The following is a 243,793-nucleotide window of genomic DNA, read 5'->3' as shown; positions in this document are numbered from 1 at the left end:
CATCAGGCTTGTGAGCGCAATTGATGTAGTTGCAAGTTCGTTGTGGCGTGAATCGCTTCGTTTACATTCTACATTCATTGGACAAACATCAAGTTTATTGTTCTATCACGGCTTCAATTTATAGTTCTACCCTCATTATTATGCATACGCCACGTGTGCCCAGCCGAACTGCCGATAACTAAATCAAGGTCGAACCAAGTAATTATTTATAAAGCAATGAAACTACGTCAAAAGGCGCGTGAATTGAATATTTAAGTGCCTCTGTAATTTTTATGATTAATAAAAATTTCTAGTTTAATACAAAAATAATAATAGAAGCGGAATAAGAAAGCCTGCCCTATAGATCTGTAAATATTAAAAACATCTGAATATTCTTTGATTAAGAGTCTAATCAAGGCATTTTCTGTGTTTTCTTTGAATAAGCCTTACATATTCCACTACACATCTGTATATAATAAAACTTTTAATACTGCAAGTTAACGTGTCTTAAGAACTTCTCACATGGAACCTAATTGGCAGACACTAATTTTCGAGCTGGAGGCATGCAAGGCATTTGCCATGTTGGCACAAGTCAAATTGCTGGCAAATTTCAAATTCCCGAGGAGCGGCGTTTGATGCAACATTTTCCAGGCATTGCCTGCAGCAGCAGCAGCAGCAGCAGCAGTAGAAACAGCAACAAAGCTGTGCGTCCTTCGACAACGAGCGCTGCCTTTTGCCTACCTTTCTGGCCAACTACAACAAAGTGAAGCGGCAAGTATGACAGTGCGTGTGTGTGGGTGGATGCGGATGTTGAGGGCCACATTAAAGTTGGCCCAGCTTTAATTTGTTTGCATTTGATTTGCGCTTTTTGCGGCACGCTGTTTACCTTTTAATCTGCTGGTGGCATTATAAATGCATATGCCACGATTATTGCTCATACGTCATGTGTTGCGAGCATATTTGTTATTTATGAAAAGCGTCCTCTCCGTTGCTTAATCCGGCAGCTTAGCTGTGGTATGCTCTGTTACGCACACGACATGGGCACTATTTAGCTCAGAAAACCTAGTTTAAATATGATATCAACTGCCAAAGGATTCAAAGTTATCCCTAGCACAAATTGCTACAATCAACAATTAACGGTTGACCTGGGTGCTGTCTGTATAATTAAATAATGATTACACTGCGCGACAAGTTCGCTATGCAATCAGCATAGCAAGCATATTTGCAATCAAGCATAATTACAGAAAAATTAAAAACACAGATTTATTTTGCTTAGAAAACATATTGTGATATAATATAATAAATGATATAAGAAAATGTACCAAAAAAATTACAAATTATAATTTATTATAATTATGACTCACTTACTCAACAGCTCAAAGAGAAAGTTTCTATTTACCGCCATTCGTTTATTATTTAAAGATAATCGAATCGAGATCAAAGCTGAGTTAGGTATGCAAACACTTTACAAGGCACTCCGAAAAATATTCTACATAAATTATATAAAATTATTTAATATAAATTTGTATATACATTTTTAATATGTCCTCTTTCATCAATTTACAACAATTCAAAATCTCATTTCTTGTGTTGGCCAGTGTTGCGCCCTGGCTGCCATGCAAGGGCTACCGCTTGGCGCCATGGAAACTACAGCATTGAGCACCTCACCAGCCCGGCTGCTGTGCGAAGCTTTCGCTCAAAACCAACGAAGAGCTTTCACTCAAAGCCCAAAATCTTCTAGTGGCTGCCGCTCAGAATTTCCGTTCAGTTTTCAAAACGTCGCCTCGACGCCAAGTCGCCAACGCGCGTCGCGTTATCTGCGAATATAGAAGAATTTAAAATAGCTCATTTGAAACAAAAAGAAAAAAGCAACATACAAAGCGTATAGAGTTCATAAAGTGTTGTTTGGGTGCGTAATATAATTTTGTAATTTGTTGTTGCTGTTCTTGTCGCTCTTCTTGCTAAACCCGCAATCAGAATCCGGATTTCAAAACAACAAATGTATTTTGTTTACTCTGTTATTGTTGCTCTTTGAGGAGCGCATGAAAAATTAGAACTTGATAAAAATATACAAATTGTATTCCATATTGGCAAATTTGTATATACTCTATGCCACATAGCAATTTTAGATACTCGCAGGCATATGTGCGTGTACGTGTGTGTGTGTGAATGTGTTTATCTGTGTGTGTATTCGAAATGAAATACAATTTAGTTCAAGCACATTTATAAAGCCATAAGATTTGCGCATATATTGTAGAAATACATAAATATTAAACCATTGCAATATTATGTATATATAATAAAACATACATATATATAACTATATATAATAACAGTATGCTAGCAGTATAATTGCTAAATAGAAAACCGCAAACTGTTGACTGTAAAGCCACATAATTCATCTGAATAGTTGGTGTACCACACACCCTGTTTTTTTTTTATGAAACTTATAATTACGATAGGGGACTCAAACTATATTTCAACTATATCAACTTATAGGCTTTCAGCCCCTATTCAAGACTTAAATAGAAATTTTATTCTACGTGATTTCTTCATAAAGATTAAACCATTATAAAAGAACATTTTTAATTTTTAGTTTGTTTGTAATATATATTTTTACTAATTTTTTAATATGTATTTTTTAATTATATTTTTTTATATATATATATATATTTTGCTATTTAAACATTTTTGATATTTTATTTGACAATTTCATAAATATTATCAATATATTTTTATAAAATGTATATGATCTATTTTTTAACGGATTTTGTTTAGCTTTTTATTTACATATTTATTTCAATTTTAAATTTATGTTTCCGCAAATAATATATAAAGTCGTTCCTGAAGCACTTTTCTTAATTATTTTTATGATCAAATTATTTTGAACACTTTTTATGTTAACCTACTAATTTTAATTTTTCCAGCACACATAAATTGCACAAACACAATTGGAAAAACAAAGCAGAAGAGCGCACAATAACAAACAATGAGGTGAAGCAACAAATAACTATTATTTTTTGACTTATTTGATTTTCTTTATTATTCACACACAGCTATGATAATTGTGCACATGGCCAAGCCTGTCGCGCCCATACAAAATAGAATAAATATGACAAATATAAAAACAATTTATATATATTTGTATATACTATATATATATAGTATATGTGTAAACTATAGCAACAACAATCTGACGACGACGTCATTCTATAAAAACGCGGAGCCAATTAGAGATAGATAGAGACAGAGAGAGAAAAGAGAGAGAGAGAGAGAGTGAAAGAATGAGAAGAAGCAGCAAAACAAATACGCGAAAAGTCGTTAAGCGGGTTCAAGTTCTTGGCAATGGAACAGCTTTTGAAGGCAGACGGCATTAAAGTTATGTCAGACTTGACTCTCGCTCTCCCTCTCTCTCTCTCTCTTTCGCTCTCGTTTGTTTGTTTTTATTGGCTGGCATGCAACAGGTGGCGAGCTACAGAAATACGTTGCCACATGCCCCACAGGCCCATGGCTAATTTCGCAGTACTTGTGCACAAATGCGGTAGAAGCCGAAATTTGACGAGCTTCGTGAGCAAAGCTCTGCCGACGCCTAGTTACCATATAAAATATTTAGCTTAGACTTGTTATTCTTACTAAGGCTCAACTCATTGTTAAATCGTTAAGGAAAAAGCTTTTTTTAATTTATCAGCAAGTTGAAATAATTGCAAAAGTTTCAGACGAAATGAATATTTTAGACAAGGCGCCTCACTCGACTCCACTAACTTAGCCCATTCAAAGGAACGCCTCTGGGCGTGGCAGCACAAATGGATAACAAAAACAAAAGAGGAAGACAAGCACAAGATGTAAATTTACCCAAGAGCTTAGAATCAGAGATGAGCTTAAAAGGCAGGAGTTTCCATTTCTGCTACGATTCCAGCTCATTGAGCATTTAGGAATCGTTACGGTCGAGCGGCATGCACCTACGAAATTGTGGCAAACGAAATTCTCTAAGGGCCCTTGACATGCAGACCGACAAAATTGAAATGTTGTGTTATCATTTATTAAGGCATCTCAATGCCAATAAAATGGAACATTTATTGTTTTGCTAAAGCAAGTGCTAAGTATGCGAAAAACTTGACAACGGCTTGTAGACTGAGTGACATCAGCTATCAAAGCATTGGTTAACTTTTGTATCTATTTCAATATTTATAATTAAATATATATTTTACTGTTTTGCTAAAAGGAAGTCACAGATTTTGCGTTTGTCAGGTAAAACTGTTAAAGGTAAAGAGACATGGAAAATGTTCTCAGCAGCAGTTCAACTCTTGCCAAAAATACTTTCTCCTAATGTAGGTTTTTTATTGATTCCGCTACAGACAGCATCTGTAAATCTATATGCCAACTGGCAACTGCCAACTGTCATTTGCCATTGCCGTAAGAAAGTGCTCCCATAAAAACTGTGTCAATTCGCTAGGCCCACGCTGCGTATGAGTAATGCATCGCAATATAATGAGAAAACAACAGCTAGACAAACACAATTTGTATACAGAAAATACAATTTTTAGCCGGCATCGCCACTTGCAAGTTTTACAGTCTCCATAAAACCGTGGCACGATGACATCATTTGCTTTGCTGTGCTTTGCTGTGCTGTGCTGTGCTATGCCGGCTATGCTAATGAATCAGCTGGTATCAAGCTAATATAACCGACAACATTCTAAGTGATATTGTTTTTTCCTTTGCTCTCACTGTTCTAGCGATACGAACGCAGCTGAGCCGACTGTGCCATTGGCCGATTTTGTTGTGCCGCCGAACTCGGAACTGGAAGAGCCAATTGTGCCGCTCGCCCAGCCGCCCAAGATGAGTGAAACGCCCGCTTTGCCCGCTGCCACGCCTACGGCAACAACAGCGGCAACAGCAACATCAACAGCAACAGCTCCGAATGCTGGCAATGACAACACAGCTGTAGCCAAGCCAAGCACCAGTAGTGAGGACAGCATCTTCTCCATAATATATTCGGTGGGCAAGAAGGTGGCCATTGTGGGCTCCATATATCTGGTTGGGTACATGGGCTGGTCCGTCGCCTGGCTTATAGCTCCCGTCATTTTGTCTGTGGCCCGGGATCAGCTGGCCAAGACATCGGAGAAGAAGCGTGACATAGCCAAGGCATCGGCTCTGGCCTCGGAAAAGGATGTGATTCTAGCCCGCATCGACGAGCTGCCCGCCTGGGTCTACTTTCCGGATGTGGAGCGCGCCGAGTGGTTGAATAAGGTAAGCTGTGGAACTGAAACCTATGTTAAGTGATTCCTAACTGCAGACTACCCCTCCTCCCATAGATTCTGAAGCAGGTTTGGCCCAATGCCAATCACTTTGCTCGCACCTTGGTCAAGGAGACAATTGAGCCAAATGTCGCTTTGGCTCTGTCGCAGTACAAGATGAATGGCTTCCGCTTCGATCGAATTATATTGGGCACGATTCCACCACGCATCGGCGGCGTCAAGATCTACGATAAGAACGTGGACCGCAACGAGATTATAATGGACCTGGATTTGTTCTATGCCAGCGATTGCGACATCAATTTCTATCTGGGCGGCATGAAGGGCGGCATCAAGGACTTCCAGATTCACGGCTGGGTGCGTGTTGTGATGAAGCCCCTGATACGCTCCATGCCGCTGGTAGGCGGTCTGCAGATCTTCTTCCTCAACAATCCGAATATTGACTTCAATCTGGTGGGAGTGATCGACTTTATGGATATGCCAGGACTCTCCGATCTGCTGCGTCGCATCATTGTGGAGCAAATTGGCAATGTGATGGTGCTGCCCAACAAGCTGCCAATATCCCTCAGTGACGAGGTCTCCGCTGTCTCCCTCAAAATGCCCGAGCCAGAGGTGGGTGGCCATACGTATTATCTATGTCTGCGATTGATTGCCTTCATGATTGATGGCGCATAATACTGAGAGTCGAAAGAACCAGGCATTGTGTGTGCAAAGTACTCTATGATGAAACTGAGTGATTGATTGACTGACTCTGACTGATTGAATGAACGCAGAGAATGCCGTGAAAGCTGATTGATAGAATGAATGATTGATGATATAAGAACAGACGAAGCGTGGCGACATGCATTACGATTGACGGACTGACTGATTGAAGATTAACCAACAGAACAAACATGGCGATATTTATACAATATTGTCGGACTGATTGACTGACAAATTGTGTGATGTGAATACAGGTTATCTATGTGCATTAAACTGTCTGATTGATTGATTGACTGATAGAGTGGCTGGCGATTAGCACACAGAGCACATTTCAGAGCTCTCAATTGAATAGCCCTCAATTCTCAAGCCATTTTATTTCAGGGTCTACTGCGCATACACGTCGTCGAGGCAAAGAATCTGATGAAGAAGGACATCAGCGTGCTGGGCAAGGGCAAATCGGATCCGTATGCCATTGTCAATGTGGGCGCACAGGAGTTTAGGACACAGATCATTGACAATAATGTGAATCCCAAATGGGATTATTGGTGTGAGGTACGTAAGCTGGCTGCTATGCAACTGCAGATACGCCGTTGCTTTTTGTAGTCCGTTATTGCCGTTGCCGTTGCCGATCGATTGCTGCATGCTGCAAAACTCACACGCAGAAACACTGTGAAACACATGAATTCTTTATGCCGTAGACTTTGTTTTTTTCTTTTTTTCTTTCCTTTTCCATTTTTCATTTTCAATTTCCATGCATATTTCTTGACATTATGTACTCGTATTTTGTTTGTGCGTCTCGGGCCTGCCACCAGGCGACAGTTTTTATTGAAATGGGGCAATTTGTTGATATCCAACTGAAGGACTCTGATGATTCGAAACAAGACGAGAAACTCGGCAGGTAAGCTATAAATTTAACTGGTAGAACAAAAACAAAAATCTCCTCTCTGGGCTTGGTTTACGACGCTGAGTTGACACTCACGTAACGCTACCCCATCCAAATTCCCATCCACTCAAATTCACCGTAAATCGTATGTGAGTAATACCCGTAATATCTATGTTGGTTACCGTGTTATACTAATGCATGCCTTGTTTTAACTCCGCATAGGATTAAATGTTTCGCTCAGCCACTGCGCTCTCTCTCTCTCTCCTCTCTCTCTCTCTCTCTGTCTCTCTCTTATCTTACACACACTTGTTTTTCTAGGCGGGTATTTTTACCAGCATCAATCACTTGGTTGGTTTTTCTTTGTGGGACTATGATCAAAGTATGCCCGGCGTGCAGGCTGATGATGTATTGGGCAGGTTGTATTGCGGCATGAAACTGCATTGTTGTGTTAACTCTCTTTATACCGTTCTTAGTTTCCCGTTATATAACATCTTGTTTTTGCCAGTTCTGCCTCTTAACAAACTCTGTTTTATCTAGCATTTACTAACGATTCTGACACTTGACTGGAGTTGACTGAGAACTGTCATAAAAATATATAAAGAAATGTTGCTTGTAAGGCGTTTTATCTTCAGGTTAAATATTTATTAAAATTTTGCATCAACTTGTGGAATTGGTAGAGCCTGTAGATGTTGTAAATCAATTTACACCTTTATAAAATAAAATCCTTTGATCGTCAGCTTTTAACAGTATCATTTTCTAGAGAACTGACTACCTGAAGACGTGACAAGTCCAAGTTAAAACGCGACTTAACTAGATACTGTAGCCCAAGCTCGAAGCTCTTTTATAAATGAATAGATTCTGTAGCCTTTTCCCCGGCTCTTTTATGAACATTAGAAACTGCTTTTCTTTTTATTTCGTAGAAAAAAATGAAAACATGCTCCCATTCATTAATATAGCGCCAAGACTTAGCTGCAGTTATCAAATTTGCAAATGCTTTCATGACACGTTCTCTTACCTAACCGACTGATATAACCTGAGCTGCTGAACACTCTAATAACTACTAAAAACTACTACAAATACTAACTATGCATGCGCAGTTATACACCCACTCACACACTCACACCCACAATCAGCTGGAGCACCCTGTACTGTACACTGCATGCTCTGTAGCGTAGTTGCTGTAGATTGATTGAGTCGAATTGTTACCACTGTACATACGTAGCATAAATTGTATTGAGCTGAGCAAGCCGCTTGAAACTAACAGTATTAATACAATATCTTCCATATTACCATATTGCGGATAAGGCTGTGGTTGAGGTCTCACAACGTGCCATACTCGTGCTTAGACTCTTTGATTGGGACCGCACAAGTGATGACGAGTCGCTCGGCAGGTTAGGCAATCGTTTTCATCACAACATCAATGAGTATCTGCAAGAAAATCGAAAAAAAAATAAAAATAAACGTATTCAATATAATACTTTGTCTACCAAATCCGAACAGCTCACACAATTCTCACAGTACACAAAACCCCTGAACAGTTACTCCAAAGCTCCACTCTCGACCTGAAACCCGCTTCAAACACTTAACAAGAATTTTACGTTATCGAATTTGATAATACACGAAAAAAACTTTTTGCTAAATACAATTTTTATATCCCTCACCTGCAGAGCCTCAATCGATATATCCAGCGTGATCAAGAAGGGAGTTCTCGATACTGTAAGTATAGAAAATGTTCGGAAATCCATTTCATTTCGAAGTTCATTAAAATACAAATTCAGCAAATTTGATCATTTTTATCATTTTACAATTATTTAACAAACTGACCTTTAATAGGCGAAAAATGAGATCTTAATATTCAGAGAATGTGAAAAGTTTTTAATAAAATGTTTTCCCCGCCGTCACAGTGGCTTGCTCTAGAGGATGCCAAGCATGGCGATCTGCATGTGCGGCTTCAGTGGTATAAATTGACCGCCGATCCGAATGCTCTGCAGCAAATCCTACTGGAAACTCAACTGTTGCGCGTGACGACCATGAGTTCGGCTGTGCTCAGCGTGTTTATTGACTCCGCCAGGCATCTGAAGGTAAACAATATATCTGTGAGTTAACTATCAAAGAAAAATCTTTAAATCCTTTGTCCTCTGCAGCAAGCACGTGCCAACTCCAAGCCCGATCCCTACTTGGTCTGCAGCGTGAACAAGCAAAAGAAACAGACTGCAATGATCCTGCGCGATGATTCGCCCGTCTGGGAACAGGGCTTCACCTTCCTGGTGACCAATCCGAATAACGAGAGCCTCAACCTCAAGATCTATGACCAGAAGACAGGCAACGATATTGGCCAATACACCTACTCGCTCAGCACTCTGCTAAAGCAGTTCAACATGGAGGTCATACAGCAGCCGTTCCAGCTGCAAAAGTCTGGACCCGAATCGAGGCTATATATGTCACTGTCTCTGCGCATTTTAAAGGCTGGCGAAATCGACAATGAGTCCGAAGCCTTGGAGCAGATCGCAGCCCTGCAACGCAGCACATCCGTTAAGACGCCCGATACACCAGCATTAGCTAGTCAAATATCCAAAGTAAGTTATAAATGACAACTATAGACATTCATCATGGAACTGTGACCTCATGGCTGGGAAACGAATATATATATACAGAATATTGTACGTTTTTACCTGTCTAATTCACTGTTGTTCATGCAGGACGACCAGGTCAAGATTAAGCGCCTCTCCGCAGAAACCCCGATCACTGAGGAGGAACCCGTCAAGAGCACAACAATAATCCCAGCATCCGCATCGCTGGAGAAACCAATTAGCGAGCTGGCCAGCTCGACGCTGACCCATCGCATGCCCGACACCATTTCTACGGCTGGGGATCATGGCTTGGGTCGCATACAGCTGACCATCACGTACTCGGCACAGCGGCAAAAGCTCGACGTGACCATACACAAGATCATGAATATACCGTTGCGTGATCCGAGCAGCATACCGGATCCGTATGTGAAGCTGTATTTGCTGCCCGGTCGCAGCAAGGAGTCCAAGCGCAAGACCAGCATCATCAAGGACAATTGCAATCCCGTCTACGATGCATCCTTTGAATACCTCATTTCGATTGCCGAGCTGCGGCACACAGAGCTCGAAGTGACCGTCTGCACACAGAAGGGTTTCCTATCCAGTGGCAGTCCCATCATTGGCATGGTGAGTGCACAGACAGAAAACCCACCCCTTACCCAGCTACCTAAGTAGGGTAAACTTAGCATGCATGCAATGCATCGCTTGTAATTCCCAACTACATATTTGGTTAGCGCTACATTTATATAGCAGAATTTTCGGGAGACATTTGTTCTTGCTTCGGCAGAACATATACTAAAATTGGAACGATACAGAGAAGATTAGCATGGCCCCTGCGCAAGGATGACACGCAAAATCGTGAAGCGTTCCACATTTTTTTGCTGCATCTGCATCAAAGTAACAAAAGTCAAACTATTACATAAGTTTTAGGAATCCAAAATCTACCATATATAACCTATTATATACAATCTCAATCCCAATTTCTTATTTCTTTTTTCTATCATCCTATTCCGTTGCAGCTTAAAATACCGTTGGATGACAGCGAAATAACAACACCCGCTGGCCTAAAGTCCTGGTTCGATTTGCAGCCAGAGCTGAAACATGAATAAATTAGCTGGAGTTGGAAAGGTATCCTCTCGACAGCACAATCAACTGAACATTTGACACTATTTTTTTGTATTTGTTGTGTATAAAAGAAAGAAGAATGTATTTATAACTCTCATAAGCAAAACTGTTTGGTCTTTCAACAGTAGAACCAAAACTCTCTTAGTCGTGCCTCTAAATCTCTATTTTCTATTGTAGTTTAAATAAGCGAACAATTTGTGTTTACAACTGTAATAAATGTGTATTTAAAAAGCTAATAAAAACCCATATTAAAACAAAAATAAGTATATTTATTAAAAAACATTTACGAAATTAAAATTCACTGTCTAGACTTGTTTTTCGAACTCACATTAATGCAATTGCTTCACTTAGCATGTACACAAACCAATTTCGAAATAGACAACAGATGGCGCTTTTAGACTTTGTAGCACTCAGCCATGCGTTTGTAATTCTCAACTGTCTTTTTCGCAAGGTATACATATAAATACCAATATTTTTGAACTACATTCGTTCTTGCTTCGGCAGAACATATACTAAAATTGGAACGATACAGAGAAGATTAGCATGGCCCCTGCGCAAGGATGACACGCAAAATCGTGAAGCGTTCCACATTTTTTTGCTGCACCTCCCTCCATAAATAGTATCTACACATTAGAGTTTGTTTTTTTGTGTTGCTGTCGCCATTTATTTTCATATTGAAATTTGGTATGTACTTTGAATATATAGACATATTTGTTATGTTGGTTGGACATGCTTAATGATTTTTAATTTTTTTTTTATATTCGTATTTTATATATTGTTTATAGTTTTCGCTGTTCCATCTTTTATTTTATTTTATACATAATAATTATGTTTTCCTTTGTTTTGCCTCAAGGCTCATACAATTTGAAATTTTCAACACAGTTTCATTAAAATTATTTGTTTTTGTATATATATTTACATATATATATTTATATATATATATATATATGTTCATAATCGTTTATCAATTTATTGGACACCACATATAAATATAAATTTGTTGTATTACATGGATAGCCTTGCAGGCAGTCTGTTGAACTGTATAGCTCGATAAGATAGTTTCTTGACTTGGAATCGTTACAGAGCTGCAAAATGTTCAGCGCTTCGTTTTCTAGCGAAGTTCTAAAATTCATTTCCTTCAGTTTGTCATACCTAATTAAATTGAAAATACATATTGTATGCTTTAAATGGACACATCTGAATATGGATCAGGATCTCTTTTTGTATATGTATATATATATATATATATATATATATAGATTTTAGTTACCACATTAATTTCTTGGTTAACTTACAATATATCTTCGAAGCTGAACGTAAGCCTAGGACATATATGCATATATGTTTGTTATGTATATCATTTTGCTCCTTAAGTATTTACTGAATATGAAACTTGTATTCAACTTTGAGGTAGTTAATCCTTTGTTTAGGTATTTCACGATTTACAATTTTGTTTGTTATTGATATCGACATATAAAAAAATTGGTAAATATGAAGCACATTTATTTAAAGCACACATTTACATTACACAAATATAATATTTATGCTTTTGCATGAATATGAATAAATATACATATATATATATATAAATATTCTCATTTTTTGCTGTTACAATATAATTACGAATTATATGTTTTTTATGTATGTATATAATATTTAGTATGTTCTTTACACATATTAAACACTGAGGAACTGTCGTGCTTACTTCAATGCCGTCTCGCACTTCATTTGCATATTATATATTTTGCAATTGGACAAAGACAATCCTAAACCTAAGCAACTCTGTATACACTACAATAAGTATGTACACACATATACATATATATATGCATATATAGCAGGTATTACATTCCAAAACACTTTTAGTTGCTTGTACTCTATATCTCTGAGTGTGAGTGTGTGTGTGTGTGTGTGTGTGTGTGTGTATGGATGTGGGTGGTTATAATAGATGTAAAGGTAATTTTGAATTCGTATTCATATCACTTATGGATTTGAAGCTCCTAAAACATGAATTTGAAAACCCTAAACAAAACTGATGGCCAATTGATAATTGTTTCGTAGTTTACAAGTATATATATAAACATATATATATAGTATGTAGTATGTCGTACATGGTATATATAAGTTCCAATTGATTTTCTTGTTTCCCATTATTTGTTAAGCCTAAACTAACTACTACAATTTGTTTGTCACGTGCTCAACTCTGTGGGTGATACGAGTGCCTAAGTTCTAAGTTTTTAACTTGAATCACTTTTATTATTATTTTTCTTTCTTGTTTTGTATTTGTATTCTCTTACGCCTCGAAAACGATGTCTGAAATAAAAAAGTAGTCAAATTGCAGACTAAACGCCTTTCGAATGTTTTGAAACTTATTTTTCTTCTAGCCTAATTGTTTTCTTCTTAGAGTTGTTTTTGATATCAACTGAACACAACTTGTTGCGCAACAAATAGCAGTTATATAAGGCTAGGCAGGCCCCAGCCCAAGGAAATAAAATTCCTAACTCAAAAAGATAAGCAAATACAAATATCACAAAATTAGCATCGAAGCAGAGCAAAACGTTCATTAAAAAATAAAACAAAGAAACAATCGAAAGAAATTGCAAACAAACGAAAAATTAATAAAACTCAAATTGTGTTTTAGTTTTTTTGTTTTGGTTTTTTTGGTGTTTTGTATTTAAAACTTAATTCGTATGCACTGCAAAGAGCGAGCCGCAACTAAATTTAAGAAATGAATGTAATTTAAGTTCTTGCAAATTGTTTGTTGTTTTTTCTTGTTTGTTTTGCCTAAAGTTAATAAATTATGCTTTATATTGAAGGTATATCATATGCGAAACGTAAATAAAATGTTTTAATTTATAAAAAAACTTAAAAGTATATTCGTGAAACCTGCAAAGCAAAAGGTTTCACCAGAACGAAATCGAAGCATACAAAGAAAATTAAAATTATATCACCACGCATACATATAAATATTTATACATATATATACACATACATATATAGATATATACATGTATATACATATATATAATAGAGCTATATAACTATACAGTATTGTTAACTAAAAGTATGTATACAAGACATGCAGTAAATTAAACAGCAATGATGCTCGTTGCATTCAATTAAACAATAATATTTCATTGTGCTTGTTCTTATTTCATTCTTTAACTTAGGCGCAAACAAAAACTTAAAAACTGACAACCTAGGACCGATAAAAATATGTATATGTGGGGGCGGGTGGGGCCAACAAACATAATGAACATAATTGTTATAGATTATATGTATATATATATCTGTTTGTATAAAAGTAAAAGCTCTTCATTTTAGCAAACGGATATATAGAAAAAAACTTAAGGCTAAACATTGAACCAATTTATACATCGTTTATATATAGCATCAAAACTTAAACAAATAAATCGCAGTTGCATAAATTTATATATATATAACACATATATATATATCTATATAGTTGTATGTTTAGATAGTTAAATATGTAGGTTATTTTGTTGTGTAGCCTAATTTAGTTTCGCAATTCAAATGTTTTAACAAAATCCAAAAACTTAAGTCGTAAGCAGGTAAAACTGGTAGCTAATTCCTAGACTCGTTTTCTTTGCATTTACCTCTTCAATTCTTGTGTTCGTTTCTTTTCTTCTTATTCTCCTTAAAAACTAAACGAATTTTCGTCGTGTGTTTTGTTTTATGGTTGCCTCTTTCTTTACATTTTGTTTCATATATTTTAATTTTAGTTTTACCCAGGGAATTCTATTTTCTTTCGTTTCAATTTTTTAGCGCTGGCCAAACAAGCTTAACTGTTGCATGCAACGCCAGGCTTCTTAATCACAGTTAAAACTATTTCTCACATTCTCACTTTTTCACTTTCTCGCTTTCTCGCTTCTCTCTACTCCTGTTCGCATTCACATTTTATCACGCAGTCAAGCAGAACATTTTTGAAAATTGTTTGTTTGATTAGTTTGGTATTGTTGTGTGGTTACGTCTGGGTTACATTGCCGGGCTATAGGATACGAATCTAATTGGCGAGAGCTATGGCTACATGCTAGTCAATGCTTAAGGCTAAACTTGATGGGCGGTTCGTTTAAGCTTTGGATATTTGGCCTATGATTTGCGCAGATCCTCGAGCCCGCCATTGGGCATGCCGCCTCGCATATTCTCCAAGACTTTATTCACAAAATCGGTCGAGCCGCCCGCAATACGTATGCCCGCTACAAGAAAAACAATACAATTAATATCTGATTTATATATAAATATGTATATAACCATATTTTGGTTTCCACTTACATGATGCCGTTGCATAAATGCGTTGTATTTGCTGATCCACCTCCTCGGTGGACTCGCCCTGACTCTTTGTGCGATGCTTCAGTGCCAGCGCCTGCTTCAGTTCTGCGATGCCATTGATCAGGCGCTCTGTAACCGGATTTAAGCATTAATATAGTTCAATTACATTCATATTGTATTGCTTCCACTCACTGTGCTCGATTTCCAGGCCATATAGTTTGATTTTGTTGGCCTCGTGCTGGGCTTTCTTCTTCAGCCGGCAGGCACGGGATGCCAACTTGTTCTTCTCCTTGCGCGACTTCGGACGCACATTGAAGGGCAGCTCTGATACGGGCGTCATATCGTTGATGGTACGACTCAGCTTGTCCAGCTCCTTGCCGATGTTGTGCAGCTTGCGCGCATTCGGCGTCAGATCGTTGCCATCGCCCTTGCGTGCCTTGCCGCTGTGCTGTTAAGATAGATACGAATTTGATTAGAATTAGCTGAGAGAATTGGCCAAGATAAGGTTCTATATTTGATTGAAGACCTACCTTATACACCTTTATGCCGCGCACCGAGCAAGTGGGACTGAACACGGGATCCGTGACCTCGTTGAGGAAATGTGGATCCTCTAGCTTGGACTGGAAGACCAGCCGTTTGCCCTTCGGTCCCTTGGCCTGCACATTGTACTGCCAAAAGAAACGTTCCTTGCCCTTGCTGCTGCCCAACTGATTCGGTGTCGATGTGCGTGTTTCATCCTCATCCCCAGAGCCTGAGACAGCAAATGACAAATTGAATTTAAATGCGCTTCAATGATATATTGATCTACTCACCATTATCGCTGCTAAAGTCGTCGTAGTTGTCGCTATTGTCACTGGAGGCATCGTCCTCGTCATCCTGCGAGAAATCGATGCCATCGGGCGATAAAACGCTGCCGGTGCTCAGTGAGGAGAAGCTCTCGGCCTCGGCCAGCGAGCCGGTAGAGAGTAAATGCTGTCGCGGCTCACGCCGCATCCAAATGTGCTCCAAGCCCAAATGCGTCGGCGCCGACGATGATAGGCGCGATAGCTGGGAGCTCTCCACGGAGGAGCCGCCGCCGCCACCGCCACCGCCACCGCCACCGCCACCGCCGTTGCCTCCAGTTGGATAGCCAAAGGATTTGCGAATGTTGCCAGCCGTGGCGGCAGTTGCCGTGATGACCACCTGACCGGGGCTCTGATTGGAGCTGGAGCTAGCATTTCCAGCAGCAGTTGTTGTGCTGTTGCCGCTGGCAGCGCTGCCAAAGCCACTGCTGCTGCCTCCCGGGCTGAGTGCAGCCGTCTGGCTGAGCAGCGAATGGCGGTCGGGCGACGAGGACATGGCCATGCCCTTCTTCGCAAGCTCCTGCATGTTGCGCGACTTAACCAGCTGGTATTGTGAGCGGCTGGCATGCGGCGGCGGAGGTGGCGTCAACGGCGATTGCGATGCTTGGCTGCCCGGCGAGAAGCTCGAGCCCAATTGAGATGGTGGCTTCTGTGGTGTGCTATGGAAGAGCTCAAAGTTATCCGCTTGTTGTTGCGTCTGCGAGAGCAAAGCTTCCAGCTGCGTTTGCTGTTGCTGCTGATGCTGCTGCTGCTGTTGTTGCTGCAGCAGCTCCAGCGGTAAACCATCTTGCGTTTGCGATTGCGGCGATAGCAAAAAGTTCTGTGCCGGCAGCAAATCCTCAATGGTGCTCATCACATCCAGGAAGTCGCCGCCATTCAATTCAGCCAGCTCAGCGGCCTGCATCTCGGCCTTGTCGTTGGGAAAGATATAGTCATCGTCCAGATTAAACGGCTCGTGTTTGGTATGAACGATTGCGCTGCTAATGTCGCTCCACATGGCATTCGAGTTGGGTGTCATCTCGTAGAGCAGCGCATTGCCATGGACCACATCCTGCAGCAGCGACTGCTCCGATGTCAAGTTCAAGCTGAGACACGAGCTCAGATCGGGCGTAAAATAGTTGCTGCTGCCGACGCCGGCGCCGGCAGCGCTGCTGTTGCCACCAGCATTGTGGCCGCCTGAATCGTTGGCACTGCTGCTGTACAAAGTGGTGCTCAATGGCGAGGTGGCGCCCAGGCTAACGTCCTGCAGTAGAGTTGGTGACAGCGAAGCTGCATCCAATGCATCCAAACCAAAATCGGAGAGTTCACCTAGCTGCAGCGGCTGCTGTTGCTGCTGCTGCTGTTGTTGCTGCTGCTGCTGTTGCTGCTGCTGCTGCTGCTGCTGTTGCAATTGTTGCTGCTGCTGCGCCATGCTGGGCAAACTGTGCAAATGATGTTGCTGCTGGCGTGGAGTAGGCGTCAACGTCGGCGTTCCGCTTAGCTGCTGATACGGATGATGATGGTGGCTATGATGATGGCTCTGATTGGGATTGTTGCTGCGCGGTATGCTGATTGCTGTTGTGCTCAGCATTACATTCGATGTGTAGCTGTTGCCGCTGCTGCTCGAAATGGCACTCGAGTTGTTGTTGCTGTTGCTGCTGCTATTGTTGTTGCTGCTGTTGTAGCTGCCGGTCTGTATGCTCAGCGTGGGCGCGGCCAGCGCATATAATTCGTATTTCAACGGATTGCTGCTACTGTTCGAGCCGCTGTCAAAGAATTCCGATGACATGGGATATACCTGATTCTCAGTCATGGCGTCGCTAGTGTAGAGATCAATGCAGTGGGCGAAGCTGGGAAGAACAAGGCGTGGCTGCTCCCACAGAATATACTTTCAAATTATGCCAACAACAATTGTTGTCGTTGTGCGCCTGGCGCCCAGGCGCTGCGCTGCGACTGCGACTGCGCAGTTGCTTTAGAGTTGCTGCAAAAGATATAGAAAAGTTGAGCTGTTAGTTAAAGCCAATTGAATCTCCGATTAAATAAGCATAAATAGTTGTTTATGGCACACAGAATGGCTTAAAGCCAAGACTCAAGGCCTGCCAGTTGCTATGGAAAACATTTAATGTTACAATATCTCGGCTTCATCTGAACTATCTTCTAAGAACTGATATTCGTAACTCTAGAGCGCACTATTTGTTCAACATTTCAACAATATGTAACAATAAATAACATTTTAAGCAGTTATCGATCTTTTTCGATTAACCAAAATATCAATTATTAATTTTAAGAAACTTTCCCATCAAGAAATTCAATGTATTGAAGCATATATTTAAAAAAGAAATACCTATATCAAACTTGGACAAATGAGATTCTATTTCGATTGATAAATATCGATTAAAATATACATGTCTATAAATAAATATAAATATAGCGCACAAACGACGGTTTATTATCCATCCAAATAGATCTAAAACATTTTGTGGACTGATCAATACTGTTAAACTCGCGATAGATCTTGAAAGATAATTTTGATATTATAAGATGAATAATAATCTACTTATAGAATAGCAGATCATAACAACTCTATTATATAGCTTCGATTCGATTCATTTTATTAAACTTAATTGAACTTTATGCTAATTCCTTTTGCAAAGCCAGATGCCAGTGCAGCTTTTATCTAAGCCTGAGCCGGAACTAGACTGTAGAATAATATATACATATATATATTTATATTTATGTATATGTGTGTATACATGAATATATATGCAACTCTTTGTAATATCGTGTTATATGATTGATGGGCACGTTAACGATGCCAGACACCTGGCAAATATATATAGAGAGAGGATAAAGAGAGAAAGAGAGACAGTAAACGGAGGATCTTAAACAAGGAATGAGAACGGAAACAATTTATTTTATTTCCAAATATCGACATTTAAAGATCTATGCTTAGGTAAAAAATAGATATCAAAATACCAATTGTCGATCTTGAAAATGTTTTGCTAGCTTAAATAGTTTTAACTCATTCTAGACTTTTACGATTCTAGTTGCTCTTGTCTTCTTATCTTTCTTTGCTTTACGTATAGGTCCACTCTTCCTCCCCATTGTTTTTCCAAAAATCATTCGCACTTTTGTTTGGCACAACATCAAAACTAAAGAGTTGCAGTCGGCGTGACTGAAAGATACCCTTAGATGATCACTATCGTAAATCATTATCATAATTTTTATGATTATTTTAAATGATCGTTATATGCCAATAATCTGGATCAGCATCGCCTCTATCGCTATTGTCACAATTATAATCATTATTATGAATCTCATTATTATTATGCTATTATTATTGTTATTATTATTATTATTATTATTATTATACTATTATTGTTATTATTACTATTACTATTATTATTTTTACTCTATTATTATTTAAAATAAGATTGTAACTTTCGGAGTTTGTATATAGACCAACTCAGTTAGCTTTTTCCCTGAAAGCCTATATACCCCATATGCAATAGGTGCTGGGTATCCAAATCGATACATAATTTTAAGAAAAACAACAAGACGAACGAGCGTAATACGAAATCAAGTCGAAAGAAACTTAGTAACAAAAATAGGGAACAAAATAAAAATTAAAAAAAAAGAACTATGCCAAAATGGTTTTTGTAGCTTTTTCGATGGATTTGTTGTTGTTGTTAATTTCGTGGTTCGACGGTTTTTGCCTTTCGCCGGGCAGGTGACTCCACAGTTTGTTATTGTTCCTTCTACTTGTTGTTTTTGTTGTAGATTATAAATATTAATTAGTTTGTTTACAAAGAAAACGAAACTTCTGGTTGATTTAAATGGCCATAAATTATGAATGGGAAATTGCATCTAGTATTGGGATTATAAATTTCATCGCTGCGCATTTCTCACAACAACGAAAAGGGTTTCCAAGAACCCTTGACTACCGTATATGCATATATAGGTTATAAATGATAATTATGATAGCTAATATGGGTAACCTTGAGTTTAAATCAAATATCAAAAAGGTTCAGTAATATTAATCATTTTACAGGTAAAAATATACATATATACATACATACTTATATATGTGTGCATTAAGATTACTATTGCTGTAAACAATCATATGAAAGCACACATATATAATCAGCTGATATAGCAAATTACTAATCGTTGAGCGATAGTGTTATCTTTTCGCTAAGTTTACATTGCAAAATTATATCTCAAATTTTTGACTTATTACATGATATCAATACTTCCACAATTTAATCAAAAAATCTATCGATTATGTAATCGATAACTTATTCAATTAAAATAAATTTCAGCTCTATAGTTATTTTCATTCATATGAACAAGCTGACTGCAGCTTAATTTACATTTATATTTATATACATATATCATCTTTATCATATATAGTCGAAATGATATCTACCTCTCTTTTCAATTGAGTGATATCACTGATGCCTTTTGGATCAATAACTCATTTAAAGTTAGCACAACAATTGAATAATTTATTTAGTATTTTGACTAATTAACAGCCAACTATTTGACATATCAGGCATATATATATATACATATATACATTTGTAAGTATGTAAAGAATTCTATAGTCTAAAATACTATGTATAAGAGACCTTGGAATTAATATCACCCGATCGTCGATGCTTATCTGCAGCATATAGTCTGTCGGTTTTGGGCGATAAGTCGACAGTTAAACAGCTGATAGCTGGAATCAATTACAACAGCCCAAACACTAGAGTGGACCGAACATTGCCACCCTATTCGTCAAGGTCATGAGAGAACAAACCAAGCAGCGCACACTCACACACACATACACATAAGCAGACAACGTGTAGCGTCTAAGGCGACACTTAAATGGCAAATAAAACAATTCTACTTTAGCTAAGTGATGCTTGTTTCTCTGGTTTCTTTACATATTATTCCTATTGCTCGAACCCGCCTCTTCAACAATCTTCCTCCCTCCCTCCATCCCCCCTCTTTCGTGTTGTTGCCTTTTAAATTGTTTAATATTCGTCAAAGGTTGCCGAACGCGTCGAAGGCCAAACAATTTTTTTTAATTTCGAATCAAAAGCGCCCTCTATGAGCAAATGTGGTTAGTCAAGAACATACATATGTACATGATGAATACATATATACATTCATACATATGTACTTAAGTATAAATAGGAAACATACGGCAGACGCTTATATACAAAAGCTACGAATGGGAATAGAGAAAACGCAAATAGAATTTATTACAAATTTGCTGCCGAACAACATAACAAAAAATATAAATAAACAAAAAAATAAAACAAATAATACTTATAAATTTAAGTGGAATTGTACAGAAGACAAGCCGAACAACTAGCAAACCTTTGGTGATGGCCCAAGGAGAAAGAACGGAAGAGAGCACAAAAAAAGCTTTAAAACGAAGAGCATGTCTATATAATTATCACGAAGAATATTATAACAAAAGTAACAACGCGCTCATAGAAAAAAGTAATAAACTCAAAATGTTTGCAAAGCTCGACGCGAGGAGGCAGATGAAAACGACAAAAAAAATCTAATGCAGAACATATGATTAAAAAAGGCAGACACGAGCTAGATAGAAGTAGCTTTGATGCCTAAATATAATAAATAAATAGATATGTATGTGTATACAATTGTATGTATGTAAACAAAGCAAAACGGAACGGAACAAAAGACGCGTGGGATGCACGTGAAACGTGCACTGGTTCGCTCTTGGCTGGGAGCAAGGGTTTAAAGTACAAAACTGGCTACAAGGCGTGACCAAAGCAAATAAAGCACAGCAACAATAGCAGCTGCTTATGACGTCATATAAAACAACCAAAACAGAATTATACATTTTAAAATTAAAATTTATAAAAATTTCAGTTTAAATTATAAACACAGCAGACAGACAATTTCATCACTGCGTGAAATAATGTGCAACAATTATAAAAAAGCAGCACGGAGAAAATAGTTAGGGCACCCACGGTATCAACAAATTAACGAGAGCAAAAGAAAGGGCAGAGAGTGGCAGGCGAAACAAAGAGCAAACGAGCCAACACGCTGTGAGAGCACAGTTATTAACCAAACCCAAGGTCAAAACTGTTTATTTTTTATATTTTGTTTTGAATTTATAATTTATCGCTGTGTTGCCTTTGTTTTACACGCTTACATACACACAATCACACATACAGACAACAAAGAGTTGTAAACAAACTAGGCGCTTGTAAAAAGCTTTAGAGAGCGTGGGCCATTTGTGCGAGCCTTCGCTCTCCTTCTCTTTCTTTCTGGCTTGTGTACTCAAAGTTTGTACTGGGAGCAACATATGTTTTCCGACTGTTTGCTTTTGTCGCCATTTTCGTATAAATGTATAAAGTGTGCGTGGCGACTGTGTGTGTATTGTACATGTATGTAGTAAATAATCTAAAGCTTTTTGTCGCTTTGCCTGGCGGTGGACGGGTTTTTTGTGTAAATAAAATATAATTTACAACAACAAAATGCCAGCGCTTAGGAAGCTTTTTACATTTCGCCAGAAAATATAATAGATGCTTGTACACACTCACACATTTATATACATACAAACAAAGTGGTATGTATGCATTTAATGTGAGTGCTGATAATGCATAAAATGAAGATATAAATAAAATATAAGTAGTATAGGTATTCAAGCATCGAATCGCTTTATAGACAAACCAACTGATGTTGTTTTGCGGGGCACAAAAACAAAACAAGAATTAAATCAGAACTCTGGCACGTTGCATAAACGCCGCGACACACATGCTTAACATTATCAGTTACGTTTGTGTTAAAGCGCGCGCATGCTGTCTGACAAAGAAAAAACAATTCACTCGAATGAAAACACTGGCGAATCTATTGGTGCACTCTCGCTCTCTTTTATTGAGGCGCAAACTTGCATTTGTGTCGATTTCGATCGTTGAACGCGCTCGTAACTTCCGTTTTGCATTATCAATGGGTCACTGACTAGTTCTAGTCGCCCCCCTTGACACTCACATTTCCCTCTACCCCTCTGCCTTCAACCATTTAACTGGCAATGTTGATTTGTCAACACAGAACCACAATAATAACAACAGCAGCGTCGCTGTCGTCATCGCTGTCACATGTTCCAAGTGCATGCAACTTTTTTATTTTTATTTATTTATATTTTGTTTGCTTTATCCTCATGCGCACTCGCTCGTGCTTGCTCTCTTTCTATTTTCTTTGTTTAGCATTTTCTGCAAGTCACTCCTGCTAAGTTTTCTTGTTCCTCTCGGCGTTTTGCATTTGTTTTAATTTTAGGCACACGCAATATGGACGACACACACTTCCACACACACGCACGCACACAGCTAAATGAATTGATGTTGAGGTAGCCACAGTTACCGTCAAGTGCAAGCTTCTTCGTCCACCTCACCCACCTTCTCTCTTTCGCTCTCCCTCTCTCATACACTCTCTTTCTCTCACTCTAACAATCTTTGCCTATTTTTAGTCCGAGTTTTTAGGGCGCCAATTTCAGAGCAATAAATAGAAAGTATACATACGGGGGCGTTGTTGTTTTATATAGTTTTCATAATAATATGTCGAGTTATGTATAAAAAACGAGAGGACAGAAAACGCTGCAATTGGCTGTCAATTGATGATATAACAGGCGTCTGTCGCGTGTTACATTTTTATATACACTTTCTAACCTATTACACAAACAACTGACGCAAATTGTAATTTGAGCGGAAGGGGCCGAAGGACGCCAAAATTTGCGTGGAACCAATGGATTTAGCTATCGAAGCATTTGCATTTACTTAGAGGTGGGAATAATTTTCCAAAGTTATAAACACAGTAACGTTTATCGAAATACCAATATGGATTGTACAATCGTTTATCGATTCATTTTGATTTGAACCAAATATTTACAAGTCACAAAAATACTTAAATACTTAAAGCAATTATTGAGAGTAATCTTTATCGTTTATAACTTATCAAACGGACTGCTTAGTTTATATTTTTAAGCCTCTAAACTAAATATTAGTGCAATAGTTAACGGCTCTTAACAGGTTAAAGTAAAGCAAATTAGATTTGAGCATTTCATCGATTGGTTACACATATCTGTGTATCGTCATATTTATAGACATTTAACACATCAATATCCCTCTCTGTCTCGCATTTTGATCTACCTTGCACTTTGCCTGCTGGCATGCCTACCCATGCCAGCTCCATCTCGATGCCTCCACCAATCAATAACAATGCCAGTTCATATATAGAATATAAAAGAAGCAACATATATTATATACATCACAAAAAAAAAATATATATCTATATATCTATTGCTTTATATACATATATATCGATATATAAATTGCTTGCCTGCTGTTTCGCTAATAGATAAATAATTAAAATCAATTTATATTGATTTAGCAACATATTTGTGCACAATGCACAGAAATTAGCACAAATCAGCTGAAATGTTAGGCAAATATTCTCCTATACATCAGTATATATCATATATACGTAGACCCTAAAAGCAAGTTCCGATAACATCAAATAAAAAGACTTTAGAAACCCAAATCGTGACTGGACAGACGACTTTCCATTTAGCTAAACTGCAAATGCATTGAACTACACATATAATATATAGTCTGTGTATATATATATGCATGTAACATGCAATTTCATCGGATACATTGCAGGAACACGTGAGTTTCGTATCAGGAAACGGTTTGCCGGAGAGGCGTCTGGCTTTCGCTCTTATCATCAGCGTGCAGCCGCGTGCCAGTGTCGATCCCAACTACTGCCTCTCAGCTGATAAGCATTTTGAGACTATAGACATTGCCAATTTGTAGGCAGTATACAAGCATTACGAAGAGCTCTTGAATTTTTCAGGAAGCGAAAAGATACTTCACAAGAGCTGCTAGAAACATTATTGAGTATAGTCTAGTCTAGTATGGTATAGTCTACTATAGTATAGTATAGTATAATATACTATATAACCCCGCTATAATAACTCTTATCGATTTCTTGCAGAATAGAAATTAGCTTCAAATAAGCAAATTAAGTTAAGAAGAAATCTTACAAATTAATAAGATATAAATAAATATACGTAATCTGGATACATCATTTGGGTATTACTAATTCTATAGAAAAACTGAATCAAATCTCATCTTCACAGTCGGAATTCCTGTTTATCTTCTCGGAGAAAGGGACTTTTTTAAAGTAATATTAGAAATAGTTGGTCGATAGCATTGACGATAACACCGATTATACCCCATGGATATCTCTTATCGACAGCAAAGGCTAACAGCTGGAAAATGTCAAACGAGATAAGTGACTAATGCTATCAGACATGTTGGGAAAAACGTTTGCGAAAATTATTAAAAACAAACGGAAGTGTCCACTCCACATTTATTTTGGATAACTATTTTTATCAGAAGAACCGTGAAACGAGAACGAAAACAAAAGAAAATGAAAAAAGAAAACGAGTGCAAGAACAAATTCTAGGAATTCTTTCAAAAGGGTTTGTTGCCTTTTAGATGTGGATGAAGTGATGTGTGGATAAAAACAAATAGCAAATAGCAAAAAAAAAGTAACAAATAAAATGAATAACAAATTATGATTCACTAGAACAACAACAGATCTCGAAATTAAAATACTTATATAGATATGGATATATAGTACACTCTGTATATGGTAGATATTTATACTTTTTACGAAATTTCAAAGAAAAGCAAACAAGTTTGCTTAATGGCCGCATCCGCAGAGGCCACAGCCAGAGGGAACATCACCAAGCAGCCAGCAACAAAGAAAGTTGAAGGCCGACAAATCGTTGACCGTATATAGAATATATATAGGAATTATCTACATATATATGACAGTTCGGCTCTTATGTATATACAAATAGGAATGTGTTCAACAAATTCCACGATGAGCACTTTTAAACTATGCACTTAATATGCTCTCAATCGAAACGGAGCGATAAATAGCAATCGAGTAACTGAGAAATGATGCAATAAGTGCGACAAATACAATCAGCATTTTAATCGCCTCGAAACTGGATGCCTATACAAGGGAATAGTCGGGGCAAGTGGGGCAAATGGAACTGGCAAATACAACAAATACAGCTGGGCGACGTACGGAGTTCCTATCGTGACACGAGTGGGCACGAGTTGCATATTCGTATACATATATATATATATATATATATATAAATATAATCTATGTATATAAATATATGCATATAAATTAATAAATATGTTGAAAACTAATTTTATAATAAACAATTCGTAAACATTTAAAACAATTTAATCTTAATACAAGGCTCTTAGAACTGTAGCACATTCTATTCCAAATCTCGTTGAATACTCCTCAATTTCGATCTCATATAGTTTAATCTCATCTCCTATCATTTCATTTGTTTTAAGGCCAACTTTGGTTGATAAGCTCAACGAGCTTTGTGGGGAAGTTTCATACTGAACTTCTCATTTAATAAAGTTGTTTCGAGGATTAATTGTTTCATATCACAGGTAAGGCAGTCAACAGTCAACAGTCAACAGTTTTTAAGCAGCTGATCAACCTGCCAACGCGTTTGTACTTGCGCTAATGTTTATTTGTCTTCTTTTTGGCCGCTTTATCAGTAGAGCCTTATCGTGCGCTCAACTGTTGAGTCACTGATTGATAAAGAGCAGCTGAACAATTACTATACGGTATGCAATGACAGATATTTCAGATATTGCCGTATTCAGCTGTCGCTGTTAAGTCAATTAAGTCAAGCAGCGGCTCAGACAGCTGGATACCCCGTCGTATACGTAATAAACCAGCGCCTAACAAATGAGCCGAGCATGGAGTATATCTAAATGGCTTAAGGTTTGAGGTTTTAGGTTTGAAAGACATACACATACAGACACACACATACAAACTGAGGCTGAAAACCTGCTGAGGGATGGGTTGGGAGGGCGGCAGGGTGAAGAGACAGCGGACTATTGGTATTTGCCCAACATATGGCCGGTTTGTAGGCATTCCAACTCGATATTTGTGTTTCTCAGCAACAGTTTTTTGTGCAGCCTTGAATTTTCGCGCACTGACACTGAACTCTCTGAACGCGTTCAAATTCGAAATTCAAATTGAAATCAATTTCAAATTTAATTTGTTTTTTTTTTTTTTTCTTCTTCTGGTCGCCTACTTTGTAATACCCCTTAAAAGTATATACAAAGTAAGGGTAGTCTGTAAGAAATGTTCAGTATATATATGTTCATAATTAGGATGACGAGCAAAGTGGATACGAACCCAGAAGTCTATCTATTTTAGTTACTATAGTTGCACTATTATATATTTTTAGACATCTGCAATTTCATATTTATAATTCAGAAGAGTTCTTACTCAAGATATATACTAAATTCATTAACACTTACAGGGTATCGTGCAGTCGTACATTCTCGCCACATATATTTAATTTTTGTATTGTTCGACTTTTGATTATATGCACAAATGGGCAAGCAATATAGTATATAGTATTCGAATAATCAAGAGATTTAAGCATATTTTCGATGATTTTACTAAGACTTGTGTATGCGCGCTCCAATAACATTCGAATGGCTGGAAATGTATTATTTCATACAGGAAACGCTCAAGTTTTGAGCTCAACTTTATGGCCTAAGCATAAACAAATGCGAGCTTATTTATGGTTTTATGTGCCTCGCTTTGTTGCAAGGTCTCGCGTTACACGATTTCGATTTCAAATCTCAACTAGAAGAATATTCAGTGTGTGCGAGTGTGTGCGTGTGAGTGTCGTGGGATGAGTTGACATTTTAATTGGTTCAGGCATATAAATAACAAATTTTGACAGTTTCAAGAATTTGAGAACGGAAAAGGGAAAAAATTTTCCAATTACAATATATAAGCTGGAGATATAAAAATCTGGAAGATTTAATTTTTTACGAAATTTTTTAATAATATAATTAATAATGCATATATTGTATATAAAGTCTTAAAGAAATCGTTATTTTGATTTTAGATATCTTTGAATACTTTAGAAATTAGAAAATGATTTTCGTTCTAGATTTGTGCTTTAAGTCTGATTTTATTTATTTCCTGTCAACTTTTTATAAATACTTAATGGACTTTTAAGAACTTCTTTATAGCTGCTCTCTTTGAACTTTCTATTTGGTCTGGCATTCCCATTATGCTCTAAGTCCGTAATAAAAATTAGGCTAAGTCTTTAATTTCTTGGCCAAGTCTGGAAAGTCGTACAAAGCCTATATAATTAACATTTTTTGTGGTCTTTGAATATTTTCTGTAGCATTTATTTCTTCTCTTGTAGATTTAAACACATTTATTTCTTTTTTGGATTATTGGGTCGACGTCTGGCAAACATATCTTAAAATAGACTTCCCACGTAAATGTATATTTCTTTCTTATAATTACTCACTGGAATACCAACCTTGTAATTTAGCAGCGTACAGTTATAAAATGATATACTATGTACATATATACATATATATTTATATATATATATATACATATATATATATATATATATATATATGTAGGTATAAACAATTTTCAGTTGGAGCGCGTTATATGAAACGTATACGATTGTTGTTAACTTCCGTGTTGGATTGATTTTATATTTTTTTAAGACCACGAATCATAAATAAAAATTGATTAAGCAAATTGCTCGCAATGTTTATACAAACATTTTTTTAGCGCATTTGTTTCTTTCATTAATTAATTCATATGCGTGCCCATGCATAGGCGCTTGTTTTTTATATGTAAATTGTGTGTTTCATTGTTGGTGTTGAACACGCTTTTTGTTGTTTAATATATTTTTCTTCTTTTTTATAAATTGGGTCACACATGTGGCGATTAAAACAGAAATATTTTGTATATGTATGTGTATGTGTGTATAATATTTATAAGAGTAGAGCTATGCACACTTTGTATAAATTTTGATAAGTAAAATTATAATATATATTGTATATGTATATACATATATACACTCGCGGCGAAATCTTATCAGCTTGTCGCCAGAAACAAAAACATAAGCTCAATGAATTGTTATATTTAGAAGCAAGTAAGCTATGCTGTGGTTATTATTATTATTCTTTTTATTATCTTTATTAATATTATTATTATTGTAAGACTTGAAGTTTGAGAACAGAAACAGTGAAGCTATTGTCGCTTTATCTTGAACTGTTAGACAACACTGACACTCAATGGCACACGTTGAGACGTTCGATATATATATTTAGCGTAAATTTGTTTAATAATTATGGCAAAAATTTACAACAACTTAAAAGCTCTTGTGGGTGCTTTTGTTTTCGTTGCTGTTGTTGCTGTCAATTTTGCGGCGATTTCGACCGAGCAGCTGAGTGCGTTGCTAACAACTGATCAAAGCTGACAATGAACAGTCGAGAGTAAAGCAAAGCAAAGCAAAGCTCTCTCACAAATGCGCGCGCGCTCCTCTATGCCTGTGCGTGTATGAGTCTTTCGGTTGAGGGGAAAGGGAGCCAGTTGTTAGACAAACGTCGCCGTCGACGCCGACGCTGACGCTAGCGTTAGAATTTTTGTTGTTGAATTCCAGCACTCTTTAAATTTGGCAGTTATATATATACATATATATATTTTTATTTTAAATGTTTGTTGCTGTATTTGTTTATGCAAATGCGCTTAGTGTTGTTGTTCTTCGTGATTGAATGTTGAAACTAGTTCGCGCATTGTCTAAGCGAGTTTGTTTAAATGAATGTCTGGCACCTGATTTAATTTAGTTAAGCTCGTATGGCTAGAACGCGTTTTGTTGCCGTTTTTGAAAGATTTGGTTTAATTGCACGCTAAGTGAATTATGAACACAATTACATCTTGATGAAAAATGCTACATTTTTTTACTTTGATTTTTCACACGCGCCGCATCACGCTCGTTGTTCATTCTATCAGCGTTTCTGACATGTACGAAACGACAATAAATATCATTTTTGTCTCTTTTATTTTGATTATCGCACTCTGCACCGTATTTATATATATATATATATATATGTGTGTGTGTATGTGTATTTTGTGTCGCTACACACACAAATGCACACATTAACTGTGTTGTATTGCGTTCCGTGTCTGCGCTCGTCAAACGTTCTTGACCGATTGATAAAAAGTTTTAAAAGCTCGACGACAAATACACGACAAGCACAGCAAGTAAAAGCTCGCGAGTCGACGATTTTGTTTTGATTGTTCAGCTGTGCGAGCGCAGCAATCGGTAAGGGAGATAGAGAAAAAGAGAGCACGTTTATAAGCGCGCATGTCGCTCACCCACACAATTATAAGCAGCAGAGGAACGTCTCTTCGTCTGTTGCTTCTTTCACTTCCACTTTTCCATTTCAGTTCTTGAATGCCGGTGCTGGGGGCGTGTGACAGTGTAGAGGAGTAAAACAGCGATAGCGACAGCGCAGCTACTTGAGTACAGTCTGTTGCGTTTGTTGTTGTTTTTGGATTTTATATTTGTTGTGTGCCTTTATGCATTTGTTGTTGTCCGTTTTGCTTTAGCTGTTTATGTTTTTTCCCCATTTGATTAATAAATAAATTCATTTACAAAGCTTCCGCTCGCGCTTATTTCCATTCTCTCTTTCTCACTTTTCCTCTCTATGCGCTGCCTCTGCCACTGCCCACCCGTTTTGTTTTTTGACGTCACTTTTGTTGTTTACTTCGGGTTAGGCGGCTTGTTTTTATTTTCTGCGCATTCGCATTGTTATTGCTTCTGTTGTTCTTTTCTTTTCTTTTCGTTTTTTTTGTACAATGCAAATTTTTGTTATGAAATTGTCTGGCGCTTTGATTTGTGTTTTGATTTTAGCAAAAATAAACTAGTTGAGCATTGCGATAACACTATAATATTAAAGACAGTTTTATTTAAAGAAAAAAAGAAAACAAAACAAGAAAACGAGATGCAAACAAAAATTGCGCGCGCTTTAAGAACCGTTGCATGTGCCAGCTATTTGCTGCTGACGTTGCGTTTTTTTTCCTGCCTGTATTCGCTTCTTTATTGGTTTGTTTATAGCAACCAGTAAAAAGCATTAAAATAATAATAAATACAGGAATGCGCGCATTAATAAGGTTTTTCAGTCTTTATTTCACGCAAACATATGCATTTAAATAATTATATTCATATATACACACATACATACATACATATATACATAAGTGTGTGTATTTGTATCAAATATCAGCATTTATTTTTTTTCTGCTCCCTTTTGACACAATTCGTTCATATTAAGTTTTTATAGCATAAAGCTGATGCAATATGTCGTAAACAATGTATAACATAAATTTCGAAATAATTTTTGAACTTATACAATCGGTAATATGTTTAAATATAAACTTATACTTTATAAGACAAATATAGCATAATCTTATACTTTACACGACTTTCTTATTCTGATAAATGTAACCAACTACTATATATATTTTATAAAAAAATTAACATTTCAATTTCCTATTTCATAACCGAATTTCATCAACAATACAAAAGTCCCACGTTCGTTTTTATCAATCATATTCCGATACTGCTTGCTTCGCCGGTGAAACAAAACCTTATTTACAGCCTAAGTCAGCCAACTGAAGCGTTTCAGCTTCAATTGCAATTCACACGAAACACAAATCCAATAATAAAAACATTCTCAAATAATCCTATTCCTCGACGCATGTAACCATTGGGGATTATTAAGAGCTCTTCGCAATTCAATGACAATCCAATTGACGCATGGAAAATTTTTACCCAGAAGCTGCTCCTGCTTCTGTTGCTGCAGAAAATAAATAAAATCACGACCATGTCCTTGAATGGCAAATTGCGACACAGGAAAACAAAAACAGTTCGCGAGTGGAGTAAATAAATGCTCGGGAAACGGACGACAGGACAACAACAACAATCATTGAAGCGCACTTCAGGAACAGTCGTTCCAGTTTATATTTAAGTAGAAATACCAAGGATGCCAGACCACACTCAAACACACGCACACGCATACTAGCACGCACACACCCATTTCAAGGATCTACTATGTGGTAAACGATTGTCAAGGACGTGGGCGCCGGTATCCTTCTGTGAGTATTTACCAAACAGCACCTAAAGCAGACGCCTACGCCGCGACTAACGTTGCGTGGGCGTGGTTGTGTGGGCGTTAGGGCTGACGAGCACCGGTTTATTATTCTCTGCTTCCATTTTCTTCTTCTTCTTGCTGTTTTTATTTCATTTTTTTAGCGACCCACTCTTCCATCCACTCGTCACTTTCACTTTTGCTTCGTGCAGCGTCGTCGTCGCCGTCGTCGGGTTCATGGCAGTCCGAAGCGTCGGGACCTTGAGAAGTTAGTGGGCGTTGCCAGAGTTGCCACCCCGTCGACGCCGACACTAAAAGTCCGCCTTGCAGCCCAGCTACTTGTGTATTCTTTATGCTACCGCGGGCGCGTTCTTTTTAATTAAATGCAAAGCATTTGACAAGCCACAGCATAAATATGTTTTAATTAACAAAAAGCTATCACATTTAGAGGTCTGGCAACTCCAGTTGGACATGCAACGACTGAGCAGCGTACGTGTGTGGGTGGCTGATTAGTTTGAAGAAGTTGTTCAAACCCATCAAACAAATCTTGATAACTCAGTTAATATACGGAGTCTTTAAGTGCAATGATCAAGGATGTGGAAGTTGTATTTTTGAAATGTTTTCATGAAAATGTAATATTTGAGGATGCACAAAGAAATAGAAAAAATACAAAGAAAGAATGCACAAAAAAGTGTATAAAATCTCTTCTTTGTTCATTCAAGTAGTAGAGCACTTTGTACAATCTAAAAAGAAACTTATCCAATTATATATTTTGTCTAATAGGAATAGGATTTCCATCGCCTTGTGGTAAATAAAGGATATTAGAATTGTCGGCGTGGGCTGCTTTAAATTGTCCAACTTGTTTTTGTTATGAATGTGCAGAAGCACAACAAAAAATCCGACCGACCTCTCGCAAAGCTATCAAGGACATGGGGCGAAAGCGTGTGGGCGTTACGCTTAACACTGGCGGATTTGGAACAGAGCGTGGGTTTCATTATGCGAGCGCATGTCAGAAAAAGTGAGAAACCGCCACATAGATAGAGAGAGACGGAAAGAGAGAGAGAGAGGGGAAAGAGGGAGAGAGCACGTACGGCTGTCCAGAGCTTGTTTAAGGATTGCAAATGAAATTCTGCGTCGTAATTTTCAACATGGCAGCAAAATAACAAAAAAAAAACAAGAATTTCCACAACAACCCCCAATGTGGGGGCTCAACAGCAGCCGGCAAATGTGTATATACTTATATAGTATTATAGACATATTCGTATGTATCGATAGGGTCTATACTATAGAACGCCTGGTTGGTTGGTTGTTGTGACGCGTATCGATTTGTTTATGTTTATTAAATGAAAATTTGCAACAACAAAGCGGAAAACAAGAAGCGAACAGTAGGGCGTAGGGGTTGGCACTGCTTGTGGGTGGACTGCTTAAGAGGGTGCGAAGCAACAGTGAAAGTGTTCACACCCAAGACGTAAAAGAGGAAATCAAATCGGTTAAGTTCCTGTGAAAATTTTGTTAAAGCTGGATAATATTGACAAGCATCTTACAGGAAAGTTTAAAATATAAAAACGCTCGACTCGGATTTTTGAGCACGCTGCATTATTAAAATTAAAATACAATTTCGCTAAGACTGGATAACATTACAAAGAAGCTTATAGACAAGTTCAAAAAATGAAAACACTCGACTGGAAATTTTGAGAAGCGCAAAGAAAGGCTCGCAGCATTGTTATGAATAAGGAAGTGCTAGTTCAGATTTAAAAGCTGTTAGACCAGTGTGAGATCAAAGTCCGCGCCTGATAAAAAATGTTGATATTTACATTAGACAAACTAAAATAAAAGCGAATAAACGATACTGAAATAATTTCAAATAGAATATTTGATTGGCTTTCAACTGGTAAAGGTTTTCTTTGACAAACTGACATGCATTTAGCATGTGATTGAAGCCATTCAGCGGTTTCCATAAATAAACAATATTTTCGACTATATTATTAATATTTTTTTAATTTTGCCTATTTTGCTTTTTGTGCTGATTCGTGCGCTTAACGTTCATTGGCCCCTTTCGAGCAGCGCACAAATTATATATCGCCGATAAAAAAATAACAGAAAACAACACAATAACAATTTGAGCGACTAAGCATTTTACTATATAGTATAGCCGTATAGGCCAAAACGTAGAGCCACTGACATTTCCACAGTGCTTAAGTCAAGTTCAGGGCCAATTGAAGCTAGACAGTTTTTTGCTCTCTTTGTTTTTATTTTTGTTTTGGGTTCAGTTGCTTTATCGAGTTGCTATACGACCATTAGCTGGGACAGTTATATATTAGATGTACTATCGCTACAGTACGTCACAACATACAATTTTAGCTGCTACATAAAGTCCAATTTGAATCATTCAAGGAAATTTCATTATAAACGAAAATGTGGGTGTTTCTTTTTGGCAATGGATTCGAATTTAGCTGTGGCATAGTTATAATTATCGAGAACAGCTAATATGTGGGGAAATTTTATTAGTATCATGCTGTTGAGAAGCGCAAAGAGAGGTGCTTGAGTCTCTAACGTTATTTCATCTATTTCTACTTCTCTATATACAATTCAATTTATTATCTAATTTCTTTCTGTATTTGATTTATAGTACATTGATATTCTAAAAAGTTATTTGTGGTTTTATTCAATTCAAATTGTTTTGCAGATAAGCATACGCTCAGATAAGACGCTCAAAATAAAAAAAACACCTATCAACAATTCAAGTAGTATTAAGAAATCACAACAAAAATCTTAGAATTATTTTTTTATTATAATCTTTAGGCTTTCTTATATGATAAGCACTCACCTTCTTCAGTAGCCAGCTACGACAAAAATCATTTTCAAGTAATTTCTTAAGAAGAGCACGTAACTGCATATAAGAAGAAGAAAAGTGAACAACAAAGAGGTATATAATATATGAAATTTACAAGTGAAATATGTAAAATATAGAATTAAATATTAGAGACTCTGGAAACAGCAAATAAGAAACATATTCATTTTCGTATACCCGCACTGAAAGCGTTTTGAAAGGGGTATATAAGACTTGATGAAGTGAAAGAATTAAAGATGCTAAATACTCTGCATGGGATTGAAAATTAACAATTAATATAAATTAACAATTAATAAAAACACTTTATAATTAAAATTGAATAGTAATTTAATATTCAATTTTGAATTGTCTCCAAAAGTATTAACATTTTTTGTAAGCATATGGAAAATAAATTTACTTGACAGAATTGAAGAATATCTAGGTATCAATTAAAATGGATTTCTAATATATATTTATATATATATATATATATATATATATATATATATATATATATATATAAATATATAAATATATATATATATATATATATATATATATATATATATATATATGATAAATAAAAACGATGCCAAGTTGATTATATATCAATTATTAAATTCTTAATAGATGGTGCGGGTATATGAGAGTCGTCTCCTGGTTCTTAGCGAGCGTAATGGCAATATAATCTACGTATATATGCATTCAATTGCGATATGTGTACTGAAAAACTTGTGTGGGTCTCGGTTCATTGATTGCAGACGACTTGCCGACTTGCCGACTTTAGTAGCAGCGGCCGTCGTCTATATGTTTTCTATATGTTTGACAATGCGGAAGTTTTTGCAATACAACAAATCCAAGGCGAGGCACAAAGAGCAACTGCATGTTCACATAAAAGATATAAAATGCATCTGTCACTGTGTGTCTGCACTTGCAACAAAGCACAGAGGAGCGCGGTCTATATCTATGCACATATATAGACTATATAGACAAGTTCATGAGCTGGCAAGTAATTAATGTGCAGCACTTTAGCTCTTAAGTTCTAGAGATCAAGGAATTACACGCTTTAACTTACCCGAAGAGAAATATAACAAAACAAACGAAGCGAAAGGATGAGTCAAGCGAGTGAGTTAAGATCTGCAGATTTATAAGACGCACGAAATAACTATCTAAAGGATTTAACAAGCAACAATTAAAGGATTAAAGAGCGAAACCCGGAATACGGAATACGAATTACGAAATATACGCGACGCGAACCGGGAGTAGACACAACCGACCTGTCCGAACTGCACTCGATAACTGTGTCAGTGTGTACCGATGGAATGCCCAAAAACCCAAATAGAGAGAGAGGGAGAGACACACAGAATTAGAGAGAGAGAGAGAGAGAGAGAGAGGGACACTGGATGCGACTCTCCTGTTGGATTTGTTGGCGGTGGCGTGGCAGATTGGAACACACATCCACCACCACAGCCAAAGCAATAGCAGCAGCACCACCACCGCCAGCTAGCGGAGAGCAGAAGAAAACTTGTATATATGTATATATAAGTGTGTGTGTGTGTATACAGGCATATCCTGGAAAAAGACGCGATGATAATAGAAGAAAACTTGACAGATTCTGGCTAAGAAAGCGAAGTTTTAATGCTCTTAAAAACAGTTGAACAAGACTATCTATATAATATATATATTTATATATTATTATTTATATATATTATTTATATAAGTAATACAAGTCTGCTATCAACAGATTAAGATCCTCTATTTGTAATCTAAGAAGATTTTCATATGAGCAACAGTAAATTTTCAAAGAATAATAACATATTTTTATGATATATAACTATATGTATATACTATCTGTCTTAAGTCTATATTCTCCATATCAAAGTAACATAATGGAAATACCTTTCGTTTAGTCAGGGTATGTCAACAAAGGGAAAATCTCGAAGCACAGAAACTAACCCCAAAAAGGCTGTTGAATGCTTGCCTTCTAGTATTCTTCAATGGCAACGCCAAATCTTTTGGGCCTTTTTATACACGTTCACAAAGTAAGGAGGGTATATTGACTAGCAATTTTGGATATATATCTCAAAGATCATCAAATAAAAAGATAAATCTTTCACAGTTTTAGAGACTGAATCTGCTAACTTTGCAATTGGTGAGTCGAATGAAAATGGAGCCAAAAGAAAAAAATACTTTACTTAAATTTTTAGCTGCCTTCGACTTGAGAACGGGTATTCTGAAGTCAATAGCACCCGAATACAGCGTTTTTGATTGTTTCTTCTGTTTTGAGTCGATTTAACCAAAGTGTTTCGCCAGCAAACGTCGCGGGGTGGAAAGCACCGGCGGATGAAGTTCCCGGCGTAAAGTTCACTGAGTGTGAGCGAGTGAGTAATCGCGTGTGCTTGACAACAGGACTCCTTTTTTATAACTGCAGCATTTATTACTCACGTTTACTCGAGAAGACCACACCAAAAGTACAGTAAAACTTGCCATTTCTGTTAGTGCTTTGCTTCGCGGTCGAGCGAAGATGACAGCGACTTGAGGGTTATTTCGAAGCGGGAGTAAGACGTGGCCCTGGATGGGTAACAGATAAGACCATCAGCTAGTAATCTGCTTGCTGGATTATAGCTATGTCTTTATGAACTATTTGCTATGCTTTTCAGACATTCCAAAGCTGCTTTAACGGATCAGTTTTTATATGTGAACATTTCTAATCCATCTGAAAACTATTCTTAACTAAACGTTTCCTTCGGACATAGCTAGTTTTTCGTATTCATGGTGGAATATTGCTCATATATTGATTATTGATTGGCTTCTATTAGTGTATTACTATATTTTATTCATAGTATTACAGAAGCTCTACTATATACATATTTATCTAAGAGCCTAACTTTAATATTAAATTAAAGACATTAGATTACAGATTACAATTCTAATAATGTCTTACATAATCAATATTGAGTCATAAGTGGCTAGGAAGACTTCTCAATTCACATATCACATGACTGGACATTAAATTGGATTCCTGGAAATGAATGAAGCATCTTCGTGCTAGCTTTCTAACCCTCGCTGACTACTTAACTGTGCGTGTCCGTGTGTGAGCTGGAGGACAATAGGTCTGTAGCGCTTAAGTCTTAGTGAGCAGGAGTTGTGCGAACAATAGTTAACAAGACAACCCGTTGCCCCAGATAGATACGAGCAAGGCATCTTTTGGGAACTGGGATTATTGTTATGATTGTACCTCGAATGCTTTATGCCAATTCGAGTTCGAATTCCAGTTTGGGCGAACAATAGCGCTTCACATATAAAAACATTAACTTTTGTCCCACTGTCAGCGACACGGAGCGGCAGAAGGAAACCCAAATCGAGCTAAGGAGGATCTCCCAAGTTTCCGACACAATGGCAAAGACAATCAAAAGTTGAGTCAACCCTATTTCGGCTTAAGTTTTATGTTACTTTTATGTTTTTCCAATTTTTCACGTTCAAGCGATTTTCGAAAATATGTGCACAGGATTTAGGTGCGCTTTTCCCTAAAAACTCGCGTCCGTAAGACTCCCTCCCTGAGCAATTCATTTCAATAGAAATGTAAATAGCAAATTTTCATAATAATTGAAATGGATTTGCCGGAAGGAAAACCCCTAAGGGTGGCTCACAGACCAACCCAGACGAGAATTGGATGCGGCAAGTCTACAGTCGAGAGTTCCTTAAGTCATTTGCCTCCATGCTCAAGCGTTGCAAACGACGTCGATGATTTATAAACTGTTTTCAATTGAATTGAAAGAGGGTTTTCAATCGATTTTACGGTGCATACATAATGTCGATTAAAAGAAATAAACACAGCCAACAATTCGTAACCCTCTCATTGTCAAAGAGCCAAGGAAAATCGAAGAGTTTCGAAATTTCATTTACACATTTGACTCGAGCCAAAGCTTTATAAGTGTAAGGGATAATATTAGTTAATAGAAATAATTCCCAAGCGTCTATAATCTGAGTGGTTCATTGAACTTATGGTCAACTAGTTAAAACTTAGATAATGAGCTGAACTATCTAAAAATTTATATACTTTCAAATAGGTAGAAAACGTATCATCGAGGCCAGTTCTTTTGTCCCTAGTCATTCTTCTTGTCCAACATCAACAAGGCATAAGCAGATTCATAAATAAAACTAGTTTAAAGCTAAAAATTGATTCCATGAAACTTATCTACAAATCAGGGACTCGAGCAATTAATAAATATTATTTTATAAAGTTAATAATGAATGAAATAATAAAACTGTAAGAAGTTAACTAGTTCCAGTTGAGCTTCATTATGTTTATCTAAGTTATGCGATTTACAATTCTAGCAATGAAACTAGTTCCAGCTGAACTTTAATTTATAGTTAATAAGCTAATTTAAATTTAAAAATCATAAGCTTCCGCCACAACATAACTCAAGTTTCTTAAAATTCAGCGGAATTTAAAACTAGTTCCAGCTGAACTTTAACCAATTTGAACTTTAACACTGCTTAACTTTCCTGGCCGTCTTATCTGGGAACCACTTGAACTCAGCTCAGCGAACATCTATCAAAATCTCTAACAAGACTGCAATTACATTGAAGATAAATGAAGCAAAAAGAAAGTTTTTTCATATATATATATATATACGTTTTTGATCAATTACTACCCAAAAATTAACATTAATTTGCAGTGTCAGTGGCTGGCGGCATTTTGAACCTTACACTTCCTGCCCCCAGGCAACCGGTTCCAGCTGGATCCTTTTGTTTGCAGGATCTTTTGTTTTCGTCCAGTTACATGCCTTGAGTTTTGCACGTGTGCACAAATTAGCAGAACTGGTTCCAAAAAGAAAAATAGAGGAATACCTTGTGTTTTTCTTCAATTAGAAAAGGAACCACATGAAAGTAGTTTGGCACCAGGGGCGCTTTTACCTAATGCCATTGTTCCCAGCCAGATGGGCAGCCAATGGAAATTAGGAAAATTCTATTGTTTTCCAAATGTTAGCTAAGCCTAGCAGGGAGTATTCCATAACTAAGTTAAGCTGTACAGATGGAGCCTTATTTATAGATAAAAATATGCTTTATTTATAAGCTAAAATTTAAAATTATTATAACAAATACAGACTTTATGGCAAAGTAAACCAAAGCTTATTGAAATAACTGGAAGATTTCTCTTACGTAACTTCACATCCAATTGAATTCCCTCACGATCAACCCCTCGTATGCGTCATTTGGAAGCACGTGGTAAGTGAAACGAAAATTCCATTCAAAAAACTTCATGGCACAAAAGACGTTTGAATAACTTGCTGTACTTGTAGGTATGTAAAGGAATTAAAAAACGCTTTAAAAAATAACCCAGACCGTATTGAATGAAAGCCCGACAGCATATTTACACTCATTGCCAAAAGCAAATCAACCCCTCAAGGCAAACAGTCATGTAAGGGCTGCATGTGGCACAGCGGGAGATGCGTGTAAATTTCTAAGCCATTACAATGTCACTGGGTCCTTGGAAGCACCCTAAAAACGTGCAGGCAAGAAGACATTGAAGTCGAAGGACAAGGGTTGTGGTTCAGGTTGAGCTTCCCTCTGAGGGGAGGCAAGGGTGCACAAGTAAGCTAACCATAACATGAATGAGTAAATCACAATTACACCACACACACAAACTCTTACACACTTGGATGCTGGGGGATGATTGGGCCTGCGTTGTGGAGGTAGCAACAGCACAGAGCTTTTTAGATCAGAGCTTTCGCAATATGGCGATCATAAGACACAACAAATAGCTGAACAGTTAAAAGCTCTATCTAAGGATAGAAAATATTATTGAAAACAGCAAATAGATGCGACACGTTTTATTTATCCCCATTATTTGAATAGAGAATATCTTCGGGGATTTCATCACTAGATAAGATGCCTGCTTATAAGATACAACAGTAAGAAACAACAAAAACTTGGCAAATACACGGACAAATCTCTTCTGAAAGATAAGAATATTTAAAGATTTTTTATACATGCATAATGTATTTATCATTTCTTAAATATGTAAATATTATGATTTATAATACATGCTTAAGAACCTCTAGTTGTGTCTTAACTAAGCCTACAGGCAAACAGCTATAATAATTAAGGTTTAATTAATTTTAATTAATCTCAATATGTAATCGAAAATTTAAGTAAAGTGGAGTCAAGTAAGAAAAACTTCTTCATACGGTTTTTGTCTTGTTTAGCTGGAGCCCTGAAGCTTTTTCTCTTTGTTAAGCAGACATCACAGAGCAATGACTAAAGTGTGGCGGATATGTCGCTCAGAGAGTTAATGCTCGTAAATTCACTCTCTTTACTGCACAAGGCGAAGATCAAGAATATGCAAATAGGTTTAACAAAATGTGCATCTCTCTCACACAATAAGTTGTGGGAGGGTGGGCCCAGTGCCATGAATGAATGCCATGTGCGGAAGTGTGTCAATCAGAGGGCAAGGCAGAGTAAAAGAGAGAGAGAGAGCGAGAGAAAGAGAGAGATAGCACACATACATGCATGTATAAGTGTGGCATGCAGCATGCAAGCTACACACCGTTTGGCACACATTTTGCAGCTGGCAAAGTTTTCGCGCCAATTTGGGCGACCATAAAAATGTGTAGCAAGCAAGTACGCAACAACAAATCGCAATAAACAGCAGCTAGAGCAACAACAAATAACAGGTTTACAACGGCTGACTGACCCACTGGTTGCCATGGTGAAGGTTGCAATTGAAGCAGCAGAAGCCAACACACACACACACACACAACAACAACATCACTAACAACAACAAATAACACAATGCAACCAGTCGCTCGTGTAAAAAAAATGCAAGCAACAACACGTTTTCCGAGCTGTGTTTTTCTTTTGTGCTTTGCTTTAGTTTTTCGTTTTATGGCAAGCGTTTTATGCTAATTAGTGGGGGCGGGGCACACAACCAGACGTCCACAGTCTTGTTTTGACACCAAATTACGTTACGCTTTGTTCTTTGTACCAAACACAAAGCATTTTAGATATCTAATATATGTATACAATAATATACGTACAGACACTTTATTTATTATGCTAATAAACAGAGTGCTTACCCAGCTGACGTTTGGACAATTCTTGCACTTTTGCATGAAATACACACAAATCTATAGCCAATTATAGTTTTCGTTTTGCTTTTCCAAGAATTTTTAGGGCAATCACAGTGAAGCACGCAGGTGTAGCTGAAGACTATTTAACTATTCTACCATTCGCTTTTGCTTTGATATTCTACACACAGGGTTGCATGTTGGCGCGCGCGCACAGAGCAAATAGTGCTGTAAATTGACGCTGGAAAAAAGCGCCACGTTTGAAACATATTGTTATCGACTCGTTTTTTGATTATTAATTGATTTTCGGGTTTTCGAATGTGCGTAGCTCAGCAAAAATATACTGTAAATTTGTTGTCATGGAAAGTTAGGTGCAGAAATAGTTTACAATGCTATACTGTAAAATACATTAATATCAAAGTTATCGATAACAAATAATTTTTTGGACAAAAATATTTATTTGTATACTAAATGCAAGTGTTTTCTACATATCCTCGACGCTGTATTTGTAGGCCTCATCCTGCGCCGCTCGTCGCTCGTTCTGTTTATCGAACCAGCGTTGTTCATACCCATTGGAACGATCCACACCATCCCACCGATAACCAGGCCGTATGCCATATCGATTCTCTGGATAGCTGCCTTCGTAGACGGGTAGGACAGGTTTATCCGAATGCTGTTCTCGTTTCTTGCGCTTCTGTCGCATGTACTCTAGCATGGGATCATCCGCATGTTCCTGTTCGCGCAGGTGTCTCTCCAAATCCTCATCGTTGGCATAGCGAGCCACAGGCTTTGCCGCCTCGTGCGCCATTTCCTCATGCCTCGCTTTCTGCTCCTCTAGCTGCTTGAGCCCCCTGCCCCAGCGATCGTAGAGCTGCTTTTTCTTCTGCTCATGCTCCTCTTTGCGCTGGCGCTCCGCTGGATCCTCCGCAGCCGCATCACGTGCGCGTCGTCCACGTCGACCCGTACTGCGCATTTGCACCTCTGCATCCCGTCCGGACACCTCGCTGGACATTTGCTCAAACATACGTCGCTCCTCGCGCCTTCGCTCATCCGTTTCGGTCTTCAAGGATTGAGCATCTTGCAGACCCGCCTTTTTTCCATCCAGCGTTCTCATCTGTGTTTGAGTTTTCGGCTTGTGAGTTGGCGGAGGCGATGGCGTTCGACTGGGCTCCTCCTTAGCCCATCGGCTTTTGCGTTCCTCTTTTTTAATTCTGACTGGCGACGCTTGTCGACGATCTCTGCTGCCTGATCGACGTCGTCTGGGCGGACTTTGATCAGAATTTCTTCTCTTTCTCGGCGGCGATTGATCAGAATCTCGTCTCTTTTTCAGTTGATTCAAATCTTGACGTCTTCTGGGCGGGCTTTGATCTGCTTCCATTCTCCTTCTAGACGGCGATTCATTACGCCCTCGTCTGGGCGGACTTTGATCTGCGTCTTTTCTCCTTCGAGCTGGAGATTGGTCTGCATTGAAACGTCTCCTTGGTGGGCTTTTATCATCATCTCTTTTTCTCCTAGGTGGACTTTGATCATCATCTTTTCGCCTCCTGGGTGGACTTTGATCATCATCTTTTCGCCTTCTGGGTGGACTTTGATCATCATCTTTTCGCCTCCTGGGTGGACTTTGATCATCATTTCTTTCACTCTTGGGTGGTCTTTGATCAGCATCTCTTCTCCTCCTGGGTGGGCTTTGATCATCATCTCTCCTCCGAGGCGGCGATTGATCCAAGTTTCGCTCTCTCTTGGGTGGATTTTGATCAACACTTCGTCTTTTCCTCCTATTTGGCGATTCACCCGACTCAGGTCGACGTCTACCTGGACTCTGATCCGAGTCAAGACGCTTTCTGAGCGGGCTGCGTCTCGTTGGGCTTTGGTCGAGTCGGCGTCTGTCGATTGCCGGCGGACTCAACTCTCGGCTGGTGCTACGCTTCTCTATCTTGATTTTCACAGCAAACTCCGGCTCCTGTTTGGTTTTCATTGTTGACGCCTTACGACCCCACAAATTCGCTTCCTCAATCTCATCTGCGGGCTCGCGTTTGATTCCGTTTTCCTCGGCCTCTGTCTTGGGCTCATCCTTAACTGCGATGTTGCGCCACTTGCTGCGCATAGCATCAGGATTCTCCTCAATGTATTCGCCCACAATTTGTGGCGCATCTTCGCCACCTAGCAACAAATCCTCGTCTATTTCCTCGTTATTTGCATCGTAGGCATCATCGTCAATAATTTTGACTTTAGCGTGTGCCGACTTTTTGTGCTTTTTTTCCTTTTTCTTCTTTTTCTTTTCTTTGTCACCGGACAAATATTTTTTCAAATATTCCTTTTGATTGATTAATTTTGCATTTTGTTGGGACATTTTCCAGTTTATTATTTTTCAACACGCTCAAACGTTCGAGCAGCTGGCTGAACAGCCTATCGATAGTTATGCAGCTTAAATCTAGCCTATCGGTAATTATCGCTTATATAAAGCAGAACGCATTCCAATAAAAATAAAACAAATTGGTTAGAATGCAAGACTCATTTATTACAATTTTTAATTTATAAATTTCATGTATGTGTTTGAAGATCGAAACGATAGTTTATATATCGAATATTGTAAGCAAGTACTTTATATGTATTTTATTATTTATTTTATAAAGTTGGCAACGCCAAGTATTCAACACATGTTAATTTGTTGCATGTGTTGGTATTTCCTAATAACAAATATGGTATTTTTTAACCACCTCGAGTTCGGTCTCACAACTAACGAATCCTATTACTTTTTCGTGCGCCGCTATTAATTTAATAATTTAAATAATACACTAAACAAACACAAAGAAAATAAGTGTTCTTGATTTTGTTAAATTTTTATTAATTTGAGAAATCAGTCAATGGCAAATAAGCAGCTATAGTTGCATCGGAGCAAAAATATAAACGCCGCCGCTGAGGCGGTGGCGTCGGTAACTGTTTTTCTTTAACTGAGTGTAAGTAAATCACAGCCAATTAAAATAAAGTGACAGAGAAATCGTTAGGTAGTGGACACATACCCATAAACGCGCACAAATCTGTATGTAGCTAAGTTCTCGATATTTTCATCGAACCCCTTTTTTTTGCGTTGCGTACAGACAAGCAAAGCACATGACGCGATAAACGAGAGACTACGAATTTTGACAGTAAAGCGGAGGCAAACAAAAACAGAGAGAGTCATCAAAACCAAAAAGAAAACAAATAAATATGTATATATGTATAATATGAATCTACTGCAATTTTAAGAGCCTATTAAACTTGGAATGTTGCTTTTTTTTACGTGATATGCAGTTATTTTTCAATGAATTCAGCTTGAAATCCACATTTAAAGTGAAATTTATAGCGGAACGTGCAGGTCACTTACTCTCCCAGTCAGTGCGGCGGTCCCTGCATGCACACACACACACACATGCTATACATGGACAAGCTCTCTCGTCTGAGAGAGAGTAAGGGAGCGCACGAGAGCGTAAGATTATTTTGAACGTGCAGCATTTCAGTTGGGATCTACTTGGACTATTCTCAGTTTGAAAGCAACACGCACCGGGCGCAGTTCGTGCCGTTGATTTAATGCTGACTCGCGCAATTATAAGAAAATAAATAAAGCTCGTGTGCCGCCCGAAAGAAATCAAAATTCAGTTGCCTCCTGAGTTTTACAGTTGTGTGTGTCAGTTGATTGTTTTTGTATTTTTATTTCAATTTAATTGCGCGTTCATGCGTGTATTCGTATGTGTGTGAGTGGGTGATTGTCTGCTCCCCCGTTTATTTAAATTTCAATTGCCTTTTGTATGTTGCTACGGTTTGGGGCTTGCATTGCTGTTAATTGCTTGCATTTGGTTGCAAGTAACCCCAAAAATAGTACAATTTTTATTTACCGATTGACCAATTGAAAGATTTTGTGCACGCACTCGTTGCTGCCATAAAGAGAGCAATTTGCTATATTTAGAACGCCCGCAAGGGCGCCTGCCGTCAGTTTTGCACCAGCTAACCCGTCCTAGAAATGAACGGTACTGGATGTTTTCTCTTACAAAATAAGCCTTTAAAAAAGAGATCGCGCTAAGACCCAAATCTCGCGGCCGTTGGCCTACTAACCAAAACTTGTCCCAGCTGACACACACAAGCAAACAGCTACAAGCGAGAAAGAATTTTTTTTGTATTGTACAATTTATATATGAATGTGTCTGTTTATCTTTGCCCCCTCGAACTGCTTTAGGTTTTTTCTGTCGTGGTCAAAACGAAAGCGCGTTACGCCAGCAGATCAGCAGCAGCACCAGCGGCCTCAAAGAAAGGCAGCGCGACAGCAGCGATCGTGAGTGTGATTTGGCGAGCAAGCTAGAAAGAGAAAGCGCATGCTATTCAATGTAAATGTGAAGCGTGCGTGTGAAAAAGAGTGCGAAAGAAAATAAAAGTTGAAAAAAAAAAAAAAAAATAAATAAAATTATAAAGCAGCGTAGATAGCGCAAAAGTGAAAGAACCAAAAAAACAACTTAACAACAAATCAAACAAAATGAGTGCCAACAATCGACGACGTAGCAACAGCAGCAGCAACAGCAGCAATCGCCAATTGGCCACAGCTGACCGAATGAATGCAGCTATGGGTGTACGCGATGTCGGCGTTGGCGGAGATAGCGGATTTAACAAATTTGACGCCAGCAGCGTTGACGACGCCAGCATAGGGGAGCTGCTTGAGATGCCGCGCGTGTGTCGCTGTTGTTGTAAAGGCGACATGGAATTGCTGAGCCTGTTTGAGGCCAGCGATGAGGCAGACAAACAGCAGACAACAAAAAATCAACGCCGACGCAAAGCACCAACAACTCCAACAACTGCAGAAGCAACACAACAGCAACAATATCAACAGCGCAAAAGTGATAATCCCGTGGAATATGCGCTCAGCTGTGCGCATAGCAGCATGGACACTGTGCGAGAAGAGATGATCGTTTGGATGCTCAATGTAAGTACAGTAGCAAATAAAGCCTAATTTTCTCTATTTGTATGTAAGGCATTGCTTAAGACGGGGCCCATCAGAATAATAACAGTTATAATACATAAATACATAAAAAATATTCCTTGAGGTTGGCCAGTGCTGTCATTTGAGCTTTATTTGCACCAAATCTACCCCAAATCTACCTCAAATTAAAAAGAGCTATTAGTGGCAGGAATAGTGATCGTTATACAGGTGTTTGGCTTTAGATTGGCTTAAGCATGGAACAAGTATTTTATGCTTGGCGTAATTTGTTGCTGTTTATTATTGAACGGTACGTTCTTTAGCTTATTTACTATATAAATGGAAAAGCGGCGTTTAAGTCAGCCTCTGTTGTGAATGCAGCTTTCTTAATGCTCTCTGAGTATTGTATTGGAAGTAAATATGTATGTAGGATGCACTAAAAGCTAAATCTAATTATTATTTTTCAAAGCTTGTCAATGTTTTAAAAGTTTTGCGCTAAGAGACTTTTTGCCTGTCATGTATTGTTTATGAATGTGTGTGCGAGCTTGAGCTTGAGCTTGAGCCTGTGTCTGTGGGTGTGTGTACATTTTGTGCCTGCGCTGCATTTTGATAATTCGGGCAAAACTTTGCTGTTATTGTTGTTGTTGGTGCTGTCGCCCGCTCTCTGTCCCTCACTCACTCTCTTTGCTCTGTTTAATTTTTAATGTGATTTATATGCCGCACATTGTGACTGACTCGGCACGAACCAAAGAACATATATGTATATGTATATGTGCACATGTGCGTATGTGTGACTGGAAGAGGGATTTGACTGACTGCCTTTGGCGTGCCTCTTTCTTGGATTTCTGCCAGCCAGCCAGTCAGCATTCATTTAATTTGTTGTGGCTGTTGTTCGTATATGGTATTAGCATTTGCCATTTGTTGTTTGTCCGCTCTTAAATTCAATTAACATCTCTTTCATTTCATTAGTTTTGTGGCACTCTTGTACTTAAAGTAGATAATGATGTTGACTTTGTGGCTGTTAATTGAATGATATGTGTGATATCTCAATGGTATCGTATTTCATAATTTACAATTGCAATTAAGGTTGAAGCAACTTAAAATAATTACCGTTAAAAAGCCACACTAACAGCTTAAACTAGGAACAAGTTTTTTACTATTTGGACTGTTCCACAAATGTGGATTTAAGATATCATTATACAGCTTTTCGCTGTTGGCCATTATTTCCATTATCCATTAAATATAATATAAAATATAATGACAAATATAATATTAAATATAATGACATAAATATAATGTTATAATTCTACTGCCTTTTGTTTACAAATTTATGTGAGACGTAAGAGGTTTTTATACCCAGTAAGAATTTATATAAAAGGGCAAATAGGTTCTTGTAACGCCATGTTGGTAGATCAATCAGAGTCAATCTTGTTATATATAAAATAACAGACATATTTCACATATTTTCTACAAAAAAAACAATTCTTAAAATATATATTTTGATACACTTCAACGGTAGAAAAGAGATAAAGAATATATATATGCATATGTAAATATATTTGGAATACACGGTATTTCTATGGCGCGCACTCTGAGCTTGTTTCTTGTTTTATTTCTTATATGGTTCCCCTGATTAGCCTTTTTGTTATTTTTAATATTAAAGCTCCATCGCGTGCCGAGCCGTTCACCTTCTACCACCCTAACGCACCCCTCTTTCTCTCTCCCTATCGTCCTCTCTCTCTCTCTCTCTCTCTCTGTGCAATGTGTGCCATAAACACGCATAGCTCAAGCTGAGCTTTTCTTGTGCCACTGTGCACAACTGCCCTCAAAAGAACTTAGAAGGCGAATGGAGTCAACTCAGCGTTACTTTCCGGTCAATTAAAACTATAGTGGAGCCTGCCTAGTGTGGATTCGTATAGTTTCGATCAATTTTTCGATTTAATGAATAACAAAATTGTTTGGGATTCATGCACGTTCAAAAATGATTGTTAAGGCTTGTAAACTTTTCGAAAATGTGTTACTGTCCGGCTCTGTCCGCGTCTGTGCTACGGAGACTATACTGTACTGCGAATGCGTATGCGACTGCGACTTGGCCTTAGTTCCCACTAGCTGCATTTCATTTCTTTTTCAGCAATACGGCACCCCCTCTATATTTAAATATACTTACATACACATATACATATATGTTTGTACTGTTTTGGCTGAGATCGGGTTTGGGTTGCGGCAACAATTATTCATACTCATTACCAATAACGCGGTGGGCTCGACGTCAGGCATGGCTATAACCGGTTTCCTTTGAGAGAATGCGAGAGAGAGAGAGAGAGAAGGGGAGGGGTTAGTGGAGACCCCCCGGCCTCGCTTTTTGAAACCCGCATTGCTAAAATGATTTGGACCCACAGTATATGTGAAAATGTGTGTGTGCGTGTGTGTGGCCGCAGCTCAAGGTGTTGCATGAAAAAGTGTTTGACCTTAAGTCGCGCGTTTCGTTTGCTATACAATTTGGCTTGTAATTATTTTCATTATTTATGATTAGTCGCATTATGCACATAAAGCTCTACATATATATATATATATATATATATATATATATATTTTTTTTTTTATATATACAACATATATAATTGAAATAAGTTCATTTGAGAGACGTGGCCGTACACGGTACAAATTCATTTGCATTTTCAGTACACCGAATAACTTTACACTAATGGTTATTTCCAAGGTAGACGTCATTGAAGTTTCGTAAAGTGAAAGGGGCTGATCTTTAATGCAACACTGCTTGGCTGCAGTGTAGTGTGTGTGTTGCATGTGTAACAGGAAAAAATTTGGTAAAAACCAAACATTTAATATGTTTGCCTGAGGAAAGTCAATGTTCGATTTATTATATAATGAATAGTAGCAATTTTTTTAGGTAGTAAATTGTTATATTTATTATTAGACGCGAACAATATTTTATGAAATTTTGTTTAATAATTTGTTAAGCTTTTATAGTAAGACACTTATATTTTGAAATTAAAAATAAAATTATTAAACTTTTAGATATTGTCATATTTTTTAAAAGACAGCTAATATACATGTAAGAATCGAAATATAGTTTCTTCAAAGTTAACTGATGGGAATAGAGCCTTTTGAGCATCTTTTTATGGCAACAAAATTGTAAAATCGAGTTTGAATTTGTGATAAAAAAAATAAGAACAAAAATCATTAGGCGTGTAACGATTTAATTTAATGACGATCATTCTGATCGCATAACCAATGGATAATAAGCCTGAGTGTGCGTTTGAGTGCGACTGAAAAGTTAACTGTAAGAAATCCAGAAGGAAGCACATATTTTACTTAAGCTTTCTCTTAGAGCGATAATTGAGTGTGCTTTTGATGTGCCCTTAGTGAGTGAGTCTCTCCTTCAATTTCTCTCTGATTCTTTGCTCAATTGCAAATTGGCTTGAGTGAGATCAGCCGGAAAGCGCTCTTCTTGTGAACTCAAGTGCATATCAGGTGCGCTCTCACTCTCATTGTGGTCCACATTGAGCGCTTTGTATACAAAACGAATTGCTGCATTTATTGCAACGTTTATACGTGCGAAGCATACGCAATATTTATTTATCGTTGATTAGTGAGCAACATTTTAATTGTTATAGCAATTAAACTAGGCAAGCCGCAATGAAACTTAATTGTTTCGGACATTGCCGTTAACAGGTTTTATGGCAATTGCGAAATCTGCCCAAGCAGCTAAGAGCTATCATATATTTCAGCCAGCTTATTGGATCACAATAAACAACAAATGATGACAATCCAATCTAACAAGCGAAATGCCTTATCAATGCTGTTAGCTGCATCATACTATATGTCTGTATATATTCAACTATTTGTAAACATAATTGAAATCAATCAATAGCTGTTCAATGCCCTCTCTTTGTATTTCTCAATGCCTCGTTTGCCTTCTTTGCTGATAATAAAAAATTGCGAAATCCAAAAAATTAAAAAAGAAAACAAAAAAAAACACAATTTTTATTCTGGCGGCAAGTGCCGCAATTTGTCGGTCTTGCATATGCCTTGATTTTACCATATTAGGCTGGGAGCTTGTAACTAAATGTTATCTTCAGACACACGCGCACACAGAGAGACAAATATACACACACGCACACATACTTCCTATCAACTAATCCAATTTAGTTATAAAAAATGAAATATTTTGGTAAACAATTCGCCTTGTTTATTATTTACCTAGAGATGGGCTCGTGATCAAAAAACGAACAACACGTGACCTTAAAACCATTGTGAATAAATACGTGATAGATCTATGTACATAATATAGTGGATTTATGGCTAAACTAATTAATAACTCATGAGCTTTTGTGTTAAAACCAATAAAAATAAATTGTACGCGACCAGGGGGTATACAAAAGTATTTGTTATCGCTAGATGGTCTATATGAGATAAATGGAAAACTATATCAAATAGTTGCTAGTGGAATAAATATAATAAAATACTTAAACTAAAGTTTCTCCAAGTTTACGTGAGTATCTTATCTTTTCTTTTTATTTATCATTCGACAGTATGTATTATAAACGTTAAATTCTTTATATATATATAATTATAAATTATATATATTTAATTATATATATTTTTCATTTATTTGATAAGGAACTTGGTTAAGCGCTCTGTAATCTCTGAATTGTGACAATTTTTGTTTGTAATCATCACTCAGCTTCCAAATATATAAATAATTTTCATATATAATTAATTTTTTTATTATTATTATTATGAATTTATGAATCGAATTCATTTCGTAGCTTTGATTTTAACATTTCTTTTGGTCTCTGCCATGATTACGATAGGTGAAATGTCTTGGGGGCCTTGCGTACACAAACAATTGTACGATAGATAGTCTGTTGATAGAGATAAGCATGGAATATAAATATATATAAATTATATATATGAAATTATCGGCTTATCAATTGTGCTCTGCTTCATGTGGTAATTGTATTTGACATTGCGTTGGTCACGTTGTAAATAAATATTTAATGAAAGCACCAAAGTATTCAGTAAATAAAACTGTCAAAACAAATAAATTGAGTACGAATATGTATATGTTTATTAATATATAATATATGCGTAAGATAGGATTATTGTTCCTGTTCAGGAAGGGCTCAAATGCAGATGATCTTCAGTAGCTAAACTAATTTCCTAAGATGTAAAATATATTAAACCAGTTGACTGAAGGCTGGGTTCACGAAACTCGTGCGATATTTATTCAGAATCGTGTTTCGACTTTCTTTTCGGTCAGCTGCAGTGATTCGGATTGCGAAGAAAACCCCATTCGTAGCACTCTTTATTCAGCGAGTACCGTTTTCTAATTTGATTTCCAAATTCTTTCTTGGAAATCTTGCTTATCAGGCGCTAGCAATTCTCTTAGCAATGCTAATCAGTAGCCAGCAGTCAGCACCCAGCAGCGAGAGAAACTTCGCACCCCAGCTCGCTTAAGCTCCGCCCCTACTCGTACCCCCTCGTTGTGGCTTTTGGTCTTTTACCTTTAGCCGAAAAGTTTTGCGTGGCCAATTAAAGCGGGCGGCAACAATAAAGCAAACAATGTGACGCACGCTCGCCCGCTCACAACCAGGAACTGTAAAATATGTCCAGGAAACAGCAAACAAAAGAAAGCAAATAAAATAATATGAAGCCCCTGACAGGAGCACTAAGTGGAATATAGAGGTAGAGGCTGGGGCAGAAAGGACTTTGGCTCTTTGAATGCAATTTGTGAGGCTTTTCAATAAGGTGGCACAAACAGAACCAGAAACGTAAAGCGAATCGGCAGAGCATTAATACCGATACGATTCAGTAGTGCACGCACATAAGAATTATACAAGCTACACTCAGAGAAAATTTTAAGACTTACATAACTTACATACATAAATAATTCCTAGATTCTTAATTGTATTTTATAGTTTACTCTCAAAACCAAAGTTATTTCTACTTTAAGTATTCCCTATTCAAATTCGAATACTAATTTTATTTAAATCCTAGAAAATGTTGTGGTTTAATCATGATTCTTATACTTTTCTGTTTATTGAAATCATCAGAGACATCAGAGACTCTCATGAATTCCAGCAAAATCTTTATAAATTATAGTACCCTCCGTTTTCTCTGAGTGTACATATATTATTTACATGGAGACGGTTTTGCAAGACGAGTGTACGTGACGCCTGGGACGATTTTGTTGGACCAGTCACAGGGTAGGAATTGAAATTGATTCGACTCCATTCTCAAGCCTGTCTAGAACACTCTGCCACCCACTCACCCACCCCCGCACACTCATTCACACCCACACATGAACTCACGTGTTGTTCTTATTTAATGGTCGATTACTTTATTATAAAGTTTGTTCCAATTTCAATTCGATTTGTGCGCGTTTGTTTACTTTCGATAACAAAATAGACGCAACCAACCAAAAGACAATAATACAATAATACATTGCCGCCCCCGCTATCTTTTTACAATTTCCCAGTATTTTTCTTTGTTGTTTGTTTGCTGGTTTGTTTGTGGAGCACACGTTTTCAGGCTTTTCACACAATATTATTTTGCAATTTTCTTTTATTTACCTGCGAATGCCATTGAGCATATTTGCAGCCCATTTTCCACGCTGTTATTAGCAGCGGGGCAGCCGACCAATAGCCGGTAAAAGAAGTTTGTTTGTTTGTTGTCGTTGTTAATTGAATCGAGGGTTGCTCGATAAGTACAATAGCAAATGTTGTCGGTGGGTAGGGGGTGTTTACATAACTGACAACCAGGTGGCATTCAAGAGGCGATAATCTTTTATTATTAAACTCAATTCATATGGTAACGAGGCTGCTGAGAAAAGTCGGCTTTTGTTTACGTATTTTAAAGGCTTAGCTACTTATTTATTGAAACCGGAACAGGGGGTAAGTCCCCATCCAGTGGCAATATTAGAATATTTCCTATAAATTATTTTATATCATTTTACTCTACAAAATGTATAATAATTTGTTATCCAATGTCTTGTTAAACATATCGATAATAAAGCAATTGCTTAAGTTATCGATCAACTACAAATTAATGAGTAATTTAACTGTAAAGCCATTAAAGGAAATGTAATAAAAGAAAAGCTATAAAGCGATTGATCGATAATAACGATAACATCTTTATTGGCACAACTTATAATACGGGTAATTATGAAAGATTGTTAATGATGTTCATCATAAACCGATAGTTATAAGAATAAGGATAATCGATAACATTAAAAAAGCGTATATCGAACACATTTAAAAGTTCTGAAATATTAATATTGGTCGTATGCAGAAATACTTTTACACTAGTTTAAATAAAGGGTAACTATTAGTCGATCATTTGTACCTTAAAACCGGATTTTGTAATTGTTTTTTGGGATTTTTTTATGTTGCACAGCCATGAAATAATCAATTGTAGTTTTTGTTTTATTTTCTTGAATGAAGTAGTTTGTTTCTCACGTGTCAGTTTGTTGTTGCTGCAGTTGTTGCCTGTCCATTCACAAGCTGACATTTTGTGGCCCGTTTCTTAGTTAAGCTGCTAATTCGAATAGACCAATGCAAGTCGTTTTTCGTTTACACTGTCTTCCGAAAGGGCATTACGACATTGTTGCTATTGTGGACATTGGTTGCTGTTGTCGTTGTTTTAGTGAACAAGCAATTGAAAGTGTAAATTAATGAATTTAATGTGCGCTTTATAATGCCGCTGTGAGTGAAAGTTGTTTGCTGAAAATCAAAGAGAAATACATGACTCAGTACAATTTGTTATAGTTTCATAAATTTATTTTTTAACATATTTCAACGAAATACGATTCGACTAAATATTATATACACTTATCTGTTACAAAGCCACATGAAAGTTGGAATTTAATTGACTCCATCAACTAGGTCAAACTCTGTTTATAAGGGAAATATGCATTGCATGCACTTAACACATTATTTTGTATATTTATTTAAAGAAATGTTGGCCTTCTCCGAACGTTCCTTGCGAATTACTTATCGCGTATATATATTTTATATAAATATATAATTTATGTGTCCGTATAACTAAGCTGCGGGATCTATGCGTCGCGTAAAAAACAGCAATTGGGAAACCAATTCACATCACTGCACAGTAGCGAGGTGTTAAGCGGGTGTGTGAGTATGTGTGTATGTATTTGTGTGTGTGTACAGGTATATGTCACCGTGTTCTCAAGTTAGCAAGAATGGAGTATATTCGCTTTATATACAAATTCAACATCATCATGATAGAAGATTATTATGGACGAAATTCAAAATTTAGTTTTTGAATGAAATATTTGTAGAATAATTAAAGTCCACTACGTTCTTGCCTTCTGATTTTTAATAATAAAAATAATAAAATATATGGTTATAGTTTAAGATTGTATGGAAATAAGGTTTATAATGTTTTCTTCTTTTAATATTTAATACAGATATCTCTGAAAATTGATTCAAATATCATTTCACCGATAATCTTGTAGTTAAAAGCTAAAGTATAATTTTCATTTAACCAAATGTGAGCTGGAAAAATCTTGAGCATTTGCATACATTTATATTTTTAATATAAAAAATTGTACAACTTTATAGAGTATTAAACCGTCAAACTTTACTCACAAGCCAAGTACTTGATGTTGTTCTCGATTTTTCCTTCCTTTCTATGTATATGTATGCAAATATGTGCATATATAATATATTGATATCTCGATTCTGCTCTTTGCGTCAAGGCTAATCCCAAAATTGTAATTTTGCAAGGGCATCCCGACGTCGGCGTGCCCAAAGAATTGCCTCATTGAGCTTATGTTTATTTTCTTCTTCTTCTTATTTCTGCTGTAGCCGGTTTACAGGTCTTACGTTTACTTTATGTACTTTATGTTACTGTTGTTGTTGTGGTAACACTGTAGTTATTTTTTTATTGTGTTAGCTGCTGCTGCTGTTGTTGCTGGTGTCTATCGCTTGTCTGGCCACTTTTTGCATTTGTTGCGCTCTATTTGACTTTTACTTTTCATTTTGCCAGCAGCAACAATTGCCTTGTTTTGCCATTCCGTTGCGTTTCGTTCCGTTTATAATGTGCCTCGTATCTATTGATTTCCGCCTCTATAAATCCCCGACAAATCCCTATTATATCGTCGCTGTTGTTATTTGGTTTATTTTATAACATTTTGTTGTGTATCGCGTTGCTAAGACTCTAAAAGAAAGTACAATTTATTTGACGTTCAATTGTTTCAATATATACGAATATACGAATCGCCGCAGGAGATCTTTCAATTTCTTTCGCTGGTTTAGCTCTAAGCTATTTATGTTTATGTGTGCGATGAGCTCATTGATCTAGAAAAAATAATATAAAAAAAGTTTGATACGCGATGCAGACATGATTAAAGTAGACCAAATTGGGCAACGGCTGAGAACTCAACTAGAACGGTTCTTTCTTCTCTAATTTGTTTTGATTGATTGCGTTTTACTTATGTGGGAAATTATAAAATACAGTACCTAAAGATCGCTGCGGGGTAACTGATTTGAACAACGAATAACGCTTTATAATATCCATTGAAATTGAGAACTATTTAACTAGCTGGTGAGAAATTCTTAGCCTAGAAATTGCATTCGTTTTCATTGGTATTTAAACTTATTTTAATATTTGACATTCAGTTGAAAGAACATAAAAGCTGATTTTCTGAATAGTCTTTTTACGCAAAACACTCCTTAAGTTTCTTTTATGTAAGCTCAATTTTGAGCGTAGGCTATAAAGATGTTACCACATGTCTTGCTAAATGTGTAGAGGCAAGTTACCTTCCGGATAGTTAACAAAAACCTTTTGACTCGAAAGTATATATAGTCGTATACCTCTTTTTACAATTGAAAGCCTTAATTTAATTGTCATTTCATTGTTTAGAGTTGCTCGTTAAGTCTTAACGTTTAGATCAAGTGAAGACAATGGAAGCTGCTGCTGCAGCTGACCAGCTGTGGGCATCTCTATGGCTACACTCACTATCAAATGTAGTGAATCTTAATTAAATTGTGATGCCTGCAACCAGATGACGGAACATACAAATGAATTGTGTCAAGCCTCAGCTGTGCCTGCTTGCGGTTGCTATGGTTATGGTTATGGCTTAACTTAATGTTAATGCTAACGTTATAGTTATTGTTATTAGTGCCATGATGTCAGTGAGCACAGCTGGACCAGGTTCAAGCCGACATAACTGGCGGCAGTTAAATACAATAATACACAAATCGTTTAAGTGCTACCCGTACCATGGACACCCGCTAAGCAGCACTAATATCTTGGCTACATTTATGACTGATGACGAAACAATGGCTAAAATTCAAGGAGCGTAGCGCCCAAGATAACGACACGTACACTCACACTCGGACACAAAATGATGCAATCAGAAACCCCTCCTCATGTTGCCGCCTACCAAAATTCAAATTGAATATGGCTGCCTCTATTAAGCGTATTGTATGTTAATCTGATTTGAAGCATCTCACGCCCCGTGAATCTAGTCACAAAGGGGGAGGAAATTGTGGTCTCCTCTCTATACGATTCCGCATCATCAATCCATTGCGCGCAGCTGTGACAATTGTTCCAAAATGTATTTTGATAGCAGCTTTATAAATGGTGTTCTCGTCGTATTTATTTTTGTTTTTCCTCCTCGAGTTCATAAAATATTTGAAGCACTTGAATATTTTATTTTTCTAATAAATGTGGCCGCAATTGCGGCTTGTTTGTTGCCAAGTTGAGTGCTTGTCTAGAGCAGATTATATATACATATGTGAATATATATTTCAGAAAGCAACTGATCATTAAGTACATGAAAGTATACGATAGCCCTGCCAGTGATAGCCAATATAGGGTCTCTGTAAGTGCCATTTAGTGTTGCTCGAAAGGAAATGGGAACATTTGTGTCTTTAGCATTGACCTTCGATAATGGTTATTCATTTTATTGCCACTTCAAATGGGGTTTGTTGTTATTTGAAGTGTTATCACTTTTCGCTAGAGTTAACTCGCACAGGAAGGGTTATTAAAGTGGTGTGTGCTCTGATACTTTTATGGAAAACTATTAATCAAATGTCTGACGTCATCTATACATAATTGACTTTGCAATTATAAAAAGTAAGCGATCTATTTTATAAATTGATTTGTTTCGTTTATCATTCACTTATGCTGACGATCCCAGGTTGAGTTAGCATGTCCTTAATCTATATTAATAACATTTTATAAAAACTCCTGTGTATCAATAGATTAGGGTATTCTGAACTATTTTTATTAGCGATATAAACAATCAAAATGTTATTCTCTTTTGTTATTTGCATAAAACAGTTTTATATAAGAAATCTAAACATGAATGCGTTCCTGGGCGTCATATTGTCTTATTCCGCTGTTGACTAATTTTTTAAAAGCTTATCTAAAGGCGCGATAAGAAGTGCCGGCTGTCAAGTTGCTTTTAAGCGATGTGTTTGGCACACAGTTTGCGTTTAAGTGAGCATGGCGTGACCCGTTTGTGATATCGGATCGATTAAAGTGCCATATGGTGACAATGAGGGGCAGGCCGCAACAATTTCTCGAGTTATCATCAGTTAGTTGTTGCCCATTAAAGTCAGTTTGTGGCAATTATGCTATTACGCTGTCTTGGCAAATAATAATGAGTGCATGCTGAAAGATCTTTGCTGCTCCAATTCTGGCCCTGCTTAGCCAACCCCGACACGAATGTGGCAGACGTCTTTCGCCTTGGTGCATTGACCGAAAGATCCATCATGAATGCACACACACAAACATTAACACCGGTTTTATGCTTCCTGGTGGTTTTATAAGATGCATGCAACGCTTCCATAATTCCCCATTGCAACCTCTCGCCACACAATTTGCAGCTTCTTCGCCTTTGAACGATGCGGCAAACGTGTTGAAACTCTTTTTTGGCTTTAAGTCGTTTTTTGCCCGGCTTGTATTTATGGCTTTCACGCCGAGCGAAATTCACAACATTGCAGACAAGATCACCAAAGCGAAAGATAAACAACAGAAACAATTTGTGAAACCTCAAAAAAAAAAATAAAAAGCTTTAGCTTGAGGTGCTGCAGATGCTCTAATAATATAGACTAACACTAATACTAATGTAATAGATTATAAAAAATAATATAACAAATACTTGTCAGAAAATAGGCAAAGCTTCAGGTAAATAATTATTTTCTCAATGGTAAATTAATCATATACTAAAAGACACAGCTCACTTAAAAGCGATAATACTCATTTTTGAAGGGTATTAAAGAAATCCTCTTCAGCACAAATATTTACTCTCAATTTGTGTTGGGCCACTTACCATATATGCACAATAATTTGAGAAGATTTCGCAGAACCCATGAAAACAAAAGTCCAAAGCAAAGCGCGTCCAAATTTCTTTTGGCTTTAAGCAATTAAAAAACAGCAACAAAAACAAAATAAATAAATCACAACAACTAATCTGTGGGATATTGAACTGTGTAAACTGGCTAAACAGCATGAAAGCCGTGGCTCCCAAAGTAAGTGGGTCTTTAGTCGATGCTCTTGCCGTCTCTTTTCAACGCTGTTGTCAGTACCGGCAAAAAAAACTTGTGAATTAACGTATGTGCGGTAAGAAGAAGAACTTGGACTCGTTCCAAAGCAACAACAACAACAACAATGCTAACAATTCGTTGTTGCTGAGTTTTATGGACTTTACCCATTTCCATCATGCAAATGACGTCGCCTGCTTCATCTTCAGCGTTGGCCCCATTGGCCTCCAACTGCGTCATCGTTTCGAGTGCTGCACTAAGGTCAATGGCGATGAGTGTCTTTTTTTTTATAGTTCCCTACTTTATGGTTTTGTTTTTTTTTGGGTCTGTTGCATTATTTGTGGAACTCTTGGCAAGAATTCTGCTTTTGCTGGCTTTCTTGGGTCGAGTCTTTTTGATTATTTCTTGTTTACCAGCTGCTGTTTGCCTTTCAGCGGAATTTCGATCACCTGGCGTTTACACACTTTCACTCTAATAGCTGCTCCACCAATCTATACCCTGTAAGAACCAAGTATAACGTGTTTATGTTGTGCGAATGTTTATATACCTATTGGCATGAGTTCTAATATAGAAATCATCAACTATATCATTGATCTTGGGAAAGTTATACTCAAGTTTGGCATATGCTGTAAATATATAAAATAATATTCTAATTTATTGATTGAAATCAAGCTATATGGTTTGAAAAGTCAATTTTATTGAATTTCATTCATCTTAATTATGATATGGGCCTCGTCAATCCCTTTAGTGAACATCTTATAGTTTCATCAAAGGCATTCTTGAGCATGATTCTGTTTAAAAAGGTAAAATTGTTTGGCACTTATTTGTTTTGAGAAGTTTGCCAAGAATTCTTGAATGTTGTACGGTATGCGCGCATCTGAGCGCTAAATATAGCATCGGGACATGGTGAATTTATATGCTCTACGTCATGTGGGATCACAAAATAATATATATAAATACACAAAAAAAAACGCAAAATGTTCTATGCGATCGCAGCGTTGCGTGGGCTTTATTTATTGCCCAATTCTTCTTTATTTATTTATTTTGTTTTGTTTTTTTTTTTTTCTGTTCTTCATGGTTCTGCAATCTACAAATAGTTTTTATTAGTTTTTTCAACCCAATTAGATCAGAGTTTACAGTAACAAAAACCATTAATTTTTTGGCAATTTGATAATGTGGGCTAAGCGGTCAAGCTACTTAGTATAAGCATTTAGTATACATATCAATCGGTATTAAAATGGTTTGTAAAACAACAGATGAAAGTGCTTTTCACATGACTTGATGAGATTTTGATAAGAGTTCGAAAGATTTAATTCTTTATAGCCGTCATATATATAAATCTTTTGAGTACACTTTTGCCTCTACTAAATTATAATCTAATATTTATTAAGTTTCAAATGCATTTTGCCATCCAATTAAAAATGCGAAAAATTTATTTATATGCTCATATTTTTGTATAATTTATTTAAATTTCTTAAATTATGCACAAATCCTTTAGTTTGTTTGTGTCTCTGGCAAATTCTTTGAACTTGCCAGGAAAAGCAAATGCGCCTCAATGTCAGTTGCTGCGGACCTTGTGGCAACATTTTGTGTTGCATGTAGGCGGCACGTCAGCAAGAAAATTATACAGAACATTATTTAGCTGGCGTGTCAACGAATTATTTAAGTCGTTGCTTGCAAAAGCAACTAGACGAAAATAAGTTGAATTAATAATTTGGGATCTCAGCCAATTGCGAATTAAAATTACCAAATTGCCAACGAGCCAACGGCAACAAGAATAGCGAAAACAAACAAAGCCAACAACAATAATGCACAATATTTATTTGGACAAATGAGCGGCAGCCAGGCGCAAATAAAATAAACAATGAAAGAGCGTCGCGTTCGTGGATTATAATCAAACGGTGATTTATATCAATAAAGCTGGCAACAAAATGCAATCAATGTTGTAAGATGGCTAACAAATTGACAAAAAAAACATTGAGTGTTGCCAAATTACAGATAAATGCACTTCGAGCGAGGTCAGCAGCACAGCACTAGAACGGATTGCGAATTATAAGCTGCGAGGCATAGCATGAGATAGAGCAATAAAGCAGAAGAGGACATTTATAAGCTGTTATTAAAAAAAAATCATAGGAACTTTTCCCATTATAGATAAATTATATTTAATAGATGATTCAGCCTTTCATAAATTGATTGAGAATATTTTTAAAAAATGATTTGTTGAAAGGCCTTGTAAAAAACAAATTTCCTTCGACCAGCTAAATTTCTTATAATTTATTTCAAAATTAGCATTTATTTTTGATTAAGGCAGATAAACTCGTTGCGAATTAAAAGCTGCAAACAATTTTTTACGCTTCTAACATAAACAACAATTTTTGAAAACAATTTATGCGCCATACAAGCGAATAGAACTGCTAATTATAAACAAACATAAATTAATTAGTATTTTAACTTATTTACAATGAATGAACAAAGAAAAAAGGAAATGTTCTGCGCCAGGGCTAGTTGTGACTGCCTCCAAGAGGTAGTGTGTGGCCACGCCCTTGCGGAGCTGCAGCTGCATGCTCCAGTACCACTCGTAAATTGTAATACACTTTCTAATGACCACAAAAACATTCAATGAAAGTGTGTTTGTGCGCTGCAGTTGTGTGATTCGTGAAAGCATAAACAACTCATAAGTTATGATGTGTAACAAGAATCGCAAATGAGAAGCTACTGCTGCTTCTGATGCTTCCCTTTTAGCTGTGCTGCCTGTCTAGCTGCTATGGGTTAATCAAGTAAACAAACAAAGGCACCCAAACACGAGCAGCTGGCTCGTCAAAACAATAAGAGACAGAGCAAGAGCAACAAGCGACAACAGCAACATTAGCAAGCGAAACACCCGCAAAAACAAGCGAAACAAGCGAAACACACCCCCAGCGAAAAGTCAGTAACACTTAACGCCTTTTGATTGTTTAATTTCTCAAATTGTTTTATGGATTTATCCCAGCTGTCGGTTCGGGTCGGGCAAGGCAGCAAGCGCTGTTCCAAGCGCCACACGCCAATGAAAAATTAATGCCAATGCCAACGCCAACGCCAAGGGTTGTCCTGCACACACACACGCAGATAGCAAGGATGAGTTGCTGGCTGCGAGTTGCTCCAGTCCAGCCAAAGAGCCCCGGGACAACATCAAAGCCATGTGGCTTCATTTTTCACCGCTTTTGACATTTTGCAGCCACCGTTGAGTCTGAAACAATCAGCCAACCAAAGCGCTAGCAGACAGCTGACAGACGCCAACTGAGCCGGCGGGCGAAGGGAGTGTTAACTTTCAGTAGCCACTGTTGCCAGCTAATCCCCTCACTGGCACACGCATCGACCATGCCCAACACACAGCATCCAGCAGCTGCCCTGCGCATATTCCAATCAAATTAAGTAAAAAGGTTTTGGTTCGGTTCATTTGGCTATGAGAGAGGTCCACTCCTCCTACATTCAATATTTTCACGCATGCACTACACAGCGGTAATTAACGTTAGCCTTTACACATCCCAGAGAGATTCATCATGTCTTAGAGAAAAATCTTGCGTGGCTTCTCGAATGTTATTGTTAATGATTGATCAGATAAGATATAGCCGCTGACTCATTATTAGCTCACAGATAATATGTTGTCGTCTATCGAAATTCTCATTGAATCTTTCTAGCTAAGCGCAATTTGCTATGCAAATTGTATACACTAGCTACTAATTACTTTGGAGGAGAGTTCTGTAGTAATTGTCTAACCTGTAAGTTTGCGTTTACTATTATAATTTACGTCACGTTATGTTATTGTTGTCTACAATAGGAACTAAGGTAATATAATTAGCTATAAATAATAGATTTGTTATTAAAATTGTTTTCTTGGTTCAGTTTACACTGTTGAGCTACGATATGAAATAATCCTTCTTTTTTGGCTTAGGCTAATTTCTTGCTTCATTTGTTTATACAATAATATCTTTTGATTTGTTTAATGTTGTTGAAGATTTTCTGCGTTTGTTTCGTGTTTTCCATCTAGGGTTGTTTTATTTTTAATGATGCTGGCTGGAACCACAATTTTTCAAGTGGATCTGAAATCCACTTGACCCTTTTCAACTTTAAAAATATCTTTTTAGCTCTGGTGTTTTCTTTTCAAACTTTTTTGTTTGTGTTTTCAGTTTATTTTGGTAAAATTTCTGCTTAATTTTCAAGGTGTTCACAAGGTTTGGTTTTATTTTAGATTCTTATTGTTGAAATGATGTTTGAATGATGTGTTAAAAATTGAACGGGTTCCACTTAACAAAAATTAGCTATTCGCTTTTTCTATTATTAAATTCTCACTTGAGTCATTAGAAATTGAAAGTTTAAGGATGAAATTGGATCTAGTTCTTGTCATGATTCACTTAATGAGTTGTTCCCCATGCACTTGACTCATTTCCATGCGATATGCTTCACTGTGCTAATTGTAGCGCATCCAAACACAAAGTATGTGGCTGTCCGTGGCCTGTTTTCTGTCATGTTAACGGCGGCTGCCACCATCATCCGTATTTTCAATCCTAACTCTGTCCCCTCTGCATGCTCACCATTGCTCATTGCCGTTCCGCCATGGCATTTATTGCTCCGCCTATTAGCACGCACTCCCGGGCACAGACTCCACCGAGCTGAGCTGCAGCGACAGAGCGAGACAGCAGCATCCTTTTTGTTTATCTTTTTGGCTTTTTGGACAGCAGCTGCGCGCCTCCAGCCTCCAACTTCCAGCTTCCATTTGTTACACCCCTGTCGTTCCGCAACCAGCCTGTCCTTCCGCTGCAATTATGTCGCAAATTGTCAAAGCCAACAAGTTCCACAAGTGGATTGTTGTTGTTGTTGTGATGTTTGTTTGGTTGTTTGGTTTTTGTGTTTGTTTCATTAACTGCGAAAAGGCGTTGCGAATCCCAATCCGAATCCGTATCCGAACTGAATGCCGAAGCGTAAACGAACAGCCTCCGCTCACGCTCTCTCTGTGTCTCTTTCAGTGCGTGGCGCTCTCACGGTTGGCTTTGGTTGGCTGGCAAAGAGCTAACCACTCAACGCTGCCCTTGCGGAATTGGTTTCGAGCGCGGGGGCAGCCGAATGAGTGCTTTGCCTTTTGGTGTGGGAGACAAACTGTCTAATTTGCTTCCCCCCGTGACATACACGCAAGTCCCTCCCTCGCTTCTATTAGCTATGATTTATTAAGTGAGGCTGCCTCTCGCTCACTCGCTCTGTCTGCGCTCTATTTGTGTTTTTTTTTTAGTTGGGCGTGTGCAATTTGATTAGAATTTGATGTTTGGCGCTGTCTGGTGTGGCTTTTTTATGGCTACATTAGAGTTTCAAGTTGTGCTTTAAATGAATTGACTGAAATTAACACTCTGCATTCAGGAAAAAAGACAGAAAAGGGAAACCAACCCCCAGTTAATTGGTTAAACATTGCCATTGTCAACCCTGGCGCCAAGAGGCGACATCTCTCTAGTAGCACTTTACTCAAGTCCCTCATCTTGAGCCGTGTTGACTTATGTTTCCACTTTAATTCACCGACTGGGGTTGTGTGGTGTTGGTGCTACGAGAGAATTATCATCAAAAATGTAAATTTATGTTTGGGTACAAGCGATTTATTATCTGTGTTCAACGACAATTGCTCTCTCTCTATCCCTCTTGCTCGCTCTTTCTCCGTCTCTCTCTCGCTGAGTCTACCTAGACATAAATGTTTATTTATGGGCATTTGCCGGTTTTCAGTTATTAATTTTTGGCCAACTCGCCGACGGCTAACATCGTACTGTGTATTTATTTTTTTCTGCTGCAAATTGTTTTTCATTGCATACAATTTTCCTCACGCTTTCCTTTTCGGTGTGCGGCTCTTACGAAGAAAATTAATTATTTACGTGTAGCTTGTAAAATAAAAAAAAACCTGGCCATCTTTATAGAGTGAAATAGGTGAGAGAAAAGGCAAAAGCCAAGTAAAAGTTCAAGCACGTGTTCGCTTTAAACTGTTTCTTTAGTTATTACAGCTTTGTAATAATCTTGCTGACGTCTATCAATGGAAACGTGTTATGCAAAGTATTTACATAGCGCTTACAAAATTTGCGTAATTTGTGAAATATTATTTATAATCATTTAACTATATTTAATGCGGGCTTTGAACCCGTGCTTTCGTGCTTTGGGGTGAGAGATTAGTCATGATGTTGTGAGGAATTATTGTTAATTTAAATGCAAATTTAATGGTAAAGAATTAGACAGCATTAATCATTAAAAAAATAGTTAATTTTGTCTTCAAATATTTCGCATGTTTTCAAAGACGATGTATTGAACTGTAAATTTAATTGATTATAATCATTAAATAATCATTTATACTAAACTCTTGCTATTTCATCTTAATCAACCAAATTTAGTGGTCTTTAATTTCCGTTGACAAAAGTTGATACCATTTCCTACAACTTTTACCAAATTTTACATAATTTAGTTTCTATAATTTCCGATTCATATTTGATACGTTTTCGCTTTAGCATAATTTCTTTATCTTCGCAGCAATCTCTTAATGTGGAATATATTATGCAAATTTAATTAACAGACCCATAATTTTTCGTATAACTCGATGAGGACTTTCAATTCGTGTGCGATTCGATTCGTAACTTTTTATAGTTTTTGCATTTCTTTTCACTGATCTTTAGATTAGGATTAAATATTAGAAACATTGATATTGATGTATATATTGACAAATCCGGCACAAGTGGCTGTCATCATTATTGGTTTTTAATTTACGTAGTTACATCAACTCAAATATTGGGTATATTTACCAATATGTTTCCATTTATATTGATGTGTACTAATGTCGTCTGACAGCTTCTCATGTTTCCAGCTGGGGCAGTGTTAAAAGATTTGTACTTTTTTTATTCAATGATTACTCACGATGTTGACAAGTGAATGATCTGTCTAGCATTCTCGACGAAGTCGCTAATTGAGATGACGTTCAAAGGTTGATCAATCATCTGAGAGGTTCATCTACAATATAAGCATATACATATACAAATATAAATTACCAGAGAACTATGTATTTTACTTACTAATCAACTTATAATATGAAGTCAAAATCTGTGATATTTGCCGAGAATAAAGAAGGTATAAATAATCTAGATTAAATTTGATTTAGAATTATCTACATACGTCTATAGTCATAGTTTTTATTAAAATGTTTATCAAGCATTACAACTTAACACAGATTGTCAAATTGTTTACATTATTTATTATACAGACACAGATCTTGTCATCCTGTTTAAGAATACATTGCATATACCTAATGAGAGATGATATCCTCTACCTGCACGTTGGAAGCAAACAGCTATCTCTAGCTGTTGTTCTCTCTCTCTAGCGCATATAGGATAGTTATCTTAGATTGGTATTCGATGCAATTCTCTCAATTGAAATAATTGTCCTCTTATTTTCGAAGTACGCTCAGTTGTTATGCTCGTTGGCTACGTTTCTGCGGGCTTAGTCCATTCAAATGCTTTTTGAAGAGCATTTGCCGCACACTCTTCGATTGCATCTATTTTTACTTAGCTTGGACCAGGCACTCGTCTTTGATCGGCCGTTACTTAATTCGCTTCTTTTTCATTTATTTATTTATTTCTTGCCTGCGTTGTCTGTTGTATCTCGGCTGTGTAATTTACACTTGACAACGTCTCGGGCACTTCCTCGCCGTCTATGCCGTCTCGTATATCTATTTGAATCTATCTTCTTGGGCGCTATCTTGCATCTCTGTTTGGCACCCACTCGGGGACTCATTGGCTATGCAGAGTCGGCGGTTTTCATGCATTCGAAATGCTGAGTTTCCGTCTCTTTTATTGTCCAACTCTGCATAAATTACGATCACAATTGTACAGTTCTTGTTGTTGTTGTTGTGTACAGTCTTATGCCAATTTGGGAACTTGTAGCCAATTACCATATGGTTTATACGTTGGGTAACGTCAATACAATTCATATGCCCTTATCTGTATCCCAATCACGTTGCTCGCCTTTTCGAATCGTTTTCGTTACGCGTTTTTCTTCGGCCTTTCTCACTGCTGCCGCATCTTTATTTTGCATTTTATGCATTTACAAGTTGAACTCTAATCGAAATGCTCTGCATTTCTTGGCCCTGGATTGGATCGGTTTTGATGCTCTTCCCTTTGCCTTGATTCAGTGTTTGCCCCTGTCATGCGTCTATTGACGCTATAACAAGTGACTATCAATCAATGCCAAGATCTTGAACCAAACAGCCGTTAGCAGTGTCAAAGATAAGGTCTGTCCTCGAATTTTCGAATCTTCAATCTCAATTGAGGCGTTTTTTTGTCAATCACACGTGTCGCCAAAATTTGTTACAATTACCATAAGCGGTGAATTGAATTGGAAAAATGAGTTAGTTCAGGAAGATTTTTAATTTTCTAACGATAAATAAGGTAAAATCATATAGTACGGAAGTCAAGTAAGATCTGAATAATAAAATAAAAAGATCTCTGGAGAGATGACAATGAAGAGAGAGAGAAGACACGAAGAGGAAGTGAAGACAAATTCACTCACGACTCTCAGATGTAGCAAATGTTTTAGAGCGTAACATGATGACTCGAGTAACATTTGCTAAGCCTAATTTCATATTCACAGTTCTCTAATTAATCTCAATTTGAGTAAAAATGAGATCAACGTTTGTTTTGCCAAGTCTCTTGCATAATTATATTGATACTATCTTAACACAATTCGCAGTCATAATTAATTTGAGTCTATACAAAATCTTCGCTGTTTTGCTATTGCTGCTGCTGGTGTTGGTCTACATTAATGAAACCGTTCATTTGGATAACAAAGACAAATTATTTGCTCCAAATAACAACAGGCGGCATGAGCGACAAGCGGCTGCAAATGTTGCCACTTGGCTGGCCACGTTGGACGGACCTTTCCTCACACTTCATAATGCCATTTTGTCTGCTTAACTGGCCATAAAAATTTTTTATGCTGAACAATAGTTAATCAGTTAATATCGCTTGCTTTCCGAAAGAAATATGATTTTCAATGCCTTGTAAGCATTTTTCAATGCCAATTTCATGCATAACTCAAGGTAGTCAACGCGTCAACGAAAATTGAAAGATCAGCACTAACATGAAAGAGTTTTTAAAATACATTAACTATGCCTAACAGCTGTAAAGGACTGTGATACGATAACATTAGCTTGGGTTATGTGACTCGACTGTTAATTTGGCACTATTAAGTGATTTTTAACAGTCAAAGCGTTAACAGCATTACACTTTAGTATGTTAAACTGATGTTAAGCAGCTGTTATACAAACGAAATCCTTAATATTATTGTATTATTATGCCCTATCAATGGCACTGCCTAATGCTTGTATTTATTAAATTGTTCCACCTCTCATTTGCAGATCTCATATAACGACGGCCTGCCCCAGGAGATATGTCGCCAATGTAAGGCGCAGTTTATAATGGTGGCCAAGTTCCGACGGCGCTGTTTGCGTGTGCAGCTGCGTCTGGAGGAGTACGCCAAGAAGATAGCCGAGCATAAACAAACTTTAGTAGCCAAGTTGAATAGCAGAACACAGTCAAATGATCTGCCTGCAGAGGATTACCTGCATTTGCCGGAGTCGCAAACTGAACGGAAGCGGCGGCTGGTGCTTGGTATGGAGACAGCACAGCCGGAACAGCAACCGGCGCCCAAACTAGCCAAGACTGAAGTCGATGTAGAGCTGCCGACAGCGTCTAGACTGCAACAGATACGAACGCGCAAAATGCGAATTGCCTCTTTGCCTGACACCAGAATTGAAGCTGAACCTGCGTCGGCAATAGCGACACGAAGTGTGTCCCAGCAGGGCGAAGCCAGGTTAAGGGAGGGAACTCCACACAGATCACCCTGCAAACGATCACGCATGCCCTGGAAAACGAAAGCGGCACGCAAACAGCTTTCCGAAACATTGTCGAGCTGCTCGATGAGACCCAACTGTCGAACAGACATTACGACATCGCCTGTGCTGCCAAGAGTCCAATTAATGTTTCCATCAGCGCCGAGTTCCGAAAATGAGACAGAAACACGCGATGGCCACACATCTCCGGAGCAGCTTAGCGATTTATCTGTTAATCCGTGTCGCGGCTTTGACAGCGATGGCCACAGCTGCTCGTCTTCAACTTCCTCCTGCATATCCGCTTCCTCATCAACAGCTGTGAGCGCCGGCCAAAAGGCGACAACGCCGAATGCCAAGCTGAAGTTTCCACCAAAACGTAGATCGCCCAAAAATCTCATGGTGCTACGCCGTGGTCGTCGAACGCGAGTGACAGTCAAGACAGTGCCGCTCAAGCGTTCGAGGCGCATTACAGGAAAGAAACAGAAACAGACAAGACCTGAAAATCAATTGCCCGAAAAACATTTGATAGAACAGTCGAGCAACAATTTAATAGAGAAGCCGTCCGTGGATACAACCGCAAGTGAGACATTAGAGAAGTTGGCAAGTAGCTCTTCGGATGAGGCGCCGCACAGCAGCCCGGATGGTTACACTGAAGTCAACTCGGAGCATCAACTTCCAATTCCAACAGATGAGCTGCAGGCTGACTTAAGTAAAACAGAAGCCAACGCGGTAAAGACCACTGTAGAAGTAATAGGATTTAGGGAACAGCAGGAAGCCGCCGCGACTGTGCAGGTGCAGTCACCAGCACCCTCAGAGCCAATCCAATCCTCTCCAGACAATGAAGTCAAAGAAACGCAGGCCATAATTCCAAAAGAAGAAGTAGAGAGCATATCAAAGGAAGTCAACGTGGAAAGCGAAGCTGAAGTTGTAGTAGCGATAGCAGCATCGAATGGAATTGCAGAGTCAGCTGATTCGACAGTACAATTCGAGGAGCTTACGTCGTCCACCACGGAGCAGGGCAAACAATCTCTGACGACCGACGGGACAGCAACAGAGTCAGAAGCAACGAATGACGAGCAAGAGCTGGAGGAAGAGCCACAGTCTGACGAGGAGACCAAGGAGTCGGAGCTTATAGTAAGCATACCCTTGGACATGCTAGACGATGACCTGCAGCGTAAGTTATGCAGCAGCACTGATGCACTGGCTGATGTAGGGCAGCCGGACAACGAGCCCAAAGAGCCTGCGGAGGCAGACGATGTGAACAACAACGAGAATAGCGAGCATTTTTGCCAGAGTGCTACAGCAGATAGCTTCAATGCTGCTGTAGCACTCGCAACCAAACAAATTGAAGCAGAACCCAATGGGGGCGTGACGATAGTGACAACGCTAGATGACGATATGGAGTCACTGGAGCGATTAGCCAATATGCAGCAGAATCAGAATCAGCCAGTTGACGAAGTGCAGGTGCCACGTGCTGGCCATGCCAGTTCCATGGACTTTTTGGCCGAATTCGAAAAGCACTGCGAGAAGACGCTCAAGCTGCAGGCGCGTCAACCAGTGCCGCCACTTGAAGTGGAGCTCGAGCTGGTCGACGCCAAACAGCAGTTGGAGGTGGAAATGAATGATGTGGAGAGTACGCTGCATGGCATACTCAATGAGATGCAGGATCAGCATCTCTACACGCCTGTCTGTACGCCCATCGATGAGCTGCTGACGCCTGCGGATTACGTGGTACTCAATGAAACGGAGACGACAGTACCCACGCCTGCCCCGCCGCAGCTGTACGAGCCGCCAGCTGAGACAACGCAGGCACAGCAGCCACAGGTGAAAGAGGGAAATCTATTCGATAGCAGCAATTTCAGCAATGAGCTGATTGGCTTCCAAAACGATATGCCCTGCTTTGAGAACATTGAGGCAACGCCCGAGTCGGTGGCAGCGCAGCAGAGCCTGCAACTGGAGCTGACGCAGTTGCTCAATGAGCTGCAACCAGCACAACAGCCATTGCAACCGGTGCAGCAGCAACAGTTGCAGATACAGCCGGAGGCAGTTAGCTATGAGACACTGTATCCTGCAGCACTGCCCGCTCCCTCGGCGAATAGCAACAAGTTGCAACTGATCCAAATGCAGCCACAGGAGACGGTATGGCAGGCACAGGCAACCGCCGCCCAACAGGCGACAGCCACACAGCTGCAGTGGTCGACGGTGGGCGGCTTGGAGGCCATCAAGACAACACCTGTTGCCGGCGTGGATACTCTGGACGGTAGTGGCACAACCACCTACTATATCAATGCCAGTGATCTCTACCAGACGCAACTGCAGCCGCAAACGACGCAGCTGACGAGCGATGGCTATGCGCTGCTGGACAGCAATAAGAACTATGTGCTTGAGTCGCAGGATCAACAGCGATTGCCGCAGTCACAGCAGCAGCAGCAGCAGCAGCAACAACCCATCATGATACTCATACAGCAGCCTGAGCTGCAACAGCCTGTGGCATCCGCCAGCAATCCGCAGCAGCCGCCGCTGCATATAACTTATGGCGGCAGTCTGAGCAATGAGCTGCACGCCGCCTATCCACAACAACAATTGCAGCAGCATCAACAGCAGCAGCAGCAGCAACAGCTGCCACAGCCACAGACACAACCACAACTACAACGTCCGCAACAACAAGTACAAAATACAGTATTAGGCTTACCTGCTGTCGTGCCGCCGCCCACACGTGGCCGTCCACCCTTATTAAAGTGCCGTTTCTGTCAGAATGGACCACGCTTCTCCAGCAGCCTGGAATACAGTCGTCACATCATTGAGCTGCATCCGGCCGTGGCGCCATTCAACTGTCCACACTGCCCGCTGGCTTTTCCCGGGCGTAGCAAGCGCAATCAGCACATCCTAAGCCATCATATGGTGCAGCAGTTCCACTGTGGTCAATGCTCTCAGATGTTACCCTCGCAGCGAGCTCTAGATTTGCACCTGCAACGCTTCCATATGTCGCTGCCCACTGAGCCACCAGCTGCTGCTGGAGTGCGACTCGAGGAGGTTCAATTGCAAATATCTAATAATACCGAACAGCCTAAACAGCACCACCAGCAGCAGCATCCGCAGACACTTAGGCAACCACTGAAACAGCAGCACCAGCAGCATATGTCGGGTGAGTACTTAAATTAACTAAATGATAGCACAGGTTGTGTTTTGTTAAATATACAAATCGCATGTGGGTTATTGTTTTTATTGTTTTTTATTGAAATAACTTATAATACGAACTATTCTTTATCTAGAGAATTATTTCTGGCTATTGAAAATAATCATAGATGAAGCAGTATCTTTTTTTCTTTCAACACTTATTTACTTAGATTTCGTTTATTCAAACTGAGTGCAAAATGAACAGGTGCCATTAATCAATTAATTTCTTATAGTGTTTTGTTCATATGAACTAGTTTTTTAGTGTATCTTAGCAGAGTTTAACTTGGGAATTAGTTGGGTTTCGTACTTATTTTACTTTGAACTAGATTTGAGTCATAAAAAATGAATGTACTAGCTGGTTTCCTTAGTTCCTTTACGAACGGAACTAGTTCTTTTGCTTAATCTGTAGTATTCATCAGAATCTATTTAAAATGAGAATTTTCTTTTACGAGCTACTGCAATTGTATATAAATAGTTCCGTTAGTTCTCTTAGAAAGTTCCTTCCATCTTTTTTAAGTACTCATATTCAACTAGTTCTTTGTATACTGAATATCACTTGTATTGTAGTTTCCTTTGGTTCCTTAACTTGTTAATTTATTCAACTATTACAGTAATTCATTAGTTTAAACAAAGTAATAAGTTATTGACCAACTCCGTTGGCTATTACTAATGCTTACGCTTTCTTTATCCCTGTCTCTCTCTCTCTCTCTCTCTCTCTTACACCTTTCATCTGTCAACTATTTTTACCTGCGCATGCGTAGCATTGGAATTACAAACAAGCACCCAACAGCCACGCAAGACGCGCATACTGTGCTGCCCAGACTGCGAGGACTGTAAGTATCAGGAGTTAGCACGTGTGAGTCCGATTTTAACGGGTTTTTATATTTTTTATTTGCCAGGCTCTTCGGCCAGTGGACACAATCATGGCAGAGGACAGTCGTCATATGAGGAGCTGTCCAACTTGCAGCCACCGCCAAATGTTTTAACGCCGCCTTCGACTATCGCATCGCTGCCATCACCGCAGCCGGCGCCGCACATAACGCTGCCTTCGCCGGAGCAATCGGAGCCGGACTCGACGACAGCCACACTGAGGCAGTTCCGCAAGCGCTGCATACCCAGCAACTGTACGACAGCAGGTACAGCTTCCATTTCCACATCAGCAGCAGCAGCAACAACAACAGCAACAGCAATACTATCAGCGGCTCCATCGCCGTCTCCGTCTTCCTCGCCATCCTCGTCGACAATGGAAACGGGCGCCACACTGCAGCTGGGCAAATTACGCAGCAACCATCAGTGCGTCGTCTGCGAGAAGCGTTTCACGAATATCATTGCGCTGCGCAAGCACCAGCAGCTAGCCCATGACTCACAGACAACGATGCCCTGGGTGTGCGGGATTTGCAAACGGGGCTATCGGAAACGCACCGACATGGACAATCACATGAAGTCGCATGAGCCGAAGGGTCGGCCGTACGAGTGCAATGAGTGTTGGGTACGTTTTCCGGAGTTTAAGCAGCTGGCCATGCACAAGTTCACCGTCCATGAGCTGATCAAGCCGCATACCTGCGATGAGTGTGGTAAACAATTTGGTACGGAGAGCGCCTTGAAGACGCACATTAAGTTTCACGGTGGTAAGTTTTTGGGTGCTCGCACGCATGCGGATGCGGTGGCTAACCGGGTGCCGGTTGGATGCTAGCCAAGCTTTACTATAAATACAATACATATAAATATATACATATATATATCAATATATATATATATATACATATATATCTTATATACGCATAAATACTTACACATACCATATTCACATTTAGTTACATAAATACATTGTAAAAGATAAATTAATCGTAGCATTTATGGAACCAATACGAATAGCTCGTAACATTGTTTACTAATCTTAACCCAAAATAAACTTATTTTATTTATTGTTGTGCTAACAGTTTACACTACTGTGATAGTTCGCTCGAAAGGTAAAGGACAATGATCTGTTGTGAATGCTTAGCAAGGCGACTCTAGTTTTATTCGTATATCTTATGGAAAAGTACACAATTTCACTTCTTCTTTGCGCCTAGTTCGTAAACGCTTTGCTGGCTTGCAATGCTTAAAAATATTTAAGTAAACCAATTTCAATTGTGGCCTTTTGCGTTTTCAATGAAGAAAATATCTAATATTCCTATTAAACTATCCTAAAATTCAATCAAATGAGCTAATAATTGCTGGACTTTCCTTAAATTTTCTTGAGCAATTCACACAGAGCACAGCATGTGAGAAATTTAACCCAAGAACTAATCCAATTGCATCCAAATAAACTTTAAATCATATAGTCCACGTAACCGGAACTTTATTAATGTAAGTCCCTCGCTCATGTAAGATATAAACATTGTATATCAACGCGATTGAAATCGTTATAATTTACTCTGTCATTCAAGATCAATTAATGATCACGTTGAGTTGGGCATTAGCATAAATGAGGCACTCTTATATGGTTATCAATTAGTACTAAGTATTATTTATTGTATGTAAATGTATTTAGTTTGTACTTTGATTGCTTGTGGGTATACATAGAAACAAAACTAATGAGAGGGGAATACACAATACATTTAATATTTCAATAGATACATTTCTGTTTGTATTTTTTAAGCAAAAGTGGCTAGATTTGTAGCTGCCTGAAATGAATAATATACGTGTTCTCTGTCTCGTAATGCAACATGAAACAAAGAAGTCGGAATCCCATCATATTCGTCGCACTCGCTGTTGAAAATAATTGAAGATATCGTGTCGTTAAAACTATTTGTGTTATAATCCTCTTTGCCCCCTACGCTAGAGCTAGTGTATGAAACGGAAAATTCCAATTGGATTCTGTGCACTCTGTTACACAAACTGTTAACTCACTCGTAGACAACATGTTTTCAATTGTGTTCTAACGACACCACAGGCGAACTGTTAACTCAATTCATGTTAAATATTCAACAGCGGTATAGCTACAGAAAAAAACCCAATTGATTTCTTACAGAGCGCGGCTTCGATTGCGAAGAATGCGGCGATGTCTTCGTTTATATGAAAGATTTGCGCAAACACCGTCGCAGCCACAACAACGAATTATTTTACAAATGTGTCAACTGTCCGCGCACGTTTCTACATTTTACGAGTTATCGTGGTAAAGTTCGTAGGCCATCGAATAAGACATAAAATAAGTAGTACTCAAATGTAGTTTTTTATTATAATAAGCTCGATTGCCTGATATGCATAACACTTGCACCAGCTTTAGACTTTAAGGAGATTCTTTTAATAGTTGTTACAAATGAACATAATTAATTAATTGCATTTGCTTTCATGTGCAGCTCATATTAATACCCACCTGCCGCTGGGCGTTTTTCTCAACGACAAGATGCCTAGCAGCGTAAATAGCAAACTGGAAAATCCGGCGATGCCAGCAACTGTCGAAGAGTCATCACTGCCCTTAACGCCGCTTAGCAACTGCAATGGCAACAGTAGCAGCATCGATGATTGCCCAGGCTCCGTCGAACTGGTGGAAAGCAGCGTGACGCCTTCGTTGGACATGATTGTGGATACGCCATAACAATTGGCGCAACTTTATTATTTGATTTATCAGGAACCTGGAACGGCGCCTTCCTACTACTATTGCTATGCCTAGCAATGGGTTTCACTCATCCACAAACACACACATGCACACATACACACACAGAGAGAGAAAAACCCAACACAACATGAAAAACTGTTGCAGACTGCATTCAATGCACACTAGTTCTAAGCCACACACGCGCTTACTTAGTTACACATAAGTTCTAGTAGAGTGAAGCTTAGATCTAAAATAAAAGAGTGGAGGATTGAATTCATCGAACGATTGTAATATATATATATACATATAGGTACTACGCAGTACAGCAAAAAGAAAAAAGAAAAAGATTTGTGAATAGGAAAGTATGTATATACCTTTATTTTATTATGTAACCTCATTTCAGGTGCAAACAATATAAAAATAATTTTGTCTTCTGCAGTCTAAAATATTACATTTAAGATCGATTATTAGGGCCTATCCAAATATTTGCTCAGAGATTTAAACCACAAACACTCAGCCATTAAAACAAATATTTTCATAACGCATTTTGTAACGAATGAAACGAATGACATTGATTGAAATCTACTTAACTTAGTTTTTAAGAGGTATCCATTATTATTGAGTTTTCCTGTTTATGGGTAAATATTTGGCTGTCTGAGCTTAATTTTAACAAAAAAAAAATCATTTTAAATTTAGTTAAGTCTGAGCTCAACTTAATTTATAACTTTTATTTATAGAGAAAAATATCATTAGGAACAAGAACTAATGCAAAATTATAATTGTTTCGAAATTTGATTTTATTTATAATATAAATTATGTAATAAACAAATTATGTTTTAGAGTGCGATAACAAAAACAATTAATGAGTTTTCACATTCACATATTTTCCTTCTTTTTTCATTACACCAAACAATTTGAATTTTAATCGTAGTACCAGTCAAGAAATAGCAATGAGAAGGACATTACCAGCAGAAAGAACAAGGACCAGACGCGCAAGCCAGCATTGCGCTGCGTTGCCTGTCGAATCTGCTCGTTGGCATCCTTGACGTTCTCCGTGGTGCCAACTACGGCGCTCACAATGCGCTCGATATTGTGCTGTTGCATGGCAACCTGTTGGTAAAGAAATAAACAAAGTTTACCAGAGTTGAGAAGCAAGAATTACTTTCTGCTCACCTTCTCAGTGAAGATGTCCTGTAGCTGTGCTATGTCCACAACATTCTTTTCGATTTGTTCGACCTCCTCTGAGACGCCTTGCAGCAGATTGTAAATGTGCACATTTTCCGCCTCGAACAGCTGCATATCCTCCGCGCTTAAGGCATCCTCTTCATCATTCTCCTGCTGCTGCGCTGTCTTCTGTATGTCCTCATCTAGTGCAACTTTGGCCGAGGAATCAGCGCTGTTTGGCCCAGTTGGTCGACTGTGTTTGCGCGTGCGTGGTTTGTGCTGTTTTTCTGCCTTCGAGCTGCTGTCCAATTGCGATTCCTCCTGCTCATCATCCCACTCAGCCCAGCTGTCGTTGCTCCAATCGTTGTCCTCTTCTGCTGCTGCCTCAGCAGGCAACAGCTCTTCGTTGCTGTCGTCAACGCTACCATTGCTCTGTTGCCGCTTGGTTAGTTTGCCACTTGTATTGCCCGCTGGACGCACTGGTATCTTTTTCTTGTCTGCCGCCAGCTTGAGCAGCCTGTATGTTTCCAGCTCGTGTTGTACGCGATACTTTTTCTGATCTAGGTAGATTTGCTCGATACTGTGCAAATAGCTGACCAGCATATCGAGCACCGCCTCAATATGTTGGCGCTCTTGTGACTTTCGCTTGGCACTCTTCCAGTCGCTGCGCATCTTAGCCAGATGCTGTGTGTAGTACGTTACGAATTTCTCTGATTCGCGATCAATTAAATCACGCTCAGCATCCGTCATGTGAGTGGCGCTCTTCAGGTGCTGCCCGATTCGCATATATGCTGTGCGATTCTCGATGAGTACATTCCGGAGCGTCGTTATCTTGCTACACACATCCTTAGCCTGTTTGGCAAAGTCGTTAGTACCAGTGCTCCCAGTGGTCTTTGCGGATGCGGTGCCGAAACGTTGTTGTTTGTTGTCCTGAGCTTTGGCTTTGGCCACTGCCAGTTCAGTCTTGCGTTGCAATCGCACTGTCATAACGCTGGCCTTAAAGTGCTGCGTTATGTCCATGGTACTGTGCTTTAATATTTAAAGAATTAAATTAACAGAAGCAACAATTCAATTTGTAAATTCCACATCATCATCTAACGATTGCCAACACTTGCTGAGTAACTGAGAACTTGTTTCCATTGCCAACACTGTTTCACTTTAACAGTTGTAGGCTCTGTTATTACCATTTTGAGTTAACATTTTAATCAGCTGTGCCATTCGCGCCAAATTTTTGTTGCACCTTTTAAACTAGCAAATAATTTTCTATAACGAAATGCAGGCGTTTTTAAAAACTGGCAAATCCAGCATCAGTACTACAGATAAACAAGCAACCAATGCGCCTATTGAACGCCGCAAGCCTCCTGCGCCCTGGGTGGAAAAATAGTATGTGCATATTATACTTCTAAGCTCGAATCACATTGAGAAAGTTACCAATAATAATTTGCAATAATATTGTCCAATAGCCGCCCAAGAAGCGTTGATGATGTAGTGGAGCAATCAGAGGTGGTGGCCGTACTGCGCAAATGTGTAGAGGGTGCCGATTTGCCCAACATGCTGCTCTACGGCCCGCCTGGCACTGGCAAAACGAGCACGATTCTTGCAGCGGCTCGTCAAATATTTGGCGATATGTACCGAGAGCGCATACTGGAGCTGAATGCCTCCGATGAGCGCGGCATCAATGTGGTACGCACCAAGATCAAGAACTTTGCACAGCTTACAGCGAGCAGCGTGCGTCCCGATGGTCGTCCGTGTCCGCCCTTCAAGATCATTGTGCTTGACGAAGCAGATTCTATGACGCATGCGGCACAAGCGGCATTGCGTCGCACTATGGAAAAGGAGAGTCGCAGTACTCGTTTCTGTCTCATCTGCAACTATGTATCGCGCATCATTGTGCCTATTACGTCGCGTTGCTCCAAGTTTCGGTTCAAAGCTCTGGGTGAAACACAGATCATTACGCGACTGCAGCACATTTGCTTGCAGGAGAATGTGAGCATTGATCCAGATGCTTACAAATCCATTGTGAAAATATCTGGCGGCGATATGAGACGTGCTATAACCACTCTGCAGTCTTGCTATCGCCTCAAAGGCTCCGAGCACACCATCAACACAGACGATCTTCTCGAGATGTCAGGCATTATACCAGAGCATTTTCTGGAAGACTACCTGGAGGTCTGTCGATCGGGAAAATATGAGCGTTTGGAGCATTTTGTACGTGAGATTGGTTACTCGGCTTATAGCATTGGCCAAATGATGGACCAGTTCGTGGAATTTATTGTGCGCTGCGGCTCGCTAACTGACAAACAGAAAGCCATCATATGCGATAAGCTGGGCGTAAGTTGGAACTGTAGCCGATTTGAAGCAAGTCAACTAAACATTTTTTCTTTTAGGAATGCTGCTATCGTCTACAGGATGGCGGCTCTGAATATTTGCAAATCATGGATCTTGGCTGTACCATCATTCTGGCTCTTAAATAAAGTCCCTAATACACTTACACAATCATTCTCATTTAAGCATTAAGCATTAAACACTAAGATAACTCCTAGAGTAAACTGTTTAAGACTAAAAATTGTTCAGTTACATTGAACAAATTGAGCAACTACAGTTTATTAAACACTGATACACATTTAAAAAGAATATTCATTTATAAGCTGAAATGATATTGATTGGTATCCTTCTGAGATGTTAGCTTTATCGTTAAAATCCGTTATGTGGATGGTATATTCGAAATATAGTAAGAAGCTTTCAGCAACCGCACAAAAGTATGCAGTGCTATTTTTCGTTGCCCATAGCGCCACCTATTTGTCATTTTTATATTGTATTTGGACACTATCCAGATCTATTTTCTTACCGTTTGAAAATGAAAAGATACTAATTTAGAATATGCCGAAACTGTTAATTCCACATATCCGTGAAAGTTACAAATATGCCTTAAGTATAATTGTTTTACATGGTGTATATGTTCTCAATTCGCTGTAAATTCAAATTCTTCTTCGTCGCGTTCCCGCTTTACAGCCACATTACTGCCTCCAATGCTGCCCACGGCCGCCGCATCACTGTCCACCTCCATTTTCATGTCACTGGCATTCGGCTCATTCTTCACTTCTATGGGAGTAACCATTTTCGTTGTGGTTGTGAATTTGATGACTGGCTTTGGAATGGTGACAACTTGTTGCTTGGACACTATTGAGTGGGCACGTTTGGGTCCATTGGCGCTAGATACGGGCTTCACCACCGTCTTCACGGTGCGTCCCTCCAACGCCGATTTGGTCATTTTTTTGGGCTGATTTGTGGCGCGCAGCTTATAGTTGACGCCTGTCAAACAGTAGCGATCGGGCGGTAAACGCAGACCGCAATGGGGCTTGATCGGAGGTAGTGGCATTGCATTGCGCAGTTCCGCCATTTTGGCCAGCACATGACGTGATGGAGGTCCAGTAAAACTCTTGTCCAGAGTCATCTCAGTAGCAAGACGCACATCTTCCAAATCGATGGTTTTTTTGCGTGCATGGTTCGCATATACTTTGGCGTCATCCAGTATGCAAGTCACATACCCTGTACGAGTAAAAAACGTATTTTTTATTAATAGAAAAATAAGGTGGGATACAGATTCGGCACTTACGAAATGTGAACTCAAGCAGTTGGTTGACTACGCGTGGCTCGTATTCCTGGATGTTGAGCTCTTTGAGGATGGACATAATAACTTGTGCATCTTTGGGCACATGTTTGATTTGTGCGCTGACTTTGGCTTTCTCAGCCTTTTCGCTGCTCATTGTTTATAAATTTGTAAGTTTTCAGCGCTGTTTGCAAAGTGCCAGTGTGACCGCAAATTATCGACAAGAAAATACTAAAAACTTAAATACTATGAAGATAAATATACTCAGACATTTTGCACTTTTGTTGTGAGTTGGCAGACCCTTTTCAACATTTCCGATGCCACCGCGGAATTTAAACGCTTTTTCATTTTTTACTAACTCATTTTAAAAGTGAACAACGTTGATAATTATGACTAGTGTTTATTGAAAATATATAATACACAGCATATTGTGGCGTTAACTTGTACGCATTTAAATTCAAACAATTCTTTACTTCTAATTTTTGTTTTGATTTTTACATAAAAAATGCACTTTGGTCGCATACAAAAATGGTTTTCCCACAACTAAAACTTATAACTAAAGCATAACGATACATTTTTCTACACACACTGTGAAAGATGCGAGTCGAATGCCCGCAAATCAGACAATTATATAGTTACATAATACAATTACGTATATTAACAATATTAAACATTAAGCATAGGACTTAATTAAAGAATTTTGCACGTTGGTGGGGTCTTTCCCGGCTTCTTCTCCACCGCACGCACTGCCTCCTCAAAGACCTGCTCTAAATTGAGTTTCTTCTTGGCCGAGCACTCGACCAAACTATGAGCATGAATCTCCTTACGCAGTCGTCGGCCCTCTTGCGTGGTCACAAATTTCTCCGAATTCGGTATACGCAAATCGAGCTTGGTGCCCACCAGAACAACGGGCACATTAGTGCCAAAGTGACGAATCTCCGGCCACCATTTACTTTTGATGTTCTCGAAAGAGGTGCGACTGCTGATGGAATAGCACAATAGGAAGCAGTTCGTCTGTGCAGAAATGAAAAGGAAATAGATTAGATAAGCCATACTACAAATGTATCTAAATATGATTATATCTTTATATATTTACACATATATATATATGTGTACACATGTATATTACTTACATTGGGATAACTCAATGGACGCAGTCTTTCGTAATCCTCCTGACCGGCCGTATCCCAGAGCGTCAGATTGTATTCATTATCATCGACCGTTATGTTGCAGGCATGATTATCGAATACAGTCGGTATATACTCCTCGGGAAACTCGTTCTGTGTGTAGGTTATCAGGAGGCAGGTCTTGCCCACCATGCCATCGCCGACGATGGTTATTTTAAGAGGGCGCAGACTTTTAGACATTGTGCAAACGAACTGGAAATATATAAAGAAAGCGAAATCGAGGCGTCAATATGTATGTGATTCTGTGTGTGCGTGTGTGTACATGTGACATTCAGTGCGCTGCATTGCACCATTTGGTGGCATATGTTAAAGTGACATGCGTTGTTTATCTTGCCACACCCACATCCCACTGCAACCGGAAATCTGCTGTGTGTATGGCAGACTGTGTGTGTGAATGTTTGTGTGTGTGTGTGTGTGTGTGTGTGTGGGTGTGCATGGGCGCGTTTTCTTCATATTCGCAAGACTCGATATCTTAGCATAAGTCTAAACCGTTACTTTTATAGCTACCGTTATCAACAGGGCATTGTTAACACTTGAACTTCAAAACGTTTAATCTAATCAGCAAGCGAAAGCCACTTGATTAAAATTGTCTAACGACACATGGACAGCTGCAAATATTATTAACAATTCCATTTAAAGTTTTCATAAAACTCTATTCGAAATGTTTGCTTAGCTAGCTGTCACAATTGATTCTGTGAAATTCATTAAACATTGTCGTAGCTTAGTAGTTGGTTGTTGTTGTTGTGCTTATTATTAATGCCTTATATAACATTAAGGCATTTGAAAAGCTTATGCACTTTCACCAAGCAAACAAAACTTTGTTGGATAAATGTTTCTTTTTTTTTTAATTAAAACTGGTTTTCAGTCAACGTCAACCAAACGAGTTGTTGACCCAAAACTTGAACTAGATTTCCCTACAGCATCTCAAGTCCAGTGTTAAACAATGTCGCAGAGATACAAATGCTTAATTTGCATACAGATACAGTTAGAGTCCGAACGCTGTGGCGTTCCTCGATTTACGCAGAAAACTCATACGAATTCTGGGAAACATAAATCTTCAGATATGAGTCATGCCACAAGATTGTCAGTCAATTGACGGGGCAAACTCTTATTGCAATTATAAACACAGCTGAGTGTGTACGAAGGGAGCAACAAATCTTAGAGCGTATGTGCGCCTAGATGACGATCTGAATCTAGTGACTCATCCAAGAGGCTGCCAACAGGTCTCAGCCCACATAATAATAATATAGCTTATATCACAAGCAGAGGCAACGGGCTGCAGTTACAAGCCGAAAACCGGTTATATTGACATTCGCTCGCGTTGATCATCGTTTACCGTTTCCATTTGAACTTTTGACTTGTGGCAGGCGAGCACACAGCGTTTGAATGTATTACAGTTGCATGCTACACGTTCTACTAAGCTTTGTACCCAACTGCAGTCGCTTTTTTTGATGTGTGGCTTCTTGGCGCCAACATCTGATCTCTGAGCACGCTTTTACTGTCGTCATTTCCCCGCCCCCACAATTAAAGCTAATTGCTATAGGGGATCCCGGGGGTTAAGTGCTCTCTTTGTAGTTTCGTTTCGTCTTGCCATTGTTATTTATAATTGTACACTTTTATTCCAGATTTCCGAGTTAAGATTCAAATGAGGCATAAGCGCTGTAAATTGCTATGTTATGCCATTGATAACAGCTGTTAACATGCTGCTGTTAGTGATGATGTTAAGTATTTACATACAAAAATGGCAGAGTTACAATCAAAATGGAATTTTTATTTATATGAGCTATATGTTATATATACATATATGATTCATTTATACATATCAAAGAAAACGCATTGACCACTTGCTAAGCATTTTAATTGCTCATTCAAGACTGTTCAATGGAATTTGCAGTCAGGTGTGTTTTCCAACATCTGATCATTGAGAACGTTTTGGCAAAGTTTGCTTCATCAGCTGCTTATATAAATAGTAGCAGATGTTGTATAACGTATACATGTATATATATACATATATATATATATATATATGTGTGTGTCTGTGTGTGTGTGTATAAATTCAGGTATACCTATGGCTCCGCTACATACAAAGTAAATTATTTGCACGGCAGTCACTAAAACAGTACCCACATTTGGTTTGTTTATAATAATTTACTAAAAAAAAGCGTCGAAATGAAAAAAAAAACCAATTCAACGCAAAACAAAAGCAAGTGTTGTTTATTTATTTATACGTGCTTGTGTTGTTGTTGTTGTTAATACTACTTAATGGTTGACTGCTCCTCTGGCTGCCGTTCAAGTTTGTTTGGAAATATTGATGAAGAGGAAGAGGAAGCCAATCTGTTGCTATTTTGGCATGGCTGATCAGGTATTTCTCTTGCACTGCGATTCGTTGTTGCTGCTGTAAAAACTACTGCGAATTGCGATCATGCAGATATGTGGATATGATAAAAGGCTCGTATTTATACAAAGCCAGCAGAAAAAGAGTCTAGATCAGCTACATACATATATACATATGTTTATTATGTGTCATGTGATAAAGGAAATGCTCTATCAAAAGGCAGACAACACAGAGCACAGCGAGGCTTGACAAATGCTCGCATTGTAATTAATACACATAATAAATTATTTAAAACATAATTACGCTTTCATAAAATATGAAATACGGAAAAAGACTTTTTCTGTTTTTGTTATCGGTCGGTGTGGGGCGGGGGCAGCGTCTGCGCTGGCCTCTTGTAAACTTTACTACATATCAAGTTACGCTTTTGTTGTTGCTGTTGTTGTCGTCGTTATATTCTTGGAACACTTGCAACATTCACACTCATTGCCAATGCCTTTGTTGCACTCTCTCGCTCACACACTCTCAATCTCTCTCTCTCTCTCTGCTCTCTGCCTCGCTGTGCACTTAAATTCAAAAATTGCTTAATGCGAATTTATGGATCATTCCTTGCATTATTTCTTAGCTGATTGAACATATATGTATATAGCTGTGCATGTATTATATGTGTACAGCTTATATATGCAAGAATTATGCACTTCTTAAGTATGCATGGGACACTCCTCAGCATCTATAGCCAACACTCCATTGTGGCCTTATCAGCGCTTTGTAATCGCATTTGAGCATGTTATACTTCGGGAGACCAAAGTACTCAATAGTCTTTATTAAGATTCTACCTATATATACATATATATATATATATATACATATATATATATATATATATATATATATATATATATATATATATATATATATATATATAATAGAGCGAGTGCAATTGTTCTTATAAATCCCGTATGGCAACCGAGAAACAAACTTTTGTTATTCACTTTTTTCTATATACATGTTTATGTGTGTGTGCGTGCAGGAGTATGTGTATTTTGTTTTATGATTTCTTGTGTGCGTGTGTGTATTTTCGTATTTCATGAAAAGATTAGATAAGATATATGTAGGTATATAGGCGTATGTACATAGGTATGTGCGATTATTCCTCTGCGCCATATAAAAATGAAATCAACTTGAAAGCGCGATAAGTGCAATTATGAAGCTGGTTAACAGCTAGGCCATATATATATATATATATATATATATATATATATATATATATATATATATATATATATATACATATATATATATATTCATATATATATATATATATATATATATATATATATATATATATATACATATATATATATGCATATATAGATGTTGCAGGGAAATTTGTTTGCGATTTGGTTACGGGTCTCGCGCCGCACACGCTGTCAATTAGTTTAATTAATTGAGGTCATATTTTATGGCATAGGTCGTATTAGATTGATTTGCTGTTGATTTGATGGAGATCACCGGCTGAGTATTGGGTGTAGAAGGGGTCTCCAGTTGGCATGTACTTGAAGGTTTCCTGTGATAGCACACACATACACAAGCGGCCTGGCCAGCTGGCCTTTAATGGATAGGCAGCCATATAATAGTTGTTAACTAAAAATGGTAACGTGCCTAAAACAGAGCCAGAGAGCCAGACAGCTAGAGATAGATAGAGAGAGGGAGGGAGAGAGAGAGTGGCAGACAAAGACGACGCGTGTGTGGGAGAGTGAGAGAGCTGGTATAATCAAAAAGCTGGTTGGCATTCCACAGCCACAGCCACAGCCACAGCCACTACCAGAGCCAGAGACAGAGCCGTTGGGCGGTCGTTTGTGTGAGCGTGTGACGTGAGCGTCATACAAAAGTGACTCAAGTGATAAAGAGGTGATCACGAAAACGATACCAAAAAATCGAAAAGAAACGCAAAAACGAACAATAACAACAGCAGTAGAACTAGAAGTCTTGTTAGCCCAGAATGCAGTGAACAGGTTGCAAAGCTAAAACAGTTGTCAAGATGCTTTCTACTGATTATGCTAATGATGTTTACACAAAAGATATAAGCACACACACACACGCACAGTTTACGATACGCAGTTGCACAAGGTCAGCAAAGCTGTCTCTGTATGTGTATATAATTCGTATTATAATTTTATATTGGGTATTGGGCTTTGGTGTTACGGCCAAATTAAAGTTGCGTGCAATTACAATTGCAGCGCACACAGCACGTACTTATAGATACTCGCACTAGTATTCTCGCTTTGTTTTGTTTAAATATATATAATATGTATTACTTTTGTTGTTTGGAACAAATCAATCGAGCCACACGTCCGTCTCTAGCGATGACGTCTCTTGATCAGTAAACGTATTTGGAAGCACGACGCAGCACGGCAACACTTGTATACTCAACACAAACACGACAGCTATGTAGCTGGCACAACCGATCACTCGGGCAGTCGTCACGCAACTGAGAGCAAACAGCAGACACAAGACGCTGAGTAGCCAGTAGCCACAGCCCAACAGAGGCACTGCATGGAGAGCAGTCGCTGGAGAGAGCAGACGCTGTGTCGAAAGAGCAGAATATTCGTAGAGAGTCTAAGAGCGTTACTGCATTAAAGAAAAACGTTTTGAGCAATCGAGCGCAGTTATTTCAATAACAGTTTTTTGAAAGCTAAGCTAAGAGCAATATCTCGACCATAAAAAATAAAAGTCTTACTAAAGAAATAATCCAGAATCAATAATCACAGCTTGAAATATTAAAAATAATTATGTTTAACAAACTATGAGTTTCTTATATTCTTTTAAATTTTAATTATTGCATTTCTTTGAACAGTTGGGTCAAAAGAGTGTAACTCGGCCCTGTAGAAACGCTGTTGCTGCTCCCACTGATAAGGCCAATCGAAACCCATTTAACAGTTCTTCTCTTTCTGTAAAAACTCAACTTTGTAATGTTTCAATTTATTTTCAGACGTGCTTGAGTACATTTCATTTTAAAGTGGATATTAGTCATTGCGGTTTATTCAGATTCCGCTTACCTTAATAATACTAACCACAATCAAAGAAACATTTTGTATTTGAAATTATTATAATTCTAAATAGTAATAGTTATGTTCAACGGCTCTGTAATCAAAATATTAACCTTTAATTAACATTAAAACTAACACTTACATTAAGCAACGCCTTCAGCGCATTATTGCGTAATCCGTATATGAAGAACGTGAACGCGACTGTCATGACCAATTAATCAACGAGTTGACCGCGCACTCGCGCTCATATGCGTGCCCGTTAAGTCGTTGTAACTGTAATTAAAGCTCCCCTATGTACGGCCAAGGCATGGGCAAAGAAGTGGAACAGCCACAGCTCACAATTTACGTTTGCCAGAAGATTAGGCATTAATTATAATTATTATTGCACTGTTCATGCCTTAAAGGGCGGCAAACTCTTTTTAAATGCTACCAGGCAAAAGGTTAATGCGTGGGCCGTGGCCTCTACAAAGGGAAGACCGGAAAAGTTATTAATAAATATAAGTATGCTGCAGTGCCAATTAGATTCAGCTACTTAGGTACCACATGAGCAACATGTGTGCTCAAGAGTATTTTTTGTCAGTGTGTCTGCTGAGTACAGGTGCTGTTGCCCGCCAGTGTTCACTTCAAAGCAGTACAATTTTATCGAGTGCAGTTCAAGGTCAACATGCTGGCGCCTTAGGATCCACACGTTCCCCTCCTTTTAGCTTCGCTTTCGTTTGTTCTAACAGCAATAATCTATTTTCTGACTTATAAGATTTGCTCGCCCATACAGCAAAGGGTCCAGAAGCAGGCGAGAGAAGACAAGATAATATTGTATTCATTTCCCGCTTCCGGTCGGAATTTCTTATTCTCGATAAAGAACTAAATGAGTATATTGATTTTTATGTTCGGTCGTCTGTGCACATTAATATTTTTCATAGCGCCCCTATTGAACCCATATTTGTAAATAGAGGTATATATATACAACATGATTAAAGTTCCGATTCCCGATTTACCAAGCTTCTAATATTATATATATATAAATATATATATATGAGATTAAATATATACAGACGAACGAACATTGGACAAATCCAATATACTCGCTTCACCCATAGAGTTTCTTGACAACTAGTGCCTAATGATTTGCAATAGCGCACGTTTCAGTGGTGCGCTGACTTTCGAAAGTCATTGTTCGTTAAGTGCAGTATGACCATATATTGTGCGCTCGAAAATATCTTGAATATAAATACCACTGTAAAGTTAAATACTACATTTTGCACACTTACAACCGGTTGGCAGCACTCGTTAAATATGTTAAATAAGGCCGCGCACCGTCAGCCTTTGAAAGTGGATGGATGAATATACGTAATTAGATATATATATAATTATATAAATTATATGATTTCCAGTCCTGTGGTGACTGAAAGTTAGGTTGAGAGGCGACTGTGCCTCTTATTGCTGGCCTCGGGCTCAGACAATGAAATAAGCCATTTAACGAGCAAATGACGGAGTGAATATTTATTTAAGCGGTTTACTGGAAGAACGCTTTTTAACCCTGCTTTTAATTGTTCTTTTTTGAATAATCGAAACAGTTAATTTTATTGGTTTTTCTTATTATATTCACTATTTTTAGTTTTACTTATATGACACCAATTTTTAGCATGTCCTATCAGTACGAGTTAAAACACGAGACTGATCTATATTTTTACAAATCATAGCCTCACCGGCGTAAGTAGAGTTGCTCTTGCCAGGGCTGTTCCTTAACTTGTCTAGCACCCGATAATAAGTGTTGAATAATACCTTATATTAAGTGTTATAAGCTAACTAAGTGTTATAAGTTAACTACCCCCCCCTCAAGTGTAAGGTCGTCCTCGACCGACCCAATTCCAGCGACGACTCCTCGCAAGTGCTTCGCGGACTTCTTTGCGTCGATGATCCACCAAAGAGTGAGGCCAATGCAGATTAAAGCACAGCATATGGCTCCTCTTTCGGAGTGCCGTACAACGACACATCATCAAAGTGCACCATTTCGGTTCCTTGGTCGCATATTAGCAGCGGTGACCAGCGAGTCGGTGCAGGTGTTCTCGAATGAAATCCGCAAGTCGTTCTCATTCACATTCAATACGGAGCAGTATGAGCAGCGTACTGATTCTTCGCTATCGCCGTTCAGCAGGCGCTTACTAAGCTTGCTCTTGCGCCTACGTATGTGGCGTCTGTTGAAGCTGTTGGTGCCCGACGTGGACGTGAGCCTTGGCATCGGATGATGCACACCAAAGTTGTGCAGCTGCAGCGACTTGAGTGTGGCTGGCGCCGTCGATGACTGGCCGTGCACGTGCCCGTGATGGCCGTGATGACTGTGTCCCACCACTCCAGCGATGCTATGAGCCGTTACTGGACGAGTGATGTGTGTAGTCTGTCGGCGCGCTCAGCTGGCGATTGAATTCGGCCTTGCGGCGCGTCAAGTCCGTCAGGCAGTATTTGTTCAGATGGCCGTTGCTGGAGACAGGGCTCTTGGGCGATGATGCCAGATGCTGCGTATAGGCCGAAGGAGTTGCTGCTCACGCTTAGCTTATTGCCGGCGTTGTGCAGCAGATTGTTACAGTTCTTGCCGCTGATCTTGGCTGCCAGCGACTGCGACACCGGCCGACTTTTTGCTAGGCGCCCTGTACTCCTTGTCGTCGCTCTCGCTGCGCACCGATGCTCGATACGCAGGAAATGTCTTCGTCTTGCTCTTCAGCGAGCCGTTCAGCAGTAGCTGCTGTTGCCGTGCGGCAACTGCCGACAATGCCGGCCGCTGCAGTTGACGTGACGCCGCTGCCGATGAGGATGAGGATGAGCCGGCAGCTGTGGAAGGTGCCGACAGAGATGGACAGCGGTTGGAGCAACCTGTGGCTGTGAAACTTCTTGAATTAATGCAGTTGGCAGTGTTTTGGGGATTTCTTGACTTGGTTCTAGTATGGATGAAGAGTCGCTTGGCTCTGCCGCCGCGAAGAACTCGTTAGTTGTTGCTTCTACTGTTGGTGGTGGTGCCGTGAACAAGGGGATTTCCTCAACGATTCCGCTTGTAGATTTGCCTGCTGTGGTTCTGGCTTAGCATCCAACTGTGGTGCGAATAGAGCTGTTGCTGGTCCTTGTGAAAATATGGGCAAACTCTGTGATGTTGGGAATAATGGAACTTCCGAAACAGGTGCAGTTGACGGTGGTGCAAATAGTGTAACCTCCTGATTTTGATTTGAAGAGCTCTTTAGCTCTTCCCTCTGAGTCGGTGACTTAAAAAGGTTGTTGCTTGTATCTGGTGTAAGTCCTTGTGTTGCGTTAGTCGGACTGGAAAAGAGAGGAACCTCCTGAAGTGTATCGGATAGTGCTGGTGCAAAAAGCGATGTAGTTGCTTCGTGAGTCTGAAAGAGGCCCGTCGATGCCTGTGGTGTAAACAGCGATGTTGCTGGCCCAGTTGGGGGTGGTGCAGCCGCAACAGAGGAACTTCCTGGCTTGGCGCTGGTGCAGCTGACGGAGCTGGCGCTGTAAATAGGGCAACTTCTGTAGGCTGTGCTCCAAAAGGATTAAAAATAGCAGCAGGTGCTGCGAAGGGTGCAAAGGGCGTGGCTGTTGAAGCTGTTTGCTGGCCAAAGCCTGTTGCGGGCACTGCAGTTTCCTGAGCTGTCAGTGGACTCTTGTAGAGTCTGGTACCCTTCTGCAGGCGGTACGAGGAGTGTGCAGGTCCTGCCGCTGGTGGGGGTGCTGCTACTGCCGTTGGTGGGGGAGTTGCTGCAGCCACTGATGGCGGTGCAAACGTTGGAGTACTCTCGATTAAACCAGGTGCTTGAGCAGCTGTCAGTGGCTGAGGGACAGTGGCTACTTGGGTGACTGTCGGAATCTGAGCGTATGTCGCTGGCGGAGCAGTTGCCCCAGGCTGAGTAAATGTCGGTGGTACCGCGGCTGGCGTTGGCTGAACACCGGTTGATTGCCCAGAAACAGCTGGTGCTGGCGTAAAGAAGTTACCAACAGACGGAGCTGCAGCAACTACGGAAGGATTGATGTAACCACCTACAGTGGGTGGTGCTACAGTGGGCGAAAAATAATCAGCAGCAGCAGGCGGAGCTGCAGGCGTAAAAAAGTTTGCAGGCGGCTGCGGTACGGCAGCGCCGGATGTGCTTATGTCAAAGTAGCCACCAGAATCAGCTGGATTGTAGCTGGCTGGTGGGGGTGGCGCAGGTTCGTTGGTTCTGCCTGTGGCCGATTGCACTAGACCCGAAATATTCTGTAACACGCCAGTGGGCACTAGACTAGTGAGTGAGAAGAGACCACCGCTCTTGCGTTCCTCTTGAACGGCTGGTGGTGCAGGCTGCTCGAATGCTGCTGCTGCCGCCGCTGCCGATGGCTGTGTGGGATATGGCGGTGCTTGGAAGGGATCAACAGCTGGCACTGGCTGCTGTTGCTGCTCGGAGAGACCTGTGCGTATAGCTTCTTTCTGGCACTAATGCGATAAGTGTTCTGTCCGGCCCCACGTTGGGCGCCAATTATATGATTTCCAGTCCTGTGGTGACTGAAAGTTAGGTTGAGAGGCGACTGTGCCTCTTATTGCTGGCCTCGGGCTCAGACAATGAAATAAGCCATTTAACGAGCAAATGACGGAGTGAATATTTATTTAAGCGGTTTACTGGAAGAACGCTTTTTAACCCTGCTTTTAATTGTTCTTTTTTGAATAATCGAAACAGTTAATTTTATTGGTTTTTCTTATTATATTCACTATTTTTAGTTTTACTTATATGACACCAATTTTTAGCATGTCCTATCAGTACGAGTTAAAACACGAGACTGATCTATATTTTTACAAATCATAGCCTCACCGGCGTAAGTAGAGTTGCTCTTGCCAGGGCTGTTCCTTAACTTGTCTAGCACCCGATAATAAGTGTTGAATAATACCTTATATTAAGTGTTATAAGCTAACTAAGTGTTATAAGTTAACTTATATATATATATATATATATATATATATATATATATATATATATATATATATGTGTGTGTGTGTATGTACACATGTATATTACTTACATTGGAGAAACGCAATGGACGCAGTCTATCGTATTCCTCCTGACCTGACGTATCCGACAGCTTTAGAAGGTAATCAACATCATCAATTCTTTTGTTACAGGTGTAATCATCGAATAGAGTCGGTACATTCACATCATTCCCTGCGAATGTTAAGAGAAAGTTGGTTTTGCCAACCGCGCCATCGCCGACGATGATTATTTTAAAAGGGCGCAGGCTTTTCGACATTAAGTATACCAAAAATCTATTTATGTATATATCCAAATATATAAATCTATGACGCTTTGCGTTTCATGAACTCGATATTTTCGGATTTGTTAAAGAATATAGCTCATAGACGGACTCATAGGTCTACATGCATATGCGCGGTGAAACATGATTTAAATTAAAGCTCAATTCCATATATGAGTAAAAAAATATATATTATATATATTATTACCTAAAACTAAACTAAAGCCTCGTCAGTCGGTCCTGCGGCAGCTGCTAAGATCGATTATTGTAATCTACATTCGAGTTCTTCTGTTCATGAAACCACATACTAATTCTCTTTTTTCGATTAACATATCCATGAATCAACGTTTCAACTAGACAATATTGGTTTGAATTCGTACAATACAGCTACAGAAAGATGGAGATTCTACAGAACAATTATAAAATAAATGTCATTAAGCATGACAGTTTTAAAACAATACGCTCAACTTTAACTTGAGAATTGTAACCTTCGCGGTTTTATTTCGTTTTACAGCACCCAGAAGATAACAGTGTAGCACTTACTCTTAGCTTAACAGAATTTGACACGATTGCTGTTAGAGACAGAAAATCTTAATATCGATAATTTTGACTATTTCGTTAAGCGTTGCCATACTGCTGGGTCTAACCAATTTGATAGAAAACTCTTGTTTGTGCCGGAAATTATAACAAAATAATATAATAAAATGCCCGAAAGCGATGTTACCAAAATGAAAGTGAGTAAATTTCATGTTATTAATTAATGTACAAATAATCCACGCGTTACCCAATCCAGGTTGCGGATTTAAAGAGAGAGTTGAAGCTGCGTGGGTTGCCATTGAACGGCAATAAAAATGAATTACAGGACCGCTTGCAAACGGCGTTGCTGGAAGGCGACATTTCGCTTGAAGAAAGTGCAATAGCTGACGCCATTGACGACGATGTCTCATTCACGGATGAAGACGAGCACAAATTATTAGGCGACGATCACGAGGACTTACTGTTAAAGAGCCCAGTAAGCACACCTACGGCAACAATAATACCAGAGTTGTTATCTCCAACAGCCACGGCGTCGGATTCTAAATCAGAAACCAATGCCGCATCGTTGCCAAGTAAAAAAATCGTGCTCAAACGGAACAATTCACTGCAGCTGTCGACAACGGGCACGACAGCAACGACGACGACATCAAAGGAAAATGCTGCCCCCGATACAGCAGCCAGTGAAGCCGGATCATTGGAGGCGGAAAAGAAAACCACAAAAACGCAACGCAAGCCAATTGTGGTTGGTGGGTCTGCAACACAAAGCAAAGATTCCTCATCGACTCATGACAAGAAGCTAACCGGACTAAGCACACAGGAGCGCTTAGAGATGCGTGCCAAGAAATTTGGCATTGCGCTAGATGCGAAAACGGCTGCTGTTCCAACCGTAACTAATTCACCAACGGTTAACAAATCTTCTTCAGCTTCAATAAAAGCTAACAAAGGCAACAAAGAAACGGATGAACAACAGAAGGAGGCATTGAAGAGACGTGCCGAACGCTTTGGCTGTGTGGTGCCGGAGAAGGCTTCAAAAACCGTAGTCGATGAGCGGCTGCAAAAACGAAAGGAACGCTTCGGCAATTCTGCTGTCGGTACAACAACTGCAGCCACCACCGATCCAAAGGCGCAGGGTGAATGGGCTGAAAAAGCAAGGGCACGTTTAGAGCGCTTCAAAGTATCAACTGCGGCTACTGCTGAGCTAACTAAATAGGCGAAAAGCATCCTATGCAAAAATGTAGCTCAGCATCCTCTCTTTTATTTAAGCCACAATTAACCACCAATTATACACATGTATCTGTTAAGCAAGAGTAAATACCTAAAAAGAATTAATTTTATTTTGAATTGTACGGAGTTAGATTGACCTTTCAACTAGCTTTTCCATTGATTAACATACGTTATTTTGTATTCTGACAAAATAAATATATACTTATTTCAAACGGGATCTAAGCTAGTCTTCAATTTTAATAGGATGTCCCTTCAGAATACATAACGATAATCATATAAATATCCCTTTTCACCTTTAATTCTTTTGGATGTTTTAGTATTACAATCGGAATCGTGTTTCGTGTAAAACCCACTTAAAACCTTGGAAAGCATACCTAAATAATAAAACCCGGATATTCGCATCTACTAAAATAGATTTGCTTTATTAAATATTATTTATATATTTATTGGCTTCAATCACTTATAAATTACATGAATTGCGTCTTCTGTATTGGAAAGTTAATTATATTATGATCATTTTTGTTATGAGTTATGTAAACGTATGTATAAAAATTAAACAATTATTTGTTTGTGGTTACTAAGAACTAAAAACGTTGCGACAGCTTAGCCACCTCTGCTTTGCTTTGCTGCCTGTTCTTGGTTAAAGTATGCCGTTGGTCGTGTCAAGAAGTTCATGCGATTCATTCACACGGACAATGCATTCTAAAAATCTAAGGAGTGTGGCTTAAAAGTAAGTTACTTTAATGGTGCGACCATCCAGACGTGAGCCATCCATGAGAGCTGAGGATTAAGAAGATTGTTAACAGCTTTCAACATAAAAACAAGCTCATTGAATTCTTACCTATGGCCAGTTCCGCGTCACGTTCCTTGAAGAAACGCACCACGCCTACATCATTGCCACGTATCTCGGCAAACTTGACATCGCCAACATCACGGAATTTATCGCGCAGTGTTTGCCAGGTGCAGCTCAATGGCACATTCTTGATAATAATCGTATCGGACTTGCGGGCACCGCCACCGGGATTGCCAGCGCCGCCACCAACGCCAACATTGCCACCACCTACGCCGACGTTGCCTCCACCACCGCCAAACATGTCCAACTGATTGCCAGAATTCCCGTAGTCATTGCCATCGAGCTGGTTGTTACCAGAATTTGCGCCACCAGTACTGTTGTATGCATTGAAGCCAACATTACCCCCAGAAACTCCCCCACCGCCAGTGCCAACGCTGTTGCCACCACTATTATAGTTGTTACCAGCATTACCATAGCCGCCACCGCTACTGTAGTTGTTGGTCAGACCAACATTGCTGGCAGAGACGAGTCCGTCATCGTTGCCGCCTGCATTTCCTAGATTAAGGCCTAGGGTGTTCAGCGATGAGGTGAGCAGTGGGTTTGACAACGCTGCACCCAGATTGCCCAAGTTGCCAACTACAGCAGCCAAATTGCTGGGGTTTAAATTATTCAGATTGATGCCACCGCCACCACCACCAGTATTGTTTCCCATGCTGGGCTTTTGTACCGGTGCCACTGGAGAGGGCTGAACAGCAGCGTTATTCCCAAACATGACTCCACTGAGGCTTCCCAGTAAGTTGCTTGCGTTTGAGTTACCGCCGCCGACAACAGGACCGCCAGTCACCGCGGATAGCTGCTGGGCGCTCTGCACATTGCCAAGAAGCTGCGAAGCGTTCTGATTGCCACCGTTTGGCAGATTATGGGCCACATCTTTGAGTGGCTCACCGTTGGGGCCCAGGCCTATGCCAACGCCACCCAATCCTTCGGGCAGCTTTAGACCTTCACCCTTGTCGGGTATGCGATCCAAACGCACTGTCATGCGACGATCATAAAGCATCTGTCGATCCAACATAGAAATTGCCTGTACGGCCTCCACTGGATGATCATATTCGACTACAGCAAAGCCACGGCTGTGGCCTTCCTTATCCAGGGATAAGTCCACACTCTGCACCTTTCCGGCAAGCTTAAAGACTTGCTTAAGCTTCTTGTTGTCCACCTTGTAGTCCAGCTGTGATAAAACAAATATAACATTTTAAAATTTAAATACACGAGATGGCCTTGAGCATCACTGAAGAATGAATAGAAGCATTGTCCAGTCACCAAACATTTGTTGACTCTGACTCAGGCTGCCACCTTAACTAGGAACAAACAAAGTCTGAAGGAAGGAACACAGGAATCAAGCCGTTGGCCCAGTTGGCTAATTCAAAACCGACGCAGCATGCCCGCAGTTAAACCGACTGTTTCATATTTATAACCCAGCCTGCAGGTATCACATCCACTCGAAAGACTCTCGATTCTCGGGCGGGCCAAACACATCCAGAAGACAACTTAACGTGAACTGCATTTCATTGCATTACAACGCTATGCAACAATAATTATGTGAACAGGTCGTTTGACCACGCAGAGCGATTAAGTTAAAGACCGGAGTTATCACATACAATCGATGGTCAATAACGATTCGAATTTTTAGTTAATTTAAATTTTAGAACTTCCCGTTGGCTGTTTTTTTCACTACTACGTATTAATCCTGTTATCTCTTTGACGGCGATTAAAAATGAAACTGATCAATGTAGCAGCTTAGCCCAAATTTTATATCAACAGCTGTTAGCAACATCAAATTATTCCATATTTACCGATAGACAGCGGATCGATTTACATTAATGTTTTTTTTTTTTAATTTATTTACAAAATATCGGACAATATAAGGATTTTCGAAACGGATAGTTTTATGGTTTCATTTAAGAAGACATCAATTCCGAAGTTTTCAATATCAATACATATTAACTTGGAATTTAACCAGAGATGAAACATCAAAGAAAACATTGTTTACTGTAAAGTGGGGGAAGAACATTTTCGAGTATACAAGTAGAAAAAAAATATGATATATAGTAGAGTCACAGAGTAAACTGATGTCAACATCTTACCCACAAACAAATAATAATATAACACGTGAAATGTTATTTCTATAGTTGGGTTATAAATACGAAACAGAGCCCACGATGAAAACATAATCAGTACGTGTTTTTTTAGATAGAATAAAGGCAATTTACGACTTAAACACAACTGGGCAAAGAGTATACAAGCTACAAAACATATTTCCATTACATAGAAGATATGCGTATGTATATAGTTATGGTTTAGTTGGTTTTGGTAACAGTATCGGTATCGGTATTGGACTTTTTTTGTTTTTTGTTTGGTTCATAGTTTATAATTATTATTATACATATACTCACATTAGCAACAAAAACCTTATTATGCAAAGGTCCACTTATGCCAAGACTCTCCAAAAACGAAGCAGAAAGCCCATATAAATTGTAATTCGACGAATTAAAATCATTCGACATCATGTTAAAATTATTACGCCCAGATCTAGAAAAAGAAGCCAAAAGTCCAGAGAGAAAAATAACAAGAGCAAAAGATAAAAAGCACAACAAATACACGTATCCGAAAAGCGCACGCACATCATACCGTAACATTTCAGCTATGAACAGAGGTAGAGATTAACGCCAAACGCCGAAATTATCCCTTAAACTTAAAAGTCAAGATTCTAAAAGTGATTTATCGGTATTTTAAAATTTAGAAACCTTTTCTTAAAAATCATATTTAATATTTTGTAATGGCCTGTATTCATCGGCTCAACTTAACTTTTAGTACATCGAAAACATTGTAAATTTATTCGAAAATTCATCAACTTTAACGACATAAAGCAATGCTGGCACAAAATTCAACTGAAATCTTTATCATAACACATTTACAAATGCATAGGCTAAGTCCCGAATATAGAAATGAAACCAATTTAGCAATGAGCAGATGTTTGATACTATTGGGAAAGCTATTCAGAACAAAACCTATAAACAGGATACACAGCTATCAAACAGGAGCCTTGTCTAAAAACGTTGAAATGTCTTTAAGTATCTAAATTTCATTATTTTTCTTTTGCTGAGGTTAACATAATGCCGACCGCTGAACAACTGAAGTTTATAAAAGGACAGCAAGCGGATCCAGTAAACGCATAAGACCCAAGCTGTTTTACTTCCCTTTCTTTTCGAAGTACAATTATCAGCACAGTTCAAAGTAGAACGATCATTAAACCTGTCCCAGACATTCGTCTTAATATATACATGTTGGAAATACAATCTTTGGTTGACATTAGCATATAACAATGCCTGATATAAATCTTCTTTAAAGTACTGATTACCCTTCATTTTAAAATGTCAGTAATACTAAAAGTAGGTTTTTTTTTCCATTCAATAACATGAACAATTTTCCATCCTTTGTGATTTGCTAAATGTGCTTAGGGTATAGTAAAATATTTGTAGATAAATTAAATAATGTATATTACTCACATTCTGTCATCGTCACGTCGCGAAAAGCCACGATCACGATCGTCCATATGATCACGACCTCCACCATTTCCACCACCTCCTCCTCCTCCACCACCACCGCCGCCTCCGCCACCACCTCCTGCTCCATCGCGCACAATGCGACCGTATTGATCGCGCTGTTCACCATGATCTTCCTTAACGACAAGCTCACGTCCGTTGAGCTCATATCGATTCATTTTCTCCATTGCCTTTTGCACGTTCTCTGGATCTTTGAACTCGACAATACCGCAACCACGTGCCTTGCCGCTTTCATCGTGGAATAATTGCACATACTCAATGGAGCCGACAATACGGCGGAATAGATCCTTAAGGTCTTGCCAACGATAATCGTACGGAATGTTCGAGATATAGACGCGGCAATTGCGTCTTTCACGGCTTCTGTCTCGTGCAACATTAACACCTCCTCCTCCCCCTCCACCGGTGGCATTACCATTGTTACCCTCAGCATCTGAGAAACGTGAGCCGCGAGCGCCACGTCCACGGCGATCGCGCTCTTTTTCACGATTTTCGACAGTATTGGCGTCCATGTTCATGGCTGTCTCCTGCAAAAAATCTTAAGTGTAGAATCAAATTCTCACTCCATTAACGCGGCCCACAGCGTCATTGCGAAAAAAAAAAAGATGGCGACTTGCGGCGTCGTTGCGCCTTTTCTGCAGTTTGCCCTGTTTGCCTACTCGATGTACTTACCTTAAGAATAAGTTATACTGTAGGTTTGTACTGATATTCTTGAAAAATTGTTTGCAATTATGCCGTATTGAATTAACACAAACACAATAATCAATAAATTGGACATAAGCCGACTGACTTGAGAAAAAAATTTGAGATGTGTGATATTCTATTTTATAGTTCAATCGAACTAATGTCGCATGTGAATAAATCGATAAAAGCTGGTTCTGTAAGTCAATAGTTGTCGAACACTTATCGAATACTTATCGAACCAGATTTTAAATTTGATCTCTAACTAAATATTCAAATATTCTGCTTACAAGGTATATGAAAATATAAAATAAATTAACTTTATAATATTAATGTTGTTTTGATGAGCATATTAAAATTTTCTGGTCTAAAGCGTGCAAAAACTTAAAATTATTGTTTTATTAAAGCTAATTTACCCAAAGATGTATAAGTAGAACTATTTTTTCATTGTACAATCATAAATGTATATTTATATATATCCATTTTTACTGTACATATTACATTACATACCTTATCAGCAGAGAAATATTGAGTGTGATGCAGTGATTATTTCAGCGAGTAGGTTTTTTGAATTAAAAAACTAAAATGTTTCGGATTTCAAGTTTAATTAGGTCTCATACTCTTTCATTAAGCATTATAGTTTTTATAGGTTATATGTAACGAGACCAATATTGTAGCACTATTAAATAAATACATTTTCTTTATGATTCTAATATATGCATTACCTATAAGTCTGCTTTTGTATATGAAGCTTTCGAACAGAAGGGTATTTAAAATATGGCATAGTAAAAGTTAAATTGCTGAAAAACGTTTAAAATGCGATAAAAGTAAATTAAAACAAAAACAAATAACACCGGCTTGATACGTATTATATGGCATTTTGCAGTGCCACCAGAAACTCGTTTAGCTTTTACCTGATTACGGTCAACCGTGCTTCCACAGAGACTTTAAATAGGAGAGCGTGACCGTCTCTCAACATTTGGTAGCGAACTTTACCAAGATGAGCATCAAGTTCAATGTTAATGGCTTTCCGTACGAGGTGCAGCCAGCGGACTACGCGGCTGACATCACTTTAAATACGTTCCTGAGGGAACATCTCCACCTAACAGCCACCAAATACATGTGCCTAGAGGGCGGCTGTGGCTCCTGCGTTTGTCTCATACGACGCCGCCATCCCATTACAGAGGAAGTACACTCCCGTGCCACTAACTCGGTAAATGTCATGTACTTAAGAAGTGGATTGGTTCAGGTATATTTATTGGTATTATATCTTTTATAAAGTGCTTAACTCTGCTTAATACCTGTAACGATGTGGACATAATCACCGATGAGGGGCTAGGCAATAAGAGCAACGGTTATCATCCCATACAGAAGCGGCTAGCCAAGCTCAACGGCACCCAGTGTGGATATTGTTCACCGGGATTCGTGATGAACATGTATGGGCTACTGGAGAGTCAAGGCGGTCGTGTGAGCATGGCTGAAGTGGAAGATGGCTTTGGGGGAAACATCTGTCGCTGCACCGGCTACAGACCCATACTCGATGCGATGAAGTCTTTTGCCGTTGACAGCAGTATTGAGGTACCAGCAGAGTGTGTGGATATTGAGGACTCCTTTGAGGTGCTCTGCCCCCGCACCGGTCAATGCTGCAGTGGTAGCTGCGCCCGTCCTTCCCTGCCTGCCCAGAACAACTGCCACTGGTATTGGCCCAAGACACTGGCGGAACTGTTTGAAGCACTGGCCCAGGTACCTACGGGTGAGGATTACATTCTGGTTGCGGGTAACACAGCGCATGGTGTCTACAGGCGACCGAAGAGTATACGGCACTATGTGGATGTCAACATGGTGCCGGAGCTAAAGCAGCACAGCCTTGAGTCGGAGCACCTCTTGCTGGGCGCCAATTTGACTCTTACAGAAACCATGCAGCTCTTTCGACAGGCTCAGCAACGCGCGGGCTTCGAGTATTGCGCTCAATTGTGGCAGCATTTCAACCTGATTGCGAATGTACCAGTGCGAAATGTAAGTGGTAGCCATAAATACATAAAATCCAGTTTGAAACTTGTTTCAGTGGAGCTCCTAATTCGACTGTGTATGGGAACAGAAAGTGAAATGGAATTGATAAAACTGGAATTTTATAGAAGAAATTTAAAATTTATAACGACAACAAGAATATCTTTCATTTTAAGAGTGGAACTCTGGCAGGCAATATTTCAATCAAAAAGCAGCACCCGGAGTTTCCGTCGGATGTTTTCATCACATTCGAGGCCCTGGATGCACATGTCTTGGTGCACGAGAACGCAAGCAGTCAAAGGCTGATGACGCTGTTGTCTTATCTGCAGGATACTACGCCCAAGCTAGTAATTGGCGGATTTATTCTTAGACCTTATCCAAAGGCGAAATACTTGTTCAACTCGTACAAGGTTAGTTTCAATTCAAATCGTGCACATCCTTTATATACGTGACTAACTTCCTCTCCGCAATAGATTTTACCGCGAGCTCAAAATGTCCATGCCTATGTTAATGCTGGCTTTCTGATCGAGTGGCAGAATGCCCAGGAGCACATAGTGGGCTCGGCTCGCCTTTGTTTTGGAAACATTAGGCCTGATTACGTACACGCCGACAATGCCGAGCAGTTGTTGGTGGGTCGGGATTTGTATGACAGCTCTACAGTGGTGCAGGTCTTTGAACAGCTGCTGACAACTCTGCAGGCGGTGGAAATGCCACCCGAGGCCTCCCCTGAGTATCGTCAAAAATTAGCTTGTTCGCTTTTCTACAAGTTCTTGCTAGGCTCGGCACCCGAAGAGCTCATCCGCAAGCGTTTTCACAGCGGTGGGAGCTTACTCGAACGTCCGCTTTCCTCCGGTAGTCAATCATTCGAGACCATACCAAACAAATATCCCGTGACAAAGCCTGTGCAGAAGTTAGAAGGTATATTTATCCTTAGCAATTCAGAGAACTGTTTCATGTTGTATTTCCTCTACTGTCATTAGGCCTCAGCCAGTGCTCTGGCGAAGCCACCTACACAAACGATCTGTTAACCACCTCTAATACTGTGTACTGTGCCTTTGTGACGGCCAAGCGGGTGGGTGCAACCATAGAACAGATCGACACCACGCTCGCGTTTCAGTGCAAGGGCGTGGTAGCGTTCTATGGGTCCAAGGATATTCCTGGAGACAATAACTTCAATAATACTACATTGCTGACCGTCCCGGGTGATGTGGAGGAAGTCTTTTGTGGTGGACGTGTAAAGTACTATGATCAGCCGTTGGGAGTCATCGCAGCATTGACACACGACGTTGCCGTCTATGCAGCGACCTTGGTGCAGGTGACCTATGCCAATGATCAGGTTAGGATTTACACCAGCATGAATGCGGTTCTGACAGCCAAGGTGAAAGATCGTCTAGTGACAAGCACAAAGCCTAATAACGAGTTCTGCAAGGCAGCTCTAGAGGCAGGCGATGTGCTTGGCCGTGGAATCCTGGAGCTAGCGCCCCAATACCACTTCACCTTAGAGCCACAAACGACGGTGGTGGTGCCCAATGAGCAAGGACTTCAGGTTTTTAGCGCCACTCAGTGGATGGACGTGACTCAAGCTAGCATTTCACGAATGCTCAAGTTGGACGCGAACGCCGTCCAGCTACAGGTTCGACGTGTTGGCGGAGCTTATGGTGCTAAAGTAACTCGAGGTAACCAGGTGGCCTGTGCCTGTTCACTGGTTGCATTCAAACTAAATCGCCCAGCGCGTTTCGTGCAAACCATTGAGTCCATGATGAGTTCAAATGGAAAGCGATATGCGTGTCGTTCCGACTATGAGTTCCAAGCACGTGCCAACGGCTCCATACGCATGCTCACCAATAACTACTACGAGGATGCGGGATGCAGTCTTAATGAGAATGTCGTCGATTTCCTCACGCAGCCAGCACTCAAAAATGTCTATAATCTGACTGATTCGAACTATAAAGCTAAAGGCACTGCTGTAAAAACAGATGCACCTAGTTCAACGTGGTGTCGGGCACCAGGATCAGCAGAAGGTAAGTTGAAGAAGATATATCATGGCTCAGGACTGCTCCGGTCAAATTCTAAATTCTCATTGTTAATGCGTAACGCTCCGGTTTCCTTATTTGAATTCACAGCCATTGCCATGACTGAGACGGCACTGGAGAACATCGCCTTTGCCTGCAAATTGGATCCAGCTGATGTGAGACTTGTAAATCTGCGACCGGGAAGCAAAATGGTGCAGCTTCTTCCTCGATTTTTGACTTCCACGGAGTACCGTAAGCGCCGGGAGCAAATTAATTTGTTCAATGCTCAGAATCGATGGCGCAAGCGTGGCTTAGGACTAGCTTTGATGGAGTTTCCTCTAACTGTGGACATTGCTTTGGCTTACCCTGCGACGGTAGCCATTTATCATACGGATGGCTCTGTGGTTATTTCACATGGAGGCATCGAGATCGGTCAGGGCATAAACACAAAGGTAGCTCAGGTCGCTGCCTTCGTGCTAGGCGTTCCACTTGAACGTATTCGCATAGAGAGCAGCAATACGATCATAGCAGCCAATTCCTTTGTGACTGCCAACTCTATGGCAAGCGAGCTGGTTGGTATTGCCGTACGCAAGTCTTGCGATAAGCTGAACGAACGTCTGAAGCCGGTTAAACGTAGGTTGGGATCCCAGGCCACCTGGCAACAAGTAGTGGAGGCCGCCTTCACCCAATCTATCAGCTTGATTGCCACTGAATCGTTTAAAATGGGCGATCAAAGCAACTACAGCATCTACGGCATAAGTTTGAGCGAGTTAGAAGTGGACATACTGACTGGGAACCACTTAATAAGCCGTGTAGACATCCTAGAGGATGCGGGCGAGAGTCTTAGTCCCAACGTTGATGTTGGGCAAGTAGAAGGAGCTTTTGTCATGGGTCTGGGCTATTACTTAACCGAGCATCTGGTCTACGATCGCCAGACAGGTCGCCTCCTCACAAACCGTACCTGGAACTATCATCCTCCAGGTGCCAAGGATATACCCATTGATTTCCGCATTGAGCTGCTGCAAAAAAGTCCCAACCCCGTGGGCTTTTTGCGCTCAAAGGCCACGGGAGAGCCAGCCCTATGTCTGGCGGTTGGGGTACTCTTCGCTCTCCAACATGCCATACAAGCAGCCAGGCAGGATGCCGGATTGCCTCGCGAATGGGTCAGACTGGGCGCGCCCACCACGCCCGAAACAGTAATGCTTTCTGCAGGTAACGAAGTCCAACATTTTACCTTACAATAAATTGACAATATATATTCTTAACTGTTAATATAATAAACAATTGAAATTCCATTTTTATGGTGTACGGGTGCTTTCCTAAAATCATTTGTTTAATTTATATATCTGGCATTTAACGAGATTTTACTTGTTTAAGTACCATAGTTTTTCCAGCACTAGCCCTTGAGCACTTAAAAACAATTTATGATATTATTTTGCCGTTGAGAATACGATATAGACTTTTTGATGGTCTGCTTAGATATAGATAAGGCAACAGTATACCAGCAATGCCTAATAAATATGAGAGCTCACGGATTGCTGGCCACAGTAGCATTAGAAGCGGAGTTGAGTGAACATTGCGTTGATTGCAGTACGTTATGAAATACATTGCTGCAAATACTTAAAAAAATACCCGATAAAATTCATTTTGTTAAGTGACTCACGGTATTTTCTTGAATATCAGCTTTAATATACTCGATAAGTATCTAAATGGACAATTAGAGTTGTGTGATTCCGTTCTATCGAACAAGTTGTTGAAATGAACTTATGAATTAAGTGATTGTCAAATGTTGACAATTAGCGTTTATTACAATTTTTCAAATTGCATTTTTTTGTGCATTTGTACTATTTAATGTGCATGTTTACATTTGAGTGATGGCGCATATAACATATAATGTATTATCTACTTAGATTTTAGTTCACCGTGAGCTATCAGAACTGATCTTCAAGGTTGTCAGACTTCGCAAAACTGAACGAATGTGGCACAATCAGCTGTTTTTTGTTTACATGCTTCTTGCTTTTAAGTTATGAATGACTTACCTAGGCTTATTTGTTGTTGTTTCCATAGGCTTGACTATGTTAGCAGCAAATAATACTGGAGATGTGGACACTTTTACAGCTATGGAGCTAATCGAAATTCTCCTCGAATTTGTGGACAATACCCAAGAGCCCCAGTTAAAGCGACTTATACAATATGTATGTGGCTTGCTTAATACAAGCAATCCTGAAAATGGGCAATTGGCATCGAAATTGATTCGAAAGCTGTTTGCAGTGATAGTACCCAACCCAAAGGACGATGGACAATTACAGATAAATAACCTGGAACTGATTTCGGACTTTCTTCTATGCGTACAAATGTGGACGAGTCAATTCCCAAAAGAAGACCAGCTTCTCTTGGCAGAACTCTGTTCCAACAGTTCAAACACCGGGAATCAGGTGCTCGGGCAATTATTTGAAGATATTTTACGCGAATTAGGAGCTAAATGTATCACGCCTTCAAAGCTTTATTGCCGTATACAGAAGCTGCTCGAATCGAAGAATAATGAGAAACGTTATTCTGGTTATTTGATTCTACAGAAGTTACTCGACAAGACTAGTTCCGAAAACCTGGATTTGTACTCCTATATAAGTGTAATGGAATGCCTGAAATCTGATCAAAAATCAGTACCCTTATCCCTGCTAAAGGAAAAAAATATAGATGGTAACTGCACGCATATAATATATATGCGATTATTGCAAAACAAAAATATTCATTTGCTGCTTACCATCATCGAGTTCATCATGGATCACTTTACTGCTGCCGAACTCTTCAGTGCAAATCTGCTGGTCGAGTTCCTTTCAGCTACCAACTGTCTGGAACTGCACAACATGGAGGCCCATCATATTCAAGAGAGCAAAATGATTAACTTTGTAGCTGAAAACGATAATAAACAGTTCCTGAAGGCCTTTGCCGAGGTGGCCTGGACTGGCGTGAGCCTGCATCGCTGGCTAAATAGTCTAGACCCGAAGAGCCAGCCTCTAATCAAAAACACTCTGCTGCTAAAATTAGCTGCCCACGTACGAAAAATAGAAAATATCAATCTACGAATCAGTGTCGGCAATCGCTTCTGTGATGTGTTTGAGGTAAACGAATTAAATGTTATGTATATTAAATATAGTTTAAGCACAAATTGCATTTCAGAACACACTCGAAAGTTTGTCTTTGGCCCATTTTATGACATTTGTTAAAGCGCTTCATCAAGACGACGACAATGTTTGCGGAACCCTTATAGTAATACTAGAAAAAAAAATCGAGAGCTGTAAAGACATGAAAGAAGAAATGGTTCATCTTACAAGGAGCACCTACGAGATTTTCGCTGATACGCAGAATAACAACAATCTGTATTCTCCACTTATACAGCTAGTGGAAAAACTCGAAACCGTGCCAATAAATTTGCACGGCTGGTGGCGTCTGCCCGTATTTTTTACCACTTTCCATTTAAAGGAAGCCAGAGAATTCCTTGTTATGAAATATAATATAAATGTTGATTTGGTCTCCGACAGTAAGGACCTGAACGAGCTACAGCAACACCTAATTGACAAGTTAAATTGCGAAACCGCAGAGGAGATACTTTTTGTAAAGCAACGAAGCCTTCACAGTTTTCTTGAAAAAAATGTGTGTACTTGGAGTCAGCTTGAAGAATTCAACTTGAATCCTATTGAAATTTTGGAAATTGGCTCGTTCAATACATTATCGCATATGGGACATCTATTGGAACGTCATGACAAAAAGCTACCCGATGAGAAAGTAATTGACATTTATTATGCCCAGTTATATAAACATTCCAGACGTTGGATAAAGTAAGTACAGCAGTATGTCTGGTCATTATACAGAGAAGGTAGTTATTCCCGGGAATAGGTTTAGCATTTCAAGTCTATAGATTCATTAGTGGTTTTTGTGTTCATACAGAAAGACAGCATAGTATACCTGCCTGAGAATAATTAACTGATTTTCTTTTCAGTCCTGGAAGAATATTAACTTATATATCCAATTACCGACAGCCTAATGAAATGGAAACTCTAGTTGAAACATTAATTTCGAATAGTAATGACGGTTGGGAACTGGGAGGAATTCTTTATATAACCAGTTTTGTATTACAATCTACGTTAATCAGTGGATTACTTTATTTCGCAATTCCGACGGGCTTGGAGCGGTGAGAATACCTTTATTATTTAAATGTAATTAAAATACATTTATTTTTTATAATTTTAAAGCATCGAGAGTGCATATCTAAACAGCTTATCGACCTGGAACACAGTAGAACAAATTAAATGCAGTAATTTTATAACGTATGTGAGTCGTATGGAAACAGGACGCACGGATTTATTTGATAAAATGTTAAATATAATCTTGGACGTTAGTCAAAAGGAAATTGTTGAAAACTCACAACACCATAGAATACAAATGCGTTTCCTTAGAGCAATTCTGAGTCTTGAATGTTATTGTGAAACCCAATTAGAGTATTGGAATGACAAGCTCTGGATAGCCCTGTTAAATCCGACGAATCCATTGAATATCAGATTGCTGTTCGAATGTCTGGTAGCAAAATTTGTGCCAACATTCGACCTGTTAATGGAAAAGCTGGCGACTCTTAGTACCCTGCAAACCGATCAACAAGAGTCAATCATATCTGTTGTCCACATATATTGTATATGCAAATGGGATACATTAAAAGTGGATCAATTACAATTAGTATTCGAGCTGCTTTGGCTACACGCTAATTCTGTACAATTTAACCAGCTGGTGCTACGCAGATTGGCTGATAGATTTGAGAAGAGCAAGTGAGGCGTACATTATTACATCATTTACATCATATATATTTCTTATATTTAAACTTTCTCTCATTAATTAATTTAGTGTTGAAGTTCCTTTGGTCGGTGGTACAAAACCTAATCTGGAATTGTTAATTGATGACAAGAATTTAGAGTTTCAAACAGATGTCCGCCTGTTGATACCCAAAATAGTACAGTATTTTTATATAGCCAACGCAATCCTCTATATCACAAATGCACCATTTGATGAATACGAAAACCCCAAATGGTCTTATTCCCAAGCCGAAATGGAAGAACTTGACCAGTTGCGCAGCATGTTTAAGGCCAAAAGTCTTGAAGTTTAAAGTTCATATGACATTTTTTTAATTTTAAAAATATGTATTAATCAATTGTAGTGACACACACATGCTTATGTACTGTTATTGAGACAAATATTTTGTGAACATTTTTAAATATAATTGTTTACAATTTAATTTGAGGCATTTGTTTCATTTATCATGGTACCGACGAATTAATCGGTTTTCGAACGATCTGGCAGCCTTCGAACTATATAACCCGTTACGCTGTATTTAAATAGTACACACAATTGATTTATTACTTTCCTTTTTGTATGGCAAAAATGAATACAAAAAAATTAAATATTAATTTATGTATGTATAAAAAGCTTAAAGCAAACTATAAATGTATATGTAATTGGCTGCTCGTTGCTTAATGCATGCAGCATTCATCTACTACATACGTATTTTAATCTAGCTTATGCAAATCTCTTTAATTTTAAACTGAAACAATAATTATATGTGTGAGTAAGGTGCATGAAGTCAATTGAATCATATATATGTATAATATACATTATATATATGTATAATATACATTCTCATTTGCGTCTGATTTTTAAGTCAAAAGAGAACTTTGCATAAGCTAGTAAACTGATCGATCGGTCAGTAAGATAATTAGAAAAAATAAAATTTTTGATTGTTTTTGTTTTAAATAACTCATACAATATTTTGTGCTGGTATTTGTTGTTGAATTTAGCACCACAAAAAATAAATATACGAACAGTGAGCTTTTCGTTCAATTTTCATTTCTCTTTTCTTGTGGAAATTTTCTAATGGAATTATGTTTGTGCGTGTGTGAATGTATTTATGGGGGGAACGAAATTGACGCGGCTGGTATTTGATATATATATATATCTTTAAAATTATACGAATTACAAGGCCGACCAGTTAAACAAAAATTAAACAATTAGATACAAATATCGTATATCGTTTTAAGCACGGTACACACACAAATAACATAATTTAGAATTTGGTTTTACTTTCGTGCTCACTGAAAACGAATGGTTATTCAAAAATACGCTGTCGCAGCAGCTTAACCAAGGCAGTTACAATAGTATTCATAGTTATTTATACGTGTTCGGCATACACGCGATTGTATTAATATTAAAAAGGCGCCACAAAACATTTCAAAACGACACACAAGTTGCACAAAAATGATTTGACATACAATAAAACTTTAGTTGCTTAAATTAATTACAATTTTGTTCATCCTCCCATCAATTGCACCAACCTAACACGCGAACTAGTGCGTGTGCACGTCTGCGCGTGTGGGTGGGTGCATGCGTATTTGTGCGTAAACTAAATGCCGCACTGACAAATAGCGCAAAATATGTAAACTGCTGCATTTATCTGGCACACACAACAAACACACAGGCACACACACACAACGCACAAACCGGACAGGCGTTAATGAAAAAATAAAAAAAACCAATGCGAGGCCATTTAGAGCATCTTACATTTAAATCTGCGGTTCGGCTTATTCGTTTTGCGTCCTTTTCGTCCCTTATTATCCTTATCTTTGCGTATTTCGCGCACCAATGTGTAAAATGCATCATCGACGCCCATGCGCGTCTTGGCTGATGTTTCGATATATGGAATGCCATATTGCTTGGCCACCTATAAATGGACAAATTTATACAAATATAAATATATATATTATATATATATATATATATATATATATATATATATATATATGTGTGTATTCAACGAATTTATGGTATGCTAATTGATTACCTCTCGTGCTTGCTCGTTTTGCACATTCCACGAAGGCAGATCACATTTATTGCCCACAAGCACCATTGGCACCTCCTCGGCATCCTTGACTCGTTTGATTTGCTCGCGATATGTACCAATATCTTCAAAAGATTTAGCACTATTCACAGCAAACACCAGCAGGAAACCCTCGCCGGTGCGCATATACTGATCACGCATTGCGGAATATTCTTCTTGACCGGCGGTATCCAGAATATCCAGCAAGCAGGTTTCACCATCTGACGTTCAAATTTGAAAAACATTTGAATATAAATTAATCGACAATCGTAATCGATTTACGCAATACCTACCAATAACCACTTGCTTTCGATATGAGTCCTCGATTGTGGGATCGTATTCATCCACAAAATGATTTTGGATAAGTTGTATGGTTAGCGCCGATTTGCCAACACCGCCGGCACCAACAACAACTAACTTGTATTCCGTCATTTGGCTTCGTTCGCTCCGTAGTGCCTGCCGATGTTTACAATTGCAGTCGTAAGTCGTATAAATGTGTGCGTATGTAAGTGTGTGGGTTTGTTGGCGCGTGTGCTGGTATTGGTATGCGTGTGTTCCTCGCCCCACTCAAAAATGAGAGCTGCAACTGAAGATTGCGGCGACTGCAAGTAAAGTAGATATACACAAATTATTATTAATTAAAAATGATTAAAATAAATTAAGCGCATAATTAAGCATAATTTAATGTGAGTCAGAGTAGTTTTTGGCTGCGGACAAGCTTATAAATTTTTCTTTGCCGCTCACACACATCGCACTCACACACTTGCACGCACTTATCCACACGAGAGGGAGAGATGACAATGACTCAAGCGTTGCACAGACCTTTTGCGAATAACGACATTACTTCCTTTAATTGCACAATTTAAATAAATAATTTTTTGCAAGTTGTTGATGAAACTTATACACCACAATTATTTGTCAGTTTCCTGGCTGCAGTGCAGGCTTATCTATGTATGTGTGTGTGTTCCTGTGTAAGTGTAAGTGTGCAAGTGTATGTATGTATGCTGCCGGACCTTCTTTGTTGCCGTCGCTTAAATTGGCTCCTCCTTGTTTTAATTTTTCTGCTCACATCAATTCGAACTAATCAACTTTTAATTGTTTACTTATATAGAGCTTAATACTATAGCACTTTTTCTTCTATCAATAACTATAATTATAATTTGTACGTAATAAAAATTTCCGACTTTATGTTTTCTTGTCGAAAGAATTTTTTATATCGCCGTATTTTTGTAAGTGTTGACTAATCTCGCGTGCTACTTGCTATTTTGCAGCACTGCTGCTAAATTGCCATAAAATAATCGGTACCATTATAGTACATTCCGATAAAACAGTACAAATATTTTTAATAAATTTAAAGTTTGTTATATATCGTTATATGGCGTTTTATATGTATAGATCTGAATGTTGCTTCTTACTAAGGTGCATAATTATAACCAATTAAATATTAATACTAATCATGTCATAACTTATCGACAGAATATGGTAATGCATTCAAAGTCGAGTAAAAAACTAGTTTCGATAGTTCTTCGATTCCAAAACAATTCAACGGGCAAAAAGCAGCATGCTACCAGTGCAAAATGTTTAATAAACTAGAATTTAACAATTTGGTAAGTAACAAAATCAAATTGAAGTGTGAACAATTATTACAAATATTTGCAAATAGGTAATTACCAATAAAAAGAAAATATTACAAGCGCGAACGCAAACTATTTCAAAACTGGTAAATAAATTGCGCAAATTAAAAGAAGCATTGAAGAATCAACCTGATAACGAAAAGTCTCAGGATCGCTTACGGAAAACTGTAGAATGCATGACTGAACTTAAGTCGCTCAAATGCGTGGACATAATTCGCACGCTGCTGCTGCAAGAAGGCAAAAATCACAAGACTGTGCTGACCAATGGCCGCGCAACGCCGGATGAGATAGCCATCGCTATGTTGGGCTTAAACAAAGTCATGCAAATGCTTGTGGCAACATTTAAAAAAGCTTTAGATTTAAGTAATAAAGCCAATGTAAATTGGCGTATTGCAATATTGGAGACTAGCAAACGACGTCTTAAACTTGAACGCACCGAGGAAAAGCGACGCAAACGTAAAGAACTCAAAGAACAGAAATTGCAGACACGCAATCGCCTTGAATGGTTGGAACAAAATCAACCAGGACAGGATAATTGCGAAGCAAATGCGGGAAATATTAATACTGTAGCTGGCAAATGTGTTGTTGAAAGGCAGTTAAACAAAGATAATCACGTAAAGCCTAAACTGAAAACAAAAACTACTCTATTGCAAACACCGAAAGTACAAGCGAAATCAAAGAAACGAAAAGATGAACAAACTGAGCTTGTAAAGCATACAAAATTAAAGTCTGATGACAATAAAAAGCAACCAAAAAAAGTAGTTGTCCCGAAAGTAGAAAATAAGTCAAATCATACAGATGCGGCTGTCCCGCTTAAGCATAATGAAACCACGGCCATAGAAAACAAGGCAGCATTTAATGATAATGGCAACAGATCCAAGAAACCGGAAAAAGAGCGACCTACTCATGTAGTCGATCCCTTTTTCATAACAGAATCGGGCCAGCCATATTTGTCAACAGCAGTAGTTCTATCCGACGATAGCAATAATGAAGCAGATGATGATGAGCACCAAAATTCTATGGAACGACATAAACATAAGCCGCTGGTCAAAAAGCAAGACTATAACAATACGCGATTCAATGAACGCCATCCTTCTTGGCTCTCCAAAGAGAAGCAAACCCCAGTTATAAGCAATTTTAAGGGAAAGAAAACCAAGTTTAGTGAAAATGGAGACATTGCAGAAACGTCAATTGCTCAACCAGAGTTTACAGCTCCAGCTCCAGCTCCAGCCAACACAGAGGGAATGCATCCTTCTTGGGTAGCCAAACAAAAGCTGAAGCCTAAAATTGCCGCATTCACTGGCAAAAAAATAAAATTTGATGATTAACTTTTGAATAGTTTAGTTTACTTGTGTTATGTTTATTGTAATTAAATATTGAACATTTCTTAACCATCAACCTTGGGTACAAAATGCCCGCGTGCCTTGTCGGTCCTGCGTAGTTTCTCGATGTCCACATCGGAATACTTCCGTTTCAAAAGCTCTATGTCAAAGTGAGGATTCCTTCTCAATATCATCATGACTTCATTGCGCGAGCGGCTAAAACAAATAAATTTTTTTTTAGATAAAACCATTGTTTTGTGCAAATTGTTCTCCACATACTTTTTGGCTTTGCGTTTCACATTGTAGAGCTTCTCGCGATATTTCAACAGGAATTTGTGGACAGCACGTCCGCCGTACCCTAAATTACGTGACTTAATCCATTTGGTGTTCATGAAGGGTGGCAGAACATGCTCGCATGACTTGTATGTGCAGCGCAGTCCGAATGCATTATGCATTTGCTTCTGGGGACGTTCGCCCGTCTCCCCTGTCTCGAGCAGATGATAAGCTCTGTTGCGTTCACGTACAACTGTCTCTAGATTCTCCATGGATATTTTTACCTTATCGATGCGTTCGGGATTGGGAAAGATTTCCATTTTATCATCGCATTCGTGTTCCATAGTTAGCAGCATGTTACGCTCCTTGAGCAGAATGTACCATAGCTGATGCAGTTCCTTATTGGACTTAATGCGCAGTTCATCCGGACGCCAGGCGCGTCCCACTTTCACTTCATTTTCGCTCCAATGCTTAGGATCGTCAAAGAACTCCATGAGCCGCTCATGCCGTACTGGAGCCGTTGTGTGCACGCCGCATTTTTGTAGAGAGCCAACAGCTGCTTGACTGTGTATTATATAAAAAACAACGCACGAGCCAATAGTTGAAATACATTTTTTAAAAGATTATTTGACTAACCTCCAAGCTGGTAATTGACTTCGTGGTGTAGTCAACAAACTTTTGAACGCCACTACGCTCACGGTCTTCGCTACATTGAAACATTTAATTAATGTTGAAGACATGTTTTCCAAATTAAATTCAGCCTCAGCTGTCCGGCATTTAGAGATGTGTATATGCTATTACGATTTAAGTGGACTTACCAAAAATATCATGTTATCGATAGTAATTCGGGTTAAGCTTATTGTCTCTTTATTGCTTGTTGCCACTGTGGTTAATCAGTTATTTTAAGAAATACCAATCATTGCAGATAAACATTTTTTTACACAATGAAAGGTAAAAGGAATAGCTTTTGGTAAAATTATTAAGTCTGTTATGTACTTAATTTTTAACAAATTTAATAACACTGTCTGTTACTCAACACTTGTTGACTAACAATCAAAATCGGCACATCACTAGTCAGATAGAAGTACGACGCGTTCTGCTATGTGAGTGTATGTTAATTGTGCGCGTTAGTGAAAAAAATTATATTACAAGTAGTTTGATTTCCAAATGAAAAAAACTTAAAACTAATGTGGATGTGTACAAGCAATATTTAATAATAAAATGTAAGTTTAATTTAATGTAAAAATTATCAAATTTGTTGTATTAAAATTGGCTAGCTTTATGCCGTCCCCCAACCAAATATATATATATATATATATATATATATATATATATATATATATGTATGTGTGCATGTGTCTATACATATATATACTTGATATGCAGGAACGCTACAGCAAATGTGTGTGAACGTGTTTGGATACGTGCTTGTGTTTGTGTTTTTGGTTTATTAAGTACACAATTTAAACTGATAAAAATTGCACAGAGCCACTAAAATGGGATTGCTGTAACAAGCGGGTGGCAAAAAGTGAATTGTTAAATCGTTCGTTCGTCAAAGTCGATCTATTTTCAGTGCACTATAATTTAATTTGTGCAAAAAAAGCAACTCATTCATTGACAAAACAAAACACATTAAGAGTGGGCGAGAGTAGGCGATGTAGTAATCCCACGACAGTGTTGTCGTGCTTCTCTTGTGTTTATGTTACAAATGGTAGGAGTTGTGCTTGTTATCAGCTGGATTGGCCATTAATGTTAAAACTTAAATAATATTAACTGTAGCCGCTAAAAGTTTCGTAATACCTATAGAAAATACGGGTAAAGAAGTATAACGACAGTGCTGTCGTGCGACCTAAAAAGGAGTCGAGTGCCAACTATTCTTGTACTGCATAAAGTATGTATGTATATGTGCGGTTTCAACGCACATATGTATATGTACTTAAATGTAAGCACGTCTTCGGCGTCTACCACCATTTTTGTTATTTATATTATTGATTTAACGCCTTTCGTTCCATTCTTATGTAAAATGAGCAATTGTCGCTACTGCAGTCAATTTAATTGAAAGGTCAATAATATAGTGTACAGAGAGTGAATTGATGAATCAATTGTACTGTGGATGAGGCTATTGGTGTTGAAAGCAGAACAGCGCTTTGTAAAGTTTTTTTTTTGTATATTTCGCTTTTACTTTCTGTTTCGTCTTTACCGATAAGACACGCAGCAGCGGCGGCGGCGGCTTCGCTGCGGTTCACGCCCAAAACATAATCGCAACTGCCACAAGGGCGTATGCTTATGTGTTTTGTGTGCTAAGTCAGCCAAGGTTAATTCATTGGGTCTCACAAGAATAAGGCGGGTCTTAGCTAATTTTGGCTATATTCTTATGTCAGCCATAAATATACTGTAATTAGTCAATAGCTGTAAAGGTCCAAATCCTATCATATATATATATATATATAGACATATATGCATTTCCGCCCCTATTTTCGTAAAACTTATCGATACAAAAGAGTACATTTATCGATATGCGGCAAATGACACCTGTTGCATACACTTGAGAGAAACTGGTATAAAGAGAGAGGGAGTTTTTGTCATAATTGCGTTCAATATTCTCGCTGCAATGTATAACAGCACGTGAATATGTTTCAAGTGCGTGTGTGAGTATATATGTAAACAGAAATGTAAATATATACACATGTTTTAATGGCCATCTCGCGTAATTAGCAAATGCTACCCAAATATAGCAATGAATGGCGAAAAAAATAGGAAGTCTTCTATTTGTTTTTATCTTTATTTATATTTTTATCAAGTTTTGTTTATAACAATACATGGCTGAAAAGCATATATAGTACTTATTTATTTATTGTATCTGGGTAATTTAATAATTCTTTTATTGGGGGTGTTTGCATTACTATGTTTTGCTTATCAGGTAGATACATATATATATATATATATATATATATATATATATATATATATGTATGTATGTATGTGTGTGTGTCTACAGCCAGACGCCCCATTTCAAATCATGACAAATTATCAATTGGCTGTCGACTATTTTGACCTTAAGTATACATCATAATTATTATCTTGTATTAAATTTTTAAGTGTATTTTCGTACTGGATTTTGAGCTAGGTAATGCCAATGACAACTTAAGTATTCGCATAGTGTTATCATAGATAATACCAATATACATTATATAAATGAGGACTACCATAAATAAGGCAGTCCTCTTAACAGTGTGTAAAAACGTTTCGTAGCATAAATGTTATCGATAACGATCGCAAGAACAGCTCCCATAAATGTTATGAATACCGTTCACAAAGAAACAATAATGACAATGACTGCGGCATCAGAAGCTGTAAGAGCAGAACACTTGAGTTAATAACTTAATTAAGCAAGCATATCACAAATTGCAAAATAAAGCCGGCTACAAATGCAAAACTGTAATAAGCTGGCAAACTATGAGATGTTCATATTATGCTTTTTCTCTCTCCCTTTTTCTCTTTCTCTCGCATTCTGCACGCGAATAGCTCGAAATGTCGCAAGAAGCAGCAGCAACCACAACTAATGTCAGTCTGGCAACACCGTCATCAAATAGTGACGACAAATGTCGCAAGCGCGCTTTGTCACGTTCAGAGCCGAAATCCATAATCGAAATACACATATCTAATGAGATTCACAGCAGCGATAACAGCTGTAAACGTGCCAATTTGGAACCAGATCCTCAAGCAGACATGGAACAGCAGCAAGAACAGCTTCAGCATCAGCAGCAAGAGCATCAGCAGCCAATCAATGTTATCGAACTAAGCATTGAGGAACAGCAGCGTGACAGCGATAATCGCGCCAGTTGCCAAATCTTTTTGCAGCATTTGCCCTGCTTTAAGCTGCAGCAATTGATTACATTGACGCCCATACCGAAATGTCGTGAATGTCGACGCCGTAATATACTGCCGGCAGCAACAACAGCATCAGTTGGTGGCATTGGCAGCAGTACCAGCAACAACAGCAATAATAATGATATCTACTGTCGCTTCTATGAGTTTCGACGCCTCCAATACAATGCCGCCGGAGAGTTAACTGTTGCCGGTTTTCCCAATCCCTACCAGGAGCCGAAAAGCGCTGACTACGCCATTTGGCAGCCCGATTCAAATACTGCGCCTACCGCTGGCTTTATGGATATACAAGTGTGTCGATACATTTTGTTGCATGCTGGCGATCAGTTTTGCTATCTGTGGCGCCAGGAGGCGGAGGCGTTGAAGCTGCACGAGAATCCCGATGGTACGATTGCTTGGAAGAAAGCTGTGCAGGGAATACGTGAAATTTGCGATGTTTGCGACACGACACTATTCAACTATCACTGGACATGCAGTAAGTGTGGCTTCGGTGTGTGCATCGATTGCTACAAAGATCGCAAAGAAGGACTACAAAAAAAGCGACGAGTCGAAGCTCAGCGAGGTCACGATGCTTATCACTGGCTGCTCTGTACCGACAACGACAAGCAGGAGCAGCACACATTGCCCGAGCTGATGTTGACCCAAATCATTGCAGGCGATGCACTGAATGTGCTTGGCCGCTTGTTGCACGAGGTGCGCACGTTGTGGCAGGTGCCGCAAGTGTGTGGCTGCTTGCTCAGCAAACAGCAAATAAAGGACGAGCAGTTGACAGAGCTTATTCAAGACATGATCAAGGAATCGCAGCTGAAGCAACAAACTAGCGCCTCTTCCCTGGCCACGGCTCAGAAGGTGCAGCAGCAACAGCGGCTGGAGCAGCTGCACGCTAAGAAGTTGGAATTCGCGCGACAAAATGGCATTGACTATGTGCCCGGTCGCGTCTGGACAAAGGAAACACTCGGCAAGGATCCTATCACAACTGCTTTTGATAACTTTAAGCACATCAACTTTCTGCGCAAAGGTCTCGCTGGCTTGCGGCGGTTTTTGCCACCACGCGCCATGACCCTGGCGCATTCGACGCAACTGGCACCTGGCGTTCCGCATGAATGGCTGTGCGATGGCAAATTGTTGCGTCTCACCGATCCTATGCATCCCGATAATCGGGTACTTTTCCAAGAGGTGTGGAAATGTGGGCAGCCCGTTATGATATCCGAGGTGGCACGTTCACTCAATCTGGACCTTTGGCATCCCCAGGCCTTTTGCCGTGATTTTGGCGATAAGCCGAACGATTTGATAAACTGTCTCAATGGCAATTTGGTGCCCAATCAGCCGATGCGTCACTTTTGGGAGGGTTTCCAGTGCATGCACAAGCGCCTGCTCGATGTTAATGGGAAGCCGATGCTGCTGAAGCTCAAAGATTGGCCACCCGGCGATGATTTCGCCGAAATATTGCCCACACGTTTTGCGGATCTGATGCGGGGTCTGCCCATGCCAGAGTATACGCTGCGCACGGGCAATCTCAATATAGCTAGCTGCTTGCCTAAAATGTTTGTGCCACCCGATTTGGGGCCGAAGATGTATAATGCTTATGGCTCGGCATTGCATCCCGATAAGGGCACTACCAATTTACATCTGGACATATCAGATGCAGTCAACATAATGGTCTATGTGGGCATACCTTCGGATGAGGACAGCAAGCCGCAGCTGGCGGCCACACAGCGTGCTATAGCCCTGGGCGGCTGTGAATATATCACACGCGCTCGTTGCCAGTCGCCAGATGTTCTGCCTGGTGCGTTGTGGCACATCTTCCCGGCACGTGATGCGGACAAAATACGCGATCTGCTTAATCGCGTCACCTTGGAGAAGGGCTTTAGACTGGAGCCGGATCATGATCCCATACACGATCAAAACTGGTATCTCGATGACAAGTTGCGTGCGCGTCTGTTCAAAGAGTATGGCGTGGAGGGCTATCCGATTGTCCAGTGCTTGGGCGATGCAGTCTTCATACCTGCAGGTGCGCCGCATCAGGTGCAGAACTTGCACAACTGCATCAAGGTAGCCGAGGATTTTGTTTCGCCAGAGAATATTACGCACTGCTATCATCTGACACATGAGTTCAGGCGGCTCTCCCATTCACACACCAATCACGAGGATAAGCTCCAGATCAAGAACATTATCTATCACGCCATTAAGGATTGCTGCACTATATTGACTCGTGCACTGGAGGAACGCATTGATCTAGAATTGGCCAAGGCGCAGGCTGAACAATAGACCCCCTTAGCGAACACCTTTTCGTATTTTAAAAGAATTATTGTACTCTTGTCCGAGCTAACAAGATTTACTATGTACTTAGTTTGCTTAAGTTATATTTAAGCATAGATATACTCTGCAAAACTTAATGTATAACTGTATTATATGGATTTCGGAAAATGTATTTGATGAACGCAATTCGTATTTTAATTTAATTTTAATAAAAATAAAAAAATAAAGCGTTATAAATTTATAATTATAAGGTTTACTTTATTTGGATATTATGGCTTGATGCCTCAGCTAATATTCAAAATCTTTACCTCTAATGATCCTCTTTTCCATGAAAGAGCACATAATTTATTTATAAATATTTTGAGAGATTATTAATGTTAGATTTAAATTTGTTTACTTGCAGCAGCTAACAGGGATATCAAATAAGGGAGATTCTCTGAAACCAATGCGTCCGAAGCGTGCTAAAGACGAAATTGATAATGATCATGGTAAAGATGACGATGAGATCAGCCAGCATTGTACCACTGTGCTCCACACTGTTGAGCCATTAGGTATTCGGTACAGGGATTGGGTAACCAAGTCAATTATATAGCCACGGAGACGACTAAGACGACGACGAAAAAAACAACAAAGCCAAAGGCATAACCAACAACAAGCAAAAGCAAAGCATTTTTAATTATAATTATTATTCCCGTGGCCCTAGAATTTTGTAAAAATTAGTTTTTAAGGCAAACACTCAAAATGACGGTGGATTTCAATGATTATTTTTGGGTGAGTTGCTGCCAATGAAGACGTAGTAACAATTTCTATTCAAAAAGATCAATTGTTTTCTGTGCAGGGTGAGAAGAACAATGGATTCGATGTGCTGTATCATAATATGAAGTTTGGGCTGGTAGCCAGCAAGGAGCTGTCCGAGTTTCTGCGCGAGAAATCCAACATCGAGGAGCAGAACTCGAAGATGATGTCCAAGTTGGCTCATAAGGCCAGTACGGGCACATTGAACAGCACCTTTGCACCGGTATGGACCATACTGCGCACCTCAGCGGAGAAGCTGTCTACGCTGCACATGCAAATGGTACAGAAATTGACGGAGCTGGTCAAGGATGTGGCCAAATATGCCGATGAGCTGCACAAGAAACACAAGTGTGTCAAGGAGGAGGAATCGCACACGCTCGAGTGCGTTCAGGCCATACAAACCTCAACGGTTGCTGTGCAGAAGCTGCGCGATTTATATGCCAGCAAGGTGCTCGAGCTGGAAAAGCTGCGAAAGGACAACGGCTCACACAAGGACGCCGAGAAGCTGGAGAGTAAGCTTAAGAAACTGCAGGAGGATTATAAAGCGCTGCTCGATAAGCATAATCCGATCAAGAATGAGTTTGAGCGACGCATGACGCAAACGTGCAAGGTATGTGAGGCAGCAAAAGTAATCTAGAGCATTATAAAATCAAAGTTTCTATTGCACAGCGTTTCCAAGAAATCGAGGAAGTGCATCTGCGTCAAATGAAGGAGTTTCTATCGACGTACTTGGAAATGCTGCAGAATAATCACGACATGGTCGGCCAAGTGCACTCCGACTTCAAGCGCCAATTTGTGGACATGTCCGTGGATAAACTACTCGAGCAATTTGTGTTAAACAAATATACAGGTCTCGAGAAGCCTGGTATGTACATTCGGGATTGTCCAATTCAAGGTCCACTCTAGTACATCTTGCGTTCTGTTCCAACTGTTATTAACATAGCTGTCGCTGCTAAGGGCAATAACAGCAGCTGACAACTAGCAGCAAGCGACTGTTATTGTTATATCGCGAAAAACTGTTAATTAACAGTTCATTGCTATGTTAATTCAGTTGTTAAGGCCGGTGTTAGTAAACAAGTTAAATAGTAAAATATTTTAAACGTAAAACTAAATACTGTCAGTTATTAACCTTCTAATCACAGAAATGCTCGAGCTGGAGTTCATTTCGCTGTCAAGTGCATCACGTCTACAGCAGCCGCCGCAGGTATCGGGCACGGCATCAAATTCGAACTCGGCAACCAGCATTCAAGCGGCTTTGCGCACCGGTGGTTCTGCAGCAGCCGCTTCAGGTAGCCTGGTATCGATGGACCAGCGAGGCGGTGCCGGTGTTGGCGACGCACTTGCGGGCATCTCGCTGGGCAGCGGCAGTGCGGCCAGCGGCAGCATACCCTATGCAGACGATGCGATGCTGGGTAGCGTGGGTGGTGGTCCATCATCGCCGCGTCCAACTTCGCCAGAAACGTTAGGCGCACAGCCGCCGCAAACGAGCGCCGCGACATCGACGGTGAAGAGTCTGCGCTCCTGGTTTATGCCGACGGCTAGCAAACAGCAAGCGCAGCAGAATGCTAGCTCTGTTGGGACTGGGAATTTCGGTATGCCTGGCAACAGCAACAGTAACAGCTCCAACAACAACAATTACAACAACACGAACATCACAACAACAACAAGCGCCAACTCGAACACCAACAACACCACAGCAACCGGCACAAATAATTTCACCACCAATGTCACCAACAAAAATATCCCTAACTCAGAGCTTCTGGATACTACTAGTACTCAAGGTTCATTTCTTATTATTATTTTTCTTTCTTAGTCAATGCTTTTCATTTGTTTCTTTAATAACGGTACAAGTCTCTCTCCGTATGTGTATAATTTGTGTTATTTTATGTCAACTATCATAAATTCTATCTTCTATCGTAAATTGCTTAACTCGCCCATTCTACTTTCAAGTGCATAACTCTAAGGGAAAAGCTAGCTTTCTATACCTGTAACTAGATAGGACTATGTCAAAAAGTATTTTAATATGTACTAGGATTCAGTTAACGTACAGCATTAAAGACAGTTATTTAGTTCTGAGTGTATAAGAAATACAATTAAGAGCTTGCTAAATTTTTTAATGCGAACCGTAAAATTCTGAGCAGTTTTTAAATAATTTGAATCAGTTTTTTTTATTGAAATTTAATGAAAATGTCATATAAGTTAAAACTAGACTTTAAAACTTAAGACACCTGGCGTAAATAGAGGGTCTGTAGTTTCTATCTATATTCGAAATTATTTTGAAAGATTTTCCAATGAATATTTTCCAGAGGAAACTTGTCTGTTTTTAATAATATTTTCTTAGCTATTTGCTGCAATATTTTTAGAATAATTAATTTATTTTTTCTTAATTTTGATTTAAATTTATGTTTTGTTTTAATTTTGTAATATTTATACTCATGTATATACATATTTGTGATTATTTATGTTAATTTTATGTTCTTATATGCTCTATGAAACGTACACTCAAACACCAGCCAAAAGCCCAATGTTTACAGTCTATATACACCCACGCACACACACACAAGCACAAAGACACACACACAATGATTAACTTCGCAACAACTAACAACATTTTCAACGCTTCTCTGTTTTGCACTTTTGTGTCTCGCTTTTTGCACGCCGACAACATCCAACACATCATTTGCTCATTCAATGAATACCATTCATTTCATTATCACTTCGATCATCCATGCACCACCGATCAAACTAATTGAAATTAAAAACTTTAGATCAGCAGCAGCAGCAACAACAACAACAAGAACAACAACAGCAGCCGAATGAGGTCTTAACACCAACTGCTAGTGCAGCTGATAGAAAGCAAATGAATGCAACGACAAGCGATCAACAATTATCGAAATCATTAAACGAGCACGATCATCTAAATCATCAGCAACAACAACAACAACAACAGACTGCAGTGGGCAACAACGTAGCCCCAACAACAACAACGTCCAGACGTACAACGTCACTTTTAAATATATTCACATCAAACTCTCAGGGTAAATGCCAAAATAAACATACAGTGACTACCTTCCCTCCAAAAGCAAACCGAAACCAATCCAATCCGTATCCAAACACATAATTATATATAAAAATATATATATATGCATCAGTATTATACATAAATATGTATATTCACGTGTATATATGTATAAAGTATAAAGTACAAATTTTCAATGCTTTTATGCACGGCTGTTTATTTAGTATTAAATATGTCTAACATCTTCACTAAATCATTTGTTGCACTTTATCTAAGGCGGTGTTTGAGTTGAGTTAAGAATCTTTATAAACGATTTCAATACTTTGTTTAGTGTTGCCCAACACTATGCTTCAATCTACGCCTTTTAATACAGAAAAAGTTCAGTGTTAAAAGAATTCAAAGTTTTTGGAATAAAATATGTTTTCTAACAAATGAACTGAAACATTTAAAAAATGTTTGAAAATATATAAATTTTTCACTTTCAATTTCTTTGAGAACTAATTTTCATATTTATCATATTTAAAAAATTTATAAAATATTCATTTGTTTTTTAAACTTAAACTTAAACTGAACTTGGTGTCAATTGGCGTAGCTTGCGAAACTTTTAAGTTAGACTTATACATAGTATAGTTTATAATGTTTGTTGTAGCGCTTGTTGTCCTTGTAGAGCCAAGAATTGCTATTGCATTTCCTATTCCTTAAACTAACTTTTTTATGAATAATATTTCGAAATAGTTTCGGGCATTTTGCGTAGTAGACGCGACAAGGCAAAAACTAAAAAATCAAAGAAGAAAAAAGACAACGAGGCTGCAGATCACAATATACAGGAGGAGCGCTTGGCCAGGTAAACTATTGAATTTTTATTACAATTATTTGGCGTGAAATCAATTTGATTTTCTTTTTATTTGAAGTGCGGAACGTGGGAATAACACCTTGTTGGACTATGATGATCATGGACGCAGCATGAAGACGCAGAATTCTAGCGGTAGCAGCGCAGGCGGTGGTCTGGCCGCCCTATCAGCCACGTCGGCCCAAGGCAGCGTTGATTCGGCGGGAGCCAGTAGCATGGGTGGCAGCGGAGGCGGCGTGGGCGTAGCAGGGACCCTGGCCAATGTCAGCAGCAACTCTGGTGTGGGCGGAGCAAATGCAAGTGCAATTGGAGCAGGCGCTTCCGGAGCCAATGCCAGTGGCAGCGGTTATGAGGTAGACGAGGAGGGTTTTAGCATACAACCAGCTAAGGAAATAGCCTGGGAGGAGGGCCACGATAAATGTAAGCTAAATATTTGGAATGCTCTAAACCATATTGAATATTTACTAAATGAGCCACTTCTTTAGCAGCTGGCAGCTTCTACACCGACTCAGACTCGGATTCGGATACCGACAAGCGACGCATTCATGTGAAGATTAAGCCACTCAACAATGGACAGGCGCCCATGTCGGCCAGCGTCGATGAGCTGAGGGCAACCGTTGAAAACATTTCGCTATCACCTACGGGCGTTTTTGCGGTAAATAAAATTCGTTCATAAGAACCAGAACTGTTAGCAAGCAGAATGTTAGTTAATGGCTCTGGTGTTAACATGAAATGCTAAGCTAACAGCCACTGTTAAATCACTAAAGCTATTAATAAGGCAAACGTAATGTTAGCGTGTTTAGCTCAAACGTTAAATATTTATTGTTAACAGTTGCTCAAAACTAGATACTAATTAAAGTAATTTACAGCATCACAGCCAGCAACTGCAAGGTGCACAACGCGGCGCACCTGCATCTCGGCAACAATCACCAGAGATATCGAATGCTTCAACGCCCACGGCAAGCGTGCACCCATATGCGCCACTGCAAAGTCCCACGCTCTCCAACAATAATGCAAATAATAATGCTAGCCACAATCGCTATGCGGATCTGGGCGATATATTCTCGGAGCTGGGCGAAATGAGCGTCTCTGCGCCAACATCGGCGACGTTTAGCAAGCCGCCAGGGCGGCAGATACCAACGCCCACGTCTGGTGGCAGTAGCATTGCCATACCACGACCTCCATCCCGTCGTTCGGATATGATTGCCATTGGCCCAGCAGCATCTGCTGTGGCTGCGGCTGCTGCAGCGGGAGCAACAAGTCTTGGACGTGGACGGATGAGTCCAGCGCCGGCAATGAATCGAGCAGACAGTATTGGCAGTCTAGAGTTTCGCACCGCCATTGGGGGCATGGGCTCATCTCGCGGACCATCGCCGCTGACAATCGGCATATCGGATACAATACCCCTTGCTGTGGCATTCCATGAGATTATACACGCCTACTTCAGGGGCAGCGATGAGTCGCGTTGTCAGGTGAAGGTGTCCGGTGATATGATGCTATCATTCCCAGCCGGCATTGCCGGCCTGTTAGCCAATAATCCAAATCCAGCCAAGCTGGGCTTTCGCATTAAACAAGTACAAAATCTGGAGAGTCTTGTGCCCAATGGGAAACTTGTGCAAATGTAAGTAAAATTAACATTGAATGCTCCCAATGCTTGCGTTAACCTAATTCGTTCACAGAGATCGTCAACAGTCGAGCGCGCTGAGCACGTTGTTGGAGTTTAATATGCCTGCGTTGACCGCATTATTGCGAAGACAGGCGGAAAAAAATCCAAATGCCTCATATTTCAATGTGGACATACTCAAGTATCAGGTGCGCACCAAACCTGGCGCCAGTTCATGTCCCTTTCAGCTGGTCAGCTACTGGAAGTGTGAGCCTAGCTATACGGCGCTCAAGGTTGACTACAAATACAATAATCATGCCATGGCCAACGCGTCTCCCTTGTTGAATGTCACGCTCTCTGTGCCGGTGAATGGCTCTGTGCGCATTGTTCAGTCTAAGCCGCATTCATCCTGGTAAATCAACCGTAGGGCAAGATTGCATTTCCGTCTGTAATTTATTATTTTTGTAATGTAGGTTGGGCGAATCGAATCGCTTGGTTTGGAACTTTACGGACATATCGCAGAATTCACAGGATGGCGGCGTAGGTACGCTTCGTGCACGGCTCGAGCTGAATGATGGGCCCTCAACGCCGGCCACGCTGGCCGCACAGTTTAATTGCGAGGGTACCACACTCTCGGGCATTGAGTTTGAATTGCAAGGCAGTGGATATCGATTGTCCTTGGTCAAAAGACGTTTTGTTTCTGGTGCGTACATTTTGTTGCCATTTGTAAAGTAAATTCTCATCAGTTTGTATTTTTAGGTAAATATGTATGCGAGGGTGATGGCATTCGCAGTGGTGCTACGCCCACACCGCCCTCTGTGGGATCGACTAGTCCGTATTCAGCTAAATCGAATTAGCGAGGCAATTGGCTTGTGAAAACCCTAGCGAAATTTGTATCTAAATCTGAAAATTGAAAACTAAAAAATGACTTAAAAATTTTGTAATACAAGTTGGGCGTTGAGCATAAATTGGTAGAGGATGTTATTGGACTCACCTGTGTTTAGCTATTTTCCGTTTTGGGTTATTCATTATGATGTATTTTTGTATCACTTGTACTGTTGAATCTGATTGAATTGGATGGCCTGTTTTAGTGTAGCCGTAACAACTGGATGTATTATTTGTTATATTTATATACACTATATATTATATATATATTATATGCTTAGAAATGTATTTATTATGTTTAATTGAATATGATGTAAACAAAACGTATGTATGTAGCTATGTAGATATCTAAAAACAACACACACTCCGACACTCTCATACACCACATACTACAGCGTGTAAAAGAACGTTGATTTTATGTTCACTTTTGTAAACACAATCACACAACACCAAATGTATTAAAATTAATGCAAGATTTAAAAATAGTTGGTTTTTCTCATAACATGGCAGCAAATGTTAAATATTAAGTTAACAGAGCTTTTGGGGCTCAGCTTGCCAATGTTAAATGCCAATATAGAATTTTGGTTATCGATAAATTAATGGTTTTTAAAATGAAGTAAAAAGTGTTCAATATTACGATAAAAACTACAAGTATTATGATATATTAAGGTATCTTTTGGCTTATGTGGGTTGTTTTTTTTTCTTAAGCACGTAGGAGCTGCCTAGACAGCTATTTATGCTAACGCGCGCATAAGACAACGCACAAAATGTCACCAAAACGCGTTGGCGCCGCTTTAGAGCGTCAGATGTTTTTCTGTTGCTTAATTAACAAAAATACATTCGCAAACACACATATGTACGCACACGCATACTAAGCATATTAGCAAGAGAACATGACAAACCGGTTTCGCTTTCGGCGAGCCATTAAAAAAAGGAAATTAGCTGCAGCCAAAAAAAAAAAAAAACAATTTAAATTATCGCGTGCGACTAATGAAATAGAAATCTAAAGAAATTTCGTGGGTGCAAAGTGTTTTTGAAGTTATGCATAGAATTTCAGCTTGTAAATTGTAGTTGAGATCTATTTTAATGATATACCGATTGGCACATACAATAAACAGCTGTCGCTGTCTTGTCTGTGGTGCCTGTTGCGCCAGTTGTTGACGCATGACGTCATCATGGCACAAATTGATTTCAAGGTCGTCAGCCGGTCGCATTTTCATTTCACTTGACATGCTTCGGCTCCTGCTGGCTGTCGCTGCCTCTGTTGATGTTGTTATTTGTTTAGTTTGTAAACTGCATAAAGCCATTACGATTTAGCGGAATTTTTATGCACACAATAAATTGAACAATTAATGGATAAAAAGTACTTAGAACTTCCGAATGATACGTAGCGCAGTAAAGTGCATATGTACAGAGATATATGTATTAACCACATACACATACATATATGGGAAAATTATATAGTAGTTTGCAAACGATAAGATTAAATAACAAAACAAATGTAGCAGACAGCCATTGTGTACGTTTGAGCTACGAGTACATATTTTTATATATAACAATATACGACCTTATATACATATATCTAGCAGACACTTTAATTGCTTGACAAAAGCGTCAGCCACAACAATTGTTACATGTGTTTGTTGATATTTGCCCATTGTACTCTAGCTCGGAATTAGAACACGCTGGCAAAGACAATAAAAATATGTGCTTAAATTACAAACAGATGCTGCCAATTAAGTATAATGGCAAATTATTTATTAATTATCCATGTTTCCGGAGCTCTTAATATAAATATGTAACTATATATATATATACATATTTTTTGATTCATTAAATATTAGAATTCAGACAGAAAGCTTGGCTGCTACCCTAGAGTACTTAAGATCTTTATTGAAATGTTGAATCACGTCGATCTGATTGATAATTTATCCACCTTCCTATAATCGATAAGAATCGATATTCTAGCTAGTTAGCTCAAAAATACTTGGAAGTCGAACTTTAAATAGACTAAAAATATTTTCAATTCCGCATACGTTTTCCCATTGCCCCAAGTATGTGTGTGTGCATATATGTGGAGCTGTGTATATATGTATATAAGCTAGAAAAGCTGATATTAGAGAGCTCTGTTTTATCTAGACTATGAAGTAAACATCCTTAGATAAGTAGAAAAATGCTTGCATTCGTTAGAGATATTCCTTTTCAACATCATTGCACTTTATTTATATTGACTCTGCATTAGTAGATCTTTAAACTAGCACACATTAATTATTATAGATATACATTTTGTATATCATATAAACATATATTACGTATAGCTCTATAAATTATATGGCAAACTTGTGTTGGGTTTGCATTAATATTTTTTTATTTTATGTTTGTTGTAAATTAAATTAACATTTATTACGTTCCGTTCGTGTCTCTTAACATAGATTATTTGTATCAAAAAAACGTGTATGGATACATGTGCGTTATATAGATTAGCTTTCATCTGATATATGTTAGACTTTAACACTAGATTATGCAACAGAAAAATAAATATGCAGTCAGGGCATATTTGATTTCTTTCAGGTATCTTAATTCGTTTTTAATCTGTGCACTGTGGAGCAAATTTCATAATAAACTTAAAATATATTTAAGAAATTTTTAAATATTTTGAAAATGGTAAAATTCTGTAATTTTATATAGGCTACTCGCTTTCCCCATCATTTAACATTAGCAAACATATATACAATAAATTGTTTAAGGTTTAATGTACAAGGATATCGAGAATTTGTATAATGTATTGATAAATATATATTTTTACTTATATTTTATTTCATTTTGTTTTTAAATTTATTACATATACTTTGCTCCACTGTGCACTTAGCCATCCGACAAATTTTAACTGACATCATTTTGGTTAATTTATTTATTTTTCGTGTTATATTTTGTTATTGCTTGTTGCTTTCGTGTAATGTTCGTGCTCTTCTACGTGACATTTGTAATTTATGTGCGCTGCACAACACTGTTCAGCTCTAACGGTAAGCCGCCTGAAATAAAATAAAAATGGCAAAAAGAAATTGTATTTAGTAAAACATAAGAGGTCATAGAAATATATATAATCTATACATGTTTATTATATATATAAATATATATAGTTTATATATGCATATATATATATTTTATATATTATAGATAATATATGCATATAAGCTTTAATTACTTAATTGTAGATCAAACGATTCATTTAATCGGGCTAATCGACAGTGTCAGAAGGAAGGAGAAATGGAGGAGGCAGAAGTGTAAAGAGAGGCAGACAGAGAGAGAGGGAGAGAATGAGAAAAGAGAGTGAATTGACGTCTGTTTACTCTTAAGCTTTAAGCGATTTTATTTCTATTTTTAGAATTTTCAATTAAATTTACTGTTACTTTTATACGCGAACTCTGTGAAATCGCAAAAGGCAAAATAGAAAACAAAGTAAAAAATGAGAGAAAAAAAAAGAAAAAATCAAATTCAAAAACACGTCTGGAATTAATTTTTTGCCGCCGTTCGCTTTTGCGTTTTCTAAAATGCGCAATTGGCGGACGTCTAAATGCGTATTTCCACTGAATTTATTTAAACATTTGTGCTATATACGATTCTTGCTAATAGTAATGTATATAAAACTATATTTATTTGTCTTTTATGGTTGGCGCGAGATGCCAACAGTTTACCTTGAGATGTGTGAGAGTTATTTGAAGGATATTTTGATATAGACGAGTGTGAAAAAGATTTAAAATGCCATTTAGAAACACTGGAAATGTGCTTAAGAGTGTTGGAAAACAACAACTTGTTAACCATATTTTGGGAGGACATCAGAAAAGTTCACTTTATACAATTTTTGAAGCTTTTTGCGATAAGATATAGTCAAATTAATCGAAAGCTGAAATTTGCCATCATTTATATTGACACTTAATACAGCCGGGCTGTCTGAAACTTTATTATAATAGAACAGCGACAAATTGAGCCGGCGAATGATAGCGAATGTGTTACGTGAGTAATCAGAAAAACTGGCCCATAAGCATGCCCCTGCACAGTCCCGATGCGAACCTTATCGGGCAACCGCAACGCCTGACCGTGAAGCGGGCGAACTAATCAAGAATATATATGTATATATATATATATATATATATATATATATATATATATAGATACACGGCGAAATGCCTTAAATGTAGTTCTACATAGTAGGTGTGTGTGGGCCCATTAGGCAATCGGCTACCATATAATCAGCTAATCATCTAAGCTGACGCTCTCGACACCAGATCGAGAATCAATCCAATTTGTATTCTACATCATATTTTGGGCACTGACTCATGCCACAAACTTCCGTTGCGAAAAAGAACGCGTCTAACGTAACGTAATGTGTTTTGGACTGTGTTTATGCGGCCCTGCTACAGTGGATATATGCATATGAAGACCATAAAACAAACAAACAGGGGCGGTTGGGGGGTCGGGGGAGAAGGCGTTGCTATATGTTAAATAAACAAACAAGGGGAAAAGCTAAAAGAAACGCCTAAGAAACTGAAACAATTTTAATCGTTTCCCGTTCGACGCTAAAAATGATGGAACTTTTACATGTACAGTGAATAATCTAGATGAAGGAAATAAGAAACCAATTGAAATATTCGGCGCTTTACTAGTTTTAGTTTCACTTCTCGGTCAGCTGCCTAAATCAACCAGAATACAAACAAACTTTCTAGCGAAGTTTTCTAGATCTTTTTCGAACAATCGTAGACTGGTTCACTTCTATGAGTGTCTACTGTAATTGAATGCACGTCAAAGGCTGCCACACCCAAGACCAATAGCAATTTGGCTCGACTTTATGGCCCACCACCAGCTACTCACCTACTGGGCCTTTGGCTGGTGGCACACTGCCCTGTCCGGCCGCTCCTCAAAGCACGTAGTTGCGCTGCTTCTCGACGGGCAGCGTGCGATTGGCAAAGGAGACAATCGCTGCTGCGGGTTGGGCGACCGTTAGCTCGCAGAAGACATGGCACTGATTGTCCTTGGAGCTGTGCGATCGGCGGGCGACAAAGGCGAAGATGGTCTTCTTGTCGGCTTCGTTTCCATTGTTGTTCCACGTGCGACTCTCCGGATCGATGGCACAGTGGGAGATGACATCGGCCGTGTAGTGCTTGCGGAAGAACTTCTTGCGTGTGTTGTCCGTCAGCGTGATGCCCTGTCCGGTGACCTTGAAGTGCACCTCAGTGGGCGTCGGCAGCGACTTCTGGGCGTACATCTGCCGAATGGCCTTGCGTATGGCCTCGTTGCCAGTCAGCGACTCCGTATCGCAGCTGTAGAGCCACAGCACATTGGTCGCGGCACCATGGTTAAGCAGTTGCTGCTGGGCCGGGTTGGTGGCAGCCAGAGTGGGCACTATATCCGCATCGGGTATGCGCAGCAGGCAGGGCAGCGCCAGCTTGTTTATGGAATGCTCATAGATCAAGGCCGAGAGCGAGGTAAAGGTGGGCTCGTTGTCGCAGCCCTTCAAGTGGACGCCGCGTTGAGTCGGCTCAATGAGAAAATGACGCACCAGCTCCTGGCTGCCCGCCGGCGGCTGAGCTACGCGCAACACCAGACCATAGGCATTCGCATAGGTGGTGGAATCACGCACCAGGAAAGTGCCCGGTGGTGCATTCATCAGCAGCGCTATGGCATCCTCTCGAGAGAGCATCGGCTTATACCAGAACTTGGCCGAGTTGCGGGCAAACTTCACCAAATCTGCTGCCACCTCAAAGGTGGGCGAGGGCGCTGAGTTGAGACGCTGCCGATTCGTGGCCATTGTCTGGTATATGGACTCGGTGGTGGGTGAGGCGCGTTGCAAGGTGCTGCTGCCAAACGGTGTGCGTGGCGTGACCGGAAAAGCGGGCGTCTCTGGCCGGCTAGTGGGACTGGGCGTTAGCAGGTAATCCGTCTGCTGCTGATGCTGCTGTTGATGCTGTATCTGTAGCTGATGTCCATTGTTATTTGGAGCAGCTGCAGCCGTGTTGCGTTTCGTGCTGATCGCATAAATGGGCGACAAATCGCGACGGCTGCGCGTATGCGTCTCGAGATGCAGCTGGTTCTGGCCATAAATGTGCGCCTGCTGCTCCAACTGTGGCTCTGCGAGCTGTTTGTATGTCACTTCCATTGGAGGTCGTTCCAAGCTGTTGTAATTGTTGTAGCTGTTGCTTCTGCTGATGTTGCGGCTGCTGTTGTTAATTGTGTGATAATTGCGTTCCACAATTGTGGACTCCAAGCGCCGACTATTGCCACCGATCGCACCATCCGGCACATCCATATCCTGTCTAAATTCTATATTCCGTGTAGTGTAGGGCGCTGACGCTGGCGCTGGCGCTGGCAGCGAGCTGCGATCGTGAATATCGTTCAAATTTAGATTGAATTCAAAATCATAATTGTATTTGTTGTGGTTGGGGCCGTTGCTTTGTCGTCGCTGTGGCGGCGTGGGCGGCACACGTGCCGTAGCACGTTCCAATTCACGTTCCAATTCACGCTCCTTTTCACGCAGTCGAAACTCGCTGTAGACTTTGTCACGTCGCTCGCCCAGCAGTTGCTCCAAATCGACCCGCGGCGGCGTTACACCCGCTGCCGACCCATAATGATAGGTATTCGATATGGTGGTATTTGTATTCGAACCATTTGTGTTGCCATTTGTATTTGAACGGCTGCCGCCTAGTGTTTTGCGCACCAGCAGCGGGCTGGTTAAACGTGGCTGCGGCTTTATCATATCACTGCCCGTACTGCTGCTACTATTATAGTTATTATTATTATTATTATTATTGCTGATATTGTTATTGCTGCTCAATCCAAAATCGAAGTCGAGAAAACTATCGGCGCGCGTCGGTGTTGGCGTTTTGCGCAGCGGCGTCGCTGCTTTGGCATTACCATAGCTAAAGGGCAATGAGTTTTCGCGCGCGTGATAGGGTATACCATTGCCGTTGCCATTATAGTTTTTATGGTAATTATTGTTATTATTATTCGTTTGGCTATTATAGCTATAGCTGGTGTGGTATTTGTTGCTATCCGTGGATACGGCAGCGCTATCTTCGTACGCCGACCGCATAGTTTCGCGAATTCCGAACGACTGATTGAACATGGAGAGACCCCCAGGTTCACAGCAGAGAGCCAGACACACATACATGCATGCAGCAGCCAGCAAGCCAGAGCGCGTAAAACGTAAAAAAATAAAAGTTGGCGTTGGCGTAAGCTCAAACAAGCACACACGCGGTCTCTCTCTCTCTCTCACTCTCACGTGTGCTCTCTTGCTGGTCAACTATTGAATCCGTTTGAGTTGTTGTTATGCCTACGTGCAAGTGCACAGTGCTACAATGCTTACCCTCGACGCTACATTGTTACTTGTTGCACTGAGTGAAATAATTAAAATACTATAAATAATACTGATAAAAACAATAAATTATGTATGTTATCACTTTAAATTGTTTATCATTTTGTATGTATTTTTATATGTCTAATTATATCATAAAAATCGAATATTTTATGTATATTAACCCACTGTACTCTTCGCGAAGAAACACACACACACATATATATACATATATATGTTCACAAGCACTGTACGTTGGCGTCTTCAACAGACTTAGAGAGCAGAAAAATTTAGCAAGAGAGAGGGAGATAAAAAATGTTATAGTGCGAACTTTGCGACAGCAACGTACGGTGATGTCATCCCCCCACAATATTATACACACACATTTACACTACATACGTATACGCAGGCCGTTAATCACAACAAGAGATCAACACAGATACTCATTCACTACTTATTCGATCGGCACTCACTCTCACTGCTGCTCTCCCATTCAGAATTTAAGCTGCTTCTCTCTTTCTCTCTTTTGCCGAGTGTGCGCTCGTATGCGCATGTGTGTGAAGATTTTGTTGTAAATTGTAAACAAACATTTGGAACGTTTTTAGCATGAAAATACGTCTTGTTGAGTGCCCCCCTCAAAACTAGGCATCCCCGTGGCCTATCGACAATGGAAACCACGCACGTTTTTTCTTTCGACGTTCTTCAATCCACTTTGCATCAATTGAATGCCGCCGCCAACATTTACTGCGCTGCCTTTGGACTCCAGCCAGCCATCTGTTCTGAAAGGGTTGCCATTGTATAAGTGAACAAAATAAATAAATAGTACACAGAGAGGAGACTTATCAGCGCTACATTTTGATTGATTTTATCAATAAATTGCGGTCTATTTTCATTTCAACATTAGCCCAGTCTCATGTTGCTTTCTCAGTGAACTTTTGTGGCCGCCACACACACACGCCAATAGACACTCACACGCACACTTATAAAAACGAAGACAAAGCGGTGGCATCTTTTTGATTTCTCACATTTTTCTTGTAGAAAGTGGAGAAAATTGTAAGCGCACCTTTTGTGGGCACAACAACAAGCAGCTAAACCAACATCCAACTAACAACAAACAAGAAACAACAACAACAAACATTGGCAAACGAAGCGATAATATTTTGTTGCTTGTGACGTCAGCAAATGCAAAATCTTTTCTTCAAAATGCAAAGCCGCAGTTGACGCCAGAGACGCTGGCAGCGCAAGCTGCCTGCATTGTAACTGTGGGTGGTTTGAGGTCATAGTCAGTGTTACATGCCTCCCACACACACATAAGCATACTTACACGCACACAAACACACAGCAGAAACCAACCAGTTACATTGCTCTCTCGCTCTCTTTCGATATATTCGTGAGCGCAACTCGTTTACCTTTTCGCGCAGCTTCGAACATCTGTTGTTATTGTAGTTGCCATTATTGTTGTTTTTGGCAATTTTGACAGACAGCAATGCCATGTGGAATGTATATATAAATGTATGTGAGTGTCTGTGGGGGAAATGCCCAGCTAGGCAATCCATATGTTAAGATATCTTCAAATTGCGCATACAAAGATCGTCTCAATTGGTTCTGAAACACCGAAATTGTGTTTCATTGTTATTAAATTGCAGCTGTGAATTGTTTGCATTCACAATGTTCCGGCCAATTAGATGCAAAGCTGGAGGTCGCGCCATCAGTTGACACGCATGAGCATGCGTGTGTGTTTGTCTGTGTGTGTGCATTAATATGGAGAATCCTTGAATTAAAGTTTTGTGCATAAAAGTGAGATAAATTAAGCTTAGAGAGCAAATAAATTGAATTAATTGCAACGATATTTTTAGAGACGTTTCACAAATGTAATTTTATTTCAATAAACAAATACATTTTTGTATATGTATTTATGGGCGTTTCGTTTGCTTGTCTTTTTTATTTTAAATTGATTGTTGTGTCTTTATTATTGTAAAAGCGATATTGTTTGGAAAAGTGAACTCTAATTACTAGAAATTATTTATATATATATACATATTTATTTATATACCAACGAAATCCTAGGGTATTAAATGAATTATACTTATTGAATTTTAAAAAGAGTCCACAGGCTCCACAGTTCATTTTCACTGCTGACCAACCAGTTATAGCAGTCAGAATATGTCAGCTTGCAATGGTTGTCGCATTCGCTAAGCCGTGACACTGCTGTGGAACCTAAGTGGCTAATGTGACTTAGCTAAAAACGTATATCGAGCGTATTTTTCAGTTGGGGCCATTAAATGATCTGACAATGGGTCGTTATCCTGGCAAATATTTAAATGCATTGTTTACGTGAGACGTGCCCTTTATGAGACTCTCATGCTTATCTCATGGGATACCGCGCCGCGCTTTCCTCGCTCACATGCGGAATGCTCGGGCATATTCGAGTGATTAATGCAGCCAATGTTCGCTAGAATCCCTATGTGGAGGCCTGGCTAACTCCAAACGTTGGGGCGTAATTAAACTTGATTAATTGCTGAGTCTGCATAAAGGTAAAAATCGGCGTGCGCAAGATAACGGAAAACGGCAAACGGAAATGGAAATTAATTAATATGAAAACTCAGACAATGCGCAAAAGCTTTTCCTTCGTCTTCAACGGCAACGAGGCGCTAATACCCTGGAAGTTCTGCTTTCTCAACCGTTTCATAGGTGCATCGTTCGTTATTTATTTTATATAGCGTTGCTTTACACTTTACCGCGCTTTCAGTTTATTTCGTTTTCCCCCTAATTTTGCACCTGCTCCAATTAATGTACCTGGCGCATGAGGCAAGCCTTGAAATCGTTGGCATTTTTCGTGTCCTTAACAATTCCATAATCAGCAAACAAATAAATAAACAGCTGAAAAAACGCGGTTTGTGTTACCTTTTGCAGCTCTTGCGTTTTACTCCTGTTTTTCTGGTCCTCAAAAAGCCGTTTCATTCTAGCTTGGCACGCAATGCTGTGAATATGTTAATATATATATATATTTATGTATATGTATATATATATATTAAATCAAAAGAAGTCTTTTGTTGCGCAAACCAATTGAAATAGATTTATTAGAGCTTAAGGCACTTTGGTCAAAGTTTCTATACTAATCGATATCATTTTCATCGAATCGATAACAATTCAACTGTCAGTGGTAAAAATACTACTCAAAATTTGTTTAATGCTAATCAATTTAACATTAAAATAAATATTAGGGCCATATCGATTGGCTTATATTGGCTTATTGGCACCATAGAAATATATTTATTCTAGATCAGACTAAATAGTCAAGTCGATTGAGCACTTAAGGTTCATCGATCTGAATATATAAGAGCTTGAATTATTCAAAGAGCTTGCTGATAAATTTTGTATGCATTAATTGATAATAATCAATCTCTTGTTTCCATCGCACATATTCAAGTCGCTTATTTATGCTATTATATTCATATGATATACTTTAAAAAGTTGAAGTATCCGCATTTAGATTATCTGTATATTTGCGCAAAGTTTCTTGTTTCATTCTTCCATAATCGAAGATAGCAAATTGATTTTCATTCTGCTTTATATTTTTTCTTAAAATAAAAATTAAAATTTTAGAAGTTACTCTATTCGTGGATTTGTTTTAGTCGGTCACTCCCGACTAGAGCAGGCCAATCGTGCGATACTTTTTTGCTGCCTATCATCGATTCCCGTTAAGTGCATAAAACTATGCACTGAAAGCTCTGCCGATAGTTTGAAAAGTAAGTTATCGATTAACGGATGTTGCATGCACTGCATTCAGTTTGGCAACCAGTGTTGGCAAACGCGCTGCGTAGTGGACGAAACCTGTCAAGTGAAATGAGAATGCATAAAAACGGTATCCAATTACTGCTGCGCTTTGTGATTTTATTTCTAAGATCACTTTTGAGGTTTATGTAAGTTCGATAGAGAGAGGGAAAGAGACAGACAGACGGAAAGAGAGGGAGAAAGAGAGCAAAGTTATTTGTAATATTTTGTTTATTTTCTGTAGCACACACATAACGAAATCAATGGCTAATATCAAGGACGCAGTATTTGCCGATTACATGGCCACGACGAGTGGCTCGTCCGCCGGCCCTCGAGTGGTCGAGGGGACTAATTTGTTGGTTAACTATTTGCCGTTCGACATGCAGGAGCGCGAGCTGACCAAGATGTTCAAGAATTTTGGGCAGCTCAAGCAGGTGAAAATCATACGAGATGCGGAAACGGGCGCCAGCCATTGCTATGGCTTCGTTAACTACATGAACTCGGGGCAAGCCCATTTGGCTCTGATCTCGGTGAACGGGCGCCAGGTGCGCGGCAAGAGACTGAAGGTGTCGTTTGCCCGTCCCGCCTCTGCAGACATTAAGAATGCCAAGCTCTACGTGGCCAATTTACCAGTGGACTACGACGCAGCCAAGGTGCACGCCCTTTTCGAACGTTATGGCAAGATACTTGACCTAAACCTACTCAAGGATCGCTTCACGGGTCAATCACGTGGCGTTGCCTTTGTGCGCTACGAGCTAAGATCCGCGGCTGATTTGGCAATGTCGGCCATGAATGACTTCTTGCTGGTTGATGGCCACCTGCCGTTGCAAGTCAAGTTGGCCAAGCGGCCCATGAGTTGGGAATTGCCTAAGAATATGCTCCAGGATCATGACCAGCCTGGTCAATCTGTGGAGCCACAGGCCACGAAACACCTATTGATGGAGACGTCCTCGACTGATGTTTCACTGCACTCGGAGAAGGGCGACATAAAACAATTCAAGCGTCCAATGTGCTTCAGATTTGGCCAGATGGAGAATTCTACAGCTGATTCAACAGCTCCATCAAAGCCATCTACATTTGGCGACTATAATTTATTGATGAATGTCAACTTTGGGCAGGGTCGCAAGGTCACAGTCGTGCCCAAGGACTCGCCGGACCTAGCTACAACAAATCAACAAGACCAGGCCAAATCCCCAGATGTGCCATCGAAGTGGACAAACTCTTCATCAGATTACGGACTAGCAGGAAATAGTTTTGATAACACAAAGAACTTTAAGAAAAACTCGACATTACGTCACGCCATGCTCTACAAATTTCCCTCGGGTCACAAGACCAAGGATTTGTCAGCGCCCACGCTTAAGCAGTGTGACTCTTCGTTTGACTATTCCTGAACTCACGGAAAACATACTGAAGACCAATTCAAATGAAAATTACACATTTAGCAGGTTAATTCCAAAAACCTTTGTCAGATTTCAGTAAATTTTTAATAAACTTTCAATCTTTTTTTAGTAATTGTTAATCTTGCTATATATATATCTATAAGAGCTTCAGCTTGGATTTCATACGGCACAGCTTTCGGGGTATATTTCTAGGATGAGAAGTATGTTCAGAAGTGCAGCTTGGACGGGGTTCCGGGTATCGCCGAGTCGGGCATTGCTGACTAGAACTTACCCGTTAGGCATACATATTTATATAGGCCTAAGTTAACATTTATATGAATGTGTGTGGGTCTACCTATGCTTTGGACACGGCTCAGATGCTAGACACATGAGGCATATAGCTGAAGCTTAACATTTTCTTTAACGTTTTTTGTTTTATAAATTTTAAGGTATTCCTTATCTGCTGCTCTTATCTCCCTCTCTTCTCTCTCACTTTCTCTCTTATGTGAACATCCTTTCCAGGCAAGCCACGCCCACACGTCAAATCCGCAAAAATTAACATCTTTATTATGCTGAGCTAACCAAACCCAAGAAGCTCACCGCCTGAAGGCATCCTCCGCTTTGGTTTCACATGAATGCGACTGGCTCCAGTGTACGATACACATAGTGAAAACAAAGGGCGCGTAAATATCTGAGGATCGCTGTCGAAAATAAGAAGTAAAATAAAACCAAAAAAGGAGCCACGAACGTAGGTGGGAAACAAGTGAATTGAAAATTATTCCCAATTCGTTTGCTTTTCTCATTATAATTGAGGCGCGCATCGGGTATTGCGAGTGGCAGAGTTCAATTCTTAGTCTGGGGCTCCCCAACCTGAGCTTATTGCCCATGGGCAGGCAGATTTCACTTACAGATTTGTTTGATGTCCCTCCTGCCTGTTGCCTGGGTCCTCTTGCTGCCTGCCAATCGAGGTCGTATTCAGATTGAGACTAAGTTTGTAACATTCAATGGAAGTTGTGGAAGTTGTGGGCTTATGATACGTATATGAATAGCTTTAGACAGATATATATAGAATGTATATGTGTGAGAATCACAGAGAAGAGCACTTCGTAAGATCCTTCTCAAACTAAAAGAAGTATATGGGCTTCTGTGCATCTCTCATTTAATGTTAAGACTAGAAATTAAGTAAAGTGTATAATAAATATAAAACAGTTTCTGTTAGGGTATACGAGATTCGGCTAGCTATTTCAAAAAAGATCTCACATTCATGTTGTTTTTGAATGTTGGCCTTTTTTAATGAACTTGTGTTTGCTATAGACATATGCATAACACATATGTGATTTAGCTGGACAGATAACTGTTATGTAATCATTTGCATTGCATTGTCTGACAGCAGGTGCTTTGAGTGTTACCTGTTGCTGGGCAACGCAGCATTCGTTGGGTAGTTTTCTAAAAATAAAATTAAATCAAAATGAATCTTGCGGCTTGTTGTTTTAATATAAAAGAAGGAAAAGCCAAAGGAAAATAATAAATGATAAGAGGGAAATTTAATTTAATTTCATTTTGCACAAGAAAATGCAAATCAAATTTTCACTTCTTTGTTTATTTTTTTGGACGGAGCTCTTATAGTTAGGGTTGGATAGGAGTCTCAGGATAGCCCGTGCTGTAGGGTAGCCTGTGCAACCCTTTGATAAGCATATTATGCGCAGTGACCAGCATCGCTAAAACCTTTTTTCATTACATTTATTTCCTTTTTAGTCAGCTTTTTTCTTGTTTTCGTTTTCTTTTTGATATTTCATTTCATTTGCCGCATCGACATTTGTGGCATATTGTTTTGCACAACATCATTATGGACCGAAAAGGAGACGCATTGGCAAATTACAATATGAAATGATGCGGCAGATAGGGAGATCGAATCAAAGAAGCTTTTCGGCTGCTCTGCGTCTCTCTTAGAGCTTCTCATGGTGACATTTTTAATATTCATATATTTTTTTCTATAAATAAATTTTTTTTATATACTTCAATATATTCATGTTTCGTACATTCGCCGCTCTTTGCGCTTCTCAAAGCGGCGTATTTTGTGTAAATAATTTTGCTTGCTCTGTATTAATATGTTCTAATTCCAATTGTAATACGCCTATTATTATAAATTTAAGGCGTTGCTTTGCGCCTCTCTCAGCGCTTCTCAAAGTAGCATTTTCTTGTACTCTAATGATATTTATTTTATGTATTTGATATGCCTGCTCATTTGTCTTGCTTTGTCTGAGGAACATTAAGAGAACACAACCAAAATGTTGATGAAGCATGTAAACCAGCGCCTGCTCCTCCTGCTTCGTGTTTGCCTTCGCCTTCGTCTGCTTTTCCACACAGGCGGCACGTCAGGATAATTAAGAAATTTTTCAGTGCCCATTTGCAGACACAAAATGGTTTTGGTTGGGTCCTTGCCGGCGCAGAGGGGGCCCGTAGGAAGTGGCTAGCTCCATTTGTTTGGTGGTGCGAGTTCCGTAATCGAAATAAATGAAAATTGATTGAATTCCATTAGACGACCAAGGCCGACGGACAAGCCGCCTGCAACTCAAATTAGGCGGAAACTAATGAGCCATGAGCATTACGACAGACCCAATGTACACTTTCGTACATGAACTGAGCTTGCGGTCAACTATCAATGTGCCTGTTAGAACTATGCGGCCCCTCGTTGAAGAGACCGTCTGACATCATGTGCTTCATTAAATCTGGGAGGGTTGGCAATTGAACGTCGAAAAATATCGGGAAAAAATCGTCCTGAAATGATGCGACAATAAGCAGTTGAAGAGTCACTAATAGTTGAGTCCACAAAGCATGCTGCGGGCATTAGCTGAGAATGGATTGGCATCGGATACCAGAAGGCAGTCAGCTTTCATAGGGTCTTACTGATTATGTTGATGTGAATAGAGCAGGCGAGCTACAATTATAAACTATAACTAGTTAGATTTTGGTAGCAGGTGGCAATAGTTTTATAGTCAAGCAAAGGCCCTTTGTAGCTGGTGGCAATACTTCTCTTACCTCAAATCTCTTAGCTGTGACGGATATCCTGGCAAGCTGGTTATCCTGTTAACTTACAGCAGAATTGAGGAGGTTTAACTTGCAACGAAAGCGATCATTAATAAGGCTCGAGTCAGTGTTGAAGCTATCTCCATATATCCATATTCTGCTGTACAGTTGTTTTTTGTTAGGTGGCAACACTGGTAGACAACTGGAGGCAGCTTTAAGAGCTAACAGCAGCAGTTGGAGTCATTGGTAAAACTTCCACAGGGGTTTTGTCCATACCTTGCTTAGCTAAGGCAAGATCCTCAGCAGCAGATGGCAGCACTTTGAAGCTGAAGTCAAGATCTTCAGTAGCAGATGGCAGCACTGCTAAACTCAAGTAAAGAGCTGCCTAGCCCACAGCTCAAGTCAATTCCGAGTTCATTGGGCTTTCGCACGTTTCGGCCAGCTGATTCTCAACTTACTCCATTTCTGGCAGGGATTGAGAGCGCACTCAAGCGGGAGTCAACAGCGCGCCGTGACAAGATTGTCAGAACCGTTCCTTCGTCCGTGCGTCCATCAAATCAGTGCAACGCATGCGTGCAACATTCATCATCGTCAGTGGCAACACACGCCAACAGATTGTTGCAACATATTTTATGTACCCACCCTGGCCATGCCGCCCACTTTGAAGATTTTTTCAATTTTTAGCGAAAATTACATCATCATTTATGCTGAATGAGATTTTTTCCATTTTTTTGCCGCCTTGTGAATTATTAAAAAATTTCTTTGTCAACAAATCACTTGGTTCGGGCACCGTTAGGTTAGCTTGACTAAATAAGGTGCGGCCCCTCACCTACCCCAAGCATAACACACACTCACACACACTCACAATTTACATTAGCTCCCCAGTTTGTGTGTATTTGGGAAAATTTAAAAACGTCGCAAACAAATTTGTTAACGCTGAGGGTTGTTACACTTGGGAGGGTTGCCAAACAGCCCCAACTACCTACAAGCGTAATCCCCCCTACCCTCAGCTCCACACCCGCTCTCCTCTCATCTCACATCCAGCCCGATGATGTATGACTGCCAAGGTACAAAATCGTTTTCAAACATAATTTTGTTTGTCTGACACCTATGCGAAGTCGCATAAATCCTCAGCTTAAAGCTATGTGCGGCTTAAAGCTGTAGCTTAAACGTATTTGTACCCTGTAATTTTTGAAATAGGTGCCTACGGCTGTTTTTAAAAAATATATATTTTAAAAAGTTATTTTTAATCAATAAATATCGAACTTTAATAATTGAGCATAACTGTTAAATATAATACAATAAATTGATATTTTTATTTATAAATTAATTCTGATAAAGAAAAGTGATACATTTGAAATATAGTAACGATATTTATCGATTTCTTCAACCAATATTTCGTAGTTCCCACTACAGCAATAAGAACTTTTTTAAGACATTCTTGTCCTGCTTGAAAGCTCTCTTAATTCTGTATAAATATTGAAATTGATGGACAATAAATCGATAATAAAATAAAATTCTTTATTTTTGGCATTTATGAATTTATATTTCAGCAAGACTATTCATATATATTTACAGGGTAGGTGCTAGTGCAAATAGATTAGATTACAGCACGCTTCTATAACATTTTTGTTCTTGGTCGCCCTGTGGCAGTCGTTGACAAATTCAATAATTTTTCCCATTACTGGCGACATTTTTGTGGGCTTGTTTTTGTCTGACGAGCGAAATTGATTGACACCGAAAGAAAAGGCCTCAATTTGTGTGTGTGTGTGGGAGGCTAAATTTAATTTCACCCACACAGTCGCAAGAAATCGACACCTGCCGACAGACGCCGGAAAATAATCAAAATAAAATATGGATTTTTCCTTAACTTTGTTCGCATTGCCTTTAGGCAACTGCGAAAGGAAAATATGTAGAGCCGCCTTAAGTGGAGTCTACCAAAGACCAATTTGTCTTGCCCGAAGTGCGTGTGTGTGAATGTATGTATATATATATATTTGAGTGTGTGCGTCTGATAGCCCGTAGTTTTAAGCTCCCCAACAAACAAGCGGAAGTTTGTCTGTGGGGCGCTGCCCGAGGGGGCATTTGAGCGCTAATACTTGAAAATTTGTGCAAAGGCTTTTTGGAGTTAGCATTTGCCGTCAGATAATACAGCAAATCTGCTTTTCGTCATCCCAATGGGGCGTCTAGTGCCACGCCCAGGTGTGTGCGATAAGTCCATTTGCTAGTTACATTCCCATAAAGGACTCGCAGCGCTGACGCTTGCAAAGTTATGTGTGCTTAATCCTTTCAGCTTGAGTTGAATGCCACGATGCGTTCATATACGAAGTCATATGTCTAGTGGGAAATTTAATCATAAGCTTTAGATAAAGAAAATCATATTGCTATCTTAAGAATTATTCAGTATAAAAGTAAAGCCTATTATATGTGTTTCTCGAACTACCTAAAACTTAACGTAAGTTATGTACCCAATAAATTTTGTTCAGCGCCTGCAAACACCAGAAGTTTGAAGATATATGTAAGTATGTACAAATGTTTGCAATGTTAAGGAAACCGCAAATAATTGCAACTTCGATTGGATTTGCCGATTTGCCGAAAAGTAACAGGGCAAATGGAATGCAAAGCTATAGAACTGGAGAACTGCAGACACAACACGCCCATTGCCCATTGCCCATTTCAATAATGTTGCAAACATACAGACGTGCCCCAAAACTATTCGAAAATAGTTTCACACAGTTCGATGGAGCTAACAACCGACATAAGTATACAAAGCGAAGAAGAATGGAAAAAATTGTATTATTGAACTGCAATAAATTGGAGTTGAGCGCAAAGTAAGACAAAGCTAAGTAAGAATTAAGTTCTGCATGCAGTGGAGATACCCTGTATACAATTTTTCATATATATTCATTATATATGTTAAGTATTTTCATGTAATATGATGCAATGTTCATAAAAATAGTAGTGCGACTGAACAATAAATATTTTGTTTTTTTTGTAATGCAGCACTAATATATTCATGAACACAACTATATATAGATCGAAGATCTATATAAATTAAAGATACCCTGTATATAAGTTTTTAAAGATATTTAATAAATTAATATGGTAGTTAGTTATTTTCATACAACATAAAGCAATGTTCATACAAATAGTGCTGCAATCTCACTACTATTTTTATGAACAATGCTGCATATATAGATAAAGACATCCAGAAGTTGAAATAAAATACTTGAGTAAACGTTAAATGTTTTACAACACATATGCAACTAATGCCAGCTGAGAATATATAAATATGGCTATAATAAAGTGCTCATATCTGTGTTAACAGCACTCATGCCTGTTGCCTACGCCCACTTCGGCCTTGCGTTACACAGGGTATAGCCGAAATCAAATCGATACCAAAATGGGCAAAAGTTTTAATTACCCATAAAGATGTTGCTACACGAAACTAACGAAACAAGCAGCAAGTGCTAACAAAATGTTTTTGGGGAATTGTTGTGGGTAAAGACTTTTTCCGGTCTCGGTTGAGGCGTCCGGACTGTAATCAGGCGCAGTGAGGCAGCAACAGCGGGAGGAGCCGCAGTGGCTCATAAAGAGCATAAAGCATAAAATTGGCTAATACTTATTGGTTACGTACATAGCCCAGCCGGTAAATAGATTTCGTCCCTACCCCACCACACTGTAAACAAGTGAGCTCCATTGTGGAGCAAATATATTTTTTGGTATCCTGGCTTTTGACCATTTTGCTGGCCGCACTCGTTCAACAATTCTGCCAAATCAATGGCCAATAAGAAGTAGGCAACACAATTTCTGGTCAGTCATTTCGTTGTGGGCTGTTGAGCTGCGCAATTGGCGCTCCACCAGTGCCCACCCACTTGGCACTGTCTACCAGGCGCTGTGCACGCCCTCGAGATACTCGTATCTGTAGAGCTTCCGTTTTGCGGCCTTGTTGTGTTCTTTAGCTTGAGAAGTTAAGAATTCAATTGACCACAAAATCAAGATTATTATACGACCAGCAGCAGTCGAAGCCAAGTGTGACAGCAGCACCCACCGGCGGAACCGCGTCGACCCACTCCGTGTGGGTGGCCCAGAGCTTCCGACGGACGGAAGTGCTAGCCAGACGATAGATGACTCTCTGAGTGGGCTATTGAAGCTATGATGCGTGATTGGCTAACGAGTTGGGAATTATAAGATGACAGACAATAGAACTTCAGCTTAACTAGTAAACGATGCCTGGCCTTAAGAGCTAAGCGTAAAGATCTACACATTAGATAAACAGTTTGGTATTCAGACGTTTTACACTTCATATTTGATCACATAAGTTGTTTGGTAATTATACTAACTTGGTTATTTTTTGAAATAGAAGAATCCTTGGGATCGTTAAAACCTGAGTTAATATAATTTAAATAATAACTAAGATCTAAAACTTGACTTTAGTTTGAATGTGATTTTTCAATTAGGCACACATAAATAAATATCAATTGAATAGTTAAATAATGAGCGCAATTTATATTAGCTCTTAAAGAGATATTATCGTGCTCCTAATGTATTTGCTTCACATTCAAATCGTGCTCTGTTTGCTGTCTCATGTGACAAGCCGCACTCAATTAGCAAGTTTCACATTAGTCTCTGCTCATAACCAATATATTTATATATGTATATGTGTATATATTTGGTCTGTTGCCCCGACCGGCAGCGCGGTCAGTTTTGGTTAATTGAAAGTAAACAACGCAACGGGAAATGTTGGTCAAACACGCAAATACAACCCCTAAAAATTATTTATGTCTCATATATTGACCATTCATTTTGGCTTTTAACGCCAGTTGCAGGGTGCCTGGAGGGGCTGGGCGGGGTCGTGGGTGTGGGAGGGATGCGCATTGGGTGCGCCAAGGCGACAATTTATGAACTTATTCTAGCATTTAACATTTGTTTGGTTATGTCGAGGCGACGGCCGCTGATTGCTGGTGTCGCCTTGCACGGATATTTGTGAAATTGAATCGTCCTGCCCCGGCCGACTGCTACTTGCGGCTGTAACTTAATTAAGACTCAGCCAACTTTGGGTCGGGCCAACAGCAGCAACAACAATGACAACTGAAGCCAGTTCAGGCCAATTGACACGGTGACACCAGCGCGTGCTCCGAGTCGCAGTTGTCCTCTGCCATGCATATCCTGGATGTTTACATAACTCACAATTTCTTTGAACTATCAAGCAAATGGGCATGTTGACTACATCAGGCAGTCTGCTCTCAAGTCAATTAATACTAATTGTTTATACAGTAAAAGATTGCTAAGCATATCATTTAGGAATTTTAAGAACCGTTAACCTTAGCTTGCACCTTTATCAAAGTTATAGATTTGGCTAGGATAGATTACAAAGGCTCACAACTTGACTAATCTTAAGTTAAAGGTGGATAGAAGAAGCTTGGTAGATCGAAAGTTAGTTGATTTAAATATATTAATATATATTAAATATATTCTCTTTTTCTTTTTCATAGTAGATATCGATTTCCGTGTACTCTTCACAGAGCATTTGGAGTTCGTCTGAGCCGACTTGCCTTGCCTTTGCTCTCTCCTTTATGCCATTTCATGTTGAGGCAGCATAATTTTCAGGCATTTAGCTTGACCAGGCCGGAAGCATTTTGCTTAAATGTCTGGTCATTTGTAAATAGTTCGTGTTTCTTGGCCAACACTTGACGGAAATGAGCAAGAAATGAGCCACAGTCTGTTAGGGTGGTTGGCCAACGGCCAAGGGCCAAGGGCCAGTGCCCAGTGGCCAGGTGCTGGGGTGGACCACAAAAATGTCACGACTTTCACCTGGAATGGCTTTGGGTTGGGTGAAATTAGCACAACATTAAATTACACGATTTGGTCGCTCTGATAAGAGCCTATATATATATATATATATATATATACTCGTATATGACAAAATTCCTTTTGTTATGCCTGACATGAGTTATGATCTCGTGGTATTTGGGCTCTGCCGGGTGCTTTGCATATTTGATGCGCTTACTGGAATTTAGTTTAATAACCCGACTATATATTGTGTATGACTTAATACGCATTAATTAGGTCATTTATGACAAAGGTTTGTCATAGGGAAGAAACTGCCAGCAACAGAGTCTTATAATCGCTTCTGCTTGACTAGAGTAAGTAAATTAACAATTGCTTTACATTGAAGCCAGAGGATTAAAGGATATGCTAACCCAGCCAATAGAGAGTATAATAGAGTAAGCTAATTAGGTTATATAACGATTATATGCTCATGAGAGCGTTGAGACTAATATAAATTGCGATAGCCACAAGATTCGAACTGAGCTAGAGCTTAACATCCTGATTGGCAGTAAAGCAAAGATATTGGAATTTGAAAATGGTCTCAATGTCCAAGCATTTTGCTTTCATTAGAGCTCGATACGAGCTCATCTTGTTGTGCAAATGAAAAGCTAATTCAAATGCTCTTTGAGAGAAACATTTTGCAATTAGCCAAGTTACTTGGGTTCGTGAGGTCGGCTTAGTCTTATTTTTTGGTACATTTCAATGGTCGGACATTTGTTACGGGGCAGCTAGATTCCCAGCCAGTTAGCTGGGTATATGGGCAGAGGGGTAGGCGCAACGGGCCAGCGGTCGTTCATTTCATGGCCTGCATCATCAATAACTCATGCCCGGCCAATTTGTATACTTGGACAGTTTTGCGTTTGGCGCTCTCTTGACTTTTGGCCAGCTCCGTTGACGGCGACGGTGGCGACGACTTCGATGCCGAAAGTCGAAACCAATTCGAAGCTCATGAGCATGGCCTAGGCTCCAGCACTGGCTTCAGCCATCTGAGCCACATTTCAAAAACAGTTTCCAAGGCATAAATCACTTAAATGCCTCAACAGCTCTGCAAACGGGAACAGTTCGATTTGCCAGATTCCAAGTACATTTTTTTAGACACCCATCAACGGGTATACTTACGCAGAGATGTCGTTTGTAACATCATTCAAATAAACCAAATATAGGTGTAAGATAAATAATTTAGTTAATATTAAGAATAGTAAATTCCAGATCCAAATAGTTTAACTTCTTGATTTAAAGCAAATTGAAATATTGCTGTCTGCTTCTTGAGGATTTTCAATATATTTCTTGAAAACTTCCAATGCAAATCTAGTTATGAAATTTAGATTTATATACGTTTCGAATATAAATAAAAATTAGTGCAAATTTCTTCTAGTTGTAGTTGTTAAAAATTTGTCTGTAAGTGTATTAAAATCATTTAATTATTTGTTTCAATTTTCTTGTGACTTGCGGAACAATTTGTTTCGAGTTTTATCATAGGCAAAAATTGATTTTTTGTTGTTTTTCTTTTCCTCATCGTCTTTTTTTGTGGGCAGCAAAGAGAAATAACGATAAATTGAGCAAATGTCAGTGTGGAGCGCGCCTCGGAATGGCCAGCTTTGTGGCTGCAGAGTTGAGTTATGGCTGCACTTGATATGTGGCTGACATGCCAGTCAAGAGCCCCCGTCGCAGTGCCCCCAACAGGTTAGCTCTTACCTGACAGGGCGTAGGTGGTTGGGCTGCTATATCGTATATCAGTTAGCTTCATCTTCATCTTTTCGGAGCCGTTGCCTTGTTGTTGGCCATATCGTCGCCTAATTTGCCCAAAATTGAGATTTATTGTCAACAGTTTTGTGGCAAAAGACTCTATTTTGCCAGCAAATCGATCGAAAACTTCGAACCCTTTACGGCTTTCAGTACTTTGCATATTTACTCATATTTTGTCAGTGACTTTCTCAGTAATTAATTATGATTAATGACTAGCTAATGACTGGCATGCACAGTTTTCCTACATTAACAAACTTAAGATCCAATCAAAGTTTTTACTTTAAATTCGAGCATATTGCCAACTCAAGGACAATTTCACGCTACAAATGCTTCGATTAAAAAAAAAGCAAAGATTCATGAAGGGATTGGCTATAAAAAAAACACGCCCCGCTCATATGCGCAAAAAGTATCAACATATATAGATGAAGAAAAATAGAAATTCGCCCAGAAGCAAAGCAAAAAAACTTTATTTGATATTTGCTCAAGCACGACAATGAATAATAACTACACACATCGAATGCATCTGGTAAAAAAAAGAAGAGAAAAAAAACAAAATACAGAAAAGAGCTAAGCAAACACCCTTCAGTTGTACATGGTATAGGGGTGCTTTCGCAAAGTACAGAACTCTGCTTTAATGGCGAATTCTGTTGATTCATTTAAGTGTGGTTAGCAGTTGCACTCAGATGTGGGCGTCGCACAGGGCTAGGGGACTCGAGATGTAGAAAATGTTTCTTCAAATGTGACTTGATTTGCGTGAAATAAGTTTTGAGCGCATCGAATCAGAATGCAGCCAAGAGATACACTTTTCAGAATGTTGCTTAATAATAAGGTAAATCAGCTGCTTCTACTTTGTAGAGCTAAGACAAAGATGTAGTAAGCTATAGATTGCGAGTATTTGAAATATATATATGAAATAACTTTTTTAAATTATTCTTTCTTAGAAACTTTATTGGTATTTTGATGATTCATTAGAATTTCAGCTATGAGTAAACGCATTCCTCATTATTCCATAGTTATCTTATCGAATCTTTCAAGCCAGCAGCAATCGGTATTAATTAGATTAGATAATTTAGCTATTAAAGAGACTTTCATGTTTTATTACTAGTCTGCTTTGACGTTACACACACACACATAGAGAATGTAATAAGCCTTGGGCAAATAATTTGCCAAAGTATCTGTCCGCTGCCGCCATATTGTTTACACCGTTAGCTGCAGCAGACGCCATTTTGTATTGCACTACTATTTATTTGCCATTGCGAAGGGCTTCTGTGTCATATTTATCAACGTCTGTGGCAAATAATTTTATTAACTTTCGTACAGAAACTTTAACTTGAATTGAGAGAGAGGGAGCGAGAGAGAGGGCTAGAGAAACTGTGAGCTGTTTGCGAAAAGTTTTGGCTAGAAACAGGTACAGCGTCTGAGCCTCTCAGTCTGAGCCTCGTAATTGTGGACCAGGCCCAGCTGCCCGATGTCCGGGTGTGTGGCAGTCAACTTTATGCTCTACTAGGCACTATCTGCAGCGCATATTTTATTATTATCGTTTGCGCAAATAAATAGACTTTTGCGCAAATTACAAAAGGGCACAACTAGCTGGGCGACTTTGCGTTGAGCAACGTTGGCAACTCTGGCGGAATGCATGCGATGCCGTTTGTTGTCGCTGGCGACAAAAACTTTGCCCAGATCTAATCAAAAATTCACTTAAAAAGTTTGCGCTGGCCCTCAGCTCCATGGCCAGCCGGTGCGAAATGTCTTCAAGTGCAGGCCCCATTTGCCCCCAGCCCAGTAAAGACCGAAGCGGGCTCTCATTGTTGCAACTCCATTGTTGCAGACGACGAGCGCTTTATAAATTGTGCTCTTAACTGGGCGACAAGGTGAAAGTTAAGCAATCAGCGATCATATCGAGCTGCTTTTAATAACTGCGTAAGCGCAAACGATGCAAGAAGAGCTTCAAGCTTCAAGCTTCAGCTAAGTTTCTATAATTCTCAACTGCTTTTCACAGGGCACCTGACTGCTCAGATTTCTGGGCGTCTAAGAAAAGGCACAGCTTGTAATATTACTAAAGTAAGTTTTTCTTTATATATATTACATTTATTTACAATAACTAGTGCAGCTTGTTGGCCCTAATCAGTCGTAAAGTCAGTTAAAGCTTTTCAATGGTGCTTGTAAATCAAGATTTCTAGCACTGCATATTCATAGATTATTTATCGTATTTATAATACTAATTTATAATAATTAAAGATTCATAATTACAGCTACTATTCAGATATTCTGTTGCAGTGTAATGTATTTTTAAAGTGGAATCATTAAAAAATATGTTTCTGAATATAGTCTTACGGCAAGTTCATCCTCTCCGCTTCAAAATCTTTTTAAATGTATATAAAAATCTTTCTTCTGTCATCACGATCTCGTCTCTTTAATTTACTGATCCTCTATCCTTCATCCTATCTTCCAATCTCACTGTCACTTAGAGGCGCCACATTAGGAAAGAGTCTCACTTTAAGTCCAGAATTCATCGCACTTTCACAAGTAGAGTCTAATTCTTGGCTACTAAATTAAATAAATTTTTAAATTTTTTTTAGAGTTCCTTAATAAGCAAGAAAAAGTTTGCCTTTGGATTAGGGTTTCTTGAGTAATTAAATTTATAAAGAGTGTTTGGTAAAGCTTAAGCAAGTTTCATAGTTCATTGAGTGAATGTTGTTTATCATATATAATAGATTCCATTACAATAATTTCCTAATTATATAGATTGCAGACAGAAATATATAAATCACCTAATTCTACCTATTTTTTATAGAAATATAAGATTTTCATTATGGCTTATGTCCGTCTGTCAAAGCAACTCTTGAAATACTTATGCGACCCACACATATATTTCAGTTGTCTTCAAAACTTTATATTTTACAGGTATCGATTTATAGTAATGTATACTATACGATTCTATAATATATACCCAATGAGTTTTTATATTTTGGAAGCTTAAGCGCCACATCAACATTCGAATTACTTTTAGCCAATTAGATAAGTTGACACTGATTTGCCGAACTGTCCACTGCCAGTGCTGGAAATGGACACAATTTGAGCAAACAACGAGAATCTGAATTCGCACTTCAGACTGTCACAGCGACGTCAAAGTGTTCATTGAGTGGCATAAATGAAGAGAAGATTTCAATATGCAGCGGAGTAATAAAAGTGAGAAAGTCAGTCAACCAAATTGAGCAACTGCAACAAAGCAACTTTAGTTAAAGAAGTGTCCCTTGCCCCGTGTCCGCTCTGCTCGCGCCAAATGTTGGCAAACAATGCGCCAACAAATTGCAACAAAAATTTCATGTGCAATCTCAAGATTTTCAAGTGCAACGTTATAAAAGAAGCTGCCGGAGAGCTCGTAGTGCCTGCTGGCTGACTTACTGAATACCCTGTACAAGTAAACTTGGGTATGCTAGATTAAGATTAATATAAACTAAAGCAGCATGTCCTTTCGAACTACATCCTGCCGTGACTAAGAAGTATTGAAGCTTGATAAACAGGGTATCTGCTCGTCTGGAATGCTCTTACTTCTGCTTGTTTTTTATTCAGAGATTTTCACAAAATTTCAAATAACTTGCAATCAAGGTGCAGAGGCTACTTCCACTTCCACTTCCACTTAGTGCAACGTCTGCGTATTGCGGCGCGGGCTGGGTGGGCGTGGCTGGATGGATTTCCCTAAACACTGTCGCGTCTGGAAATCAATTTAAGTTAACTCAAGTCTATTGTTTCAGCGTCTGTTGGTGCTTTAACCAGAGCTCACGGTCTGCTTTCATTTCATTTCATGGAAGAGCAGCAGAGAGAAAGAGATAGAGAGAGAGAGAGACACACAGAGAGAGGAAGAAAGAGGTAGGGAGAGGAGCAGCCGCTTTGTAGCTAGGAATTTTTATGAGCTGTCGTCGGGAACGACATCGGCCTTCTATCGTGCAACTTCAGACTGCGACTGGCTTGTTAATATTTCACCTAGATTGATACTGAGGAGCTTTGGAGTTTTCGGGGCGGGGGGGGCCAAGGGGCAAAGGAATTTCATTATATGCAGCCAAAGCCAAAGGACAAAGACATGTTTTTAATAGTTTCGCATGTTTGCGCTGCCTGCTTTATTCACTGTCATTTTTTTTTTGCTCATAGTCCTTTTTATATATATTTTTTTGGTATGCTGGAAGTTGCCGGCTTTTGGCTTTAGCTGCATATTTAAGCAGCGAGCTCGGCACACAAAATGCATAATTCTTTTGGTTTTGGGTAAGAACAAAGTTAAAGCTGCTAAAGCTTTGAGGAGAAGGGAACAGCTAATTTAGGCTTATAGAAAAGGTTAGGCATATAAAAACTGCAGCTAGACAATGGCATTGGCTATTCCGTAAGCCTACAGGAAACCAAATTTGACTAGAGAAATAGTAACATAGTAAACTGGCTTTAAAAGCATAATAGTTTCGAAAGTATTAGCAGAGCTGTGACAATATCTTGCAATGAAGATAAAAATATATATTATGTTGCTCCAGTTGTTACCTTGGGTGCACTGCATTGCATCTCCGAGGGCAATGATGGACAGATACTTGATGGATTGCAAAAGGGCCCCTAGGGGCATGCCGCTTAATTTGATGGGTGTAAGTTGACATCTAGATTCATATGCTTAAATGTTGATTCGATTCGATTCGATATGACGTACACGAATCTCTATACAGCTTAAGGGCATATGGCATGAGGTGGGACGTTTTCCCAAGACAAGCTCTTTAACGTGCCTCACAGTAGAAGTGCCAGAGAGTGGGAGCCCGATTCTGAATATAAGGCTGAGCTATGTTAGCCACATCGGTGAAAGTGTAAAAAAAAACAAGGACACAGTTTCATTTCCAATGAACCAATTTACCAACAATAGCATTTTTCTGGTGAAGTATGAGATGCGCGATATGACAACATTTCTACGCTTTATGGTCGTCTATACTGATTACGTGAATATGACAATTATATGCAGTCATTCTCCGGTCACGCCCGTATTGAGAATTAAGATATTTTCGCGTCGGATAGATCTGGATCCCCAAATCAAAGAGCTCATTGGCGATCAATTGGAAAGAAAGAAATTGAAGCGAAATTTTATTTGGGTGGATAAATCCAGCTGTGATACTGCCATATGTACGTTTGTCAGCTCTCCAATTACATTATCGCTTGCTATCACTGTATTGACACTCTTAAATATATACATAACTTAGAAGTAATGAAAATGAGAGTTTGGATGGGCATGGCTAAGAGCTGAAAATGAGCTAAAATTGATTTTTGCCAAGAGCAAAATTGATAATTAAAAGAGATTTTGTCTAGCCAAGCAGCAAACTCATCGTTATGTGCGCTACTGACTGCATAATACTCGCCAAAGACGAGCACAGCTAACGTAATATGAATATTTTCGTATTAGTTATGTCATAGGAGTTATGTAATTAAAGTAAAAGTAGAAGAGTTCCACCTGTAAAACTAGTTAATTCTACTTTCAAGACTAGAAAACCGTATGCATAGTAACTATATATACATACATATGTCTATACGACTCTTGATGAACCTCAACAGAGTCCACTGACTTTTTGACAATTCACAAAAACCAATATACGCTTTTCCCTACAATACACTCTTTACAAGAGACCAATAAAAGTCGAAATAATGATAACAGATCGATAACATAATCTGCACAAAAGTTAAGACTCATCAGCCGTCAGAGCCATGGCAATATATTTATGTATATATATGGTTGTATATAGCTAATTGATAAGCTAAGTTGTACCAACGGGCCGTCGCATGAGTCAGTTGTCGCTTAAGTGCGGAAGTGTGCAGAACTTTGGAATGGAAAGGAATATAATATTTGTGCTGCTTTTGGCACTGGGTTGGACGCAATGTGTGCAATCCCAGCTGCCGGAAAATCTGAGTTGTAGTACTGCAGTAGATCGACAACCATTTAACCTCACAGATGTAAGTTGACTTTTAGCAGGCACTGTTAAACGGACTGTCTGTCTGATTCTAACCTGATTTTCTCTGCACAGATGTCGGGCTATTGGTACGAGATTGTTCGTGCGCCCAATTTGGAAGTAATGAAGTGTTTAAATGTCTCTGTGCCATCGACTGTGGATAAGGAATTGCAACTTGAGTTGCAGTACATCCAGACTGTCGATAAGAAAAAACCATTGGTCGTTAAGGAGACTCTTTCATTTCCCTGGAATGAGGACACTTCCAAAGGCATCTTCAAATTGCAATACGACACACCTTTGATGAATCTAACCCTAACATATAAAATACAGTTCAGCTATCCTAAGCAGTTTGTCATCCTCTGCGGCTACGCGGCCTCAGCGACTTTGCCTATCATTAAAGTATTATCACGCCAGCGCGAGATTCCAGCCAACCAGATGCTCTTGATTAATAGGCTGCTGGAAGCAAATGGCTATGCCGATGATATTATCTGGACGGAACAATCTGCGGATCGTTGCAATGCCGCCGCTCGTACAGAAATGGCAATCGTAACCATATTGGTCTTGGCTATCGTCCGGACTCTGTGGAACTAGGGAGTGCTTATCGCCCTATAACAGGAAATAGTTGCTTATGAGTAATATTTGGGTATTCTAATGTGTAATAAGTGTTAGTGGGTGCATATTATATATATATATATATATATATATATATATGTCGGAGCGTACTGTATGTACGCACTGTATTTGATAGTTCCTGCGTGTTGCACGTACGCGCTGTGTGTGTATTGCTTTGTATGAGAATTCTGGTTATTACCAGAATTCCTGTGTGTGTATTGCTTTGTATGAGAATTCTGGTTATTACCAGAATTCCTGTGTGTGTATTGCTTTGTATGAGAATTCTGGTTATTACCAGAATTCCTAATTTCATCATACTAAAAAATATTGCATCAGCCGCTAATTGCGCCCTGATTGGTCCTTTGCATTTTGTCGCTTTAAGAAGTTCCGTTATAGCGCGACGACAGCGCTACAACGCTGTCGTCGAGTGTGGTTCGGTGCGAGGCAGAGAAACGAAAAGGCGAGTAGTTCAACTTTGAATCGAGAAGCCTGCGCATCGAAACTCGCTGCGCTATTAGAGCCATGGAAAATACTAACGACGCTCCAACATCAGAAGTGGGATCAGCACCACCTCCTGCATTCTCAGAGGATCAGTGGCGCATAATTTTACAAATGCAGAACCAGAATCTGCTGGAGCTTGCAAGAACCATGCAAGCGTCAACACGGGAGCAACAGCAGACTCGTGGCGTCACTTTGCCAAAATTTTTCTCTGACACTGCAGGTGCAGATGCCTCAAAGTGGTCCATCACAGCTGACATTATATTAACGGAACAGCCCCTAGAAGGAAGCAGACTCATCATGGCACTAAGCGAAGCTATGGTGGGCAGTGCCTCACAGTGGCTAACTCAAATTGCATATCCCGGCATTAAGTGGATTGAATTTAAGGAATTATTCCTCCGCCGCTACGAAAATAGTGAAACGTCGTCGGCAATGTTTCTAAATCTACTAAACAGTCGCCCAACTAACGGCGAATGTCTTGCGGTTTATGCTAGCCGCTTGGTGACCACTTTAACTTCCAATTGGAAAAACAAAAACATCGAAGAAATTGCTGTTTCAATTGTGCTCGCGCATTTAGCCAATGTGGATAACCGCTTGGAACGGATTGTGTTCACGTCAAAAGTTCAAACTAGAAGTGACTTGCAATCCGAACTAGGCGCATTCTCCTTTAAAAAACATCGTAATGTTGACCGTGATGACGACTCCGGACCTGGACCTGACGCCAAGAAGAGGAGAATATTGACAATAGTGTGCCATTTCTGTGGCAAACCAGGACATAAAATTGCTGAGTGCAGAGCCAAAATGCGACAAAAGGGGGACGCGACATCTCAGCGAGACAAGCCAACTGTTACTTGCTTCAAGTGCGGCCAGCCTGGACACTTCGCAAATCAATGTCCGAAAAAGGAATCAACAAGTACACAGGGAGCATTCCAACGGAAAACTGTGAACCAGTGCTTTGTACCAGAGCCAACTGGAGTGATGATGCAGCTCGGTGAGACTTACCCAATTTCTTTTGATTCTGGCGCAGAGTGTTCACTCATTAGAGAGAAAATATGTAGTAAGCTAGCTGGTAAGCGTTTTAACAGCATTATCATGCTAAAAGGTATAGGCGATACTGGCATATATAGCACCTTACAAATATTAAGCCAAGTCACCATAAATGAGAACGCACTTCAAATATTGTTCCATGTAGTGCAAGATAATCATTTGAAAAGCGACATTGTTATTGGCCGCGAAATTCTTAAACAAGGATTTAATGTCACTATATCACAAAACACGTTTAACGTAGTAAAAGCCAAAGCCGTAAATATTTGCTCAATAGATAGGGAACCAGTTGACCTTACAAATCTCGATACCGAATTGCGCGAGGCTGATAAAGACAAACTAATAAAAATGCTTGAGAATTACTCCACTGCACTTGTAAAAGGGGCACCATCTACACGAGTCACGACAGGGGAAATGAAAATTCGCTTGATTGATCCAACCAAAACTGTACAACGCCGGCCCTATAGACTTAGCCCTGAAGAAAGAGACATTGTCCGAGAAAAGTTAAGTGAGTTACTTAAATGCAACATCATTCGACCCAGCTGCTCCCCTTTTGCCAGTCCTATGCTGCTTGTCAAGAAGAAAAATGGTACAGACCGACTTTGTGTCGACTACAGAGAGTTAAACTCTAACACAATCGCAGACAGGTACCCTTTGCCGCTCATTAGCGACCAGATCGCTAGGCTGCGTGGCGCAAATTACTTCACGTGTCTTGATATGGCGAGTGGTTTCCACCAAATTCCTATCCACCCTGATTCCATAGAATACACTGCATTTGTGACCCCGGACGGTCAATATGAGTTCCTGACCATGCCGTTCGGACTCAAAAATGCGCCATCCGTTTTCCAACGGGCAGTCATGCGTGCCTTGGGTGACTTGGCCTATTCATACGTGATTGTTTACATGGATGATATCATGATCGTGTCACCCACAGTCGAATTAGGATTGGAAAGGTTGAAAATAGTACTAGACATTCTCACAGATGCTGGATTCATTTTTAATGTTAACAAATGTAGTTTCTTAAAAACAGTCGTTCAATATCTGGGATATGAGGTAAGAGCAGGGGAAATTCGACCAAACTTGCGAAAGATTGTTGCGTTAACATCGTTGCCACCGCCACAGACGGTTTTTGGTGTACGGCAGTTTATTGGTCTTGCATCCTATTTTCGCAAATTCGTACCCGGATTCTCTCAAGTCATAAAGCCGTTGTATTCCCTAACATCAGGAAGGGAAAGTTTTGCGTGGACTACTGAGTTGGAAAGCATTCGCAAGAAAATTGTGACTATTCTTACAAACGAACCAGTTCTGGTAATATTCGACCCGCAATACCCTATAGAACTACACACCGACGCTAGCTCAATCGGATTTGGTGCCATGCTTTTACATCGAATTAACAATAAGCTTCACGTTGTAGAATATTTTAGTAAAACAACTTCGCCAGCCGAGTCTAGGTACCACTCGTATGAGCTTGAAACTCTGGCAGTATTTGCATCCGTTAAACATTTCCGTCACTACTTGCTTGGCAGAGAATTTGTGGTTTATACAGATTGTAACTCGTTAAAGGCATCGCGAACCAAAATAGACTTAACTCCTAGAGTTCATCGCTGGTGGTCTTATTTACAATCTTTCAAGTTTGACATACAGTACAGAGAAGGAAAACGTATGGCACATGTCGACTTCTTATCTAGAAACCCAGTCACTCAGAAACAATTAATTTTGGAAAAAATTCCCGAGAAGCGAATAAACATAGCAGAAATCTCAAATAATTGGTTGTTTGCCGAACAGCAATTGGACCCGGATATTGCTGCCCTTGTCAGTAAACTGAATTCAAATGACCTACTAGACGAAGTAACTAAAACATATGATTTGAGAAAAGGGATGTTGTTTCGTAAAATCCAAAAAATGGTAAGACACGATGCTTGCCAGTTGTGCCCCGAAATTTCAGATGGTCAGTAGTTAACCAGGTACATGAGTCAATCATGCACCTTGGTTGGCAAAAAACACTTGACAAAGTTTACCAATTTTACTGGTTTGAGAAAATGAACAAATATGTCCGTAAATTTGTTGACAATTGTATAACCTGCAGGACAGCAAAGTCACATTCCGGCAAAGTTCAAGCAGAATTACATCCTATACCAAGGGTTAGCATCCCTTGGCACACCGTCCATATGGACATTACTGGCAAATTAAGTGGTAAAAGTGATTTAAAGGAATATATCATTGTTCAAATTGACAGCTTCACAAAATTCGTACACCTGTACCACACTCTCAAAATAGATACGGAGAGTTGTATCAGGGCCATAAAGTCTTCAACTTCCTTGTTTGGTGCACCAACACGCATTATAGCTGATCAGGGTAGATGTTTTTCTAGCGGGCAGTTTGCAGAATTTTGCTGTTCAAAAACCATAAAACTTCATTTAATCGCGACTGGGGCAAGTCGTGCTAATGGACAAGTTGAGCGCGTTATGAGCACGCTCAAGAACCTATTAACTGCAGTCGAATTAAGCCAAAGGCCCTGGCAAGATGCTCTCGGCGAGGTGCAGCTAGCTTTAAACTGCACAACAAATCGGGCAACTGAGGCTAGTCCCTTAGAAATGTTAATAGGGAAAGAAGGTCGACCTCTTGGATTAGTTCCTCCATTGGACACAGAATTGGAAGTAGACTTAGACTCCACACGGGCTCGAGCAAGTAGCAGTATGAAATCTTTAGCCTTTTACAACAAAAATCGATTTGATAAGTCCAAGGCCGCCGTTGTAAGACACAGTGTCGGTGACTATGTCCTTCTCAAGAACGAGGAGAGACACCAGACAAAACTAGACCCAAAATTCAAGGGTCCATTTTTGGTAGTTAAAGTCCTAGACGGTGACAGATACATGTTAAAGTCGTTATCGAGTAAACGATTATATAAATACTGTCACGAGGACACAAGAAAATTTCCAGAGGGAAATGTGCCCCATGAGCTGGACATTGAGGATGAAGATCCAGGCTCGTCAAATGGTCTGATAGAAGCAGAGGGTGAACCGTCCAAGTGAGACGATGGTGAGCCGTCCAAGTGAGACGAAGGTTATCCGTCCAAGTGAGACGATGGTGAGCCGTCCAAGTGAGACGAAGGTTATCCGTCCAAGTGAGACGATGGTGAGCCGTCCAAGTGAGACGAAGGTTATCCGTCCAAGTGAGACGATGATTGTTTCTTTTTGAATGAAATTTGGAAATTTAGTTAAAGAAAATGTAAAATCGACAATTTGGCAAAATATTATGTAATAAAACAAGCATCATGTTTTATTTTTGTAACTTGCATAGGTGAAGTTATTGAATTGAATTGAAAGAAATATGTTTTCAAATGTTTTAATTAAGAATAAATGTTAAGAGTTTGTATGAAGAAATGTTGAACTGAATATTTTATCAGTTGGATATCCGTCTAAGAGAGACGATTGTTAATGGTTATCCGTTTAAGAGAAACGATGATTATTGGTTGGATATCCGTCTAAAAGAGACGATGAATTAAGTTTGAAATCTATTACAAAGACATTTTTAAAGTTAATGTTTGGCATATTACACGAGGACGTGTCAAGGTCAGGATGGCCGTGTCGGAGCGTACTGTATGTACGCACTGTATTTGATAGTTCCTGCGTGTTGCACGTACGCGCTGTGTGTGTATTGCTTTGTATGAGAATTCTGGTTATTACCAGAATTCCTGTGTGTGTATTGCTTTGTATGAGAATTCTGGTTATTACCAGAATTCCTAATTTCATCATACTAAAAAATATTGCATCAGCCGCTAATTGCGCCCTGATTGGTCCTTTGCATTTTGTCGCTTTAAGAAGTTCCGTTATAGCGCGACGACAGCGCTACAACGCTGTCGTCGAGTGTGGTTCGGTGCGAGGCAGAGAAACGAAAAGGCGAGTAGTTCAACTTTGAATCGAGAAGCCTGCGCATCGAAACTCGCTGCGCTATTAGAGCCATGGAAAATACTAACGACGCTCCAACATATATATATATATATATTATATATATATATATATATATATATTAAGAAGAGGGAAGCTGTAGAAAGCATTTGTTTTGACATATTTATATAACATAAATAACAATAATCTAAAATAAATAAAATAATATTTAATATGAAATAAAAAAATAATACTTAATATAAAAAAAACTAAAAAAGTATTTTTTATTAAATAAATAAATAACCTAATATTGAATAATAAAGAAAGAAAATTTAAATAAAAAATATTTAATAGGAAATTAGCTAAAACTAAATTAATACTAAATCTATAAATACTAAATCTTGCACAAATCTTGCTTTTATTATGTAAAGTATTTTCAAAATCAATAAATTAGCTGAACTTATATTAAATATATGTTTGCGTATTGCTATATAAAATTTTCACTCTGACAATAAATGGAAATTGCATTTTAATACTGACAACACAGTTATAGGCTAGACGATAAGATACCCATGTTTATATATTTGTCGCATTTATATCAAGCACGTGTCTTAGTTGTCGCTTACTAACCAGCTCTCGCTCTCTACTTCTCTCTCTCTCTATAAAGTATAGATTGTATCTGTATATGTATAACAATTGTCTGATAAGCGTAGCATTCTTAAAAGTGTTTAGTTAGGCAGCATGCTAATCAGTTGCTTGGCGGAGGCTGTGCGGCACAGACCTCTCTCTCTCTCTCTCTGGCATGGCTGTTCAACGATTGTTTGTGCTGTTGCTGGCGCTCGTTTCGACGGGCTGTGCTCAATATCAACGCAAAATCGGAGGTCTGAGACTATTCTCATGCAATCGAGAGGTTCGGGCAAAGCCACTTAATCTAACTGCCGTAAGTTATGTGCTTTACATATGTGTTAAGCTATATAGAAGATAACTGATCGAGCAGATTTTTCCTTAGATGTCGGGCTATTGGTATGAGGCAGCTCGCGTGCCTAATATGGATGTTATGAAGTGCCTGAATGTCTCCGTGCCACCAACTGCGGATATAAAACTCAAGCTGTATTTGGAATACATTAGCACAATCCATGAGGAAATTCGAGCTGTCAAACAGACGGTGTCGTTTCCTTGGAATAATTTCACAAAGAACAGCATATTTCAGTTAAATTATAGAGCCAGGAAAATGAACGTCACCGTCACCTACAAAGTGGTCTATAGCGATCCTCAGCTCATGACTATACTCTGTGGCTACTCGAGCATTTCGCCTATGCCACTCTTCAAGCTGCTGACGCGTCAGCGAAAGTTAGATCAAAATATCATCGACATAATTCAGGCGGATGCCGATAAGATGGGCATCGGCTCACAGATAATCTGGACAGAGCAGTCACCGGATCGATGCAATGCTGCAGATCACTTCACAGGAGAAGTTTCAACAATATTTCTAATGATTTTTCTACTGAGTTTGTTCAAGTGGAATTAGTGTATCAAAAGTTTCGAATATATTGTATATTATTACTACTACTACTAATACTATTAATTATGTTCTGAGTACTACTGCTGCTGTTACTACTGCTACAGCTCGTAGCAGTAGTAGCAACAACAGTAGAACTGAGCGTAGAAGTAATAGTATTAGTACTAGTTGCACGAATAATTAATTGTTAACGGAGTTCGAATCGCATCAGTTGAAAGCCTCGCAAACAAATCAAATTTTCCGAAATTGAAATTTTCAAAATATATTCTTTAGTTGTAAAATATATTTAAGGAAAAACTGAACTTTCTTGTTATCTTAAATTGCAAAATATAATAATCGCAGCTCTCTACTATACTATACTATCTTTAATACACTTCCTTCAAGCTCGCCAAAAAATACTTTGCTCCTTGCAGCAACTTTTCTTGCATAGTTTCAAAGCATTTTGTTTTTATTCGTTTTTTTCCCAATTTTTGTTGCTCATTTTCTTTTTTGCTGTTAAGCGATTTGTATTCAGATTAAATCAATATGTATGTATAACTTAAGAGCGAACTATGTGAAATGGATTTCTAAGCGATGGATTCTCTGGTGGGGTCAGTGGCTCAATTTTGAGGGCAATGGTGCACGCCCATGGCTCAATAAGCACATATGAGTGCAATTTTATAGCGCTTAACTCGAGTAGGCAGGACTCCCAGATGCCCTGTAGGCAGAAAGGCTTACAAATGCTATAGTAAATAAGTAATGCAAGAAAAATATAGAACTTAACTAATACTAATACTAATAAAATAACTAAAACTAATAAAAGGAAATTAAAATTAATTATGATGCTATACCATAGGAAGATGCGTAAGACATAGATGAGCTCAGAATTTTCTTATAACAGTTAAAGCAATGCAGCACATATCGATCAAGAATCTATATATATAAAGCATTGGCCATGCCAATCTCTGAATACCTCATTCTAATAACCGTATATATAGGGTATTTAAAAACAGCATAAGCATGCTGGAGATATTTTCATTTATTTATTTTTTTTTTTTTGGCAATTTTCATTTTAATAAACTGACGGCGGCATCAAATGGGGCAAAGTAAAGCGAATGGACTGAAAATGCTTTAAGCAGCGCCTGTGGCTTGAGTTTCAGCTTCAGCTGCAGTTCTAGCTTTTGCTTCTACTTGAACTTCATTGACTTTTCCTTGCAGCTGTTGAGCTGAAGAGCTGACGGGCTGTGGTTCAGCTCAGCGGCTATAGATTGAAGTCAATGAAGTGCAAATCGTGGCGCAGTGCCCACTTTCATTGATTTGATGCGTTTGCGTGACCCTTGCGGTTGTTGCATGCTTCACTTGATCGCCACACGGCAGCAGCAACAGCAGAAAAAGCAACCGCAACAGCAGTAACAGCAGCAGCAGGAGCTGTTTACCCAAAGCTAGCCAAGTGAAATTGAAAGCCCTCTTGGCCCCCATAATTGTGTCCAGCTGCCTTTCAGTTGGCTCCTCGTTCGTGTGTGTGTGTGTATGTGTGTGTGTACAACATGATTACTTGGCCAAAGTCGATTCGACGTAAATCATGCGATGAGTCTGCGAAAATGGCGTAAACATGCAAGACCCAACCTCGCCCGCCTTTCACTTCTCTTCCTCTTTGATCCATTCAGAAAACTACACAAAAAGCGAAAGTTAATGTAGCACATGAGGTCGCCAAAGAGCAGAAGAGTTAACCAGAGTTTTGATTGCGAGGCTCTGCCTACGTGGTTCAATTACTTTTGACATTTCCTTTAATAAATGTATAGCACGCTTCACGGCGCACACCTTTGTGGTATACCAGAGAAACAGAGTGGGAGAGAGAGAGAGGCGAGGCAGGACGGAAAACCCACAGGCCTAACAACATATAATAGTCGATACACAGTCTATATTAAAGCTGAGGAACGTTTTAGATTTTCATTTCTATAATGCATAGAAAGTCATTTCTCATGTAAACGTGCTTGGGTCACTTTAGTCCATAGACCATTGCTGGGATTAATTCAGCAACTTCATGAAGAGAACACATCACAAGCATGCTATGAATAGTTTATAAATCAATATTGTATTTTTTATTGTTGTAATAAATATTTTAATTAATTTATTGATGATTTCTAACTATGTATGCAAGATATCAATAGCCTGATAGCTGAGACTATCAAATCAATTTTTCCATTAGAAATGAATCATAGACTCCTAATCTCCTTTGCCGTCTCTCTCTTTCTTTTTCATTGCCCTTCTCTCTTGCACTTTCCGTATTCAATTGTTGACTTTGTGACACTCAAAAATCGCACATTTGATTTGCCTGGCAGCAAATTGAATCGAATCGATTTGAATTCATAAATCAGCGAAGCGTTGACAAATTAAGTATCTGAGAAAATCATATCAAGAAATTTGCATTGCAAAGTGTCTGTCTCAATAAACGTCAAGTTAATTAAACTTGACACCCAACACACACACACACATACAAGAGGATAATACGATTGTATAGAAAATATCTGCGTTAAGTAAAATGCTGGGAATAACAGCTAAGGAAGTGCGCTAAATGGAGTCTGTTTGACTCACAGATACGCTTTATGCATTTCAAATAGTTATATTATGAATAGCTCAGAGTATATGTGGGAGAGTTTGCTCTCGATCAGTGCTTTAGATAGACAGCCTGAAGTCAAACCAGAATATATATATGCATACCTTATAGAGGCCATTGTTTCGCAACCACTTAACGAGCTAACACTTTATGGGCTGCAGGGTATAAAAATGTGAATGTGATTGCAATTGAGAAACGCAAAAGCTTGGCCAACACACAAAGGCAAGAAGGACAACAAAATGGGCAAAGAGTAGAAAGAAAATGGTCGTAAAAATCAAATGAAAATCGATTGACGTTTAAAGTGAAATTGCACAATGTTTGCAATAAAATGTTGGCGCTGTAAAATATCGCCAGAGTCGAGCTGTTGCAGTTGCCGCATGACCAGGGTTGCCACACTGCCCAAACATGCTTGCTGGTTGCTGAAATGACGTAGATAAAAACGCAATCAAACAACAAAAATGTCCTCGCTGTGTGTGTGTGGCATTCGGCAATGCCATATGTTTGTATTTGTATTTCTTTTGTTTGTTTGAATCTGTGTGTGTGCGAGTGATTGTGTGTGTGTGTAAATGCACTCGAGCACGCTCAGCGGCGATGAAAGCCACGATAACGATAGCAGCAACAACAAATTTAAGATGAAAACTCGATTCGCATTTTGAATACTCTGAATATTTAAGTTGGAGAGAAGTCAAATGGCGACTTAGGTATATATATACATATGTATATATTCGTTACTCATTTAAACAGTCCCACAAAATTACCAAAGTTTTTTAAGCTTTTGTGGCACACTTCACACCATCTAGAAACAGACATTATATTAGTCACTTTTCAATTTGATCACGAATATCTTAAGATCTCTGTAATCAGAATTAATTAATAGCATACGTGAGTCCTTTTGATACAAAATATTTAAGTTGCGCTAATACAGTTTCTGGAAAATACAAGAAAGGCTTTTGGTTAAGGAGATTTTCTTTAAGATGTTCGAATTTCTAGTCGAAAACATAAAAAACATTTTTAACAATTGCTGATTACTGATCATTTATTATATAGAAATTGAACAGTGCTCAAGCGATATGGAACTTGAACTTAGATCTTAGCAGATAATATTATAAAAATTAAAAAAAAGCCATTCTTTATATATGAAAGAAATGACAGAACTGCATGAGATGCCTACAAAACTAATATAATAAATATAACACCCACTGTTATACAGTCATATGTTATACAGCGACACGGGGCTATAGAGCAAAGCGACAATCGACGCCGACGGCGACGCGAACTTAACTGTGTTAAAGAGTTGTCATTGTGTTGTTTGCAGAGTTGTCGCTCGTGCGCTGGTTCGCTTGTTTGGCTGCTGCTGCTACAGGCTCTGTGTAAAGATATTGCAGTTGCAACGTGTTGAAGTGGCGCTTCGGTAAAATTGTGTCAAACTGTGATTGCATTTTTGTGACTGACTTTCAATTGCTGTGGCTCTGACTGTTTGACTTCGCCACTCCATGTGTGCGTGTGTGGGCGTGGCAGTGTTAAGTGCTGTCACATGCAGAGAGCAGAGCAGAGCAGAGCTTTTACAGCTTTTTAAATGCAGCCATTGAATGACTTGATGCATCTCCATTCAGCCACATCCCATGAAGTTATGTCAAGTTCAATGCGGCTTACTCAAGCATCAGAGCAACCCAAAGTGCTTAATATACATATAGGTTAAGCATTACCGAATTGGATCTTAACTTAATTGCTTAGTCAGGCCAGGGCAGCGGAGAATATTATTAATTATATGAAAGACTCTTTGAGAAGAAGTGAGGTACTTTACATCTTACATCTGTGAGAAATTACATAAATATTTGAATCCATTAAAAATAATATTGTGAGGCCTTGCATATATAGTATAGTAGATATGTTTTTACATTTCTTGACATTTAAAAGCTTTAACGTAACTCCTGCTATATCAGGAGCAGACAAAGCTTGGTGACCTTCTTACGTTCTCCCAAAGTTAAGAGAATGTAATGCTGGGCAATCGATTAACAATTTCAATAAAATGCACAATAAACACTGAATTGTAGACTAAAGAGCAAGTTAATACCTCAGATTACTCAGATTTAACTAACAATTTGATTTGTGAACTATATATTCATGCTCAATTCCTGCAAGTGATTATCGGGCCATATAGAATGACATTTTGGAATAGCTTTCGAGCGCAACAACTATCATGGATAATAAATGAATGTGACCCGTTAAAAAAAAAAAAAACAGAAGAGAAAATCACTCGTAATTCTATGACGTATTTTCGTGTGCGTGGAGGTCAGAGGGGGTAAGAAAGCGGGTTGATAAATTGTTGCCAGCATTTGGCAACGGTAGAAGAAATGGCGTATCCTTTGGCTGTTCATAAGCAAACGGAAGCAATAATAAACTTGGCAATCAGTTGTCAGTGCGTAATGGAAACTTCGCAGCACTGCCAACTGGAAAAATGCAGCGAGGGAAGACAAATGATTAGCAAGGACTCACGTGCAGCAGCCAAAAACTCAAAAACTGGGTTAAGCAGCGCGCGTGATCTTTTGCCCGGAGTCAGAGTTATACCTATATCTATTGGTATATATATATATATATAAATATATATACGTATATATAGGTAAATGCTGGCCCCTGTCAGCTTGGCCAAAAAGACGCGCTGCAGCAACAACTTTGACCATTTTTCAAAAGCATTAAAAAGAGACGAAACCTGCTGCATGCCACATACCGCATGCTCCGTACTGCATGCTGCACTTCAATGCGCCATTCAATATGCTGGGCACGTGCCGCACCAGCAGCAGCATCAGCAGCATCAGCAGCAGCAGTTGCTGTTTACGGCCACGCCCACTGAGTAACCTGGGCCCAGGTCGTAAAGTGCCTGCTATTTACTGAGCGCCCCACATAGCCCAGAAGTTGAGTAATGATGACCATGACGCTGCACATCCTGCCGGCTGCCTAGCTGCCTGGCTGCCTGACTCCCTCTTCAATATATCCTACATACGCCTTGAGGTCGTGGCTTATGCAAATATGAACACATATGCGCTTGATGTGCAGCTCCACCGATTGAAATGCTGAATGTGAGCTGATCATGATAAAGCTATAAGCTCTTTTAAGATATATGTTATCCACGCATCTGTCTTACTTTTATTGCTGCGGAACTGTCATAAATTCCAATAGAATTAAGCAGTAACAGAATCAGATTTATATAATTTTATAGTCTACACTAACTACTAAAATGGTTTGCCTAGTTGTTTAATGCAACTCCAATCGTCTATCTTCTATCTTTTGCTCACGAGAAAAATTCGAAAATAATCCATGAAAATATACTCAAATTTAAACTGCAAAACTTTTACTTTGACCAACTGCTACGATTGCTGTCACATAACTTTTTGCCAGCATTTGCTGCATATACTTTTTTCACAGTCGCAAAATTCAGATGTCAAATTTAAATGTCAAATTAACGTCCGCAACAATTGTAAAACTTTGGGACGTAAAGTTGAGTGCATAAGGCGACACCTAGCGACAGTTTTATGCAGTCCTATTTCGGTTTTCTTTCCATTTTTCAAATTTGTGCTTTACGAATTTTGGTGACTTTTATCGGACGTCCCCTGCATGAACAGACAATGCAATCCAATTAGATTAATGCAGCCCACCAATGACATTTAATAATTGTCTCTCGATGTCCCACGCCCCTGTTCCTTTGCTATATAAATCAACTTGCGCCCAAATATGAATTTAATTAAAGCGTTTTTATGACAACAGACGCTCATGGGTCGTGTGCCGGTTTCCTCCTTCTACGATTTCTCTCGATCTGCGACGCACTTTAAAATATTGCCAATATTGTCTAGTCAGTTGCGTAACCTCCGTAACACTCAGACCCGTGGCCCGCCAACATTTTCCTGGCCACACCATGCATTAGGCTTATTAGACGCACACGCGACTTGCAGACATACCCTGCACGCGGGCAATGTGCAACGGTCGTCAGGGCTGACATGCCACGCTGTATGCATTGCACCCCTAAGCTTCACCCTTCCCGCGTTCCATCAATGCTTGCCACAAACATTTTACGCATCAAAGGAGCTGCAACGAATTGCTGTGGGTAGCGCGACTCCGTTAGCTTTCATAACGACTCGACTGCCTCTCTGGCCGGGCATAACAGAGCAAAATACTTTTAGTGATTCGAATTCCCTTAAAGAAAATGTTGGCAAATGTGTTCCTATATATATTATAATATATATTATATTATCAGACATATTTTTTAAGAACAAATTTCCACTTTTGATCAAGGATCGCCTACTTCTTCTTCTCTTTTTTATATTAATTTTATATATTATAATTTATATTATATTATCAGACGTATTTTTTAAGAACAAATTTCCACTTTTGATCAAGGATCGCCTACTTCTTCTTCTCTTTTTTATATTAATTTCTTAGCCTAATTTTGATATATTTCATTGTCATAATACCATTGCGGCTTTGCCATTGATGCATGCAAATCCTGATTATATGGTGGACACGCGTCACTGGACACCCCACTTTCAAATGTCGCGACGTGTCACGTGCCTCCTCTGACAATATGGCAACGTTCCGTGCTGCAAACGAACGGCACATTGCCAGGGTTACCAGCGTTGTCTGGCTGGCATTTAAGTACAGCCGTAGAAAGTTGCTCTTGCGTAAAGAGTTGTCGAGACTGGGAAAATATTGTGGATGTTGTGTTGAAAATTAGTCAATTCCACATATCCATGCAGCATTTCATTAATTTCAAAGGGTGCGAATATAAAGGGAAGAGTTGTCAATTCTTGAAGTAATCAATATCTTCTCGAAACAGGAAAAAATAGTAGAAAAATTCGTTTGCCTTTTTTAAGAGATCTTTCCTATATAAATTCAACTTTAGCCTTCCACTTAAATATATCTATTTGGAGCTATATGAAAAGTCAAATGAATCTTTAGTTTTAATACTTGACATCTCCCATCTAATCTAAGCTTAAAGACAATAATCATGTTAATGAATAAAAAGCTTATAGAAATAAATATTTAGCATTATCCGAGCTAATGAAGTTGGTGTTAAATTAAACTTCTGGCTAAACAAAGTTATCGAGCTATCGAGCGTTCGTATTTGCGTTGTGTTTATGTAAAACTGTGAAATGCGCACGTTTATAAATCAAAAGTGACTTTTAATTAAAAGTTGAAGTTGCCTTTTGGTGAGGGTGGGGGCAGGCCTCTGTTCTATGCATATAAGATGCTGACGCCAAATGTCGTTCGTTGTCGTGGCTTAATTCTGTTTTGCCTGGCGCACCCTCATAAATCACAACGGAGGACGAGGGTTGCCGCTGACTCCACCCCTTGCATTAATTGAAGGTGCAAATGCGATGTACTCGCACCCCAAATGGAAAACAATAACAATAAAGGACAAACAGACAAGCCGGATGCCCTGCCAGCCGAGTCGAATACGCAACAGTTTTTGATGTGCGTCCGGGGACTGGGCCACAAAATACAAAAAAAAAAAGAAGTGCCACAGCGGACTCTGACGGAAGTCTCGATTCCACTGTAAGTAACTGCAAACTTCAGCCCAAGGGTTGTTCGCTGAACGCGCCCTGGGCAGGGTTGCCATGCCGACTTCGGTTCGCCGTGGTGTCAACTTCTTTTGCGCCGTCAACTTGAATTATCATAACTAATAATCATAAACCTCGACTGCATTAGCTGGGCTCCGCAGTTTGGGAAATGTGATCTGGTTCTTGGCCCAGACACATCATTGGGGAGTTTTTAAAAAACCTGCTCGGTTAATTGCGGGACTCTGGGGTCTTTAGAAGACTCGCGCCAATCAAGGGTAGCTCAGCTTTGCTGCTAGGCTTGGCATTGTGTGTGTGTTTTTTATAGGGTCTATAAACAATGATGAGTCAAGTGGGCTTACGGCTTGATGACGGCCTTGAATGACTTGAAATATTACTTTTTTTAACTTTTATCTTACAGTTGGCTGCTATATACATCTATCTTTAAAAATCAATCTTAAAATGCTAATTTTAAATTTTTCTCCGGATTTTTGATTGTTTCTGTGGAAAGCAGAAAGGAGAAAGAGATTAAAGGAGGCCAGCGAGAAAAGTGGAATGTGTTGCGTTTGCTTGAAATTGCGCCTGTTAAATTGATTTGTTAACTCTTTATTTTTATAATTGAGTTTCAGCTGCGTTTAATTAATCATTTGGTTTATAGTTCGTAATTAGTTTGACATGACATTGCTTTTTATGCATTTCGCGCTAGTTTTGTTAACTTTGATTCAATTGAATTAAATAAAGCCAGCAAATGAGCAAAAGCTTTTCAGTGAGTGAGCTGAAATATTTCTTTATATTTGTATTTAATTCTATAATATAAATAGATTTGTCAGCTGTCATGTTAAATTTGCTTGTTAATTACTTAAATAATTCAAATAGGAATTGTCGATTAACAACTTAAACTAATTTCGACAACTTACTTTTGAGCTTCAAAGTAAATCGTTGCACGGCTTTGATTAGTCCCTATTAGACCCAATAGACCACATTATAATGTCTGTCAGCTTGAGCACAAATTGTCACATCCTCTGTTCTCTTGGCATGGCACAAGCCGTAAACGCCAATGCGCCAGCAGACAATGGGCAACAAGGACATAGCGTGTGGGGCAAACAGACGCAGCCGTAAGTTGCATGAAATTATGCTTTAATCTAATTAGCATAATTTGGCGGCAGTGATGACGATGGGCGCTGGGAAACCCCAAAAGCTGCCATGCTGCTGCTGCTGCTGCTGCTGCAGTCTGGAGCAGGCACAGCGAGTTCCTTTTTTAGTTGGTTGTCCTGTTCGCAGATCCTTTGGGCGACAACAATTGAAATTGAAACTGCATTATGCACAACAACAGAGCGAGAGACACAGACGCCACAAATTGTGTATATTGTGTATAGTGTATACCCTGTAAGGACGAAAAGTGCATAATATTTTGCTGTGCATAATATATGAAGAAATCTTAAGTTGATAAATATATTTGACATATGTATATATAAATAATAGATACAAAAATTAAGACCTAACCCTGTATGCCTCATTTGGATATTTCTTCTACATGACATACTCATGTTTGACATTTAAATTGAATCTCAATTAGAAGCAATTCGAAATGTAAGTTCAAAGTGTGGTTAAATTTTTCTCTCGCTGTCTCAATTAAGCACTGGGTATCTGTTAGTCGAGCATTTTTACTTGCCGCTGTGCTTGCCACTCGAAAGTTTGTTTTTGTTGCCACTTTTGCATTTCATTATGGCATTTTTGGTTACATTTTGCAACGCGTCTGCTGTCGTTGTCGCTGCTTCAACTCGTATTTGCATTGCTTTTGTTGTTAATGCCATTTTGATTATGATTATGAAAATTTTGTTGCCTCTCTGCTGCCCACACTCTTTCGCTATTTCTCGCTATTTCTCTGTCTCTCTATATTAGTGCCCCGCAGCGGCAACAGTTTTGTTTACATGGCTCATTGTTTGAGCGCGTGGCGTATCCGCCCGTTGTCCTGCCAGGGACGATGTCGTCATGCTCAACGACAAGCGGCTTCCTTTTTGTGCACAGAACTCACTTAAACTCGCATTTAAATTACATTTGTTTATAATTCCATATCCTTTTTGCTTAAATTCAGGATTTTTTGTCAGCTTAAACAGTTTTTTCATTGTATTTTTGGCCAACTTTCTATTTCAGTGTGAGTGATTTTTAATTTATATATTAATTTGCAAAAGTTTCAAAAGTACTTTTTATTTTAGTTTTATTTTTTGGTTGCTTTCGTATCATTTTACAATAAATATGAGCACAATAACTCTGTGAAGTTGTAGCTGTTAAATTGTCTATGTAGCTAACAGAGAAAGTATATGTTAAGGCTATGTTAAGTTAACAACATGTCTGTGACATGCCTGAGTTAGATGTATAAATAGGAAGATTAGCCTTCAAGTTATAGAAAGAATAACGATAGTTTGTCAAAAAATAAATATCAATGACTTATATAAATGGAAAACGAGGAATACAGAAAAAAATAATAAAAATACAGAAACAATTTAACATAGTTATTAACTGGCATGGAAGAGCTCGACGATGGTAAGCAGATTGAGCAGATCTTTGCATAATTACCATATAAAAGTTACATAAAATCTCTTACCTGTATTAAAGCTCCACTCTCACTGAACTCAATAGGGCAAAGGACTCATCAATTCGAAGGTCTTTAGCATATGCGGTGCATAAATGAGATTTAACGCGTTTGCTTTTACTTACTGCTCCATATAATTACACTTGCCGAAATGTACTGAAAAAACACACTACGGATGCAAGGATAAAGAGTGCGCTGGGTGGCTGAATGGAACTGCGGCTGCTGCCATATGCGCTCACGTATTGCACGTATCATAAAAAGGATAACAATATAATCAGCTTAATGAGTGGCTCCGGCTGCTCCACAGCTTCGCTGAATGAGGATGCGACAGCTCCAAGAGCTTTACTTTTACAGTTGTTGCCGTTCTCGTTTTTTTATGCACTGCTTTGTTTTTGGCATCGATGTGACGGGCGGAGGGACGGGCGGACGGGCGGACAAGCGGGCTGGGTGTGGCAGTTGTTCCTGCTGCGTGGACTGTCGTGTTAAGCCTTGTGTAAGCAACGTACTTTGTCTGCACTGCGTACCAGAGTGGCACCCGCCCAGCTTTTAACAGCCTTTGCATTGATTTACACACACACACACGCCCATACACACACAAGCACAAACAAAAGTTTAAAACAAGCGAACGGAAACGGAAGTGGGCTGTGCGTGATGCTTGTTGAGGTGCCCGCAATGTCGTCCTTTCGCCTTCGTCTATCACAAACACTTGCGTCTTGACTTGACTTTGCTCTGTGCGCGTGTACCTATATATATATGTATGTGTTTGTGTGTGTATGTACCCCGCACAGCTGGTCTTTATTACACTTGCAATATGGGACATGATGCGATGTCGTCTCGCGTTTTCCTTCTGCTCAGCTCTTCGCCCTCCTCCGTTCCGCTGCTTGTTTGTTGCCCCTTGTAAATTGGTTAAAAGTTAATCCGTAAATTTATGACATGCCAACAGCCATTTGGGACTACGTAACGTCTGTCTGAGTTTCATTTTTTACACTTCTTTTTTCTTACGTTACTTTTGTGCTGTTGCGTGTCTGACTAGCTAAATGGATAATGATAATGGCAATTGCACTTTGAACTTGTAATTAATTGTGAATCCGGATTTTAAGAGATCTAATTACATTACGTTAAATACATTTGCTTTACTTGAAAGTGAAGCAAGTTGGTTCGAAAAAGGTGAAAAGCTCAGAGCGAATTATGTGCTAAAAATTATAAAAATATCATTATTACTTATAATATAATATAATATATAATATATATAAAATATAATAAATATATATATTACAAATATTATAATACGAGTAGTACTTTGGTATAATAAAATATATTTTCTAAATAAGTTTATTAAATTATTTTTTAATTTAACTTTTAATATATTAAATAAAAGTTAAAAAATAACTTGAATAATTAACCTTAAATTAATATGTTTGAACTAAATGTGAAATGACACGACTTATATTAAAAAAAAATAAAATAAAATATATACTTAGACTTGGGCCTGTTTATATTTATTTAATTTATTTTTACTCACAAATATTTTAAGTAGAAATTGTAAACTCAAACAAACTATTATTCTAGTTTTTTATTAACTATTATTATTATTATTAAAATAATAATACATGTATATTTAAAGACATTTTCCTTTAGACACAGCCAATACTAAACCTTTTCAAAATGTCTTTTTAATTCCCAAAGGAGTCAAATTCGTACCGTGAGATAATATTGATATTATTTGCCTCGGCTCAGGCTTGATTGCGAGCGGCTAATGAGCTCAATGCGAGTAGTTAGCGGATATGCAAAGTACATATGATTTAATTATGGAAATCAGTAGCCCGAAGGGGGCGTGGCACACACGAGCCAATGCACGAGGGAGTCGAACGCAATGCCCGAAAGCGTAAATTAGGCGCCATTGTTGAGCAATTGCAAATGCGAATTGCATAAGAAAGGCTGTTTGGTAGGACGAGGTCCTTTAAAGAACGCAGAGCATGGGGTGGGAGAGCCAAACAAAAAAAAATTAATATATATAAAGAATGTGAGGGCTGCTTTAAACTGGGCCGGTGGTTTCTAAGGGTGGCAGGTCTTAATCAAGCAACCACCGTGGCAGGCGTCAGGCGTCAGGGCAACCCGCGTGCCACTTGTTCGCGCTGTCATGGTGAATCCTCCAAGGATTTAACCCAATTTATGAATTTCCTCTTGTTCGTTTTTCTTCTTTTTTGTTGGCTGAGTTAAGCAAAATATTTGATTTTGTTTTGCTGAACGCTTTGCTTTGCACTTCATTTTTCATGTGGCGCAAAACCCGCCACCAGCGACGCGTCGCTAAATCAATGAGGCGCCGTGCGGCAAGTGGCAAGCGGTACGCGGTAAGCGGCAAGTGTCAATGTGAGTGGCAGCAGCAGAACGTTGCCAATTTTGGTTGTACGGCGAGTGGGTCTTGCGGCCCTGACAGCGACAGTTTCGTTGCGTATTTTTAGCTTCGTGCCACAACAAGCCGGCAGTCAGTATCACCAGCAACAGGCCTGTGGTGGCGCCTCGACTCCGGCCGGGGTTGTGCGGCTGTCACCTTAACGAGCTTAATGAAGAACTCATTAATCATGCACACATTTTGCATTCATATGCGACCCAGCTACTTGCCGCGACAAATCAATCCCCCAAACCGCTCGTCCATTCATTCAGCCCTACTATCCATTCCTGCATCCATCCATCCATCAATCAATCAATCGCTGCCGCTTTGCATTTGACTTCAAAGCGGAAATGCTTTTGTCAAAACATTTGCGGCCCACTTTTGGCAGCGGCTTTAAAGTATTATATCCGCTTAAGTGTCCTGCTTACGGCCATGATTGATGTCCTTGTCTGGTCATTAATGCACTCTGCCCTGGTCTCTCGCACAACTTCTGGAGGATTTACTTCAAATGAGTGACGAGATTGATGCAATCTTTCGTGTAACTAGCTATATGAACACTGCGAATAGAGCTGCCATTGGATTTTCTCATACTGACTTCATACATTTATTATGGAATACAGTGACTTATAGCAGTATTTGTGCGGTTGCTATTTCTATTACTGATGTTTGTACAAGTAATGAAACTATTACTAATTCTACTACTAATACTACAATTGCTATTTGTTCTTCTAAGGGAACATCAACTATTTTACTACTTTTTCTACTACTACATCTCCTACTATTACTACTAATTCTACTACTGTTTCTGCTTCTACTACTATTTCTACTACTATTATTGCTGCTACTACTAATTTTACTAATATTTCTACTGCTACTAATTCTACTACTATTAATTCTACTACTATTATTGCTGCTACTACTAATTTTACTAATATTTCTACTGCTACTAATTCTACTACTATTTCTACTACTATTAATTCTACTACTATTATTGCTGCTACTACTAATTTTACTAATATTTCTACTGCTACTAATTCTACTACTATTTCTACTACTATTACTACTCCTACTACTATTTCTAATACAACTATTACTACTCCTACTACTACTACTACTATTACAACTATTAATACTACTATTTCTGCGACTACCACTACCACTAATACTTTACTACTACTCCTACTACTCCTACTTCTACTACTGGTATCATAACTAATAGTAATACTATTACTACTTCTAATTACAACTTCTAATACTACTACTACTATACAACTACTATTAGTATTACTACTATTTATGCTGCTACTACTAATTCTATTACTATTTCTACTAATACTACTACTAATAATTCTACTACTGCTCCTGCTACTACTACTAATACTACTATTATTGCTACTGCTACTAGTACTACTACTACTACTACTATTATTACTACTACTACTACTGCTACTACTACTACTACTACTGTTACTACTACTACTACTACTAATACTACTACTAATAATTCTACTACTACTACTACTACTACTACTATTATTACTACTACTACTACTACTACTACTACTACTATTATTACTACTACTACTACTATTATTACTACTACTACTACTACTACTACTATTATTACTACTACTACTACTGCTACTACTACTGCTATTACTACTACTACTACTATTACTACTACTACTACTGCTACTACTACTACTATTATTACTACTACTACTACTGCTACTACTACTACTACTAATAATACTACTACTAATAATTCTGCTACTACTACTACTACTAATACTACTACTAATAATTCTACTACTACTACTACTACTACTACTACTACTACTATTATTACTACTACTACTACTAATAATTCTACTACTACTACTACTATTATTACTACTACTACTACTACTGCTACTCCTACTACTACTACTAATACTACTACTAATAATTCTACTACTACTACTACTACTACTACTACTATTATTACGACTACTACTACTGCTACTACTACTACTACTATTATTACTACTACTACTACTGCTACTACTACTACTACTACTAATACTACTACTAATAATTCTACTACTACTACTACTACTACTACTACTACTATTATTACTACTACTACTACTAATAATTCTACTACTACTACTACTACTACTACTACTATTATTACTACTACTACTACTGCTACTACTACTACTACTACTAATACTACTACTAATAATTCTACTACTACTACTACTACTACTACTACTATTATTACTACTACTACTACTGCTACTCCTACTACTATTACTATTACTACTACTACTACTAGTACAACTACTACTTCAACTTCTATTACTACTGAGAAAAACCTAAGCAGAATCAGGTTTTTACATCTTAAAAGACAGAAAGGCAACAAAAATCAAGACTTTAGTCAACCACAACAAAGCTGATGCTGAAATCCAAACCAATTACTCAGCTAACCGCGATTCAGCATAATGTGCCAGGGCATCCAAAGAATTGGAGCTTCGTTAAGAAATAAATAAAGTGAAAAGTATGCAAAATGAAATAAAATGTGGAGTTGAGTTATGCGAACGTATAGATGCAGATACAGATGCGCCTGGATATTCGCAGTAGCAGATACTTTATTGCTATTTCAGCAGAAGCACGAGACCAAACCAAGACTTGACTTGACTTAGCACGAGTCTTTTCCAATGACATTTAAAATATTTTACAGCAAGCCACAAGCTGTCGGCGAGGTGAGGCGATGCGACGCATTTCGAAAAGTCGAGATAAATATGGTTAGGAAACACTGAAATGCTGCAGAGATAGAAATATTGAGATATTGAGAGACTCAGCTGACTTGACAGACAGACAAGCGCAAATTAGTGGTGGGAATATTCGCTGCAGCAGCAAAAGTAAAATAAGAAATATATTGTAAAAGGAATTCAGAGTATCAGAAATTCATATCTACGGCTGTGCGGCCGTGCTGACATCAAAGGACATCAAATTGCTTAATTACTTGTAAACATGAATTGCCAACACCTACAAATACAGGGGTGGAGCAGCCAGCAGCGAGCAGCGAGGAGCGAGCAGTGGCTATTTATATATCTGCATAAAAGGCTGTCCTCCTAATTCGCTGCTATTAACGCCTTGACGCCACGCCTGCCACGCCCAGTACTCTAATGAAATTAGTGGAGACAGGGCTCGACGCCTGCCAAGTGTCCTGGAATTGAATCTATGTAAATTTTGTCAACTTTTTTAAGTGAAAAACTTCAAACGAATTTTGAGTTAAAGCATACACACAATTTGCATTGCGTATACGCCGCATGTGCTGCTCGGCCAGAATTGACATTTACTTTTACAGCTAGTTTCAAAACGGAAAACTTATTTACAGCATATTTATGAAAGCATGCGGCAGCTGATTCAACTGAAAATTTAGTGGCCATAGACTAAAGCTGAAAAGTCGGCAATAATATCAACAGCAAGTGCTTGGGGTTGAAACTGGGGGAAATGCTTTGTATACTCTTATGAATTTTAAAATCACTTATTGAATATAAAAGCCACAAAAAGTGCACAGTTTATATTTCTTGTTAGGATTATTTAACTTAATAATTCGGAACTTCACTTCAAATATAAAGAAACAATGAATTATTTTAAATATACCATAGAAAATAGTAATGTAATCAAATGTAAATGAAAATATTTTCTAGAGATTTTAATAAAAATAAGCTAAGAGTTAGTCTTTTAAATAACTTAAAATCGAATTTCCATGGCTTAGTTTATTTAAGTCTTACAGACCTCATAGACATCTGATATATATTGCTGATGGAGCTGTCTCTATATTTCATGTAAAAGGCCATCGCTGCTTGCATGTGACAAATTTCAGTTTTATTATACTCGTTTCTGTCTATTTTATGAGCAAAACAACAAAAAAATTGTCAATGGGTTTCAAAATGAAAGACAAAAACCCAGAGAATCTGCTGTCGTTCGCCTGCAATGCGTTGTTTATGACGCATAATCGCATTTTTATTTAATTTCAAATTGTCTCTTGGTTTTTTAATGACACTGACGTGTCAATGCGACAAAGCAAAAAAATAATGTCATAGAAAGCAAAAATAAAGAGCGAGTGAGGCCGCCATGCCAGGCCGTTGTCCTTTGGCATTGATTCAACTGTCCACTTCAGGGCCAAAGTCTCGCCATTTGGCTGAATGTCAACGCATCGATTTTGAATTGGACTTTGCTGCACTTTATGCTATTTCTTTTGTTGTTTTTTTTGTACTTGGTTTTTGCTGATGTTTGTAATTTCAGCGCTTAAAATTAGTTTTGCCAACTCGCTGGCTTGCAGACAGCGACTCATCCTCAATCCTCTGTTTATGATGGACATTTGCGAGGCAGCCAAAGTTTTAGTTTTGCAATTAAAATTGGTTGCTTGGCGTTGGCTTTGACAGAAATTTGTTTATGTTGTCATTAAAACTGAACAGAAAATCATTTAGAAGGATCAAGGCAGATAGAAAGAAGTAGTCAAACTTTAAGCTTATAAGTAATTAAAATTGTCCACAATTTTAAAGACTTATATTTAATTGCGAACAGTGGAGGACATTTCTCTACCAATGTTTTGGAAAGAGTCTAAATCATTCTGTTGATAAATGCACCAAAGCTTTTCTTCGTTCTTCCCTTTTTGTATCAATAGAGATTCGCATTGTAGAAGCCAGCATTGTGCTTTCATAGTCTGGGCATATGTATTCCTGGAACTGTTATCTTTATCGCACTGTTAGGTGTTGACACACTTTGAAGTTTATTTTATAAGAGTTGCGAGTTGTAGTCTAGCCTTGGCTCTACCCCGCTCTCAATGGGAATTGTGAGTGCCATAAAGCTCTGCAATATGCTAAGTCAACTTGAAAGCACTTTTGCTTTATGTTGGTCGAATAAAACTTTACTGCAGTCCCGGCCCATACGCAAACATAATGTGCCTTAGCCAAGGACTAGGATTTGGACAAGCGACAAGCATGTGAGTCACGCCCCAAGGCCAGTATATCTTAACAGAAGTGTCTGGGTGTGTGTGTGGTATAAACAGCTACACTTGACTTGAAACTAAAATCTAATAACACTTTTAGCACAAATACATGTTAATGTGACCCCGAGGAGTCACGCACACTACGAATTTGTTCAGGCCGACTTTCATAATTTTCGTGTTGAAGCCATGGCCAAAAACTTGCTCATAAAAGGCAGCCACAAAGTTCTATTCGAGCTTCATGCAAACGCAGAAAATTAAGCAAGTCGAGCAAGCTGAGCCATAGATACGACCAACAGATACTCTTAAGCAGCTTTCTAGAATAAATGTTCGGCTGCTGTTTGAAGACTTTAGAAATCATAAAATGTACATAGAAGAAATGGAAAAGTTATAGATTAACATAACTCACTCAGTATATAAAGTTAGCTTTTACTCTATAGGAGTCTATAATGACACAGCTAGATCTTTTGCTGTCTAAGATTCATATGAGTGTTGCAACTATTATATGTATGTTGTAACTACCTTTTGGGGGCATTTTTATGGTTTTACAGGGTATGGAAAAAAGTAGAATAGCCAAAGGAAACAGCGCTGCCAACCTGTGGCAAGTTTATGCGGCATTATTAGCCATAGTAAAAGTTGGATTTTGTGCACTGGCCAAAATGTTGTACCTGCTTTATTAGATTTCGACTGGATGCTGGCTGCTGGTGGCTGGTGGCTGGTTGCTGGACTGGAGTTGGGCTCGTAAACTTTTCTTGCCACTTTGTCTGCGCATTAAAGTAAATGCCGAGTCTTAGCAACAACAATTACTATTACAACAACAGCAAGAAGAAGAATCGCATTTTGCGCATGTTGCAAAAATACAACAAAAGTTTTAGACCCAAAAATGCAAAAGTTAGCCAAAAATGCAAAGCTGTTCCTTCTTTTTATGTACCCATATATATATTTATATAGTAAATATAGACCTACATAACTACAAACACATACTTATAGACATGTATACGCTTGTATGTGTGCGGGTGCACACTTTGTTTAATATGCGGCAACATTGAAAACTTTTTTTCCTCGGCTGTGTTGAAAGTTTTGCGCCGACCGACAAAACAAAAATAGCAAACGAAAAAAATAGAATGTAAGGATAAAGAAAAAGTTGTAATTGTTGTTGAGGTAAGAAATTTGATATGGGTATTTATAGACGAAAGCCCTTGCGGCCAGTTGCACAGAAAGAAAAAATATATGATAGAGTGCTCTCTGCAAATCAGAACATGCTCAACTTAACTTACAGATAATAGTTGAAAATATAAACAGAAAGATAATTGATAGAAAATAAACTTAATCATAATTGTGATAAATGTGACTTGCGAGAATAGAAATAGTAGGGAATATGTGACGTATGTATATAAATAGAGAGTAAAACAGAAAGAGAGAGAATACAATGATAAATCAAGTTTATTCACTTGCCAACTTCACTTGTTAATACAAGACAAATTGTCTATACCTGACAGCCTACTGGGCATGGGTAGCTTTATGAGATTCGCAATGAAATGTGTATTTTGGCACATTTAAAATCATGAGAATCGCAAAGAAAAGTGCTATGCATAAAATACATTAAAGCTGCCTAACTCAAACGTAATTACAGTTGTGATCAGCAATCAGCAAATTCAGTCAGTCAGCCACTCAATCAAACATATATCTCAAACAGCTTTTCATATGCATTTATAAATTTAAAGCTCGGCCCAGACACTTAATTTACAATATGCAAATAATGTATACATTTAATGGCTGATTAACGCAAGTGCCACCGCAACACTTCAGTGAAGTATATGTGGATATTCCTGCCATGTAATGGCTGCCAAAAGTTCCATTCAATGATGACCGATGATGGCGTTGACGTGCACACAATTCCCTCTTTACTCCATAATTGGCATATTTTTGGTAATTAATTTTACCATTAAGTACTGTCATAACTCAAGTGACGGGGAGAGAGCGAGATAGAGAACGAGAGTGAGAGAGTGAGAGAAAGAGCCAATTGAAAGCTTTAATGAGGCATTGGCAATCAAATACCCAAATGTTCTTAATAGGTAATACGAAACCAAGGAACCAAAGAAACCATCGGCTTAATTTTGGTTTCAAATGCCTCAAGACAAATAGGAAATGTATCACATTATGTTTGGAAATTTGTAAGGCATGCCAGAGAATCACGTGTATTATGTGTATTGATATCAATACAGCTACAGCTACAGATACGTGTGCTTAGGCTGTATATATATATATATAAAACTTTGTGTGTGTGAAAAGTGTATGCATCTCTTAGACAGCAAGTCCTCTAACTGTGTGTTGCCTTCATCACCTGGCAACCGCACCACTAATGAGACTTCAAAGCAACCCGCGATTCGATTCGTGTCTGGTTTCAGTTTGAGGCGTTTCAACTAATACGCTAGGCGGCATATTGGGTCTCCCTTTTCGATTAAATGAGGCGCAAACCAGGGCTAAATTTGTACAAAATCAATAGAACTTGATTTGCAAATGACATTTTGCTGGAAGAGAAGTGTGGCATACTTTTTGGAGTTCCTTTTTCAGTTTATGGTTCTTAAAGCTTAATGTGGTTATCATTAAATCAATGTAAATATAATATTTGGGCTTTAAAGATTTGCGGACTATTTTTAAATTTAAGCTAAGTAACTTAAATGTATTTAAATATATTGAAAAAATTATATGAAACTTTAGTTGACAATCTGAATCTTATTAGCTTGTTTAAATATGTGAATAAATTAAAGGGACCTTTAATTATTATTATCTATTAGCTATTCAATTAGCCTCTAAATGTATATTAAAATTTCATTCGCCACAGATTTTTCAATAACATCAGATTGCTGATAACTAAATAAAGTTTAAATTTGTTATTCAATGAGCTCTTCGCATTAAATTTGAATGTTTGCCCTTCCTTCATTCGTTAACACGAACAGGGTAAATAGTCTTGAACAGCATTTTGGACCGAAAGCTGTGGTAACTGCGGTTGCGGTTAGCACCTGAACCACTGAGTGATCGACAAAAGAACGGCCAAGTCACTCACTGTCGCTGCAAGTAGCACTGGTCTACTGGCCACAAGTTATGTTGGGCCGAATTAGTTGTTAATTAAATTAAATTAAATTATATTAAAAAGTGAACATAGCTTTTGCGAAGAGACTTTGTAAAGAATTATTCAATTGCATAAATAAAGGATTCTTTTACTGATATTTTGAATGCTATTTGCTAGTAAATATATTTGGTGATCAATCGTCTCATGAGATTTTAAGTGTAATTTAACGTGCTTAGTGTTTCAAATACTTTTTGTTAACAAAAATATCCATTTCTTAATATAGTAGTATCTTCATCAATTAGCAAAAATTAAGAATTTTCTCTGCGTAGCGATTTAAAGACTGACTCATTTGCGACGTTGTTTAATGTGCAACAAATGAAGCAACAAGCCAGAGCTGGGCACGATTCAGCCCATATACATCGTCCGTAGTTACACTCGGCGTATACGCAATGCGGCTGCTGTTGCTGCTGCTGCTGCAGCGCTTTCCCAATGGAAATGAAATGCATTTATTTATTTTAATTCCGCCACAACACTTCCGCTGTACAATCAATGCACAACAGGCGACGCAATGGGCCATGCGTGTGGCAAGTGCATATATACATTCACATACACATACATAAACGAATATATAGATATGTGGAGTATTGTTCGTTGCTGTGGCAAGTGCTAGGCACAATCGCTGATCACTTTTCGCACACAAAGGCACAAAAACAATAAATGCAAATGATGATGACGACGCTGAGGAGTACAATGCTAGCTCCTGCTCCAGCTCCAGCTCCAGCACCAGTTGCAGTTCCTATTGATGATGACCAGACGGCGACGCGCCCATCAGACGGCATTATTGCCCTGGGGCCACGCCTTTGGGGGCCTGGCTGACTGTGAATGAACAGCGAATCGCCGCAGACATGGAAATGCATTAAAAATTCACAATTTGCAGATTATTTTTAACGATTTTAAATACACATGAAACGTGGCTCCTGGGCAAATCCTCGATTCAAATGAATCACAAGCGTTGCCACGCGATTTAAAAGCCTTTTTTTTATTATTTTCGGGGCGCACAGCGGAAACCGCCTAACGGAAGTTGTCTGAACTCCTGTACGTATATGTATTTATATAGAGAGAGTATATTGGTTTGAGGATACGCAAAATCTGAAATCAGCAGCGCAATGCAAATAATTGAATTTTGCAAATTGTTCGATTGTTATTTTTGCTTTTAACCAACAAAGTAAACTTAATAATTCGATTAAGCTGTATAAACTAATTTTTGATAAACTCAGAAATACAAAAGTTTTTCACATAACTAAATTATAAAATCGAGTCTATTGAAAATGGGAAAATTAACAAAAAAGGATTATGGATAGGAAACGATAAAAAGATTTTATGCAAATACGTTGGACAGATAAAAAATAGTTATATAACATATATGTATAGAATAAACATACATTGGGCATATAGAATAAACCAAATGAAAGCAACTCAGATTGCTCTAGTCGGGAGTGTTCCAATAGCCTATAACCCGAACCCTGTGCACAGCTGCTACAAACAAACATCACATGTTTATCTATTATAGGACTTTCCTAATGCAATTTCCAGAGCTTGTGAATGAGATCTATATGTTATGGGTATTTGTCTACCTGTAATACGGAGGTATCTTCGTATAAAACACGCAATACAATGTTCGGATTTTAGCGATAGTAAGGAAATAATAAGAATAGATACTTTTAAGCATTATATGTATGGTATACAAGAATATGCACTTAATATTTTGGTTATAAAAATGCCACTAAAATACTCAGCTGTTGGGAACTAATTAATTCCTAGGCCAGCCAGTTCGATATTATATAACTATGATAAATCTATTTTCAATAAATTGAAACGACATTCGTAAGCTCTTGAGTTTTATAGGTAAAATGGAGAAGATTCGCTCTGAGTTGATTCATTTTCTTTTTGAAAACCTTGCTTGATTTTATTAATATTTTATTATTTATTAATATTTTCAGAAACAAATTGCTATCGAATTAATTAAAATAGCCAAATAAAATCTATGCAGCTTTTAAGTAGTTTTTCAGCTATTATTTAAAAGGTGTATTTCGTATAGTTAAGCAATCTGTTTCATCTGTTTCCCAAATTTGAACTCTTTGCTTCCTTGCTGCACTATTTATGAAGTTAACTTCGATGAGAATAAGATTTTATAGCTACTTACTATACTACACTTCAATTTGAAAAGATCTTGCGCCTTAAAGCTTATTAGCTTGTTGGAGCAATGCATAAATTGTATTCCAATTGTGGTGTCCGGTCAACATTCTGCCAAGAAAAAGCAAAGCAAAGAAAAGTGCTGCAAAAGCGGATTGTCCTAACTTTTATTCACAGTTGTTGTTGTTGTTGTTGTTGTTGTTATTATTATTATTATGCGCTGCACTTTAATTACACACTTGCGGTCATTTAAAATGATTTGGCTCCAGTTGCTTGCCATGGCCGCAACAGCAGCTGCCACAAATCGCTTGCCACGCTTTGTGGTAAGTCCCTCTCGCCACTTGCCAGCCAGCCAACTCCTTTGTTATTGTATTTCTCGTTGGCTCGCTGCGCTTTGGCGCTTATCTGGCAAAATGAATAAAACCAAAGAAATGAAAATGCGAATGAAAATGAGAATGAAAATGGCAAAGTTAACACTTGTTAAACTTTCAACGAGGGTCGTTGTTGCTTCTTCATCTTGTACTTCTTTGCCGCTGTTGCTGTTGCTGTTGCTGTTTGCAAATTTTGTAAATTATACGAGCGGCACAAACAAAGTTGCCCTGTGAGTGCCTGGCGAATAATTAGCCCCGAATATGGCCGTGGGGCATAAGTTCAAGTGCAACAATGTGCAACAAAGTTGCGCCGTTGCAGACAAATCAAAAACTAGTTCACAATGTTGCCAACAGCACACACCATTCTCTTCGCTCTTCATTCTGCTCTAAAAAAGCTGTAATGCAATACGAGCGCACATCACTCTCTCTCTCTCTCCCTCTCTATTTCTGTCTTGCCCTATCGTTCCTGCCACACAGCTGCTGCCCCAAACGCAATTGACAGCAAATGCAAAGGCGCTTGGCATGCGCTGCATGTTGACACAGCTGCAGTTGCAAGGAACGCTTGGGTTTGGGGCAGGTAGCGCAAGTAGAAGACATCCCAAACGCATAAATTGTTTATAGTTTTTTTTCCGCAACACTCGCACAAGGTGGGCGCCACGCAGATTGCGAGGGGAGTGCACAGCAGGGCAGGGCAGGGCAGCGGAGGTCAGGGGGAGAGCGACAGTGCGACTGTGCGGGGCAACAGCATTTAAAACGTGTCGCCGTTGACGTCTTTTGCGTTGGCGTTGAAGTTGCCGACACGTCGCTGCCGTTGACAAATGCCCCAGCCACATGCGCTGTTAACTAAAAGTGTTGGCCCTGACTTTATGACTTGGCCAGCCACCTATCTACCAACTGCCAACTGCCAACTGCCAATTGGCAACGGGCAGCAGGCAGCGGGAAGAGAGCAATTCGTAACTGGTATCTGCTATCTACCTACCTCACTGCCGCCCAATCAATGCTAAATGCTTTGCAAATTTACAACAAATTGCACGTCATACACTACGTTTTAAGGCGAAGACCTTTGCATTAGTTGTCCAGCTTGTGCGCCAGCAGAGCAAAGCCTAGGATCTAGCTGGAAAATGGCATGGACGGTAAACACGAAATCACACAATATATATAATATGTGATCAATAACAGTTATCGATCACTTATTAGCTAACGTAATTATGTTTATCTATTGTTACTGAAGGTATATCTATATAGAATTGATCGATATGGCTTATCGATTGGTCTCATCGATACGCAACACCATGATCTAGATAGCTGTTATTGATAACGGTTGATAATAGTTGATAGAATAATTTGTTTGTAATCTTGGACACTAGAACATGTTATCGATAACCGTGATTGTTAAGTAAAAAAAAAATTAAATAGTTGGCTTCAAGCAATATAATTAAGGTGAAGAATTTATTGATATGTAAATTGAAGACTGTTATCGATAATTGTTAGCCGATTCCTATCGTTAATCGGAATTCTTGTCTGTCTAAACGTCAGCGTGAATGTATCAGTAAGGGTATTCAAGTCTCGGCTTGTATATATCTTCGCTTCTCTGTCTTCGTTGATTTATTGAGCATTTCTTGTAAATGACTCGAGGAGGCGAATCAATGATTCGCCGTCTCTTGGGTTTGCGTGATTATGAATATCCACTTAGCATTTGATTAGCAAACGAATGCGTGGAAGTGGAGCCAATGGCACGTGCTCAAGCGTCTCCCATTAGAGTCGTAATATTGATAGAAGAAGGAAGCAATCCAATTTAATGGTAAACTTTTGAAGGACCTATACTACCTAGGCATATAAATGATCTTAGCTGTATTTCGCTATTCTAAGACCGTAAAGTACTAATCAGTTGATAAATATTTTGTGGAAAAGAATAAGGAAGTGAACCTTGACCCAAAGATTATAAGGTGTGGGGCATACGTAGGGCTTGATAGATATAATATATATAATATAATAGATAATATATATATAATATATAATATTAATATATATTTTATAAATAATATATAATATTAATATTGAATATTATATATATATAATATATATAATATTCAAAGAGATCTTAATAACATTAAATCGAAAGGCAGTAGTAAGAACTAAGATGAAGGATTTCATTTGATGTTGAGAACTTACTTAAAGAAAGTCTGGCTGAACTGGATGAATTATAGAAATAATACATAACTATTTCGTTCCTCCCTTTGAAAGAGTATATTTCTTAAATTAGTATTCCATCAGTTTGCGGTCGTTACATTCATTCAATTCCGCATCAACGCCAACAGCTAGCTTGCTGGGACCGTGAATCATCTCTTATCAAATCAGCACTTTTAGGTTAACCACCAAAACCTCCGGCAAAAAAGAGGGAAAATAAAGGAAAAGTGTGGAAAAGCTGTGCTCCAGCCGCAACTGTCCACAGCTGCTGCGGATGATGCCTCGAGGCAGCGACGAGTCGTACGTGGGGCGCGACTGTCAAATTAAATTAATAAACACAACAATTGGCACAGGCCTTGCTGTTGGCCAGGCCAGTCGAGACGAGACGAGACCAGGCCAGGCCATAACAGAGCCAAGCAGGCAGCACAACTGTCCACTCACACGGAGCTCAAAACGGTGGCTAGGGGCATGTGGCACGGCGTTGGCGATGGCAATCGTAAATGAAATTTTTCTCAAATTGAGTTTGGGGCAAGTACACAACTTTTGGTATGCCCTGGGCTCAATTCACAGTGCGTGCCGGGGCAGGGTGATGGAGCGCATTGGGCACTGCTGCTACTGGCAAGGACTCTCACACTCTCACACTACCACACTCTCACTCTCCTTTCGCTTTCCTCTCTGGTCCATGGCATTTTGTATTAATTACAACATAGCCGGCGGTGCGAACGCTCAAAAAGTTTCAACATAATTGATTTTATTTTTATTTTCAATGAATGGCGCGCGTTGTGGATTTTCTGATGAGTGGCTTGAAAAGGAGCTCAGGCTGTGAGTCGAGGGGCGTGTCAGCTGCGCCGTCTGCAGCGCCTGCATTAAATTGATTCAATTATTGGTTGGCTAGCCAAAAGATGTGTCCGCCGACTTCCGATGCCAGTTTCTGTTATTTTAATGTACTTAAAACTCGATGAAGGAAGCAAGTGATAATTCCGATGCTTCTCATGCAAGCGATGTGGCTATATTGCGAATGCTTACCCTTAAAAAAAATATCTACATATAAATATAAAATTGTGAAAAATATGTATATGTATTAGTGAATTCAATATGTTAGAACCAAAATAAAATGTTATGTATATTTATAATAAATATATAAAAAACATACATGTATTAAAAATTGGAATTGAATTATTTTTTTGCTAAAAATCATTAAAAAAATTTTAATCCGAAGAACATTTGATTTTAATCATAAAATATATTTCATTCTGTATAATAGTAATAAAAAAGAATAGGCGCACATACGTTATACTCATTGAAGTTATTAAAAATATAATAAAAAATTGCTTTAAAATAGAATATTTTAAATTTATATGTTGCGACTTACCTAGAAGAGTAATACACCTGCTGAATTTGTGGAGCTGTGAAAGATCTGATTTCTTTTCGTATCTATATAATTCTAGCATTTTAGCTGTTGCAAAATTTCAAATATTTCGCTTGATAAACAGACACAGAATCAGAAGAATATTATCTGTACATGGAATTTAAAAATCTATATTAATAATTATTATAAATATTATTCTAATATTCTCAGAACTATCAAATCAAGTGGAGTATATAATTGAATCTGTAGCAAAGCCATATGTAAGAGTCATAGTCGAATATGCATATTCGATTCGCAATGTAGGGTATAACAAATGACCGAGGCTATCGTATTATTTTTGGTTCCTGTTGGCATGCGAATGCTGCTATCAGTGTGCTGCGACAGTGCGTCTGGTTGATTATTCCTTTTGCATATTTGCAGATTGAGTTACGGTTGTTGTCGCTATCCTTTGCTGTTACCACCGCAGCAGTCGCTTGATTCGCGGCATTTGTCTGGGGCCCTGCAGCCGAGACGTGTCCTTCCTGTATTTGTTATTGAAAAAATCGAATAATGCGACGTTTTTAATAATGCAAGAAGCAACCCGTTATTAAGTCCCATTTGGACTTGGAATTTAATTAAAATTCTCGAAAGAGGTTTATTGGTTGTCTGTGTGTGGCCATACTTTGGACTTCAGCTAGCGACAGTTCCGTCATTTAAAGTCGGATATGTAGCCCTGAGTTTGCTGTCAAAAATCGATAATAGTGCTCCAAACTGGGAAAAGTTCATTAGTTTTTCTGAATTGAGTTGAATGTTCTTAAGCCAGTCAAAACTTTTTTGTTAATTTATTTAAATTTAATTTTGAATTGTATGTTTCAGCAGAATGACAAACGAATTAAGTTTGAATCAACAGCTAGCTCAGGTTGTTGGCTCCTTGGCCACCATAAACACATTGGGTAAGCTTCACAGTGTTCACTATATATTTGCCACTCTACATCGTTTCTACGCAGCTTTGTGGCCAAGATCGAACGGCTTGTATGCCGGGCAGCATTTAGACTTGGGCCCCACAACTAGACCCTTGTACAGTGTCAAGACGGACTTATCAGTTTGCAATCGTCAAGTGGCACCTCCTCAATTGAAGTTCAATACTAAAGCAAACTTATCGATTTCGGGGTATAATATGACCGACGCGGATATATTGGATCTGGAATTGGATAAAATTCCATTGGCATGAACATAAATATGTTGTGGAATACCAAAAAACAATCAGTTTGCATTTGTCAGGTTTATAATAAAAGACCTCAAATATGCTACAATATTCGTATCTTATTTTTAATCAACATAGGCCTTTAGAAAAAACTAAATATATTGCAATAAATAATATTGCATGTAAATAATATAATTATTTAACAATTTAAAAAAGTTAATTCTTGTGAATTCTTTTAACAAAATCTTTAAATAACTAGAAGTCTAGTGCAGGGTCGTCTCTTTTGTTAGATTTCAACTATTATTTGTTTGTCGCCAGACACTTGGGAGCAGTTGGTTCATTTTACCCTGAACACACAAGGATAACAAAAGGCATGGCAAGGACATGCAAGGCCCAGCACCAAATTTTAATGACAATGTATTATATATGCATCTGAAACTATGAAATTGTATATATATATATATGGTTTGTATTTGTGTAGAGTGCAGTTGGCATTAAGTGCTAAAGGATAGGACTAAAGGATACACAAAGGTACACACACACAGAGACTCACACTTATTTGGGTTTGCGTAAATTTTACGTATTTGGCTCACGAATCGAGTCCGTCTGTTGGCCAAAGACGTTCGTTGCGGCGTAAAATTCAACAACGGCTTTCATGCAGGGCCTGTAAATTATGTAGCCCACAGGATATGCGCCAGACACACACACACACACTTAGACACACTCACACACACTTGTACACACTCGACATCAACAAGAAACTCAACTAAAAATGATGTACTTAATTTTGGGGTTTTTCCTATTTAATAAACTGCAATACGAATGCAAATGCTTGAATGGCTGTTGAAAAAGCAACGAGCGCTGAGAGTTTTGCTAGTGCAAACATTGCCGTGCAATATCCTTCGTCCAGGCTGCACCGCAGGACGTCTAGACGTTGACGCTGCTGCGTCCTCGACAGCGATAAGCATACGCCATGGCGCGGCATTATTATAATACGTGGCCATTATCCCAGCAACGCCGGCGATAAATCACACCAGGACATCTTTGTGTGTGTGCCACAGGCAGACATGACACCATCTTCTCCAGCTCTGCCTCGTGCTGCACAAGCTGGAGCAGTTTGCTGCTGCTGTTGTAGCAGACGTTGGCTGGTCTATTCGTATCTGAGGCGCTGCATCGCGCACACGCTCATAAAATGTTGCGCCCGGTGCCCCCAGACGACAAATTTGCTTAGAATTTGAAATGCATGGCACAGACAAAAGCAACATAGAGAAAGAGAGAGAGAGTGGGAGACAGCAGGCAGGAACTGCACAGGAAATGGACGAAAAAAATGTTGAAGCAGTAGCTATGCAAAAGTGAAGCCCAGTTGCCAGTTTTTGGGGCTGGTCGACAGCGCGCATTATTATTACAGTTGGCAAGTTCAAGTTCAGGACGTTCATTGTGAACGTGCTTGAAATGGAAACCTTTGCCATGCAAGCAATGCAAATAGTAGTAGTAGTCTGGCACGATGTCATAAGCTTAGTTTTTTCTATGGAATGGAATGGATTGAATTGTAAACTTTGGCTAATCAAGCATTTGAATTATTAATATTAGATTGTCTGGATTTAGTTATAACTGGCTGGCATATTACACACTCTGGCAACACTATAAGAATAGTTGATAATATTGCTGTAAAAAAAACACATTTGATAATCAAGAAAATTCAATAGATAATCAGAAAATTGACTGTAGAAGTGACTGAAATAAGCCAGAGTCTCGCAGCACTATTCTAATTATTTAAAGTGTAGTTCAACTTTTTCAGGGCTACTGAAATATTTTCTAATTGGAATCGGTTTCAATTAATCAGACTAACTGGCAACGTTTTCCTGGAACTGGAACTGGAATTGACTTTAATTGCTGCTATAAGTCTGGCAGCGCCGCACTTTTAATTCACAGAATATCACAGAATGAATGGCATATCGGGAAATACAATATCGGTTATGCCAAATAAACCATGAATGAGGACTTCAAGCATCTTAGATGTTTCAATATGTGATGCTTTCATCTATATAAATATGCTTTCACTCTTGAACTTTTCGTTTCACAGGCTGCCATGCTTCACTTTTAAGCAGTTTCTCTGTGATTTACAGATTCATTTTGAATGGCAGTGGGAATGAATATGCTCTCAGCATCAAAGGGAAACTATTTGGACACAATGCCAAGTTTTTCGCTGCAGCATCAACGCCCATGTGGAATACTTGACGAGTAGCTCAAACCCCTTAGTGGCCAATGGCAGCCTGGCAGGCAGGCAGGACTGAACCCTGGACCCAGACTCGGACACGGACACGGACACGGACACGAACGCGAACGCGGACTTGGACCCATGTGCAGTGGCATTTTATGGCATTGGCGCTGGCTTCTGTCTGGCGTCTGCTGCTGCTGATGTTGGCCTTCAGACGCTCATAAACAAACGCGACACAAGTTGCAGAGTGCCAGACAGGATGAGCAGGGGAGTTGCTCTAATGTGCTGGGCGTGGCTTTGCATTTATTCGTGTGTAAAATTTTAATTGAAATATATATATTTAAGCCGGTCTCTGCCAGACAGAACGTCAGCCATGCACTTCTGAAACTGTGCGGCTCCTGCAGCTGCAACTACATATATTTGTATCTGCATCTGTAGCTGTATTTGCATTTGTATTTGTGTACGCGGATGCGCGTATGCCGCTAATGTTTTCATTTGCATTCAGGCATCAGCTCCAACAACATGTTTATATGCAAATGCGCTCTCTGATTATCGGCAAATGGGTCCGTCTGACTGGACTTCTGGCTCCGTCTGTGCCTCGCTTGTGCCCATTCCTCAATATTAACTGTTTGTTTTTGGCCGCGCTGATTTTGTTTGCCCATTTCTCGTAGCTGTGACTTTTTCGTCGCTTTTGCTGCGTTCGTGGGCGTGGCGCACAGCTGGCTTTGGCCCTGTGTTCAAAAGTAGCCTTTAACTACAGTTAGCTAAAGAGCTTTATATACCGTTAAATTCTAGCTTAACTCTTGATTTGTTGCATAAATCTAAGCCGATCGGGATAAAATGTTCGAATCAAATATTTGATGATTTGATTTTATGATGATTTATTGTTCGATCGACCTGTTAAAGTTAACAGTTACTTTTAAATGTGCATCATAAAAGCTGTCTTTAAGAGTTGAGCTCATAGTTTATCTTGAAGTTAAAGCTTTATCTCCATTTGTCTTTGGGCGTTCGTCAAGTCTGAATTATTCTATTCTATTCTTTTAATACATGAAAACCTTTTCATATCCAAATATAATACATACGAACAGCTTCGTGCTTTACACTATAATTAGGGCGCTATTAAAATAAAAAGTTCTCTTAAAGCATTTGAAATCCATCGCGCTGTAGTCCAATCATTATTATAATTTATGTGCTGCTCATTAACAGCCTGGTTGGTGTTATCGCAGAAAGACCTATTTGAACTGGCAAACGTAGCGAGCCGTGACCCCTGCCCCTAAATTGAGAGCGCTGCAACCCTCGATGGAGAGCCCCCTGGTGTCAGACAGGATTCACTTAACGCTTCGTGTGGCATAAAATTTCCTTACAAAAATTATATTTTAAAATTAATGAAGAGCTCGTTGTGTGTTGTGCTCGCCTGGTCTGGTGGGGTGTACTGCGCTGGTGTTAAGGTGTTAAGCGTTAAAAAGGAAACAACAGAAAAAAAACGAAGAGCAAAGGGAAATAGAAAATGCCACTTGGCCACTTTGGATAGCTGGCCAAAGCTGTTAGCCCGCCCGGGGCATTAACAATGAATGTCATTTGGATTTGCGTTGGATAAGTTTCTAATTTATTGTGCATAAAACAAGGTGCGCATATATATGTACCTTTATATATATATGTATATATATATACTCTGCACACTTATATCTATTTCTATATATATGTATATAGCTCGTGCTTATCATCGCGCTCGCATCGCCACGTGCCGCTTCTCACGCGCTCTCTTTGGTCTTCGCTTCAGTGTTAGTATGAGGTTGGTTCGCTGAAGCATGACCTTAGGTCAGCCTGAGCTGAGCTGGTTCGGTGCCCGCGTATGATACAAGCAGCTCTGGCGTCATGGGCGCATTTAGGGTAATCCATGTCTTCGGCAGGCCGGCATCATCTCGCGCAGATTGCAGCGCCTGCTGCAGAGCAAAGGCCACGGAAATTGCCAGGCAAATGGCAGGTTCTCCAGTAGCTACATACAAAAGGAAATGTTAACAAGGTCATCTATTGATAATAACCGAACTAAGGCTTACCCTTCGAACGCATGAAACCCGCCTTATTGGGACTCTTGGGCAGCAGCTCGATGCGCAGATCAATGGGTATATCCTTGGCACCTGGCGGCTTGTAGTTCCAGGTGCGATTCGTCAAACATTCGCCCGTTTCCTTATCAACAACTATCTGTTCACTGGTCCAATAACCAAGGCCCATCATAAAGGCGCCCTCAATCTGACCAATATCCACGTTGGGGTTCAAGCTCTCACCAGTGTCCTCGAGTAGATCCACACGATTGATCAGATAGTTACCAGTGAGCACATCCAGCTCCACCTCGGTAAGGCACAAGCCACACACCGAGTATGGCTCCATGTCGCCCTGTTTGCACTGGTCGCTGGCTATCAAGTTGATCTTGCGGTTGTATGCCTCAGTGATCAGCTGTTGCCAGTCACCTGCTTTCAGCTCCTCCTTGACTGGGGCCAGGCGCGAGTTCAGAGTCTCGCAGGCTTTACGCACAGCAAAACATAATGTCTCACTGCCCACAGCGCCGCCGGTGACCATCGAGTTGGCTCCATTAATCGTATCGCTAGCTTCTATGCGCACCTGTTCCAGGGCAATGCCTAAAGTATGAGCCACGACCTGAGCGACCTTTGTGTTCATGCCTAGAATGAAGATGGATGAGAATTGTTCGTACATTGAAATGGAAGTATAAAGTAGATAGAGGTTCGTTGTATTAGGATTACTCCTTATTAGTAACCCATTTTGATCTCTCTTTCATTGCTCACCTTGACCCATTTCGATGCCACCGTGAGAGACTACAACTGTGCCGTCACTGTGATAGATGGCCACCGTAGCCGGATACTGTCCGAAGTAACCAATCTGATACTCCATGATGCACAAGCCTAGACCGCGTTTGCGCCAACGATGTTCCTTGTTGTGGGCGATAATTTCGGATCGGCGCTCACGATACAGAGTACTCTTGAGGAATCTGGGCATCATGTCGCCCATTTTGTGAGCGGGCAATAAATTAGCGAAGCGCACATCAGCTGGATCGACACCTGTTTCAAAGGCAATATGCTCAATGATATTCTCCATCATCGCAATGCCCTCAACAGAGCCGGGTGCTCGGCAGGGCGTATTGCTCGGCGAATCCGAGATGACCATAAAGCCATCCAGCTTGTAATTATCGCTGAACTCATAACAGTTCTTAGACAGCAGCACCGTATGTCCGATAGGTGACTCATTGGTCAGATAGCCGGCATCCTCGTAGAAGCGACTCTCGATGCCCACAATCTTGCCATTGGCCTGCACGTAGAAGTCATAGTCGCAGTGGAAGGACCAACGTTTGCCCGTCGTATTCATGATGGACTCCAGCGACTGAACAAACCTCACTGGACGATTGAGCTTGTGGGCAGCGACGGCAGCTGCAGTTGCAGCTAAGTTGCAACGCGTTGCTTTGCCACCATAGCCACCCCCAATGCGACGAGTCTTCACTTGCACCTCGTTGCTCTTTAGCTGCAACACATTGGCGATGACGTCCTGCGAAAGATCCATCCACTGTGTGGCCACATAAACCTGTAGGCCACCCTCAAAGGGCAACACCACCGTCGTCTGTGGCTCCATAAAATAATGATACTGAAGTCCCATATCCAATTTGCCGCTGCCCTTGATATCGTGCGCGACATTCAGCTTCAACTTGTCGTGCATGGATTTGACTGGCTGAAGAATGCGATCGGCAGATGCAGCAGATTCCAAGATATGCTTCATGCTGGGCAGTACCTCCTTGGCGCCGCCCTCATAGCTGAGCTTAACCAGTTCGGCGGCACGTTGAGCCAGCGCATTGGAAGTGGCTAGCACCATTCCGATGGGCTGTTGATAGAACTTGATTTCGCCTGTGGCAAAGAGCTGCTCCTCCTGCGGGAAGAAGAAGTCATCTTTAGCCTTGGGGCGCAATGAATTCGGCCCCGGTATGTCCTTAGCATCCAAATAGGCCACCACGCCGGGCAATGCCAAAGCAGCTGTTGTGTCCACCTTGCTGACCACAGCACCGACACGCTTTGCTGTGACAAACGCTGCCCACAGCTGATTATGTTGCGTGGGCAGATCATTGGCATAGGTCGCCTCACCCGAGCACTGAATAAGTCCCTCATGTTTCTCCGTGGGCTTCGTCACTGGATAGTGCTGCTCAAAGGTCTCGAAGCTTTGCTGTCCCTTCGACACAGGACGCTGTAGTAAGGCGCCTCCAGTTACCTGACGACTACCCAGAGCCTGTTGACGCAATGCAGCGGCCTTCAGCAGAAACTTGTAGAGCAGTCCACAGGCCAGCTTGCGACGGTAGACAGGCGATGCATCCGGCAGCACCTCATCTGGCTGCAGCAGCGTCGACAGCTTGCCGAATACCTGCTCCAGCAATGCATTGTCAAAGGGATTGCGTTCGACCAGCAGCTGCTCAATAACCGTTGCATGCACGAAGTCCGGTCGAATGCCGCCAAAGCAAATGCGAGCATTTTTCACCTTCGCCTCTGCGTCCAGTTCCAGCAGAAAGGCAGCGTTCACATACGCATGCGCATTCTGGGCACGTGGCATAATCTGCAGAAGGAAACGGAATGAAATTTGAGATGAAGCTTACTTACTATTGATTGGAGATAGCATAAATATAATAAATTCCTATAGGAGTAGAGCGAGTGATCGGGGTATATTAACATATATAAAGGAAGTATAGGAAAACTAATAGAGAAGAAGTTAACTTGTAGTTAGCTGACAATCGAAATAAACTACAAATAGTTTCCTGACTTTGGAAGAAAAAGTCCTCTAATGGAATAATAAGAATATCGAGAAATAAGTAAAGTCATATTAACGATCAAGAGGAAGCTCAATTGATACTTAGGCTAGCAAGAAGTGTCAGGATAAAACGAAAAACGCTTAAATTGACGATGATTCTTCATCAAGAAATTTATTTTCTATTATCTAAGTTAACTAGACACCACAATTAAAGGGTATTTGCCAATCTCGATACATTTATAAATGTTCTTTCTTACCTTGTACGAATCAAACAGAACATCCTTCTTCGGATAGGCAGGCAAAGCAATGCCACGAATAATTTTGCCTTCCATGGACAGCTTCAAATAGCTGGCTAAGCTCACAGTTTGCTGTGTGTCCGGCGACTCCTGTATTATGACTTTTGCATCCAGAGCCTCCAAAACGATAAACACATCCGAGGGGAACTCGGGGTGGGCGTGCTTGATGGACAAGTTGCCTGCCAGAGTGCCGGCCTGAGTTATTACAAAATAAATTGATAAAAACAATTGTGAACATTGCGCGCAGATAAGATAGGAAAGCTGCGAGTGCACTTGATTCTGGCAAAGCTGCCCCGTGACTTACATTGCGCACTGGCACATTGGCAATCCAATCCAAGTGCTGCCACACCTGGGCCAGGTACTCAAATCCCGTTGTTTGCTCCAGCTTGCGGCATATGTCCATGGTCTCGGTAAGGCTTAGATTTCCGCCTAGGGTAAGAACTTTATTGGCCAAGCTGTAGCCTCTCAGCTCTGCCAGGGCACGTAAATCGATGAAGGCTTTGATCTCCATGCAGCGTCTGTAGATGCCGTGCGCCGTGTTGCCAGCAACCAGCATGTACGGCAGCTGCTCCTTGACAGCTGCTCCCAGCGCTTCGAACAGCTCAGGCAGTGTCTGGGGCCAAGCCCAGCGACTGCCATCAGCGTATTGTTGAACACCTCGCGGCTGGTTCTTCTTGCAGCTGCCAGCACAGAGCTCGCCTGTCTTGGGGCACTGCTTGCTACTCAAATCCTCAATGTCCGCACACTCCGCTGGCACAGTTATATTGCTGTCGACGGCAAAGGACTTCATTGCATCCAATATCGGTCGATAGCCGGTGCAGCGGCAAATGTTGCCGCCGAAGGCATTCTCCACCTCGGCCATGGTCACACGGCCGCCCTGGGACTGCAGCAGTGCGTACATATTCATGACGAATCCTGGCGAGCAATAGCCACATTGAGTGCCGTTCATTTTCGCCAGTCGCTGCTGTATGGCGTGGTAGCCTTTGCGCTTGTTCCCCAGGCCCTCTGACGTGGTCACGTGCAGGCCCAGGCAGGTGTTCAGCAGCGTTAGGCAAGAGTTAACCGCCCAGGTGCTCAGCTCCCCGGTCACCGGATGAACACCGCTCAAGGCACAAACACAGACTCCACAGCCACCTTCCTGGCACATGAACTTGGTGCCCGTGAGACCGGCATGTTCTCGTATAAACGTGTTCAGGGTAATGTCTGGGGCCAGGATCGACAGATTAACTAAAATTAAGATTTATTTAGATGTCAATTAAGAAAATCAGGTAAATGCTGGCATACAAGCTGATCATGTGATCATGTGAGCTAAGCTCTTAAGCGTAACTCGAATATGGGTTCTGGTGACCTCTCGGCTTTCTTAAAAAATTGTAAAGAAAAACGTGATTCAAACTGAATCAGTAGACAAATAGACTTGTGGAAAGCTTGAATACATGAATTTCATTAAAACGGTGGCATTATGAAATAGCTAATTCCCCATAGTAAAGCGCATAATGCAGTCCCAGGGCAACCGACTGATGCGCTAAAGCTTGAGTGTGTGCTTGTATTGTTTATTAGGCATGAAAGAAGCAGACTGACTGAAATAGCGGGGGTCAGGGTATCTCCTAATCGGGCACTCTCGACTAGAGTACTCTTATGTGGTTATTTATTATTGTTATTTCTTATTTTATTTTATATAATATTTTTAATATTTTTTGTTATTTATTTTGACTTCTTAATTTCGTTATTTTCTTTTATAGTTTTAAACATTTTATTTTATTTTTCATATTTATATTAAGTGCATTAGAACTACTTCCAAGCGTAACACATTTTATTTCGAGACATTTGTGCACTATATATATATAATATATATAATATATATAATATATATAATATATATATAGAAGTAGTTCTAATGCACTTAAAAATCCTATTCGCAAAATTTATATATATATATCATCTTTTAATTTTTATTATATTTTTTTTTAATATTTTTATATTAATAATATAATAGAAAAATAGACAATTAACAAATCGTCAAAAAAAAAACAGTGAATTCAACTCAACGATTCGATTAAAGCTCAAAAATTCTAATTGCTGATTGTTACAATTGACAAGCAAGCACTATATACATACATACATACATACATATATAAATATATGAACATTTATTTGATACAGACATACAGAATGTGATAGATTGTTATCTTTGGCGTTACATAAATGTTAATAAGACTATTTAGATACGCCGGGCGATGTATGTAAATAATCATATACATACATACACCACTGTGCTCGGCAGTCCACTTCAAATAATTTTGTACATACGTATTATACATATGTACATGTGTATGTAGTTAAGTGCTTTTGTATATGTTCACGTACCTTCATAGCAATCGCCGTTGATAGTTATACTTTCCGGCATTATCTGTAGATTTTCGTTTTGCTTTTTATCTATGAAAAACACTTATTATTTTTATTTTGTAAGACAAGTTTGTTCTTTAATGTATTTCGCAACGTATCGCAAATATTTTTTAATTGTTCGACCCACGCCGATCGCAGCTGTACTGTAGTTCCGGGGCCCGAGTATTGCCGTATTTATTGGCCCAGCCCATTTGCTGAGCCTCGCCAAGTTCAACTGAGAGTGCGAAATTACGTCTCTTAATAACGGCGTTACGTTCACGTTTCGGTTCACGTTTGCCACAAGTCTTAGGAACGTACCAAAAAGTTGGTTCGCGCTCAAAGCTATTAAACAGTGATTATGATTATGATTATGATTATTATGATTATAATGCAAAAATGTATATATATATAAAATTGTATAAATATGTATAAAATTGTAATTCAAATCAATTTAAATCTAGTCTTTCAATTTTCATTAAAAATATATACATTTGATTTGAATTTGAATTAATATTTTTCAATTGTTTAAAAGTGTGTTCCTAAAATGTATTTTTTAATATAACGTAAAGTATAGATCTTTACCAGAACAGGTTATTTCATACCAAAAAGGTACATTTGTATTGAAGGGACATACCAGTTTTAGGTACATAATAAAATTTAAGTGGTAATCGTGATTACGTTATCACATGTCTAATGCTCTCTATTGCTCCCTCTGGGTCGCTCAAAAAAGCTCTTACACTCTCTCGCACGCTCTCTTTCTCTCTTTCGTTCTCTGTCTCTATTTGATAATTTCGCTCAGTAGCCGGGCTTATCGTCAAGTGAGTTTTTTGTTTATACTGAGTTTTGTTCTGACTTCGTTTCTAAACAAACTTTGTTCATGTCATCACGAAAAAGCATGTGCTCGTACCTTATAAATATATTGAAATGAATATAGCAAGGGAAGCCTATGATCCCAACAGAGCATCAATGAGCGGCATCTGGTTTCGCGTGTCTAGAATAATTGTTGGAATTTCATAACTCGTTTTCGACTAATTTGATCTATCTATAGTCTTGGCTGTCCGGAGATTATATGTATATTATTGGGAAGCGTTATATTTAGAAACCATTAACGTAAATATACAGACGTCTTCATATGTATGTATGTTTTGCTTTGTTAGTATTATACAGAAAAGCTCAGCATCAAATTTAACTTTCCTATGAAATCGATAGAAAGCGTAATAGATCAAATTAATTTTAAAAAGTAATCGGTGTTCGGTGGAAAGTGTCATACACGATTTAGTGCTCCTGATACAGATGTTAGATATATATTCATTCATTTTTAGATAATTTCTTACATTTTTCAAATAATAAACAAATTGCTTAGTGAAAATTTATATATATTATATGTATACATACATAGATGTATATAGTGTATATATTTAACTGATTTGCCAAGACAGCTATCAATCATAATGTATGTAAATACACATTGAACCTTATATATCTGTGTATATTTCTGTTACAATATTTAATTTTCTTCACTTGAGTCTAAACGTTTTGACATCATGTCCTGCATTCAATAGCAACGTTTCAGGTGTGGTGGGCGCACCCAGACGCACCCACTCTCTAGGTAATCCGGCATCCTTTCTAGCCGATTGCAATGCCTGCTGCAGAGCAAAGATCACGCTGACAGCCAAGCAACAGGGTGGTTCACCTGTGGCCTTAGAGCGCATAAAGCCAGCACTGCTGGTCTGTGGATTCTGAACGAGTTCGATGCGAAAATCAATGGGTATATCCTTGGCACCAGGTGGCTTGTAGTTCCATGTGCGATTCGTAAGGAGGCGTCCAGTTTGTCGATCATAGATTAACTTCTCACTGAGCCAGTAGCCCAGGCACATGACAAATGCTCCCTCGACTTGACCTATGTCAATGTTGGGACTGAGGCTTTCACCAGCATCCTCTAGCAAGTCGACGCGCTTGATCTGATTGTTGCCGGTAAGTACATCCAGCTCGATCTCGGTCAGCGCCATTCCATAAACATGGTAGTTCTGCATATCGCCCTCTTTATAATGATCCGACGCAATCAGGTTAATCGAGGCAGCATAGGCTGCCTGCACTGTTTCCTGCCATGTGGCTTTTGGCTTCTTCACCGGCTGCAACCGAGCGTTGAGTGTTTCGCAGGCTTTACGAACTGCAAAACAGAGGCTTTCGCTACCAACAGCACCACCCGTAACCATGGAGTTGGCACCATTTATGGTGTTTGACGATTCGATTTTGACGTGGTCCAACTCGATGCCCAACGTGAAGGCCGCAACTTGCGCAACCTTCGTGTTCATGCCTCACAGAAAAATTAAAGAGAAATAAAATTATTTCATTCCAAACGAAGTGTCTAATAACTACCTACCTTGACCCATTTCAATGCCGCCATGGGTGACAACGACTGTGCCGTCCACATGATAAATGGCGACAGTAGCCGGATACTGCCCGAAGTAGAAGATGGGATAGTCCATTATAGCCAGGCCAAGCCCACGTTTGGTCCAACGATTCTTTTTATTGTGCTCCTCGATTTCCTTGCGTCGCGCCTGATACTCCCTCGACTGCAAAAACTGAGGCAGCAACTCTGCCATTTTGTTGCCTTTAGCCAAATTAAGCATCCGCACCTCAGCTGGATCATGCTCCACCTCAAAGGCCACATGCTCAATAATGTTCTCCATCATAGCAATGCCCTCAACAGAGCCTGGTGCTCGGCACCAGGTTGAGCTGGGCGCATCCGTCAGCACAGCATTTCCATTAATTTTATAATTAGAATCGTTGAACTCGTAGCAATTTGCTGCGGTAATCGTCGAATGTCCTTCGATGGGACTTTCGTTCTTATTCCAGCCGGCATCCTCGTAGAAATCATTCTGGAGACCCACAATCTTTCCACTGTTCAGAACATGGACCTGGTAGTCGGATCGACAGGCCCAGCGCTTGCCATTCGCATCCATCATTGATTCAAGGGATTGCACAAAGCGCACGGGTCGATTCAGCTTTTGAGCAGCTAAAGAGGCGGCGCAAGCCACCTGATTGCAGCGTGTTATTTTGCCGCCGTAGGCTCCACCCAAGCGTCGTACCTGCAGCTGCACATCCTTGGCTTTCAGCTGCAACATTTGAGCAATTACTGACTGCGTATGATCCATCCACTGGGTGGCGGAGTAAACTTTGAGACCATCCTCGAAAGGCACCACTACCGTTGTCTGGGGTTCCATGGTAAAGTGATACTGTAGTCCAATCTGTAGGACTCCTCGCACAGTCTTATCCGGCGTTGCCGAGCACTTCAACGTCCCAGGCTTAGCTGAGACCTCACGAATGATGCGCGATGCCTCTGGCTTCGGTGACATATCCAATACATCGCTTAAGCTGGGCAATACTTTATACACTCCAGACTGCTGCCCATAGCTGATCTTTACCAGCTGGGCTGCTTGTTTGGCAATATCTGCAGTAAGGGCAACCACTACACCGACTGGTTGTTCAAAGTGCCTGACCTGTGTGGTGCAGAAGATCTCCTCAGGTTCGTAGCCAAAGTTCGGATCACTGAACGTATTTGTACCGGGCACATCCTTGGCACTGTAGAAGGCTACCACACCAGGCTGTTTAAGGGCTTCCGTTGAATCAATTTGCTCTATGCTGGCGCCCACTTTGGTAGCTCCCACAAATGCGCAGTGTAGAGTATTCGAAGTAGTCAAAACATCATTCATGTAGGTCGCTTCGCCCGAGCACTGAATCATGCCCTCCACCTTTTGCACTGCTTGCGTAACGGGATAGTTTTGCTTTTGGGTCTGGTACAACTGAGTGCCCGAGGATAATGGACGCTGCAGTAGTTGGCCTCCGCTTTTAAATGCCTCACTCACGTCCTCTTTAGGAGCATGTTTCAAAAGGAACTTGTAGAGCAGTCCACAAGCCAGACTCAAGCGATAGGCGGGAGATGCATCCGGAAGAATCTCATCTGGCTGCAGCAACGTCGACAGTTTGCCAAATACCTGCTCCAGTAGTGCATTGTCAAAGGGATTACGTCCGACCAGCAGCTGCTCAATAACCGTTGCATGCACGAAGTCCGGTCGAATGCCACCAAAGCAAATGCGAGCATTTTTCACCTTCGCCTCTTCGTCCAGTTCCAGCAGAAAGGCAGCGTTCACATACGCATGCGCATTCTGGGCACGTGGCATAATCTAAAAATGAGAAAGGCGTTCGGAAGACCAGAATTGACTTATCTCTGACTACAGAAAGATAATGTCCTACCTTATATGATTCGTAAATGAACTTATCCGTGCCATAAGCAGGCAAAAGAAATGCCTTAAGCACGAGCTTTTTATCCTTCGACGTCAAGTAATCAGCCATTGACATTTGTTTTTCATCTTTGGCGTTCTGCGAGGCCACGACTTTCACATCTAGGGCTTCGAAGCTAATGTGGACATCGGATGGAAACTCTGGATGTTCTTTCTTGATGGATAGGTTGCCCGCCAGTGTTCCAGTCTGAAACAAAGAGGTGTTCAGGAGAGGAGCTCGAAGGAGTTAAACGGGAAACCCACATTGCGAACAGGCACATTGGCAATGAGATCCAAGTGTTGCCAGAGCTGCTTCAGGTACTCAAAGCCTGACTTGTTAGAAGTATCTTTGAGAATGTCCATGGCCTGGCTGAGACTCAGATTGGCGCCCAACTTGAGCTGCTGCGGCTCACTGCTATGCTCGTGTAGCTCTGCCACGGCGCGTACATCAATAAAGTGTTTAATGTCCTGCGCACGACGATAAACTCCATGCGCCGTGTTGCCACCGACAAGCATAAACTTCTCCTCGCCCACCAGGTCCAATGCTTCAAACAGTTGACTCAGGGACTGTGGCCAATGCCACTGACTGCCATCCGCGTAGACCAAATTGGAGCTCACACAGCTGCCTGCGCAACGCTCGCCCGTTTTGGGGCAATTACGCGCCGATAGATCTTCAATGTCCATGCACTCAGCTGGCAGTTGAATGCAACTGTCCACGGCAAATGACTTCATCGCATCCAGTATGGGCCGATAGCCGGTGCAGCGGCAAATGTTACCACCGAAAGCGTTCTCTACCTCGGTCATGCTCACTTGACCCCCATTTGACTCCAGCAACCCGTACATGTTCATAACGAATCCCGGCGAGCAGTAGCCACACTGGGTGCCATTCAGCTTGGCCAGACGCTTCTGTATGGGATGATAGCCGCTTCGCATGTTGCCCAGTCCCTCCGAAGTCACAATCTCCAGCTGCGCGCAGCTATTTAACAGAGTCAGACACTACCGAAGCCAAGCAGTTAATGTTGATTTTTTTGTTCAGTTATCGGGATACCCTTTCTTACCGAGTTGACCGCCCAGCTGCGCTTCCCGTCGCGCAACACGCAAACGCAGACGCCGCAGCCGCCCTCCAGGCACATGAACTTCGTCGCTGTCAACTGCGCGTGCTCCCTGATAAAGGTGTTCAACGTGATATCTGCCGGCAAGTTGCTCAGATTCACTACAAGCAGAGTGAAAGAGAGCGAGATGTATTTGTATGTAATACAAATCTTTTTTTAGTTTCTTTATTTTTAAGCTCTATGTGGAGCATTGATTAGCAACTGGATTAACAACTTACCAGTAAAAGGCTGTCCATTAATTGTAAAGGTAGTCGTCATACTGCAACTTATATAAATTATTGTTTCCAAAAAAATCAACAATTAAATGTTCCGTTATTTAGCTTCAATTGCTTCAGCTGATGCTTCTTTGCGCTTCGGTTGTTTGCGTTCAACTGATTCTCAATTCGCTCGTTCGGCGGCAAGCTCGCAATTTTGTAGGCTGTTGCGAAAATTTGAGTTAATATTAAATACACATGTACGTATATACATACTTACAAATATAGGCATACCTGTGTAGCTAATTGAATTAACGACTTTTGAACACAAAATGTTAGCTATTGTTGCTCAACTTTAATTGTAGCTTTACCCGACAGCTGCTGCGCCGTTCCAAATGGGCCCAGCTGTTCGAATTGCTGCAATACTCTCGTGTATAGCGTGAGAGTATATAAAAACGTAAATATCCACTTACTAACATATATACTTATTATGAATATATACTCCGCTTGCAACTACGTAAGTGTAAGTGCAAATTATACAATTTAAATGCCAAATGCAAACAAATCGCATAAATTACTTATATATTTATATCTGTAAACACGCACATGTATATATTTGAGTTTAATTTACGTGCATATATAATTATTTGTTTGCACTGCTAAACATTAAAATTGCAAATTGAATTTTGATATGCATTTTGCATGTCAGTGGCATCTACACTGCGATTAAATAATTTGTTTTTATTTTAGTAATATTTTATCAATTTAATTTAAAGCGTATACGGTTTTGACTTTGAAAATTACTGTGAAGCCCACTGTCGACTCAAACTCTCACAACAAATGAGAGAAGGAAAGGAAAAGAGAGCAAGCTACCGGACGGCATATACAGCATTGCCAGCTTCAATTAAATTTATATTTTCTAAGCTTTGCAATTCAATAAAATTTAAAGTAATATGTAAGGCCCGTAAATTTGTAAATGCTGAGTGACTGTTAGTCGTATCTTCAAGGTGTTCGAGTGCAAATAAAAATAACGCAAATTTGTCATGTTTTCTATGGAGTGTTGGAAATTAAGAACGAGAAATACATGAGGGCAATACTAGACATTTTCAGTCCAGACGAATATACTTAAAAAGATGTATATTAAAGCATGAAAACAAATATTTGTTATTAATCTTTATTGAAAAATGCTTTTAAATATCGCTCAAAGTTTAACTCAATAATGAGTGTCGGCCCAATTTCACACAAATATGAAACAGAGATTATGACTAGCATTGCCAGTCTAAATTAAATGTTTGAATAACAATTGCTGCACCATGCCCACAAGTTTACATAACATAAATGACCAGCATTTCCAGCAGCACAAATAACATGTTTCACTTTTCAATGTCACGCGGTTCGAGTTTAAATCACGAGGCTGTGATTTTGTTGTAAATGATGATTTATAACTTTTTATCTAGAGCATTCTAATTTATTTAATTCTATTGCGTGCAAATTCAATTCAATCAAAAGTTTAATTTTTATATGAATGTGAATCTTATTCACTTTGCTGTTTACTCGGCTGCAACAAGTGCGTGCTATCGCCAGACTCAAATTGGAAATTCATTTAAAGTAAATTGTTTTATTAAATTCAAGCTATTCTCCTAATCAGCATTCATATGTGTGCAAATTAGGTCAGTTTTAATAAAGCGAATTATGCTTAAATTTATTTATTTACTTTTTAGCTTTATTAGCTCGCACTCATTTCATTTACTATTTCTGTAGAATAAATATATTATTTAAGGACATACAGTTTATGTTTGGAAGATGAACTAAAATAGGTCATTTAATATTTAGCCGGTATTTTATTTTAGGTCTTCAAGAACACATCTCATAACATTTTTGCTTTGATGTTTATTTTTTCTTAGGATATTCCGTCCTTGTCGGCATTAGTCAGCGTTCAATTAATCGTTGCTTGTATCGTTCGTTCTTTTTGCTTGTTTGTTATCTTGACGCGGTTTAATTAATTAAATACAGGCTCGATGCCGTTACCTGCTGCCAGCAGTCAAAAATATTTACCCAGGCATCTTTTTATTAACTTATGGAATGGGCGCTGGATGGGGGAGGGGTGAAAAAGTGTCCACTCATTTAGAAATCATTTGTCAAAATATATAAATCGAGAGGGAACGAGCGAAGAGTGAGTGTAGGAAAATGTTACATAATCATGCATGCCGCATACAGAACAAGTCCAAGAGCCAAGAACAACAGCAGCAAGAGCGACAATAGCAACAACAACTACAATAAAGGGAAATGTTCCGCCCTGTAGCTTATCGATATTCAAAAATCGTATTCGAAACGTTAAACAAGTAAAATTAAAATATGAAAACGCAATCTTTTTTCACATGGCTAAGCATTCGGTTGGGTAGCCCGAAAGGCCGGCAACCCGCTGTCAGACAGGTACCCAAAAATCCCGATCCCCAAACTCCTCCACACTCTAGCCAACACAAGCTCGACTTCATGACTTCGACTGTGGGCGTGTCCATTGTTAATGTTGCCGTTGTTGTTGCTCTTGGAGCTGTCATGCATAATAAAACTCGAATATATATTCGGGCGCACGCCTTCGACTTCGCCTTCGTTTCTTTGGTTTGGTTTGGTTTGATTTTGTTCTCGCTGCGGATCCTTATCAAACACGAAAAGTGACGTGTCCAACTACCAAAGATGATGATGCACACAGCTCCAGGTTAGCGAACAGACAAATAAACCCCGCCTCCCCATTCCTCCTACCTCGCTCGCTTTGATGAGCCTCGGTCGCCACTGACCCACAAAAAGCGTCGAGTGCCGCCAAGCCCAAGTAAAGTTGTCTGTCCCTTGTCTCGGACCTTGCCTCGTAGCCAATTTGATGCCATAAATATTTTGTGTTCCCATTAGGTCTAACATATTGCAGGTTTAAATGTTTCTCCTAGGTGAACCCAAGAGCTGAGATGAATCACAAAAATAAGTTTAATGCGACATTAAAAAGTTCCTTCATGAGATTTCCATCAGGAAAAGGAAGAATAATGAAAGCTTAGATATGAGACTCTTCATTGCGATTTAATTAATGTGGCAATATCACTTTTTGAGAGAAATCATATTTAGTTTAATGCAAATCATTTGAAACAGAAGCTAAAAGCGTTGATGAAATGACATTCAGTTTGGATCGTCTCTACTGGTGGTATATATATATATATATATATATATATATATATATATATATATATATATATATATATATATATTTATAGATCATTAAAAGGTTGAGCATCATTTTGCAATTTTGTATACGCAACACGACAGCCAACAGTAAATATTACGACCCTTGCCAAAGCAGAAAAAAGGAGAAGATTGAGAAACTACTCGATTGTGACACGCTTAACCCTTTGTCAAAACCATTGACAGTTCAATAATGCTTCATTCGGGAAGGGAACGCGTTGCCTGCCATTGTCCGTTTGTTATTGATATGCGGAATAGGGGAAAGGGGAGAAGGCAAGGTAACTCCTGAGTAGGGACAAGGTGTCACATCAACTGCCAGAAGTAACGGGCAGGTACCAAAGGCAATTCGCTTACACGGGGCTAACATGACTCTGTTATAAAAGCATGTTTAATATTGCATTCGATTCAATGGATATAATATGAATTCCTTTTAAACAATGGCATATATATGTAGAGATTGAGTTTCCGTTTAATGTTATTGTTGTTGTACTTGGGAGAAAATTGCCTGTCGCAGAAGCATTTGCTTGCATCAAAATAAAGGGTCGAATATGACTGAATGCGATAATCAAGACATGATTGTTGGCTAAAGCTGAGATATATATTAATATCTGGAATGCATATTTGTTGAGCATAAACCTATATATTCGTAGATTATAGTAGAGTATATTTTGGATTCAGAAAAAGATACAAACTCACAAATATATCCAATACAAATAGTACTTTTTTCTGCAATATTAAGCATTTATAATAACGTATCCTTAAATACGACTTAGGAGCAAGTATTATAGGGCATATAAACTTCGATCTGTCAAGAAGAAACTCGCACATCTTTCATTTGTCTGGTTTTTTGGCTCGTGACTTGCGATTCGGGACTCTTGTCGCCTGTCGGATGTCACATTAAATTCCGATTATTTGCTTGAAATAATTTCCCGTTTATCTCGCGGCTGATGCATTCGCATTGATAAAGCCAGCGACGCGTCTTGATGGCTGTGGCTGCATTTGTTGGCAGCTCCTTAAAACCTGGTGATAAATTCAGCCCAGTGCGAACGTCGCACAGTGTGCAAAAACGTGAAATCGAATTCAGGTTTTTGGGCCCTGGCTAAAAGGCCTTTTTAATTGATTCATTAGTCAATCGATTGTTGAGCTGCTCTCTGGGTGGGTCCAGCTGAGTGTCGGGTTACTCGAGTGAGCTGCTCACTGCTCCCTGCTCATTGTGCGGCAGGCAGTGCGCACTGCACCTGTCACGCCCTCGCCCCCTTCCCCTCGCTGAGCAACTGTCGTTAAAACCCATTTGTGGCACTGACATCGACTGACAACTATAACATTTCTATTTTTACGAGTTCAACGAAAGGTCTATAAAACCCACAAAAAATAGAAAAGAACGGAACCCTAAAAACTAACTGTTAATAGACATTTTATTTGCGACAAATAAACAAATAACGTTCTGATATGCTCTAGAAAGCGAAGGCGGAAGAAGGGAGTATTAGACTACTTCTTACAAAACTAATGTTGAGATCTGATTAACTCAATTAAATATTTCTCAATCATATGATATTTGCCATTAAAATTAAATATATATATAAATATATTGATGAGTAATTTAACAATATTGCAATCATATTGATTTACTGAAATCTTCAGAAGTATTAGAGGCAACTCTGATCCGTATAGTTGTATTAATCATTAGTTGCCAAAACTAAGTGGTAGCTTTTAGTCGATCATTCAGGCTTTATTAATCCATTTCTATTTGTTATTTAGGTGAAATGAGTTTTCGACCAACCAAAACTAAAAAAAAAACAAACAAAACTGAGCGGAAACCTAATTGAAAGTAGCCACGCAAAATGAGTTAACCAAGCGGAAAACCAGGCCATTAAAACTGGATTGTAGGGGGTGTCGATGAGGGCCAGCCCTATTGGGCTGTTGGAGACTCGTCTGCTGTTCGATTTGTGGCATTTGGCAATTGTGGGGCAATTTAATAGCAATTTGTCCCTTCGGTCAGAAAAAAAAACAAAAGCAAGAACCTGAAAGCTGACGAAAATTTGACGAAATGCAGTTGGAAATAGTCAACAGCTCAAATGGCAGAACCCACTCAATAATTGACTGAATGACTGACTGCACAGCGTAACAATGGCAACAGCCACAGCGACAGCAGCAGCAACAACATCAACTTCAAACTAAACTGAAAATGTCATTTGTAGTTGCATTGCGAAAGGCAATCGACAGAAAATTTCCTGTTTGGGCTCGCCACATTTTCGGTTACGGACAACAGCTGAGCAATTAGTCTGCAAGGCTGTCCCATGATAAGAGCTAAAGGCATTTGGTTAGGTGTAAAGAAAGCTTTATGAGTTTCAAATTACTGGTTGAACTCTATTTCTTTAAAAGACAATAAAATAAAAGCCGAGAGCTGCTTGCTTTGCCGTATTGTTCAGATATATTTTTGTATCAAAATAGATATTACTACTAATCAGAATACTATTATGACAATACATTATACATTATGACAATACATTATACATACATCTAGCTATTCAATTTGGCAGATCTAAACAGATCTCTTAGGTTTTTAAAAAGCCAATGCTTACCTCATTGAATGCCTAAAGCTTACTTAATTTTTTTTAAATATTTCCTTTAATGGGAAACTTTTAAGTTTTTTTAAATTCTGTTATATAAATCATTAAATTCAAAATAAAAACTATATTTCCTGGCTTTGTAGCAATAAATTTTGACGCGGCCTTGGCAACTTTTTCGCCTATCTGCTTTAGTTTAATTCAGATTCTTATCCCGGCAATCGGCTACTTTAGAGATTAATTGGGGCGAGGAACAGCAAAACCTGAAGATAAGCCTAGATAAAGTGTGGGGCAAAAAAAGGTGCGATAAATTATAAGCCAAAGCTAAAGCGAAAGGTTGCCACACAGCTTCAGCACAACGGGGCAAGATTGTTGACTCTTATCCTTATCTACAGATGAAATAGTTGTTGTTAAAGCTGCTGTTAAAGTTGTTGTCACCCGGCTGGTTAACTGTGGGAGCCAACAACTTAATTTGTAATTTATTTTTCTTTTTTTTATAGACAAAGTGGCAAGATTTATGCCGCCTAACTCAAATAGAGTAAACAGATGGAGAGAGAGAGAGAGAAGGGGAGCTTAAAATTAACTGACGCTGATAATAAATCAATTTCCTGCCTACACACTAAATTATACAGTTAATAATAAGCTGGCGTTACCAGCTCGCGAACAGCCCACGTTTAACTCTTAAGTCCAACTCCGACTGCAAGTCGAAGTCTTTCGTTGAGTCCGGCTCTCGTCTCTCACCTGGCGCCTTATCGCGCTCAATCCATTTGCATCTCATCAGCTTTCAGCTCAGCGCAAAAAAAATAAAATTAAAAAAGAAAAACGAACGAACAGAACAGAAAAAACTGGTCGAACGTTGGCCGTGGCGATTCCATTCGCGTGTCTTCCACAATTTGTTGGCAGATTAAACAAATTTCCTGCCAACAGCCACGCAATTTATTCACATGCGCCTTTCGGATCTCAGACTGTGCAGTTCTGCTGCAGTAAACAAATATCATTTTAATCATTATAATGAATATTTTCGTATTGTTATTTATATAAGTCTTATTTATGGGTATTTCAAATATTAACTTGGATATTACTATACTTATTGAAATTATTGTTTACTTCCGCTGCTCAGCTAATTGTTATACCCCGAACCCATCTAAAATGGCTATAAAGGTTTGTGTGTAACAGGCAAATTGAATATATTCTTCATCAGAACAACTGCCTGAATCAGTCTAGCCATGTCCGTTTGTGCGTCTGTTTAAACGCAGCGATCACGTAAGCTAGAAAACCTAATAAAATTTAAACTGTATACTCGAGTATACCATAAGCAGTAGGAGAATATCTTTGTTTCTTCGATAAGTCATACCATTATTTTATGATAGATAATGTTCGATAGTTAGGATTCATTTTTAAGCGTTGCTTGGATACCATAAATGTTTGAGTCTTCAAATTAGCTGTGTAAGTTCGTTTAATGAATACAAATACTAGAGACGTGTGCTTAGGAACTTACCATAATTCTGCCTGAAAATTACATTTAGAAAGTCCATCTAGAAGCTAAGTTATGCAACAATTTAATTCACATAGTAAAGTCCATACTACAGCTAAATGAATCATAGAATAATTGGAATATCAGGATATCTCCTAGTCGAGCCGTCTCGACTAGACCACTCTTACTTGTTCTATTTGCTGTTGCTAAGCTGCAGTTGTTCACAGTTGTTCAGACTCTGAAATTTGATCATTTAATAGCTATAGAAAATTTTACCATCTGCTGCATATTGATTTTGTGTGTAGAACTTTATTCTTTCAGAACAGCATTTAGCAACAAAAGCCAGAGTTAGTATTGCTTGGATTGTCAGTTATCGTAGGTATATCGTATATATATCTATAGGCTTAAGGTGCAAAACATCTTTCCTTCTCAATTTTCTGTGTCTTAGCATGCGATTCAAACTTTTTGTGGGATTCTTATGCCTTAAAGTACTTTTGAATTAGCGTTAGCTTTAATGCGCACTTTACTTTGCTTTCTCACCTTGTGCTCTAGCTGCTTAATGCACACTCGCGTCCTTTTTTAATTAAAAACTTGCAGACTGCTTAATTTTGTTTGCGCCCAAAATCCCCGGACTACAATGAAACTTTGCGGCAGGCAGGCAAGGTCCTCCAGGAAAGCAGGAAAAAATCTCCGGAAGAAAAGTGGAAGGAGAAAGCAAAAGAAAAGCTGGACAGCTTCAAGTGCGCTTTTCAATTTGAGTAAGGTAGAGTTGAGAATTTTTTAACACTTTGCAAACGTTACTTTTTTTATGTTTTATATTTTTTCTTTCATTTTTTTTTTATATTTTTGGCTTCCGAAACTACTTGACGATGCCTTGAACTTCATTTCCTGCGCCTGCCACAAATCCTTTCTGCCCTTCTCAGTTGTTGCCCTTTGGCTATAAATCATTGCGCCGAAAAAGGTAAATTTTATATGAAAAGTCGACTCGACTTGAGTCAACTCGACTCTGCTGAGCCTGTAGCATGTGGCAGTGACTGTGGCAGAGGCAAGTGGCAAGTGGCAAGTGGAGCAACAAGTTTGTTTTCATCTTTGTGTGCAAATAATACGTAAGCCTTTGGCTGCTTTATTATTAACCTGAGGTAAATACGTAGCAAAGGACTGAAAAAGGTCGTTACACGGTTTCTTCTGCGCTCCGTTTTTTTAAGGACAACTTCGAGTGTCTGCCTCCACAAAATATTAATGAGTTTTGGCGTTCAAATTAATTGCATTTCTCTTAGCCCGAGCACGACTTGGAGGACTTTCATTTCATTTTCATTTTCATTTTCGTTCTCAGTTGAGGGTTGAGGTTTATCAACATTGAGGCACGTCGGGCTAATAGTTTTGCCAGCCCAGCAAATGGCCTTTGTTCCAAAAGGGGCAAGGGCTTCGGCAACTGTCATCTCATTTCGTGCTGACACAGCGGGCAGTATCAAAAACTCAACATTTATTTGTGTCTAAAACCGAAAATGGAATGCGACAAGCGCCCCAAAGCGTGATCCTTTGAATCAAAACGAAACCCTTTTTTCCCAACTGGGCGTCTAATGAGCTGCTCTCTAAATAACTGGGCGTGGCATTATGCTAAATGGCAAACGAGCAGCCAGCAGCTTAAAGCGCCTCAAATGCCATTCGGAGATAGAAGGATTTTTAAGGTCTACAGCAATGGACATAAGGCAGTCAGAACAGACGTCAGGGAAAGCTTTAGAACTAAATGCTTGAAACTAAAGCTCTTAAACATAAAACGAGGATAAGAGCTTGGCTTGGAATATACTCTGCAACTCCTTTTTTATAACATTTAGGAAAAGTTAAATAAGCTTTCGAAATTTGTGGCTTTATGGTGCACTAAACGAAGCATCAAATTTACAGTCGCAATATGCAGTAATTCAGAGCCTACCTTTCGGCTTTGCCAACACATTTCCCGTCAGATATGATCTCGGCCCCGTTTTGGCATTTGTGTTTATAGTTAATGAAAACAGGCGACGTGTTAAGTGCTTTTGCTGTCTGCGCTCAATGGCCGGCTTTGTAATGAAAAGCCCCGCCCGATAGACATCCAAACACCTGATAGGGGATGCGGTATGTGTTCTGGTCATCAGCATAATTTAAGAGCTTTTTAATTTGGCTGACAAAATGCAGCAACAGCGACAATGGGGCTTGGTCAACAACGGCCATATAGACAACATTCATCCCTAGATACATTAAAACAGTCCTCCCCCTCCACTGCCCTGGAACAACATCTAAAACAAGCGCTGTTAAACTAGGCCTCGGCTTTTAAGTGGTCTTTTGATGACGTCGCGTTTCTCATTACAAAAGCTGAATCAATATTAAATTTATTTTAACAAGCCGAGCCGAGCCACTGGGTGGGTGGATGCTTGTTTGTTGTGGCTGCCTGTCATAACTTTAAAGGAGGAGGGCAAAGCATCTCGGCAAACAAGAAAGCAGGTGATTGCAGTAGCTGGCAACCACCCTGGAAATGGGCAACTCCCAATCCGTAATGCGGCTGTGGCACCCTCTGAGTGAGCTCTACGTACGACTGCCCTCCTAATGCCTGCATATAAATTGGCTCACGTTTCCTTGGCTTTGAGGATTATTACACTTAAATTAGCAACTTGGGAGCCGCGCGTGCAATACACGCAGCCGAGAGTGGGGAGTGCTCGGGGATTCGGATTGCCAGTCGGAATGAAGATTGCATGGAACATGCGTTTCTACTGGAAAGCCGAGGGGACGCCAGCTCCTCGACCATTGTCTGGCCGAAAATCTGACAAAATCAAATTGTTGCCATTTTTACGCATTTCATTTAATTTGAAGAGCCACAGCTACAGCTGTTGGTGGGAGAGATGGGATGTGGGACGCCGGTCGGAACACACCTGTGGGAGCCCGGGACGTGCTCTCGTTTTATGCCATACTGCAAATGGACCACTTTAAGGGCCACATTTGACTTTTACGGCCTTTGGGCGCCGTTCGGGCAGACCAAATGAAATGTGAGTGGGTCTGTAATGAGAATTTTTTGTTTTTTTTTCTCTGGTTCCTTTGTTTAACTTTGATTAGCCGAAAAGATGAGACTCAAGTGGATAGAGGACGGTACAACTCGTATCCCATTCGTATAGGGAGATGTACGCTGCGTATACGTAATATTTATATATGCATAAACACATCTCTGGCATTTGAAGTTGACTTAGCTGATTATTTATACACATGCAACTGACATTTCAGAGCGCAACAAAACAAAGCATCGAAAAACTTCAGCCCCAGCCAGACAACACATTGAGCCAAAGTGTTTGCGAGTCCTTTCGAGGAGCTCTGTGAAAGACTTCGTGCATTCGTGCTTTGCTTAAATGTCAGCAGCATGCGAGTTGGTGGGTTAGTCGTAGAGCTGGAGGGGAATTTGGTGTGAGTCTGGGTCTGACAAGCTCCATAGGAAATGTCAAGAATTTAAGTGATTTCGTCGAGCAAAGCAACGTTGTCAAAGCTTTTGGGGCACGCTTTGTGTCATTACTTAATTGAATGGAGTGCAAATACTTGGCTTTGTTTTTGATTTTTCCGTTTTTGGCTTTCGTTTTTTGGTCGTTGATTACAGAGCGCAGCCACAGGAATTTCTCATTATTGACCGCAGAAGTCGTCGTCCGAGCCCGACAAATGTTGAAAATGTTGCATTTCGCTGTATCAAAGCAAAGATGGAGAGCGAGATAAAGTTTGCAGAACGGGAAATGAAATTAAAAATCGTTTGATGAAGGCGTCTATCAGTAAATTGAAGTATTGCACACCGCAAGGCACTCGAAACATTTGCGAGCTTAAGGTTAAATGCAATATAAATCAATATCTAAACTGCAGCTCGGTAAAGGCAAAATTAATTAAAAAACTCAATGACATAAAAAGGAATTGAGTTGAAAGTGTTCTTGGCAAATGATTTCTTTGTCCTTGCTTAATGAATCCGCCTCTGCGTACACAGTGCCAGTCTTAACTAAACAGAAGCTCAATTAATGTAAGCAAATGAAGCTTGAACTGGTTGACATCTGTCATAGACACGCAATGGCTCATATTGCCGAGGACTTGACTTCATTAACAGACCTCAGCCGTGACGCAAAGCAATTGATTTGCCACTGGCCCATTCCACTATTTGTGCGACAGTCGCCACGAGACTTACAAATTTTCAATTCAGTTCCTAATTGCTGCAGCAATATGATCAACCAGCAGTAATTGTCTAATGCTTCTCGCTTCACTTCTTATAGTTTTGATTTAAATGAGCTTCGCACTTAACTTTGCATTAAGTATATTAATTACTCTCCCAGCTTTTCTATAGCCTAGACTCGCAAGAAAGGCAACTTCGATGTCTTTGTGGTTTCCTTCGCGTCTAGCTTATCGTTTAGTTTCTCACTTCATTTACGTTTGCTACCTGCTTTGCTTTTCGATTGTATCTTTCTCAGCTTCTCGCTTCTTCGATTCTTACTTTGCTTTGTATCTTCTCTATTTTAATTTTTCTCAAAACTTCTCATTTCGCTTCTTACTTGGCTTATTAACTTCTCAACTTGCATACTCTTCCATCTATTCCAGACCGTTGTATAAGCTGCATAATTGCTTGAATCTATTTTCTTTCTTTTTCACATTTCCTGTTTCCGCTAATCATCAACAGGTGGCGCCAGTCGCACTCAGCCATTGCCTTCAGCAAACATAGAAATTCTCTGCCAAAATATTGACTTTTTGAAGCTCAGTGGATTGGATTTAATGTGTTTATCGTGAGATTAAAATTGTTTTGTGATTATTTTGGTTACTTTAAGCCCAGTCTGTCTGTCACTTGGCGCCTAATTGCTCAGACAATTAAGTCATTAAAACCCATAGATGCAGATGCTGTCAAGTGCTTAGCCCTGAATTCAATTTGTATTTGCTGAGGAAGGGAGTTTGGCTCCTCAGCTTAGGAACTTCGACGTCGAACGACGAATTTCAATTGCCAGCGACAAAACTTTTAATCAAATTAAGTCAAAAGCAAGCCGGAAATGTCACTGACACAAGGTGACATGTGAAGGAAGTACCAATACGGAGAGACTGAGGGACAGAGAAAGGGAGAAACAGTGAGACTGCCTTCTCTTGGCGACAAAGTTTGGCTTGTCAAGCGTTTAGAATTGTTGTTGGTGGCGACAACTGACGCTGTGGGCAGTCGCTTTTCTGCGAATGCTAGATGCGTGTACTGCCACGCCCACTTGCCCCCAGTCCTCAAAGCCGCACAAATGCGCAATTAATCGAATTTCGTAGCGTTAATGAAACGAGAATCTTGTCGGATCATGTGGTTTAGGCCTTGCTCTGGTTGCGTGTCTTGGCAGCCGCTACCGCTGCTGGCTAATTGAATCAAAGCATGTCCCTGCCATATCCTGACCGTGTCGTGGCGCTTAATTGCAAATTGAAAGCATATTTTCCGTTAGAGAGTTGCAGGCGTTGGAGCTGGCAGTAAGGGGGCGTGTGCCAGCGGCTGTCAAAGCCATTCAATACCGCTTTGACCAGGTTGCTATCAGCTTGTCTTTTTGCGCCCACCTCAATATTCTTTTAGTGCTTTGCTAATTCGTTTTGGGGAGTGCAACGCCCCAAACGCAGAGAATCCTTTGACTCGCTCGAGCAGTGCTCAACGCTAAAAACAATTAATATTACAACCTGCAGGCACATTATATATATATATATATATATATATATATGTTTGTTACCCTCTCTCTGTTTGTACACCCGGCGCTTATCGCCTGCCATTGACAACTTTCGACACAAAGCGTACACGTACACACACAGACACACTTTTAGCCACTTGTTAGACAATCAGGCAAATCCCCTTTGCCACTCGTTCAACTCTTTGCTTTGTTGCTGAAATAGAGAAAAATATATATCTGTACGTATGTATATATATATAGCAACATACAGTTAAATAAAGAGTTCGATGGGGCGAAGCGATGAAGTTGAACGTGGCTGCAATCTCCTGATATCGTTTAGCTCTTCTTCCATATTGCCCAAGGCTGAGAGTGGCTTTAATTATCGCTTGCTTACTTAAAACTGAAACACGATTTGATTTCAGAAGCTAAGCCAAGCGATAAGCCTTCTAAAGCCTAATCAGATTAATTTAGTCTCTTAGATTATTAAAATGAATATTTAAAAATTACAGAAATCTCCCTCTCTATCTCTCCTGTCTGTCTCTATATCTTTTTCTCTTTCTCTGTATTTCTCTCTGTCTTTTTCTTTGTCTCTCTGCCCTTCTCTCCGCTTCTCTATGTCTCTTACGTCTTTATATATCTCTCTTTCTCTTCCCTTCTCTTTCTCTTTCCCTCTCTCTTTTTCTATCTCTTTCTCTATCTCCATGTCTCTCTCTCTCTCTCTTTCTCTTATCTGTCTGTCTATTTCTGTCATTATCTCTCTCTATCTTTCTCTTTCATTCTGTTTCTCTCTCTTACTCTATCTCTCTCTCACTCTCTTCCGTCTCTCTTCGTCTCTCTCTGTCTCTATTTCCGTCTCTCTTCGTCTCGCTTTGTCTCTGTTTCCGTCTCTCTCTTTCTCTCTTTGCCTGTCTCTGCGCTCTTCAGAATACTCTAATCCAGGCTGCTCTAATCTAGACTGCGAAAGCTTTAAATCATTGTTGCTTAGTGCGGTTGAGTTAAGTCCTTTTAAATAAACCATTTGACTTTCAGCTATTCTATTTTCATATTTTTTGGCTAATCCTCGAGCTACTGGTGCTATTCGTCCGCGCTTCCACTGTGGCCAGGCAGCTTGTTTGAGTTTGTAAAGAAGTTGGTGGTCTAACATTTCATTGGGTAGACGCAAATAATTGGCGTAGTGCCTTGTGGCAAGTTGTGAACGTGCAACTTTTTGCTGCACTTGGCCGGGAAGCAGATGCCGAGAGCTGCCCGACAATTGGGCGTTGGCCATATGATATCAATTAAGAATTTGTCTAATTAAATTTTGGTAACTTGAAACAATGCCTCTGGGCGTTTTGTTCGCTTGAACTTTGAACCAACGAGGCAGCAGGCGTGGCAAGTGGAGGAGCTGGGGTCGGGCGACTCATACAAAAGAATCACCCACTCAAAACTAATGAAAGTTGCATAGAGTTGCTATGCAACGGAGCAAGAGTAAGACTCGAATGGCAAGTGGCAAGTGGCAAGTGGCAAGTGGCAGCTGCTTGCTGCCTGGCTGCCAATTTGTAGTAAATTCTGCCAACAGCCACGCCCCTAAGATGTCAATAAATGCTGAGGCTGACTCTACAAATATGCGCCGCACACTTGACTAACTTGCCACACAGTCTTGAGGTTACACTGCAAAAAAGAGAGCCAACTAACTGACTGCCCCATCGAAAAATGCACTTTAGAGGAACCTTTTACAGATGCCAATTAGGCAAAAACGCTGCACTTTGGGGCCCTGTTTGACATGGTTGCTTATTTTTACTACTGCCCACCCACACACACACACACATAAGCATGTGCATATCCATGTACCCATTAAAAGTTCGTATTGGGGCTCCCCAGTCGTCTCCTTTGGTCAGCGCTGGGTCAGGTCGAGTGTTTGTCGGCTTGCTGCTAATGAAGTTACTCTCAGAGCAGACGATAACAAATAAAATGCGGTTGACAGACTTTTCCGGTAATCAGAGGATGCTTAAAAAGCTTCAATACCTTCCTGCCAAGTCCAATAAGTGCTTCAAGTGTGAACAGTTGAGGCACAAGCTTCAGCTCTTTGCTGTGTGGCTCAAGCGAACATAAATTGATTTCAATAAATATTTACTTTGAGAGATAATATTTAATTTAATTTAATATTTATATTTATATATATTCTGATATTTAATAATTTTAATTTCCTTTCAAAACTAATCAAGAACTTTTCTCTTATCGTTCAATATTTTGTAACTTTTCAAGCTTAAAATACTTAACAACAGCTTGCTAAGTTTTGTTATCAGTTTATCGTTTCTCTTTTTGTTTTTGTTTTATGTTACAATAAATTGCCACGTTTGGCAGCCGGTAAGAAATGTGTCTTTTGTACTGGAAGCAACGAGCATATGCTGGGTTCCATCAAAATGAAATCAACTCATGTTTTATGGATCAATGCGAGTGGAACGATGAATGCAATGCGGCTCTAACGAGTTTTTGGACTGACTCGGTAGTCAGCTCGGTAGGGGGAGTCTGACTTTTGCATAAATATTCCCTCAAGTGGCGCATCGATCGAGTTTACGGCATGGGAATTTGCTGCCTCGGCTGGCCAAAGGCTAAACCAACAAGCCGATGCCAACATGTTGTGATTTTCATATTTGCGTGCGACTGGAGCAGAGACAATGCGTGCCACTGGCAGCTAGTGTGGCAGTGGCAGTGGCAGTGGCAGTGACAGTGGCAACAACTGACTAAGTTGTCTCACGGGGCAGCCCGTTGAGGAACATTTGACGAGTGGCAACCAGAGTCGCCGACGTTGGCAATAAACGAACTTTGGCTTTGATTTTGATTTTGTGCAAACTAGCAAAAGGCTGGCCAGTCGCTCCAGCTCCAGCTCCAGCTCTAGCTACAGCAGCAACTCCAGCTGCAGTGTAAAAAGACAGTTCCCAAGAGAAGACAAGACACGAAACAAAAACACAACTTGGCGAGCAAAAATATGCAAATGCCTCAATGCATCAGTTGGAGGTGGGAACTGATGCTGCTGCTTGGCCGGTAACTCCTACTGTCTAGCAATCTAACAACCATATTTGGCCACTCCAACTTGACAGTCAACAAAAGCTGCCCCAAACAGTGTCCCCAGCGGACCAGCAGACACAACGAAGCTTTTTAGACCAGTTGGCTTTTGACTTGGGCACTTTTTACTGAAGGAAGGCGTGTAGAATAACTTGCTGTCAACGTGAAGAGGATAACAAAACCTTAAATTGAAGAAGCATGCTTACGTCATATGTGCAACAGGACTGTGAATCTACAGTTTGATAAAATGTTTTATAAAAAAATATTATTTACTACTATTAATATTATTATAATAACTCACAAGTATCAAATAGAGCTGCTACTGAAGGGATAAATATCACTAAGATTTTATAGCATTTTAAGATAGAAGACAAAGAATCTAATTTTTTCTTACTTTACACTATTTGATCTGTGTTTTATTTACATCATAATCAATATCACAATAGATGAACTTTCTGAGTTTGTTAATGATTTGAATATGCAACTCGTATGAATAAACCATTTAAAGGAATTTTTCACATATTCATTCTATTTCTATTTTGTTTAGTTTTAACTTTTGCAGTTAATATAGTAAGATATACTCAATCAGATGATAGAGTATCAAGTCTTCATAGTGCACTTGCATGAGAATTCTTGCAGTGTTTTGTTTTCATGTTGGATTCTTCTGCAAATTCTCTGCGGCATGCAATTTTCGCTTATGTATTCAACAGTCTGCGTGTGTGTGTGTGTGTGTGTGTGCGTGTGTTGCAAGTGCCTAACTTGATTTACTACTCAAAACCCACAACTCCATTTAGTCTGTCAATATGTCGATTTTGACCGCCTCGTTTCCCTTCTCGCTTTTGGCCACTTTTTGCTGGCTGTTGCCTTTTTACTTTTTCCTTTTCTTTTTCTTTTTTATGCCAATCGCATGGAAAATGCGCGTTTTGGTTACAACAAGCAACGGCAGCAGCAGCAACAACAATCATCAGACAGCAACAACTTTTGCTTTTCGTCGTGGCTTTGTTGTTGCTTGGCTAGCTAGAGCTACCAGACCAGACCAGACCAGACCAGCCCAGCCCAGCTCTGAGCTCAGTCCCTCACCACGTCGAAGCCCCAATTTTGTCCACCTCTTCTCGGCCATAATTGACTGGCTGTAAAATTCTTGTCATTTTTTGTGCTGCCATTTGGGTGGCTCTCGGATTTTGTTTGCTTCGTGTGGTTGCCATGTACGGGGCGTGATTTGTGGGCGTAACACTTTACTGTCTGTCTTGCTGTTGGCTTGTCTGCCAGCCACACTCGAAGGAGCTGACCTTTTGTTGTCTAGCGCTCACCGGTTGCGGCCTGAGAACATTTAGCCAAGCTAATGGCTTGCATTTTTGCCTCTCAAAACAATGTGTACAGTAAAAACTGGCGTACGGACGTAGATCCGTACGGCATTGTGATGGACATTCTAAAAGCTCTTCATAAAAATTGATTATTTAATCTTGGAGTTTTGAAAATATAACAGAAAAGCTGGATAGTTGAGACGATAGGTTAAGATTATATATATTTATAGCTTAATTGGTTGATGATATTTGTATGTTTGTTAAATTTAAAGTTAAATTTAAATAGTTTAAATATATAGAAGATGACGTGATCCATTAGGTTTTCGCTATGCTGCTGACTAAACCAGAGCATTTTTAGATATTAACTTAACGCTCTATACACTACATTTCGAAGAGAATTGCTAGTTAAATAAAAATAAAAATAAATATATTACTAGAACAAGCGCCTTCTCGAAAACTTGTTATAAGCCTTTCAAGCTTTGTCCCACTGTGAATACTTAAGGCAATCATAACAGTACATAACTGTTGATCGCTTCATTTCCAATTGTCAGTCAGCTACCAGAGCTGCGACATCAACATCAACATCAACATTATCATCTTCATTATTAAAATGCTGCTGCAAGAGCTTGTGGTTGGGGCTGGGGTTTTATGAAGCGTTTTTGAAGTTGTTTGGACTGTCACCCCATTCAAAAGGAAGAGAGGCGTGGAGGAGAGCGGGCTGAGAGCGAGAGCAACAGCATGAGGAACAAGCTCATGTTAAATTGCTAGCTGTCCATTGTAGTCGTAGCTGTTAGTTTAACGCTCATGGGACTTACTAAAAATTTGAATAATAATTTTATTTGTTTGCATTTGCATATGTCCCTCGGTTGGTTCGGTCTGCTTCTTATTTTTTTGCTTGTTTCGTATCCTGTTCCCCGTTGGCCGTTGTGACTGACGCTGTTTGCTTACAATGTGCCAGGCATTTAAGCCATTTGACTTTTGGCCATCAAGTTGTTAACATGTGTTGACTGTGAGTCCGAGTACGAGAGAGTGAGGCGGGGAGAGGGGACTAACTAGTCAAGTGACTTCAGTTTATTTATTCATGCACTTGGTGAGGCATTCACTGTTGACGTCTGCTTTAGCTTCGGCTTCGGCTTCAGGTTCATTTCAGACCTGGTCAGTTCCAACCCGGCTAATTGGCCGGCCCTTGTCTTCTGGCCAATCAAAGCTCAAGCGTCTGTCTGGCTGTCTTCTTTGCATTATTTACTACAGTGCCTGGACTGCGGTATCCTGTTTCTGTACCCTGGTCAAATCAGTGCGTGCCATTGTTGTTTGTCTTTCAACTGTCTAAAGCTCACCCACTCTGAAGCACTCTTGCTCCATCGCCCGCCTCAACTAAATTGAGCGTGCTCTGCACTTGAACTGACTTTACTTTCGATGCCAGCCAAACTTATTGAGCTCTGTGGCTGTTATCCAAATGTCTCCAGCTCTCTCTCTCTCTCTCTCTTCCTCTCATCGGCTTGGGCAAATATACACATCCAGATGCAAATGAGCTGTCGTCTCCGGGCCATGCACTTGGTACATTTATTGAAAATGTAAGTGCTAATATTTGGACAGCAAAAACCGTAGCTTAATTGCAAAACATGTTGTCTTGCCGGACTCATAGCTGTATTAGCATTCAGGACCATCACATTCGATGATAAAGTCAAGTTATGTTGTTACAAATTGGTAGGTGATTTGTTTGCAAATGACTTGCGCATTTCTCGTTTATTAATTAAAGAAGCCTTAAGCAGCTTGAATATCTATATATGTGTTGTTGTATTTGTATGTTGTTAATATTTGTTTGTATAATCCTGTTAAATTGAAGATTGTGTGCCAAGGCGATCCTTCTATAGAACAATTACAATTATTGAATTTGTATTCTAACCTTTCGAATATAATTTAATAATACCAGAAATATTTTACAGCCAGTACCACTGCTGCTCAGTAGAGGTAAAAATTTGCAATTTGCTGCTTGCAATTGGCGACCTGCTGTTGCTGCCGCTGCTGCTACTGCTTGCTTATCCTGCCCCTGGGATTGATGTTAAGTGCAAATTAAGCATACGTCACGTGGACAACAGCAGAGAGGGCAGCGTTTGCCAGGTGCTTGACTCGCAGCTGACTAATGGAAAAAAATCATGTGAAGTAGCCTGGGAACAATGTCTGAAAGCATTTTCCAAGTGACATGCAACCAAATTGCAACTTAAAAGCGAAAAAGACAAGTAAAGCGGCAAACAGAGCTCCCACCTATACACGAACCTATATATAGTATATATATATATAAATTTGCTATCCCTGTGGGGTGGGTGTGCCAATGCACAGACTATACGACTATCTGACTAACTGACTATTCAACTGTCTCTAGACTGTCGTCGTCTATTCTGGGATACACTTGCAGAGCGGGCATGCAAATGGGCTTGCTTATGCAATATGTAACGCCTGGAATCCGAGATTGATGTCGTTTACTTTTAAGTTGGAGATGAAGAAGTTGTTAATGCAGAAAAAAGTATTTATAATTCTATTGAATATGATACAATTCCTTTGCTGATCAACTCTAATCACACGATATACAGATATATATTTATTAATTCCATTCGGCAGTGTGATTGAATAAATGAGCAGAAGGCAGCCGATAAATATAATATCACTTAATAATTTATTAATTTTAAGCAACTTGACTACTTCATAGATCTTAATAGCACACCCTTTGTAGAGCTGTAAGGGTATTCTTATTTTGATATCCTTTGGCGGACAAGTTCTTGGCTCATGCTTTGTATAATTTGGCGAGAGCCAGATGGCTTTTGGGGCTGGGAGCGCAGCGGGTTTTCCTTTTTAATGCAATTAGTGAGCGCTGCAAAACATTAGGCGATAGACACACACACACAGAGACAATCACACATATACATAAAAATGTTATATACACATACAAATTGTACCATAAAGAACTGAGAAGTTTTGTGTATATATATGTTATTTTTTGTCGCTCAGCTCTCGTAATTGACGCTGAAAGGCAGCGCAAATGAAGTCAACGCCAAAATGTTGTAAAATTTTGGGCAAATGCAATTACTTAATCAGCATTCAGAAGCAGACAACAACTGAGCACAGCTCCAGATAAACAACACAAATTGTCGAAGGAAGGGGCGTGGCACATACGTACAACATACATACATACGTATGGAAGCAAATATGCATATAAAAAGCGATTGCAACTTAAAATCTATTTATCTCAAGTGGTTTGCACAAGCGTCTTCAAGTCAGCACTGAGAGCTGAGAAAAGAGGGCGAGAGAAGGGGAAACTAGAAAGCAAATGCGTATCCTGTATGGTATCCTGTTCGTGCGTCCTTGTTGTTGATGATAAAATGTGTTTGACTAATTGAAAATTTGCATAAAATCAGACTCTCAGCAGAGGCCGGACAAATATTGGCATTTGGTTTACTTCAAAGATGCAGCCAGTCAAGATTTCAATTCCCATGTCTGCTTGTGCGTAAGTGTGCGTGTGTGTGTGAGTGTCTTTATTTATGCTGGTCAAAACTTAAATATTAAAAATTAAATTAAAGTTCGCAAAAGTTTTTAGCCTCAGCTGCATTTTGCAGTTTGGCAATTAGCAAATTTCATTATTTCATTGAGACAGAAGGCAAAATTCTATACGTGTGTGCGTGTGCGTGTGTCTGTGTGTGTGTGTGTGTGTTTGCTGGCCGCAGACAGATAAATGTTGTCATCATTCGCATCATTCTAATTAGTTATTTAATAGCTGCAATTTACCAAAAACTAAAACAACAACATCGTTGACATCTGTGCAAATAATTGATTTAGCCTTTAGAGACTTTACAAATTGACTTACAGTCAGAGAGCACAAATTGGAAACTTCAATTATGAATATTATTTTCACTCTTAAATAGTGTAGCAATTTCTTACTTTAAATAACAAGTTTTCGTTACAAAGTTCTCAATATCAAATAATTTGCGAGTTTTTTCTGATTCAAACGATTTTGACTTTAGCAAACAGACAATTATTCTAAAGTAGTTTAAGTTGTGACTATATTTGTTCATTTCACTTTATGAAATAACAACCAATTTATATTGAAATAAAGCTGTCGATGAGCTCTCCATATCGATTGGGCAACATGTCGTATTCCATTTTGTATTTCGTATTGTCTTATCAGTCAAGCCTAAGGCTTGCTAAAACAAATTAGATATAGTTTTTTTTTTATTTTATTATATTTTATTATAAATAAATTAGCAGCAGAGCAACGCTTGTAAATTATTAACATTTTTAGAAAATAAAGCCAAGGTAGATGCCCGAAATCATATTTTAGCATTAATGTCATTACATTTCCTCTTCAATAAGACCTGATTAATTGAGATAAAAATATATTTCTTTGTAATACTATGATTTAAGCTTATGTAACTCTAAAAAATACCTTTAAAAACTAAACTGAAATCAATTAGGATTTTATATGTTCTATTTTGTTTTATCAATTGAAAAAGTTCATTTTGCTATTAATTAATTTGGATTTTTGGAGCATGCTTAGAACCGAAAAGGATTAACTTCATAATTGAATCGCTCAACATTAAGCAATCATATTGATATAAATGTTTTTTACAGACTCAACAGGGAGTTGGTCTTATCTGCACTCTCGAATATTCTTAATGATCCCATATTTAAAAAATTCTTTCAATGGGTTAGATATCTATTTATTGGCTAAGAAATACAAAGATACCCAAACATAGTGCAGTTCTAATTCAAAGTCCTCATCTGTCCAAATAATAAATGCTGAGTATTTGTTAGTCGAGCAGCGTCAATCTATGTTATTCTAAACTTTAGGTAAGCCAAGCACACATTGTTTTTATGATTTCTGCATATCAATTAAAAATTCTGGTCTACCCACAAATATATCTCTCAGATAGTTGAACAACTTTCGCTCGTTATGAATTCCATAATTGGCCTTCATTTTAATCTCCAAATGCATTTGCATTTTCACTTTCACGGATAAAAAGAAGAAGAGATAAAAAACACGCGTATCAATTTACATATATATATAGTTTTTTGGAATAGCTTAAAAGCTTTTTTCGGAGTTGATTCAATTGTGAACCATCATCGAATGGGTTTACATTCTGCTACCAAATAGAAAAAGCTACATGAAAATCCTTTGGTGACATAGTTTTTTTAGTGACCTGATTGGCAGGGGCTGGCGGAGCAGAAGAGCAGCTTAGTCGGGTCGTTTGGAGCGAAATTAGGCAAGCTGTAAAAGAGCCGGAGAGGGAGAAATAGGGTGGAAAGCATTGCCCGATGCTCGGCATTGATGTGTGTTTTTATTTGGCACCCATTCCAAAAGGATTTCAACGCATTAAAAACCAAATTTGCGGCTTAGTTTTATTGAAACGTTTGCAGCTTGCGCTTGCTGTTCAGTTATTTGGTTTGGTTTTTAGTTAGCTTGGATTTGAAATTGACTCTTGCAACTATTTAGTTCGATGGATGTGAGAAAACATTAAATAACTTCTCTCTCCTCGCTATGCGAAAGCCCCACAATGTATGCTATTAGAAGTCACTGATAGCAGAGCTTATGAGCTATGAAGTCATTGAAATAGTCTCCATAGAGTAAACAAATTCTTGACTAATATCAGCAGGCGATGCGTTATTACTCAATCAGTATATTTCTGTCAAAAGCTCTGTCAGCTCTGCTTGTGTCAACTAATTTCGAAGCTGCAATGCTGTTGCAGACAGTGTAGATGCCACAGTCTAAAGCAGGCAAACTGAAGATGATGTATATCTACTATAGATACCATTTAGTTCTAGAGAAGTAAGAAACTTTCTCAATTAGAACCATTTTTTGACCTAAAATATTTCATGTACTAATTTAAATTAGATGCATAAATATAAATGTATAACAAATGTAACATATACCCACGGAGATAGTTTTATCTTTCTATATTTCTGTAGACTCTTCTTTTATTAAGCTGTCACAATCGTTGATTGCATGTAAATCAAGTTATCTTCCTCAAGCTCTGGCAAATGCAATTTTAAATTATTATATTAAAGCAAAATGTGTTTGAATATATGTGTATAACACTGCTTGTAAGTTAATGACAATGCCTAAATAATTGAATTTTGTTTAGAATTCAATTGACTGCGTACGCATGTCAGGCAGACCTTGCTCGATGCTATTGTTCCTGGTTATGGCGTGCTTCAATTAGATCAAGGTGTAAATGACATAAGCTCAACGAAAGCCACTGCAAAGCTTAACTAAAGTAACTTGAGGCTGGATGATGGGTGCAGTAGATGCTGTGATTGCCAGAAATTGTTGCTGGTGTGAGCTTAATTAATTTGACAACAGACTTTGACCTCGCCCAAGGCGCACACAGCCGCACGAACATACACATTCGCAGCAGTCTGGCAACGTCACTTAATTAATTTGCCGCTGTGTGCACTTAATGCCGGAAGTTGAAGAAATACTGCCGCATTTTGGCATTATGGCATGGCAAATTCCAGCAGCAGCAACAGCAGCAGCAGCAGTAAGATGAGCTGTTTAGAGAAGGAAGTTCTCTCTGCCACTGCATTTGCCACATGTGTCCGTGAGTGTGTGTATTTGTGGGTGTGTGTGTAAATCAATCAAAATGCTTCCGCCTACAATACTGTTTCCGAGCCAGCGACCTCAGTCGTGCCTCTAACTGCCCCGCTCTCAGTTCAATTTATGGCAAATCTGATGCAAATATCTAAGAAGCTTACGACGCCCAAAATCGTTTACGCATTTTTAACCCATTATGCCTCGGCTTGTACGCTAGGGACCTCAAGGCCGGTCGCCACGGCTTAAGCTGTCGACTCCATCTATCCTTCCCCCGGTGCCAAATACCGGTCCCTACGCCCTTCAAACTCCCTGACGGATGCCGACAAACTCATTAGTAGCCAAAGGCAAGCCATAAATTTGCCACCAGTCCGAGCTCCAAACAAAAGCACTCTCTTTCAGTGTTTGTCTCTCTCTCTCTCTTTCTCTCTGTCTCTCGCACTATCTCGCTCCTAGTCGCTTGGCTTGCATGGCTTTTGGGCATGTGGGAAATGCTGTTAAGCTTGACTTCCTTGAGCTGTCAGGCAGTGTCAAAATGAATGTTCAGCTTACATCACACATACACATTGATGAACATTTCTGTGTTCAGAAATCAAGTAAAAAGGGAATTCAAAATAAAATTCTAAGAAGAAACTTGAAATTGCCTTTCAAAATATGAATGTGCTCCTGAAACTGATGCAAGACTTAGTTGAAGAGCCGAATAACCAGTTGGAAAATGTTTCTTCAAGTCTTCATCTGTGCCTCTTAGACTCAGGCTAACAACTGCTTAGTTTCGGAGTTGTCCTTCCAAATAGACTTGCCCTTAGTCAGTTCTTCGAGACGGGCAACCATATCAGGCACAAAAGGCAGTTGCTTCCGCGTTGCAGTCCTCAACTGGCTAGCCTAATAAATGACCTGTCCATTATGAGAGAAAGGATAACCCACGCATCCTGCCTACATTTGGCAAGCGAGCTCCATTGTCGGGCTAAGCTTGGAGCCAAGTTGCAGCCATATCCCTTTGCCATTTACATCGTCAGCAACAACGCGAACATCATCATCAGACAGCATTGAAAAATCACTTCAATGCACTAAAATCCTATTAAATCCGTGCAGTCAAAGCAACAACAACACGAACAGAGAGCAACATTAGTCAAGTATTTTTAGCCATTTTTGGCGCACGAAAAATGCAAATAAGTCAGCCAAGTCGTCAAGAGCCAGAACACGGGAGGAAGAGAAAGCCTTAGCGAGTGAGGGGCCTGTGCATGTGTGAGTGAGAGAACAATATTTATAGCATTGGCATAAACATAATGAATGCAATTCGTTGTTGCGTGGCTTGCTGAGTCGAGTTGAGTGCGCTGTGTGTGCGAGTGTGCGTGTAAGCTTGTGGTTAATGCTGTTGCTGCTGCCATTTGGCTTACTGAATGCAAAGCATTTGAAATTTAAAACGCAGCATCAACAACTACGCATAATTTATACAGTACATTCAAATAGGCTTTGGAGCTAGAGCGAGAGCGTAAGCAGCGCCTGCGAGTGGAAATGCCAAAGAGCTTTCTGTGCCCCACTTGCTACTGCTTACACTTCAAATCCAATGCCTTTTCACTTTCCATGTCCGTTGAAACCTGTCAAATCGTCAGGCTATGGAAATCTTTTATTTGCGCTTTGCAAAGAAAAGTGCGTTTGTACTCCGAAAAGCAAAGCTGCCATCTCTTGCGCGTGGGTGGCTGGGCCTTACTAGCGCTGCTTTCGCGGCGTGACTGCTGTTGCTCAAACGCCACTAATGATTGCGCCAAGTGGCAGCTGAAATGCACTTGGCAGCCTCACAAAAATATTTCACTAAACAAAAATGAACTAAGCAGCTGGCAATGATTGACTAGCCAAGCGAAAGCGAATCCCATTGGAGAAACAGCTTAAAGTATTAGGAGCTAATTCCAATGACTGCTTTAAATAAAAGTTCGGTTATTCTGAAAGTAATTAGAATTTAAATAAATATTTATATTTGCAGTAAGAACTAACGATTTATTCGCAAATTTCTTCAAAACAAATTTATACATTTGCAATAAGTAATTAAATTCTGTTTTATAAACTTGGTTTTTTTCTGACACATTTTATTTATTTCCAATTACTTTTTATTAACTGGAAGGTCTTTTCACGTGTGTAAATTGCATTTTAATAAAGTAAAAAATATTTAAGCTTTGAAGTTAGATTCATAACATTTAAATAATTAATATCTTGTGTATCTTGGATGCTGTGCATAAGAATGTGGCCAATTAGAACAAAGAGATGAATGAAACACAAATAATTTAGATAATTGCTTTAAATTTATTTAGATTTTAGCTCACAATATCTTCTGGCCAGCACATCCGGTCGGGCACACACAGAGAGCGGACGAGCCACAGGGAGTCTGAGCTGGGGCCCTAAGTTGACCCAATTAGCCAGGCCTTAAGGCTGCAGTGGATGCCACTCCACTGCCAGATTACTTACTACTGCATGCGCCTCCTAGTGCCACGCCTACTTTGTTGCAGCTTCCACTCGGCATTTGTGTGGCTGCCTCATGTAGTCCATGCGGGTCAAGTGCTTCCGGTAGCTCTTCTTGCCGGGTGCAAAATTACATTAAACATATTTTATTAAATTCTCATATTTATGCCACGCCCTGCTCGCCTAATGCTGCTACTACTGCTCATGTTACACTTTTCACATGTATAATTCAATTTTTCTGGTGTTGTTTTTTCTCTCGTTTTATTGTTGCAACATGTGGCAAGAGATATCCTGCCGCCACGTCCATTAGCTGTTGTTGTTGTGCTTGCCGTTGCCGTTGCCGTTGCTCCTTTCGTTGTATGTTGCGAGCATTGCATTAGCTGCAATTAATTAAGTTATACGCTGGGAATTACTTAAGCTTGGCCTGGCTTACAATAAACAGTTCATAAATATGCCACATGTGGCCATAAATACTTGAGGCTAAAGCTACAGCAAAACAATTAAGAATGCTCCATGACAGAGATACTTGACTAGGGATTAACTAGATGAACTAAGCAACGTTTAATTCGTTTGGTCTGGCAGAATTGCAAATGAAATTTCAAAAATGTAGTCTACCTACACTAACCAGCGAAATAGGTTTAAGTAAATGCCAACGACTAGGCTAAATATTCGTATTCCACTTTAAATTTAAATACTATCTCTTGCGCATAGATATAAGACGTTTTCAAGTCAGTTTATGTTAACCAAGCTCTTAAGAGTATGAAATTATTATTTAATTAATAATTTATAGCAAGCTATCAATAAATCACAAAAAATATTAAATTTGCTTCTCATTGAAAGCTCCGCCGGAATATAAGATGTTAAGTGGGTTCTCAAATAAAATAGTGTTACTAACTCAAAGTTCTGCAGCTCTATAAAACACACTTTGCAAATAAATTCAAGTTTAATAATTTAAGTCCTGAGATTAAGCTGATTTACCCCATAAACATTTAGTCATTAAGTAGAGAGTTCTTTGTTTAAATATATATATATATATATATATATATATATATATATATATATATATATATATATATATATATATATATATATATATATATATATATATATATATTTGTATAAATATATATATTCAACAAATATTTTCGATACTCATAAGCCTCAAACACGCCGCATTAATCACGTTTGCGCCGCAAAACTTTCTTTACAGTTGACAAACAGGAAAACCTCAAAACACGGTTGGCCAATTACGATTGTATAAGCCGAGTGGCTGCTGCTGCCGTTGCCATTGCCGTTGCAGTTGCAGAGCCAAGCCCGAGTCCCATGTCCCGAGTCCCTGCAGCTAAATCCGCATTCTGCATTCCGTATTCCGAACGCCGCATTCGCATTCGCAGCCAAATCTGCCTTTGTCACAGCCAAGGCAAATGTCAATTGTGTTCGCCTTTGGGGTTGAGTGCAGGATGTGAGGATCAGGATGAGGACAACAAATTGCATGTCAACAGCTCGCGTTGGGCATAGGACCCGACCCAAGCTAAGCCAAGCGGGATTAACGCTGACAAAAACAAACTAAGCAAAAATGTGAATAATATAAATCTATATATAAATATGCAGGTATATATATGCGCTCAATGTATTTGAATTGTGGAATAATGGAAATGGAATATTGTGCACTGGCATTGCGAATCAATCGAGCTTGTAATTCTGAGAGCTGCTCGGTCAGGTTTTCCAGTTGTTGTTTGTTTTCTTTTTGATAGCTCGCCCACGCAGCTGTTTTTCCCAGATCGTAGCCCCTCGAGTTGCTTTGTTGTACTGCTGGCTATTATTATTATTTTATGGGCCTCTCGAACCGCATTTTACGAGCTGTCCAAAACGGCATTGTCAACAAGGTGCATTCATAAATTAGTCGCAGTTGAAGTTTTTGGCGACCAAACTAATTGTTATAGCCAAAGGGCTTTATCGCCTTGCAGCTCGCACTTGTGCTGCCTCTTCAAACTAATTAAGTTTCCACAGCTCCCAAAAAATAATGGTAAAAAAAACATTTGGTCCGAGAAGCAGGAAAACCCGCCACTAGCTTTACAGTTTTTACGTTTTTATGGCTTTATTTACGACTTTCGCTTTGAGCGCATTGTGTGAATTTTGTTGAGTTTCTTTTTAATGCTTCTTAATTCTAATTACCACACGCTCGACTGTTCATCTCTTGTCTGCCAGCTGCCCACTACTCAGATAGTTCTTCATTACTAATATCCTATTAAGTGTATAGACAGGGTATTCGCTATTTATAAAGCAGCTTGGCCTTTTTAACTGTTTGGGAATTAATTTGAATTTAATGGGGAGCTTTGTTAGAAAATTATGTATAAATGATTGCGTATGGGTTTTAGCTAAATCATGATATCTTGTATAACAGCTAGTCAGAATTTGACAAACATCAATATTATATTATATAAAGCTTTTAGCTATATGTTACTATAAACAATATTGACTGTGCATTTATATATTTCTATATAATATAATGCGAGGTATTTTATAGTTGATTTATATTATTATTTTACTATTTTTATTGTGTTTAAGATACGCCCTACCAATTTTTAGTTTACGACTTTTTACATTTTAATGGCGCTGAAGAATGAGATCCGTTAGCCAGGTTAAAATTCTCAGCGCACAGCGCTACGAAATGCAATTTGAGCATCATTAAACGTTAACTTGCCTGCACTAATTTGGTTTCAAAACACCTGAAAAGCCAAGGCGAAAAGAACTTTAAACCGACAATGGGTCGAAGCTTAGTAACGACCATCTTCTACGCATTTAACAATTTTCTGCTTCATTTTCGTATCAGACAATTTGGCTGTAACTAAAGTGAAACAGTTATTTAATAGAAGAAGATCAGTTAAGAGAGCATTGTCTGAGAACATATTTAAGACTGAGCTGTGGCATTTGCCTCGTTAGGAATTTCTTTGAAATATTTTTGTTTATTTTGACTAATTAAGATATTTAGACTGCCTCTCTCTTCCTGCCCTTTCTTCTCTCAGTCTCTTTGTTAATGATGCTTTAAATAATCTCTGTTTAGGTGCATCTAATAGCAATGAAAAACTTTACTCTCTCCTGTTGTTCAACTACAGTGGGCTGTTAGACTATTTAGTAGAGTAGTCACTGGCAACAGGGCAGATTTATTAAATTTTGTAATTATTCGAATACTTCCATTAACATAAAACAAACAAATCAAACTTTATTTCGTAGAATTAGTATTATTATATTAGAAGTTAATGTGTTTAAGCTGCTGTCGTTTCACTCTTCGAAAATCTATTTTAACTTTTATATTAATTAAGCTTGTTGCATTTAATTTGTTAATTGGGAGTACTTATGATAATGTGGCATTTTGGCCATTTTAATTATAATAAATAAAGCTTGTTGGTCGTCTTCCAGTTGGGTGTAAATTAAATGTTTAGCTGAACTTGGCAATGTTTCCATTTAAATAAGCTAATTTAGACGAATTGGCGCCAAAATGTTTGTGCAAAGTACAAGTAAATGCAGTTGACTTTACATGAATAACAAATTTGGATTATAAAAACAATTTATCAACATTTATTGCCAGCATAATTTGCATTTTATGAGCCAAAATGCCAAAAGCGAGTTAACATAAACGAGCGACAAAGCAATGCCAGAGGGGGGAACCCAAGCAGAGGGAAGCAGGCAGCAGCAACTCATGTAGCTGTCACGTGTGTGTGTGCGTATGTGTGTGTGTCATTGTCATTTTGTTGAGAGTTGGCTTAATTGCCAGGCGACTGGGCTAAAAGGATGCAACAGTTGCTGCTTGCCTGTAGTTGGGTGGCGAAATGATTTCAGGCGGAAAATTGTGCAAACAACGTGAAGAGCGACTGCAGCCACAGCGTAAATAAATAAAAGCATATTTAGAATAATAATAGAGCTAAACGCTGCACAGGATATGCAGATCCTAGGCCACTTGACGCCAGGCGCAAGAAGGCAATGCCACGCCTATACATAACTATATATATATCACAGATTCAACTGCAAGCACAGTTCTTTTATTCGACATCAAATTACTTAGTTACATTAGTCGCTCAGTTGATAAAGTGTCATAAATCAGTGGTTAGTGTTGGAAAATGTGCGCACACAGTGTTGACTAATGCCAAGTCACGAGTGCGAATTAGTCGAGTGTTACCCAACGTCATAAATAATTGGCCAAAGCTCTCGGATTAGCCAGCACGCAGTTGTCATGTTAGCAAAGTTCTGTGCTCTGCGGCAACTAATTGCCTGTAATATGTGGGTTTTGTGGGTTAACAACAATTCCGAATGACTGCAAAGCTTAAAATCTAATTTAACACATTTTTGCATGTGAACATGCTAAGAGATTATTTCGATCTGGTCTATATAGCAATTGTACAGTCCTAAGTTGTTAACGAGTGTGAAGCGTGATTTGTGAATTTGACTAGGAACAGAGCTGAGAGATGATCCTATGGATTCGTATATATGAAATAATGAAAGGTAGACAAATGTAGACTAAGCTTGAGGAGAGTTAAAAGTGAATATGAATATAAAATGAGCTCCTATTGGGCATCAAGGTTTGCTTAGCTATTCCCACTGTGCGTAGTTTACGCCATATTAAGTTCTTATCAAATGAAAAACATATTCCCTGCCTGCATTCTTAGCTGCGGCTGCAATTGAGATAACATTTAGAGTGCAGGCCAACAAATTTAACTTGACTCTGGTCAACTGTTTGAGGGTTCCTGCTTATCCCAAGCACATCTCGCCGCACACGCCTGTTGCCTGCCGCCTGCTGTCCGAGTCACATGTCATGTCATTTGTAAGTTACTATCGTGATTTGTCCGTTCATTTCACTGTGGAGTCTGCATTAAAAATGTGCCTGTCGCTGATGTGTTTGCAATCGCACACACATCCGCATCAGGCTGGAGCAAAGAGTAAGGAGCAGGCAAACAAACAAACAAATATCCTGTCGCTGCACGCACTTATCCTGCATCTGACACTTAACACTTGAGCGCCTGCCCTGGCTGCCATTAATGTGCGAAAGTTTGAGAGGTGGAAAGGGGGTGTGCCGCTTGGTCTAGTGTGCAATATGCTTATCGCAGCGACAACAACAACAACAACAATTATTGTTTATTATTGCTCGGGAACTGCATTTTCCTTCTGCTACCCACAGACCTTCCCTTCAAGACCCCTGCGAGTTTCCATTCTCTTTTTCTTTTTAGACAGTTTTCCTGATTTGTGATTTGTGATTTTGTGCATTCGATTTCATTTGAGTGGACAATCGAATTATTGCGCCTGACATTTTTGTGTGCACTGCTTTGGATGCGTGGATTTACTTTTTTTATGGCCTGTCGCTGCTCATTTGTTGCGGACACGTTTCCCAGCGCCGTGTGGGAAATCGTGAAAAGTCTTTCAAGTGTAAATTAAAGTGTGATTCCCGATGCACGCGCACACAGCACGTTCGTGGCAACAGGAGGCATCAAGAGGGCAGTCGCCACGGCGAATAAAATTGCGGAAATTCAAAAATATTAAAAAACGAAAGGAATATGCATGGTCGCATTGGATGTTGAGGAATATACACAGCCGACATACCCTCAAATCAATATATTTTAAATTAAGTACTTAAACTAGTATGACAAAAAGCCATGCACAGAACATAGCAGAGAAAACATCAATCAGTAAATAGAATATAATAAATAAAATATAATAAAGAATTTAAATTGCTATCTTATAAGAAGGGATTAGTCGGATAATGATGAAGTGATCTCAGCGCATATATAAAAATGAATACTACAATAAAGCAGATGCTTATGCAATGTGTTACATAATTGTTGACGAATTCCGAAGTATCTTCGGTAAGGGTATACAGAATATGCATGGCAAGTCTCTGGCTAGGTGGAATTGTTGTATGTGCAAGGATAAGCCAGTGACAACATATTTCTGCCTCTGACGCCGTTGAGTGGCAACTTCCTCACAGTCTTTATTTGTGGCACATCGTCGACGGCATCTTTGTCGCCTTCGCTCTTCCTATCATCATCATCCTCATCATCATCGGGCTCAGTGAAGGCTGTGCTCGGCGCGTGTGCCCGTGGTTTATTATTTTGATATTTCCTGAGATATTTCTATGCCCATTTCCACTTTTACGCTCATGGAGCAGTCAATGAAAAGAGTTTTTCATGGCTATGGGATTCTCCTTTATTATTGTGAGTGAAATAAGTTGAATTTAATAGAGTCAAAGGGACCAACTGAAGCTTGGTAATTGGTATTATAAAGCAAAATAATATATTGGGTTTTAATAAAAGTGAGTCCTTTCATTGCAGCAAGTCTTCCATATGAAAGGATTCGAAATTAATTATCTATTTGCTCAACTGAAAATTTCAGGGATATCAACCTTTAGTGTGGACACAAATAAATAATGATGATTTAAACATCTAAATTTGATGAAAAATTCATATTTTTGTAATTTTTTTAAACAATTTTAAATGAAAGAATTTTATTTTATTTTAAATTAATTTACTTTAATTTAGTTTACAATTGGGACATTTGATAAGCAATTGCTATACAGAAATTGATACTAATATTATTATTATTTTAGCTAGTTAGTCTACAGATCATTAGTCGGGGCTTGAGCCCTGCTTCCTGCTCTTCAGCTATAGTTTATATCACTCAATAGCTCCATCTACAACTTTACTAAAATGGAAACACCTTATCAAACCATTATTATAGAGTTTAGTCTGTTGACTTTGCAACTAATCTATAACCTAACATATGGGTCAGATTTTCTTGGGGCTTATCCGTTCAGGGTTTCGCTTTCAGTTCCCGGGACATGTTGCCAGACGTTTAATGCTAATTTCTTGGACAATCCTAAGTCTGGGGACGTCGGCTTAGTGATGATTACACAATGACCTGACAATTCCCGAAGTTATTGTCGGGTCCATTCAACTATTTACATGCGTCTCTGTTTGATCGAGTGGAATTTCTCAAATTCTCCGTAGGATTCCTGTTAGCACAGCGTCGTGCGTCGCTTGCTTTGTGTGTTCCTTTCGTTTATTATTATTTTGTTGTGAGAAAAGGTGCACTGGAGGGTTTGTGAATTTCGAGTTGTGTTTGGGTTTGTTTGTTTGCTGGCAGCAGGTCATGCGGCACATGCAGCACAGCAACACGGAATACCCATTGCAATCTGCCAACGGTGCAGCGGCAGAAGAACAACGCAGCAGCATCCCAGTTGGATTTATTTGAGATAGGGACGTTGGCTGCGCGAGCGGCTTTCTTCTCAGTTCCTGGCGGGGTAACTTTTTTTTATCCGTTTGCTGTAATCAAACAAACAAATGATCATAAAAAATCACTGCTGCTGCTGATGTTGTTGTTGTGTTAATGCCTTGGGCGCGGTGCACTTCAAAGCCCGCGTGCCGATCCTTTGGTCTGGCCAAGCAGCTCGTTAGTTTTTGGTTTTGGTTACGATTCGATACATTTTGTTTTGTTTTCTCGAGACTTCTCTTTGAGTTGTTGCATTTTCTCGTTAACGCAGCGCCGTTCATTGCTTTTAATGAGCTAACACACACACACACACACTCACAGGCACAAGCACACTGCACTCCTCTTACATTTGCCCTATTTCACATATTATTCACATAAATCAATAAATAAATATTATAGCCTCGCGGGCAACGTGTGAAAATCCTTTGCCTGCGCAAACAATAAACAACAATATTTTTCCAATTTTCTTAATAAAGCAAACACACGAGTTGTTCATCTAGTTCCAGTTGGCATTTCGGAGCTGTTTGCTTTTGTCTCCAGCTCGGGCTTAATGAGCTCATTAATGCAGTAGTCTCGGGGCAAGCGTTGATTGCGTTTTCATGCCAGCATTTCCCCTCCACTTGCCTTCAGCATCCCACCCACAGCATTTTCCATTTATCATCTCGCATTTCTCATTTGGCAATTCGGAAATTTGCGATTTTGAATTTTGATTAGAGATTAAATTGTCTCTGGCGATTAGCATCAGGCGCAGCTCTGGAGCATTGTGCAAACAAGCGTATGCTCGCATTAGCCACCCCACCACTGCACCCACTGCCATCTCTGTCTCTCCGCGCACCACCCATTGCCCTGCAACAATGGCTGCATCGAGCAGCCGCCGGCGCACTTTGTGCATCGTTTCATTTGCTCTCTGCTCATTAATTTTGCGGTTTGCATTTTTTTCCTCCACGATACGCTACTGGCAATTGAGTATACTGATTTCTGGATACAGTTTGCATTTGACGACCTTGTTTTAAACAAGTCTAATCTGTTGAAGCAAATTAAAATTGTAAAATACCTTTTTATCTTTGAATTGTTCATAGTAAATCAGATAGCTTAGAGTGCCACTCAGAACTTGGAGTACGTCAAATTATCTCTTTTTTCTCTGTGCTCTCTATGCTACTTTAATTAGAAAACATTCCATATGCCTCACTCAGCATCTTTTATACTTCCACACTCTTTATCCAACTAAAGTAGCGCATTAGCCAAGTCAGCTTTAGCTAACAGAGTTTCGTTGAGTTCCCTTCTCTCAATTTTTTTCCCATCCTGTGGCAAACATCAACTATTCCAGTCAGTGCCTGAAGCTGCAGATAAACGTTGCTGCTGGACTTATGAATATAATCCTTAAATTATTGCAATAAAAACAACAACGGCAACAATTGTTGCCCAACGGTGCAAATGAAAACCGAACTATTATGTGTGAATAAGCCAGCGGGCTGCGTGGCAGCCCCTCGGGCGATTATTGTGGCATTGGTGGCAACCTTTTGCCTGGCCTGTCGCACTAATAATTATGTGCCACGATTATGTGAGCGCGAGAGTCCTTTGGCGGGGATGAATAGCTTTTTGGGCGGTCGGGCAAATTGCAGCTATTATCAGTTCTCAGCTCTGGACGCGTCAAATGTTTTCTACATATGATGCACCGTTATGTTTCGCATTTTAATTGACGTGTTGCCACGCCCCCTGTAATGTCAAAGCTGTACGCGATAGTAGAGGGTTTTCTACCGTGTGACAATTATGCGGCAATTAAATGAGCTTAGCAGGGAAATGTTTTACCGCTTACGAAGCTGTAGTCCAATAAAAAATTATGCAAATTTCGAAATTGCAAAAACGTCGAAAAATCTTTAAAAAATCCAGCTTAGAAAATGCAGCGTGACAAGGCCAATTGTCAATCACAGTGTGACAGAGTGAGAGATAGATAAAGAGAGAGAGTAGGAGAGACTTGTTAGACTTTTCCGACTGACTGTCAATCAGCATTAAAAATCAATAAATGCTGCTGCTGCTAACATTTTCCGCCAAAACCAATCTCTTGTTGTTGTTGTTGTTGTTTTAGCCTAGAGGACATGTTGTGTGACAAAATTGTGCAAGCAAATTGTCAGAGGCATCAGCCAGGGGCAAGGATTATGAGCGTAAATTAACCCTTATTGCCAGAAAATATGCGACAGTTGATTGACAGACAAATGACAGAGCACATAAAATACATCTCTCGCCATATTCATGCCTACGTTGGCATAACTGTACTTATGCTCGACTGTGGAGAATCCTGGCCGATGATGGCAAAAAGGGGTCGCACTCTGATATGATTGAATTTGATGTACATGTGTTCAACATGACACTTAGTAGCGGCTTAAATGTGTTTAGACTGGAGAGTGAAGCGAGCGAACAGTCTGAGAGAAAGACACACACGATGCGATTGATTGAAAGATGCCAGCTTAAGTTCTTATATCAAAATTGAAATTGACATTTAAAAGGAAAGCCCAGGGCTGAAGTAAACCTCTTTTATGTACTCTATATAGAAAGCCAAGAGCAATTGTAAGCCTCTTTTATTTTCCCTATATCTATATAACTGTAGTAATTGTCTCTATATCTTATAGATAGTGGGTTCTTTAAACTATCAAACAGTGAAATACGAAAGAAAGCTTTGTGCAAGATTCAAGAAATCTCGCATTTAAATACGAACATTTGTTTTCCAATAAAATATCGCTTTGTCGGTCGATGACCTATAATCTGTAAATAATATATATCACTTAATCTCAATCTGTCTTTAGGCTTTCTTGATTTGTAAACTCGATTAACTCGATCATTGCAACTTTCACGCTTCAGGTTTAAGAAACAATTCGAAAGAGATTAACACGCGGCTAATGAAGTGTTTTTTATCTTTCGGCATAACATTATAAACATTGATAAAATGACAACAGAAATGTCCACAAATTTGTGATCTTTATTAGGCAGCAGTATTTTTTTAATTTACATTTTGTATAGACTACGTCAATGAAATTTGTTTAAGCACCTACGAGAAATTCAAGCTGATGAAGACATTAGAGCTGGGCTGCAGATTAGAGCAACTGGCTGATAAAGAGTTGAGGTTCAAACAATGCTGTCAGAGATGCTTTAGCCCAATTGATGAGGCGTTGGATTAGTTTAA

General features: G+C 39.4%; 25 protein-coding genes and 2 non-coding genes across 44 annotated transcripts; 16 read left to right on the top strand and 11 right to left on the bottom strand.

Moving 5' to 3' along the window:
• Positions 1 to 1,763: 1,763 nt before the first annotated feature.
• Positions 1,764 to 10,748, top strand: LOC111593341 (extended synaptotagmin-2). Of its 5 annotated transcripts, none has more exons than XM_030222864.1 (10): positions 1,764 to 1,888; positions 4,713 to 5,226; positions 5,292 to 5,843; positions 6,315 to 6,485; positions 7,135 to 7,232; positions 8,484 to 8,532; positions 8,721 to 8,897; positions 8,961 to 9,392; positions 9,516 to 10,010; positions 10,403 to 10,748. In XM_030222864.1, exons 2-10 carry the CDS (start codon positions 4,816 to 4,818, stop codon positions 10,490 to 10,492), a joined length of 2,475 nt encoding a protein of 824 aa, XP_030078724.1. In that variant the 5' UTR covers positions 1,764 to 1,888; positions 4,713 to 4,815; the 3' UTR covers positions 10,493 to 10,748. The 5 variants fall into 5 exon arrangements, with proteins under 5 accessions (XP_030078724.1, XP_030078726.1, XP_030078722.1 ...); XM_030222866.1 differs by lacking the exons at positions 1,764 to 1,888; positions 7,135 to 7,232 and adding exons at positions 2,936 to 2,973; positions 8,122 to 8,207; XM_030222862.1 differs by lacking the exon at positions 1,764 to 1,888 and adding an exon at positions 2,936 to 2,973.
• Positions 10,155 to 10,261, top strand: LOC111593348. Its single transcript, XR_002751034.2, has one exon. It is a non-coding gene; the product is annotated as a U6 spliceosomal RNA (small nuclear RNA).
• Positions 10,749 to 10,996: 248 nt separating the features above from the next.
• On the top strand, positions 10,997 to 11,103 carry LOC111593349. The gene has a single exon (XR_002751035.2). It is a non-coding gene; the product is annotated as a U6 spliceosomal RNA (small nuclear RNA).
• Positions 11,104 to 14,125: 3,022 nt separating this feature from the next.
• LOC111593330 (protein CREBRF homolog) lies at positions 14,126 to 41,728 on the bottom strand. Of its 3 annotated transcripts, none has more exons than XM_023306041.2 (6): positions 41,593 to 41,728; positions 15,611 to 17,600; positions 15,329 to 15,549; positions 14,991 to 15,246; positions 14,802 to 14,927; positions 14,126 to 14,725 (listed from the first exon to the last, which is right to left on the bottom strand). In XM_023306041.2, the coding sequence occupies exons 2-6, from the start codon at positions 17,430 to 17,432 to the stop codon at positions 14,619 to 14,621; spliced, it is 2,532 nt and encodes an 843-aa protein (XP_023161809.2). In that variant the 5' UTR covers positions 17,433 to 17,600; positions 41,593 to 41,728; the 3' UTR covers positions 14,126 to 14,618. The 3 variants fall into 3 exon arrangements, with proteins under 3 accessions (XP_023161809.2, XP_030078714.1, XP_023161808.2); XM_030222854.1 differs by lacking the exon at positions 41,593 to 41,728 and adding an exon at positions 34,508 to 34,571; XM_023306040.2 differs by lacking the exon at positions 41,593 to 41,728 and adding an exon at positions 28,047 to 28,126.
• Positions 41,729 to 42,047: 319 nt separating this feature from the next.
• LOC111593347 (BUD13 homolog) lies at positions 42,048 to 44,125 on the bottom strand. Its single transcript, XM_023306062.2, has one exon. The coding sequence runs from the start codon at positions 43,931 to 43,933 to the stop codon at positions 42,068 to 42,070; it is 1,866 nt and encodes a 621-aa protein (XP_023161830.2). The 5' UTR covers positions 43,934 to 44,125; the 3' UTR covers positions 42,048 to 42,067.
• A 185-nt stretch (positions 44,126 to 44,310) lies between these two features.
• On the top strand, positions 44,311 to 76,349 carry LOC111593346. Of its 4 annotated transcripts, XM_023306059.2 has the most exons (7): positions 44,312 to 44,540; positions 45,794 to 46,531; positions 68,471 to 72,089; positions 72,883 to 72,954; positions 73,021 to 73,749; positions 75,135 to 75,278; positions 75,463 to 76,347. In XM_023306059.2, exons 2-7 carry the CDS (start codon positions 46,088 to 46,090, stop codon positions 75,699 to 75,701), a joined length of 5,247 nt encoding a protein of 1,748 aa, XP_023161827.2. In that variant the 5' UTR covers positions 44,312 to 44,540; positions 45,794 to 46,087; the 3' UTR covers positions 75,702 to 76,347. The 4 variants fall into 4 exon arrangements, with proteins under 4 accessions (XP_023161828.2, XP_023161827.2, XP_030078821.1 ...); XM_023306060.2 differs by lacking the exon at positions 72,883 to 72,954 and having other exon boundaries at positions 44,311 to 44,540; positions 75,463 to 76,349; XM_030222961.1 differs by lacking the exon at positions 45,794 to 46,531 and having other exon boundaries at positions 75,463 to 76,348.
• A 224-nt stretch (positions 76,350 to 76,573) lies between these two features.
• Positions 76,574 to 77,999, bottom strand: LOC111593332 (syntaxin-18). Its single transcript, XM_023306043.2, has 2 exons — positions 76,875 to 77,999; positions 76,574 to 76,811 (listed from the first exon to the last, which is right to left on the bottom strand). The coding sequence occupies exons 1-2, from the start codon at positions 77,883 to 77,885 to the stop codon at positions 76,623 to 76,625; spliced, it is 1,200 nt and encodes a 399-aa protein (XP_023161811.2). The 5' UTR covers positions 77,886 to 77,999; the 3' UTR covers positions 76,574 to 76,622.
• Positions 78,000 to 78,069: 70 nt separating this feature from the next.
• On the top strand, positions 78,070 to 79,504 carry LOC111593328 (replication factor C subunit 4). Its single transcript, XM_023306036.2, has 3 exons — positions 78,070 to 78,248; positions 78,329 to 79,196; positions 79,253 to 79,504. Exons 1-3 carry the CDS (start codon positions 78,139 to 78,141, stop codon positions 79,337 to 79,339), a joined length of 1,065 nt encoding a protein of 354 aa, XP_023161804.1. The 5' UTR covers positions 78,070 to 78,138; the 3' UTR covers positions 79,340 to 79,504.
• A 223-nt stretch (positions 79,505 to 79,727) lies between these two features.
• Positions 79,728 to 80,684, bottom strand: LOC111593329 (transcription initiation factor TFIID subunit 9). The gene is made up of 2 exons (XM_023306037.1): positions 80,482 to 80,684; positions 79,728 to 80,414 (listed from the first exon to the last, which is right to left on the bottom strand). The coding sequence occupies exons 1-2, from the start codon at positions 80,630 to 80,632 to the stop codon at positions 79,828 to 79,830; spliced, it is 738 nt and encodes a 245-aa protein (XP_023161805.1). The 5' UTR covers positions 80,633 to 80,684; the 3' UTR covers positions 79,728 to 79,827.
• Positions 80,685 to 80,904: 220 nt separating this feature from the next.
• Positions 80,905 to 87,270, bottom strand: LOC111593323 (ras-like GTP-binding protein RhoL). 3 transcript variants are annotated; one of them, XM_023306030.2, is made up of 3 exons: positions 87,187 to 87,270; positions 81,609 to 81,854; positions 80,905 to 81,489 (listed from the first exon to the last, which is right to left on the bottom strand). In XM_023306030.2, exons 1-3 carry the CDS (start codon positions 87,250 to 87,252, stop codon positions 81,166 to 81,168), a joined length of 636 nt encoding a protein of 211 aa, XP_023161798.1. In that variant the 5' UTR covers positions 87,253 to 87,270; the 3' UTR covers positions 80,905 to 81,165. The 3 variants fall into 3 exon arrangements, with proteins under 3 accessions (XP_023161798.1, XP_023161799.1, XP_023161800.1); XM_023306031.2 differs by lacking the exon at positions 87,187 to 87,270 and adding an exon at positions 86,313 to 86,489; XM_023306032.2 differs by lacking the exon at positions 87,187 to 87,270 and adding an exon at positions 86,251 to 86,309.
• A 5,645-nt stretch (positions 87,271 to 92,915) lies between these two features.
• On the top strand, positions 92,916 to 94,197 carry LOC111593335 (SAP domain-containing ribonucleoprotein). The gene is made up of 2 exons (XM_023306046.2): positions 92,916 to 93,043; positions 93,103 to 94,197. The coding sequence occupies exons 1-2, from the start codon at positions 93,014 to 93,016 to the stop codon at positions 94,054 to 94,056; spliced, it is 984 nt and encodes a 327-aa protein (XP_023161814.1). The 5' UTR covers positions 92,916 to 93,013; the 3' UTR covers positions 94,057 to 94,197.
• A 299-nt stretch (positions 94,198 to 94,496) lies between these two features.
• On the bottom strand, positions 94,497 to 99,301 carry LOC111593334 (myelin expression factor 2). The gene is made up of 5 exons (XM_023306045.2): positions 99,156 to 99,301; positions 98,430 to 99,010; positions 97,317 to 97,452; positions 94,912 to 96,091; positions 94,497 to 94,850 (listed from the first exon to the last, which is right to left on the bottom strand). Exons 2-5 carry the CDS (start codon positions 98,999 to 99,001, stop codon positions 94,795 to 94,797), a joined length of 1,944 nt encoding a protein of 647 aa, XP_023161813.2. The 5' UTR covers positions 99,002 to 99,010; positions 99,156 to 99,301; the 3' UTR covers positions 94,497 to 94,794.
• An 845-nt stretch (positions 99,302 to 100,146) lies between these two features.
• LOC111593322 (aldehyde oxidase 4) lies at positions 100,147 to 104,427 on the top strand. Its single transcript, XM_023306028.2, has 6 exons — positions 100,147 to 100,377; positions 100,446 to 101,180; positions 101,348 to 101,581; positions 101,645 to 102,089; positions 102,152 to 103,192; positions 103,295 to 104,427. Exons 1-6 carry the CDS (start codon positions 100,165 to 100,167, stop codon positions 104,425 to 104,427), a joined length of 3,801 nt encoding a protein of 1,266 aa, XP_023161796.2. The 5' UTR covers positions 100,147 to 100,164.
• An 830-nt stretch (positions 104,428 to 105,257) lies between these two features.
• LOC111593340 lies at positions 105,258 to 108,391 on the top strand. The gene is made up of 5 exons (XM_023306051.2): positions 105,258 to 106,305; positions 106,364 to 107,022; positions 107,184 to 107,375; positions 107,437 to 108,003; positions 108,080 to 108,391. The coding sequence occupies exons 1-5, from the start codon at positions 105,259 to 105,261 to the stop codon at positions 108,336 to 108,338; spliced, it is 2,724 nt and encodes a 907-aa protein (XP_023161819.2). The 5' UTR covers position 105,258; the 3' UTR covers positions 108,339 to 108,391.
• Positions 108,392 to 109,016: 625 nt separating this feature from the next.
• LOC111593326 (ras-like protein 1) lies at positions 109,017 to 111,370 on the bottom strand. 4 transcript variants are annotated; one of them, XM_030222831.1, is made up of 4 exons: positions 111,287 to 111,370; positions 110,396 to 110,704; positions 110,067 to 110,323; positions 109,017 to 109,946 (listed from the first exon to the last, which is right to left on the bottom strand). In XM_030222831.1, the coding sequence occupies exons 2-4, from the start codon at positions 110,532 to 110,534 to the stop codon at positions 109,773 to 109,775; spliced, it is 570 nt and encodes a 189-aa protein (XP_030078691.1). In that variant the 5' UTR covers positions 110,535 to 110,704; positions 111,287 to 111,370; the 3' UTR covers positions 109,017 to 109,772. The 4 variants fall into 4 exon arrangements, with proteins under 4 accessions (XP_030078691.1, XP_030078690.1, XP_030078693.1 ...); XM_030222830.1 differs by lacking the exon at positions 111,287 to 111,370 and adding an exon at positions 111,116 to 111,262; XM_030222833.1 differs by lacking the exon at positions 111,287 to 111,370 and adding an exon at positions 111,206 to 111,226.
• Positions 111,371 to 111,574: 204 nt separating this feature from the next.
• LOC111593344 lies at positions 111,575 to 113,112 on the top strand. Its single transcript, XM_023306056.1, has 2 exons — positions 111,575 to 111,709; positions 111,766 to 113,112. Exons 1-2 carry the CDS (start codon positions 111,680 to 111,682, stop codon positions 113,062 to 113,064), a joined length of 1,329 nt encoding a protein of 442 aa, XP_023161824.1. The 5' UTR covers positions 111,575 to 111,679; the 3' UTR covers positions 113,065 to 113,112.
• LOC111593345 (39S ribosomal protein L47, mitochondrial) lies at positions 113,060 to 114,138 on the bottom strand. The gene is made up of 3 exons (XM_023306057.2): positions 113,968 to 114,138; positions 113,338 to 113,895; positions 113,060 to 113,274 (listed from the first exon to the last, which is right to left on the bottom strand). The coding sequence occupies exons 1-3, from the start codon at positions 114,069 to 114,071 to the stop codon at positions 113,124 to 113,126; spliced, it is 813 nt and encodes a 270-aa protein (XP_023161825.1). The 5' UTR covers positions 114,072 to 114,138; the 3' UTR covers positions 113,060 to 113,123.
• Positions 114,139 to 114,518: 380 nt separating this feature from the next.
• LOC111593343 (lysine-specific demethylase 3A-A) lies at positions 114,519 to 119,657 on the top strand. The gene is made up of 2 exons (XM_023306055.2): positions 114,519 to 114,554; positions 116,857 to 119,657. The coding sequence occupies exon 2, from the start codon at positions 116,863 to 116,865 to the stop codon at positions 119,485 to 119,487; it is 2,625 nt and encodes an 874-aa protein (XP_023161823.1). The 5' UTR covers positions 114,519 to 114,554; positions 116,857 to 116,862; the 3' UTR covers positions 119,488 to 119,657.
• Positions 114,519 to 127,098, top strand: LOC111593342 (F-BAR domain only protein 2). Of its 2 annotated transcripts, XM_023306053.2 has the most exons (13): positions 114,519 to 114,554; positions 119,882 to 120,249; positions 120,317 to 120,883; positions 120,943 to 121,138; positions 121,416 to 122,054; positions 123,042 to 123,311; positions 124,028 to 124,136; positions 124,204 to 124,562; positions 124,631 to 124,797; positions 125,012 to 125,763; positions 125,822 to 126,157; positions 126,219 to 126,448; positions 126,505 to 127,098. In XM_023306053.2, exons 2-13 carry the CDS (start codon positions 120,220 to 120,222, stop codon positions 126,600 to 126,602), a joined length of 3,753 nt encoding a protein of 1,250 aa, XP_023161821.2. In that variant the 5' UTR covers positions 114,519 to 114,554; positions 119,882 to 120,219; the 3' UTR covers positions 126,603 to 127,098. The 2 variants fall into 2 exon arrangements, with proteins under 2 accessions (XP_023161821.2, XP_023161822.2); XM_023306054.2 differs by lacking the exon at positions 123,042 to 123,311.
• A 2,344-nt stretch (positions 127,099 to 129,442) lies between these two features.
• LOC111593339 (tensin) lies at positions 129,443 to 133,764 on the bottom strand. Its single transcript, XM_023306049.2, has 2 exons — positions 131,500 to 133,764; positions 129,443 to 129,662 (listed from the first exon to the last, which is right to left on the bottom strand). The coding sequence occupies exon 1, from the start codon at positions 133,748 to 133,750 to the stop codon at positions 131,546 to 131,548; it is 2,205 nt and encodes a 734-aa protein (XP_023161817.2). The 5' UTR covers positions 133,751 to 133,764; the 3' UTR covers positions 129,443 to 129,662; positions 131,500 to 131,545.
• A 3,998-nt stretch (positions 133,765 to 137,762) lies between these two features.
• Positions 137,763 to 139,189, top strand: LOC111593337 (polyadenylate-binding protein, cytoplasmic and nuclear). Its single transcript, XM_023306047.2, has 2 exons — positions 137,763 to 137,901; positions 137,997 to 139,189. The coding sequence occupies exons 1-2, from the start codon at positions 137,825 to 137,827 to the stop codon at positions 139,141 to 139,143; spliced, it is 1,224 nt and encodes a 407-aa protein (XP_023161815.2). The 5' UTR covers positions 137,763 to 137,824; the 3' UTR covers positions 139,144 to 139,189.
• A 14,994-nt stretch (positions 139,190 to 154,183) lies between these two features.
• Positions 154,184 to 154,958, top strand: LOC111593331. The gene is made up of 2 exons (XM_023306042.2): positions 154,184 to 154,358; positions 154,437 to 154,958. Exons 1-2 carry the CDS (start codon positions 154,221 to 154,223, stop codon positions 154,956 to 154,958), a joined length of 660 nt encoding a protein of 219 aa, XP_023161810.2. The 5' UTR covers positions 154,184 to 154,220.
• Positions 154,959 to 155,423: 465 nt separating this feature from the next.
• On the top strand, positions 155,424 to 156,369 carry LOC111593338. Its single transcript, XM_023306048.1, has 2 exons — positions 155,424 to 155,703; positions 155,775 to 156,369. The coding sequence occupies exons 1-2, from the start codon at positions 155,533 to 155,535 to the stop codon at positions 156,288 to 156,290; spliced, it is 687 nt and encodes a 228-aa protein (XP_023161816.1). The 5' UTR covers positions 155,424 to 155,532; the 3' UTR covers positions 156,291 to 156,369.
• Positions 156,370 to 162,507: 6,138 nt separating this feature from the next.
• LOC111604880 lies at positions 162,508 to 163,622 on the top strand. Of its 2 annotated transcripts, none has more exons than XM_023323117.2 (2): positions 162,508 to 162,680; positions 162,750 to 163,621. In XM_023323117.2, exons 1-2 carry the CDS (start codon positions 162,543 to 162,545, stop codon positions 163,266 to 163,268), a joined length of 657 nt encoding a protein of 218 aa, XP_023178885.1. In that variant the 5' UTR covers positions 162,508 to 162,542; the 3' UTR covers positions 163,269 to 163,621. The 2 variants fall into 2 exon arrangements, with proteins under 2 accessions (XP_023178885.1, XP_023178886.1); XM_023323118.2 differs by having other exon boundaries at positions 162,606 to 162,680; positions 162,738 to 163,622.
• A 31,950-nt stretch (positions 163,623 to 195,572) lies between these two features.
• LOC111604826 (probable aldehyde oxidase gad-3) lies at positions 195,573 to 201,683 on the bottom strand. The gene is made up of 6 exons (XM_023323049.2): positions 201,443 to 201,683; positions 199,383 to 200,305; positions 199,040 to 199,273; positions 196,787 to 198,590; positions 196,043 to 196,663; positions 195,573 to 195,981 (listed from the first exon to the last, which is right to left on the bottom strand). The coding sequence occupies exons 1-6, from the start codon at positions 201,480 to 201,482 to the stop codon at positions 195,800 to 195,802; spliced, it is 3,804 nt and encodes a 1,267-aa protein (XP_023178817.2). The 5' UTR covers positions 201,483 to 201,683; the 3' UTR covers positions 195,573 to 195,799.
• A 1,233-nt stretch (positions 201,684 to 202,916) lies between these two features.
• On the bottom strand, positions 202,917 to 207,438 carry LOC111604856 (indole-3-acetaldehyde oxidase-like). Of its 2 annotated transcripts, none has more exons than XM_023323090.2 (7): positions 207,330 to 207,438; positions 207,074 to 207,273; positions 206,802 to 206,956; positions 206,008 to 206,739; positions 205,718 to 205,951; positions 203,844 to 205,647; positions 202,917 to 203,777 (listed from the first exon to the last, which is right to left on the bottom strand). In XM_023323090.2, exons 2-7 carry the CDS (start codon positions 207,111 to 207,113, stop codon positions 202,978 to 202,980), a joined length of 3,765 nt encoding a protein of 1,254 aa, XP_023178858.2. In that variant the 5' UTR covers positions 207,114 to 207,273; positions 207,330 to 207,438; the 3' UTR covers positions 202,917 to 202,977. The 2 variants fall into 2 exon arrangements, with proteins under 2 accessions (XP_023178858.2, XP_023178857.2); XM_023323089.2 differs by having other exon boundaries at positions 207,344 to 207,438.
• Positions 207,439 to 231,622: 24,184 nt separating this feature from the next.
• LOC111604882 lies at positions 231,623 to 234,925 on the top strand. Its single transcript, XM_023323119.2, has 2 exons — positions 231,623 to 232,149; positions 234,569 to 234,925. Exons 1-2 carry the CDS (start codon positions 232,146 to 232,148, stop codon positions 234,874 to 234,876), a joined length of 312 nt encoding a protein of 103 aa, XP_023178887.1. The 5' UTR covers positions 231,623 to 232,145; the 3' UTR covers positions 234,877 to 234,925.
• The last annotated feature ends 8,868 nt before the right edge of the window (positions 234,926 to 243,793 follow it).

The sequence above is a fragment of the Drosophila hydei genome, unplaced genomic scaffold (assembly GCF_003285905.1).
Source record: "Drosophila hydei strain 15085-1641.00,03,60 unplaced genomic scaffold, DhydRS2 tig00000063-arrow-pilon, whole genome shotgun sequence".
Classification (NCBI taxonomy): domain Eukaryota; kingdom Metazoa; phylum Arthropoda; class Insecta; order Diptera; family Drosophilidae; genus Drosophila; species Drosophila hydei.
This window is presented reverse-complemented; position numbering and strand designations above follow the sequence as displayed.

Excerpts from the sequence above, each read along its gene's own strand:
- LOC111593344 (XM_023306056.1), top strand. The coding sequence starts at position 111,680 with ATGTTTAATAAACTAGAATTTAACAATTTG. Across the intron at positions 111,710-111,765 it reads AACTAGAATTTAACAATTTG|GTAATTACCAATAAAAAGAA; the intron begins GTAAGTAACAAA and ends ATTTGCAAATAG.
- LOC111593329 (XM_023306037.1), bottom strand. The coding sequence starts at position 80,632 with ATGAGCAGCGAAAAGGCTGAGAAAGCCAAAGTCAGCGCACAAATCAAA. Across the intron at positions 80,415-80,481 it reads ACTGCTTGAGTTCACATTTC|GGTATGTGACTTGCATACTG; the intron begins GTAAGTGCCGAA and ends TTACTCGTACAG.
- LOC111593338 (XM_023306048.1), top strand. The coding sequence starts at position 155,533 with ATGAGTCAGTTGTCGCTTAAGTGCGGAAGTGTGCAGAACTTTGGAATG. Across the intron at positions 155,704-155,774 it reads AACCATTTAACCTCACAGAT|ATGTCGGGCTATTGGTACGA; the intron begins GTAAGTTGACTT and ends TTCTCTGCACAG.
- LOC111593343 (XM_023306055.2), top strand. The coding sequence starts at position 116,863 with ATGTCGCAAGAAGCAGCAGCAACCACAACTAATGTCAGTCTGGCAACA.
- LOC111604856 (XM_023323090.2), bottom strand. The coding sequence starts at position 207,113 with ATGACGACTACCTTTACAATTAATGGACAGCCTTTTACTG. Across the intron at positions 206,740-206,801 it reads GCAGCTGGGCGGTCAACTCG|TGTCTGACTCTGTTAAATAG; the intron begins GTAAGAAAGGGT and ends TGGCTTCGGTAG. Across the intron at positions 203,778-203,843 it reads CGGCATTGAAATGGGTCAAG|GCATGAACACGAAGGTTGCG; the intron begins GTAGGTAGTTAT and ends TTTTTCTGTGAG.
- LOC111604826 (XM_023323049.2), bottom strand. The coding sequence starts at position 201,482 with ATGCCGGAAAGTATAACTATCAACGGCGATTGCTATGAAG. Across the intron at positions 198,591-199,039 it reads TTCTGTTTGATTCGTACAAG|ATTATGCCACGTGCCCAGAA; the intron begins GTAAGAAAGAAC and ends TTCCTTCTGCAG. Across the intron at positions 196,664-196,786 it reads TGGCATCGAAATGGGTCAAG|GCATGAACACAAAGGTCGCT; the intron begins GTGAGCAATGAA and ends TCTTCATTCTAG.
- LOC111593347 (XM_023306062.2), bottom strand. The coding sequence starts at position 43,933 with ATGTCCCAACAAAATGCAAAATTAATCAATCAAAAGGAATATTTGAAA.
- LOC111593326 (XM_030222831.1), bottom strand. The coding sequence starts at position 110,534 with ATGACGGAATACAAGTTAGTTGTTGTTGGTGCCGGCGGTGTTGGCAAA. Across the intron at positions 110,324-110,395 it reads TCGAAAGCAAGTGGTTATTG|ATGGTGAAACCTGCTTGCTG; the intron begins GTAGGTATTGCG and ends TTTGAACGTCAG. Across the intron at positions 109,947-110,066 it reads AAAACGAGCAAGCACGAGAG|GTGGCCAAGCAATATGGCAT; the intron begins GTAATCAATTAG and ends GTCCATTTATAG.
- LOC111593342 (XM_023306053.2), top strand. The coding sequence starts at position 120,220 with ATGACGGTGGATTTCAATGATTATTTTTGG. Across the intron at positions 120,884-120,942 it reads GCATGACGCAAACGTGCAAG|CGTTTCCAAGAAATCGAGGA; the intron begins GTATGTGAGGCA and ends TCTATTGCACAG. Across the intron at positions 124,137-124,203 it reads CAGGAGGAGCGCTTGGCCAG|TGCGGAACGTGGGAATAACA; the intron begins GTAAACTATTGA and ends TTTTATTTGAAG.
- LOC111593345 (XM_023306057.2), bottom strand. The coding sequence starts at position 114,071 with ATGTCTTCAACATTAATTAAATGTTTCAATGTAGCGAAGACCGTGAGC. Across the intron at positions 113,896-113,967 it reads AGTCAATTACCAGCTTGGAG|TCAAGCAGCTGTTGGCTCTC; the intron begins GTTAGTCAAATA and ends TATAATACACAG. Across the intron at positions 113,275-113,337 it reads GTGAAACGCAAAGCCAAAAA|CCGCTCGCGCAATGAAGTCA; the intron begins GTATGTGGAGAA and ends TATTTGTTTTAG.
- LOC111593334 (XM_023306045.2), bottom strand. The coding sequence starts at position 99,001 with ATGAACATGGACGCCAATACTGTCGAAAATCGTGAAAAAGAGCGCGAT. Across the intron at positions 97,453-98,429 it reads CGACGTGACGATGACAGAAT|ATCTGGGCGTAATAATTTTA; the intron begins GTGAGTAATATA and ends TTCTTTTTCTAG. Across the intron at positions 94,851-94,911 it reads TGACGCGGAACTGGCCATAG|CTCTCATGGATGGCTCACGT; the intron begins GTAAGAATTCAA and ends CTTAATCCTCAG.
- LOC111604880 (XM_023323117.2), top strand. The coding sequence starts at position 162,543 with ATGGCTGTTCAACGATTGTTTGTGCTGTTGCTGGCGCTCGTTTCGACG. Across the intron at positions 162,681-162,749 it reads AGCCACTTAATCTAACTGCC|ATGTCGGGCTATTGGTATGA; the intron begins GTAAGTTATGTG and ends ATTTTTCCTTAG.
- LOC111593339 (XM_023306049.2), bottom strand. The coding sequence starts at position 133,750 with ATGTTCAATCAGTCGTTCGGAATTCGCGAAACTATGCGGTCGGCGTAC.
- LOC111593332 (XM_023306043.2), bottom strand. The coding sequence starts at position 77,885 with ATGGACATAACGCAGCACTTTAAGGCCAGCGTTATGACAGTGCGATTG. Across the intron at positions 76,812-76,874 it reads AGGACATCTTCACTGAGAAG|GTTGCCATGCAACAGCACAA; the intron begins GTGAGCAGAAAG and ends CTTTACCAACAG.
- LOC111593323 (XM_023306030.2), bottom strand. The coding sequence starts at position 87,252 with ATGACAGTCGCGTTCACGTTCTTCATATACGGATTACGCAATAATGCG. Across the intron at positions 81,855-87,186 it reads CGCTGAAGGCGTTGCTTAAT|TTCGTTTGCACAATGTCTAA; the intron begins GTAAGTGTTAGT and ends ATATATTTCCAG. Across the intron at positions 81,490-81,608 it reads GTCCATTGAGTTATCCCAAT|ACGAACTGCTTCCTATTGTG; the intron begins GTAAGTAATATA and ends ATTTCTGCACAG.
- LOC111593328 (XM_023306036.2), top strand. The coding sequence starts at position 78,139 with ATGCAGGCGTTTTTAAAAACTGGCAAATCCAGCATCAGTACTACAGAT. Across the intron at positions 78,249-78,328 it reads GCGCCCTGGGTGGAAAAATA|CCGCCCAAGAAGCGTTGATG; the intron begins GTATGTGCATAT and ends ATTGTCCAATAG. Across the intron at positions 79,197-79,252 it reads TCATATGCGATAAGCTGGGC|GAATGCTGCTATCGTCTACA; the intron begins GTAAGTTGGAAC and ends TTTTTCTTTTAG.
- LOC111593331 (XM_023306042.2), top strand. The coding sequence starts at position 154,221 with ATGAAGATAAAAATATATATTATGTTGCTCCAGTTGTTACCTTGGGTG. Across the intron at positions 154,359-154,436 it reads TGCCGCTTAATTTGATGGGT|CTTAAGGGCATATGGCATGA; the intron begins GTAAGTTGACAT and ends ATCTCTATACAG.
- LOC111593341 (XM_030222862.1), top strand. Across the intron at positions 5,844-6,314 it reads TCAAAATGCCCGAGCCAGAG|GGTCTACTGCGCATACACGT; the intron begins GTGGGTGGCCAT and ends ATTTTATTTCAG. Across the intron at positions 7,233-8,483 it reads GCTGATGATGTATTGGGCAG|AGCCTCAATCGATATATCCA; the intron begins GTTGTATTGCGG and ends CCTCACCTGCAG.
- LOC111593322 (XM_023306028.2), top strand. The coding sequence starts at position 100,165 with ATGAGCATCAAGTTCAATGTTAATGGCTTTCCGTACGAGGTGCAGCCA. Across the intron at positions 100,378-100,445 it reads ACTCCCGTGCCACTAACTCG|TGCTTAACTCTGCTTAATAC; the intron begins GTAAATGTCATG and ends TCTTTTATAAAG. Across the intron at positions 102,090-102,151 it reads GCCTGTGCAGAAGTTAGAAG|GCCTCAGCCAGTGCTCTGGC; the intron begins GTATATTTATCC and ends TACTGTCATTAG.
- LOC111593346 (XM_023306059.2), top strand. The coding sequence starts at position 46,088 with ATGAGTGCCAACAATCGACGACGTAGCAACAGCAGCAGCAACAGCAGC. Across the intron at positions 72,090-72,882 it reads GCACCAGCAGCATATGTCGG|CATTGGAATTACAAACAAGC; the intron begins GTGAGTACTTAA and ends GCGCATGCGTAG. Across the intron at positions 75,279-75,462 it reads ACATTTTACGAGTTATCGTG|CTCATATTAATACCCACCTG; the intron begins GTAAAGTTCGTA and ends TTTCATGTGCAG.
- LOC111593335 (XM_023306046.2), top strand. The coding sequence starts at position 93,014 with ATGCCCGAAAGCGATGTTACCAAAATGAAA. Across the intron at positions 93,044-93,102 it reads GCGATGTTACCAAAATGAAA|GTTGCGGATTTAAAGAGAGA; the intron begins GTGAGTAAATTT and ends TACCCAATCCAG.
- LOC111593330 (XM_023306041.2), bottom strand. The coding sequence starts at position 17,432 with ATGACTGAGAATCAGGTATATCCCATGTCATCGGAATTCTTTGACAGC. Across the intron at positions 15,550-15,610 it reads CGACTTTAGCAGCGATAATG|GCTCTGGGGATGAGGATGAA; the intron begins GTGAGTAGATCA and ends TTGCTGTCTCAG. Across the intron at positions 15,247-15,328 it reads GCGGCATAAAGGTGTATAAG|CACAGCGGCAAGGCACGCAA; the intron begins GTAGGTCTTCAA and ends CTATCTTAACAG.
- LOC111593337 (XM_023306047.2), top strand. The coding sequence starts at position 137,825 with ATGAGAATGCATAAAAACGGTATCCAATTACTGCTGCGCTTTGTGATT. Across the intron at positions 137,902-137,996 it reads AGATCACTTTTGAGGTTTAT|CACACACATAACGAAATCAA; the intron begins GTAAGTTCGATA and ends TATTTTCTGTAG.
- LOC111593340 (XM_023306051.2), top strand. The coding sequence starts at position 105,259 with ATGTTAGCAGCAAATAATACTGGAGATGTGGACACTTTTACAGCTATG. Across the intron at positions 107,023-107,183 it reads CATTCCAGACGTTGGATAAA|TCCTGGAAGAATATTAACTT; the intron begins GTAAGTACAGCA and ends TTTTCTTTTCAG. Across the intron at positions 107,376-107,436 it reads ATTCCGACGGGCTTGGAGCG|CATCGAGAGTGCATATCTAA; the intron begins GTGAGAATACCT and ends ATAATTTTAAAG.